General features: G+C 44.2%; 1 protein-coding gene across 5 annotated transcripts; it reads left to right on the top strand.

The window, feature by feature from the left end:
• Window positions 1-49,633: 49,633 nt before the first annotated feature.
• Window positions 49,634-223,445, top strand: LOC115087782 (rho-related BTB domain-containing protein 2-like). Of its 5 annotated transcripts, none has more exons than XM_029595360.1 (11): window positions 49,634-49,667; window positions 54,350-54,551; window positions 55,138-55,241; window positions 88,535-88,720; window positions 95,227-96,296; window positions 97,091-97,209; window positions 159,760-159,910; window positions 163,119-163,207; window positions 180,748-180,853; window positions 197,724-197,984; window positions 214,714-223,445. In XM_029595360.1, exons 2-11 carry the CDS (start codon window positions 54,360-54,362, stop codon window positions 214,890-214,892), a joined length of 2,457 nt encoding a protein of 818 aa, XP_029451220.1. In that variant the 5' UTR covers window positions 49,634-49,667; window positions 54,350-54,359; the 3' UTR covers window positions 214,893-223,445. The 5 variants fall into 5 exon arrangements, 4 of the variants coding, with proteins under 4 accessions (XP_029451220.1, XP_029451200.1, XP_029451228.1 ...); XM_029595340.1 differs by lacking the exon at window positions 49,634-49,667 and adding an exon at window positions 49,808-50,165; XM_029595350.1 differs by lacking the exon at window positions 49,634-49,667 and adding an exon at window positions 50,374-51,083.
• The last annotated feature ends 64,913 nt before the right edge of the window (window positions 223,446-288,358 follow it).

The raw sequence follows: 288,358 nt of genomic DNA, 5'->3' as shown, positions 1-288,358 counted from the left end.
CTGGGTGGTATTTTTATACTCCTTTCCTCCTTTGAAGATCTCCTTGAGCTGGTTGTGGGCACACCTGAGTGGTCTTATTTCATTTATTCCCTTGGAATTGTAAGGATGTCTCGGGTTAGAGATCTTACAGCATATTATAAGATTTAACCAACAATCTTGCAATATGAATTTAGTGGTTTTAGGGAGCAGATTCAAGACACTTTTATGAGATAGAATAGTTGTTTTTCTTTTTACAGACGGAGAACCAAACCCTGAAGGTTCTTTTCCTGATGCTGCTGCTCACAGGAGCTGAGATTGCCAAGATGATTGAACCTGGTCCTACCTCAGGAATCGTGCTACAGGACACCCAATCACAGATAGTTACACAGAAAGTATATGTATCACTGGATCCTCACCATGTGGTCCAGAGACACTTTAACCCTTCTCACATGACATTGTACAGATCACAACAATGGTTTAAGGCGCACATGGACTATACTATTGCAAATGTGTGAAATACATGGAGACAGCTAGAGAAAATTATGATTCAGCCAGTCAGGAAGGTCAAGACAGAACCAAGAGAATTACTGGATTTGTTGCAGGAGCATGTCTTTTCACCATTATGGATTCTTTATTTGGTTTCATCATGTCTATAGCAAATACTGTTTCTGTGAGAAATGTAGAGAATAATGTTCAAGAGTTACAAACTGAAATGAGTAGAATCTCAGCCTAGTTGCACCAACAATAGAGTAAGTTAATTTCCCAGGGCAAGAAACTAAAATAAACTATCACAGTAGTTAATTTTAGTTTTCCCAAGCCATTGATCAACTTGGACATGATTTGAATGTACTTAAAAAAGGGAGTCAATGAAGACCTTACTTTCATTGCACCTATCCAAGGTCTCACAGACTTGCTTAGAGATTTTGACAATAGTATCAATAACCTTATGTGGGGTCAGATCCCTATTTATCTGGTTTTTCCAGAGATCATTACTGATGCTTTTGTTAAGATTACTCATAATTCTATTGAGCCTATTCAGATTCAAATTGCCTTCCACATGAGAAGTGCCATTCCATTATATGTAGATATAGATAAAATGGAGATTGTTTATGTATTGAATTTGTCTTTTATACTATCTGATAATGTGTATCAGTTAAAGCAGGTAATTAATGTAGGTTCATGGTCCAATAATCTGTTCCTCTGTATAAATACACCTGCGTTTCTGGCTTACCCCCAGCAATACTTAGTATCTAATTTAGAACTGTGCCAGGGCACAAGGGACATAAACCGGTTATGTCCTGGTAAACCCTTTTTGAAAGATGCCACAGAAGCTCTTTGTGGTTTGTCTTCTGAAAATGTACAGGAGAAATGCAAAGTAACCATGACTAAGTATGATGATTTTTCTGATGACAAAGCTGGCGTTGCAAATAAAGGGACAGATTTTCAAAGGGTTAAGCGTGTAACTCCAGAAAAGCTGCCCCAAGCTGCCCCTGGGCATGCCGAGCCTATCTTGCATAGGCTCGGCGGCGCGTGCAAGCCCCGGGACGCTCGTATGTCCCGGGGCTTCAAAATAGGGGCGGGAAGGGGGCAGGTCCAGGGTGTGGTGGGGGTCCGGGGGTGGGACCGAGGCCTCCTTCGTTGCAGCCGTGCTGGGGAATGGCACACCGGCAACGAAGGTCAGGATGGGGTTTTAGGTAGAGCTGGGGGGCGGGTTAGGTAGGGGAAGGGAGGGGAAGGTGGGGGTGGGGGTGGCTGAAGGAAGATGGGGGGTGGCAGATGGAAGGTGGGGGGGGGGGGGGGGGAAGGAAAGTTGCCTCCGAGGCCGCTCTGATTTTGGAATCGGCCTTGGAGGGAACTGGGAAAGCCATCGGGGCTCCCTTAGGACTCGGCGCGCAAGGTGCACAAGTGTGCACCCCCTTGCGTGCGCTGACCCTGAATTTTATAAAATGTGTGCGGTAGCGCGCGCATGTTATAAAATCGGGCGTAGATTTGTTCGCTCCAGGTTGCGTGAACAAATCTATGCCCATGCATATCTTTTAAGATCTGGCCCAATGTTTGGCTAGTTAATACACCATGAACTGAGATAGTTTCTCATAGTAAACAGGATGTTTCTGACAGAATGTCTCTGTCAAGTAATGAGTGTCTTATTGCTGTTGCTAAGAATTCCGTAGAGGATGTGGGAGGAATATCCCTGTACTGCCTGGAACCAGAGCCTGTCCCCTCTGAGATAAAGATCCTGGATGTGTTTCGGGAACATGCCATTTACTTTAGCAATGAGCTAGATTACTTGTTGGACTTTAAAGACTTTCACACTATTGAACTGTCTGTGGAGCTGGATATCTAAGAGAGATTCTGAGTTACAGGAGGAAAAGAGATGAACTTCAATGTCAGACACTAGATGTTTGATGTCTGACAGTGTTCAAACAAACCTGCTTCCGATTTTATCTGAAAATTGGCCAAGAGTTTCTTACCATGATTTTATCTTCACGGCCTTCAGGAAGACGGTCTAAAAGCTGTGCTTCTAGAACTGATTGTGCCAGCCTCTACCATTGCAACTTGCAAGCTAAAGATTAAGTTTTACTCAGCACAGTTGCTCATTAAAGCACATGCAAGTGTTTGCCAGATTTATCCTGACCAATTAGTGATTTTTATTCTTGCTGCTGTCATGCTTCACAGAGATGACTGTGAGATTTTGGGTTTTATCTGTCATCCAGGATAAAGGGAAATGGATCCATTCCCTTAGATGTCAGCACAGTATGCTATTAAAGGAATGGCCCGGGATGGATACAGTACTTCAAAGGGTGAAAACACTGGTTCAAGTTGCTTTACGGCTGGTGTTATCTAGATGGCAATAGTGTAATTTTAAGTGCAAGTTAAACTTGAATAGCAGATATTCTTTCTTACCTGACTGTGCATAAACTATATCACTTAAACCAAAACTAACACTGAAATTGTAACAAACCAAACAAAAGAAATAATTATATCATATTTTCCATGTTCTCATGTATGCTGCTAATAAAATAACTGACTACCTCATAAAAGTGTCTTGAATCTGCTTCCTAAAACCACTTCTCTCAATCCATTGAGAGAAGATCAACTTGCTGGTGATTGAACGGGTTCAGTAAATATAGCTTTGGGAAATCTTAGAACTTAAAAAGGTTTGGAGAGAGGTGAAATAGTGAGGTATATTCTTTTGAGTTTTTTGTGCGTCTGAGATAATAAGCAAGCCAGAGGGAGTTATTTCAAGTGTCTGTCTTTCCCTCCCACACACCTACCCCTAGCTCCTTGATTTATGGGCAAGAGATACTTTCTCATTAAAAATCAATCAGGCTCTTATCTAAATCATACTATTGCACCAACCCTTACTGAGTGTTTCATCATCCTCTTGTTGGTCACTACCAGATTAGTTAATGAATACACTTATACATTTAAAGGACTCTAATTCCAACTCCCATAGCAACCTTAACTTAACTAGGAACTCAACAAAATTAAGATTAACGCAGCAGTCCAGCAGCAAGAGGGGGTCTTTCCAGTCTTTTGCATCGAGTGTCATATGTATGATTTTTTTACCTGCAGGGGAGAGGTTGTATGTGTGCACCCAATGCAAAGAGCTCCTGGGTCTCAGAGAATGAGTCCAATCTCTAGAGGCTAGAGTGGCAGACTTGGAGGAGCTGAGGCAGACAGAGAGGTACATTGATGAGACCTTCAATTGACTGTTCTACAATGACATTAAAGAGTCTACTGTTTATACACTCTGAGGATTAGGGACATTTAAACATCTATTTTTAAGAAGTCAAACATTTTTTACATAATGAACAAAAAGACAAAAAAGATGATTGTTTAATTAATAAAATAAAAAAAAAATTTTTGAAGGTGAATGATTAGAAGACCGGTTGGTTTCTTTTGCTGACACCTTCAATTAGGCTTTTGTAAAGAACATTATGTGGTTCCCATTTGTTTCTCCAGTTTACTAGTTAGGGTAACTGTTTTGACTCCCTTTATTTTCAAGTTAGATTTCAATTACCCCAATATTGACTGGGTAAATGTAATATCAGGATATGCTAGAGATGTAAAGTTCCTGGATGAAATAAATGACTGCTTCATGGAGCAATTGTTTCAGGAATCAACGAGAGAGGGAGCTATTTTAAATCTAATTCTTAGTGGAACGTAGGATTTGGTGAGAGAGATAACAGTGGTAAGACCATTTGGCAATAGTGATCATAACATGATCAAACTTGAACTGGAAGGGGGACAATATGTAAATCTACAGCTCTAAAACTAAATTTTCAAAAGGGAAACTTTGATAAAATGAGGAAAATAGTTAGAAAAAAACTGAAAGCTGCAGCTGCAAAGGTTAAAGATGTACAACAGGCATGAACATTATTTAAAAATACCTTCTTAGAAGCACAGTCCAGATGTATTCCATGCATTAAGAAAAGTGGAAAGAAGGCAAAACAATTACCAGCATGGTTAAATTGTGAGGTGAAAGAGGCTAACTTAGCCAAAAAAAAAATCTTTAAAAAATTGGAAAAAGGATAATCTGAAGAAAATAGGAAACAGCATAAGCATTGCCAAGTTAAGTGTAAAACATTGATAAGACAGGCTAAGAGAGAATTTGAAATAAAGTTGGTTGTAGAGGCCTCATAATAAAAACATTTTAAAATATATCCAAAGCAGGAAACTTGCGAGGGAATTGGTTAGACCATTAGATGACCGAGGGGTTAAAGGGGCTCTTAGAGAAGATAAGGCCATTACAGAAAGACTAAATAAATTCCTTGTTGCTCTGTTTACTAATGAGGATTTTGGGGAGATACCGGTTCCGGAGATGGTTTTCAAGGGTGATCAGTCAGATAAACTCTGATCAGTGAACCAAATCACTGTCAACATGGAAAATATAGTAGGCTATATTGACAAACTAAAGAATAGCAAATCATCTGGACTGGATGGTATGCACCCCAGTGTTTTGAAGGAGCTCAAAAATGAAATTTTATATCTATTAGTTAAAATTTGTAACCAATCATTAACATCATCCATTGTACCTAAAGACTGGTGGCCAATGTAGCTCCAAAATTTAAAAAGGACTCCATGGGTGATCCAGGAAACTATATACCGGCGAGCCTGACTTCAGTGTCAGGAAAAATAATGGAAACTATTCTAAAGATCAAAATCATAGATCAAATAGAAAGACATGGTTTAATGGAACACAGTCAGCATGGATTTACCCAAGGCAAGTCTTGCCTCACTAATCTGCTTCATTATTTTGAAGGGGTTAATAAACATGTGGGTAAAGGTGAACCGATAGATGTAGTGTATTTGGATTTTCAGAAGGCGTTTGACAAAATCTCTAATGAGAGGCTTCTAAGAAAATTAAAAAGTCATGGGATAGGAGGCAATGTCCTTTCATGAATTAGAAACTGGTTAAAAGACAGGAAACAGAGAGTAGGATTAAATGGTCAATTTTTTCAGTGGAAAAGTGTAAACAGCGGAGTGTCTCAGGGATCTGTACTTGGACCGGTGCTTTTCAATATATTTATAAATGATCTGGAAAGGAATACAATGAGTGAGGTAATCAGATTTGCAAATGATACAAAATTATTCATAGTAGTTAAATCACAAGCGGATTGTGAAAAATTTCTGGAGGACCTTTCGAGATTGGAAGATTGGGCATCCAAATGGCAGATGAAATTTAATGTGGACAACTGCAAGGTGAGGCATAAAGGGAAAACTAACCCTTGCTGTAGTTACAATTTGTACTATGTTATCTCACCCTAACTTGATTGTACCCTGCTATAGAGTCCATCAAGCTAGGGTGAGAGAACATAGTAGAAATGCAACTTTGTGAGACTTTTCTCACTCCAAATAACTTCAAATCTTCACCAAGTTGTACTGCTCTGTTCGTACATCTCAATCTATATGTGAAATTGGCCCCTAAACTACCACCAACAGCTCACCTTGACCTATTAGATAGCCCTCCTATAGAGATATAAATACTTCCCTACTAGGAGGGCCTTGAAGATAGTCTCTCTCTCTCTCTCTCTCTCTCTCTCTCTCTCTCTCTCTCTCTCTCTCTCTCTCTCTCCAGACTTCAGTAATAAACCAAGGAAATAATACAACACAAATATAATCCCATCTCCCAAAGAGCACTGTGAAATAATGTTCTTTATAATATGTTAGGGATCTGAGAGATAAGGCAAACAATTAAACAAAATAATTCAACACTTGACTCCAAGTGTGAGAAAAGAGTGTATCAATATATGGGAGTCATATACACAAAAATTAAGCTTTGTGATGAGTTGACAACCTATTAGCATTCAGGTTCTCCATTAATATTAAGGTGAACATGGCATTTCTCCAAAAAGTATAACTATAGGCATGTTCTGCTCTCCAAAAAGACAGAATTGTCTTTTTCCCTAATAAAAACCTCTTTCTAATACATTGACTCATATATTTGTTACATAAAGGAATGGAGGAGAAGGAGGAGTCCAAGATGGCCGCTGCTGAAGGACGCTGAGTTTCGCAGCTCTGAGCGTTCTCTTGAAAAATTTCTCTTTTTTCCTTCCTAAATTTAAATTTGGTTAACAATGCCTCACAAGAGAAAAGGCAAGGTGAGGATTTATCCTCCGGACTCACCTTGCATCTCAGGCCAGCGAATAATAAATGACTTCGCGATCTCAGGAACAAGAACGGGGGAACCAAGCGCCGCTGTGGCAGTCTCGGGAGGAGCGAGATTTTCACCTGGCGAAATCACACTGAGTCCCCCAGACCCCCGCGGCCCGCTGTGCAGCTCTCCACTTCTGCACACTGGCGGTATTGTGCACACCGACCCAAGTTTGGTCGGAGGAGTTCAAGGCGGAGGAACATCCAGCGTTGCAGGAGCAGAGGGGGGAGTCTCAGCCCAACCTACATCGTGTCTGGAGTGGGAGACCCAGGAAAGGGGAAACCTCGGCTTGGGAAGTGTACCACCAGGAACATCAGACCAACGGTCTAGACGGGAGGAGGTAGGAACTGTGGCTCCCAAGCCTTGGGAGTTTGTGAAACCGGCGGAGATAACTTTAGAGTCCCTATGGGACCTAATGATGGTAAATGCCCATACCCTCAGAGACCAATCTCAACAGACGGGTATAATGTTGAGAAGACTGGAGTTGGTAGAGAAAGACCAGAGAGAGAATGCCAGTTGCAATAATGTGGCTATCCAAGAAATAAATGTGAAAATTAAGCAGGTTCAAGATTTAAATATGACATTAATGAGAGACCGACTAGCAACACAAAGAAGATTAGAGTCTATGGAGAATTTCCAAAGACATTTGAATGTTAGATTGGTGAACTTTCCCAGAGTAATGGGTGAACCTGTGTTAGTAACTTTTAAAAGATATATGACTGAGGTTTTGAAAATCCCTGTGGAGTTACACCCGTCAATAAAGAAAGCTATGTTTTTGCCTACTAAAAATGTTATAACACAATTACCTGAGGGTGGAAACCAGGTAGATTTGGAAAATCTCACGGAATATCTAGAAAATTCAGATCTGGAAGTGACCGAAAGAGCAGTATTGTTCGTGTCTTTTTTTTCTGACCCAGAAAGAGCAGTTGTTATGAAAGCCTATTTTCAAAACATTAATACTCCCTTTATGGGGGCTACTGTTAGGGTCTATCCAGACCTGTCTAGGGCCACCCAGCAACGGAGGAAAGTGTTTATAGATATGCGTCCTGAGGTTTTGGCCAAAGGCGCGACTTTTCTTTTACGTTTTCCTTGTAAGTGCGTCATAAAACATGCAGGAAATACTTATATTTTTTTCCTACCCGAACAGTTGAGACAGTTTCTAGAGGGAAGGACATAACCAGGTATAAATAGGGGGCAATTTAAATGGATGTTCCTGTCAGTAGCAATGTTCTATTTGTTTTCCTAATCTCCTTGTATTTTTCTTTTTAGATTCCTCCCCCCATTATTGCCTATGTAACTATGTAATCACTGATGTTTTCTATCCTTACCATATATTAGGATTATATATGGAAGAAGTGATATGATGTTTTAGTTTCCTTGGATTTGATTTCTGTATTTCCTTACAAAGTATTCTTTGTGAATGAATATGTGAAAAATTGATAAATAAATAATTAAAAAAAAAAAAAGGAATGGAGGAGAAATCCTCAAATAGAACTAAAGCCATATCCTTGGGTATCATGAAGCCTACTACATTTGTTATGTATGTATGAATACGAAACCAGAAAAGTTGAGTAACAGTACAGGACCAAAACATGTTCCTGAAAAAGCAGCACATTTTAAGCATAAATCATTATTTGTTAAATGGGCCAAAAAAGCTCTATATTGAGACATATAGAACCTGATAAGAAACCTATAGTGGGTTTCACGTAGTATGATATTCGTAGACAAAGAATTAACAGAAGAGAAACAGGAAATAAACTTCTTCAGTGATAGTGTAAATTTCAGATCTCATTGCATAAGTTGGAATTTTAAATCATGTGCCCAGTTGCATGTGTATGATTTAAAATACGCTTATCATGCATATATGTGCCCTAATTTTAAGCCATTACTTGAGCAAATGTACTTTGTGTATCTTCCTTAGGACTTTGTCGACTTTTGCATGCACAAGTAAGCAGATTTTAAAACATGGTTGCTTGAAGGACATTCACAGTTTTACCAAGTAGTCCACCAGTTTGCCCAATCCATATTTGAGGTCATCCAGACTCCTCTGGTTTTTCAGCCTGCACTCTCCCCATTTGACTCAGATCACACACTCTGTCATGTTAGTCCTAAAAAGTGATTTATGCTGACTTAAACCTCATCAGGAGCAGCAGAAAATATATGCAGCTTATAAGTTGCTGTGCACTGGGGCCTCCAGTTTTAAAATATGAATTTATGTGTGTAACTGTTGGCCCTGCCCTGGATCTTAGCTGAGTTCTTCCACTATGTTCATTAGTTGGTTATACAAGAAGGTTTGTCCCCAGGAAAAAAAAGAAAAAAAATGCAAGTTTCTCCTCCCACCACAACTCTTTTATGTTTTTTTTGTTTTGTTCTATCCCTATACAATCCCAGCCTAGTTCTCTTATCCTGTTTGTTTGTTGGTTATAAAAAAGAAAAAAATTACAGATTTCTCCTGCCATCCCACCTCTTTTATGGTTTTCTGTCTTGTTGTTAAGGTCTATCTAGGCCTTTGTGCAGTTTGCAATTCTGCACACTGAATACCTTTGTGCTGTTTCAATTCACTGCACCACAAGCCTTAGTGATTTAGACACTTTCAAAGTGTTTGCAATTCACCTCACTCCATGCCTTGGTAGTTTAGACATCATTGTGCTGTTTGCAATGGACTGCATATCATGCCTTTGTGCTTTAGATACCTTTGTGCTGTTTTCAATTCACCGCACCACAAGCCTTAGTGATTTAGACACTTTCATAGTGTTTGTGATTCACCTCACTCCATGCCTTGGTGGTTTGGACATCATTGTGCTGTTTGCAATAGACTGCTCTTCATGCCTTCATGGTTCAGACACCTTTATGCTGTTTGCAATAGCTGTACTCCATGCCTTCGTGGGTATAGATACATTTGTTCTGTTTGTGTTGGACCACACTCCACTCCTTAGGAGATTATACACCTTAATGCTGTTTATGATTAATCACTTTCCATGCTTAGAACTTTATGACACATTTGTTCTGTTTACAATGGATTGCACTCCATTCCTTGGTGGCTTAAACAGCTATGTGGTTTTTTTTGCAATGGACTTCATGCCACACCTTGGAAGTATAGACATCTCTGTGCTGTTTGCAATTTCTTATATTATACACCTTGGGAATATAGATATTGCTGTGCTGTTTCTGATTCCTTGCACTCTACGCCAAAGGAGTTTTGAGGCCTTTATGCTGTTTGCAATTCCTTGCATTTTGACACCTCTTTACTGTTTGGAATTTCCCACACTATACACCTTGGGGAATCTGACACCACTATACTGTTTGTGATTCTTCGCATTGTTCGCCTTGGTGGTTTTTGGGCCTTTGTGCTTTTTGTGATTCCCTGCATTGTACACCTTAGGAGTTTTGATGACTTTGTTGTTGGCAATTCCCCACACTTTAAACCTTGGGAGTTTTGATGCCTTTGTGATCTTTGTGATTCTCCGCACTGTATATCTTGAGGGTTTTGATGCCTTTATGTTGTTTGCAATTCCCTGTACTCTAGGCCTTGGGGGCTTTGATGCCTTGTGCTGTTTGCAATTACCTTCACCCTACACCTTGGGAGGTTTGTTTTCTCTCTGATTTACTGCCATGTCCCTGATGTACCATCTTTGGGGGTCTTGCTGCCTTGCCCCAGATATATCACATTGGGGTTCTTGCTGCTTCTCTGCCTAGCTGCCATGCCCCTGATGCAGAATTTTGGGGATCTTGCTGCCACTCTGCCTTAATACTATATACTCATGGAACACCTTGGGGCTCTTTTTACCACCCAGACTTGCTTCTATACCCAGACTGTACATCTTGGGGGTCTTGCTGCCACTCTGTCTTGCTGCTATACTCCAGACTCTTCACCTTGGGGTGTTCTTGCCACTATGGGTGGCTGCTTTGCACCTCTTATGGTATCTTGGAGTCTTCATGCCACTCTTAGTGCTGCTTTATCCTTCTATCCTTTTATCAGTTCATGGGGTTTATTTCTGCCACCTTGACTACTTTGTTCCATGGACTGGATTTAAGCATAGGCAATATAGGCAAGTTCCTAGGGCACCAAATTCTGAAAGCCTTTCTGCTTTTTAATTTCCAGGGGTAAAATACCCCACCCACAGTATTCTGCCTGTGGTCATCATAATCTTAAATCTGGCCCTGTTTGTTCACCCTTTATCATGCCTTAGGATGCTTGTCCAACTCTAGGTATGACTTTGCCCCTCTTGGGCTGCCTTTGGGGGTTCATGCTACTGTTATTGATGCCCCCTTTTTAAGCCTTGGGGAGTTCTTGAAACTCTTACTGCTGTTTTGTTCCTCTGATGGTGCCTTGGAGAACTCCTGCCACTGCTGGTACCCTTTTGCTCCTTTACGGTGCCTTAGGCTATTCATGCCACTTTTGGTGTCACTTTGCCAAAGTCTTGGTGCCTTGGAATTCTCTCCCCCCTTCTGATGTTGTCTACCCACAAGTTTAATTGGAATTGATTAGGAATTCCCAAATTTCAAGCTCATAATAGGCTGCATTGCTTCTCCCATTGCTGGGAATGAAAAAATAAATGAAACGAAGAAAGAAAAAGATGTTTTTGTTTGAAGCTAATGAAATGAATGGAGGTGACCCCCAAAATGAATAACTGAACTGAAATGAAAATTTTGCCTCTGCACATTCCTAATAGAAACTTCTTCCCAAGAAAAATAACACACTAAGTACACAACTAAAAAATAAAATAAAATAAAAAATAGAGAGATCATTAATCAACCACTATTGGAAATAAATCTCTTAGCTTTCTAAGATTCTTTAGCCATGGCTTTGGGCCTTTACTTTACAAACTTAAGAGAACTGAATGAAACTACTCCTACTCTCTCCAATGAAAACGAAAACAAAATCCACACATATACTGTGGGTCACTTGCTTATATACAAGCAGGAATAAACCACTGCAGCAGCAGCCTTCAATTTGGGGTGCTGTTTCAGAGATCATATATTCTTCTGCTTTATATAGTTCTGATCTAACAACTAAGCCATATTTTACAGGGAATCCTACAAAGAAATATAGCCTAGAAGTTAAGTCACAGTAACTATTTCAGTAAAAACCTTTACTTTGAAACACCATACTTTTTGTTGAGTCTCCAATATGCCTTGGGTCTTGGAGGATAAACTTTCCCCCATCTGAAGAATCCAGACCAGGATTGGGAAAGCAAGTCAGTATCTGAACCCTGTTATTGAGTGTGTTGCTAGTTTACAGTTATGCCCAGACTGGAGACTTCATGTCTAAGCTATCAAAGGACAGATGAGGAATATCAGCCTGGCTGCCCTCTCCAATTTTCCACTTAGCTGAAGGGATATAATAGCTCTTAAAGGCTGGTGACATTGCCTTGAGAGTACCTTCAAGATTTCAGGCAGGTATCTCCTGAACACAGCCACAGCAGAGACTAACAAAAGTATGGGGAAATTACTGAAATGCAGGTTTCTCTTCCTGATCACATTTTGTAAGAGTTTTAGCTTGTTAAAGAGATTCTTAGTGTCCTTAATAAGGGCTATTCCAGTATTCTGGGGTTTTCCCACTGTTACATCAACATGACCCATGCAGTCTTGGTTTTATATAATATATACATTTCTCTCTCTCTCTCTCTATATATATATATATATATAAATATATATAAATACTGTATATATATATAGAGAGAGAAATGTTATCAATATCTTACTCAGATTGCTGTTGTCTGTGCTGTGGGACATATCAATATTAGTCTGTAATCCTAATATTATGGGATTATCCCCACAGTCACATTAAGATCTTTGTGCTATTGACTCAAACTGGGATGTGGCTGTGCGTTATCTGCATTTCCCCTTGGCTGTTGCTGCTCTCCATAACGTGTCTATGTTGCCTTTGTGCGACCACCGCTTAACTCCATAATGCCAAGCACATGCGGTGGGCCATGTATTGTAACGGGGGATTAGCAGCAAGCTTTTTCAGTCATTTGACATCAGTTTGTTTTTTTTTTGTTTTTTTTCTAATGCTTTTTCAGAACAGAAAGATTTCAGACTCCTATCCTCAGCAGTCTGAGCTCAAACAACAGCAGTCACATCTCCTGTGGGATTAATAGAAAAGCCTAGAAGCAAAATAATGAGCTCTTCTTCTTTTCTTTCCTCTCCATTCTCGCTGATTTTGCCCTTCCTCTCTGCTGATCTTGAGCTTGAAGTGTTTAAAAAATATACAAGAGACAAATCTGACTGTCTCACTGACCCCAAGGCTTGCTTGGAGCCTTTATCAGGCTGAACTGATTATCTTTTTTCAAACATCTCTGCCCTGGCACCAATGGGAACATGGACTCTATTATTGTAAAGTGATGTAGCCATTTTCAAATACGTGTTCATTTCCAGCTTTAATGGGGAAATGTACTCTGGCTTAGTAGACTCTGGATCTTGTTGTGACAAATTTCTTCAAAACGCAATCACTTCCAATCCAACATATTACATTACATTTTTCCTACTGATTGTGTTTCTTTTATATATATATATATATATATATATATATATATATATATATATATATATATACACACACATCATGAAAACATTCTTGAATGGAAATGGCATGAAACAAATGCTTATAGCAAGATAAACTTCCCCCAAAAAAAAGATAAAGAAAGGAAAACTCAAAATGTGTAAATCATGCCCTTAGCCCTCCAGTGGCAAAGGATCTAGCCAATAATTTGAAGAAAAAGAAAAAATACAAACCTATAAACAAGAGCAGCAAATGGGTCTGTCATTTAAAATGAGCTAGCAGAGCTAGATATAAATACCTTTTTAACCTGGGGTCTGTAGAGGATATTGGAAGCAATGGCCGGGTGGTTTTGTTCCTCGGGAATAAAGAAAGCTGCTGAGAATTAAAAAAAAAATATGTAGCTAGCCTGTTGATATGAAACAATGCATTTACAGGGAAACTTGAGAAAAAATAAAACCCTTATCTGGCCCACTTTTTCCCTTATTACCTACAGTACCTGAATGTATTCCACTTTGAAGTGCCAAAAAGCGGAATATAAATAAAATTAAGGACGTACGTAACTCTAAGAAGCACTTCTTCCTTTCTGGAGTGGCTGTAGGTGCTTCGGGAAATACTTGCACCTTTAGGTTTATAAATAATACATTTTCAGATCAGAAAAACTGTTTAAGAATACAGTCACTGTCTAATTCCAGGGCAAAATCTGCCATTGGAGTGGAGCTCATCACCAGCTCTTGCTCAGACTTCTCTAACAAGGTCTATACTTCTCCCAGTCGGAGACTTATTGTGTTGGTAGAGCTGTGAGTGGACTAAACCATTTTGCTATGGCACTTCCCTCTAAGAACAGGCTAAGGTTTGGTCAGATAAACCCAAGAAGATTCTGATTAGAAGGTTAGGAGTAAGGAGACAGACAAGAAGCAAGCCTTTTGTTATCTGAGAAGGTTAGGCAACTGGGAAAGAGTCTAGTCTCTCAGTCCTCTCTGAGGTTGGGAAGGGGTAAAACCTGCCTTCTATCCCATTCTAGTGAGTATAGAGGGCCACGTAGGCAGTTTCCTGTAGTGGTGCATCTGATATTCAACTAAAAGTAACTGTTTATGCTGGCTCCATTGGTGGGGTGGAAAGTATCCAATCTCCTAGAGGGTTAAACCTTTTACCTTGCGTTTATCCTTCTACTGGGGGTGGGGACACCTTGTTCTAAGTTCTATAGCTGAATGAAGATCTTCGTGGGATCAGTGAGACGTGAATGTCAAGTGTCTGTCCAGAGGTGACCAGATGTTCCGGTGCTCTGTATCCAGTGATCCAGGAGTCCAGGACAGAGGAGAGATTCAAGTGCTGGAGAAAAAGATACCATATGGGGTTCTTGGGAAGCAGGGAGCCCACCATCCATCAAGGGAGTTTAAAGCCCAAGGACAGGAGTGAGGGGATCCCACGAGGGTGCCACAGCAAGGATCATGAACCTCCTGATACATCTTAGTACCTGCTGTGGATTCTAAAATGCTAAAGACTAGACCACTTCCAATTATATCATTTGAACAGGGTTCAGTCAGAGTAGAAGCCTTGATTAGTGCTACTACTCACAGGTTTCAAAGTTGAGCTAATTCAACCCATTTTTGTATCTGTTACTATGTATCCAATATACTGTATATACGTGGATTTTTATGTGTACATTGAATAGATAATTCAAATGTTTATCCTGAGAAGAAAAGTTCCAGACTGGCAACTGCCTTCCAAATCTCCCTCAGGCAGATTATCTTACGTTCTAATAAGCCTGACCTGAGAAGTTACTGGGGTATCTGAGTCACTGACATAATTTTGCCCGCCAGCAGCCTCATTGTACCCTAATCCTGTCCAATATGACACCTCCCCACCAGCATAGAGCTCTGTTCCTAGCTACCCAAGCCATCTCCTCACTGGCCACCTGACTTAGTCTGCAGTGCAACCTCCTCTCCATCAGGGGTCCTCAGCGAGCTTCACCTCCACCCTTGCTAAGCTCCACCTTGCTGCTCACACCATATACAAGCTCCATTCCCATTTAATCCTTCCCTTGCCAGAATGTAGTTGCTTCTTCATGGAGTCACCCTTGCTCTCTGACCTGGCTGCTCTTACCTTGCTCCATGCCTAGTGGCCTCTGGGCCTTCTTGCATTTTGCTTTTTATCTTGCGGCCTACTTAGGCCTCACCTTGCCTTGTGGCCTCTGAGCATGCTCTTACCATATACCTTGCTCTTTGGCTTACTCAGGCCTATCCTCACCTAATGGCCTCCGGGCCTTATGCTTAGCAGCCTACAGGCCTTCTTTTTCACTGCCTTGGGTCTCAGTATTCTTTGTTCTATGTTGTCTTATCTAATCCTTTTCTGGTCCTTTCCTGGTCTGTCTTGTCTAGCCCTACCCTTCCCAGTCCAGTTTCTATTATCCATTCCCTTCCTTGCTATCTCCCATGTTTTTCCTAGTCTGTATCCAGTCCCAGTCTCTGCTCAGTATCTTGCCCAAGTCTGTGTCTGTATCCAGTCCCAGTCTCTGCTCAGTATCTTGCCCAAGCCTGTGTCTGTATCCAATCCCCAGTCCTGCTTAGAATTCTGCCCAAGCTTGTGTCTGTATCCGCTTCCATTCCCTGCTTAGTATCCTGTCCAGTCTTGTCCAGCCTGTTCCAGTATCCAATCCTCATCTCTTACCTGTTCCATACCCAGACTTCTGCTTCCAATCTGTCTCTTCCCACAATGTCCAGCCTGTGCTTGACCTCAGTTTCAGCTTGTGCCTGCCCTGCCTTGTCCAGCCTCGTAATCTGCTGGAAGGGGGCTGGCTAGGCGGAAGACCAGTCTTTGTCCAGTACTGCAGTCCTGTACCATACCTGTGGGGCTGTATCCTAATTCCATTGAGGCACCCCTTGCCAGTCACTACCCAAAGGAGCCACTTTATCTGTCTCCATCCTTAGGAAACCTGGGTCAAGAAAGGATCTTCCTTGTACTGTCATCCCACTCACACAGAAAGCCATCCTGGCTTCAGCAGCCCTTCTGCCGAAGCTCTGTGCCTTCCATGCATCACTTCCTATGCTTACAGGATCTTCTCCACATGTCAGCTTAGTCCCAGAAGCAACAGTAGCTAACTCCATTATGACATACATCTGCAGAAGGTCTTGTAATAGTCCTTGTAGGTGGCCTGCACTCCCCGAAACTCAGTGAAATCTTGTGTGAGTGTGGGGGGGGGGGGGAAAGGACCCCCCGTCAATGAAGAATCGTTCTGCTTGGCCCCAAAGGACTTTTCATCTGGGGCAGAAGAGGCAGCACACAATGCTTGCACCACAAACTGGTCCCAGACCAGACACAAACCTGGAGTCTGAGGACAAATCCTGAGGTAGCCCCTTTCTCTTCACTGTATATGGAATAGAATCACAGAGGTAAGAAGCAAAACAAAGGAAAATACGTTCAGAGGAACTATCCAGGGTTGTGGAGCAGAGCAGCCCCAGCATTGTGCTACTCAACTGCCAACTTGAATCCCTTCGCTCATTAATGATTGTAATTTGAGCTCAGCAGCTGCAGTGCTGCTCATTTCTGGGTTTTCCAACTCTAGGAGCCATGAGCCTTTACTCTTAACCGATGGAATTTTTCCTCATTTATTCCCTACCCCCTCCCAACCTTGCCATGGCAGCAACACATCAAAAGATTTCTTTTGGATGAAATGTAGTTCCCTTTGGAGCAACTCTGGTCAGCCTGCATGTGTTGCTCCTGTATGATAGGATTCTCTTCTTCTCAGGGACTGTAAACGCTGCCTCTGTCTATTTATTTGTTATTTATTTAAACTTGTATTCTGCACATTTCCAAGAGTTCAAGGCGGATAACATGTGAAACATTCATAAAATCATAAAACAACAACCACACTGCAAAAACTATAAGGCATATTAAAATAATAAAAACTTGAAATACAAAACACTGCAATGATTAAAATAACATTATAAAATAATACACAAAAATGATAAAATAAATATAATCAAATAAAAACATGGACATAAAATTATCAATCTGCCTCCAGGGACTAACAATCAAAATAGGTCCTATGCCTTCAAAAACTGTTGTTTAAAAATTTCCACTAGGATATTATCTACAGCACTCCCAGACCTGGCTGGCCTGAAGATCAGGAGTCTGGACCCAAGAGTCAAACCCAGACTCCTGTGCAGTATCTCACAGCACTGCATCTGGGCCAACAGCACTGTCCCCAATGTATTCCACTACTTAAAGGAGAACTCCCATCTACTCAGAATCATTTCAAAAGAATTGAACTCAGTGGGCCTGGACCAATGTCTTCTTTTAAAATCCAAACTACTATTATAGATGAGGAAACTGCTTACATGTATTCAGACTGACCTATCTAAAACAGCATCCCCACACGCGCACACTCTGATTGAAGTACCAACAAGAGCGTGAACCTCAGGGGCGTCCCCCTGAGTTGTCATCCGCTTCCAATATTTAAAGGTCTCTAATTCACTAGTTAGCAAGGGGTTGGGTATGGGAATGTGTCTCGCTACCTACGTATTACTCCCCCCAAGCTACTCTGCCTCCTCGGACTTACCAGAGGTACTCGCTCCTCGGGGGCCTCGCTCTTTTTCTTTACTTTCAGATTACAGATAGCAACCGGTACTCGCTCCTCGAGGGCCCATGTTCCTGGACACTCTGAAGATTCTCTACTGCTTGGAAGCTATCGCTGCTACAAACAATTGTGAGTTACCATCGCTCTCTCAGAGCTTTCCCTGGAACCAGGTACTCGCTCCTCGAGGGCCTAAACCTTTCCAGCTCCTTAGCTTCCTTGAGACCTTATGTGAGTTTTGACATCTAATTCTGTTTATCAACTCTGCCTACTCTGCCTACTCACTTTCTACAGTTTCTCAACAGCTCAGCCATCCTGGATTGCTGATCCAGTACCTGAGGGACTACAGCCCTGCCGGGCATATCAGCTCACTACTGCCACCTCTGGTGGTTTCAAAAACCTGTTTAATAAAAGAACTAGCGTGTGTCTGTCTCCATACTCAAGCCTAGCCGGTGGTCCCTCTTGGGATATCCTCCCGGGGGCGTGGTCATCTGCCACCGGCCCAGGGATCCACCCACTACTATATCAGATTCATTATAGATTGCAACTCCTTAGCAAGACGATATCTGAGACACTACAAGATTGCTACTCCTCACGGAGAATACATCAGATTGCTGACTCCTCCTTCTTTAAGAGCCAATAAGAAGAGATTGCTACTCAGCAGTCTATCTAACAGCAGATTTATTACAGATTGTTAACTCCTATCTGATTGCTCCTCCCATCAGATAGCGGAACATTACAGAACATCACACTTACAAACAAAAAAACAAACAAAAAAAGGTCAAGTCCAATCTGTCTGAGGTGATTTAGAGGGTCACCTGCTCACTCTAGTTTCTGTGAAGTCAGTCTGGGATTTGGAAGAAAGATTATGTGGCAATAGATGTCAAGTCGGGGGTCTGGATAAGCTTCATCTTCTCCCTAAAGACCCAGATTTAGGAACAGGCAATAAAGGCAACTGCCTAGGGCACCAGATTTTGAAGGCACCAAATATGTGGGCCAAAGAGGAGGCTGCTCCCATTTAAGGCCTGTGTGCTTGTGCTACTTCAAAGGGGCACTGCCATGACATTGAATAACCTCCTACTCCACTTTCTGGTCCTGCCTATGGGTGCCAAAATCTGAATTCCAGTCTTGGCTCCTTACAATGCCCAGATTTTCTCAGGTGATTCTTTAAATAACCTGCCAGGTGAGTGGGTAGGTTGCACAAGCTTGTGCCCTTTTACAGGGTAGATTTTGGTCATATCCCCTTTTATCTCCTCTTCTATCTCTCCAGGATAGCTGCACAAACACAAGTTCTCCTGTGCTTCCAAGGCTGAACCTGACAGGCAGGGTTGTCCCTGGCAACAGAACTCCTTGTCCCTTCCCCCAGGCCCCTTCGTAATTCCTCTGCGATATGTCTGACCTTTTCATAGATTCTAGCACAAATGCAAATATCGCACATTAGCAATTATTTATTGTTTATCCTGGCAGTCAGAACTGCTCTCATTGCATTTGCCTGAGCACTCGTATATGAAAAGATCCCTCAGCAATATAGCCCTTTGCCAATCAGATAAGGAAGTGATACTTTCATATTCCTGTGACCAATCAAATAAGAACTTAGTACTAATGAACTCTCCTGGGCATTTTGACAAAAGAACTGCTGAAATAATATTTTTTGGTTTCTATTTTTCCACTTTAATCCTGGCAACTTTCCCCGAAGGGCACCCTCAGTGTCGCTTGTTGGCTGCTGGTCTTCCCTCCCTCTTTCCCCAGGCCCAAATGGTTCCGACAGACTGGAGCTCCAAAAATGGATTCCCTGTGCCGCAGCGCTGCAGCCTGAATCACAGATCTAGCCCAACAGTTGACCTGTTCTGTGCTAGTGACAGGCTGCGAAGGTCTGGGAGGCGAGTCACGTGTGTTTGTTATTGCAGTCATAGCCTTGGCAGATCCTAGTACAGAAAACCTTAGCTGGCAACTTTTAGTATTGTTGCAAAGTTAGTCAGCAATTACTGCCTGAATAAAAACTGCACAGTATATAATCCAAACTGTACTGCACTAAAACTTTGCTTCCTCGGCATGGGCCTCCCACTGACAATCTTTCCCTGGAGGATGAAAAAAATAATTAATTCAGTCAGAGCTTGACTTAGGGTTATACAAGTAATGTTGCCTCAGATCTGCCATAGAGCTCACTCTCTCCCTAGTGCATGTCAAAATAAAGGTATATAAATAACTTGTAGGTGATGGATTTCTATTGGATTAATTTAATATACTTGGAACTGCAGAGTCTGCAGCTATGGAAAAACAATGTCTAGGAATAAGTGAAACTGAAAAAGAAATATTGTTGCTTAAGATGGCCACCACAGGGATTTCACACATTGATCTATCCATGGACAGCTAGCACCAGTCCAGGAACAAGCTACCTAGGCTACAGTTTAAGGTGTCAGATTGTGAGGGGCCTTTAAACACAACAAAATAACAAATGAGAAAGAAATGAAAAGAAGACCAGAAAATGAGCTTTAAAACAAAAAGGTATGTGGAGGTAAAGAGGAAACTAAGAGAAAGTCAAGAGCAGGCAGAGACAGTGGTTAGATTAAAACTATAGACACAAAGGTTGGAAAATTGTTTATTTGAAGTTTGGCGAAGATTTCTATGCTAGATAGGCAGGGTCAAAGATGGGGGCAGGTGGTATCTTCCCTTCTAGCCCTGCAGTAACTGGGGTAAATAAGGAATTTTTTCTGTAGATAAGCAGGCTGAATTAGCCTTGTTGAATGGGATGACATCATCAGGGCGGCACTAGGTGGAGCTGTCTCTCAAAGCTAAACTTTTGTTTGCCCTAATGGGCATACGCAGTTGTTCCCATGCTAATGAGCCTTCCAGAAGTCTCCTCAGTATTTTTTCATCCATGGTTCACCCAGATGTGGATTCTTGTCTCTCTGAATCCTCCTCAGATTTTTTGTTACTTCTTTCTCTCAATCGCTAAACACGACTCTGCTTCCACCTATCAACCAAAATCGAAGGTATCATAGTCTCAGCAAGGAAACCATCCACTCGTCATAACTATTCTTTTAAATGGAAGTGATACAACATATGGTGTGAGCAGTGGTCCATAAGTTCTTTCACATGCAAGCCTTGGCGGATATTGGATTACCTTCACTATCTATATCGCACAGGTCTCGCAACATCTTCCATTTGAGTGCATCTGAGTGCTATAGCAGCTTACCATGACTTGGAGGAGGGGACCTCCATTTCACAGCATCCTCTTGTTTCCCGGATATATGAAAGGATTGTTACACTCACAGTCCCCTATATGAAATCCTACAGTACCTTAGGATATCAATATCATACTAAAAGTTCTATTGGACTCGCCTTTTGAGCTTTAGATAAAGCCCCTCTAAAATTCCTAACTTGGAAAGTTGTCTTCTTGGTGGCAATTACATCAGCAAGAAGAGTGAGCAAATGTCAAGTCCTGGTTCATTTTCCACCTTACCTACAATTCTTTCACGACAAGGTAGTCTTGCGCACCCACCTGAAATTCCTTTCCAAGGTGGTTCCTGTTTTTCACATAAATCAGTCCATAATGCTTCCTATGTTTTTTCCAAAGCCGCATAGACATGATCAGGAGAGGAAACTGCATTCCATGGACTGCAAGAGAGCCTTGGTTTATTATAAACATTGAACACAGAGTCATAGGAAACCATCTCAACTTTTTGTTTTCTATGACCCAAACAGATTGGGAACACCAGTTGTGAAGAGAACTCTCTCCAGTTGGATTACAAATTGCATTTAACATTGCTAAAAGACAAAATCCCTCATGCTTACACATCCTGTGCAAGCATACCAGTTCAGAACAACAGTGGCTTCTCTAGCGAGTCTGAGAAAAGTGCCTATTGAAGACATCTGCAAGGCAACCACCTGGTCAGCCACCTGGTCCTCCATTCACATCGTAATATTGCCTAGATGAGCAAGCTAATATAAATGGATCAGTTGGAAGAGCAGTTCTTCGTCATATCTCATCTGGTAACAAGCTATCCACAGAGAAGGCCGGGTTGTAAAAAAAATAAATAAATAAACTAGAAATGCAGAGGCAAGAAGAAATAGAACTATAAGCCATATATATAGGCTCTGTGATGAACTGATATTGCATTGACAACCCTTAACTTGGGACTCCCCATTCAGCATGGCTAAGTCGACCTGCTTGTCAACGGAAAAGAAGAAAGTTTGCTAACTGTAAACTGTGTTTTCCATAGATAGCAGGATGAATTAGCTTTGCATTTCTGCCCTTCGTCCCTGTAATGCTTCCCTACATATTATGAATGAAATCTTTTTCCACTTTGATATAAAATGAGGAGACTTCTGGAAGACTTATTCACACGAGAACTAGCGCGCATACCCAGTAGGACAAAAAAAGCCTTAGCTTCAAAAGACAGCTCCGCCTAGTGCTGCTCCGATGATTTCACCCCATTCAGCATGGCTAATTCAGCCTGCTATCTACAGAAAACATTGTTTACGGTAAGCAAACTTACTTCTTACGGGAAGGATGGGTAAGGAGGATATGGCTGTATTAGCATGTTATATCATAGGCTCAAAATCCCTCTCTTTTTTTTTTGTGACTTATGTTTATTAATTCTTCTTATTCAACTGAACAGTATAAACAGTAACAAGCATTAAATCATGTGCCATAGACATCCTGGTTACACTGGCAACATTTACGATGAAGAATACAGAAGTGTGTACACAGGCATATATGCAAACAGGTTACCCAAAATAGTAGGACAAAGTACCGGTATCAAATAGATCCAATGTACCATCATGTCCCCATCCCTCCCTCCCTTCTCTCCCATCCCTCCCCCCCCCCCCTTGTGCCAATGTGCCTATGTGAATTCCTTGTGTGTTTTAGGCTTCAGATATTCATTAAAAGGTTTCCAGACCCTTTGCATTTCTGACCATCTTTTAGCCGAGGCAGACCTCGCACTGAAATATTCCAATGTGTATAACTTGATTAACAAATGGAACCAATGGTCATAATGGGGTACAGACTCCGAGACCCAATTGGAAAGAATGACTTTTTCCCCTACTAAACTAGCTTATTGTATGAATTTAAGACCTTATGTGTTTACCTCCTTGAGAGTAGAAGGAGGAATACCGAGCAGCTAAAGCATAGGGTCATCTGGGAGAGCAGCTTCTAGCATTTGACTACACGTGTCTGTGATCTGCTGCCAGAATTTATTTATTTTAGGACATGTCCAGAAACTATGTGGGAAAGAGCCTGAGCCCGTCCGGCATTTGATGCACCTCGGGGACTCGGGGGCTCTATCTGGGACATATAAAATTGTCTTAGAAATTTATATTGCAGTTCCCTAAACAATATACTTTCGGACCTATTCTGGATATCTATAAAACATTAAGGGGCGGATTTTCAGAGCCCTGCTTGCCTAAATCCGCCTAAATCCGGGCAGATTTAGGCGAGCAGGGCCCTGCGCGCCGGTGCGCCTATGTTCAATAGGCCTACCGGCGCGCGCAGACCCCGGGACTCGCGTAAGTCCCGGGGTTTGGCGAGGGGGGCGTGTCGGGGGCGGGCCCAGTTGGCGCGGCGTTTTGGGGGCGTGTCGGCAGCGTTTTGGGGGCGGGCCCGGGGGCGTGGTTACGGCCTGGGGCGGTCCGGGGCATGGCCGCGCCCTCCGTACCTTCCCCCAGGTCGCGTCCCGGCATGCTAGCGGCCCGCTGGCGCGCGGGGATTTACGTCTCCCTCCGGGAGGCGTAAATCCCCCGACAAAGGTAAGGGGGGGGTTTAGACAGGGCCGGGCGGGTGGGTTAGGTAGGGGAAGGGAGGGGAAGGTGAGGGGAGGGCAAAAGAAAGTTCCCTCTGAGGCCGCTCCGATTTCGGACCGGCCTTGGAGGGAATGCGGGTAGGCTGCGCGGCTCGGCGCGCGCCGGCTATACAGAATCGATAGCCTTGCGTGCGCCAATCCAGGATTTTAGCGAATACACGCGGCTACGCGCGAATCTACTAAAATCCCGCGTACTTTTGCTTGCGCCTGATGCGCCAGCAAAAGTACGCCAATTCGCGCGGTTTGAAAATCTACCCCTGAGTATATTCCTGCAAGGATAGAGAAAAAGCTGGCCAAGTCTGCCATTTGCTATATATTTCTGGCAAATCCCCCTGATCCAGATTTGTCTGCAAGGTTTTGTAAAATGTAGCTATAGACGGTTTTTGCATTTTAGTCGCCATCAGGATACTATGTAGGGACCAGAATTGTGGAGAAATTCACAACAAACTGTCATTGGCATCAAACATTGGCATCAAACATTGGCATCAAAGGATCTGCATTCAACTGGTTCAAATCCTTCCTCGAAAATAGGTTTTACAAGGTGAGGATCAACAACAAAGAATCACACCCAGTCAGAGCTAACACAGGAGTTCCCCAAGGATCATCTCTCTCACCCACTCTATTTAACATCTACCTCCTCCCGCTGTGCCAGTTACTTTCTAACCTAAAATTAACCCACTTCCTTTATGCAGACGACATCCAGATCCTCATCCCTATTACCGAATCTCTTCACAAAACCTGGTCCCATTGGAACAGCTGCCTTCAAGCAATCAACCAGCTTCTCACTAGCCTCAATCTCGTCCTAAATACTAACAAAACTGAGATCCTACTAATAACTCAGGACAACAACAACACTATTCTCAACTCCTCAAGCCTTTACAACTAGCCAAAACTATAGTTAACCATTCATCACATGTGAGAGACCTGGGGGTTCTGCTCGACAATCAACTTAACCTAAAAAAAATTCATAAACAACACAATGAAAGAATGTTTCTTCAAACTGCAGGTACTGAAAAAAACTAAAACCACTACTACTCCTCCGTGACTTCCATTTGGTGTTACAATCCATCGTCTTGTCCAAAGTGGATTACTGCAACTCCCTCCTGCTGGGACTACCCGCCAACTCAATCAAACCTCTTCATATGGTCCAGAACGCCACAGCCAGGATCCTCACTAATGCCAACAGAAGAGAACATATCACTCCCATCCTTCAAAACTTGCACTGGTTACCAGTCAAATTCAGGATCCTCTTTAAAGCCCTCATGATGATCCACAAGGCTTTACATAATATCTCCCCCCTCAATCTAACCTTCCAAATAAGGCCACACACCTCAAACAGCCCCACTAGAAGAGCATACAAAGACATGCTATATACCCCACCTGCTAAAACCTCTTTAAGAAAGCGCGCCCTCTCCACAGCTGGGCCTCCACTCTGGAACTCGCTCCCACCAGACCTCCGCCAAGAATACTGCCCTTTGGTCTTCAAAAATAAACTGAAAACCTGGCTCTTCAGACAGGCCTTTTCGGACAGATAATCCCCTCGCCCATGCTATCTCTCCCCCTTGAATCCTTCCAATGCTAAACGTCCCATTGCTCATTGTGGTTTTCTCCCTTAACTCTCTCCCTTTTCCCCCCTATCGGCTCGTTTCCCCGAGGCTTAGGCCATGTTCCCATTCTTATTATTATTAAAGTTACTCATTTTAATATTATGTTATATCTACCACATTATATGATAGTGTATTCTCTTATGTTGCTAAAGTTTTGCACATATCTGTTTTATTTTCCCCGCACGTTCTTGGTTCCTATCATGTTTCATTGTATACGCCTTCCGGCGACAGTTTTCAGTTCCATGTAAACCGGTGCGATATGTATCCTGTACAGGAGCATCGGTATAGAAAAGTTAAAAATAAATAAATAAATAATTGTGCTTGAATAAAATGTCTAAGTTGCAAATACAGGAAAAAATCCATAGAGGATAGTGAGAATTGTTGCTGTAACTCTGTGAAGTTAAGTAATTGGCCCATTTTCTATGAGAAGCATTGAAATACATATCTCAACCCCTTTTCCCGCCATTTATGGAATATGGAGCATGATTTAGCCGGAAGAAATAGGTTGTGATCACAAATGCTCAATAAGGCCGATAGCTTTGAGGGTAGTTTCACCAAGGAAAGTAAAAAGGCCCAGGCTTTGCGGCTAGCATGCACTAAGGGTTGGGCAGCCACAGCAGTTGGCAATGCTGCCTTGTTGGTCTGCAACATATAGTTAAGTGACAACAGACCTAACCATTCCTCTAACTTATGCTGTGGACTAAAGTGGGAGGTACCTGCAATGAAGTTACTCAAGTATCATAGCATGCATGTCAAGTTGTATGTGCATATTGTTACACGTGCCACCTGCGGCAGACCCACGGCACGGCCCTCTCACCTTCTCACACGGACTCCAGCTCCTGGTTCCTCTTTACTGGCGGGGGTAGGCTGCCAGCTCCGACCTCGGGTCACCTTCAGTGCCTCCGACTCTGCCATCCCAGTGTTGCCAGCCAAGATATCCTTGCTTGTCGGGCCTCTCCATGTGGCCACAGAGACGCCGCCATTGGCACCATGCCCCTTCCTAGGTGCGCATGCGCGCATCACTAGGTCCTTTTAAGGGCCTGCGGCGGAACCTGGCAGCGACTCCGGATGTTGACGTCAGACTCTTCAGCGTATATAAGCTCAGGCCTTGCTCCATAGCATTGCCTTTGCAACAGGTTTCCTCGTACTCCAAGTACTCGTTGCTGATAGAGAATCCTCTCTACTTCGTGTTCCTGATTCCTGTGGTTCCCGGTCCCTGCCTTCCTCGTTCCTTGCTCGTCTATGTGTTGGACTGACTCGTTAGATTTTGACTCTGCTTTGACTACTCTTCTGCCTATCTCCAGCCCCGGACCTCTGCCACGCCTGACTACTCTTCAGCTTATCTCCAGTCCTGGACCATTGCCTTGATTGACTACACCTGCCTTCTCCGCACCCTGACCATTGCCTTGATTGACTATGTTACAGACCTCTCCTTGTCCAGAGCTCTACATCGCTTGCCATGACCTCTGCTTGTCGCCGGCTCTGATACTAGCCTGTCAGTGATGCCTCCTCTCACCTATCCCCTGGATGTGGATTTACAAGACTCCGACCTTTCTTTGCTTAAGCGCCTCCAGTTACCTTCCGATCCTTTGGCGCCTGAGTTCCTGTACCAAACCCAGTCCAGGGAAGGACTATGCCACCTATCGGCTGCTGTCTCTGGGCTGAACCACTTCTCTTCACTAACTAACTGCGAGGCCCATCTAAGTCCTGCTGGCCCCGGCACCCAAAGGCTCAACCTGAGGGGAACGAGGGCTGGTATAGGTGAAGCTCCAGCAGCCTCTAACTTCAGCCCACTCCACCTGCCAACGGTGGGGATCCATAGGTCCCTACCTATGGGTTGCATCAACCCCACCTCGGCCCAAGGGTTCATCTCCAATGCAACACGTATGTTGGGACAATTCAGCCCCCCCTTGGCCACCGGTTGTATAAGAGCGTGTAATGATATTCGTGCTTTCTTCCCATTCCATATGAATTTCCGGAGCAGCTTCCCAACTTCTTTGCAGTCTCGTTTTGTGAGCCACAATGGTATCATCTGAAGAACATATAACCACTTGGGTAAGACCATCATTTTAAACAGTTGGATCCTACCTGATACGGATAGTGAGAGACCCTGCCATTTCTTTAAAGGTTGGAACGTGGTTTGTAGCAGCGGCCCTATATTTGCTCCAAAAAGATCTTTTAGATTATTGGGGATTTTAAAACCAAGATATTTCATGGTTGTTTCTACTCCTTTTAAGGGAAAGGAGCCTGGCCATGACTTTCGTACCCAGCCACCCACATCTAAAGCTTCTGACTTGTCTTGGTTTTTTCGCAATCCTGCAAATTTACCATTGTCTGCTCGTATTTGAAGTCTATAAGCTGTCTTCTATAAGCTGTTAAAAACACAACTGTTAAGCCCATTAACAGCCTTTTTTAGAGAGGCTGTAAATAACAAAATGCTCCCCACTCACTTTAACACAGCGTATATCATGGTGCTTCCCAAAGCGGGCAAAGACCCTCTGTACCCTGCTTCATATCGACCTATATCTCTCCTTAATTGTGACCTAAAAATATTGGCTAAAATACTGGCAGATAGACAAGCTTAATACTCCCCCATCTTATTTCTGAACATCAGGTAGGGTTCGTGAAAAATAGACCGGCCTGTTCATATATAATTAGACTACTCACAGCTATTTTCCTCCGTGAACCAGCAGATACCTGCTCTGGCGATAGGATTCGACTCAGAAAAAGCTTTCGACCAGGTGTCTTGGCCCTATTTGTTTTCTGTTCTTAAACGGTACGGGTTAGATGGTAATATTCTAACTTACCTATCTTTACTATATTCTGACCCCCGTATCCCACATAGTAGCAAATGGCTTCAAATCATCGAAGGTGCGAATAGGATGAGGGGTCAGACAGGGCTGTCCCTTTCCCCTTTATTATTGTTACACATGTCGTCTGCAACAGACCCGCGGCATGGCCCCCCCACCTTTCTACAGTGACTCCAGCTTCTGGTTCCTCCTCGCTGGCGGTGGTGGGCCATCAGTTCCGTCCTCGGGCCTCCCCCAGTGCCTCCGGCTCTGCCGCAGTTCCTGGCGTTCCCAGTCCTGCCACCACTTCTCGTCAGGCCTCTCTGCATGGGCCGCAGAGAGACGCTACTACTCGTGCCACGCCCCTCCCTAGGCGCCCGCACGTGCACCATTGATGTTTAAGTAGGGACCGTGGCAGGAACCTAGCCGCAGCCCCGGATGATGACGTCAACTCAGCTACAGTATTTAAACGCAGGCTCCGCTCCCTAGCATTGCCTTTGCAACAGGTCTCCTCGCTGGTCAAGTATTTGTTGCCTCCCAGAGATTCGTCTCTTCTCTACATTCCTGTTCCTCATTGTTCCCGGTTCCTGCCTTGTTCTATTCCTCGGATTGCCTACACGGACTTTGACTCTGCTTCGCCTGACTTCGCCATTGACTCTTTCCAAGCCTGGACCTCTGCTTCGCTTGACCACGCTATTGACTTTCTCTAAGCCTGGACCTCTGCTTTGCTTGACCACGCCATTGACTCTCTCCAAGCCCGGACCTCTGCTTCGCCTGACCACGCCATTAACTGTCTCCAAGCCTGGACCTCTGCTTCGCCTGACCACGCCATTGACTTTCTCCAAGCCCGGACCTCTGCTTCGCCTGACCACGCCATTGACTCTCTCCAAGCCCGGACCTTTGCTTCACCTTACTACGCTATTGCCTATCTCCAGACCCAGACCTCTGCTTCGCCTGACTACGCTTGACTATCTCTGTGATCAGACCTCAGCCTTGCTTGCCACTGCCTTTGGATTGTCGCCAGCCCTGACTCAAGCCTGTTCTTCGACGCCTCTCCAGCTTACTCCCTGGACGTGGTTGACTCAGGCTTTGGCCTGCTCTTGCTCGAGCGCCCCCTGTCTGCCTCTGTTCCATTGGCGCCCGTGTTTCCAGGACACAACCCTGTCCAGAGTAAGACTGTACCATCTCTCACCTGCTGTCTCTGGGATGAACCGACCTTTACTTCAACTACACATAGAGTTCCACCTAAGTCCTGCCACCCCGGCACCCAAAGGCTCAACTCGCGGGGAACGAGGGCTGGTATAGGTGAAGCTCCAGCGGCCTCTGTCCGTCAGCCCACTCTGCCTGCCTACGGTGGGGACCTGTAGTTCCCTACCTACGGGTTGTGTCAACCCCACCTCGGCCCAAGGGTCCACCTCCAAAGTAACAATTATACATCCTTGCTATCGACCCCTTACTCTGGAAAATTGCCCAAACACAGGAAATCAAGGCTTTTGCAATGGTTCACACACATTTAAAATCGCTGCCTTCACTGATGATATTCTAATTTTTCTCACCACCCCGCAGTCGTCGTTAGCTCCCTGTTACGTTCTGTGTGTTTAGAACTAGTTAGTGGGCCCTTGGGTTGTGGAAAGAGCTGACTCCACCCACAGGGAGGAGCCCTGTGGGGACTCACCATGACAGGCGGGGGTCTCAGCAGTGATGGACACCAGAGGCAGTAGTTTTATTATACAGCAATCTACTCTGGACTGAGGAGCTCAGTCCAGAGTAGATGACCTGTAAGCTGGTTTCTCTGGTAGTGGCCCGCGGCGCAGGGTAAGCCGGGGAATACTTCCTCTAGATGAAGCTTGTATGGGTGGTCCCGGGTACCTAGATCACTCAGACAGGAGCAAAGTCCCAGAATGGCGGAATTGAGCAGGACAGGAATCCTTGCTAACTCGATGGTATGCTGGCCTGATGAGATTATATATACTTAGGCAGTGACATCATGCAGTGGGGACGCCCCCGAGGTTCCCGCCATGACATTCTTGTCAGCAGGACGATATTTTAGCAGGAAATCGAACCAGTTAAAGAATAGTGACCATCGAGCTTGGCGGTGGTTAAGTCTTTGTGCATGGCATAGATATTCCAGGTTCTTGTAATCAGTGAACATGGTTGTCTGGTGTTGTGCACCTTCTAGCCAGGGACGTCACTCCTCAAATGCAAGCTTGATAGCAAGCAATTCTTTATCACCGATGCCGTAATTTCTCTTTGCAGATGAAAAGCATCTAGAGAAGAATGAGCAGGGGTGTAGAACATGTGTCTCACTGTGCTGACTAAGCACGGCCCCACGCTGACATCAGATGTGTCGACCTCCACGATGAAAGGCCGATGAGGATCAGGATGGCGTAAGCAGGGTTTCTTGAGGAAGGCTCCCTTGAGCACTTGAAAAGCGGAGATGACTTCTGGAGACCAGTGTGAAGGGTTAGCCTCTTTTTTCGTCATGGCCGTAAGTGGCACTGTCAAGATGGAGTAGTCTTTGATGAATGTACGATAATAATTTGAAAAGCCAAGGAAGCGGCGTAAAGCTTTAATACCGGTAGGCTGAGGCCAGACTTGTATGCTCTTTGTCTTCTGGGGGTCCATTTGAAAACTGTTACTGGACACAATGTACCCAAGGAATGGAACAGACTCATGCAGAAGTAGATAGCTCCAGGCACCGAGGCAGGGCGAGCAGGCCCTTGAGGAGTGAGTACCTGATCCCAGTAAGGCACCTGAAAGAAGAAGAAGGGCCCCCGAGGAGCGGGTACCCAGGTTAGTAGTTACCCCGAAGGGCAGAGAAAGAACTTCCAGCGGCTGCACGGAAGCAGCAGAGCAGCGTAGACCAGAGGAGTCCAATCCGAAATCCAGTTCTTGCTAATTCGGTTAGCTAGCAAATGCGGAAAGGCTAAATACCTGGATGTTGTGACGTCACTCGAGGGGGACGTCCCCGAGGTTCGTGCCATAGTCAGAATAAAGATGTGGGTAGCCCTTAAGAGGAACATGGCGGGAGGCAACGCCATAGCCATTCCGGGGATGCCGGAGAGGGCGGCTCCTCCCAAGGTAAGCGGGAGGAGCTGAGAACAAGGTGAGGCATATGGGGCGAAGCCATCTAAGACCGACGGACACAACATTTAGATCCAATTTAGTGAAAATTTTCACGCCTTGAAGCCGATCAAACAACTCTGAAATTAACGGTAAGGGATTGTTGCGTCCATTGGTCTCAGACGGCTTTGACCTTTGTGCCTCACCTTTCTTCCTTCTCTCTTCTCAAGCCTTGGGAAGTTGGCTGCCACCGTGTCTTCATGCCGCTCTCCCCGGCATCCCCGGATCGGCAATGGCGACTTTCTTTCAGGTGCCTATCCTGGGATCCCAGGCACTCACTCCTCGAGGGCCTGCTCTCCCTAACCTGGTGCCTGCCACTCTACAACTTCTGCCTGCCAGGACTCTCAAAGATACAGCTTCTGCTTCAGTGAGTACTAACATACCAGTCTATCTCCTCTACAGCTTCAGCGCTCTACATCTGGGACTTGTTCCTATTCTCCACGCTGTCTCCACCTACTATAGAGTGAGATGGGTCCTCTCTGCCAAGGATACCTGGACTACCACTGCTGGAGCTATCTACCACTGCTGTCTGCTTCCTGGGCAGTGCCATCCTATCTTCTCAGTGTTGTGTGCAAAGAGTCTAGTCTGGTACTGCAGTTCCTCACGGGGCTCCTCCTCGTGGGAGTGGCCATCACTGCAGTACCCAAGAATCCACTCCGGGCTTGGAGAGACAGGGATGCTGATCTTTGATGGTGATTTTGTTCAGACCTCTATAGTCAATGTAAGACGAAGAGATCCATCCTTCTTGCCGACAAAAAAGAATCCAGCTCCTGCCAGGGACTTAGAGGGTCTAATGAATCCTTTCTGCAGATTTTCTTGAATGTAGGCCGACATGGCCTCAGTCTCTGATAAGGAGAGTGGATAAACTCTTCCTCTGGGTGGTTCTGAATCAGGTTTTAAGATGATTGCACAGTCAAAAGGTCTATGCAATGGAAGTACATCTGCTGCTTGTTTAGAAAACACAACTTGAAAGGCTGCGTACTGCGGTGGTAAACCAGGAGGAGCGATAGTGGTAGCCATACATGGTAGTGGAGTTATTTTTTTCAAGCATCTGTCATGGCAGTTAGGCCCCCATTGTGATAACTCCATAGAAGACCAGTTGAACTGGGGGGGAGTGGTCTTGCAACCATGGTATGCCAAGCACTATGGGGTGAATAGCCTTTTCAAGAACCAGGAACATGATGGTCTCGGTATGCAGGGATCCCGTGCATAGGCAAATAGGTTGTGTGGTGAGTGAAACCTCTCCTGGCAGTGGCACGCCATGAATAGAAGAGAGAAGCAGCAATGTAGGTACTAGCTCAGTGGGAAGTCATAGGTGCTCTACCAATCTCTTCAGAATAAAATTCCCACCTGCACCAGAGTTGACTAGTGCTTAAGTGGCAAATTTGAGAGGCCCAGAGATGATGGAGGCAGGGAGAGTCAGTGGAGGAGATGGAGCAGTCAGACCTAGGAAGAGTCCTCCAGCGGATCCTAGGTCTGCGTGTTTCCCGGACAGATAGGACAGGTTTGGACTGCATGGCCAGTCTTCCCGCAATACATACAGAGGCCCATCTTTTTACTCTCTTTGGCGGTCATGTGACTATCGCCAAGTTGCATGGGTTCATCTTCCTCTTCAGGATTAGGTAAAGACTGGACTGGAGCTGATGGTAGGGGCCGAGAGCGGGTTCCTCCGGATATGTGCTTCTTAAGAGGTTTCACCTCAACAGAGCGTTCGCGTATACGATGATCAATACTCCCAGCAAGGTCCATAAGTGAGCTTAAGGTATCAGGCAATTCCCATGCAGAAAGTTCATCTTTTATATGGGGATTTAGGCCTCGTAGAAATATAGCTCTTAAGCAACCTGAATCCCATAGGAGTTCAGAACACAGTGTCTTGAATTCAATCACATAGTCCGGGAGTGGCTTGGTTCCTTGTTGGAGGTTCAGGAGTGCAGAACCAGCAATGGACTGGCGAGCAGGGTCATCAAATACTGATTTGAAGAGAGCCAGGAACCCAGGCAAGTTGTTAAGGACTGGATCATTGCGTTCCCAAAGAGGTGAAGCCCAGGCCAGGGCTTTTCCATCCAACAAGGACAAAATATACGTAGTCTAGATAGCAGCAGTAGGAATACGCCGGTTGTAAAGAGAAGTGCATGCAGCACTGATTTAGAAAGCCCCTACACAACAGGGAATCTCCTGAGAAACGAGTGGGGGCTGGCAAAGGAACTGTAGTACGCCCGGTAACCACCGGGGGTGATGCATTCACTTCAGAAGTTGTGGAATTACTCAGTCTGGAACTCAGCTGGTCAAAGGCAGTAGCCAAGGTATCAAGAGACCTCTGTTGTTCCGTAATCCATTGGGCCAGGCCAGGAATGGCCTGTAAGGCTGAGAGCTGAGCCGGGTCCATGGAGTTAGCAATCTGTTACGTTCTGTGTGTTTAGAACTAGTTAGTGGGAGGAGCCATGTGGGGACTCACCACGACAGGCAGGGTCTCAGCAGTGATGGACACCAGAGGCAGTAGTTTTATTATACAGCAAGATAACCTGAGGAGCAGGTTAATAGGCTCAGTCCAGAGTAGATGACCTGTAAGCTGGTTTCTCCGGTAGTGGCCCGCAGCGCGGGGTAAGCCGGGGAATACTTCCTCTAGATGAAGCTTGTGTAGGTGGTCCTGGTAGTAGTCCGCAGCGCGGGGTAACCCGGGGAATACCTTCTCTTGTAGAGACTTGTGCAGGCAGTCTCCAGTAGTGGTCAGCAGAGCAGGGTAGGCTGGAGGCTGGTGGTAGACGTTTGCCCAAGACAGTGTGGATTCGGTAGTGGTCCACAGAGCGGGGTAACCCAAGAATCCACACAGAGAAGAAGGAGGAAGTAGTAGAGCAGATCCAGTAGTCATTCTGAACAGAGTAGCCAGCTGTAGTGGTAGGCACCGTGGAGGCCCGAGGTACAGGAGCACTGAAGGATCGTCTGTGGAAACAGGAAGAGACTCACTGGGTTACAGAAGTGAGGCAAGTAGAGACGGCCCTCCAAGGAGGAGGAGCGGGTACCTAGATCACTCAGACAGGAGCGCAGGAACAGCGAAGCGAAGTCCCAGAATGGCGGAATTGAGCAGGACAGGAATCCTTGCTAACTCGATGGTATGCTGGCCCAATGAGATTATATATACGTAGGCAGTGATGTCATGCGGTGGGGACACCCCCGAGGTTCCTGCCATGACGTGGTTAAGACGGGGGCAGGTGTGCGCATGCGTGCCCTATGTCACCCCAGAAGTAAGATGGCTGCCGGGAGCACCAGCGTCATCCCGGGAACGCCATGGAGGGCGGCGTGCAGATGCCAACGTGGCCATCCTCCCTAGACTTGAAGCTGCAGGGCAAAAAGAGGTGAGCAGCAAAGGTCGCAGCCACATATAATTATTGTCACACGGGACCCAGCTGAGGCAGATCATACCTCATGCATGCCAGGGGTCCCCCATCACTCCAGCTGAGATGTGTGGAACAAAACTGAAAACTGCAATGTACTCAGAAACATCGCCATGAGAATAAACACCTCACATAGAGATGATCAACGAATAACAGAGTCCATAAACTTCTGTGCATCATCAGCGGAATCAAAGAACTTGATCGTATCCTCATGCCAGATTTTTAAAACGGGCTGGGAATTGCAGTGAAAACCAAACTTGCTTTTCGAATAAAACTGAGCAGATCGGAGAGAACCCTTGCCGCAGAGACGACACCTTGGCGGAGTAATCCTGGGAGATCTGGACCTTCATGGAGTTATTGGTGAGATCCGGCACCTTGTGGGCGAAATTCAGTACCTTCGCAATGACGAGCCACAGTCTCGAATCACCTTACCTCCTCTGGCCTAGTCTGTGAGCTCTTTCGGTTCGGAGGGACGAGTGAAGCTCCATTAAGTGGAGAGATTCTGGAAGCCAGGTTTCGGAGAAGGACCCCAGATTTCGCTCAGCTAGGGATTCCGGTAGGCCCAGTTGGATCTGCGGGCCCGGTTTTCCAGATCCTCCAATTTCGAAGTTTGTGCTGCAACCACCTTTTCCAACACTAGAAGCTTAGTAGTAGTGGCTAGGCCGTCATCCTCTAGTACCGCCACCCTGCCCTCGATCTGCTCGAATCGGGAATTGAGTTCTGTAAGGGCCGTTCGGACTTCAGAGATCTGCGCAGATATGGACGTAAGTTTAACGTCCAGAGCTTCCATAATAATAGCTTTGAAATTCTCCGGCATGTTAGATTGAGCGTCTTTATTGCTGTGCGATTCGGGGCTGGCCGCCATTTTAGGCTCTACTGCTTTGGGTTTCTCCCTTTCTTTTTTACCGGTCTTAATGGGCATTCCAGAGAAACGCTGCATATAAGAGGTGATCGACATATACTCATGGGGCCCAGTGATATTGCCGTTCAAAAAAGGTTACAGGCTGGTAAAAAGCTGAAAAAATCAGAGCACAGCACCCGGAGCCCTCCTAAGCACATGCTCTCCCGCTCACCACATCACATGATCTCAAAATCCCTCTCTTAAAAATTGCTCCCCATCGGCAGCTCCAGTACTGAGAGGGGTTACTGTCAGCGCTTGAACTGAGGGGGAATGGAAGTGAACATCATTCTCCTTGTTCACAAAAATAAAAACATTCCCTTTATATCCCATAAGAGATTAAGTTATCTCTAGGGTTTCCAAATTGAGGGTGGGAAGCACCATGTGCTGTTGTGGCCCTGAAGGTGGGGAGATACTGATTGCTGGGCTGCCAGGTCATGCGGGTGTCTATGTGCAGGCATGGGACTAGTTCTGGCCTGAAGTCCATGAGTGCTGGAAGAAATGCCATAGGGGATGGAGAGGCAGAAGCAGTTCCAGGAAAGAGAAAAGTGCCTGAGATCAAGAAGTACAGAGCAGAGAAGTGATCCAAGTCTCAGGTGGGAAGGAATCATAAATTGAGAGGTGAATTGAGACTACCAATGAAGGGAAGTCTAATATGCTGATGAGGGATAGGAATTAGTGAAGGGAAGGGGGAAGCAAGCCTGCAGAAGAGGGCAACTGGCTGACGGTCAGAAGGACATTTCTGGAGAGTGGAGGGATGGGAAGAGGAACTGGGAAGGGAACAGAAAAGGACAGGTCAAGAGGAAATGGGGAGCAGAGCAGCACCTAAGGGGATGTAGGAAGAGAGGTATTAATCCCCCTGCCCCCAAATAAAAAATGCAAAGTATGCCCTCACAGAAGGGGGAGACTTAAATGTGGGCAGGGGGAGTAAGGAGGAGAAGGGGAAAAGATGGGGAGAGGTGGAAGAGATGATCAGGAGAATAAGAGATTGAGAGAGAATGGTGAGGATAGGAGAGGGTAGAGGAAGAGACTGCAATGTAGGTGAGCTGTGTGTGTGTTGGGGAGGGGGAGGTCAATGGAGCAGGGGGGAAGAGACCAATGGGGATGAGCTGGGGTTGGGGAGAAGATTGACTGGTGGGACTTTGCTTCCCTGACTTTTGTTTTGGTTACACGAGTCTTCCCCATGTCCACATTGCCTGCTCCTCTCTGGACATTTAAACCAGACTGGTCATCACAATCATAGCCCACTGTGTTCTGTTTTTTTACAGGGGTGGGGCCAGAGTTCAGCACCCTTAATCATTTTCAGACGTTGGCTGTCATTTCTCTGTCTCTTTATTGGTGGGAGAAGGGCTTGGCAGTTTTAAGCACAGAAACTCAGAAATGGGACAGCAGAAAAAAAACATATGAACTATCTAGTCTGCCATCCTCTAACTAATTCAGTTTTACAGTTCCTTCCACTGCCTCTGAGATCCTTGATATTTATCCCATGCTTTCTTGAATTCAGATACTGTCCTCATCTCCACCTCCTCTGGAAGGCTGTTCAATACATCTACCTGTTGCGTCCGTCGGTCTCAGATGGCTTCGCCAGACATGCCTCACCTCTATTTCAGCCTTCTCCACTAGCCTCAGGAGAATGGCGTCCGTAGTGTCTCCTGGGCGCACCCTCCGGCGTCCCCAGAGTGGTTTTGGCGCAGCGTCCCGCCATGTTGACCTGAGGCCTCCTAGGGCGCGCGCATGCCTCACGTCTTATAGCAGTATTGGCGAGAACCTCTGGGGCATCCCCTTCGAGTGACATCACTGCTTCCGGTTGCCCTGACTTTCGCCGAGTTAACAACGGATTGGATTAGTTCCGGTCTGAAGCTGCTCTGCCGCTTCTGCTGCTGCTGGAAGCTATCTTCACCCTCTGGGGTTCTACTAACTTGGGTATCCGCTCCTCGGGGGCCCTTTGCTTATTTCCAGGTGCCTATCCTGATTCCAGGTACTTGCTCCTCGAGGGCCTGTGTGTCTATCCTGGTGCCTGCTTCCAATTCTTGTACCTGCTGGAACACTATCTATCAGCTACAGAGAGTAAGTACTACTTCTCCCAGTCTGTTCATCTACAGCTCCTCGTTGTCTATCTGCATCGGGCCTTACACCACCATTGTGGAACGGGACTCCTCTGCCGAGGATCACAGACTGTTGCTACCTATCCTCTCTCTACTGCTTATAGGGAACTCTATCTACTTAGCTACAAGGGAGTGTGTAATAACATCTGCCAGTCTGTCTCTCCTACAGCACCTCAATGGATATCTGCATCGGGGCCTTATGCCACCATTGTGGGACGGGTCTCCTCCATCGAGGATCACAGACTGTTGCTATCTAATCCACTCTCTACTGACACCTCTGGTGAACCATACAAGCTGCATAATAAAGATATATTCTCTGTGTTTGTGCACCTGAGTCTAGCCTGGTTCTACAGTTCCCTACGGGGCTCCTCCCCGTGGGAGTCACTATCACTGTTGCCCCTAAGAATCCACCAAACACCTCGATATCATAACACTACCATCCTCTCTGCAAAGCAAGACATTACTCCTGAGTTTAACCCCTTTCCTCCTGCTCATCTGGGCTTCCTGTTCAATTGCAACAGGGACTGGGATCTGGCATCCTGAGTCTTCCGTCACAACTACTTGGAAATGTTTCTTCCTGTTTTATGTTCTCTTTAACCCTATCTTGCAAACATGGACCTTAAACTTGGCCACTAGGTGTTGCCATTGCTTAATGATCATGTCTCCCCCTGCCTCAGGGGCTGTGAATGCTGGCTCTGCTAATCTGTGGAGCAGAAGACCTGGGCCAGAAATCAAGGCCAGGTCCCTCCGCACTGCCACCGAGCCACTGGGTTGGCTCTCTTCTATGTTTTTTTTTTTGTTTGTTTGTTTTTTACAAAGATCAAATGTAAGGTCTGAGTAAATGCTCCTGTCCTTATTTGGTCTTCTGGTTCAAACTAAGAACCTATAGAATATGGGGTGTTAAAGCCCTGCCAATCAATACCATTAAGTGATCTTAATAGCAGGTAATAGACTTCTCCTCCAAGAACTTATCCAATCCTTTTTTAAACACAGCTATACTAACTGCACTAACCACATCCTCTGGCAACAAATTCCAGAGTTTAATTGTGCGTTGAGTAAAAAAGAACTTTCTCCGATTAGTTTTAAATGTGCCCTATGCTAACTTCATGGAGTGCCCCCTAGTCTTTCTACTATCCGAAAGAGTAAATAACCGATTCACATCTACCCGTTCTAGACCTCTCATGATTTTAAACACCTCTATCATATCCCCCCTCAGTCGTCTCTTCTCCAAGCTGAAAAGTCCTAACCTCTTTAGTCTTTCCTCATAGGGGAGCTGTTCCATTCCCCTTATCATTTTGGTAGCCCTTCTCTGTACCGTCTCCATCGCAATTATATCTTTTTTGAGATGCGGCGACCAGAATTGTACACAGTATTCAAGGTGCGGTCTCACCATGGAGCGATACAGAGGCATTATGAACCCATATGGTATTACGCCTATTGTAAACTGCATTTGATGTGGGCTTGGCCCTCTGAAAGCCATGAGTAAACTGAATTACAATTACAATATAGTAAATCTCCCATACCAAAACAGCACTAACTGCCAACACTCAAACAGTAACAATCCTACCTATGAAAATATTACATCAGGCCCTAAAACAACATTACTCCTCCTATTAGGAAAACTAAACAAGACAGGCTGCTATAGATCCCTACACAGAAACTACATGCCAGCAGAATACTTGACCTCAGTCACACATGCAGGATACAGATGAACTCTCACCAAATACAGAATAAAGAAACGTGCACACAAAAACTGAACTGAAAACCTCAAGAAGCCAGATTCTGTATGCAGTACAGCAATGGAAAAACAGAAACACTATCATTTCTCATAAAACAATAATAAAATCAAGAAATATAAAACATCAATCATAATAGTAAAACTATATTAATATAAAGCATTTCAAAATAGCTGACGAACAGAACATTATTCCACATGCCTTGAACTTTGGAGGGGTGGGATATGAAGACTTTTAAATAAATAAATGAATTAATTAAACTAAAATAGTTTTAAAAAGTTCTTTAAACCAATAAAATATTTCAAAACAACAGACACATCAAATAAAACCCAACATTTAAAACTAATAAGGATAAAACATTTCCTCATTCTTCATACCTGGGACCTTTTGATTTCTAGTCACCCTGAAATATCATGAATTGGGGGCTGCACAAGCTTTATCCTCTCTCTTTCACACACACTTATTCAGTCCCTCTCTCAAACAAACATTCTCTGTCTCACATACATAGGCTTTCTCTCCTTCACACACACACAGACTCTTACGTACACTCTCTCTCTCACACACACATACACAGGCTCTTACACAAACCATGTCGCGCATACAATCACACACATTCACACACATGTATGCAGGCTCTCTCTTACACACAATCACACATACATACAGGCTTTCTCACAAACCCTCTCTCTTATACATGGATACAGTTTTTCTTGCATATTTTTTCTCTCACACTTGCATACAAGCTCTCTTACATATCATCTCTCTCACAAGCACATAGGTACTCACTCATACCCTCTCTCTCTCTCTCTCACACACATATACATACACACTCACACAGGCTCTCACTCATACCCTCTCTCTCACACACAAACACATATATACACACTCACACAAGTTCTCACTCATACCCTCTCTCTCTCACACACGCATACACACATGCACACAGGCTCTCACTTACATCCTCTTTCTCACAAACACACATGCACACAGGCTCTCACTCATACCTTCTCTCTCACACACATATACATGCACACAGGCTCTCATTCACATCCTCTCTCTCTCTGTCTCATACAAACACACACACACACTGTACACAGGCTCTCATTCACATCCTCCCTCTCTCTCACAAACACACATGCACACAGGCTCTCACTCATACCTTCTCTCTCACACACATATACATGCACACAGGCTCTCATTCACATCCTCTCTCTCTCTGTCTCATACAAACACACACACACACTGTACACAGGCTCTCATTCACATCCTCCCTCTCTCTCACAAACACACATGCACACAAAGGTTCTCATTCATACCCTCTCTCTCACACACACACATACATATGCACACAGGCTCGCTCTCTCACACTCACACATGCACACCAGGCTCTCACACACAGGCTCTTATTTTCACACACACACACACACACACACACATACAGGTTCTGTCTTACTATCTCATACACACACACAAAATAGGCTTTTACTTTGATTTACAGACATGCACACATGCAGTCAGAGCATCCACCTTTCTTTCTCAGGCTATGGCCATGCTGCTTTATGGGCTTTGCTGTGCCTCTCTTTCGGCCACAATGGGATGGCTTATGCTATAGCCATGCCACTCTTTGGGCCCTGCTGAGCCTCTCTTCTGGCCGTGGCAGGATGGACTTCACCATGGTCATGCCACTTTTCAGGCCTATGGCAGGATAGGCTCTGCAGCAGCCACACTGCTCTTCAGACCAAGGGCACTTGGGCATCATGTCTGTCACAAAGTGAGGTGGCTGCTGCAGGAATTTTTTGGGAGGGGCATGCTTTTCCACAACCCAAATTTTACCACCTAAAGCGACTGCCTCACCCTGCTTCATCATAGAACTGCCCCTAGGGACACTCCATGAAGATATAGATTTACATGTAAAACAAATCATAGAAAGTATTTTTTCATTCAGCACACAATTTGTTGCTAGAGGATGTGGTGAAAGCAATTAGCATAGCTTGGTTTAAAAAAGATTTAGACAATTTCCTGGAGGAAAAGTCCATAAATTGTTAGCCATTGGAAAGCCACTGCTTATCCTTGGTTATGAGTCAGAAGGATTGAATCTCTTCTTTGGGATTTGTCGGGTACTTGTGACCTAGATTGGACACTGTTGGAGATAGGATGCTGGGCTTGATGAGCCTTTGCCCTAACCCAGTTTGGCATTTTTTATGTTCTTATTTTTTAACTATTTATTTATAATTTAAGACATAAATAAACAAATATACACTTGCAAAAGAAACAGCAAGCAACAGTGCAATAAATAAAGAAATATTTCCAAAAGGAAAAAAAACCAAGTCAATTGCTACAGAGAACACCATCTAGAAGGAGGACCCAGAAAACATAAGATAAAAAAAAGATAAATATGCAATCAATTCCAAGAGAACAATTTCTCTTTCAAAATATAAAGCCAGCAGCATCCCATACTAACCCAGTCTCCATCAAAAAAAAATCTTCAAAAGCAACATAAAAGAAATTCAATCATTATAGAAACTCTAGAAACGATGGAAAACTTAGCTGAGAGGGATCAAAGAGAACACATTTTTTCTGTTGATGAAAATATAATCATACATGTGCAAGGAAATCATCTTGAGTTGCCCTGCAAAAATCAGGAAAGGTTTAAACGCCATAAATAAAATATGACCAGAATGAAAAGAACTATCAAAGAGCCAAATCTCAATCTTGCAGAGAAGCCAACGTCACTAATAATGAGTCTCTATATACCTCATCCACCAGTGTTGATTCCAATATTGCAGAAATATTCAAAACAGCCCCATCTTGATTTGCTATAGCTTGGCCAGTTTCTCTAGCCTCTGTCCCCTTACCCACCAGTGAGCAAAAGGTCTTGTGAATAAGTGGATAACACTCTGTGAGATTTCAAGTGCTTCCCACACATAAGTTTTACATAGTTCAGCTGGAGATATCATCCAAACTACAGGAAAATTCAAAGCTCGTAGATTTAAAGTTCTCCCAGTATTCTCTAAGTTCTCGATCTACAGTGGATCACGATTTTATACTGCACAAGATGGATTGAATAGATAACTTAACCATAATATTTTTCTAACTCTTAATCTGTTCTGAATGAGCCACTACCGAGGCTTCCTGAGATTGTATCTGAGTAAGAAAACGATTCCTAGTAGTGGTCAAAGAAAATAGGGAATGCTCTATAGAAGAGAGGACCTTCCAAATACTATCTAATGTGATGGGGGGGAGGCTTAGGCGTACAGGGTCAAACCTGCGAGACCACAGCAAGTTCACCTTGATGCAGAACAGGCAACACCGCCCCTGAAGGATCAGGCACTCTAGCAGCTGACTGCAATAGCATTCCACCACCACCCAGGACCTTCTCATTCGTTCCCCACGGCCTGCTGGGTCCCATCTCCGTTCCCACTGGCATCTTTCAAAGTTCTTCCTTCGGACATTGCCGCACCCCCTGCACTCCCAACCAAGCTACCACCGGAAGGATCCAAAGCGCCAATCGATGACGCCAATACTGAGAATGCCGGGAAGGAAGGACCTCTGGCGCTGGGGCCCAGCAAAATTTCCATTGCCTGCTCCAAGCTGCTGTGCAGCTCTCCCAGCCACGGTAGCAACGAAGCCTGCACTTGACAAAGAAAGGAGAGCGTGGCCATCTGCCACATCGGAGTAGTCTGGAGGTGAGTAGGGGACACCCTCTCCCCTCCCCCCCAATGTTCTTATTTTATGTTTTTAATGATGCACTCGCTAGGAGCAGTCCTGTGGATTAGTGGGTAATAAATACAGTACACTAACAATTAGGAGGTCATAAAGAAGGAAGAGAGAGGGCGGGGATCAATAAAGATGGGGTACATAAGCTGATTAGCATCCAGCACTTGCTTCTGATTTGGCTTACTGTCTTCACAAATAAGAAGTCAATAGCTAGCAAAGCTGAAGCTACCCTTGAGCTGCTGCATTGCAACTCTATTCACTAGGGTTGATTTACTAAGCTTTCTTCCCATAGACACAGGATGAGAAAAAAAGAAAGCCTTAGTAAATCAAGCTGTAAATGTGAAGCACATGTTGTCTTAATCCTCCCCTCTTTTCTAGCATAATGAAAATAGTATGGGGCTGCTGGCGCCACACAGCTCAAATGTAGTAAACTGAGCTGCACAACAGCTGGAGCAGGGGAACAGGGGAAGGGAGAGGAGGGGGGTATAAGAAGTAGGGAGGAGGGATAAGAGAAGCCTGGATGAGGCAGAGACTGTGAGTGGAGCTACAAGTTACCCAGTTCCAGGAGGGAGATTTTAGGCCAGTTCTGGATTTCTGAAAACCCTATCCTGGTGCATTCTGGGACCTGCAGCACTGATTTCAATGGGGAGAATAAGGAACTACAGATACCACATTGCTTGGAGATGCAAGTTCCAAACTAGGACTGGCCAAAAATCCTTCTTCCTGGAACTGGGTTTCTTGGCAGTTCTGTGTGAAGGAGGCAGAGAAGGAGAAGGCTGGGTTGAATAGGGGACGATGACGCAGGTGCAGAGGAAGGGGGAATGCAGAGGGCGGGGTTCCAAGGGGTGTGGTATGGTTGCCACTTTCAGAGAATTCTAACTATAATAAACCTGAAAGTTGCCCAGCACCTGCATTGCTTGAATGCAAATTAAGCTCTCTGCCCCTTTCCAGCTCCACTCCTCTCTCTGTAGAGTCAAATCTGCTATTCCCACATAATGGAAATTGAACTCTGCCCCTCTCTCTCGCTGTACTCTCCAGCTTCACCTCTCTCTCTCTCTTTGAATTGTAGAATCCACTCTCTCAGTAGGGTTGCCAACTGTCCTGAGTTTTTCTGGACTGTACAGAACTTAGAGGTAATGTACTGAAAAAAGAGGGAGGGCTAAAATGTTCAGAAATGTCCTGATTTTATCACTCCAGCCACAGGTTAGCATTGAGCCTTCCTTATGATTATGCAATACAGTGTGCACTTTGGAGCTACGCTATATTCTTATTTAGTATGCCTTGGCTGCATTTATTTTGTGTCACTTGCATGGACTTCAGTCCATGATTTAATTTACAGAACTCTAGTTTGGCCCCTGGACTAATAAAATCAAACCTTTTTCAGAATTAAGTTTGAGGACATTAAACTTAAAGGGCCTGATGCACTTACATGCACAGAACTGGGTTTTACGTGTATAAACGCTCTTGAAAATTGCTACAATACATGCCATTGAATTGTCCATAGGATATTCAGGTCTAAGTGCACTTTTGCGCACGTAAATGGCTTTTAAAAATTGCTACAATAGTGTGTTACATTTACACACGCAACTCCTTTGAAACTTCACCTGTAAAGAGGATAACTCTCAAACAAGTGCATGCAATGGCATATTTGTGTGTATATGCTGTGCGTAGTACTTTTACCATAGTATTTTTATAACCCATGCATATGATATATGCGTGTTTTGTAAAATCCGTGTATCTTGACCCCTCAACAAATGCACGTGTGTAGGCTTATGTGTGAATGCACGTGATACAGTGAAACCATGTATTTCAATGCATTGACACACTTTACTCACCTTTTTTAAACACATATTGAAACTAAAATAAGACTTACTCGCACAAGTCATGATTTACACACGGAAGCCAGTCAAAACATGGACATGGCGAGGAAATTACCAGTTTTAACAATTAGTCCACCAGTTTGAGACCCTCCTGGTTCTTCAATTTGAACACCCCCTAGTTTACCCAGACCTCCCACCCAGTCAGTACCACGTGATAAACACGTCTAATTTTACTTACGTCAGATAATTATCAGGTGTAAAAATATGCAAGTAAGTTGTCAAATGTATATGCCTGTCTTTTGAAACAGCAGCTTACACTTGTAATGCCCCTAGACTGCCCATTTTTTACACGTGTATACAGTATATGCACACAAAAGTGAAGATTCACGCGTATTTTGGACTTTTATAAGATACAGAGTACAGGCGTAGAGGCTACTTACTCACGTACGTGCTAATTTTAATGTGCAGAACATTTTGGAAATTCACCTCTGAGGCTCCAAAGGGGTAGTCTCAGGAGTAACATCAGAAAGTATTTCTTCACAGAAAGGGTGGTGGATGCCTGGAAAGACCTCCCAGTGGAGATGATCGATGCAAAAACAATAACAGTTTAAGAAAGCAGGGAACAAGGACGGAGGATCATTAATTGTAATGAAGTGAGGAGAAAGTCAGAGATCAACTGGGTCTATGGTACTATGTAGCAGGAAGTAAGCTGGGCAGACTGGATGGGTCCTTATCTGCCATTCTTTATTGTTTCAACTTAATTTGTATTGGTATTTAAATCATCACACCAAATCAATGAACACCAGGTAAACATGGATTTACAAAGAAAATATAACCACAAGAAATATACGAAAACAAGAAAACCACTCCTTATCTGGTCCCCAATGTGGAAGAAATAAAGGGAGAGAAAAAGGAGAGAACCCCCCCCCCCCCCCCCCCCCCCCCCCGAAAATAATGAAGTGCAAGGCAAGCCCAAACCATTTCAAGTCTTCTACCTAATCACCTCACATCATACAACCAATGGTTACAATTACAGGGCAATAATCACTTCAGCCATTCTTATCGCTAATAAAAGTTTCCAAATGTTACTTCTGATAGGTAATTACACATTTACAGGGAAATTTAAGGGAAAAAAATGGCTCCTAGAGCTAACATCTCGACTGAAGGAACTGTTTCATCCCTAGTTGAGTTGATCAAAAAATATCTGGAAAAACTTGAATTTTCTCTCCATTAAAAAAAAAAAAAGAAAAGCCTTATTTCTGCAATATTTCTGAAGGACCATGTCCTTGTCTTGCTCAGCTCAAAAAGAGACCAATAAAGTAGCCCTTGTTTGGATATCATCAGAAGATGAACCCAAAAATAGCAGACCGCACAGAGCTTTCCAGTATCAAAGTATCCAGTCCACCTTCTAGCTCATTCAAATCCTTCCTAAACTTTGGAATATAGTAAATGCTAGAAAAGGCAATTTCCCTCACCTCTGAAACATTCAAAACCTCCCATAGATATTTCTTAAACAGCCCCTAGGCTAACAACAGTCTTGTCATAGGAAATTTTAAAAAACTTAAATTCCTTATACTTTTCGAAAGAGTAAACAACTGATTAACGTTTACTAGTTCCATTCCATTCCCCTTTATCATCTTGGTCACCCTTCTCTTTACCTTTTCTAATTCTGCTACATGCTTCTTTGAGATATGGTGACCAGAACTGCACACATCAATAAGCAAAATACTCCCGGGTTCTATAAGGTCCACCAATGGCTCAGGACCTTCTCTGAGCTGAAGAAACTAGCACTATCCTGAGAATCTGGGATGACAGCAGGGTCAAGAGACCAGTGGGAGCTCCTCTCAGAAGCACCAAGATTGCCCATTTGTATGAAAAGCTGTTTGCTCCTCCTTCCTCTCTCCCCCATTCCACACAACTGCTACTTGGGGTTTCATCCACCACCACCCCCTTCCCCAGATGCACAAACTTCAGCCAATCACAAGCAGGAGTAACATCTGGGGGCCCTCTGCTCACTTGTCCCAATAGCCTCCACAGGAATTGTAGAAGTCCCTCTAAAGGTAGCAGCAACCGCTTGAGCCAACAGATGACTCATTAGCTGAAGAGGCAGTAGACTAGCACCAGGACTCATACAGGTCTCAGAACACGGAAAGGTTTCTGCATTCGTGTCACCATGGGTTTCTCCTGACTGACCCTGAGTATGCTAATCCATTGAACCTCGTACTGAGGCTAAACTGGGAGATGAAGTCAACAGTTTCCCCTTTTTCTTCTTCCCCATCGGAGCCAGATGGAATCAGAAAGTGGTACAATAGAGGAAAATATAAAGAAAGAAAATGTACTTCAACAGAGTGTCAAGCAGTGGCGGCCATCTTGATATCACACACCCTTTATTTGCTATTCTATGTTTCTGAGTTTTTCTAATAGTGAAGTGTCACTATGTTGCATGTGCGTAAACTCCATCACCAATAATACTAAACAGCATCTCCAAATGTTTAGAAATTTGATGTTTGAAAACTGGCAACTCTCTCTCTCTCTCTCTCCAGAGGTTGCAGAAAGCTACGTTCTGGCCAACACACAGCTTTCTATGCATTTGAACGCTTATTTTGTGAGCATAAACTTTACTGCCGATTCAGCATGGAGTTTTACGTTCAGTAAATGAGCATTCCAAAATGGGAGCACTGCTTAGTGCCCTTGCATGGAAATCCCATGCAAATAAGGGCATCAAGCCCCAATGCAGAGAGGTGTGCTGGCCTGGCCAGGAGTTTCTTAGTGCTGGAAACGTAACTCCTGGGTCAGAAATGGAGTTGACTTTCTAGCGCTACTGCACTGGCATTTAAAACTCATAAAAAACCCCCAGAAAAATAAAAAAAAATGTCAAATACACTTTGCAGATAAGTACTGACTTATCTGGATAATGGCGGCGGCTGCTGCTGCACAATCTACCTGTCAGGGAAGCCCCCCAGAGTTAAAATGTGCATTTGGCCTGTGCTGACTGCACATTTTAAAGACAAACAGCTTTATAAACTCTCGATGCATTAGCAGAGGACTTCCCAAACCTGTCCTGGGGACCACATGGCTGTGGGGTTTCCAGGACAGGTTTGGGAAGCCCTGCTTTAGCATATCATTAGCTTGCTGCATCAGGAGTTAAAAAAAAAAATTAATCTGAGTGTTAAAACTATGCACGGAAATCCAGTGCACAGTGTTTTAATGCCCAGATTGTTGCATCGGCCTCTGTATTACCACATAGCACACTGAAGCTCAGCGCACATTATCTACTACCACACATCTCAGTTGTGCACTGTAGTTCCCTATCTTTGGACAGGCTTCTATTAGTCTAGAAATATTATTACTGACACTATTAATATCTGCTACAGTGTTGGGAAACCTGCCCCCTCACTTTCCCAAAAGGGCCAGACGTGTAAACCCTCAACCCACCACCACTCAGCAAACTTGATAGTAAATGATGGCAGATAAAGACCAAAATGGCCCATCTAATCTGCCCAGCAGGTTTTTTTTAGGGTAGTAACTGCAGCTCCATGCAGCTTATCCCCAAGCTTTCTGTTAAGGGTAGGAGTAGTAGGTAGTGGACTTCCTTTTGAAAATATGGAGATCTGTGGAGTTGAGCAAGAATGTTGGAGAGAAGGTGGGATAGAAAGAGGGAATGGGGCAGAGGAGAGAAAGGCAGGTTTAGCTGCTGAAATGTCAAAAAAGTTTTCAACTTTAATTACATGATCTTTGAAACTTTTATAAATATCCTAAGAAAAGAAAGAGGATTCAAACAGAAGGTCAAAACTGCAAATGGACTGTCAGGACAGAACAAGATAGACCTAGGGAGAACTCAGACACCACTGGAAGAAGAAGTTGTGTGGCAGGGGATGGGTAAAAGAATTTGGCTTCTTTGTTAGAGAAGAGCAAAATGATTCCAATTAGCCAAAACAGCCATAAGACCCAACATATAAATATCAGTATAATGGGATAAATATATATTGTTAAAAAAAAAAACCTCACCCAAAATATCCCTCAACTTTCTGAAGACTTTGGTATTTATTTATTTTTTATCATCCAAAAAGGTCTAACCGCGAACGAATATCAAATTAGCTTCAAGGTTTAGGATCACAATTCTTATGTCTTTTTTCCTTTCTAAATAATGGCAAATTAAGGTTTCTCCCCATCAATTCATTGGTTCAGGACATAGGCAATATAGGCAAGCACCAGATTCTAAAGACGCACGAAAACGGGGGCTTCCCGCCCCGATCTCTGATTTCCAGGAAAAATCCCCCTAGCCTGAGACTGAGTCTGCTGTCTTTAGCTGCCGAATTTTAAACGCGGCCCCACGGTGGGTTCGTCTGTTCCAGCACTGCAGCTCTCCCTAGAACAGCGGGTGCGGCCGCTCTCCGCGCTCCTGGGACCTTTAAACCTACCCTAAGCACTGCCTACCAGCTGGGGGCGGAGTCAGTCGCTTGATTTGCATGTGGGGTGGAGTTGTCATGGCAGTGGGTTGGGAACGCGAAGGTTGTTTTTTCAGTCCAGTTTCTAATGGGCGTGGTCAGTCAGTGCTCTTTTGGGTGAGAAAGGGGCGGAGCGCATGGAAAAATGGGGAGAAGAAGGTAACCTTACAAATAAGTTGAGTTCTATACCTTTATCTGTATCTACTGAGCTGTACATAGATATATCTCAGCTTCACGCCAAATTGATCGCTTCGGACGATTTGTCAGGTAACGGCCTTTAAGGCACGGGGGTGGGGGTGGGGGGGGAGGGGAGGGAAGTAGTGGGGGCGGGGTAAGCGGTGACAGCCTTGGTGAGCTGGCAGGGCGGATGGGGGGAGGGTAAGGGGGCGGGGCTTTTCGACACGCCCCTTGGAAGTGAAGGGGGCGCGTCCGAAGAGGCCCCGCTCTGCCATTGGCGGAGCCGCAGTGTTTTGTATTGTGACGTGAGCGGTGTGATTGGCAGGCGTGTGTCAGGTAACGGGGCCGCGGCAGCTCGGAGCCTGGCAGTGTGCTGCGGGGCGGCGGCAGTGGTGTTGTTCGTCTCCTGACACCGGAGCTCGGTGGGGCAAAGGGGGGTGAGGGGCGGCGCCGCTCTTGGTGGAAGGGGGTGTTGGGGTACGCGCGGCGGCGGTGGTCTTCCCCCGGGTGGGGGTGGGTGGGCTCTGTGCGCGCTGCTGTTGCTGCTGGCGGGGATCGGAGAGCCGGGCGGGGCTCTTTGTTCGTTGGGTGCGTGGGGGAGCCCCGGCCCGGGTCGGCTGTCAGGAGGCGGCGGCGGTGGTCTCGCGGGCTGCGATGATGGGCCGGAGGCGACGGAGAGAAACGGTCCGGAGGAGGAACACGACCGTGGAGGATCGCTAGGGGCGGGAAGGACTGAACCGAGCTCCGCGGCGGGGAAGGAAGAGAAGGGGGAGGAGAGGAGCCTCTTGGAGACATCCGGACCCAGGGGTGCAGGACAGCCCGGAGGTGGGAGAGGTGAGTGCAGTCGCTCGACGGCTCTGTCGGGCCCCGGTACTTGCAAACTTCCCGGCTCGGGGCTTGATTAGGCGGCGGGAGCGCCGGCAGGGATGGGGGGAGGTTGTTGGATCCTGCCGAGCTGGGGGTCGCAGGCTTTTTTTTTTTTTGTGGAGCTGGTGGTTTTAAAGATCCTGTTCAGCAACATCCGGTCTTGTCTTGGGGGGGGGACCCGCTGACCTGTCCTCCGCTGCCCGCCAGGACTTGCAGGCAGCTGCCCCGGGATCAGATGCACCAAAGCTGCGCGTTTGCTGATCTCATGCATTAGACCCTGGATTTTTTTCCTGCTGTCCTCTGGTCCGAGGTGTGCCGCCTTGACTTTTTTTTAGGGGGGTCCTGAGGTCAGATCCATCCCAACAGGATCGCAGAGAAGGATGGGGATAGAATCACCAAGACCCCCGAACTTACAGAGCTCGAATCCGTTCGTGCAAAGTCTTCGCGAATGGATGAAATTTGGGTCGGAATCTGGTCTTTCTGGGTTTCTGTTGAAGCAGAACTGTTTCCTAGTAAAATCACTCGCAACTGTAGCAGTGCAGAGGGCGCATGACTGAGATCCGTGAAAGTGAAGCTGCTGGGGGACTTAGTTTAGAGTTTGAAGTCAGGGAGGCAGGCATAGTAGGTAAGAATCATTCATTTAGCTGGGGACGCCTTTATTACTTGACAGCAGAATTTCGATGCACCAGAGCTGAGACCCGGTACAAAGGCTTTACTTCAAGTCAGGCCCACCAGAACTGGGATAACAAACGGAACAGAAAGGAGTTTAGAGTAGACAAAAATGGTCAGCTTACTGCGTGCGGACAAGAAGTGTATGTCCTCCTTGTGCAGTTAGGGAGGATTTTTAGGCACGCCTACCTCATGCTTTCAGAAGGTGCATAAAAGGTCTGTATTAGGGACTCTTAATAACTATTGTATTTGCAGTATTATGCTGTTTTGATGTATCTTTGTATTATGTAAATTGCTTTGGGTCTGTTTTTTTTTTTTGGGGGGGGGGGGCAAATATTTAAGTATAATATATGCACATATATTTTTTCCTCTATTCTGTGTCTGGGTTTGTTGGGTTAAAGTTTCTTTGGGATTGATTCTAGGTATGTGCCATTTTTAGTTTACTAGACAGCATTTTTGTGAGGGGGGATATACAGGTGTTTAGGCAAGATTTAAAATGAGGAGAGATTCAGAATCATTAAACAGTATTGTGTGGTCTGTACAGATTTAGTTTTTCATTAGGAGACATGCAAGCTTATTGTGCAAGCTCGAGCTATGAGGCAATATATGGATTTAATTTAAGAATATTTATGAGTTGTACAGACGTTTGAAGCAAACCAGCAAGACTTTAAATTTAAATATGTTTGTTGGCATTTCAGATTGAATTCATGCCTTTGTTTCCTCCCCATCCCCCCTGCCCACTGACATATGAAAAACTGTATTTATTCTGCTAGGAAAAAGATCTGAGTAGTGTGCCTTTTATGAAAGTTTGTTTGATATTTGAAGTTCAGATGAACTATTAAGTTTGTTCAGAATCGGTGTGCACCATCATACAGTAATGTCTCTTAGGTGATATAATGTCTTTCAGAAAGCATTACTTAGTATAAATATAATTGCAGATTGTGTGTTAGTACTCTGAATACTTTTATGCTAATATATGTTTTTAATAACATGCTTCACAAGACCTTGGGCCTTATTCATTGAGGGGTTTTTTTTCCCCCTCATAGACACAGAATGAGAATCAGGCCCTATATGTACTACCAAAGGGAAGAGTTTAGGTGAAGGAAATGCAAAATACACAAGTGGGACAGAGCTGGCAAGAGAATTGGGGGGATGGGATTTAAGCTGTTTTCTTAAAGAGTTGAACTGAAGGGGCCAAGGAACTGTGACAAAAATATATTTAAATGGAAGAGCACTTGGAGAGAAAAATCTACCAATCAAATTGAAGGGTGTAGGAAGAAGCAGGTAGGAGAAAGTGGAATGTAAACAGTCTAGGGATTTCTCATAAAGAATGACAGTGCCTTATCCTGAACTTGGTCCAAGCACGAGTAAGGGGATGTGTAAGGAGTAAGGGGATGTGTAAGGAGTGCAGTTGGACGAGATGGAAGAGAGAAGAAAGAAGCCCAGTAAGCAGCGAAGAAGTAAAAACATGATTTGCGTTGGTGATGGTATGGAATAATTAGAATTTAAGGTAATTCCCAGGTTGTGAGACAGGAGATGACAGAACCTGGACAAGAGAGGAGGAGAGAGGGAGCCAGTAGATCACAGAAAAAAATGGAGTAATTCAGTTTATAGAGGCTAAACTGGAGAGCAGCTGGTGGCTTTAAAGATCACATTTTTTTTTCTGTTTTTATATCTTTTTAAAAATAGGAGTTAGAGGGAAAAGGTAGGAAAATAAGAACATCATTTCATTAAAAAGATACAATTGAAAGGGGAAATAAGATGAGAAAGAAAAGCAGACCAAGAGCTTTGTAGGACTTCTGTCATAGGATGAAGGGGATTGTGCCATCCTAAGAATGCAGAAAGATTGGTTATGGAGGAAGGATTTAAGCTAAGATAGGATATTGCACAAGAAACAGCAGTGGGAAAAGGGGAATTGGATTCAGACAGCAGCCAACCAGGGCCCTGACTTTTACAGTCTGGGAAACTGATAGGTATGGGGATGGCCTGTGCAGTGTGGCAGATAAGATTGCTGGGCAGACTGGGTGGAGAGTTTGGTCCTTTTCTGCCATCATTTCTGTGTTTCTCTGTTAAACTAAGAGAGCACTGAGTAAAGAAGAGGAGAGTTATCTGTAGAGCACTGCACATGCCTAGTAGCACTTCAGAAATTAGTAGAATGACTATCGGTCTCAAGTACAGCAGAGAAATCCAGGAGAATGGAAACAGATGTTAGCAGAGGAGAGATGGCCCCAATTGTTTTGGATGTCACCAGCCTGATTAAAAAGAACTTTCAAGTGCACCTTGATATGTTACTTTGTGCCTCTTAACGAGCTCCAGGAGACAGCTCTCCCTGGTACAGGGGAAGCATTGAGCTCACTAGCAGTAAATCTGAAAGACTGAGATTGTACCCAACATACCCCGATATCAGAGCAAGGTACATTCCTGTCGTGAACAAACCCACGCCTGAGAAAGTTAGAAGCAGAGCAAAAAGCAGACTCGGGGAAATTCTCTAGTGAGAAAACAGGTGAGAGAGGATCCAGAAGTTGAGTGAACAGGAGCTGGCAATTTGTCAGTGGCAGCTCTTTCAAAAGGTAGGAGGGAGGCTTTTGTTGGATATTTATTGCTCAGTTTGCTGAACTGCTTTGTGATTTTCACAAGATTTATTTATTTAGCTCACACCTTTTCATTGGTAGCTCAAGACGAGTTAGATTCAGGTATAGTAAGTATATACTCTGTCCCCAGAGGGTTTACAATCTATGGGCCTCATTTTCTAAGCATTTTTCCCAGACACAGAATAGGAGAAAAGCCTTAGAAAATTAAGCCCTAAATTCGTTCTTGAGGCAATGGAGGGTGAAGTGACTTGCCCAAGGTCATAAGGAGCTTCAGCAGGATTTGAATCCTGGCTTCGCTGGTTCTCAGCTCTAATCACATCTTGTCGGGATGTGGGATTACTAAACTAGGTCTGAAACAAGAAGTGTTGTATATTGATTGGACTGAGAGCTTTGAAATGAAGGCATTATATACACAGTGTTGATCTTTATTTTGGATGCCAGGAAATTATATAAAGTTATTGGGTATAGTGTATGGGCAATTTCTTGGACAAAGTTTGGTAAAGTACACAGATGATGCCAACATTATAGCAGAGGATGTAAAAACCCCAAAAAGAAAAAAGTGTGTCCAAACACTCAAGTTCATGTACAGACAAAATGTGTCTTCTTGAATGCATAGAGTAAATGTTATTGATGTGTAATTCAGAATAGTCAGGCAGTCTTATCTATGGAACTTATTCACAATTAAAGTAGCAGCACCGTCAGACCCCCCCAACATGGGCCATGTTTCACAGTGGCTGCATCGGGAGGGTCAGAAAATGAGACAAAAAAAGATCTTCAAAGCAATGGTTCACTGACTCGTCAAAATGGCAGGGATCCCGATGACTTGGCTCTTTTTCTTTGCACTGAGCCAACATGAAACCCTAATCTTCCTGTACTTGATCTTCTTCACAGCTGTGATCCGATGGATATTGACTTGGACTATGAGCGACCCAATGTTGAGACCATTAAGTGCGTGGTGGTTGGGGACAATGCAGTTGGAAAGACTCGTCTCATTTGTGCTAGGGCCTGCAATGCAACGCTCACCCAGTACCAGCTGCTGGCCACCCATGTGCCCACTGTCTGGGCAATTGACCAGTACCGAGTGTGCCAGGAGGTGAGTGCATAAAATGCTCAACAAAATGAAAAAAAAAAAAAAAGCATATTGTCCTTTGACTCGAACCTAGAAAGGGGGCCTGATCATTAAAGTGAGATTTTCTGTGGCAAAGGAGCATCTAAAAGTAGGATAAGGGAAAGGATAGCTAGACAATCTTGGTTGTTATTTAGAAATAGTAGAGAATAACTGGGTAATAAAAGGCAGGAGGCAAATTTTGGTACAGTTGACAATTTGAGTTTGCAGCAGTGAAAAGAATGGAGTATAGTATGGGGACACTTTTTAAAATTTATTTTTTTTTTAGAGAACATAGAATATATGAGCATACAGAGGATATCGAAGGTGTTGATGACTGGAGGAGAGAAAGGAAGGCTGTGTTAGTCTATGTTATTGCAGAGATGGGATCGGGGAGGGACAGAGTATGGAGGAGAGTGTGAACAAACGTCCTTTTAACGAGCAAGTAAAAAGGAGTTAAGGTAAAGTAAGACATGGTGAGGAAGGGGCAAGATTAAGAGAGAACAGGAGGAGGAATGGCAGCATCTTTTGGGATTTGCCCTTTGATTCTGGCCTCTCGTTTCTCTCCCTGCAGGTGCTGGAACGGTCCCGGGATGTAGTAGATGAGGTCAGCGTATCTCTCCGACTCTGGGACACCTTCGGAGATCACCATAAGGACAGACGCTTTGCTTATGGCAGGTGAGGCTGGCCAGGCGCCTGCGCCGAAAGCATACAGCAGTCCTGCACATCCATTTTCAAACCCTGCTGTGGATGGACAAGCTGGAAACACGTGAAGGGTGACGTGACAGCTTAACGTTCATCTTAAAGACCCTGTTTGTTGAAAATGTTTGTTTTGATAATGCCATCAGTGTATCTAGACTAGCACAGTGCATAGGATTACAATGTCCTTACCTAAAGAGTGCTTTAAAAGAGGTTTGAGCACAGGGGGGCTAAATGACATTTTTTGGGTCACCCAGCGAGTTGTGGACAGGTCTCCGGGACTATAACTTTGTGCTCTAAACTTGGTATGTGAATAAAAGGCAACGTTGAAGGAGAGAATGCTATAGGTTAGTGATTGGTTAGGCAGCTGACATGTTACTGGAAATGCCGCTTTTGCCTGTCGTTGAGAGGGAAGCCTGGAGGGCAGTCGCTGTTTTTCCTTTTGCGTTTGCCCTTTCATCTCCATGCTTTTCTGGTCTGTCGTACAGAGAGACCCTTTCTTTCCTACCTGGTAGGAAATTCTGTCCCGGTTTCTAGTGGGTGAAGGTGGAGGGCAGAATATTGCTGTCTGTTTCTGAACAAGGAGAGAGTGAAACCATCCACTTATTGCTGAAACTCTTTGGGGGAAGGGCAGGCAAGTGGAGGGGACTAGAAGAAAGAGATGGGACTTCGTTTTTTAAGCTGCTTACATTTGAGCTTCTCCGTCAGTTACCAGAGTGGATGGATTAAGACCATGGAAACCTCAGAATCTCGCAGATCAGGGATTTTCGGCAGCTGGGGTGTATTGTTATGGAGAACATTGTATTATATTCCTGTGATAAATTATAACACGTTATTGTTCCAACAACTGATACTGTCTGATCTCCTGGGGCAGTGATTTCAGAGCCCTCCAGACTGCCCGAGAAGCAGGTGTCTGAGATGTAAATTGAATTCAGGCCGCAGGCATGCCAGCTATTGTCACTACACTTTTCCGTATCGATGCTGCACTCTTAATTAGAAAGAGACAGTGGGACGATCCTTTCTGGGAATTGCTGCACACTAGTTACATGAATCGTACTAATTTCCTCTGAAAATGTTGGGTCTGGAGATTCTAAATGATCTTGTTGCTTGGCTACTATTAATTAAAATAGGGCTAATTATGCCCAAGGCTATATTACGATTTTCAGCTCCTGCCTAAAATAGCAAGAAGAAGACGGAGGATGGGTTTCCATAGCAAGACAAGGAGAGGATGGCTGGGAATAGCAGCAGTAGCAGCTGCCCGCCATTATGTGAGGTTTTGGAGTTCCCTGGGCTGGGGGTACCGCCAGCCTGTGTGCTCTGCTCTACAAATCCGAAACGTTTTAGGCAGCATCCCCTTGAACTCATGCTGCACTGACCAGCTCTTGAAAGTTAAGTGGTAAAAGTGTTGACTTAGTCCAATAGAAAAGTATCGTCCACAGTTTTAGTTAACTTTTTATATCTACGAAACTACTTCATAATTAAACTGTGAGGGCTGAGTTTAATCTGGCCTGAGGGTACCAGAAAGGTGTGTTTTGGAATGTAGTTCTTGTTTTCTAAGTGCATAATATTCAAATCTTTCCTTTTTGGCCTCTTATATGATTTGAGACTGATGTCAGTTGGTCAAACTGAGCAAATGGCTGATATTTGCATTCCTTAAAAAAAAAAAATCTATAAAATATGTGTACACTAGCTGTTGGTAAGCAAGGAAACCAACGCTTCAGCCCAGATAGAGTAAGGAGAAGGTCAGGCCGTGGCAGTGTTGACCTTGGTGGTGATGTCAGACATTAGGAGGTTGCTGGAGTTTCCACATTTATAATAGCATGAGAGGAGGTCGAAGAAAGCAGAGGGACTGAAAATGAAATGTAGAGGAAATTCTCTGTGCTAGAGCTAGGAGCAGGTACCAGAGAGACATGGCTGACTGTGATTCAGGCAGACGTGGTCCATGGTGCTGATGGGAAGGAGGGTGGAGAAGGAGCATGATTAGATATTGTGCCTAGAGGTGAGGAATGGAGGCTTTCTTAGGTGCGCTGATAAGTAGTGGGATATCAGGACTGGGACAGGAATTGGAGTTCATGCTTTTGAATTGTGTGCCTCTGACAATTTTTATTCCGCTTTTCAGCACTTCAAAGTGGATTACATTCAGGTACTATGGTTATTTCCCTGTCCTCGAGGACTCACAATCTAGCATGCGCGTTTTCGACATGCGATATAGTAAGTAAAATGTGCAGCCAAGCTGCACATTTTACTTTAAGAAATTAGCACCTACCCAAAGGTAGGCATTAATTTCTGCCGGCGCCGATATTAAGTCGGAGGCCCCAAAAGTTTAAAAAAATAAAAAAAAAATGTAAAATGGGCTCGCGGGTTGAAATTGGGACGCTCAATTTTGCCGGCGTCCGGTTTCCGAACCTGTGTCTGTCAGCGGGCTCGAGAACCGACGCTGGCAAAATTGAGCGGCGGCTGTCAAACCCGCTGACAGCCGCCGCTCCTGTCCAAAAAGAGGCGCTAGTGTCTCTTTTTGCCGCAGACCCTAATTTAAATAAATTAATTTACTGTATCGCGCGCACAGGAGAGATTTTTACTGTATCGGTCTGTAGGTTTGTACCTGAGACAGTGGAGGGTAAAGTGACTTGCCCAAGGTCACAAGGAGCAGCAGTGGGATTTGAACCTTAGTTTCCCTAGTTCATAGCCCGCTGCTCTAACTACTAGGTTACTCCTCAAAGCCTTTTGCTTTGCGGTACAGGCTGGTACATTTTTTTTTTTTTTTGTTCTTGATGAGGGAATCTTATAAATGCACAGAAAATGAATCTTCTCCTTTTATTAATAAGTTTATGGCAGTACGATCTTGAAGGCATCTGTTTATTCCTGTGGGTATAAGGCAGGTATGTGGGTTTAGGAACATAAGAATAGGGGAAAAGAAGAGGTGTTAAATAAATAAACAAATCTGTGTGCGGCAGGCGCTGACAACTCCACCCGAGAGCTGTACAAAGTATGGCAAAGTTTACATACTTTAAATATGCATCTGCACAGTGTATCAAGCCAGTCAGCAAGGGATTACTAAAGGAGTTAAGCTCAGCACTTAATTGCATGGTCTCCCTGGGGGTTTTTGTTTTTTTGTGGGCTAATGAATGATTTACTTTTACTAATTCTTTCTGGATTATCTTTCTACACTATACCTACTTTTGCTCTTCTGGCGAGCTCCTCTAACCTCTCTGGTTTCTCCCTGTTGCCTGTCTCCTGACACGCCAAGCAAACTCTGACATCCTGTTTTCCCAACAGGATGATAAATTTCCCTCCTCGAACTCGGCTTCTGTTTATGCAGTACTTGAGAAAATCAAAACAGGTGTGCAGATAATAAATTGTATTATAAATGTCTGCAACAGTTGTGTGCAAGTACCGTAAGTATTCCTTGGCGTGGTGCAGCTGCCCCCTTGCCTGGCGTGTCACCAGAGACCCTCCTCAGCCTCTGATTTTTATCTGTCCCAAACATGCTTGAATTCTGTTTCAGAGCTTAATTCCTCTGCTCATAGGTGATTCCTCAGTAAAGAAGCCTTTCCTTCCATGTACTGCTCCTGCTGTTTATCATTTCTATAGGACCATTGGATGCAGCGCTGTACAGGTCCATATGAGGGACAGTTCCTGCCTGCCCTGTGAAGCCTGGGGAGGACAATTTTACAGGCCGTTTCCCCGAGTGAAATGGATTAACGTGGGGAACCTTTGGCCATATCGAGGTGTTCCCAGGGGCGTGTTTAGGGCGGTGGGGAAACAATACACCTATATTTGCACTTTCAGCTCCGTGCGGTGCTCTCCGTGATAAAAGTAACTACAAAAAAAAGGAAGGTGCGAATGCCTCTGGCAGGTTTCAAAGCCAAAGCAGGCCTGTGCTTCGGCTTTTAAAATTGGTGCGGAGTCTGCAGGTCCTCCCAGGCTTTGTCTCAGTGTGGGCAGGGTGAAAGTTGCCCTCTCCCTTCCCCCTCCAATCTAATCAAGACGCAGGCAAGCCCTACAAGAGGCACGCACGAGGAAATGTGTTACAGAAAAGCTAGTTAAAATCCAGGAGGCTACAGTCGGCAAGAGCCAGTCAGGATTAGCAGCCTCAAACAGGTGGGGGCTTTAGGTGGCTTCCCTCTTTTCATCTTCCTAAGTTCTCGCTGCCTCCAGTGTACAGCGTTCACACACACACACACGGAGGTAGAACTTGGCCCATTACCCCCTTGTGTTTTCACAGATTTTAACATAATAACAAAAGCAACAGTTAACCACCTCCGGATGTAAAGGTTTTTTTTTTCTGGTAATTTCTAAGAAGACTATCAGGTGCTGTTTCATGCAGTTCATGCTAGCAAATTTGACTTGGCAGAATTTATCTCGTTTCTTTCTTCACCTGCGGGTGATGGCAGCCTAAAACACACAGCCCCGCAGCAACACCTATTCCTGTTCTAGAAATTGCACCCAGATTTTACATTTTGCAGGTGCTTCATGGATTTTCATAGGCCCAGGAGTCCTGCGCTGCTGCCAGGTACTGTATTACAGTGCTCAGGGTTGGGGCTTTGTACCCCGCTGGCACATCAGGACCACTGAGCTCCCGTCTTGATTTTCTCAGGTTTCTGATAGACTAGTTTTGCAAGCTAATCATCCCACTGGCAAAACAACTTCCAAAAGTATCCAGAATTTTCCTGGGACCAGCATAGCAGGAAGTGTTTCAGTCCATTGGTTAGATTAGGAAACAGGTGAGCAAACTTTGGCAGAAATGTATTTTTCCATTAAAATAACTTGTGTTTACCGGTGATTGTTCACAGAGGGGATAGGGTCACACAGGCTTGAGTGATGTGAGGCCGCATATCTTGATTTTTGTTCCGTGGAAAATGTTTGTTCCTGGCAGCTCAGCTTTGGGATTTTCTGGGGAATAAAGTCCCGGATGTAGTTATGTAAATAGTTTGACTTGAACTCTCTGGGAGCCTGATTCAGACCTCCCAAACTGAGGCAAATAACAGCAAGTGTGCCTGAAATTCCTCCAGTGCAAAGAATTCAGATGAAACCCTTAGCGGGTAAGCCTGTCCCTGTTCCTTCAGTGCTAGAAGTAGCCCCTTGGAGAAAGGTAACATTTGCTGTTGAGGATGATCTCTGGAAGAGTGGGGAGACTGAGAAAAACTTAACACCCCCCACATACATACAGCTGGCAGCTTTTTTTAATTAGAACTATCTAATGGGCTATGGCAACGTGAGCCTTAGTTCAGTTGCCTAAAGGTTGTTTTTTTTTTTTCTTCCCCCACAGTTTTTAAATAATATTTCCCTCTATTATATGTCCCCCTATCCCAGACAGCAGGCTTGCGTGACTCCAGTATCCTAGCTGACCAGGAGAGCTGGAGGGCAGTGTCCTCTCAGCACTGCTTCTTTGGTTGTCTGAGTTCACAGTAGTAGTGGCAGCTGTTTGTTTTCCCCATCCCTGAGATCAAGTATTGCTTTCATGGTGTATCTGCTGCCGTGTGCCCCCAGCTGGTTCAGCTGCACAGAATTGAACCCGAGTTTCCTGTGCTGCAGTGCACAGCTATGTGACTTAAACTATGAGACCAGCTTATTTTCTGCCATTTTTACTCCTCCTTTCTTATATGTGATTCAGCCATGGCAGTTCTGTAGCTACACTCATGAGTTGCAGGTAGGTATCGCTGTTGAACAAGGACTGAGAGTCCTCCACTCCGGGGAGTATGAGTGTTGTTTTTGCAGCATTCCTGAGGAGTAGGATCCATAGGCCCCAGGTCTGTAGGTGATCAAGTACCCCCGGTACTGTCTCCTGCTGATTTAAAAACTAAGGGGCCGATGCGCAAAAAAAAAAGCGCGGAAAGCGGGCGCTGAAAAGTCAGCACCCACTTTCTTAATGTGCGCATGGTGCCTGCAAGGGGGGGGGGGGGGCATGCTATATTGTAATTAGGGGGTCATGTTACCAAGGAGGCACTAGGGTCGCTTACCCGATCCCAGCGCCTCTGTTTTCATAACTGCAATCCGCCAGGAGGAGGAGGAGAGAGGAACAGCAGTGTAGGACAGACAGGCTTCCTGTCTTTAGTCTGCCCTGGGGGCAGTGGAAGTGGGGAGGGCTGCTTCTAGAGGGACTGGGAAAGGAAAAAGGGATCGAGAGGAACAGAAACGCTATGAGGGGATTGAGAGAGTGGCAGAGAGAGTGCTGGGAGAAGAGAAGAACTGTGAGGGGAAGAAGGGCTGATAGTGGAGCTGAGAGAGAGGGGTACACACACGCTTCGAGGGCAGGAGGGGCTGAGAGAGGGAACATGAACTGAGAGGATAGGATACAAGCTGGGAGAGAGGACATGGGCTATAATAAAAGAGGAGCCAAGTGAAAGGTGAATTGAAGGGAACAAGAAAGAAAGAGGTGACGAGAACTGGGAAAGGAACTGTTTGGGACAGAGGAGAGGGCTCCTGATAGGGGAGATAAACCAAGAGAAGGGTTGTGAGAAGAGAGGGGATCAAGGTGGAGGGAAGAGGCATGAAGGGTGAGACTGTTACAGGGGTAGGCAACCTTGGTCCCAGAGTCCCACAAACCATTTTAGTTTTCAGACTGTCCACAATGAATATATGCATGGGAGATATTTGCATGCTCTGCCTCCATTATTTGCAAGCGTACCTGATGCATATTCTTTGTGGAATTCCTGAATACCAGACCAGTTTGTGTCACTCCAGGACCAGAGCTGCCTACCATAGGTCACTAGGAGGAGGTGGGGGAAGATAGTGAGCTGTGGAGAGACTACCTGCAGAGAGGAAAAATAACAGAAATGTCTATAAATAAGAAATGTTAAAGAAATCAGAGACAGACCATAAAATGCAGTTTTTTTTATACAAATAAAAAGGAATGAGGAGGCAAAAGGAAACAAAGAGAAAGCTAAGAGCAAGCAGAGACAGGGGATAGATTCAAACTACTGACAAGGGTTGGAAGATTGTTTATTTTTTTTTTTTTTTGTGATTAAAGATTTTTATTGTAACAGGCTGTGCTTAAGGAACAACATTTTGTCATAGAATGCCACAAATATTCAACACTGATCAATCGATAAACATAACAAGAAAAGCCTCTACATGTCAGATCATTACTCCCTTCTTCTCACCTCCCTACCCACCCTCCTCCCCCCCTTCCCTGCGTTTACTGTATCAATAGTGAAGACAAGTAGTTCAACAACAGTCATAATTAAACCTGTCCAACCGTCAATAGATGTGCTCTTCCAACAAAGATCAATCCCCAAACAAATTAGATGTGAGACTCCCTCCATAGTTGGTATGGGCTCCAAATCTTCGGAAGATTGTTTATTTAAGTTTGGTGAAGATTTCTGTGCACCTTGGAGTGGATCAAGGATGGGGGAGGGGGAGGGGGGAGGCAGGTCCAGCCCTGCCGTCACCAGGCAGTATTTTGCCGGAAGGATGGGGAAAGGGGAGTGGGTTGGGGTGGCATGCGATGCCATGGGCTGAAAATGCCTTTAAAACATGGCTCCATCTTAGCAGCCCTGATACGGAGAGGCGCTGTAGTCGGGGCTTGAACGATGGGGAGCATCATTCCCCTTGTTCACAGGAAAACAAGTTTGTTTTTTTTTTGTTTTTTTTTTCTCTTATGCTGCAAAAGACAGAGGCTATCTCTGGGGTTTTCAAATTGAGGGCAGAGAGCACCACATGCAGCTGTGGCCCTGGAGCTGGGGAGATGCAGACTGCGGAGCCGGCAGGGCTCAGGGCACGCGGGTGATGGAGTGTCTTTTATGTGGACTCTGCAGGCACGGGGCTGGCTCTGGCCTGGTATCTGCGAGTGCCGGGAGAAGTGCTGCAGGGGATAGAGAGTCAGGAGCAGGTTCAGAAAAAGTGGTGTACCTGAGCTTAGGGCGGACAGAGCCTGTGGGGGAGGAGGAACGACAGATTGAGAGGTGAGCTGGGGTGGGGGGAGGGAGTGAGGTGGGAAGCAGTGAAAGAATGGGTGAACCAGGCCTGCACAGAAGGGGAGCTGGGGAGTGGAGGGCTGGGAAGAGAAATTAGGAGGGGAACAGAGGAGGATGGGTGAAGGGGATATAGAGTGCAGGCTAAGGGGATGTAGGGAATAGAGCTGGCAGGGGAGTAATAAACTTCTTGTCCCTAAATATAAGAGTGAAAGTATGCCCATGCCGAGGGGGGAGGGGGAGAAGTTTGAAGAGCAGAAGGGTGTAGGTGTGGAGGGGGAAAGAGGTTAAGATGTGGAGAGGAGAAAGAAGACCAGGATAATGTGAGAGAAAAGAGGGGGATTGAGAGAGAGAGAGGTGGGGACCACAAGGGTGTGGTGGGCTGTGGGAGGCAGGTGGGGATGAGTTGGGGTTGGGGAGAAGAGAGACTGGTGAGACTCTTGAGTGTGTCGCTGGCTTTTGTTTTGGCCACGGCTGTCTTCCCTATGGCCATATTACCTCTTCCTCTCAGAATATTTAGGGCTTGATTTATTTCAGAGCGTGCTGTGCTCATAAATGGTGCCGTGAAAATCAACCGGCTGGTTCTCTGAGTAAAAGTAAGTGCGTGTATCCTGTCCACGGGTACTTTTACCTCTCCTTGAAATAGGCATTCCTGGGGGGAGGGGACTGAGTTGGCAGAGGCAAAGGAGTTACGTCCATACTTTAGATTTTCAGGAGTGTGTGTGTGTGTGCAGAAAGCGTGGGGTAACTTTGTGTATGTCCATGCATGTCCCAGGACAACACATACCTTTCCTAAGCAGGCTTATGAGCTCAAGTCTGCTTTGAAAATTTGGGATAAAGCATCCACAGACTTTAGCCCCATGCGGAGCATCTGAAAATTACCCTCTTTAAATACAGGCTGGGCAGTCATACTCAAGAGCAGGGGTGGACAATTCCGGTCCTCGAGGGCCACAAACCAGTCTGGTTTTCAGGATATCCCTAATGAATATGCATGAGAGAGATTTGCATGCACTCTGCCTCAGTTGTATGCAAATCTATGTCATGCATATTCATTAGGATATCCTAAAACCTCGACAGGTTTGTGGCCCTCGAGGACTGGAATTGCCCACCCCTGCTCAAGAGCCATTGTATTCTCTCTTTTTTGCAGGGGGTTGTAATTTGTGTTGAGTTCAACACCCCCACTCATTTGGCTCCTCTGGTAGGCTCCAGGAACCACTGGAAACAAAAGTGTGACATTTGACAAAGCTGCGGCAGTTCCGATTTCAAAGGAAGGCCGCTGAAATGATGCGGGCATGGTCTGTAGCATAGTCCTACAGAGAGAGGTACATGCAAAATGAACCCATTTGGAGAAACTGCCCCGAGATATGCTCTTTAGACGAAGGAAGGGAAAGGGGAGATAAGATTATAAGCATTCCTATCATTAGTAGGCTTCAATAAAGTACCAGAAGGGAGCATCTTCCATTGAATGAAAAAGTTAAAGGACAAGGGGTCATCACAGATGAGAGCATCATGTTAAAATTTTGCAAGATGGTAAAAGCACATTTATTTCAGCCAGCCTTCTTTTAGAGCAGAACATTTTTATCTTGTGATTTTTTTTAACGTCTTTTAAGCAGAGGGCTATGTGGTAACACGTCTGTTTTTTTAGTTATTTGTTTTGATCTTATGATTTTATAGTTTTTCGGACATTGTCCGCAACTGTTCTTCCAGAAATAAATCTGGTTTTGGTCGGAATGAACTAATTTTGCCATTATCAAATTGAAACAATTTGACAGTATTTTGGCCAAAATTTTGAGATCAATATTTAGTAATGATATAGGTCTATATGACCCGCACTCCATATGGTCCCGACCCGGTTTGGCCAATATTGTGATGCGGCAACATTTGATCCCGTAAACAACCGAGAGTCTGACCGCAGGGAGTTAAACAGTTTTAAAAGGTTTGGGGCTACAGCTCCCCTAAATTTTTTGTAAAATTGAGCTGTAAATCCATCCAAGCCCGGAGCTTTATTTGGCTTAAGATCCTTAACTTGTAGGAGTTCTCCTTCCGTAATTTCTTTATCTAAGAAGTGTTTGTCCTCTTCTGTTAGACTAGGGAGAGCAATCGTTTGGAACTAGGAGTCAATCCGGTCTTCCTATATATCGGGATCGTTTGTGTATAATTTCCCATAAAATTGTTGGAAGCGTTGATGGATCTCTTTGGAGGATAAGAGAGGTCCATCCTCCCCGTATATCTTAGTTATTTGATTCTGGGCTATTTGATGTTTCAGCTTACATGCTAAAAGCCTGCTTGCCTTGTTTCCCCACTCAAAATGTTCCTGGTTTACAATATTCAACTGATGGGAAATAACATCCATTTGCAAAGTGCGTAAAGAGTCCCTAGCCGTTTGCAATTCCCTGTATACCCAAGGAGAAGGATGAGTCTTGTGCTTCTTTTCCAAAGTGGCAATCTTATTCAACAAATCCTTTTGAGAAGCCAATTTCACCTTTTTTTGTAAAGATGCCTGGGATATAAATCATCCCCTGAGCACTGCTTTCATACAGTCCCAGTATAATGGAGGATTAAGACCTGCAGGCCCATTAAATTGCTCATATTCCTTTATCGCCTCAACAGTCTTGAAGCAAAACGAATCATCCTCCAATAAGATATCATTCAATTTCCAGTATCTCATGTTGGAGGGCATAGACTCAATCTGGAATTCCAACCACACTGGAGCGTGATCAGACCAGGTTATTATCCCTATAATCTGTCTTCCCAATATGCTAAGAATTTTGTCCACCAGGAAAAAATCAATTCGTGAATAAGAACTGTGTGGGTTAGAATAAAATGTAGAATTCCTCTCCTGTGGGTGTCTATCCCGCCATATATCAGTGAGATCCCATTTTTTTAATAAATGATTTAAAAAATGTCCTCCCTTGTTTCGCTCCCAATCCCCCCTCCCATAGAGTTATCCAATCTGGGCTGTATAGTCATATTAAAATCTCCTGCTATCAATATATGCCCATCTCCTCCTCTATCCAGGATCCCATCCAACTTCTGTAAATATTCAGTAAGGTCTGTGTTGGGAGCATAAATATTCAGAAGTGAATAGGTCTCCTGTCCAGTTTCCACTTGGAGTAGAAGATAACGCCCCTCTGGATCTGCCTCCAATTTCCTAACATGTCCCTGAAAATCCTTATGTAATAAGATACAAACTCCCGCATATTTGGCGGTTTTGGGTGCTGCTGCTGCAAAAAATTGGCGAGGATATAGTTGCCACTGTAAGAGACGCTCATAGCGTTTTGTTTTTTTTAATGTCTCTTGTAGAAATAAAATGGCAGCACCTGTACTTTGTGCTTCCTCCCGAAATAGCTGTCCTTTCTGAGGGCTGTTCAATCCTTTAACATCGATTGACCATATTTTAACAGACATCATTAGTGCATTTCAATAATACAAAGATTGCGGAGATCCCTCCTTTGCCCTGCCCCCTGATGTCCCTCCCGCGTCTCTATACTGAAATCTAACAGTCTCCCATTTGCTAGTCTCGGATGAAGTAGAATTAATCTTTTCTGGAAGCTCAACAAATAGATATTCCAACCAAACATTGCGAACATGTTTACAGCATAGGTTATACTTTTTTATAGATCTCCCCCATCCTCCCACCCTGGTTTGCTGCCATTTAGTCATGGCAGATGCACTCACAGGACAGGTTGCCTGGCCCACCCCCACCCCGAGCCTAAATCGCTTGAAAAATCACGAATGTTGTATGAATTTGCCTTTACCATTCAAAATATAGCTGAAACTGTAACTGCATTTCAACAAGAACCATTCCTCTTCCCATGTATTAAACCGCTCCATCGTACCCCATGACCTCCCCTAGAATTCCAGAGCTGAGAAGTTCCAAAGTTACTTTTATTCTGCATGGTCCCTTCAGCCCTTCCCCACAACCTTGCTTGGGCCAGAGTCTTCGGAGTGACGCCACAACCGTCGGCCACCCTTAGTCACTCTCTGCCACTTCGGGGTGTCTCCACTTAGGGGCCCGTATGCCGCTCTTGCTCGCTGTAGTTATTTTCATCACATGCCCCGCTTCTTTCAAGATGGTGGCTGCTTCTTCTGTCGTCTTGGCTCGAGTTGTAGTTCCATGTATAGAGATTGCTGTGCCAAAGGGGAAGAGCCAGCGATAGCGAATCCCTTCCTTCCGCAAAGTTGAAGTGATTTCCCTAAATTCCAGTCGCTTGCGGAGAGTAAGAGGGGGTAAATCGGTGAATACAGATATGGAGTGGGATTCCCAACTCCCACACTTGTTGTTTTTTAGCAACCCGCAGTATTGCTTCTTTTATAGTGTGGCGATTGAAGCACACGATGATGTCCCATAGTTTATTTCCTATTTTTGGTCCCAGGGACCTCTGGGCTCTCTCAAGCTCTATCTCTGTTTCACAGAATGTCGAGGTCGACCCATATTGATTCTCAAAGGTGCTTGCATATCTTTTTTTTATCACTGCCATACAATCGGAATACTCCTCCACCTCTGGTATCCCTCGGAAACGTAAATTGTTTCTACGACTCCGGTTCTAGTTTGGCTTGTAAATCAGAATACTCAGAGGAAATTTGTGTGTATTGAGCTTGCAGAGTGTCCATGCAGACCGTTTGAGTATGTAGTCGCAGTCGTCAATGCGCCGTCCAATCTCTGCCATTTCTTCCCTCATATTGGCCAACAGTGACATCAGTTCTTTTTTTTATTAGTTTTCATATCTTTCCTGATTTCTCCGAACCAGTGTCTGAATTCCTCTCTAGAAGGCATTTCAGTGCTAGATGTTTCTTCTTCTCAGGATTAGGCAGCATTTTTCTCCTCGGACTAGCTTGTGCGCAAGATATCACCATTCTCACTAGGCCCCTTTAATGCCGCCGCATGTTTGGTGTCCGAGAGCTGCTTGAAAGCCATACCTTTTTTTCTTCTGTGCTATCGGTAATGGTATATCTATTGGATGCCAAAGCCTTTTTAGAAAGCACAGTTCGCATTCTCAGGCAAATTCATGATAATCGGCTCGGGGGAGTCAGGAGCTCGAGATCAAGCGACCATTTTGTCCCGTGGTGCTAGCGCCCTCCCTCTGATTTTATAGTTTTTAATGTTTTTGTTTTTATTGATTTTTATTCTTTTGTTTGCTTTTATTTATTATGTGTTTAACTTACAAGAAACATTCATAGTCACTTTTAAGTTGCTGAGCCATGTCGATAGGCAGTATATACATTTAATAAATAAATATGAAGCTGAAGAGAGAGAGGCTTAGATGGAACGTGAGGGAATGCTTCTTCACTGAAAGAGTGCTGGACACAAAGAACAGATTTCCAACTACTGTCTGTTTGTTTATTTATTTATTTAAAATCATTTCTGTATTGCTTAACAGAAAAATATCTTCCTAAACTATTTACAACATAATTATACAAATAATACAATCAGAAACAATATTATCACACAATAAAACAAAATCAGAAAAGGAAAATATTAAAAATATTCTCTCATCAAGCATGTTTTTAATGCTTTTCTAAATTTAAGCAATTCTGTTTCTTTTCTCAAAATTGGTGGTAAATCATTCCAAAATTTGGGGATCATTCCTGCAAAGGATTTTGCTCTCAAGTGAGATTGCCTAAACAATCTAACATCCTGAACATTCAGCAGATGTCCTGACATTGATCAAAAAATGAGTGGGTTTATATCAAGTTAAACGGTTATGTAGCTGTGGGGAACCTTCACCTCTCAACAACTTGAATGCCAAAACCAGATTTTTAAGTTTACATCTGGCACTCACTGGAAGCCAATGAAGATCATATAATAATGGCTTTGCTAGGGTTCTCCTTGTACTTCCTGTCACTATTCGAGCCGCTATATTCTGAATAATTTGTAAATTACAAGTGATTTTAACAGGCAGGCCAAGACACAAAGCATTACAGTAGTCAAGATAGAATAAAAGCAAAGCAAAAACTACCATCTTCAAAACTGTTGTGTACAAGAAAGGTTTAATTTTGTTTCTAAGCAATCTTATCCTAGGATAACATGACCTTATTAAGCCTGAAACATGTTTCTCAAAATTCAGTGAAGAATCCAATTGAATCCCCAAACATCCAGGTATACCATGCTCACAATCTGATATACAGATTGTGAGCATGGTATACCTGGCGTAAAGGTATACCATGCTCAAGGGCTCACTGATAAAAACAAAAAATCCTGCTTTCTGCGATTCCTCCTATTAGTATTGTCACGATACTAAATAGGAGGAACCACAGAAAACAGATTTCAGGTTAAAAAAAAAAGTCTTGGGGGGGGGGGGGGGGAAATAATTCTGGGGGCCCAATATACACGCGTAAAAAAATTGGTCCAGACCGTGTATCTTGTGTGTGTACATTGTGCCGGTAGCACAACCTACACTGACACCACCTGTCCTGTGTGTCCGATGCCGAGGAGGCACTAGGGATGCACGGTTTTTCCTAGCGCCTCGTTTTTAGCGTGACCCCCTCATTTAAATATTGCATTGTACGCCTGGGAGAGGTGACTGGGCGCGCGTTAGGAAAGTGGACACTCAACACTGAGCGCCCGTTTTCTACGCGCAGACACTGCATCGGCCTGCAAGACTTTCCCAGCTCTACCTAAGAGAGCAGAGATAAGCAGATGAAAGCAAGGGGAGCATAAGTAAATGTTTTTACTTTGGTTAGATTTTGGAGAGGGGATTTGTCTGTCCTTTTGGCGGCTGACTTTCTCCTCGGTAAAGTGTGCTGCTCTGCTGCTAACATTGCTGTCAAGTGTGGAGAACCAGTCCATAGTCTGCTCTGTGCGCACTCTATTTGTAGCTGCCGTTTGCAAGTGGATTCCCACCTCACCTCTGACCTGTTCAGCAGCTGGCTGCATTAACAGTTTGGTTTTTTTTTCTTTTTGTCTTAACTGGATTTCTGGATCAGCTCCAGTTAAGTCTTCAAGTGAGTCCAAGGCTGAAGCAGTCATGTAGACCTTCAGCTGTCCTCCCTTGCACCTGTGTTAATCCTACTGCTAAGCCTTAAAGTAGAAAAACCTGTAAGTGCTAAATGGCCAGAGAAACCCGCAGTCCAATATGACTACCCTCTTTATTTTTAAAAGTTAAAAACAAATCTCTCTAAATTTAACAATTAAAGGGCAAGGTTAATAAATTAGATAGCAGAGATATTGACATCATTAGTGTGACTCAATATTTTATCTGCCAGTTCTAGTCTCTAGGAAAGCCAGCCTCCAGATTTGCCTTCCACACTAGGATCTCTAGAGCATTTTTATGTACAAGTCATTGATGATTTTTTTTTTTTTTAGTTTTTCTGTCCTATGGATTTGCTCCCTCCCACTTTCCCAATAAGTCTGGGAGGCTGACTCTCTCATTTTTGTGGACAAGCGTGAGCAGATCAGGTCAACCAAAAGAATATGGTAAACCCAAATGGACTTGTCCAAGCACTGCGGGACCTCCAGTTCTTGGCTGTTAGTGAAAAAGTGAAGAGCCAGCTTAGGAAATGGAGTGGCAGGGCATCTGACCATGTGTTTACTTTACTTTTTCTCTTGGCAGCACTGATATGGGGTAAAGGCAGTCTGTAGCTGCTTTTCCGAATCACAGGTAGTAACTGAGGAGGAAACGTTCCTTGCAGTGAATATCCCGTGGGGGCCTATAACTCACTGTGAATGCCTTTCTTCATTCCTGCTAATAATAATTCATCATTATTCTTGTTTTGTCAGATGCTTAATTTTAAGACTGCAGTAAGATTTTTCAGATTTTTCATGCCTCCTCTGTAGCTTTCTGCCTCATCTCACATTGTTTGGATGCTTTGGTTCGTGGTTTCCCTCCAGCAGTACCTTTTTCTGGCACTATTTTGATCCAGCTCCAGGCAGTCCCTAGCAGTGCTTTGCTTCTCTAATGTACTAGAAATCATGAATTTGTACTGCAAAAACTGAAACTACAGAAAATTAAAGGCAAATACATGGTAATAGTAATAAATAGGGATTTTTAAAGAGAACATCTGTTGTCTCACCATTGCCTCTTTTTGCTCTTAGGTTAGATTGCTTTTAAATTTGCAACATTTTCTCTTTTTTTGATTATTTAATTCCAGGAATACTTATAGGTTTTGTATTTCTTAGAACTCCTCTAATTGGCCTGGTGGGTCAGTGCAGAGAGCTGTGCCGAACACCCAAGTTTGAATACCTGGGCTTGGTTTAAGCTTCCTGGGTCAATGGGGGAAGGAGGAGTCTTGGCCATTGTTCGGTGGTGGCATCTTTTGGCCAGGTTTAGGGTGCACACACAGCAGGTGCTGGAGAGAGCCAGGACCTGCACTGGTTATGCTAAGTGGGTTACAAAAATAGGAGAAAAACCTCAGGTAGTTGTGCATGATGAAGGCTGAGCAAAGGTCTCTTTCAACTGAGCTGAAAACCCACAGGAGCAGCAGGAAAATTCAGAGTCCAAAAAAAAAATTCCTTTACTCTTTCTGCTTATCCTCCAATAAAGTTCCCAGCTGGCAATATCACATTTACTTAGTGGGGAAGAATTATGCTGCCATAAGCTGAGGAATATGACACCATGCATGCATAAATTTCAGGATTTTGAGAGGCAAAAATTATATTTTAATATAAGTACCCTTATTTATATTTCCCTTCAGTTGTCTTCCCTTTTTACCTACTTATACCTTTGCAAAAAACTACAAAAAATGCTGTCTTTGTGAAATATTTTTATGCAGTGCCAAGCAAAGCCCTGGTTTCCCCAGGGAAAGTAATCTTGCCAGAAGTATCAGGTGTCTTGTGCACACTGGTTTCTGATTGGATAATTTTATCAGTGATGTCCCACCCATTGCTTGATGAGGGCCCAGCCCTGTACCTGGCTGGGGAATGTACTGCCCTTGTAAACCTCTCATTCCGATTTCGGAGCGGCCCCGGAGGGAACGGAGGCAGGCTGCGCGGCTCGGCGTGCGCAGGCTGCCAATTTTGGGCAGCCTTGCGTGCGCCGACCCCGGATTTTAACAGATACGAGCGGCTACACGCGTATCTATTGAAATCCGGCGTACTTTTGTTTACGCCTGGTGCGCGAACAAAAGTACGCGCACATGCTTTTTTATAAAATCTACCCCTATGTGGATAATTTTGCAATGTCCCGCTAGCAAATACGCATGTAAATTACATCCGTTTTGAAGTTTCCTTTTGAAATTTCTCCCATCAAAGCTCTGTACATACAATTAAAATGTCTGCACAAATTTACCGAGCATCTATGTGTGTACTTTTTGAAAATCCAGAAATACATGTATTGGTGCAAACCCGGCCTCTGTTCCAGTCCAGGTAAACTTGCGTGTGAACAGGACATATGCATGGAAGTCTGCCCCGCATAATAATGTAAATACTAATGTAATAATGTAATAATGTAAATACTAATGTAAATACTAATGTAAATACCTATACCTAATGTTATTCTCTCCCTTTTCTTCTCTCCTCCCAGTTCTATTACCTTGTTATTTGTAACTGCTTCCTTCTACACTAATAGGTTATTGAATTGTTCACTGTACACCCCTGTTATATGTAAACCGGCATGATGTGTTTGCAACATGAATGCCGGTATATAAAAATTTTAAATAAATAAATAATAGGGTGGGGGGAGGGGACTCGGTTTTATAAAAGGTAATTTTTGTGGGTAAAGCGCTTTTTTTTTTTTTTTTTTTTACCCATGGAGATACCTTTTGAAAATTAGCGTCCCTGGGGAACTTTTTATATTTCTTATTTATATTCCGATTTTTTTTTTAGGCACTTCAAAGCAGATTACATTCAGATAGTGTAGGTATTACCCCGTCCCCTTGGGGCTCACAGTCTAAGTTGTACTTGCGGCAATGGAGGGTGAAGTGACTTGTCCAAGGTCACAAGGAGCAGCAGTGGAGTGTGAACCCTGGCTTCCCTGCTTCACAGTCCACTGCTCTAACCACTAGGCTGCTATTCTCCCTCTTTCACGTGTAGCGTCAACAGCATCAGAAAGGCTGGTGGGATTGCTCAGGTATCACTAGCGGAAGAGGAGCCAGCTTGCCCACGTCACTAAATTGAGCCGCTCATGGGATGCTAGTCCTCTTTGGCTGAAGAAGGTTGAGAAAACATGTGTGAGAGAGGGAAAGGAAATGAGGGACTGAGTGACAGAGAGTGATATATGTGTGTATATGTATATACATATGTACATTTTTTTTATATATATATAATATGCGCGTGTAAACATAGACACATTCTACAGTCGTAGTTCGTCTTTCTCTCAAAGGCACAGCCACACCCAGGCACAGCCTCTTTCTCCTGCTTCTGCCTGGTTGCAGTTTCTTATACAGATCTAGGAAGCCACAGCCTTACCCTCACTTGCCAGTCTCTCCCTCACCACGGCCTCCTTTAGTGTCTAACTGCATGTCCAGTCCACCCTTCTGTCTCAGCTCCTGTCCTTGCTCTTTTTTTCCCATCAGCTGCTCCTTCCTCTGTTTTTTTTTTTTTTCCAGCTCTCCTGTCTCATTTTCCTTCCCTTTTTTTTTTTCCAAGTCCATTGCTCATGGCAGAGTTTGTGCGTTGCAGGGATACTGACAGGTTGCATAGATTTCCTATCCCTACAGCCAATTGTCCGACCAGACTGCGCAGAATGCTTCCTTTTGAAGATTATAAATGCTGCGGAAATAGGGAGCACATGCTTTGGCCCTGTACCCCTGGGTGCAAGCTGTTGGTGATCTGTGCTGGTGGCGGCTTGCACTGCTATTGCCTGCTGGCTATGAGGGCCAACCGGCAGGCTGCGGGACACACACAAGTGGCCCAGAGACTGCCGGTTAGCCACCTGTGGTTTAAGCATGATCTAAAAGGACGGTTCAGTTTTCCTGGCTCTGCGAATGACCTCAGAACTCTGCATGTGCTACTTGTGAAATCACCTATCAATATCAAATGCCCAGATCCGTTTCAGGACAGATTCTTGTGAGCTGGTGACGGTATATGCTCTCTCAGTGGTCTTTTTTTTTTGTTTGTTTACTGTAAAACATTTTTAGTCTTTTTACATTATTTCTAATGGGAGGAAGCCAAGGGATTACCTTTCCTGAGGCACGCTGCATATACATTTCACACTGGCTTTATTCCTGTACGAGAGCTGGAGGTGAGGAGTAACGTGGAACAGAGTGTGCAGGTGTAAAGATATCCATGCAGTCCTAAAGATCGACACCCGGGCACCCAGTAAGCGCATGATATATCTCCATGAGCGCATGCCTTGTGCAATGTTACTAACTTAGAACACGGTTTTGTTTCTTTTTAAATATACTGAGTGATTTGTTTTGGCCAAATATAGAATCACTTGGATAAAAGGGGGATAGCCTGGCACTTCAGTACCAAAAGGACCACTCTCTTGTCCGGGCCCACTCTTTTTTTTTTGTTTTTTTTGTTTCTGCCCTGGGCCCCAGTGAAATCAGTGGCACTTACCTGGCTAAAAGTTTTGTTGAATTGGTTAGATTTAGTGCAGCTGGGGTTCTCTGGCTAAATTCTTTTTATTTGAATTAAAAGCTGGTAATCCCCTGACGTAAGTTATTTATTGATTGATCCATTTATTCATTCCATAGCTCTCTTTCCCCCCCCCCCCCCAACCAGCTGCAAATAAATGGTGTGCAGGGAAGCTGGCAGCGCCCTTTCCTTCCCATCCCCCTTCCTTCTCTTCTTCACCTCCAGTAATTGCTTATAGTGCCCTGGTTGACAGCCCCTCTGATATTAACAAAACATGTGCCTCCTGGATCCCCTCCCAGAAGAAGCTCCAGACCAAGCTGGGAGGAGGCTCGGGCGTGGGGGTGGGGGCCCGGAGTCACGGCTTCCATTAATGTGACAGCGCGCATGCTCTTCCCCGTGCTGAAAAGGGACAAGGCTGGGCCAGAGCGGGGGCAGGGCAGGGAGCGTAAATTATGCGCAAGGATTTCCTTTTGAAATCCGAGGACCTTAACTCTGTGTACATTTTGCACCCGTAAACTGTGAGTGAGGTATGCAAGTACCTGCGTGCCCCCAAATTTTCAAAGGGAATCGCTGCACCAGCTTTTTGAGCAGGCCCAGTATTAGTTGGGGAAATAGCCCGAGTTCGGTTGAAAATTCACTAACCACATGCTGCTTCCTAATCCTTCCCAAAGCACCTCCTCCTCCCCCCCCCCCCCCCTTCCCCAGGCAGTATTTACCCGGGTAAAGGGCTTCTGAAAATTGCCCTTTTTAGTGCAATAGATTTATTCTGCATATTGATCACAACTGATGCTAACTCATACAATTGAAAAAACCGCAATAACGTAGCTGAACAGGACTCCTGAACATCCTTCAGCAGCACACAAGCAGAAAGCTCTTAGACTATCTAGTGCTGTGCAGGGAAGGCCTGAGGGGAAAGACTGCACCTGGAGTTGCGTGGGGACTGACAGACTGGTGGAGGAAAAAACTGCAGGGGGGGGGGGGGGAACCTCGGAGGGAAAGCCCAGGATCCACACACTTATCTTTATCACCGCCAGCTGAGGTACAGCTGAATTAACTGGCACAAAAGGTCCATGGTAAAGTTAGCACACTTTTGGGAGTGCTCCAGGGATCCGCTCTTTTAGCAGATCTATTTACTATTTATTTATCTTCCCTGGGGGGCAATACTTCACTCTTTGGAGGTCAAGTATGTGATGTATGATGATAACATTCAGTTTTTCCTATCATGCGCTCCTAAAGGAGAATTACCAGAAAGCAGGCTGTTGATTATTTTTTTTAGTAAGGGAAGTGAGTGGTTGACTGATCACTATCTGTGTCTGAATAAAAAGAAAACGAAAATTTTTATGGGTTTTGTTGGTTCTCCTAAGATGGAGGAGAAGGTAACTTCTGACCTTTTTGTGTGCCAATTCAGACAGAGGGAGAACGTCTGGGAGTCTTTTTTAGGCTCCTAGTTGGTCAGTGAAGTCTCGAGTGCGTCATGTAGCTAAAGCAGCTTTTTATAAGCTGAAGATGAATAGGCCGCTGAAAAGTTTTTTGCCCTCTGATCTTTTGCGGACAGTGGTTCAAGCCATTGCATTGAGCCACTTAGACACTATTGTAATACCTTGTGTTTAGCTCTTCCAGAGAAGTTGATACATGAGCTGCAGCTTGCGCAGAATGCCACGCTCGGGTTCTTTAGCGTATATCGTTGGTGTTGAGAGAGTTGCACTGGTTACCAGTAAAAGGGAGGGCAAGATTTAGACTCAGATTTAGACTGTTCAGTATTGTTTTTAAACTGTTAAAACGTGCGCATCCTTGTGTCTTAGAGATGCATTAGAGCTGTATACCCCAAAACGGACTGAGTTTGGAGGGTAATTTGCAGCTGTGTATTCCCTTGGCAAATCAGTATAAGTGGGTTCAAACCAGATTGCAAGTTTTCCCTTCAGGAGCAGTATTGGAATGGAATAAATTGGTTCCGTGAGCAGCTAGACTTAAAAATGTTCTCTGAAGAAGCTTTTAACTGTTAGTTTATTTTATTTTTGTTTTACTGAATGTAACTGAATGTGAATGTTGTGATGTCTTATTATTTTAAGGCTGTTAATTTTGTAACCCGCACGGAACGTATGTTAGGAAGTTGTGAGCTAGAAGATATTTTAAATAAATAAAATCGTGGTGTAAGAGCTGAGGGGCCTATTTTTCAAACCTTTCTGTTTACATATTTAGGGGGTAATTTTCAAAAGGAGTTACATGCGTAAATGTAGCTACTATTGTAGCAATTTTCAAAAGCCATTTACTCAAGTAAAGTGCACTTATGTGAGTAAATCCTATAGACAAGTCAATGGCATATATTGTAGCAATTTTCAAAAACCCACTTACTCATGTAAAGTGAATTTACCCCAGTAAACCTGGTTTTTACTCGACTAAATGCTCTTTAAAATCAGGCCCTTAGTGTACACAGCCATGCTAAAAACATAGGGCTTGATTTTACAAAGCATTTACACCTGTAAAACTGGGTTTTTACTTGAGTAAATGAGCTTTTGAAAATTTCTTCAATGTCTGCCATTGACTTGTCGATAGGATTTACTCACAGAAGTGCACTTTACTCCAGTAAATGGCTTTGGAAAATTGCTACGATAGTTACATTTACGCATGTATCTTCTTTGAAAATTACCTCCATGATGCCTGCATTAGCATGTTTTCTGCCCTGTATTACAGATATCGTACAGAATGCTACATTTAGTGAGTACATAGGCCCCTTAGTGGCTACTATATCTTGACCTAGGCTTAAGGCTCAAATTATTCAAATGCGTAAGAAGTGCAGCAGGTGTTAAGCAAATTACAGCGTGACATCCCTTTGTAGTAGTATAAGTGACATTTGTTTTATTCTTTATTTGTATTTGATTATAACAGTTTGGTATATATAAATGGCAATTCAAAATGTTGTTGTTTGAAGGGATGACCATCTTTTTTTTTTTTTTTCAGTTCAGGCCTAACCTAAGCCCCTATTACATACGAGGCTTAGGTTAGCACCAAAAAACCCACACTAAAACAGTAGTGAAAAGCCTGGCTTACGTCAGCTCCAGAATGCTAAACATTAGGAAACACAATAGCTTTTCACTGCTCTGGGCTCTGTCCACTCCCGCATCACCCTCTCCCCTCCTGTTCCTCTGCAGGCTGCGGCCTATAGCAGGAAAGAGGGGCTCTCTGATAACCTTGCATATTTCATTAACCAGCAAGGACCATGCTCCCTGCATGTCAGATAAAGGGGTAGTTCTGTATTTAAGGAAATTCCACAATCCTTCCAGAAGAAACTCAAAACATATTCTAGCAAGGTGTGAAAGCTTGCTAGGGTACAAGTCTGATAAGGAACACCATTGCTAATGTAATGTGTTGGGGTTTTTCAGTGCCTGCTACTGCATCTCTCCAGGAGTCCTACACACACACACAGACAGAGCTAAGAGAGGAAGCCAGCTAAAGTCGTCTCAGCCTTTTCTGGCTTGAAGAAGCTCAGCACTGATAGAGTGTCAAAGATCAGTTATTTCGGGATGATGGGTCACTAGTATAGAATGACATGTCAAAGAGAGAACAGAATGTGAAAACATCAATAGCAAATGATAGGGCTTGAATGAACTGGAAAACCTTAACATCTGGAATTCACAAAACGTGAAATACAGTACTAGCAGCAGGACAGATCCAAAATACAGGACCCAACAGTTATGCTTTGTCATACATCCTGTGCTTAAACTGTAAAGAGAACTCTGCTGTTAAAATATTATCCCAGTCCTTCTAAAATGCACGAAACTACCCAAGAGTGACCCACAGCTTACCTAGAACTCAGTAGCATCAATGGGTTTCTGTCTTTTCCTGCTACAGTTACTCTACTTCAGATATATCTTCCACTTGTTCTTTTAGCTGAAGTATCTCTTACAAATATTCTCCAGAGCCAATTTTTGTATAATTTTCAGAGAAATTTATGGGCAGACACTGACAGGCCTATGCAATATTGTGCACTGAGCTTAGCGCACAGGTTAACGAGTGCTTGGATGTGTGTTTTGGATTTGCGTCCATAACCCAAATGCAATAAGGGGATTAGCACGTCCAAAACGCGCATCCAAACTCTCGCGTAGCTAATAGTGCTTATCACATGTAAGATCCTTGAAGATGAGGCTATTAGCTATTATCCCAGAACAAGCAGGATGCTAATCCTCACATATGGGTGACGTCACTGACTGAGCCCTATCCCGGAAAACTTTCTGTCAAAGTTTCTAGAAACTTTTGACTGTCATCCTGAGCCTACTGAGCATGCCCAGCATGCTATGATTCCTCGAGCCACAGGGGTCTCCCTTCAGTCTTCTTTTTTCCGCGAAGCTGTTAGCCTCGCGGTTATAGGAGTCCTGTGTGGTGAATTTTCACTACATAAAAAAACTTGAAAAATCTCGGAAAAACTTTAGACACTGTAGGGGTCTCCCTTTTTTTTTCATCGTGGTAAGTCTTTTAAAATTTTTCCGGTCGGTTCCACTACTGTCAAACCGTGTCCAAAAGTCGTCGACGGCTGTCTGACTTTCATTATGGCTACGGGTTTCAAAAAGTGCCCGAATTGTTGCCGCACCATGTCCATCACGGACCCACGCATCGAGTGTGTACTCTGCCTCGACGAGGGACATGACGTTTCAACGTGCCCAAGATGTGCCGAGATGACGCCGAAAGGCAGAAGATTCCGCATGGAGAAGATGGAACATTTATTCCATCTCCAACTAATGCCATCGACCTCAACTTCCACACAGTCGTCTCCAGCCGGAGCAATCAGGAAGGTCGTCCTTAAAAAAAACAAAACAAAAAAAAACATAGACCGGATGAAGCGGGTGATTGGCCGTCACCGACCCCCTTCAAAATCATCGATAAAGTCTACATCTGTCATCGAGAAAGGCGTCTAGGTATTTCCCTATCCCAGGGGGCTTAAAATCTAAGTTTTGTACCTGAGGCAATGGAGGGTAAAGTGACTTCCCCAAGGCAAAAATAAGTTTTGAGATTAAAAAAAAAAAAAGTCATCAAAGGTAGGGGGGAAAGGGTGGGGGAGGTAAGGGAAGGCGGGGTGGGGGTAGAAAAGTTCTCTTCGAGGCCACTACCCAGTGCGCGAACATGTTCCGATTTTGGAGCGGCCTGGGAGGGAAAGGGGGAAGGCAGCACAGCTCGGAGTGGGCTCGGCGCGCATAAGGTGCACAATTGTGCACCCCCTTGCTCGCGCCGACCCTGGATTTTATAACATGCACGCGCATGTTATAAAATTGGGCGTACATGTTCGTGCACTGGGTAGCGAGCGCACATGTACGCCCGAGCGCAAGCTTTTAAAATCTACCCCATTATGATCAATCTGACTTTTAAGGGATGTCTCCTTGATTATGCCTTGTACTCTTTTTCATAGAACGATTCACATCCAATTTTTGTCCTTAAATAATTCACAAAAGTAGAAATGGAAAAATGGTGTCAACAATACAGATAATCTTAATCAAAAGCAATGTTATCGTACTTGAAGTGTCCATGCCTATTGTGCGCTCTACGGGCTAAAGACCTCGTTAATCAAGAGGAAGAACTGGGAAGGCATTGCCAAGGGTGTCAGCAACCTGTCAGTGGCGACCGGAACTGTGGATCGCTTCAGATCGGGCTTTGTGGCCTAAGAGGTGCAGGGGCTGGGTCACATGGCCGAAGAGAAGCATGGGTCCAGCCAAAAGAGGAGCCACGTCCTCTCCACACTGAAGAGAGGAGACCTCCTAATGGTGTGAGAACTGAAACTGCTTCTACTGCCTTCATATTCTGGGGAGAAAAAAAAGTGTGTGTGTATATGAAAGTTCATGTATCAGTGTGTGTGAGCATGTGGAGGAGAGAGAGATCGTGTGTGTGATATGGAGACAGCATAGCTATGTAATCATTTGGGGGAGAGAACTTGGGTTTGCATATGTGATAATGGAGCTAGAGAGAGAGCATATATATATGAGATGGCTTCTGTTGGACATCGGTATACAAAAAACAAATAAATGAGAGCAAGTGTGTAGGGGAGCATATGGGAGAGAAGATGTTTGTTATGACAGCATGTGTGTGAAATCATTTGGAGGGGAGAGAGCATGTGTTTGTGTGTGTGATTATGTGGGATAGAGAGCATTGTGTGTGATCATGTGTGTCTGAGAACATGTCGGAAAGAGTGTGTGTGCATAAGAGCATGTGGAGAGAGAGTACATGTGTGAGAGAGTATGTATTGGAGAGTGTGTGCAAGAGAGAGAGAGGAGACAGTATGGGGTAGATTTTAAGACATGCGTGTGCACTATCTGGCACGCGCACATGGACACGATTTTATAGCAGGGGTCGGTGCACGCAAGGGGGTGCACAATTGTGCGCCTTGCAAGCACCAAGCCGTGCTGCCTTCACATCCCTTCCCCCCCCCCCCCCCCCCCCGACTTTTATCTTACCTTTTGTGCCTGCCGGCAGCCTGCTGGCAAACAATCCTCTGACACAGCAGTAATGAGTGTTGTCGGAGGCCCTGCCCCTGCCCCACCCCTTCTTGCAAGCCCCGGGGCTTTATGCGTATCGCCGGTCCTTTTTAAAATAGGCCCGGCGCGCATAAACACCCCTCCCCCCCCCCACCCGTAGGGCTTTTAAAATCCGGCCCTTTGTGCATTGTCACCACTGTCAGCTGTTTAAAAATATTTTATTAATATTATTTTACAATTATGATTAATATTTCTTGATTTTATTGTTGGATGTTTTACAAGGAATGGTAATGATTTTTTTAGGAGGAATGGTAGTGTTTTTGTTTTTGTTGGCACCACAGCAGTGCATGTAATTATCACAATAACATGTATATTATATTTTTACCTTAGTGTCCTTTTTCAAGTAGAATCTATTGTTATAAATGCATAGTCTTAAACTGTCGGTGGGGAAGTTAATGGAGGGGGAGGTGTCAGGCTGTAAGGTTCACCTTGGGCGCCTAATATCCTTGCACCGGCCCTGCTCTTGAGACTACTCCCTCTTTCAATCTCATTGCATGACCTCTTGTTCTGGTGCCTCCTTTCTGTTGAAAGAGGCTCACCTCTTGTGCATGGAAACTTTTGAGATATTTGGATGTCTCTATCATATCTCCCCTATCTTGCCTTTCCTCCAGGGTGTACATATTTAGATCTTTAGAACAAAGACCACTGACCATTTTAACAGCCCCCTCTGGACTGACATCATCCTGTTTATATCCTTTTGAAGATGTGGTCGCCAGAATTGTACATAATATTCCAAGTGAGGTCTCACCAGGGACCTATACAGGGGCAATATCACCTCTCTGTTTCTGCTGACCATTCCTCTCCCTATGCAGCCAAGCATTTGTCTGGCTTTTACTTTCTCTTTATCCACCTATTTGGCCACCTTAATATCATCAGATAGAATCACCCCAATCCTATTCTTCCTTTGTGCTTAGAAGAATTAGGACTTTTGCATCCTAAATGCATTACTCTGAAATTTTTAGCATTAAATTTTAGTTGCCAGACCTTGCCCATTGCTCAGATTTCGCTAGATCCCTCCTCATGGTTTCCACACTTTCCTGGCTGTCCACCCTGTTAACAGATTTTGGTATCATTGGCCAAAAAACCCCAAACTTTTCCTGACAGTCCTTCTGTTATGTCATTAACAAAAATGTTGAAAAGAATCGGTCCAAGGACCCATCCCTGAGGCACACTGCTAGTAACACCCCCCTCCTCAGAGAAAACTCTATTTACCACCACCCTTTGTCGCCTCCCACTCAGCAAGTCATTCACTCTAGGGTGTCAATTTATTTATGTCAAAGGCCTTGATGAAATCGAAGTGCACTATGTCTAGCGCTCTCCCTTGATCCAACTCTCTGGTCACCCAAAGAAATTGATCAGATTCATCTGACAAGATTTACCCCTGGTAAAACCATGCTGCCTCGGATCTTGCAATACAATAGTAACACTGCAGCATTTTCCAGCTTAATGCAGTTTTTAATGCCATTTTTACTGCGGTTTTCTGTATTTCAGTTTTAACTCTAGTTTTGGCCCACTTATTTGACTTACCGCAGATTTTTTTTATGCTGGATCTATTTGCAATCCATTGGCTTACTGCATCCTGCAGGGCCCTGAGTTTTTACCATGTGCTAAAATTATACTCCCATTTTAGTACAGGTTTTATTACATCAGTACCTCTATTTGTTTGAATTTTCTTAGCAGCAAGGGGGTAGGACTTCCTATTGCCAGATGCTGGTTAGTTGAGCTTTTGGGTTGATTGGTTGGTTGCTGAAAAATGGGACTTTTCCTATACAAGGAGAGTATCTGCATCTTTACTTCAAGCCTAAATAATAATAAAAAAAAAAAATCTTATAAATCATGGATCAGATGTCAGTCTTTAATGGATGTCATGGGATATGAAAATGTGCATTACAGAGGGGGAGGAAATAATTCCCAAGGGGTACAGGATGTTCCTTTTAATGACTGGAAGGATGAAGTGACCCCAGCTGGCAAAGGAAACCCTGAAGAGACCATTCCTCTTGCTAATGAGAGTTGGATTCAAATCAAAATATAATCAAATCCAATATATTTGTATAATAGCTGTAAAAATATTTAGAGGATATTTCCAGGGGTGCATGAGTAATTAATAATAATGTATTATTATGATTAGCTCTTGAGTTATTATATTTATCCAAGTAACAAACAGAGTGATCAAAGGAACCAGAACTGATTTAATGAGCCATTTGCAGCTTCACTGTACCAGCGATGTGCACTTAAACGTTCATGGCTTAATCTTTGAGACCAGCATATACTGCTAGCAGGATCAACCAGGCAGGCACACATCTGACCAGGACGAGTGCCCTCACTGTGGGGGGTCATCACCCATTGGACGAGGGCCCACCCTCTGCTCTGTGGTGGAAGGGAGAGCTGAGAAAAGAGTGGCCACCCTAATCTGACCTCCCCCAGGGTGGAGAGCAGAGCAGTCTTGTGCTCTGAAGAAACAATGGTCACGAAAGCCGGAGGATTGTCACTGGGTTGTTGTTTTTTTTTTATAAATCCTTGCCTCCCCCCCCCCTTTTTAATCCACACGTTGGATCATGGCCATGTGAACTCATGTCCCAGAAAATAGTCTGGATTATTATGGATGGAACTTTGTTTTTTGGGAGGTTTTTTTTCGTTGTTGCTAATCAAGAAATGTAAAGGAAGGGGAAGCCAATTGACACCTCAGTTTTTCCCTGGTCCTGTGGATGGTTTTGTAGACGGCCAGCATGGTGGCATGGATTCCGCAGCATGGTCTGAGCTGCTGAGCTCGATATGTTAACCAGTAGTCTTCCCCCAATGACATGCCTGATGTTATGGTCTAGAGAAGATCCAATTGTGGATTCCCTTGGCAGCCTGAACAAAGTGACCCTATCTGATAGCCTGGTTGCCTGGGCTGTAGGGCTTGAAGAATTTGGGGGAGGGGGGAGGTGACGATGGCGGTGCATCAGCCTGCAACTTTTAGCACCAGACTGGATTGGATGAGAAACTGCGAGGGAGTTCCAGCTTCAGAATCTATGGTGGATACCACATTTTAAAGTTCAGATTCCTGCTAAGATGAATAATGATGCAAAGATAGTTTTGCTCTTTGCTTAGGGTGGTAATTTATTGTGTGGAACTGGTGTTGAGGGGGAAGGGGTTAGATCTGAGGAGGCAACCCCCTAAGGAAAAAGCTATGAAGACTTTGTGGTTTGCAGTAGCTCATCTGAAGGAAACTGCTGGGTCAGCAGGAAAGCTACAGGAAAAATGTTTTTTTTCTTTTTTATATTTATTGACTTTTTTAAGCAATTACAAAGAATCCAGTTTGCACAGAAACAAAAGATATTGCAGTAGGAAAATAAACAAGATAAAAATATAAGAAATTCTTAACTCATAAAGAAAACCAAATCTCCATTTTAGACCACAAGAGGAAAAGGAGAGAGTCAGTTATGAGGAGATCAAAAGAAACATAGCATTAGAAACAGCAACTAGCATGAAAACCTGCTGTTAATACATATGTGGTCTAATCTTGCTCTGTCAGGTTTACCGAGGTCCAACTAGTTGTCTAGAAATTAAAAATATACAAAGTTGTCCTGGGCCAAAAAAAAAAATAAAGCAATCAGCCCTATATTTTGCAAAACATTTGCAGGGATACCTCAATAGGAAGGAGGCCTCCAGACCAAGCCTTTTCTTCTTTCTTGAGCAATCATTGCCATGTCAGGGAAAATCCTAACTATCTGGCCAAAAAAGAGAACATTCAAATTCTTGAAAGAACAGCACATTGTAAAACAAAGATCGTGTTCATAAATGAAGGAAACTAATAATATTTCTCTTTCAGTAATTTCTTGAGTGGCTGATTTTCCTGCATAGCCATCAAGTTCTCAAAATCCAGCATGAAAAGGCAAACAACATAACTTATTAAATGCTAGGATTTAATCTAAAGGAACATGTAAGATTTTCAATCAAAAATTTCCTCCGTGTCATTTCAGGTCATTCACAGATGGTCCGAGGAAAATTTAAGAACCGTAAATTTAAATGCCTCAACTTATTTTCTATATACTCCACTCTCGTAGACAAAGATTCACATTCCTTAATAAATGCAGCATTAACTGATTTTAACTGCTTAACTTCATCTTCCAGAACAGTGATCTTCCCAGTCTGATCTTGAAATTGTCTAGAGGAAACTTGGCGTAAAGCCTCTAGTCTAGTAGAGGTATCATTTATCTGAGCTGAGCAGGCTTTAAAAGAAACGGTGACGTTGGCTATTAGATCCCATAAGGACTCAAGTGTAACTGTCACTGGTTTAGAAGGCAAAACCAAAGGGCTGGGCAGCCCTTGGCTCCACAGAAGACATGGCAGCTCCTGCAGACACAGGCGAGGGCACCTCCAAAGCACCCAACGATTGCTCCTCGTGCAGCTGAGTAGAACCGGGACCTGCAAGAATCAAGCCCTCGCTTTCCGTCAAAGTCTCAGAGCCATCCCGAACCGCAGCTCCCTCTGATTCAGGCGCCGCACAATGACGTCATCCAGCACCATAGCTGCCACAAGGGGGGGGGACGACTCCAAAATGCCGGTGCTAGATGGCCATCTAAAGGGCTAAGCGTGCCTCTTCCCTGGGCGAATGTGGCACTCCTTCACTTCCATAGCCCTTCCAGCAGCAGGTACCACAAACACTTCCATGGAGCACCGCCCGGGGAGAGGGGAGGGCTCAGCAGGGAAAACTCTCATCCTCCCTTTCCTTTTCAAAGTCATCTAAGAGCGGTAACGGAAGAAAGAACGGCAACCATGCAGGTCAGCAAAATTCGTGATGTGCTCGTGCTGCCATCTTGGCTCCTGTCCCCGGGAAGAATGTTTTTTGATATCAAGCTCAACCTTTCATCACCAGTGAAGAATAGTGCAAGACACTGTGAAGAGGGTTCCGGAAACTGAAAACAGTGTGTCTCTGACACAGGAAACGAGTGTAGAAGAGGTCACCACTAATGTTGCTGTCAGTAAACATTTTACTAGTGTTGGTGTTAGAGCAACAGACTCTACCGACTCCCAGCATGGCCTCAGGAGATTGGGGGTGGGGGGGGGGGGGGTTTCTAGTGGGATGGAGGCTGGCACTATGGGTGGCAGTGTGTCAGGAGAGTGAGGGGAGCCCAGAGTCATTCTTCCAGTTTTACTTGGGGGGGGGGGGGGGCAGCATAGGGTTGCTATGACCCAGAGTATTAAAATCCCTTGGGGTGGAGATCAGGCGCTAGGATCAGGCGCCGCACCCCAACAGGTGTTTCATTCTTTTTGAGAGTGATGGGGAGGTGCGTGAAAGGCCTGCTGGAATGAAGAGCCGTGGCCAGAAAAGGGGTGGGGGGGGTGATAGTGTGCATCCGGCCGCATCGCGGTGGCGTATTTTCACCCGCAGCGGTTGCAACTGCGGCGCACTCTATCGACCCCATAGCGCCCCTGCAAAAGGTGTAGTTATTTCCGGCAATACTGCCGACAATGTGTAAAACATTGTCACCCGAAGTGCAACCGGGCCCAAAACTTTTTAAACCCCCTCCCCTTTCCCTCATTTAAATGTTATCCTCGCGATGCGGTCGTTATCACGTGCATTTTGAAAAATGACCCCAATTGAGTTCTTCCCAGCTTAATTTGAGCCCTGCTCACAGAATGCCCTTGTGCTGCATTTTTTTTTTTTTTTTTAAATCTGGCTAACTTTTTGCCAGACGATGACTTACCTGTCTATAATTTAGACAATAGGTGTGGGGAACTATTTAAACCCCAGATTTGTCTGCCTAAATACTGGACAAATCCTTTTGAATATTGATCTCAGAGAGATTCCAGTTTTCTCTAGGACCAGTACGGCACCTCGATTTTTACGAGGGTTTGTTTAATACTTTGAATAGTTCTATTTTTGGCCTTTGGATCAGATCACATGTAGGTGCTGAAGGCTCCATTTTCAGCCACTGTCCAGCCAGCAAAGTTAGTCGGATAAACTTATCCAGCTATCTTTGGCAGGATATTCACTGGCGCAGCCGCACCATTGAGAATACTCAACTGTTTATTTAATTGATTTATATTTCAACTTTCAGGCACTTCAGAGCAGATTACATTCAAGTACTGTAGTTATTTCCCTGTCCCTAGCACAGTCCGGCTTAAAGATGGACATTTGCAAGGTACTAGGATGGTTAAAGTTGGGGGATGGGGAGGAAGGCCTTGGAGGGCAAATTTGACCAACATTAAAGTGAACGAGAAGGCAAGGAGGCTGCTCTTGGACCCTCTCCAATTTGACTATTTAAATCCATTCCAAGGGGTTGGGGGGGGGGGGGGGGGCTGTAGGCTCGGCCTGGCAGGGCCCATAATTTAGAGCAAAGTGGGGGAGGGCTTTGAGCCATTCGGTCTGTGTGCTTATTTTATTTTTTTAATTTTTTAACTACAATGTCACTTAACTGGCTATATTGTTTTAAATTTAGCCAGTTAAGACTTGTGTTATCTGGCCACAGAAGGCCAAATATCTTTAAACTGGTGATAATTATCTGTTTTTGCTTTCTTTGAGTATAGGCCTCTTAGGTTCCTAAGTTCACCTTTACTTAGGTGCCTAATTATTTTTTTTTTTCTTTATCTGCCTCCATATCTTCTTGTTGAAGGGATTTTACAATTTATTTGGCTGAGGCAGGCAAAGTTTCACAATTAGTGGTTTAAGCTGAATTGTATGATATCAGGGGTAACCAATGCCAGATCTCAAGAGCCACAAACAGACCGTTCCTAATAAATGTGCTTGAGACATTTGCATGCACTGCCTCAATTGTATGCAAATATATCTCATGCATATTCATTGTGGATATCCTCAAGACCAGACCTGTTTTGTGGCTCTTAGGACTGCAATTGGCCACCTCTGCACTACCCTAATATTGTGATTTAGAAATTTAAGGTGTTCAAGGTAATTTTCACTTTTTCTTTTCTTCCTATTGCTAATACATTTTTGATTGCAGCTCAACATCTCTGGTATGTGTCTGACAAGAGTGGAAAATTACAACAGTATGCTCTGAATTATTATTTTTGTCCTATTCTGTGTCTGTGGCACCAGTTCTTAAGGGTCACTATGATTCCAGAAATGTTTTGTGGTGACCCCTGTTTACACCTCATTAAGGGCATCATTCCAAGGGCTATTTCCCATTTCAAGGCTGTGGAAAAGATTTCTAATGATAAGGCTTTAAAAATTAACCTGCATTTAGCACTCCAGTAATTTTTGATTGCATGGCAGAGAAAGTGATCAGTAATTGATTGTGTGTGAAATGTGGAGTTAACAACCCTGGTGGTAGTACAGGTTGGGCTGTTTTAGACACCCGGGACCATAGGATGATTGAGCATGAGGAGAGCATGTCTTTCAATCTGCAGAAAGTTGTGACCATATGCTCTTACCTGCAGGTCCGACGTGGTGGTCCTCTGCTTCTCCCTGGCAAATCCCAACTCTCTGCGGCATGTGAAGACCATGTGGTATCCCGAAATCAAGCATTTCTGCCCTCGCACACCCATTGTCCTGGTGGGGTGTCAGTTGGACCTGCGCTATGCTGACCTCGATGCAGTCAACAGAGCCCGGCGGCCACTGGCTAAGTAAGGCGGGGGGAGGGGCAGGGCACGATGAAACCCTACTGAACACTGAATAACAGGGACACATGCATGGTGCTATCTTTCAGAGAATGGAGCAGAGCTAGGGGACTGTCTTGGTGAAAGGGATAAGTCATTTAACATGGGAATTATTGCTGAAAAGGAGATCTTGTTACGTGGCACGAACTGAAATACTTTGATCTATGCAGCAGTTGGGCAAATGTTTCTCACAGTCCACCCCATGTAACGTTAGTAGTTGATTGAAGTTTTGCACCAATTACAAGCCTGCTGTAAGCTCCGTCCAAAGTGTCAACCCATTTTCTGTACGTCCCACGATAATTGAAAAGCGACTCATTTTGATGTTTTAAAACTGTTGTGGAACCGTTTCCAAATACACTGACTAAGCGTGAAGTGAAGACCGTGTGGTGCTGCTGCCGCACTGTCCAATTCTAATTATTCAAATCAGAATCAATGCCAATGTCCATTGATGAGGACAGTATAGTGTCTCTCTACAGGAACTGAGATTGGAGAAATATTTAAAGATCAAGGGCAGTGAAAGTGAGGTGGCAGTCTGTGAGGGGAATTTATACAGGAGCATAGCTGGAGAGTTGCTAACAAGCGGCAGAGACATAACCAATTTTTATATGTGTCGTAAGGCGTGGAGGAGTGGGAAGGGTCTGGAGCGAAGCCTGCTTGGGTTGCTGAAAGAGTATTTTAAGTCAGTGAAATGATTGAGAAAGCACTAGATTAGTTTTAGGGAAAAAAGTGAATATATTCTTAAAGGAATGTTTTTAAAGTTTGTACTTTTTTTATTTTTATTTTTTGGTTTGAAATATTCACTGCCGATCTCTGGATAGACATATTGAGGGTAACTTTCAAAGGCGTTGCCTTGGGTGAAACAGTGCTTTATCACTGGAAATGGACTGTTACAAAATAGCCCACCCAATATAGGGGAAAACATATCAGTATAGCTTCTGTGTTCAGAAAGTTTGTCAGCTGCAAGCGGAGGTATTCCTAGGGGCATAGCTGGGGGAAAGATTTGCACTTTTCATGCATATCTTTGCTTTTTCAAAAGTAAGGACATTTTCATGAAAAACTGCGTACAAATTAGCAGATATAATTATGTGCGAGTAGTTTAATGGGATAAAGTGGTATAAAGTGTTTGTGTATTTACCTTCAAATTTATGCAGACTGTTTAAAAAAAAAAAAAATCCCCATTGAGGGCAATTTTCAAAACTGCCTCTGGATTCTGCACCAATTTTCAAAGGAAAAACTCTTCCTTTGAAAGGAAAAACTCTTCCTTTGAAAATTGCTTATGAAAAGTACCCGAACCAACTTTGCACATGCTTTCTGGGTGGCTACTTTTTACATGCTTTTGAATTTCATTGTATGTGCATAAGTACCAGCGTCCCTGACAACTCTTCTCACCGCAGGTAAGGTTACACATGTAGCAGCACGGCACATGTAGTTTTTCCCACACAAATTTCCATGTGTTTTGCAGACATATATATTTTTTTTCATATTGTACAAGGGAGTCTTCAAAGACTTCCATATTTGCAGGACAAGTAGCGTCTTACTTGCAGAAATGGCTTTGAAAATTAGCCTTATTTTACCTTTGCAGTGTGTTCCAGTTACTGATATTTGAGAGCTCGACTGTGAACATTATGAAACAGATGATGATCTTTTCTTCCAAAATGGAACAGTCATCTGACTTTCTCGTACAATATGAAAAAAAAATGTCTGCAAAAATATGTCTGCCCCCAACAAACATGGAAGTTTGTTGGGGGCAGAGTAGTGGAAGTAATTGTATTTTAATTCTGTGTGAATGGAATAAAACTTGTTTGCATAGCTCTGCAGAATTTACCGGGTGAGCACACTGTGCAAAGGAATAATGAACTTGACGCTTAACTTTGTTCAGTGTTGCTAATTCTTTACCACTTTATAGGATCCTGTTTTTTGTCTGCTCAGTCTGCATCCAGTTTTCTTCCCAACCTTTTGCCTCTTTGTCTTCCTAGAGTCCTTTAAGCTGCCTGTTCCCCACCTTCTGCCTTTTCAGAATTGTTCCCTTATTTGGTGTCACTCTTCTATCATATTTTTCTCCATTTTCATGCCCTTATTGTATCTTTTACCCCGTCTAATGATTTTGAAACATTTTTTCCTCAGGACCCAGTGAAAGAAAATCTTTCTTCTGGGAACTCAGTGGAAGGAATTGAACTCCCTTTCCCCAGCCTCCACTGTCACTCAGGCCACTTGATTCCCTTCTTCGGCCCCCAATATTCACTCTCATCCTCTTTCCCTAGTCTCCCTCTCAAACCCGCTCCCTTAGTACATCAGAGTCCTCCTCTGTGGCTTCCCTCCTGAATTCTGTCCCTGGGCCTGCGACACCAGCAGGCAGAGAGATCCTCCTCTTCAGGCCCTGGGCCTGCCGCTGACACCGGCACACATCCTCCATGATTACCAAGCACGGCACTGACACTGAACCCACCTCTGACTCTTCTGCCACAATACTGACTAGGCTGCCTCCTTCCATTAGCCCCACATAGTTGGTTGGATGTCCTAACTGGGTAGACCTGAGTGTAACATGGGTGGGCTACAGAAGAAAATAGGAAAGAGCATAAGCACTAGTAAGTTAGATGTACAGCATTAATAAGGCAGGCCAGAACAGATTTTGACCAGAGAGGCAAACCTTTTTGAAGTATGTTCAAGTAAGGGAGTCAGCTGAGCTGCTAGATGACCAAGGGATGTTTGGAAGGGACAAGCCTGTAGCAGGAAAACTAAATGAATTTTTAACTTTGGTCTTTACCTGGAGGGTGATAGGGAGATTCCCTAGGGAGATACCAGTCATGAGGGTGATGATTCAGAGGAAAATGGAATAGAGCAAATCAGCAAACTAAAGAGTAACAAATCATTGGGACTGGAAGGTAATACACCCCAGAGTTCTGAAAGAACTCAAAAATGAAATTGCAGACTTATTACCAGTAATCTCTTAATTTTTCATTCCAATCAACTTCGGTACCTGAGAATTGGAATGAAATACCCATTTTTAAAAGCACTCCAGAGGTGATACTGAAAACTACAGGCTGATGAGCCTGATGTTGATACCGGGCAAAATGGTAGAAACGATTATGGGAAAAACAAAATTACTGACCATCTGGATAGAGGCAGACTAATGGGGCAGAGCCACTATGGATTTAGCAAAGGGAAGACTTGTCTTGCAAATCTGTTAACTCCTTGAAAAAAATTCTAACAAACATGTTGTTGACATGGTGTATCTGGATTTTCAGAAGGCTTTTGACAAAATCCCTCATGAGAGATTAATCAGGAAATTAAAGAGTTATGGAATAGGAGGCAATGTCCTATTGTGGCTTGATAAATGGCTAAAGCATAGGAAACAAAGTAGGAAAGAATGCTCATTTCTCTCAGTAGAAAAAGGTAAATAGTGGAGTGCCTCAGATTTGTACTAGAATCTGAGCTTTTTGATATATGTATAAATGATCTGGAAAAGGGAGTGATGACTGAAGTGATCAGATTGACAGATGCCACAACATTTTTCAAAGTTGTCACATCACTAGTCCAATGGTTCCAAACCATCTCCTGGAGGCACACCTAATCAGTTGGGTGTTCAGGATTGCCATATTTAATATGCATGAGAGATATTTATATACATTGGAGATCTATCTCATGAATATTCAATATGGCCATCCTGAAATCCCATCTGGTTACGTCTACCTCCAGGAGAGGGCTGGGAAACACTGTATTAGCCAATTGTGAAGAATTGCAAAAGGACCTTGCGAGACTAGGGGATTGGGCATTTAAATGGCAGATGAAATATAATGTGGACAAGTGCAGAAGGATAATCCAAATTAGATACATGATGATGTGTTCCCTTTTAGGTGTCACCGTCCAAGAAAGGGACCTTGGAATCACTGCAGATAGTATTTTCAAATCCTCAGCCCAATGTGTGGTAGTGGTCAAAAAAGCAAATCGATTGTTAGGTATTATAAGGAAAGGAATAGAAAATAAAATGGAAGATAATATAATTCCTCTATATTGATCCATGATGCAATCACACCTTGAGTATTGTGTGCAGCTCTGGCCACCCCATCTCAAAAAAGATACAGCGGAACTAGAAAAGGTACAGAGAAGGCAACCTAAATGATAAAAAGGATTGAACAACTCCCCTATGATGTGAGGCTAAATAGGTAGGGTTCTTCAGTTTGGAGAAGAGACAGCTGAGAGGAGATATGATAGAAGTTTATAAAATCATGGGTGGGGTGGAACAGGTAAACAGGGAACGGTTATTTACTCTTTAAAATAGTACTAGGCATAGGATTCAATTCATGAAGCTAATAGATAGCCCATTTAAAACACATTGGAGAGAGTATTTTTTCACTCTGCACAATTAAGCTGTGGAATTTGTTACCAGAGGAAATGGTGAAAGCTGTTAACATAGCTGGGTTCAAAAAGGGTTTGGACAAGTTCCTGGAGGAAAAGTTCATAAACCATTATTAGCCATGTAGACTTGGGAAAGCCACTGCTTATCCCTGATTATGACCAAGAAGAATTAGATCTCTTCTATGGGATCCTGCCAAATACTTGTAACCTGGATAGGCCAGTTTTGGAGACAGGATGTTGGGCCTGATGGTCCTTTGGTCTGACCCAGGATGGCAGTTCTTTCTGGTGTTCCTCCATTGAAAAGCCGGAGCAGGTGTGGGGTTGAAGCTACAACTCAGTCACTGGCATACCACAATCCAGTTGTAGATCTTGACACCGAGTTTGGAAATCATTGTAGCCTTTCCTTTATTTTTTCACTCCCTTTTTTTTTGTCACTCTTTCCATTTTATTCCTTTTTCTCTTTTTCTTCATTGAGCTTTCCATCTGCAATGAGGTAAATGAAAACACAGGTTCTGGAGTTTTATTAATCAGATGATTGATCAGGTGGTCTAGTGGACCAGGTTGATGAAATGCTCACTGCACGAGGCTGATCAGAATGGTACCTGCTCATTCTTAAACACAGACCTAGTATTTCCTTAGGGAACCCACTTGTTCTTTATCTTGCTAGAAAATTAAATCCCAGATAATTTCAGGTTCCAACAAAAAGTCTGTTTTGTTTACTAGGGAAAACGGTATTTACACAGTTCAGTCCAAGGGTAACTTCACAGTTGATGTTTGCTCCATCGAGACTTTGAAACATTAGCAATTAAATTAAGCATTCTTTCCCAATAAAGCATATTTCTAGGTGAAGCAATGCAAATTAAATATTTCAGACTTGCAGTCAGGTCAGAGAGATCTTCAACAGTTTGGGCTGATGTCTCTTCCTTCTCCCTGGTTTCCTTTGAAATCCCAGAAACCTTAGGCATTAGGAGTCTGAATCTCACTCGGATCCCAGCAGCACAAGTGTTACTCACAGTTCGCAAATGTGCCTTTGCAAGAGTGGTTGCAAAAGGATGTTAACTGGTAGTTCTGCATTATCCCCTTAGCTGCAGGTCCAGCCTAGGAGCAGGGTGAGCTGCTAGAATCTTCCAGGGGTCAACAGGTGCTAACCCAGAAAGGTGTTCCTGCAGACTTGCTGCCAGACTCTGGTGTCCAGTCTCTAGGGGGTCTCTAAAAGAGATGGTGGGGGTCTCACTAGGTACTATTCAAGGATTTAACGATCTACTCGCACCCAACAGTAAAACTTACACTTCTTTACTAGACAGGATCCCTGAACTTCATTGGAGTACCTGCTCCTATTGTGTAGGGGCTATATCATTCTCTTATTTGTCTCAATCTCTGCCTTGTTTTCTCTCTCACTATTATTTCCATCCTTTTCCTGTCGTTTCATCTTTCACACTCCTGATTTTGTAGCAGTCTCTTATATTATCCTCTCTGGACCTTGCTCAATAAAGATTGTTTACTTTTGACACAGAATAGTATAAAGTCTTTTTTGAATAAGGCTCTTTGTCTTTTGCTTTCATGCTTATTTCTTTATCTTACCAGCCCAATGTTATGTGTTTATTTCTCTGTTCCCTACACAGAGTTACAGATGATGCTAGGCTAACTCATTGGGGTCAGTCATAGCTCTAAACTTCCATTTAACTGTATTAGATGGTCTTGTAGTCCTACTTTTCTCGGGAAAACTGTACTGTAAGACCCAATATGTGATGGAATAAAATTAGGACTGACTGAATCTGTTCATGATAAGAGTTGTTAGATAACATTGCTATCATCTCTCTTCTTTCTTTTACCTTGTGACCTGGTTTGGGTTGGACTATGTCTAAAGAAGTCAGTATACACATATAACATCAATTCTCCATACCCTGTCTCATCCTCCATCTCATCTTGACTTATTTCCATTGTCTGTCCCTCTTATTTGTATCTCTGTGACTTAGTCCCAATCATCCCTATTCATATATTCCCTCCCTTCATCTCCCATTTTCCCATTTCTGTCTCTCATCCAGAAACAAAGGGATGTAACTCTGAAGTATGCGACACATTATCATGTCTGCTGCATTGTCTTTTTTTTTTCCTAGGCCTATCAAGCCCACAGATATCCTTCCACCAGAGACTGGACATGAGGTGGCCAAAGAGCTTGGAATTCCCTACTATGAGACCAGCGTAGTGGCCCAGTTTGGTATCAAGGATGTTTTTGACAATGCAATTCGAGCCGCTCTCATCTCCAGGAGACACCTGCAGTTCTGGAAATCCCATTTGAAGAAGGTGCAAAGGCCTCTGCTGCAGGCCCCGTTTCTTCCCCCCAAACCACCACCTCCAATCATCCATGTTCCAGACCCTCCACTGAGTGATGGAAGGGGTCCTGCTGCTCTGTTTTCCACTCCACTATGCACTGATGTGGTATTCTGCCTGCAGAGCGGCCAGCAAGTTTTTGCTCACAAGATTTACTTGGCCACCTCCTGCTCCAAGTTTTATGACCTTTTCACCCTACACATGGAGAACAGTAAGGCATCCATGCATCCTTCAGGCATAGACTCTCCAGGTAACAACATCAGCAGTTGTGAAGAACACAGCAACCAGGAACTCTTCAATGAACAGAACAAAACAACAAAGGAACCGGCCATCAGAACTAAAAGTTTAGATATTGATAAAGACTTTTTGGGGGAAGACAAGTTGCAGAGAGTGTCACAGGCATCTCTCAGGACTTCCAGAAGTGATGATGCCCTGCGACATGAAGCGATGTGGCAGCAGAAAGAGAGCATGTCTGGTTGGGACCTTAAGCCCGGCATGGTGGGGAGGGAGTTGTCAAATTGGGGACGAGGATTCATTAGCATGCAATTAGAGATGGTGGAGGACCCAGTGACACATCACGAAAAGCTGATGACTGTTGTCTACATGGACAGCCTGATCCAGGTTAGCCCATTGCGAGCTGTTCTAGAGTATCTATATACGGGCCGCCTAGATCAGGGGAGAGCCGATCTCATGCAGATAGCCACCATGGCAGAGGTCCTGGAAGTCTTTGATCTTAGGATGATGGTAGCAAACGTGCTGAATAAAGAAAGCTTCATGAATCAGGAGATCACCAAGGCCTTTCATGTGCGCCGAGCCAACCGCATCAAAGAGTGCCTGAGCAAAGGAGTGTTCTCAGGTAAGGCGTGTACTTGGTTATGGGAGTGATGGAAAATGTGATGGTTCAGTAGAGGGAAAAGGAGACATCATAGAGCTGAGGGGCATATTTACCAAAACTTACTCATGTATGACTAAGTGAATTTTCAATTTAAACACCAAACCAGGCGGGAACTGCCTGATTATAAGATGTTGGAGAGTGGGAGGATACTGGGGGAGGGACACTGTATAAGAGGAGTCATTACTTTTGTGCTGCTGTGTGTACCAAGCAAGCCATAATTGTAACCAGTTTTCATTTTAGTGCAAGGAGAGGCGGTTGAAGGTGAAAGCACAATATGAACTTGTGAATGGGTTCGTAAAGAGTTCAAGGAGAAAGAGAAACGTAGTACGAAAGGGTAGGAATTACTTTTATGTGGAGTGAGATCTAAGGACAATACAGAAGAAGAGAAGAAACTAGGTTCTTATGGGAATGTGTAAAGAGGAATTAGTGACTGATAGTGATGAGGTCTGGAGAGACTCATGGGGTAAATATCCCATCTAATACTGATAATCAGAAGGGTGTTAGATTACTTAAAAACTTGGTAAGCAAAGTGCTTTCAGAATGTCGCCGCCTTATAAATAATCCTGTTATTGGGCAATATACACTCAATGCTTGCTTTTAATAACGTTTACTTGTTTACCTCATATTTTCGCCTAGTTTCTTTTGTTTTCCTTTCTCCGCTTGCTCTCTTGTTTCTCTGTTATAACTTCTTCTTCTTTCCCATTTTATATCTTGCTTGCTCTCATGTTGTCATCTCTTGCTGTTCCTTCTTCCAGACGTTGTGTTCAGAGTGGACGATGGCTCTGTGCCCGCTCACAAGCCTCTGCTTCTCGCGAGCTGTGACTGGATGGTGGCCATGTTCCGGGGTTCCTTCAGGGAGAGTTTCACTGAGGAGGTAAGGTGGAAGTTTGGTCTGCCCTAAGTCTTTAAGTGTTTAAGAAAAAAGGAAATGAGCATGCCAGAAAGAATGATTTTTTTTCTTCCCCCTTGAAATCTGTGGAGACTCTTTTAAATTAATGTATATTCTACCCGATAGGCATCACGGGGCAATTCTGAATAGCTCGCATACATTCTGCCTCTCTCTATTCAGTTCAAAGAAACTTTACTGATATGACAAACTGTACGTGTTGCCAAAGCATTTCTTTTCTTTTTCTCTCTTCCTCCACCCTCCTCCTTTCTCTTGTGCCTATGTAAGCATCTCTGATTTCTTAGTAGAAAAAAATCCAACTTTGTTTGCAGGCTGTGGATTCTGTTCTTTGTGTTGGTGGACTCTGGACTTTCCATTGAGAATGTCGGCACATTCTCAAAGTATCCTGCTTCGCATTTGGGTCTCTACTCCATGTAGTGTTCGGTCTGTGCTTTTGTTCTCCATCGGCTGTCTTCCTTTATGCTGTGAATGCAATGATAGTTGGGCTTCTAATAATCCCAGTCATGGATATTATTCAGGAATGAGAGAGACTGAGGTGTGCATTTTTTTTATCTAATCCCCATCGGCTTGTGATGGAATGAGACCCTTATAGCAGTATTCTTGGATTAGATTCCTTACTTCAGGCTTCTTTGCTCGGAACAATTTATTCTGGGGTTTCTTTCTTTTGTTAGAATCTGAAATTGTCCTTTTTTTACAATGGATGTTTTTGGTGCAGCTTTACAGTTCCAGCTTGCTTATCCAAGTGCACAGTGCTGCGATACAACAGGTTCAAGTCACTTGCCTGACAGGGCTGGGGAGGGAAGGGTTCAGGCGCATTGCTGAAGCAATGCACTTCAGGCTAGGGAGGGAAGGAAGACGACTGCCACTGCTATAGCGACCTCTGCTGGCACAGAGTGACACTCTGTGTTAGTCTCATCCTAAAGAGATACTTTTTCAGAGAGGTAGCCATGTTAGTTTGTAGTAGCGAAAAGACACAGACTGCTGCTGGCACTTATATAGGCTATGCAGTGGGCTCTTGTCTTCAAAAGCTTATTCCCCAATGAATATGAGTCTCTCCGGCACACCAGCCTCTGTCTGAGAAGACTTCCTTCCAGCCGTTGGGACCAGCATGTGTATTTGAGTTGCCTGGACATGCCATGAGGTGAGAAGGCATAAGGGGATAAGAGAAAAACATATTTATATTAGGTTTCCAGTGTCCTAGAGGTGGCTTTTTTGTGTTTATCTCTCTCTCTCCATTTTTACTTGCATGGCTACTGCACAGTGAAGATGGAATCTGAGGCTCAGGATGCAGTGGTGTTGGTGCTGAAATCTTCAGGAAGTAGGGATATCATTATGTAATGCTGGCAACTGCTTGCCTGATGGCACCTGCTCCAGAAGCCATCCTGGGGTGGTTTTGTGTGCGTGCGTGTTCCCTCTGTGCAGGAACAGAATGTGTAAATGGAGGGGAAAGGGGGAATCTGCACAAGAATATGCAGGCAGGCAGCATAGAGATCTTATTTTATAGAATGAATTTTATCACTTAAGAGAGGTTTTAACCTTCATCTTTCTTCTGCCATAAAAGTCTGAGTGAGGACAGGATGTAAAGGAGCAGATGGTATGCAAAGTGTTCTTACCAATCACGGTTTCAATATTAACTCAAAACCTCAGATTTATTTCTGGTCTGTATGTCTTTTTAGTCTTTCTTGACTACATTGTAAGGAGTAGGGACTGTGGGTTATGTGTCTATACATCTGGTATGTGTTATGAAATCATAACGGAGAGAAATTGCTACTTACCTGATAATTTCCTTTTCTTTAATAAGGCAGGTGGATCCAAACCCAGTGGGTTTTGCACCTCTGCCAGCAGATGGAGACGGAGCAAAGCTGACATCACAGTATATATTCCCCTGCACTGATATCAGTCTGCCAGTATTCTTTGTAACAGCTAGCTGTGGACAAACTAAACTTGATTATTGACAGATAACCATTCCAGCACTTCGCCAACAGGAAAACACTGAGCTCCGACAAAGAGTGTAATAACCCTAGTCTAGGGACTGGGAGTAACACTTACCAGTAACCCCTGGAACATGCAGCCACACAGGAGGACAATAGCACAACCATCCGGGAAGGTGGATTCACCTGTCCTTATTAAAGAAAAGGAAATTATCAGGTAAGGAGTAATTTCTCCTTTCTTAGTGTAACCTCTCCTTAGTGTACACGTTGAGTACGGAGGGGGACATAAAGTTCTTTATAAGTTCTTTGGGGCAGAGACCCTGGCTAGCTTTTCCTTCTCTTTCCATCCCAAGGTGTAGGTCCTTTGGACTAGGAATGGAAAAGAGTCCTATCTGGTCGCAGGATGGGGTGGCTGGAGTGTTTAGCTGATTTTCCCTCATTGTATTGTGAGCTGTGCATTGTGTGCCAAACAAACCACACTCAGACCACATAGACCGTGTCCAAAATAATACTTTACTGATACAGTTTCGTTGAATGGCACAATTAATCACACACCACACCACAGTCTCTGCTGCACTTTTTCCAGTTACAGCTCCTTTCTCCTCTATCTGTGCATTAGCCTTTATTAAGCCAAGGATACATCCACACGTCTGGATTAGACTGTGCAGTGGTCTCTCTGGGCATGGCCACCCTTGGCTGGATGGGAAACTCCTCCCGATGGCACAAAAATCTATCTTGGCACAGAATTTACTATCTCTATCCCTCAGGGCTCCAGTAGATGCCGGATGGGTGCCCTCCCTTGAATGTAGATCTTTTACTTACGGTAGATTAGTCTAGTGGGATACCAGGTGGTAGAAATCCTTGGCGGACTGCAGGATTTGCCAGTCCCCTTGAGGGGCAGGAAGAGGGGCAGAAAAACATTTCCTCCTAGATGTAGAAAAAACAAATCTTCTTTCCCCAACTTAGATAATCAGGAAATCCTCTGCAGCGGTTCACTTTATCCTCTTCCTCACTGAGGCTCAAATGGAGGGCAGATCTTCCCTAAACACTGGGCATCTTCAACTCAGGGTTCCCCAATCCCTGGCTTTGGAAAGGCCCAGGCCTCCATCAGGGCTTCTTTAAATAAATGTTCAAAAACCCCAAATAGTCCCAGAGCAGCCACTTTGCACCTCATGAGGAGAGTACAGCAGCAGAGCCCTTTGACCTATCCTGGAAGGGTCTGGGAGGGTTTCTGAGGCTCCAGGTAGGCCCAAATCCAACTTAGGAAAAATACAACCTCTCTGTCTGACTTCCAAATAATGCTGCCCCCAGGGCCTATGTCAGAGCTCTACTATAAAACCTCAGGACTAGGGGTATCTATTACAGCTCCACCAGTGGGAGGGCTGTCCATTAATGTATACTCCCCCAATTATCTCTGTAACTGCATTAGAATGTTACAGGACTTATTAGTAACCCAAGAAGTGGTCTGGGTTACATTAGCATACGGACAGGTGGATCCAAAACCAGTGGGATGTACCAAAGCTACTCCTGAATAGGGCAAGAGGCTGCCCATGGTCCAACCAACACCGTACATGTAAAGGTTGTGTGCTCCCAGGCCTGCACATCCAGGCAGTAATGCCTGGAAAAGGTGTGTAAGGAGGACCACATTGCAGTTCGGCAGAAATCTAACCTCCTTCCTTGACATTGCTTGAGCCCTAGTGGAATGAGCCCTAACTTGACTAGGCAACAGCTGCTCAGCATCCACTTATGCGGCTGTGATTACCTCCTTAATCCAGTGGGCTATCGTAGCCCGTGACACCGGCTCACCCTGTTTACTCCCACCGTGGAGAACTAACAGGCGATCCGTCTTTCTGAGAGGTTTAGAAACCTTCAGATACCTCAAGAAATGCCTCTTGACATCCAAGGGCTGTAACAGGCGATATTCCTCCTCATCTCTTTCCCTGTCCAAAGAATGCAGGGAAATTGACTGATTTATGTGAAAATCCAAAAAAAAGAAGGAACAGTATGCAGCTGTATTGCCCCCGGAGTCACCCGTAAAAACAGTTCCTGGCAAGACCAGGCCTGCAGTATAGATACGCTGCGCAGAGCAAATTGCTACAAGAAACACCATTTTCAAGGTCAGTAACCTCAAGGAAAGGCTTCGCATTGGTCAAAAAGGTGGGGCTCACCAAAAAATCCAAAACTTAAGACTCTACAAAGACACCGGTAACTGCAAGGGAGGATGAAAACGCTTCACTCCTTTTAAGAAACGGGCCACGTCTGGATGAGCCGACAAGGGTCCACCACTTACCTGACCTCAGAAACAGGCAAGATCCACCACCTGCACCTTTAATAAATTAAGGGCCAATCCTTTATTCAATCTGTCCTGCAAAAATTCCAAAATGAGCAGAATCTTAACCAAATGAGGAGGCACCCCTCGATGTTCACACCAAGCCTCAAACACTTGCCAACCCGCACATAGACTAATGAAGTGGAGAACTTTATCGCTCTGAGCAAAGTGGCAATCACTGCAGTAGAACATCCATGCATCAGCAACCTAGCCCTCTCAAGGGCCATACCGTAAGACAAAATCGAGTCAGATCTTCATGAAGAATAGGCCCCTGCTATAGCAGTTCCCTGTGTGATGGGAACCGGAGAGGAGAGTCCACCAGGATCCTTCGCAAATCTTCATACCACGGTCTTTTGGGCCAATCCGGTACTATGAGAAGCACCATCCGTATGTGATGCTCGATCCTCCGAATCATTCTGCCCAACGTGGGCCACGGGGGGAAAGGCATATATTAGCTTGTCCTCCAGCCACTCTCTTGGACGAGGCCATCGATGCCCAAGGACTTTCGATCTCTCCTGTGACTGAAGAAGTGAGGAACTTTCATATTGCGAGAAGTCACCAGCAGGTCCAGAACTGGAAGGCTCAAACGATCCACTATGAGCTGGAATGCCTCGTTTGACAATTCCCATTTTTCTGGATCCAGAGTGTCTGTTGGGAAAGTCAGCTCTTACATTGTCTTTTCCTGCAATGTGCGAGGCTGAGATCTCCTCCTAAAGATGCACTTTCGCCCATTCCATAAGTTGAGTTATTTCCTGCGACACTTGCTGGCTCTTGGTTCTTCCCTGCCGATTGATATAAGCCACTGTCGTTGCATTGTCTGACATTATCTGGACATCTCGACCCTGCAGTCAGTCGCCAAATCACAAGCATGCCAACTGGATGGCATGGGCTTCCAACCAATTGATGCTCCAGAGAGACTCTTCTGTACTCCAATGCTTTTGCACTGTCAGCTCCTGACAGTGAGCTCTCCAACCCTGGAAGCTCGCATCTGTCGTGAGTTGTAGCCAGTCCGGTGATCTTAGGGAAACCCCTCTTTCTTAGATGAATCACCTGTAACCACCACTGCAGGTGTTCGCAGATCTCCATCAGTAGATGAAGCCGAATCGAATAGGTCAGAGTCTGTGGGCTCCAATGAGACGGCAAAATGTGCTGAAGAGGATACATATGTGCCCTCACCCCAGCACCACCTCCAGGGTTGCCACCCTCAGTCCACATACCTATAGATAAGACCACACTGTTAAACGTATTGTGTTCGTCTATAGATGCACCTGTACCATCAGCTTCTGAATATGGCTCTCTGGCAGGAACACCCTGCCCTGCTTCAAGTCGAACCGAACACAGAGATATTCTAGTGACTGTGATGGCTGAAGATTGCTCTTGGCCAGGTTCACCACCCAATATAGCTCCTATAACAAGGAGATCACCTTGTGCGAGCCCAGAAGGCTCTTTTCTAGATTCTTGGCCCAAATCAGCCAGTCGTCTAAGTATGAGTGTACCAGAATCCCATCCTTTCTCAACTTTGCCGCCACCACCACCATAACCTTGCAAAAAATTCTGGGCGTGGTGGCAAAACCAAAAGGCAGCACTCAAAACTGACAATAATGCCCTAAAACCGCAAAATGCAGAAATCTATGCTTTAACTGGATAGGATAATGAAGATACGCCTCTGACAAGTCCAGAGACGTCAGAAACTCCCCCGACTACTGCCATTATTACTGAGCACAAGGTTTCCATGCAAAAACTAGTCATCCGCAAATGACGGTTCACCCCCCTTGAGATCTAGGATGGGGTGAAAAGAGCCCTCCTTGGGCACAATGAAATAAATGGAATAACAGCCCGTATTTTCTTGAGACACGGGCTCTGGAGCCACAGCCTACAGGCTGAAGAGCCTTGACAACATACATTCCACTGCCTGTCTCTTCCGTGGAGAGTTGCAGAAAGATACCATGAAAACATCTTGAGGGAACACTGCGAAACTCCAGGGCATAGCCATCTCTTATCACCTCCAGAACCCACAGGTCTGACGTGATCTCGACTCATCTCCTGTTCCCAGAGGTGGGTCAGCATACCTTCATTAGGAGACTCTGGGTGGGGGGGAAACTCCACTACTTACCTGAGCCTGTACCCCGTCTGGACTGCCTGGGATGAAAGGACTGAGACCTGCCCAAAGGTTGAGCCTCTGAAAGGCCGCTCTTCTGTAGGATCGAAAACATTTGAATTTCCTAGTATGACCTCTCCTGCTGAAGGAGCGCGGCTTTTGTTTCTTATCCTCTGGAAACCGAGGAACCTGGAACTCAACCCACTTACTGGCCATTTTCTCCAGCTCATTCCCAAACAAGAGTGAGCCTTTAAAGGGCAAATTCATAAGGTTGTATCGACCGACCAATTTCTCAGCCATAACTGATGCCTGGCCGCTCTTACCAAAGCCACCTCTCTGGCCGAAGTTTGGGTGTTAGCTCCTAATATGGAACCTAACATCGTGGAATAGATTGCCTTCTGATTTGAGATGCATTTCATGCACTAAAAGTTTTAAACAACAGTTAAAGACTTTTATTTTTATTGAAGCTTATTCTTAGGATACCTTTATTAAATGAACTGTTTTAAGGATCCTATTTTTATTGTGTTTAGAGAGATGATTTTCATGATTGTTTGAAGATGATTTAGCTCATTTGTAATGAAAGATTATTTTATGTTTTTAATTCTTTAGAGGTTTTTTTTTTTGGGGGGGGGGGGGGTTGAATGACATGGTTGGTTATTATTCCTATTGTGGCTTTGCTTTTGTTAGCCGCTTAGGACTTATGCATAAGCAGCATATAAATAAATAAACCATAACAATAAACCACCATCCTCTATCATCCTTCTCCATTACATGATAGAATCTTGATTCTCTTTATGTATTCTTGTTGATGTGATTACACCATTGCATGTACACGTGAGCTGCCACTGGAGTAGAGGTAATCCAGAGGAAAGCTACCAAAATGGTGCCAAGCCTATGCCTAAAGCCTTATGAGGTGAGACTTTAAAGACCTAAATAGGTGTACCTGAAAGGCAAGGAGGGATATGTTAGAGACATTCAGATACCTCAAAAATATAAATGTACAAGAGGCAAACATTTATTATTCAGCAGAAAGCAAGTTATAACAAAAGGATCATGATATCGGGCTAAAAGGGTAGACTGAGGAGTTACTTTACAAAATATTTCTTCCCGAAAAAGGTGGTAGATGCATTGAATAGCATCAGAGGAGGTGGTGGTGGCCAAAACAGTAACGGAATTTTAGAAAGCACAGGGGATCCATAATTGTGCAGAAGTGACGGTAACCCTGTAATAGTAATAAAAAGTATGGATAGAAAATAAACAGACTAAATGGGCCTTATGGTCTTTTATCTGCCATCATATCTTGTGGTTTTTCTTTTTCTTACAGGTCTTTGTTTTCCTTTTTGAGCGCTCTTGATTTCCACCCCTTCATTTGCAGTTTTGCGCTCTCTTGCTCTTTCACTCTCATTTGGGAAAAGCACAGAAGAAGCAGAGAGGCCAAAATGTGTGACAGAAATCAGTTTCCAAGGATAATGTTTTTAGATAAACATGACTCAGAAAATGAAGACAGTTGCTGACTTCTGTTCTCCCTGTCAATCTATCTGTCAGAAATGCATCATAGAAACTCCTCAGAGCCGTGCCCAGTCAATTATGAGAAAGGGTGGGGTCAGGCCTTGTCCCAACACCTCCTCCCCATAGTCAGCAATTCGGGGAGAGAAATGTAGACTAATGTGTTTGGGGTGGGGAGCTGGAGGTGGAAGGCATATGGCCAATAAACCATTCTTGGAAGAAGCCATTGCTTAGAGCATTGGTTCCCAAACCTGACCCCAGCTAGTCGGGTTTTCAGGATATCCACAAAAAATATACATGAGATAAATTTGCATGCACTGTCTCATACAGGATGCTGGCCTTGATGGACCCTTGATCTGACCCAGTATGGCATGTTCTTATTTTCTTATTATGGATATCCTGAAAACCCGACTGGCTGGGGATCCCCTAGGACAGGTTTGGGAACCTCTGGCCTAGGGTTTCTAGGAGTTTTCTTTTCTTTTTTGTTTCGTTTCCCAAACTCCCATTTCTTTCCCTTCTAAAAACAAGACAGCTTTGGGCCAGCTAAAGATTTCTCTGCAAGAGAGCTGAGTGTCTTAAAGCCTTATCCAGCTAGCCAATTGCAGCCTAGCCGTGTGGAAGTGGGCAGGCTCTGGCTTGTAATCAGGCAGGCCTGTGTCTGGGCTCCAGGCCAGTGTTGAAGTTTCAGCTTTTGGGGGAGGGGTAGAACTGTTGGAGCTTGTGAGTTAGCTAAATTGAGAATATCAAAAATAAATAGTCACAAGGGCTTCAAACTGCCAAAACAGTGATTTGCAAAGAGGGTTAGAGAAGTGGCTGGGCATATTAAGACTGGCGAGAGAGAAGTGAGAAGTGATTTATATGTTGGCACATCTGCTAAGTGCAAATCTGCTTCAGAGACCATTCCTTGACCTTTACCACCAGCTTCCCATTTCAGTGCCATGCACACTCATGTTTGTATGAGTTTATACATGTGCACTGGCATTGTGCGCACACACACATTTCAAAGGGACAAAAGTAAGCAGGAATCCTTTCAGCTAATGAAAAAATTGCATTACTTCCTAAATAGGGAGTTAGCCAGTTCAGAAATGACTAATTAGCGCATATATCGAGAAGCCCATAAGTATAAAAACATATAGAAATGACGGCAGAAGAAGACCAATGGCCCATCCAGTCTGCCCAGCAAGCTTTTGCACTCTTTTTTTTTTTCTCTCATACTTATCTGTTACTCTTTTCCCTTAGTAACCTTTTTGGTTCTGTTTCCCTTCCCCCCTCCATTAATGTAGAGAGCAGTGTTGGAACTGCAACTAAGTGAAATATCTAGCTTAATTAGTTAGGGATAGTAACTGCTGCAATAAGCAAGCTACACCCATGTTTGTTTACCCCGACTATGTAATTCAGTCCTTGTTGGTTGTTGTCTGTATATAGATCCACTTTTCTTCATTCCCCCTGCCATTGAAGCAGAGAGCTATGCTGGATATGCATTGAAAGTGAAGTATCAGACTTTCTCCCTTGCCGTTGAAGCAGAGAGTAATATGCATTGAAAGTGAAGTATCAGACTTACTCTCCTGCCGTTGAAGCAGAGAGCTGTGCTGGATGTGCATGAAGTATCAGTCTTTCTCCCTTGCTGTTGAAGCAGAGAGCTATGAAAGTGAAGTATCAGGCTTATTTGGTTTGGAGTGCACACATCTGCTCATTCTTACCCTCCGAGGACAGAGTTCTGTGCTATCCTTTTTATAGCCTCCTTTGACATAGAAAATTTGCACTGCTGGAGCCTAGCTATATGTGGCAGGGCACAGGAGTAGCCTAGTGATTAAAGCAATGGGCTGTGAACCCAGGCAGCCAGGGATGAAATCCTGCTGATGCTCCTTTTGATCTTGGGCAAGTCACTTTACTGTCCATTGCTTCAGGTACAAACTTAGATTGTGAGCCTTCTGAGGACAGGGAAATGTAATCTGCTCTGAAATACAGAATATAAATCAAATAAATATCAATAACATTGGATCCCTGCAGGCATTGACAAAACAGTTTTGTTTGTGTGTATGTATATGATTTTAATGGGAAGAAATTAGTAACTATTATTTATTAAAATACTTATATGCCACATTATCCATTGTTCTAAGCGGCTCACAGAGGAGTAACATAGTAATGACAACAGAAAAGGACCAAATGTCCATCCAGTCTGCCCAGCAAGCTTCTTATGGTAATATCTACCGCACTGTGTAGGTCACACCCAGGTTTCTCTTAAGGGTAGCTCATGCCGTTACCCTCAATCCTTATAATAAGAGTAGTAATATTTACAATAAAAAACCAAGCAACTGTCAAACCCATAAAAAATTACGGCTAGCAACATTTTTACTGGGTGAGACACCTTCCTGAAAATTCTGGCAATGCTGACTTGGCTTTGCTTTTGGACTTGGCCGTAGAAACAATCCTGTGCTTTTTTCCTTATGTCTGAATATCAGTACCCCCAGACCATAAAAGTCAGGGCCCGTGTTGGTTGCTGGCTGAATCCAATTCCCCTGTTTTCTCCCCCTGCTGCCAAAGCAGAGAATGATATTCCAATTGTGTCAAAAGTATCAAGGCTTATGAGTTGAAGGTAGACATCCCCGTGCTTCTGATAAGGGTAGTAACTGTCGCACCGAGCAGGTTTCCCCCATGCACTCTTTTCTTCATTTCCATCCCCTAGCCTTTAGAGATCCGCAATGTTTATCCGATACCACTTTCAATTCTTTGACTGTTTTTGCCTTCACCACCTCCTCCAGAATGGCATTCCAAGCATCCACCACCCACTCCATGAAGAAATATTTCCTGATGTTGGTTCTGAGTCGTCCCTCCTGAAGTTTCATTTCATGACTCCCTACTTTATTTATTTAACATTTTTTTGTATACAGAGGTTCTGGTAACAATGTTACCAATCACTCCGGTTTACATATAACTTAAGGGATGACATAACACAAGTGTCTTACATATAACAAGGAAAAGCAGAACTGGGAGAATAATTAAATAAATTAACTTAAATTGCTTAAAGCACAACATTTAACTTAATGAAATCTAGCATACTAGCGATTAGGAACGGTAGAGTGACAAGTAGTCAGTCTTGGGCAGGAGGAGATTGTATTTGTTCAGGGGATATTAGGTGGTAGAATACATGATGTGTTGCCCAAGACGGGAGAGTGATAGTGAAGTCAAAATCAGTCGAATGCTTGGGTGAAAAGCCAAGTCTTGAGTCTTTTTTTGAAGATTATTGGGCATTGTTCGAGCCTAAGGTCTGAAGGGAGAGAGTTCCATTGTTTGGGGCCCACTGTGGAGAAGGCTCTATTGTTTGAGGATATTTTGATTGAAGGGGCTTTTAGCGAGCCTTTTTGTGCCGATCTCAATGGGCGGGTTGATGAATGTAATTGCAGTGGTATCCTGAGATCGAGATGTGAGTTTTTGTAGATAGATTTGTGTATAGTTGAAAGAGATTTGTAGAGTATCTACTGTTTCTACTTCTACTGTTTCCTTTCCAATGGAAAAGGTTCAAAGTTCATGCATTATTACAACCTTTCAGGTATCTGAAGGCCTGTATCACATCTCCCCTGCACCTCCTCTCCTCCAGGGTATACATATTTAGGTCCTTCAACTTTTTTTCATAAGTCATTTGATGGAGATCCCCCACATTTTGGTCACCCTTCTCTGGATCACCTCCATCCTGTCTCTGTCCCTTTTGAGATATGGTCTCCAGAACTGAACAGAGTATTCCAGGTGTAAGCCTTACCAAGGATCTGCACAAGGGGATTATCACCTCCTTTTTCTTACTGGTTCTTCCTCCTCTCTCTATGCAGCCCAGCATTCTTCTGACTTTAGCCATTGCCTTGGCATATTGCTTCGTGGTCTTCAGATCACTAGACACTATCACCCCAAGGTCCCTCCCTTGATCCATGTACCACAGTCTTTCACCTCCCATCACATACAAATCTTTTGGATTACTGCACCCAGATGCAGGACTCTGCATTTTTTTGGCTTTGAATTCCAGCTGCCATATCTTTGACCACTTCTCAACCTTTCTTAAATCATGTTTCATTCTCTCTACTCCTTCCAGCTTGTCCACTCTGTTGCAGATCTTAGCAACATTTGCAAACAGACAAACTTTATCTTTTATCCCTTCCACGATGCCACTCACAACATCTATAAATAGCAATTAAAACATAAAAATAATCTGACATACAACATTAAAAATCAGGCAAAAAGTTAAACATAAAACCATATAAAAATAAGAAAACAATAAAATACACAATGAGCTCCTGAACATCTCATAGCCTTAAATGAACCAGACAGTATATAAAATTGAATATTAATCAGAGGCCTCACTAAAAAGATAAAGTAGGCTGCTTCATACTATCGGGCCAGCAATGGCAAAAAATCTGTCTCTGAAAGCCAAATGAACACGTATTGTGAGCACATCTAAAAGGCATTGGCCAGCTAGCTGCAGAGCCCTCTCAGGTCTATTGGTTTTTAATAATTTGTATAGCAGAGTGTTTCCCAACCTTGGTATGCCTTCAGACCTGATCAGGTGTGCCACAGAAAAGTTACCACTGCCAGATGCTCAGATTTAGATCAGCCCTTGGGCCCTGCTGTCAGTACATCATAAGGACAAGAGACAACAGCAATGACTCTTGAATGTGTTGGAGCTCCTTTCTGAGAATTCTTGTAATCATGCTTGCCTCTTCTTCCCAGCTACATCATGAGCCCCCAGAGTATGGTAACGAACTTTGTTAGGCACAACACCTCCTTATCCTTCCCTCCCGAGCTTTCCCCTTTGAGTTTTTCCAACTTCTTTCTTATCCCCAGACTGAATGAGACAGGGGAGTGTGCACTGAGCGCTGGATGTGACTCATTCTGAGTATTGGGAGTAGCAGCACTAGAGGAGCTTTGGCAGCCACATGTGGCAGCCAAGATAACTAACAGAGCCAGATGCCTGCATCATGTAAACTTATCCGCAGTCCTGCACTTGTACATAGAGGGTGCTGGCTCACCTTGACAAGTTCATGTGTATCTCTGCCTCCTATCTCCCTTTGTTTTAACATTTGGAAGAGAGAGGGGTCACATGATGCCTTGAAGGGAGACAGATATATTGCCTGTTTGCTCTGAGGGCCCTCTCCTCTTTCCATGTAAGTACTTCTGGTTTTCATTGTGTTTTTTCTGGATTTTTTTGAGATTTTTGGCTGCAGAGTGCATGTTGATTTGGGAAAACCACTGTGCTGTTACTCCTTTTTGATTATGGCCACATGATTGGCTCGAAAGGATAAAGAAAAAAATCTGGAATTACTAAAGGAATATTTCTCAGAATGTTTAAAGATTCCCAAAGAAATAAAACCAGTTATTTCCAAAGCTTGCTATGTCTCAAGGAAAGAAATATCATCTACGGGGTTGGAAGAAGTGCAAGAAATGAAATCTGTGAATGCCTCTGAATTGACTGAATTGTCCATACAGACTGAGATTAAGTCTAGGGGCACATTGCTGATTACTTTTCCTTTTGAACAGGATAGAAACCTAATCATGAAGTTTTTCTTTAGAAACAGATCCGCTCATTTTTACGGGCAATGTGTGTGGATATATCCTGATATTGTACGCTTCGCACAGGAGCGTAGAAAAAAGTTTTTGACTATGAGGCCCGAAGTACTAAATAGAGGTGCAACTATGGTGCTTAAGTTTCCTTGTAAGTGCTGTTTAAAGTTTCAAGAAATAAGTATATTTTCTATGAACCTGAGCAATTAAGGGGATTCTTAAACGGGAAGGGATGATCCGTGTCAAATGATTAAGGGTAATTGCATCCTGTAACGGCTTATTTCTTTTGTTATATGTTTGAAAGAGCACCATTATTGTTTTATATCTTGGTCCCAATATTACCTGAGAAATTTAGAGATCTATGTATTTAAAAATTTGGAGAAAAATGTTTGTGTATTATATTACTTACTGTTAAGATCTCTTATATTTATATGCATAAATTTAAAAAAAAACCTGTAAGATGACACCACTTGGAGAAGATGGTGACACTGGTGTCCTGAGTGAGGAGCTGACTCAATCTTCTTCAGACATAGCTGCGACCGTTACAGCTGCATTGCATGGCCATTTTACCATTCTCTCACGTCAGATAGAAAGTATAGACTCTAAACTTAAGATCTTCAATCATTGATTAAAGGAGGTGGAACATTAGGTTTCTGAACTAGAAGACAAGATAGTAAAAATGAAGACAGAGCTAACTGAATTGTGGAAAAATAAGACTCACGATTTGGAAAATCAATCACGCTGGAATAACCTTTGGATATTCTGGAATCGGTGTCTGATTCTAACCATGGAACAATTTTGGAAAAATATATTATTGGCATTTTTATATTTGAGATCATTTGTTTGCCCCTCGCTTTGGGCACAGGTTTCTAGTAATAAGGCAAGTAATAAAAGTTTAAAACCGTGTGGAAGGTCATAGGTGAAAATTTTACTTCATGTGTCCAAGTGTTTGGAATTTTCACAGTTGAAAGTTGGCAACCCTAGGCTACCGGCTATAAATGGGTTAGGGTTGCACATCATGCGGAAGCTAGAGTATGGTGGATTTATTCTCAGTGCCTTAAATACTCGCCTCAGTACTTGCGTTGTGCTAAAGATAGTCTCCTACTGAATCTCATGAGGTTCTGTATGTGCATTGCCACACCGTCCTGTACCTGTACTGTGGTTAAATGGAAGACATTGGCCTCCAGTGAAGTCAATCTGACATCCTTCACAAATACAAAATTTTAAGTTTAAAAAAAATGGAAAAAAATGAGGCATAGAGTGTCTGGGACTGATGAGTTTGTATCATCTTTCAGTTATTACTAATGACCCTGGGAACGCGCTTGGGCTTTAATAGTACGAGTAACATTATACTTCTCTTTGGGAGCTGCTGTGGAGCTCTGACACAAAAATCAATAATCCAGTTTTTAGCCCAGATGAGACTGCATGCATGCTTTTGAAGTATTATAATTGCAAAGCTTGATGATATCCTGTTTTGGACAAAAGTCAGGCTCTGCAAATTCTAATTATTATTATATATGCCCCAAAACAGTTAAATGCTGAAGGGGGATTAAATCTCAGGATTGCTGATTTGTCCCATATACTGACCTCTAGACTACACTCCTCTGAAGAGATCAAATTGCTGAAAGTCTGATTCATTAAAGACTTTTTCCATAGACAAACAATGGGGGGGAAAAAAAGCTTTAATGAAATGGGCCCTACATTCAGGGTGCTAAAGTGTTTTGGTACACCATCCTGGTAGGATCTGCAGCACCAGATCCAGCAGGCCCATACTGCCACAACCCAGCCTCTCCCATAAGCGCACGTGCGAGAATAACATGCGCGCAGTGATGGGGAAAACCCAGAACAGCGCCTCCGGATGATGTCAGCCTCCTGGTCTATATAAGTCCAGGCCCTGCAGCAGTTCCTCATCTCAGAAATAGATCTCCTGATGTGCCTTGCTCCTCAGTGTGTGTTGCCTTGTTCCGGTGTTCCTGTGTTCTTCTTGTCTCCTGTCTTGCTCCATAGTCCCTGCCTTGTTTTGATCTTGCCTTGCCAGATCCTGGTCCTGTCCTTGCCATTGTTCAGTCTTGCCTTGTCTTGCTCTCCCTCAGCCTAACTTCTTGGATTCCGACCTCGTTTCTGGACTTTGTCCATTCACGACTGCTGCCTAGACCCGACCTCTGCTTTGAACCTGACCCTGCCTTGTCTGTTGCCTGCCCCAGTCTCCAGTCTGCCTACTGGTTCTCCTTGTCTGCTACTTGTCCTGACCTCTGGCATGCCTACTGGTTCTTGTTGCCTGTTGCTTGCCCTACCCTTCACCTAGATTTGGATCTTCCATTCTTGCCACTGCCCCTACAGGACCCACTTAAGATCTGCCGGCTGCCAGAATCCAAGGGCTCAACATGCGGGGAAGGTGGCTAATATAGGTGAAGCTCCAGCCAGTCCCACCATAGTGCGTATCTGCTAGATCAGTGGTTCTCAACCAGTGTGCCGCGACACACCAGTGTGTTGCCAAGCACAAGCAGGTGTGTCGCCACACTTCCTGGTTCCTTGCTGACCCAGCTGCTCCCTACCCAAGCGAAATAGGTCCTCCGCCCGGGCTTAAAACGCTGAAAGCCCGGGCGGAACACGGCAGGAAAGCTGGAGTAAGCGGCACCGGCATGCTCTCTTCTTCCCGCCCCCTTCCCACCCGTGGTGAGCAGTGGGTGCGTGCATGGGAAGAAGAGACCATGCTAGTGCAGGCAGCGTCTGCCCGAAGAAAAAAGAAGCGCAGCCTGAGGAATGAGCAGCGCAGCTCAGAGAAAAACGAAGAATGTAGTCAACCCCCGCGGCCGATGGGACTCCTTGCTCTGCGAGGGCTGAAAATGAAGTAGATTGCTGCTGCCTTTAGGGTTAGAAGTGGAGGAGGCTGCTGCTGCTGCTAGTTCGGGAGAGGGGGGAGAGTGAGTGAATGAGCAAGTATGTGGATTTGAGATCCTGTGTGTGTGTATGTGTGAGTGAGATAGCATGTATGTGAATGATTGAGAGCCTGTACATGTGAGAGAGTCTGTGTGTGTGATTGAGAACTGGTTTAGGTGAGGGAGCATGTGAGTATGTGATTGAGAGCCTGTGTTTAAATGAGAGAGAGAGAGAGCATGTGAATGAGAGTCTGTGTGTGAGAGAAAAGGACAGCATATATGGGTGTGATTGAAAGCCTGTGTGTAAGCCTGAAAAGATAGACAGCATGTGTGTAAATGTGTAATTAAGAGCCTATATAAGTGAGAGAGAAAAAGCACGTGTATATGTGAGTGATTGTGAGCCAGTGTGTGAGAGAGAGAGGAGAAAGTTCTAAGCAAACCATCCCTCCTCCTGCTAATTCAAAACAATCTCATGGTATCTGGATATTAAACGTTCCCAGGTATGTAGCGCAAAACATTTTTTGTATCCTTATTATTTTTCATTACTGGGTTTTTGTGTCTGCTATTTTAAAATATTTTATTGGTATCTAGAAATTTTTGATATGAGTTTTAAATTATTGGATATTCCATTCATCCGCTGTTTTGAAATAATCTGTTCTTTTTGTTAGTATGGTTTTACTGCTACTGATTCTATATTTCTTGATTTGTTTTATAAGGATGGGTGATGTTTCTTTTTTTCCTTTGTTGTACTGCATACAGAGAATCTGGCTTGTTGCGGTTTAAAATTCAGTTTTTGTCTGCATGCTTCTAGTTATGCGTTTTGGTCTCTTTATTCTTTGTTAGGTGAGGGTCAGCACATGTGATTCAGGTGAGGTTTTCTGCTGGCGTGTAGTTTCTGTGTAGGGCTCTATAGCAGCCTGACTTGGTCCGTTTTCCTAATAGGAGATGTATTGGTGTCTTAAGGCCTGGTGTAATACTTTCAGTGTTGCCTTTTCTTAGGTAAGGTGGTTACTGTTTAAGTGCTGGAAATTGGTGCTGTTTTAGTGTGGGATGTTTACCGTTTATGCAATTTCTGTTCAGATAGAATATGTATCTTTTCCTTGTGTCATTCTTAACAATAAAAATAATACTGGACCTTTATTTTTTATTTCCACCTTAAATTGTAATGAGCAGGTGTCACATATGTGAACGTGGTCTGTCAGGTGTGTCACGATGGGAAAAAGGTTGAGAACCACTGTGCTAGCTGATGGATTGGGCCTAGCGAGTTCACCTGCTAGGCTGCTCCAACCACCCCTCGGCACCAAGGGTCCACCATCACCAGAGCTGTTGCTGGCTTTCCAAATTCTGGCATTGCTGGCATTCCAAATTCTTAATGTACCACAAGTTATATGCTGCACTGTTTCATGCAGCAGTCTCCCCATATTACCAAAGGAGTATAAAAATGTTTTTTGAATCTCCCAAACTACCCTAACTGATAGTGTAGTTGAGGGAACAGGAGGTATATTGTGGGCTCGAGAACATTCAGGCAGCAGTAGGTTGCAACTGTGAATAAAAGTGCAGTTGCAGATTTTAATGTCTAGAACACCATTGTCTCCAGCATCTAGAGACACTACTTGATTTGCTTCATTTAATATCGATGATAGCATTAGTTTAGTTTTTATATGCTTGGTTTAGTGCTTCCATCAAAGGGGAAGCCAGAAAATCAGAGTTGTCATGTAACATCTTTGCACTTCCCCTTACACCCACCAGGAGTTGAACCTGTGGCCACTTTTGAGGGTCCCAGCAGGCACTCTAGGTTTTGCCTTCATTTGTGTGCACCCCTCTCTCCTGGCAACCATTCAATCATCAAATGAGATTCCACTTGTGTTGGGCAAGTACTCTGCAAGAACTCTGACCAAAGATTATTCTCAGGGAGGATAACTTTCAAACTGCTTGCATGAACCCATATACACATGTATATAAACGCACACAAATTTACTATTGTATTTTATAACCCAGGACCTGTAAATTGTCCCAGATCCTGGGCACCGAAAGCTCTAGCAGAAGCCTTATCTGACTCTGCAATTTCAGCAATCTCTCTCCATGAGAAACACACTCTCTCCGCCAGCGTGTCGAACTGAGTTTCCAGATACTCCAGAGACTGAATGATGACTAGATGGCTTGTTGCTAGGTTCACCATGAATCCTAGAGTCTTCAAGCGCATTGGTACCTTTTAATTTGATTGCACGAATGAGACAATCGTCCAGATACAGGTGTACCGACACACCCTCCTTTTATAATACAGCCACCCCCACCACCGTCACCTTAGTGAAGATACGTGGAGCAGTTGCCAGTTGGAGGGAAGGGCTCAAAACCAAAAATGCTTCCTTAGGACCAGGATTTGATGAGAGAGGTAACGGTAGTGGGGCCACTTGGCAATAGTGATCATAACATGATCAAATTAAACTAATAACTGGAAGGGGGACAATAAGTAAATCTACAGCTCTAACACTAAATTTTAAAAAGGGAAACTTTGATAAAATGAGGAAAATAGTTAGAAAAAAACTGAAAGGTCAGGCTGCAAAGGTTAAAAATGTTCAACAGGCATGGACATTGTTTAAAAATACAATCCTAGATGCGCAATCCAGATGTATTCCACTCATTAAGAAAGGTGGAAGGAAGGCAAAATGATTACTGGCATGGTTAAAAGGTGAGGTGAAAGAGGCTATTTTAGCCAAAAAAAAAAATCCTTCAAAAATTGGAAGAAGGATCCATCTGAAGAAAATAGAAAAAAGCACAAGCATTGTCAAGTTAAGTGTAAAACATTGATAAGACAGGCGAAGAGAGAATTTGAAATGAAGTTGGCATAGAGGCAAAATCTCACAATAAAAACTTTAACAAATATATCCGAAGCAAGAAACCTGTGAGGGAGTTGGTTGGACCATTAGATGACTGAGGGGTTAAAGTGGCTCTTAGGGAAGATAAGACCATTGGAGAAAGACTAAATGAATTCTTTGCTTCCGTGTTTACTAATGAGGATGTTGGGGAGATACCAGTTCCAGAGATGGTTTTCAGGGGTGATGAGTCAGATGAACTGAACCAAATCACTGTGAACCTGGAAGATGTAGTAGGCCAGATTGACAAACTAAAGAGTAGCAAATCACCTGGACCGGATGGTATGCATCCTAGGGTTCTGAAGGAACTAAAAAATGAAATTTCAGATCTATTAGTTAAAATTTGTAATATATCATTAAAATCATCCATTGTACCTGAAGACTGGAGGATGGCTAATGTAACCACAAAATTTAAAAAGGGCTCCATGGACGATCTGGGAAACTATAGACCAGTGAGCCTGACTTCAGTGCCGGAAAAAATAGTGGAAACTATTCTAAAGATCAAAATCACAGAGCATATAGAAAGACATGGTTTAATGGAACACAGTCAACATCGATTTATCCAAGGGAAGTCTTGCTTCACAAATCTGCTTCATTTTTTTGAAGGGGTTAATAAACATGTGGATAAAGGTAACCTGGTAGATGTAGTGTATTTGGATTTTCAGAAGGCGTTTGACAAAGTCCCTCATGAGAGGCTTCTAAGAAAACTAAAAAGTCATGGGATAGGAGGTGATGTCCTTTCGTGGATTACAAACTGGTTAAAAGAGAGGAAACAGAGAATAGAATTAAATGGTCAATTTTCTCCGTGGAAAAGGGTAAACAGTGGAGTGCCTCAGGGATCTGTACTTGGACCAGTGCTTTTCAATATATATATATATATAAATGATCTGGAAAGGAATACGACGAGCGACGCTATCAAATTTGCGGACAATACAAAATTATTCAGAGTAGTTACATCACAAGCAGACTGTAATACATTACAGGAGGACCTTGCAAGACTGGAAGATTGGGCATCCAAATGGCAGATGAAATTTAATGTGGACAAGTGCAAGGTGTTGCATATAGGGAAAAATAACCCTTGCTGTAGTTACACGATGTTAGGTTCCATATTAGGAACTACCACCCAGGAAAAAGATCTAGGCATCATAGTGGATAATACTTTAAAATCGTCGGCTCAGTGTGCTGCAGCAGTCAAAAAAGCGAACAGAATGATAGGAATTATTATGAAGGGAATGGTTAATAAAATGGAAAATGTCATAATGCCTCTGTATCGCTCCATGGTGAGACCGCACCTTGAATACTGTGTACAATTCTGGTCGCCGCATGTCAAAAAAGATATAGTTGCGCTGGAGAAAGTACAGAGAAGGGCAACAAAAATGATAAAGGGGATAGAACAGCTCCCCTATGAGGAAAGACTAAAGAGGTTAGGGCTGTTCAGTTTGGAGAAGAGACAGCTGAGGGGGGATATGATAGAGGTCTTTAAAATCACAAGAGGTCTTGAACCGATGTGAATTAGTTATTTACACTTTCGGATAATAGAAAGATTAGGGGGCACTCCTTGAAGTTAGCAAGTAGCACATTTAAGAATAATCAGAGAAAATTCTTTTTCACTCGATGCACAATTAAGCTCTGGAATTTGTTGCCAGAGGATGTGGTTAGTGCAGTTAGTGTAGCTGGGATTAAAAAAGGTTTGGATAAGTTCTTGGAGAAGTCCATTAACTGCTATTAATCAAGTTGACTTAGAGAATGGCCTCTGTTATTACTGGCATCAGTAGCATGGGATCTTCTTGGTGTTTGGGTAATGCTAGGTTCTTGTGGCCTGGTTTGGCCTCTGTTGGAAGCAGGATGCTGGGCTTGATGGATCCTTGGTCTGACCCGGCATGACAATTTCTTATGTTTAACTTAAAATTGACCTCCAGCCACACTAAGCGTATTCATGATCTGAGCCAACAGATTCTGGCCACACCGAGCATGTACAGGGTCTGAGCCAACAAACTTAGCAAGACATCATTGTGAAATAAACAATCGGAGCAGAGTCTGAAGTGGCTCTCAATCACATGCAATTTCTCCCTCTTCTAGAAGTGAGAAAGCCAATTCCCCATTGAAATCCTGCGATGTCTCATGATCCACATCCCTTTGAACATTACCAGGGACAGCATCCCTGCAGCATTTGCCCACTGTGACTGACAAGTGGGAGGCCCGAGCACACAGGACCTGGGAACATTACACTCAGGAGAAGGAGGATATATCTATACTGGAGTCCATAGGCCCAAACTTGCTCTCTACAACCTCTCTCTCGGGGAAGCTTCTGCCCTTGGGAACAAGGGAGGAGGAGAACTGACTGTTGCCTCGCCTCCCACTCCACGCCCCTCCAGAGACACCATGGGCCGAGGGGATGTCCCAATATGGGCAAAAGCTGTAGTAGTCAAATCGCTTTGTGCCTCTAAACAGCACCGAATAAACTGAGAGAGCAAAGAAAATAGGACAAACTGTATAAAAGGGATAGTTCTCCACTCCACTGGGCTTCCAGTGCAGAACTGCCAGCAGGTTCCACTGTTGTCTTGTGGGGGGTGAGGGATCTGGACCACCAGATGTCCACCCCAGAGACCTCCGGACCAAGCTATCAGAAGGGTCACCAACCCCCTGCTAGTCTCCCTCTAACCAGGGTGATGGCCCTACCAGGACCTCATAACCATTCCCTGGGAGGATCCAGAAATGTTCTTGTCTTTAAATCTTCTTTTTTACTTTCCTCTCCAGACTGCAGGTTTTACACTGTCTACCATCTGCTGGAGACAGAGAGGGACTGTAGGTAGCACACTGGGTTATGTACAGTGTCAGTGAAACTTTCTCTGTCTCCCTCTGCTGACAAGGAGGCAAAACCCAGGAGTCTGGACTGATCGGAGTACATACAGGAAACAGCACTTAGCTAGATAAGTCTGAAAAGCACCACTTGTCTGTCTAAGTAGCATTTTTCTGACTTATCTGGGTATGTAAGATAGCCGCCAGCGGATAACTCTAAAACAAAAGCACTATTTATTGGATAAGATCAGATTTGTCTTAGTAGGGGTAAAGGCGTAACTTAGCTGGATAAGTGTGTGTAAATGATATGCCTACACTTTTTAATTTAAGGGGATATGCAAATAGATATTACTCATGTTACTTGGATGCATTTACCCTCCTGTAAGTCGGCTTTCATACACACAAGTGAGGGGTTTTTCCATCATGCGCATACCAATGAAATGACCAGTTTTATCAATTAGTCTACCAGTTTGTCAGTCCATCTGCAGTTCGTGAAGACCCCCCCTGGCTGTTCAGCCTGAATTCCCTCCATTTCATCCAGGCCCCCCACCCGGTCATTTTTTCACCTGTGAGATATTTACCATCATGGATACCAGATATTAAGCAGGAGTAAATATACGCAAGTAAAAGACTTGCGTGTTGCACTTTGGCAGGTTATAAAATAGCAACTTCTGCATGACCTCTTCCTGGAGCACTCTTGGCCCGCTCCGTTTTTACATGGGCAAGTTTAGTTGCAGTCATGTTTTTTAAATCGTGTACACTCGCATGCATGCTATTTTACATGCACATATGTTATTTTTTAAGCAATAAAGGAAGAACGTGTGGTGACCCTTCTGGCAGTTCAGTGATATCAAAATATTTACCTTATTACATTCATTTGAATAAATAACTCTTTGAATGGACAAAATATTTTGATATCATTGAACAGCCAGAAGTGATATCATATTTTTCCTTTGATTGCGCTGCATGTGTGTGTGTTCCATTACTCCACTATTTATTTGTGGAATTATTTTTTACGCATTCATCTTTTTAAAATTCACCTTGAGGATTTTTTTCTGGAAACAAAAATCTGGGGTTTCACAGTTCCCAGAAAAGTGTTTGCAGACCACACATCCAAAACATTGGGATTATCCAGCTTGTTCACTTACCTGGGATGCAATCAGTTGCAAACACAGCACCGATAAACGAAATAATGCATTATTAAATAGTCTGAACAGTGAAGGTGAGAAGTTGTACATTTAATTGCATTACATCAGGCAGTGGAAAAAGAAGAGGGACTGTACAGTAATACTATAGGGTGGTCCATAGAAAAGTAGCCCGCCTCCAGTACAAGTGCCACGCAGGCAGGCTACTTTTCCATGGGCCACCCCGTATTAACTGAACCTAATTGCAGGGGTGAATGCTCCCCATCTCAGTCAACAGTGATAATCCCAAATGGCCTTTCTCAGTCTGACCGCAGCTGTATTTCCCAGCAGGAATGGGTCTGTATCTCTCTCTCAGCTGCTTCCAATGCTCACCTTTACAAAAACAGGGAGTTTTTTTTAAAATATTACTCTCCCGAGCCTCAGCAACAGAGTGACCTTATCAGCTGGTTCTGATGGAAATTAACCAGGTTGGCTGCTGGTGACTTTAGACTACTGCCACCTGATGACCAGTTCATGATTGCCAGGAAAAGAAAAATGTTTTCAAATAAAAGGAGTTTCATAGGGCAAACCAGAAACAATGTTAAGAATGAAACTTCTGTTTCACCACAGGAGTCATTCCAGAACAAACTGGGAATGAGCTCTCCTGCATTTGAATCCTATCTCTGTGCAACCTCAGCGGGATTACAGTAACATGCTTGAGGTTGAAATTCAAAGCATTTTGCCCAGATAACTTTAGAGTTAGCTGGACAAACCCTGAGATTTGAATATCTGACCCCTGTGTTCATAATATCCAGTCAAGTCATTAACCAGGTAAATTGGAGGCATTCCAGGGCAGAGTAAATGTAGCCAGTTATCTTATTTGGCCAACTCAAATATTCATAGTTAGCCTAATGAGTTATTCGACTAAGTCTGGACTGGCCTCTGAGTAGGGTTAAACTATCCAGGAGTGTGTTCCTGGATAACTTTAACTTTAACCAGCTATATTCGAAATATAGGCAGTAAAGTGCTGACTTCCTCCCCCTCCCCAAACAAAGACAACCGTTTATTTCAGGTCTGTGGGCCCAAATTCCCCTCCCCCAACCTCCTAAAAAAAGAAGTTGCCCTACCCCCACCTAACACCCCCTAAATCCATACCTGGGAACTCTCTGGATTTAGCCCGGGCAGAACGATAATATCTCAGAGAGAGAGAGCGAGCAAGCGAGCGCACTATAACAAGGTATACACCACAGTAAGAGCACACTTTCAACTCAGGGTGGGTGGGTTGGGCAGGGTTTCATTGGTCTGCCTGATGAATTGATGATTAATAATAAATATTGATATTGATTACATTGATCGAATAATAGTGATGAACTGGTGATTAAATAATGATTATGAATGATAAATGCCCGCTCCCCCCCCCCCCCCCTGCTAATTTTGAGAAATCTCAGGGTGAACGGGATTCAAAAGTTTCCAGGTATGCCTATGGCTACTGGGAGCTCGGTACCAGCATCCCGCTCCCATCGCGTCTACCAGTGGCACTGCCAGAGTAAATACTCTGACAGAATTGCTGGCTGTTCCAGGAGACTGACGCTCCCTCTGAGCTACCGGTGGCTCTAGGGAACTTGAAGGGGTTGCCGGGTAGGGTGGGAGAATTTGGGTTAGGTTTGCAGGTGGGGAGGAGGTAGGAATGAGAAGGGTAGGCTTCAGGAGTAGGGGTGCGTGTTGAGGCTTCTCGGGCTGATAGGGGGTAGTGGGGATAGGGTTGGGGTACTATGGCCTACATTACCTAATCTTTTCTAGCAGGGTTGGGGATTGGGCCTGCTCTGATTTATTTTTTACTAGTTCAGTCACCTAACCGGCTACAGGATTTGAATATAGCTGGTTAAGAGTTAGCCAAGTAAACATACCCAGATAACCGTAAAGCTAACCAACTATATTCAGACATAGCCAGTTAGCTATGAAAGTTATCCTGGTAGGTATATCTGGATATCTTTATTGGCGTATATTCAGCAGGACATTTATCCTGCTAAGTTTAACTGAATAAGCTGTTCTCTGTTTCTCTGAATATTGGCCTCCTTGTGTCTAATATCGCAAAAATATTGAGGTTGATATTCAAAGGCTTTGTCCAGGTAACTTTTGGGGTTACCCAGACAAAACCTGAGATTTGAAAACTTCCCTCTGGTCTCTGGCAAAATTCTTTTTATCTGGGTAATGTATGTGAGTAGCATTATAGGCATGATTTATTAGATGAAATGCAGTCATCATGTACTTTCTCCAGCCCCCAAAACAAATAGAGAGGAGAGGGTGACAAGGCAGGCGTACATGGTGAGTGGGTTTTGTCACTGGTAAATATGTCCTGGAGGAATTTTAGAGTCTGTGATAGTGGGGAAGATTCTCACATGCACAAGTGTCCAATTTTAAAACTGTAATTTGTAGAGCTCTGGTACGTGCCTAAATCCCACAATAAGTTCTTTATAAGGAGCTCATATGAGGCAGCAGCTTGATCAGGTTGGAATAATCAGAATAGCCAAGCTTCGCTGCATCTTCTTAGGCCACCAGTGTGAAATGACTTCTCTTAGACCACTACAAACCTTGTTTACATGGTTTTATTTATTTTTTTAAATCTACTTTTCCAAGGTCTAGTGTAACTAAATGTATGTGAATGCATGCCTTGTTACAGAGTACGGATGTGTATTTCTGTGGAACGTTGGATGATGCACTTCTACAGGAAAATCCAGATTTGACTACTTATCCAGCTCCTATCCAGCTCACATGTTGTGAGCATGTAACCTTGTTCAGGACTGTGCGTTCTAATTGTGTTACAAGATCTTTTATTTTTTTGGTGGGGAGATCTATCCATGTAGCAATAATCAACCAGGCTACAAACCTTTGAGACCATGCTTGTTTTTTTGAGGTGACCTGAGATACCCTTGGTCAAAAGACGTCATATTTAGTAAACATCAAGCATTGCTAAACAGAGATTTATAATATTGCAGCATTACATTCCAGGAATGAGATCAACATCCCAGACAGTTTAACTAGCAGTGAGAGACCTTCTCTGCCCACCCGTGTGCTGTTCAAGTTTTGATGGTCAGAATGCAGGTCAGAATGTCCTTTAGCTCCATAAATAGGGAGCCGGCAGGAAATTTTACAGATCATGTAGCTGAAACTTATTGCACTGTTAGGATGTGCCATTTTCCAATCTGTCTCTCTGGCCATTGCTCTTTTCTCTGACTTTGTCCATCCCACTCAATGCCTGTTCATGAGATCACTCGCTCCTCGCTCTGCCTTCCTTCAGGAGTTATGTCTCCAAATGAGTTAGTTTTGTGCATACAATCCCCAAAGTTTAGCTGAAGAATCTTTACAGTTCTCAAAGAAGAAGAGATTTCAAAACTTGTTCCCACTAAATATATCAAACATTGATAAATTGTGATATTAATTTAATTTAGTTAGCCCAAAAACATTTTAAAAGTTTTTCTTAAGTCATCTAATCTTTAAAACATCTTCAACAAATGGAACTTTATTTATTCATTATTATTATTTATTCATGCTCATTTCACCTCAAAGTCACTCCAACACCCTTCCCCTACTTCACTCGCTATCACCAACAATCTCATTCTCTCAACAGGTATGAGACATAGGGGTCATCCTTGATAATTAAATTAACCTCAAGAAATTCATTAATGCCACATTGAAAGAGTGTTTCTATAAATTGCACATCCTTAAGAAATTAAAACCTTTACTCCACCCTCCTGATTTTCGTACAGTACTTCAAACTACAATATTTTCTAAAATAGATTACTGTAATTCACTTCTCCTAGGCTTACCCAAAAACTCCATCCACCCACTCCAAATACTACAAAACACAGTTGCCCGGATCCTTTCTAACACACGCAGAAATGAACACATAACACCCGAGCTAAAGGAATTATACTGGCTCCCAGTGGCATCCAGAATCCAATATAAGATCCTCTCTATCATACATAAGGCTCTTCATAATCCTGAGATGAATTGGTTCAACGACTCACTGATAATCCACGAGTCAACTAAACCAACCAGAACCAATACCTCACCACCATCCGAACACCCTCCCCCAAAAACACCAACCTGACCTCCACAAGAGCACGTGCGCTTTCCATTGCCAGCCCCACCTTATGGAACACAATGCCAGTAGATCTACGCCAGGACTGCCAAAAAATGTTCAAGCAAAAACTAAAGACATGGCTGTTCAAACAAGCATACACCTAACACTACCCAGTCTAGCCACACAAGCTTACACCTAACACTACCAGTCTAGCCACACTATACCTTGTGCACCCAACCCCCCCCCCCCCGTTCCTTCCTCCTTCTGATATCTACTTTTTACTTTCTCTATTTCCGTGTTACATATCCTTGATAATATATCCTTGATACTTGTTCAATATTCCCATACATTTCCTAGATCCTATTTCTTTGATACATGTTCAACTTTCCCAAATTCCTCAGTATAATGCAAGCAACCTTGCAAGTATTTGATAACCTTCCCTAATATATTTGAAGAATCTTTGTATACATGAAGCAATCTTGTTAGTAATTTTTGTGCTGTGTATATAGTGTATATAGTTCCCACCTCATGTATTCATATTTCCATCTTTAATTAATCTTCCTGACTGAAGGTTTCCTTGTACTCTTATATTTCCATATATAGTTAACTTGAACCTTCATATATCCTTATATAGTTAATCATTCTGTCATATATATTGTTCATGGCATTGTATTTATTTGTTCTCACAGGACAAGCAGGATGGTAGACCTCACATATGGGTGACATCAGTGGACGGAGCCCTGCTACGGAAAACTTTTCTGTCGCAGTTTCTATAAAGCTTTGACTGACAGTGGCACACTGAGTGCATTGAGCATGCTCAACCTGCAATTATCCCTGTGACCACAGGTGTCTCCTCTCAGTCTTCATTTTTCCGCTCTGCAGTAAGCATAGCGGTTAGGAGCTCTGTGAGAAATTCTCACTAATTTTCCTCACGGAAACACTTAAACTTTTACTTCACAAATGCTTTTTCCCTGTGTGGGTCTCACCTCTCATACGTTTAACCGACGCTCGGAGAGTACTATGCCCTGTTTTTCGGTCGGTTCCTGTCACCTACTATGGTTTCCCTGGCCTACCAACCGAATTGCGGCCTTCCCTATGTTTTCACAGTTAGCCCCACATAGCCTGCGAGTGTCCTCCTGTGACCCTCTGCCTGGTTATTAGCGCTAGTGGAATAGGGACTTCAACGGTTACCGTTGCCGCCAGGGCCCCCTGTTGAATTCATACCTCAGTACCTTCGGGCAGTCGATGCCCTATCTATCGTCTGTACCCCTTTCCAGGCTGTCCTGCTTTTTTCGACACCCCTCCCCCGGCGGTCCTTCGATGCCATCGATCCCTGCATCGATTCTTTCAGTGCCATCAATGTTTTCATCCATGGTGCTGATTTTTCTAAGTGTCATTGATGCCCGGGCGCATGCCATCGATGCACACCTTGGTGTCATCTGTGCCATCGATGCCCAGGTCAATTCCATTGATGCCCGGGTTGATTCCATCCATGACGTCGTTGCCCGGATCGACGCCCAGGTTGATACCATCGAGGACGTCGACACCCATGGCCATGCCACCGATGCTGTCGGCGCCCATCTCTATCCATAGATGCCGTCGACACCCATGTTGTTTCCATCGGTGTCCTCGTCGTTCCTATCGATGCGGCCATCGATTTTGTCGATGCCGACATCAATTTCCCGATGCCATCGATGTCTTTTCGATCCTTCGATGCCACATCATTGCCATCGATGCCTATACCGATGCCGTCGGTGCCTCTGTCGCTGTTATCGTTGCTCTGCCCGATCATCAACATTTTTTCATATATATATTTTTGACGATCCCCTCGAGGCCGCCCCATGCCGCCATCAATACCGTCAATACTGACATAGCACCTAAACGCAATGCCCTCGCCTAAACACAGTGCTCCGTGCTTTGGGGTTTTTACTACAGCCCCGTATCTGCCTACGACACTACATAGTGCCAGGAACAGTGCAGGCATGCTGACATTCCGTCATCATTCGCATTCCAGGACAGCGAGGGCGTCCACCTCTGCACTGGGGGAAAGACCGGGCCGAGCACTGTGGCACTCATTGTCACCGGCAAGGTGATCGTCCACCACTGATGCCATCCAGCACATCGATGCTATCTTACTCGGTGTTGGAGAATGCCCGGGCCGAGCAACATCGCTACTGTCACCGCCGCTGTTCCACACAACGCTGGCAGTCCTCCGTGCTCCAGAATGACCGGACTGAGTTCCGAGGAATTCTGCACTGGCGTCACAATACATCGAGCCGCTGCAAAGAGGGCCGGGTTCATGAGTCATAATGGCTCCCCTGTACCCGAGGCGTTCCCCACCGACACCGGTGCGGGGTTCTGTACCTCCACAAATTAATGTGATAGCGACAGACACGCTCAGCCTGGACTCCTCTGTACCAGCACCACCATACCAGGTTACAGAGTTGAGTCTGACGTCTACGTCCACTAGGCTATCCCTCGATGACTCCTGAAATCCACGGAGCCATCCATCTTTGCCAGCTCGTCCTTCTGCGATCCACGGCGGATTGTAAGTACTCTACTTTAATCCTGCTTCAGCGACAATCCCATTGAGACCTGTTCTCTAAACCGGGCCATATGGTTCAATAGGTTCTAGGTCGTCTGGCTTTCCAAGAACCGTATTGGTGTCACATATCGCTATTGCCAGCTATGTTGGACACAATACCAAGAGAACCTCTCTACCAATCATTTTGGGATTACATCAGGACATCCTCCCGCTGTTAGCAACGGGATTCTGTACTGATTAATACTCTGGTTTCTGGTTCCTAATTAAGGACCGAAATTCCAGTTGCATTCGCTGATTTGCTAAACACGAGATTCAGAAAACACTGTCTCAATTGCAAGTCCACCTCGATACCTGGCGACAGGTCTCGACGTTTTCTTGTATAGCACACACAAATGCGGGTATGACTTTTACCGCTCATGCTCCCGTGGGAGATTACATGATATCCTGATTACGTCAGCCCTGCCAGTTGGACACCTCCTGGTCTCTCAACTTGCTGGATATCAGAGCGGCCACCCCACTTTATACCAAGGTTCAGGGTACAGTCCCCCGGATGCTTCAAAGCACATGTGAGTGGGGGAGTTTTAATCTCACTAATCTTTCTTTCAACAGAAAGTAGTTACTCTCGCCTATCCTGGACCTTAGAAATATCAACTTTCTTCAGAAGGTGCAGGTAAAATGGTATCTCTCGTCACCATGCTTCCGTACCGCAGTAAGTAGGTTGCCTCTCTCTTCTATTTTTTCTGTGTGCTTCATGGTGAGTCAACAATTTTACAATCCCAAGCTCTGCCGGTTGCACCAGCTTTGGCAACTGGGGTATTTCATTACATCACTAGCAGTGACTGCTGTTTTCTCTACGGAGTAAAACATCATTCACGCTTTTCCTTTCATGGACAGCTGCCTAACAACAGTCAACCCAAGCAAGGACCTCTACCTTCTTCATGACTCACTATAAATCTACTACCTGGGATTGCTGTTCACTACCATACATCCCATATAGCACACTTCTGGACACCACAGTCATAACGACCTTCCTGTCCAAAAACTGCACAGACATTCTGACATTCTTATATGTCTCTGCACGCATACACCATAACTTGAGCCCCTCAATTCTTTCATTGTTGGGCCACGGTATTTTTTCACCATGCATTTACTCATGGGTTAAAAAAAAAAACAAAACTTTTTTTTTTTTTTTTTTGCTATGAGTAAGATTCAGTGAAATCCAATTATCAGTGGACCTAAGCTGTTCAACCGCTTTCGTCCCTGATCCGTATTGCAGAACTAGAGCCAAAACCTAGACTGGTCCTGCTTATGCTCGCATTTACTCAGGGTTGCAGAGTTCGAACTAACATCTTCTCAACCCAATATGCATCTTCTCCGCTCCATGCAGACTTTCACATTAACTTCCTGGAGCTTTGAGCCATGAGTTATGCCTTTATGCCTTACAATACTGCCTATGCAGCAAACCTTTGTGCACACAGACAGACAGCATAGTGACATTGTGGTATTTCTAACACACAAGCACGCACAACCTCTTAGCTGCTCTGCTAGGAAGCTGTGAAGCTCTACTCTTGGCCCTTGCTTATTCCATGCATCCCCGGGCCACTTATCTAACAGACTTACTAAACGCACTAGCAGACCTTCTCCACATAAGTTCCATCCTCCCGGATGGTCTTGGATTACATGTGTAGCGAGAAAAATCTTCTACCGCTGAGGTCAACCGAACTTGCCCTCTGCGTCTGAATCAAACCACACGGTGGACAGATTCTACTTCCTACACATGCGTTCCCATGCGTTCCCAATGCGTTCCAATGGATGCCTTTGCTGCAACAAAGGCCTCTTATATGTGTCTCTTTCGATGCCTCTATTAGACAGCACCCTTTTTATGCTGCACTGGGACAGGGTTCACTATTCTCAGACCCACATCCTGGCTGAGACCAGTATGCTTTCCCATACTTCTCAATCTATCATACCAGTAACCAATTCGCCTTCTCACAGGTCAGTCTCATATCATGGTCTCACTGATGTTCTCAGGTACTGGTAGTGTCTCAAAAACCTTCAACACATAAATTTACCACATGTCGCATAAAAAAAAGAAAAAAAAGGGAGGGGTTTACCCCCTTTATTTCTACACCACTCTTTTCTCTTACTTCCTCAGATTCTTCTCCCCAGACATCCTCCACATGGGTACACCTCGGTTCCAATTGGCCTACCACTTGGGAGTGGGGATGCCCGATAAACGGTTCAACCCCTTCTGAGTCAGCTTACCATGGGTTATCCACTGATTAAGCCGCCTCTATTTTTACTGGTTACGGAATAGGGCATATATATATGTTAGTGCTTACAAGACTCATGCGTTCCCCGTTCGAGCCTTGCCATTCCTCTCATGTAACAGTCTGCAATGGGAAATTCTTTCCCTCGTAGTCATCACTTCTGCCAATAGGGTCAGTGAGTTCCACACCTTGTTACATACTCACCCGACCCTCCGTTCCTCCATGACCGAGTGGTTTTACGTACTCAACTACATATCGTTCTTAAGGTAGAGGCAGCATCTCACCTTACTCAGAATATATTCTGCCCACTTTCCCAACACCTCTCTCCCCCCCCCCCCCCCCCCCCAGAGCGAGAGGGTTTTCCACTCCTTGGACTGTAAAAGTGCACTTGCATTCTATCCAGACCGCACTACATGCCATAGGAATTACACCTAACTCTTTCCTTCTGTGGCAAAAGCCAAGCTGCGAGTTCCAGTGGGTGAACAGACCTTTTCCTCCTAATTGATGTTCTGTATCTCTTTTTCCTACCAACAAGCAGGTATTTCACTACAACACCGTGTGTAACCGCACTCTGTTAGGGCCATACCAGCCTCAATAGCTCACCTTCGGCTGGTGCCGCTCGTACATATTTGTAAGGCTGCGACCTGGAGCTCTCTCCATCTCTTCGCAGCCCATTATCCCTTAGATAAGACTGGCCGGCTTGCTTCCATGTTTGGCCAGTCCGTCTACTCATCTTCTTTTCAGTTTAACTACCCAGCATCCTTCTACCAACCCGTTAAGGGTTTCAGGATGCCCCCCTTACCAAATTCCACCCCCGTCATTGCGCCTTTTGCACGTCTTTGGGTGCATTTGGTGCACTCTCGGGCATCCTCGGCTCGGAACTCACCCATATGTGAGGACTGCCATCCTGCTTGACCTGTGAGAAAGCAAATGTTGCTTACCTGTAACAGGTGTTCTCACAGGACAGCAGGATGTTAGTCCTCACGAAACCCACCCGCTACCCCACGGAGTTGGATCTACATACGTTTTATTATTTTAGTTTCGCTTGCGCTTTTTGCTATAAGACGAGACTGAGGGGAGACACCTGTGGTCACAGGGATAATTGCAGGCTGAGCATGCTCAGTGCACTCAGTGTGCCAGTGTCAGTCAAAGCTTTATAGAAACTTTGACAGAAAAGTTTTACGTAGCAGGGCTCCGTCCACTGATGTCACCCATCAGTACTCACCCACATGTGAGGACTAATATTCTGCTCTCCTGTGAGAACATCTGTTACAGGTAAGCAACACTTGCTTTCTCCTGTTTCTTGTCAAACGCAACTTAAGCGTAGTTTATTGTTTACTGTTCACTGATGTGATATCATTGATGAATGTCGGTATATAAAACCATTAAATAAATAAAATAAATACATTTAATTATTGTTTTTGTATGTACCATTAAACGTTACATACATTCAAACTGCATACACATGAATTAACCATTAAACATAAAATAACCTATAAGCTCTCATTTAATTACACAAACCTAAATTCCCACATAACCTCATATAACAAACTTAACATGGGAGCTGATGTAATAAGATCTGTGCCAAAATTGGCGCTATTTTTCTGCACATATTTTTTTAGTGTGTTTGGCAAAAGCAGGCACCTCCATGGGATATAATAAGGGGACATAGTTCAACAAAATAACATCATATATATGGGAACTTAAATCATTTAATTTTTTTCAATATATATATTATAAGATGAGCGGGAATCTCATAAAATGCTGAATATAGCAACTGTAGCTTATTCAAAGCTTTGGGCAGTCTACCACTTTGAGACTGTAACGGTAAAGTTTTTTAATCATTGATTCCTGTTCATTGAATGAGATGTAAGACACATTGGCATACTATTAAAACTTTTTTTTGCCTTAGTAATGCCGAACCAAATGCACCTTGAAATTTTTTTGTATAATTTTTCAAAAAAAATTTTTAATTAGGGATTCTCTTTCCCCAGGGTAATTTTAAGTCAGAGAGCAAATGCTCTTTTACTCAGAAAACACCTCTGTGATAACAGACTGGAAATAGAGCTACCGCTCTATTTAGGAGCCGCTGCTCCGTTTTACTCAAGCTGTCACTTTACTTAGGAGCCACTGCTTAACTTTGCCCTACACGGCTCGTGTTTCGTAAAAATACTTCTTCAGGGGCTTGTAATAATTATGGTTATGGTCCTGTTGATAAAGCAGGGTTCTGCGTCCTCTATTTCGGTACAGCGTTTCCCGTGGATCCTTACGGGAAAGTAAAAAAAATAAGAATTTAAACAAATATATTGGGAGCTATTTATTAGTTTGTGTTCACATCTGTTCAACTGTATTTAATCATGGGGTTAGCAGATTATCAGGCCGATCCAATAACAGTGTGCTCAGCCGAGCAATTGGACGTGGGGGTTTGGACATGCGTCAACAACCACTTATTCCTTAAGTAGATCAGCGCATCCAAAACGTGTGTCCAACACCCCCCCCCCCCCCCCCCCCCCCCCCGCAAAACTAATAGTGCTCATCACATGCAAATGCATATTGATGAGGCTATTAATTATACTCCCTCAATCCAAAAAAAAAAAAAAGGTGCACCCAACCCGCACATTTTTACCGTCAAAAATGAATGCCTGCCCAGATCAGGCATTAATTTCTGAGCAGCCCAAAAAAGTGTACAGAAAAGCAGAAAATACTGCTTTTCTATACTTCCTCCGATTTAATATCATGGCGATATTAAGTCAGAGGAACAAAAAGGAAAGAAAGTAAAAAAAAAAAAAAATAAAGTGTGCCTGTGGTCAGGTTAGGAAAAGGGACGCTCAATTAACGAGCATCCATTTTCCTAACCCATGGCTGTGCACAGCTTTGGAAGACGGATGCTCATAAAATTGACCTCTCCTGGGTGCCCAGTGCCGAGAAGGCGCTAGGGATGCACATTTGTCTGTAGTGCCTCCTTTTTAGCGCAACCTCTCGTTTAAATATTCACTCGCGTGCCCAGGAGAGGGGGCTGGGCGTGCGTTAGGAAAGCGAGCGCTCCACACCGAGTGCCCATTTTCCGTGTTGCTTTATTACATCGGCCTGCATGTTAACTTCGTTATATAAGGGTAGGTGGGAATTTAGGTTTATGAATGAGTTTATGAACTTTTTTTTATTTTTGATGGTTCCCATAACAGGAGTGAATCTTACTTGTAAGCCAGGTTATCACTGAGTATATTCTCAGTCTCTCAGGTTTGAATGCTCATGCTCCTTCCTAATACTCGCACTTTGCTAAAGAGGGTTTGCTTCTGGAGTTTATAGGATGTAATATGCAGCATATCAAGGTGCGCCTGGAAGTGCCTTTTAATCAGGCTGATGGCACCCAAGACAATTGCCACATTTTCTTGTTTTCCAATTGCGTCTTTTGGTATTTGGACTCCTTCTATACAGCGTATGCAGTAATGAATCTTTTATAGGAACACAGTAGATAAGATACAGAAGTCTGCATTACCTGAACATCTGACAGCAGGGGATAATGGTAAATTAATGATAGTTAATTGAATAGTTTACGATTCCTGAAGAACACCAGCAGTCTTTGGCACTTTCTTTCTCAAGTCTGCTTGCACCCCTTCAGGGCAGGCGTACTGCTCTTGTGGCGGCAGGAACACAATTCTCAAAGGATAAAGCCGCCTGCGCAGTCCTGTTAATAGGTCATGTGATCTGTCACCCACTAAGTAAAGATGTGTGGACTTTGAAAAGAAAACCAAAGTTGGTGGACTAGTTCAGCAATCCTAGAAGTTTGAGGGCTTAGCAAATTAGTCTGGCAAATTGTTAAATTTAGTCTTGGAGTGTTTCCATTGGAGTCTGAACAGATTCTCAGGGTTCATTCATTGTGGATTGATTTGAATTGGCAAGCTCTCATTGAATCGGATTGATTGGAGTTTTGCACAGATTCACTGGAGAAATTTCAGCACATTTCCCTAGCAAATTTGGGGAAAGTCCAAAAAATGCCATCAAACTTGAACCAGGCTGAAATTTTACCTGTTGGGAGTTCAGCTGTTAATTCTCCACATTTCTCTGGTGCAGCCAGAGCAGCTTCTCCCTAGTTCCAGAGCAGGGATGACCATCTTTCAGCAGACCTGGACCCCCACCAGCTGTTTCTTAAAAATGTTCTTGGGGTGCAACATGTCGGCAGGGCCACGAGGGCTATAGTAATAAAAATGATGCATCCAGCAATACACTGTGGGGTAGGATTTACGCACGCAGGGCACTCGCGCGCCTATTTTGTATAGGCCGCCGGCGCGCGCAAAGCCCCGGGACACGCGTAAGCCCCAGGGCTTTACTTGGGGGGGGGGGGGTGTCGGAGGCGACGCGGCGTTCGGGACGGGTCCGGGGGCGTGGCCGCGGGCATGGTTCCGGCCCGGAGGCATTCTGGGGGCGTGGCTGCGGATCAGCCCCCCCCCCCCCGGACCAGAACACTGCCGCCGGCAGCCTGAACTCGTGGAATAAAGATAGGGGGAGTTTAGATAGGGCTGGTGGGTTAGGTAGGGGAAGGGAGGGAAAGGTGGGGGGGACAAAAAAAAGAAGTTCCCTCCGAGGCCGCTCTGAAATCGGAGCGGCCTCGGAGGGAACAGAGCCAGGCTGCGCGGCTCGGCGCGCGCAGCCTGCCGATTTTGCACAGCATTGCGCGCGCCAACCCCGGATTTTAACAGATACGCGCGGCTACGTGCATATCTATTAAAATCCGGCGTACTTTTTAAAATCAGCCTCTGTGCGTAGAATGCTTATGCGAGTACCCCAGCGCACGTCCATTGCTAAGTACGGACACGCTAATGGTTTCAGTATCATACAGAATAGACTCTTGTTGCATTCTGATTCATTTCTTAGCTTTGGCATTGCAGTATCTTTCCTCCTTCCTTTGTTATATCTTCTCTTTATTTCCCTTCTTCCTTTTCAGCATTCTCTTTCTTATCTACACTCTCGGTTGTTTTGCTTTTTTTTTTAACTCTTCTCTTTCTCTTCCGTACATGATCATTTATCCAGGCCCGGTTCCAGGATTCCTCTGTGCTTTTTAAATGGGTTGGGTAAGGGTGCAGTTTTAGATTCTCCGAGCAAATTTCATTCTGTACAGTTCCTGGCAAAGTCCAGTATTTTGCATCATGCTGACATGTCATTAACTGTAAACTGATATATTGCTCTTCAAAGCAGTTTGAAGAGCAGCTTTTCAAAGGCACACAATTATAAACTTCATCATTTGTAGCCATTTGGGAATGGTTTACAATCCATGCACTAAATATTACAGATCAAAACAATTAGGGGAGGACATTTTTCCAAGCCATTTTTTTGTGTATAAAACTGTTTCGTGCTGTGGGCCTAGGACCTATTCGCAATACAGAATCCTGGAGCTTCTGGCACAATTACCACCCAGGCCTGCTCTGACTCCAAGCTGAACTCTAGGGTCACAGGAATTGACTTGGAGTTAGGAGCTGATCTTTGCTAAATAAAGCAGGTATCTGATGGTGGGAAGTTTATGTTGCTTATTGTCTCTAGAACTTGTGACCAGTCTCTCCCTTCACAATCCTTTCCTGAAGTACACAGTATTAGCTTTCCACTTAAGAAGGCATTGCTTCTTTTTTTGTGCCAGAAAGGCAAAGATTGTTCTAATTGGAGCAGTCAGGACCCCAAGATTGATGTGTTAAAGTTCTTGCATCTTGACTCCAGTAAGGACTTTGTAGCATTTCTCATCTGCCTGGTCCTAGCAGGCACAGTAAATGATGCTTGGGTGCACCTTAACACTGTGATAACTGTTAGCAGGAAGTGGACAGGGATATATCTGGTCCAGAGAGCCCCTAGTATCAGACTGACTGGCCTGTTTACCAGCCTACTGTATTTAATATTTGCATTATGAATTATAGGGCCCTTATGGCCAAATATCATGTTGTCTTGTAAAATGCATATGGGATTTCACTAGATTTAGCCTTCAGGGTAAGCCCAGTGAATTCCTGTCTTTGTGTTCATGACGACATAAGCCACATGATCTTTCCCTCCCATCATGTTTCTATCTGCTCTGCCCATCTCTGCAATTCCTGCCACTCCTTCAGAGATCCCCTGTGCTTCTTCCATGCTTTCTTGCACAAAAGATAGATGACATGGAGAAAGTAGAAATATGTTAAGGGAGCTTAACAGTTTTTGATCTTGGCCACGGTTTCATCTGTGGTATATCTGAGGAGATTCTTCCCAGAGCAGAAAAGGTTACAGAGATGGTCTTGAGTTTCTGGCTGAAAACCCGAACCCGAGGCATGCAGTCATATGTGCCTGTGGACTTCTTACTAAACAGTGGTACCACTGGTTGTTGAGTCACAGCTGCTGAAGGTTACTCACATCTGGTGCGTTTCTCTTCAAATTCTGTATAGATTCAGGTGTAATCTAATCTTTAAAGAGAGGGTGATGGATGCATGGAGATGGGGGAGACCAAGGCAGTATTGGAATACAAAATGGGTTGTTAGAAAAGAGTGTGGATGGAGGTTTTTGACCTATGATTGCAAAGACACTTATGCCTTAAAATGCTTGTCAGTAATGTTATATAAACACATCTGAGATCTTTTCCTTCTTTTGAACGGTGTTTCTATTTTCTGCAAGCACAGTGTGTTGAAAGTTTTCACTGGAGAATGTTTTTGTATGGAAGTCTGCCATAAACAATCTCTCATCCTGGCAACATTTCTTCCCTTTCCTTTCAAAAATCGGATTGTAAGAGCGCTCTCCCCTTTCTGTTTAGCCCAGACTAAAGCCCTTCCATTTTTTATTTTTTTTTTTAACTCCAACCTATCTTCTTGTAAATAAATGTAGAATTTCTTGCCTGCCCTGGCGTGCTCGAATCTGGAGGATGATGTGAAAACCCATGCAATGGCAGTACGGCCATCTTCAGGGGAAGCTGACTTGAGCAGATTGGCAAGTCTGTAACGTGGGGTTTAGTCTGTGCTTTGACCAAATGTTATGTGGACGCCTCTCGCCAGGACTCTTAAGATTTTGCTTTTTGGTGCTTCAGGGATTGTTCTCAAAGGGATACTTAACTTTTAGTGTTCTTGCACCATTTTTGTTGGTTTCTCTCCAGGGTTGTCCTTGTCTCTCCTTAAAATTATTGTTCTTTTGTTTCCTAGTATATCTTGGTGTATTCTGCTTGGTTTCACAGGATAGACATTTAGGCCTGGATTTTCTAAAATTGCAGGCCTTAGTGAATTGCGCGGTACCGGGGGGCAGGCCTGCGAAAGCCAGCAGCGATCGCACCACCGCGGTGCAATTGCTGCCGGCTTTCGCAAACCAATAGCGCCAACGTGAAAGGTGGTGCTATTGGGCGCGTTACTGGTGGTGATAAGGGGCTTATCGCGTGCGAAAGCTATAGAAAATGACCCCCTTAGTTATTTAATCACATGAGTATGGCTTCATTAGACAAGTTTTTATCTTTGCTTAGCCATAATTTCCATTCTATGAAGTTAATGTTCTAATAGTGTCACATAACCAAACCACTAGCACCTCTTTTTGGAAGTTGGTCTTTTCCTGCATGGCTCATGACTGTCAGAAAGGACATTAGGATGGTTGATTCCAATGGCTGTAGTAGCACTCCTTAGTGATTTGTAACCTTCTAGAAGATTCTAGGGTAAGGATCTAAAATTTATTTTCTTCAAGGGTTACAAATAGGTCTGATTTTTAGAATTACTAAACTATGTATATTGGCCTTAGTCACTGCATGCCAATACATTTAATAAATATTCAATAAAGCAGATCGATTTGTTACCCTTTTAGGACAGGAGTTTGGGATCCCTGCTCCAGCACATGAGAGAAATCCCTTCCTGACAGGCATGCAGCAGGTTACCTGAGGTAATTAAAAGTAGTTGCAAGTTGTTGCTCTCTAATTCCTGGTATACCCAAGAAAAGGCAGTTACCTAACTTTAGTTGTTCACCTCTGAAGATAACATGCAACTATTTGCCCTGATGGACTGTTGCATTCCAATGAGAGGTGTTTCATCCAAACCAAGAACAGTAATGACATTCTTGCACCACCCATTAGCATTACAGCTCTTCAGAACCAGTCGCTACTGTTTTTTGTAATAGACAAATGTGCGTGCAGTAGGGAGTGGGAGAGTAATAGAAAACTCTTTAAGAGCATAGTTGGGTGGTTTGTTCCACTCCATTGGATACTGTCTTTGGAAAGCCACAGTCAAGGTAAATAACTAGCCTTTCTTCCAAGACAAGCATCTTAAATAGTCACACTAAGGGATTTAGCTAGCTTAGGGTTATCTGCAATAACCTGCCAACAGAACACAAAGAGATTAATCATGACAAGAAAGTTGAGCAGGCATAGACATTACAAACAAGTAGAGTGCTAAAGGAGTGTACACCACACTGAGAAACACTGAGAAGGTTTTTCCATGCCAGTGTATTTTGGCAAGTAGAGCTTAAAAAAACCAAACCCTTGTTCCAGTTATAAATCTCCTTTTGGTGGATTTATCAGTCAGTGGAGTAGGCACGTGCTTTTGGGCAGCTGCCCTGCCTGTGTGAATTGCTTTTGCATCATCAGCTGCAGCTCCACTACAGTAATTCTTTGTTTCTTGCTTTTTAAAAATCCCATCTGAAAGCTGGGGTCTGGAGAGGTGACAGCTAACTGTCCTCATGTCAAAGAACATAAGAAATGCTATACTGGGTCAGACCAAGGGTCCATCAAACCCAGTATCCCGAGTCCAATAGTGGCCAATCCAAGTCACAAGTATCTGACAAGCACCCAAACACAAGTTTCTATTGCTTATTAATTACCGGTACTGTAATAGCAGTTTATGGATTTATCCTCTCGGAACTTATCCAAAACTTTTTAAAACCCAGTTACACCAACTGCTGAAACCACATCCTCTGGCGATGAATTCCAGAGCTTAACTATGTGCTGAGTGAAAAAGAATTTTATTCAATTTGTTTTAAATGAGCCACTTGTTAACTTCATGGAGTGCCCGCATGTCCTTCTATTATCTGAGAGAGTAAATAACCAGGGGTATAAATATGCCACTGCATATCTTGTTTGGGGTTTCTTTTTTCACATAAACTGAAATGAACACTTAATACTGAGACTTTTAAAAACTGAGACATACTTCATCCTTTGTGACTAAGCTAGTGAAGTCAACAAAGGGCAGACTGAACTGAGAAATGATCCTAAAGCTGCTTTATTAAGTGACCCAAAATTATTGGCAGAAAAATAGTTTTCTCAGATTTGTACAGATTGGATATACTGGAGTCTTGATAGGTTGCAAGACATTTTCAAGGACGTCTAAAAAGGATGATTTAGTGCCTCAGTCTTTGAGATTTCCCAGGTTCCGTCTTTAGAAGTGGATGGATGTACAAATGATTGAATATATACCCCAAAGACAGCGGCAGAAGTTTAAATTAAGCATCCCCTGGCAGCGACTAAGTACTGCACATGCTACAACAAGGGACCAGGAGTGGTACCAAAAGGTTAATTCTCAAGCAGTGGGCATCAATTCTGCACAAGCAGCCCCTAAGGGGACCCACTTGCAGCCACTCTCGAATCTTCTGACATGGACACCCTGAACCCCCATTCTGGAAGCCCTTTCCAAAGTGTTCTCAGGACTTGGATGTGAAAAACAAAGAGTAATGTGTAACTTGGCTCGGTGTTTATAGAACCCAATTTTATAGCATAGCACTTAGAGCTGAAGTTTGCATGAACCGAGTACACGTGGACTTCAGCCATCATTTTTAAAGCAGACGTACATGCGAGGGCGTAGACTGACATGCAGGTATGTGTGAACGCCTATGCAGTATACATGCACACATTTACGCTTGCATGAGAGCAGGTGTAAATGATCACATGTACATTTATATGCATAATTTAGATTTTAGAAAGTACGCATGTAAATGTTGCCCCTGCCTCTGCCTTTGGGAATGCCTCTTTCAAGTATGCATGAAATTGCTTCCGTACGTACGTTTATGTGTACGGCCCTCAGGACAATTTCCAAAAGGCCCATATATGCACATAAAATGGTGTTTTAAGTGGACATATGATTTTGAAAATGCATTCCTTAATGTGGATTTTTTTTAGTAGCCGTAAAATGTGCATGAAATTCCATTACACACGTAGTTCTGCATGCAGAAAAAAAGGTGAAAATGTGTTTATCTGGTAGGGAGGAGGGGACATGCATACATAACGGAAATTAATAGACTTTAGATGCGTAAATGACATACTGTTTACCTGTGTAACTTTGTGCTGTATATTCAGACAGGCAGATTTACATATGTGTCAACCCACTGCCTGAAATACAAGAGGCCCATGAACCTTCCTGTTTAGGAATGTCCCTAAAAACCCTCCTTACACAGTGTTAAACCAAGTCACCTTAAAAGTTGGCTTGTAGGGAGGGGGAGAATCCATCATACCAAGAATAATTAAACCAGCCCAGCAATATATGTAAAATAAGTCACGTACAGTCAGGTCCCAGTATTCTCTCTCCCACATAGATAATATGATGCCTGCGACAATCTGATTTCTCTGAATGAATATCTGCCACAGGGAAAGTGAATGGGGGGGCCATGGAGAAAAGCTGGAAAGGACAAAACATACGAAGTTTTTAAATGTGTGCAAAAAGTGACTTTTGCTTGAAGAGCTGCAGAAAGTCAAGAAAGAAGCTTATTTCCATCTGGAGGAAATGGCTGCATGGATAGGATGCGAGGAGCAGTTGAGAGGGATAAATAAGTAGCGCGAGGCAGGCACTGTTGATCAGAGCTGTGCCATTCTCTTCTGTGAGGTCAAGATGACGCCGTGCCACCGATTGTCCTTTAACATTCTGATGAGTATAAATGTGCCAGTGACTGGCGAGCAGCAGCATTCAAGAACAGAAAGGCTCCTGATGCAGTCTCTCTGCCGCCCAGGGCTCAGTCTAGCAGGAGTATGGAAGGATTGTAACTTCTGGCTCTGGTTAAAAGGCATGGAAAGCTGAGTTACTAAGGAAGGCAAGGAGGTATTGAGAGAAACTGAAGGCAAGATATGGAGGTATGAGATAAGTATTAGTAATAGTTGAGAGGCTGGAGATTATTGAGGAGGGACGGGAAAGTTTGGGGTTTGGTCTAATGAGAGTGATAAATAGGGGCTAGGTATTGGGGAGGGAAAACTAACAAAGTGAGAGGGAGCGCAGTCGGGTTCTGGAGAGAAATGAAAGCACTTTATTAGAGAGAGCATGTTTTCAAAGAGAAGATAGGGAATTAATGAGAGAGAAAAAATGGGAGACAGGAATTGAGTGGAAGGTTACTGAAAAGAGCCTTTAAAGATCAATACAACCACTGGCTATACCACCTTCCCTATCTCAGACTTCAGAGTTGTGGTCTTGCTGTATTATAAATGTGACGATGTGCAATTAATTTTACTTGTGAAAGGATAAATTGAGGTTTGCTAGTAATGGAAGAAGCCGTGAGAGTTCTGAAGTAATGGTCAGTGGTAGAGAAGTTTGGGGCTTTGATTCTCCATTATTCTTATAATTGAAAGCCTAAAAATAACATCAGTGGAATGTGATAGTTTAAACAAGTCAAGACGTTCAAACAGTATCATTCTCTGCGCATTGTGGCATGTGCATTTCAGGTGATATCCATCATCAGACATGTAGAGATCAATATTCAAAAGCCATTTAGACGGGCATATTCCCATTAGAGAAGCTTACAAAGAATCACTACATAAACCTCTCAACCTATAACATTTAGAGACCAGGCCTTCTCTACAGCAGGACCATCACTATGGAACTCCATCCCAACGGATCTTCGACAAGAACCTTGCCTTCTAACATTCAGAAAAAGGCTTAAGACGTGGTTGTTTAATCAAACCTTTCCAGACCCCAACTGAATCTCAATTCAACGACAACCATAGTCAGACAATCTTAGAACATTGTAAATAATTGCTCTTTCTGTTAAATTCTTTTTAGCCTTTCCTTCCTCACCCAGTTTTGAACATCCTTGTTTTATTGTAACTTCAGAGTTTTCTCTTCACTCGTTACAGTTTTATTTTCATTTTACACCCCCTGTTAAATGTAAACCAGCATGATGTGATTCTTATCTTGAATGCCGGTATAGAAAAACGCTAAATAAATAAATATGTCTAAATTCTAGGCGCACCACATCGAGATGTGCGCCTAGAATTTAGGCGCATAAGTTAGGCATTCCGGGGGAGGGCGGGAGCTGTATCTGGGCAGAGCAGAGTTAGCCGCATAAGTTATATGTGGCTTAACGTATGCAACCAACTGTGGTTTGTCTATAGGGCTATCTTAAAATTAGCCGAATATATTCAGTGGTGCCCCTGCTAGTTAGCTGGATATGTTTATCCGGTTAACTAGCCAAGCCACACAGCAACTGAAAATTGACCTCGTAGTTTTGTAATGTCTATATCCCCTGTGGGAAGCAGTTTTTAAGACGTAGGTAAGAAATGTCAGGGATCTATAAGATTCTCGCTTGGATAAAACTACCACCATTGCTGCTACTTTTTCCAGGAGGCCCAGTCTGTCCCAGTGAATGTGTCTTAGTTGTCACTTGTTCATTTTCAGGGCCATATCAACCCCCGCATATTCTGACTTCATACCTTCAGGATGGGAAAATAATGTGCTGGGAGAATTATAGGAAGGGGAGGGCTGATGGAAGCCCTAGTGGGATAATGTCACGGGAGCCCTGGGTAAAAGGAGCACTAGAAGCCAGGGAAGGAAGAGGGAGCAGTGAGAATCAGAGAGGGAAGGAAGAGTGGGAAAAAAGAGGATGGGATAAAGAAGGTAGGAGAGCTGGGAATGGATGAAAACAAGAGTAGATGACCATGCCATATTATATGTGTGTGTGTGTTGGAGACAGAGTGTATATGTGACACAGGATATGTATCTACATACTATAGTCTAGAGTGTGGGCGTGTGTTTGTCTGCAAGAGAGAACCTGAAGTTTGGTAAGGGTGTGTGAGATACAGATGGATTAGGTGTGTGTATATTGTGGGTGAGACACATTGTTGGGGTTTTTTTTTTTTCATTTGATAAAGTCAGACAGTGACAGCTGGAGACTTGTAAGGATGACTCATGTATTGTGATTTGAGATGGTGACTTTTCTGTTGATAGATTATTTTTAGCTTTCCTCATTGTCGCTGCAGTACAGAATTAGTGCACTGTGGCGTATACGCAGGCAGTCTAAAAATAATTTCCTTTTGCACTTTTATTTATAAATCAGATTTCATCACTCATGTCGCTGTATGTGAGCGATGAGTGCACAGCTTTTGTTTGGAATTCTCTAGATTAGAAAAATATATTTCAGGGCAGAGAAGGCACATTTGTTAAGTATTAGTTTTACTGAGGTCCTAGAATCATGGAACTGGTACAAAGCTTAGAAAAGAAGAGGAGGCAGTGTCTTTCTAGATAGAATGTTGATCAGAGTTTGACAATAAGACAAGTTGGAAAAGAACATGCCTGGAGCAGCACAAAGGCTCCTTCCATTTCAATCCCTTTCTCCAGGCCCCCCTCCCAACCTTTGTAGACTAACTGAGCCCTTTTCTTCCCTCTCGCCCCTTGTGGTTCCGGCGGTGACCACAGTAGGCTGTAAGTTCTGGGGACTGAGCCAGAGCAGGCTCACCGGGCACTGTAGTGACTCCCCACCCCTTCATGGTTAGCGTGCAGGAGGCAGGGCCTGTGAGCATGCCGGGACTCCAGTCTCTGCACTTACTAGCTGCTGCCGCTGCTGATAGCACTGAAGCTCTGAGATCTTCAGGGGGAGAGAAGGGATTGGAAGTCAGATTGTGTATTCTCTTTGGGCAGATTTGCATGATAAAGTTGGAAAACCGGAATCTAAGACTTTCTCTACCAAATTACATCCAAATCTGTCTCTTGATATGTGCACATGGGCAAAGACGCAGCAATGGGAATAACCACTTTTCTCATTGAAGGAAAGGTGCCGATACAGAATTTCTCAGACACAAGTTCAAATTTTCTACCAGTGACTCTATTGTGCACCTCATTTAAAAAGTCCCAGATTTCTTTGAAGATCTTCAGTAGTTTTTATACAAAGTGGTGGCATTCCCTGTATTCTACCTGCAGAATTTTGTAACTTTCTTTTGTTTTCAGACTAAAAGGGACCTGGGTTTTGAGACATTGGACAAATCTAAGATGTTGAATGATTTTGCAGTCTTAACTAACCACCAATCAGTCTAAAGCTTCTCCTCTTGATTTAACCAAATAAGGGGAGCGTGGGTCTAAAAAATTTCCTGAGGGCCTCATTTCCTTCAAAGTCTGATGTACCATAAGAGACTTAACCTTTGAGAACTCCATCAACATCTCTTGTACTATTTCCTTCTCCCTTCCTCCAATTTCTAATACCATAGTCTCCCCCCCGTATCCAACATCAATTCTAACTTCTGTATCTTTTATATGTAAAACAATTCTCAAACTATATTTACAGGAAGGGATCCCTATTTGTAAATCAGTCGTCAGATTCCACTACAAATGGTCCACCACTCTAAACAACTCCCTATTTTTATTTATATGCCCTGAAAAGGCTTCCTAATAACCAGCACCTGTACTTATTTGTTTCAGCTCGCCAATCTCTCAGACTCTCATCTGTTCTCACTCATTTTTAAGTATTGATCCATCCCCTCCAGGAATTTCAGTTCAACTCTACAATCCACTAAGAAATTTAAGATCTCAAAATAAACACATTGTCTCTATTCCTCCCAATAATATTACACACCTATCACAAATTAGAGATCGTATGTTTACTATTGCTGGACCTAAACTTTGGAACTCTATACCTAGTCCACTGACACTTACAACCGAAAAAAAAGAAATTCAAACAAGATCTTAAAACCTGGCTCTTCAGAAAAGTCTATGAACTAATTTAAAATGAATCTTTGATAAAATCTCTTCAGATTTGTATATTCATGAACACAGATCATACATACCCTTACCTTTTTCTAATGTAACTTCAACTCCTATTTGAAATACCTCTTGAACTTTTTAATCCATTGTTGATGTAATTACTTTTTTTCCTATATTTGTTACTTTCTCATTTATTCTAATGCTGTTTGAATTTTTCTATAACCTTATTTTCAGTGTAACTGAATGCTAAATATGTAAACCATTGTGATCTACCTCCGGAACGACAATATACAAAAATCATAAATAAAATAAATAAATATGTTCTAATTTTCTAACCTCACACCGCATCTGTCTTCATCATCAAACCAATGAAAAGGTTGGTTATTTACTGGAATCCATTTTTTGGGGGTGATAGAATCCAGTACTATCGGAATTTCATTATGCCACCCAAATAATTGCTCATCCAACTTTCCTTCTAAACCTCCCGTTGGATGTTCTCCTAAGCAGATACTAAATACTTCTCCATCTGTTTTACCCCCTTCTCCTCCTGCCTTAGGCTAGCCTTCTGCTTGCCTAAAAATGAAAAAAAAAAAAAAAATAGTACTTTATGGTCTGACCAGGACACTACTTGAATACATTTACAAACATAACTCATTCATCAATAACTAATCTGAACCAATTACCAAATCTAAAAATGACTTGCTTCATGGGTAGCACTCTCCACAATCTGTTTAAGACCACAACAATATAATAGCCTCTCAAAATTCTGTCCCACTAAACAAGTTATAAGAGTATAAGCCTAATGATATATGTACAAAACAGATGAGGAGTATTTCTTTCTGTCTTTGTGCCAGATACTTAACCAAACTTTGAGGATTTAAAGTCAGATTCATAGTTAGATTCTCTTGTTGTTCCCATAGAAATAGGAAACCATTGATGGTAACAAGGTTGATGGACAGGAAGTCTCTGTTCTGAAGGTGAAGTAGCCGGGTTCCAAGTGTAGTAATAATGGAAGCTTGTTCCAGATCTTTGGTGCATAACAGCTAAAGGCCCAAGGTCTGGTCCAGGGCAGCCTAGCAGAGGCCAGAGGTGGGGTGGAAAGTAGAGCCAGTTGGGAAGATCTGAGTTCTCCCTTGGGGACATAAGGGAGAAGGAGTTGCGAGAGATATTCTGGGGGTGTTTGTTCATGCACTTGAAGACAAAGCAGAGTGTTTTGAATTTGATCCTGCTCTTTGTCGGTTGCCAGTGTAGTCGAGAGAGAATAGGTTTTACGTGGTCAGATGCTTTTGTTCTTACTATGATTCTCGCTGCTATATGATATAGGAGCTGGAGGCATTTTAAATTCTATAGTGAGATGCCATTGAATAAAGAATTGCAGTGGTCTGTTCTGCTGGTGATTTAGTGCATGAATTACTGTAACCAGATTTAGGTGCATATTCAAAAGACATTTAGACAGATAACGTAATAGTTATATTCAGTATGGCGAAATTCTAGTCGGCTAATAAGTGAGGTAGCTAGAATTTAGCTGGATAAGATGGGGTTGTCCAGGGGTGTAACTGGGAGAAACTGAGTTAACCGGCTAAGTTAACTGGCTAACTCAGATATTCCGAGTGTGGCTGCACTATTGAATATGCCTCCAAAGTTAGACGAATACGTTTATCCGACTAGTTTTGCTATCCAGACTGTGTCTGAATATTGACCTCCTTGTGTTTATCTAGGTAGTTCCGTAGTTGGCAAATCTGATGCAGTTGCATGAATGAGATTTTTACTATTTTGGAGAGATGCATTTCTATAGTGAAGATTTGATCAAATAAAACACCCAAGCTTCAGAGTGATTCTCTGGGATGGCATGTCCAACACTTGAGAAGGTGCCTTAAGGAATTATCTAGGCCCTAATCCAGAAAAGTTCTGATTTAGAGGGGTTCAATTTGAGCTTTTGGTTGCTGAGCCATTGTGCCAAGGACATAAGACAATGAGATTTGAAATGAAGTGTGATTGGTTGGCTCCGAATTTGATGCAGAGTTGAATGTCATCTGCAAAAAGATAGCACTCAATGAGGTCACAAATCTTATGGATGTAAATATTAAAAAGAATTGGGGAGAGAACCAAGCCTTGGGGGACTCTACACGTGAGAGCTTGAGGTTTTGAGGGCCCTTGGTTTGGAACCAAATAATTTGCTCAAGACTTAATATCTCCTGCAATGGTCTTTAAAGTTAATGTTGGCTCACAGAGCCAAACACACATGTTCATGGAACGTCAATCCGTCTTTCATAGACCATCAAGGTGAGACATGGGTAGGCAACTCTGGTCCTTGAGTGCTACAAGCTGGTTGGGTTTTAAAGATGTCTACACTGAATATTCATGAGAAATCCAGTTAAGTGGCACTCATGTTTTAAAAACAAAGCTTGACCGTGGGCCTCCTAGCCCAATTTCAAACCTCCCCTACCCCTATATATTAAACTCCTCTGCTGACTGAGTCCCATTACCAGAGAAATGCTAAATGCACACAAGATCGCAGCAACTGTTATCCTGGTGCTGCAAATGGGACCCCTGTGTTCTGGCAGGTACTGAGTGGATGGGAGGAGAAGGGTTTTATTCAGTGGGGGAAGAGGCCTTTTTTAAATTGCATTTACCAACAGGGAGCAGGGAGTGAAGGAAGGCTGATGCCAAAAGAGTCACTTTTATTTTTAGATCTCTCATCAGAGCGGTTGAGAGGAGCAGGCTCGGCCAGTAGGGGTGTTTAAAATTGGGAGGGAAGGGGGGAATCTGACTGGGAAACCCATGGACAAGCATTTTTTTCTTAAGGCATAAGAGTATCACTTTACCATATATATTTTGAAGGCCAGATAACTTAGCCGTTATAGTTAAAAATCAGCAAGTTAGCCAGATAAATGTATTTGGCTCTGGATCACCTCCCTTTTATCCATCTAAAATTTAGTCAGATAAGTGACTCAATATTCAAAAAATTGCCATTTAGCCAGATGACCTGTGAGTTATCCCGCTAAATGCTTTTGAATATTGACCTCTAAATGTTTTATACTGTTTAGCAACATAATGTGTGTTGTAAATTTTTGCATGACCTGATTTTTAGTTCTTGTGTATTCCAGAAGTGATATGAACGATGACCTGTAAGTGATGTGGTGTGAGATAGGGGTATAAGTAGAATGTGTGCTATTCTTTATATTGTATTGATCTGAGTGTGCATAGTAGACGCTGTAGTTCAGTTATGCTTGATAATGTAATTAAACAGCACTGCAGATCCATGTGCGTCTTCTAATATTCCTAAGATTGCATAGCTGTACTCATGTAACTAGGTTTGCATGCCTGCAAAAATGTGTGCGAGGTATTATAAAGACTTTATTTCTTTGTATTCAAATATGTCATAAATGCTTTATTGCCTAACATAGGTGATCAAGCAATGCTGCTTTTTTGTAAAGATGAGCATTGCAGTCTCAACAGAAAACGTGGCACTGCACCTATAAGACAACTTTTGTTTGGCTTGTGGTGGGTTTTGTTTTAGGTGTTATGTGATAACATAAGTAAAGTGTGTTGCAACTGGCTTTCCTGTTTTTCTCCAAAATGTTAAGGGGGCAGCTTTTCAAAACAACCTGCTTCATTGCAGAGTCCTCAGATACTTTGCACTCACAGACTGTGTACAGATTATGGAATGATTGTGACCTGAAATATATTCAGGACTAGGTTTCTAGTCTGAAAATGGTTCAGGAGATCTGAACTCTGAAACAGCAAATGCTCGGTTTTTTGAGTGCAGACTGTCTGCCAGTGAGAATGCAGGACCCTAAAAAGACGCTAAACTGGAAACAACTGTGGTTTGCAATATGATGAGTCCATTGAGGGCACTGTTTGTGCTAATTTGATTGGTACTGCGTACAGTGAGTCCTTTTGCTTTATTTCCATGTAATTAGTGGAGGTTGGTAGGCTTGAGCTCCTGGCTGCTTTGGACTGCAGAGATTTTTCTAATCAGGTGTATATGACCTTTTCTGTTAAGTTGCTTTAAGTGACTGGCAAGCTGCATTAATATCTTGTTCAGCCAGTCAGCCTTGGCTTTTTAGCAGCCACTCAGTACATTGTGATTCTTTTGCCCTCATTTTCCTCTCTAAAAACAGGACTGCTCGTACTGGGATATGTTGACATTGCAATTAACAAGCCAGAACCAGGAAGCGGACACGGGAGGTCGCTGAATATTTTATTACTGGCTGCTAACACGATCAGCTATATCGCATTATATCTGTATCCACTTGGAGACTGCTCCCAGGATTTATTCTGCTTTGCTGTTGACTCAGGACCTGGAGTAGACCTGAAGGGAATCCAGGGTTTGCCTGCAAAGTCTCTCCCTGAAGACATGTAGCAAAGAAGTTTTGCTTTTTTTTTGGCAGACACAATTTTGAGAAGTGCCTGTATCAGCTCGGAAGCAGTCTGAAGCTTCACTCATGAAACGCATTAAGGTGAAGAATTTGCAGACACTTTCTGGATGTAGAAAAGCTAATGCCATAAACCAGCAGTTCCCAAACATGTTCTGGCAACCTCGCAGCCGGTCAGGTTTCCGGGATATCTGAAATGAATATGCAGGAGATAAATGTGCATATAGCCGGTTTCCACAGTATGCAGATTTCTTATGTATATTTGTTGCGGAGATTCTGAAAGCCCCGGTCAGCAATGGGAGTCAGCATAAAAGGTTTGGCAGCCACTACTACTGTGATCCATCCAGATGAGGCAGAGAGAGTGATTAGCACACTGCAAGTATTTTATTTTGAGATCACGTTGTTACAGAGCTGAAGAATTTCATGACCCCCCTCTCCCCATTTGGGTGAGAACTGTCATGGTGAGCTCATTTTCTTTTGCCCTTCTCAACAACATTCAATTCTTAATCCATTTTACTAGATGAATTTGCACAGTGTGACATGGATGGTTGCGTAGGTTACTGTTAGAATGACACTGAAACTTCTGACACCATATAAGAACTTTTAATTTTGCTCTCCAAAACTGGTGACCTTATTAGCTGATGCAATATACCGGAAATAGAATTGGAACATGGTAGCTGAACTTTAACTTCCTTTTACCCCGAGAAAACGTTCTTTAGACAGTGTAGTTTCCTGTACAGGAGCTTGGTTCACTGGAAAATAAAGTGGTTTGTAACTGAGGAAACTTAAGTCCAGGTGAGCAATGTCATCTTGTATGACATAGATGGTATTAGTTGGTGTAGAGCTGATTTAGGCAGGCAGAGGAGTAAAATCTTGCCGGTTTAGACCATGCCCGACACGGAGGAAGGAAGCTGGTGCGTGAGCTCACAGCAGTGGCAGAGCGCCACAGTTTGCATCTCTTCCTTAACATCCTGACTTCTCTCTCTAAATGAGGTCAACCCACTGGAAACTGACATTGGAACTAATCTGATGATGATGTCTTCCCTGTTCGTGTTGTGTAGCTAGAGTTTATTCTGTTCTGATGTCTTTTCTAATTTCCTATCTTTTTCTTATTGGGATATGCAGGAGCAAATTATTAGCAGCAGCCAGTGGCTGAAAAAGTAAGTGGTGGGACACCCTCCCTCAATATCCCTTTTCTTCTCCATTACCCCTTCCCATTCTCCACCGCCCCATTTCAGTTGCCCCTCAGCTTCTCTCCCTCTCCTTCATTATCCCGTCTCTCTTCACATGCCTCCTTCTATTGCCCTAGCCTTCCCCTCACATCATCTGTTGCCAGCTCAACATATCCCTCCTCTTTCCTCTGTCCTGGCTGGCTCTCAGGTTCAGTCTGCATCTTCCAGCCTCTCTGATGCAGCAGCTTCTCTTATTCCATTCCTGGGATCAGCTTTCGGCTTCTCTTCAGGGAAGGCTCAACAGTGTCAGCAGCTATACATTGCTGCTTTTTCATGTCATCCTCTCCAGCTCAGACCAGTGGCAGCGGTGCAGGATTTGCACCAGTCTGAGCAGCTACCCCTTACGACAGGCAGCATGCACAGATCTGGCCTCCAGATAAACATGGATCTGTTGGAGTGAATGAGTCTGAGGCACCAAAAGGATTTTGGATTCTTGCAGTGCTATTGGTTTACCCCCTCCCATGTGACCCGGCACAGTTTTAAACCCAGAGGTGATTGGAGAGCACCTCTTCTTCAGAATGTACAATAATGGCAAAGCATTAGCGAGATGTGGGCTGTGCAAAATATATCTCACACACTACTATGATCACATTGAGAAGGGAATTTTGGTGGTGCAATTGCACTGTTGTTCCTTCAAGGAATCTAAAGTAAAAAGACTTTATTCTTAAGTTGTTTTATTAATTGTGAAAGGTTTGGGTTTAATTTTAGTCTAGTGTGTGTTGAAATAGCAGTCTGAAAGTTCTGGTGCTGGCACGTTGTGGAGTCCCTGGTAAGGTAATAAGTTATTAGAGCTTGTGCTGGTCGGCGGGTGATCCAAGACAGCTGCAACTCACTAATCAAAATGAGTGTAGGGCTGATCTCTTGGCTCTCTGTTGTATATTTAAGCACCTCCGCATAGGTTTATATGAGCTGCTGTTAGATTAACCCTGCCTGAAATGGAGGTGACAGATGGTTCTGTTGAGTGCTGTAGTACACCCAGGACTGTGTGTGACCCGATGTACCTGCACACCAAGACAAGTAGCTAACTGTGTTTAAAAACTATTTGTTTTGTAAACACTGAGGTCCATATTCAGTCGGCTGGTGAGCAGAAAGTAACCCAGGTAACATTGCCTGGATATTCAGCGGATCATACCTAGGTAGGTGTTCCACTGGCTATAATTACCCGGGTAACTTTCAGGCAGGTATTTTTGACCAGATTTACCCCGCTGTGCTGAATATCTGCGCACACCAGCTAAAGTTTAGCTACATCTATGGAAACGTCCCCACCACTTTTTATCCAGCTAAATTTTGCGCAGGTAATAAATTGCCCAAACAAAATTTGGCTGGGGAGCAGGAGAACATTTTCAAATCTTTGGATTTGTCTAGGAAACGTTACCTGGAGAAAGCCTTTGAATGGACCTGACTGCTTATAAGCTTGTGGTCAATTTCATATGTTGAGTCAGAGTTCAGCCTTTCACAGTGAAATGTAATTTATTTATTGGTTTTTATATACCGCCGTTCATCCTAGGATATCGCGTCTGTTTACAGGAAAACAAAACAAAACGTCAGAGCGTTGTACAAAGAACAAGGTAGTAATAATTATGAACTAGTATATAAATAACTAAGGGAAGAAGTAACGTAATTAACTAGAAACAGGACAAGCATATAGGGCGCTGAAGGGTTTGAGTCTCGTGCTGGGTCTATGGGAAGAAACCAGGGAGGGTAACTTTCAAAACTGCTCGGGTCCACCCATTTATGCGAGTATATGGGCGCACACAAAGTTGCTACAATATTTTATAACCAGTGTGGAAAGGTTATATAATACAAGTATATATGTTCGCACAGATGCTCACACGTGTCTAAAGCACGAGCCGTGCAAGTTCAGACTTATCCAGCCAAGTAGTCACATTCAGCTGGAAAAGCACCACTTAGGCAAGAAGTGCTTGTTAGGCTTATTTAGCTAGGTACATACTTGGGGGTGAGTTTTAAGAGTTGCCTGCGTTAAAAGGCCCATATAAGCGAGTATCTGGGCCGAGCGCGAGTGACTCGTATTTTAAAATGGTGCAATTATATGCATATATACACATGGGCAAGCAACCAAAGGCACTGGGAAAAGGGGCAGAGTCAGGGCGTGTCGGGCATTCTGGGGCGGGGTCATTTATGTATTTTAAATTCGGCAGCCGCTGCTGGCTGTTAGCCGCACATATTTACTTTTGTTCTTGATGAGGTATAATTATGAAAAAAAACTCATTTTAGGCCAAAAACCACTGGGTGAGGGGTCTGGTTAAACAGGAGGGAGTTCTGGTGAAAGAACTAGAGGGGTCTGGATAATGTAGAGAGAGGCTGGGCAAACTGGTGGATTCATTTTTCAAGTTGGCTATTTCATAGAAACATACAAACATGATGGCAGAAAAAGATCATATGGCTCATCTAGTCTGTTCATCCGTCCAATTGATTTAGCATTATAATTCCCATAACTTCCTTAGAAATCCCCTGTATTTTTCCTGCACTTTATTCAATTCAGATACTGTTTTTGTCTCCACCACCTTTACTGGGAGACTGTTCTATGCATCTGCCACCCTCTCTGTAAAGAAGTACTTCCTAAGATTACTCCTGAGTCTACTTCCTAAGAACATAAGAAAATGCCATACTGGGTCAGACCAAGGGTCCATCAAGCCCAGCATTCTGTTTCCAACAGTGGCCAATCCAGGCTGTAAGAACCTGGCAAGTACCCAAAAACTAAGTCTATCCCATGATACCATTGCTAATGGCAGTGGCTATTCTCTAAGTGAACTTAATAGCAGGTAATGGACTTCTCCTCCAAGAACTTATCCAATCCTTTTTAAACACAGCTATTCTAACTGCACTAACCACATCCCCTGGCAACAAATTCCAGAGTTTAATTGTGCGTTGAATGAAAAAGAACTTTCTCCGATTAGTTTTAAATGTGCCCCATGCTAACTTCCTGTCAACCTCATTGCATGACTCCTTGTTCTGGAGCCTCCTTTGTGTCAAAAGAGGCTTACCTCCTGTGCACAGAAATCTTTGAGCTATTTGTCTCTATCATATCTTATTTATTGATTGATTGATTTTTATTTATTTTATTCTGCTTTTTTTGGCACCTCGAAGCAGATTACAATCAGGTACTGTACTTGGATTGTGCCTTTCCTACAGGGTGTACATGTTTAGATCTTTAAATCTATCCCTAAATGCTTTAGAACGAAGACTACTGACCATTTTAGTAGCCACCCTCTGGACTGAGTCCATCCTGTTTATTTCGTTTTGAAGGTGTGGTCTCCAGAATTGTACACAGTATTACAAATGAGGACTCACTATTCCTCTCCCTTTTTCTGCTGATCATTCCTCTCCCTATACAGCCAAGCATCTTTTTGGCTTTTACCATCACTTTATCCACATTTTTAGCCACCTTAAGATCATCAGATGCAATCGTTCCCAAATCCTGCTCTTCCATTGTGCTTAGACTTTTACCTCTAATACGGTAGCTTTCCTTGGTTTTTGCATCCTAAATGCATTACTCTGCACTTTTTAGCATTACATCTTAGCTGCCAGACTTTAGACCATTCCTCAAACCTTTTCCGCAATCCTTCCATTATGTTCACAAAAATGTTGAAAAGAACCGGTCCAAGGGCCAATCCCCAGAGGCACACCACTAGTAATACATAGAAACATAGAAATGATGGCAGAAGACCAAACGGCCCATCCAGTCTGCCCAGCAAGCTTTCACACTTTTTTTTTTTCTCTCATACGTATCTGTTACTCTTGGCTCTTAGTATTTCCCTTCCACCCCCGCCATTAATGTAGAGAGCAGTGTTGGAGCTGCATCTAAGTGAAATAGCTTAATTAGTTAGGGGTATTAACCACCACAATAAGCAAGCTACACTCATGCTTATCTGTTTATCCAGACTATGTAATTCAGTCCTTGTTGGTTGTTGCCTGAATATAGATCCACGTTTCTTCATTCCCCCCTGCCTTGAAGCAGAGAGCTATGCTGGATATGCGTGAAGTGTCAGACTTTCTCCCCTGCCGTTGAAGTAGAGAGCTATGCTTTATATGCATTGAAAGTGAAGTATCAGTCTTATTTGGTTTGGGGTAGTAACCTCCTCCTCAGAGAAAATTCCATTTACCACTACCCTTTTTCTCCTCCCAATCAGTCAATTTCCAACTCATTCAATCACTCTATGCTCCATACCAGTAGCGCTCAATTTATTTATGTCTTGTATGCAGAACCGTGACTAAGGCCTTACTGAAATCCAAGTACATTACATCTAGTGCTCTCTCTCTCTTGATCCAACTCCCTGGTCACCCAATCAAAGAAATTGATCAGATTCATCTGACAAGATTTACCTCTGGTAAAATCATGTTCCCTCGGATCTTGCAGTCTATTGGATTCCAAAAATTGCACTATACTCTATTTTAGCAGCGATTCCATTCGTTTGCTCACCACAGAGGTCAGACTAACTGGTCTGTGGTTCCCAGCCTCCTCCTTACTTTCACTTTTATGAATAGGATCCACATTCGCCCTTTTGCAGTCCTCTGGGATTGCTCCAGACTCTAAAATAGCATTAAAATGGTCAGTGGAGCCCCCAGGACATCTTTTAAGCTCCCTTAATACCCTTGAATATATCCCATCCGGCCCCATCATCTTATCTACTTTAAATTTAATTAGCACCTCAAGAATACACTGTTCTGAAAATCGACTAAGGTTTATCTCACTTCCAGTCATATTTGTGTTCGTTTTTATGTGGTCCTGCTTCAGGCCGTTCCATAATAAACACCAAACGGAAGTATTTGGTAAGCAATTTTGCTTTTCCCTCATCAGCCTCTACATATTCCTCCCCTTCACCTTTGAGTCTCACAATGCCACTTTTGCACTTCCTTCTGTCACTAACATTTCTTATTTTATAATAGACAATTTTTATTGGGTAAGAAGAATACTTAACACAACCCAAAAGCACAGGTCTATCGTAAAACTAGATTATCATACCTATAACAACAACCAAATCTGGCCAAATAGTACAACAGCTGACAAAATTGATATTGACATATACCCCCCTTAGAACTAAAGCACCATATCCCATTCTCACCCCCTTCTACATATTAATAGAGCATAGAGATATGTAATTGTCATAAAGTAGATAATTATACATAAAAAAACAGATACATGGATAACGATTCAATTCACCTTCATTTGCACAACTAATTATGAAAAAAATTAAATATGGAGGATAAGATAGTAATTACATGGAAAGAATAACAGAATAAACTAGGCTAAACTTCCTTCTCATCTCCTGAATCTAGTCAGAGAGAGAGCGCAATGTATACTTTAAGACCAACTAGAGGTAGCCATCCAGCAGATCTCTTTTCTCTCTCTCTCAGCTCCACTCAGCATCTGCCCTTCCATATAATATAGGGGTCCAAACCTTTTCAAACATTGTAAGGGCGTCCCTTTTCATTATCACTAACATATCCTTTATGTGCGCATGTTTTAAAATCTGCTTACCTGCTCGTGTAAAAACCAACAATTTTTTTAGGAATATACTTGATTTACGTTTGCTCGTGTGTCCACTTAAAACTAAGCGCACACATATGCATACCTGGAGAAATTTAAAAAGTATGCGCACAATTGCGTGTACGATTTAAAATTCCAACGTATATATGCTCGCGTTCACATACACACATGTATGGGAACCCGCGCGCGCGCTTTAAAGTTAACATCCCTGATTGTAAACCTTTGGGGATAGGGAAATACTTACAGTACCTGAATGTAATCCACTTTGAAGTACATGAAAAAGTGGAATATAAATAAATTAAAATAAATGAATGTTAGGCATGCTGCTGCTTAGCTGGATAAATCAGATTGTAGCTGGATAAGTGCCATTACTTACCCAAATAAATTTAACTTTGTCCATCTAAGTAGTGGGAAAGATGCTATATAGCCAACTAACCCCTAGATTCATCAAAATGCGTAAGTAATGCATGGATAAGGCCCGCAATAAGAAAAAGGGGCATGTTTATGGAAACTTTAAAATTACCACACGATAACATACCACTTTACATCGGTAGTATCGCGTTGTGCGGTAAACTTATCGCACCCGCGATAATTCCTATTAGAGAGAGAGAGAGAGAGAGAGACCGAGACTATCTACAAAGCCTTCATAGTAGTGAAGTATTTATATTTCTATAAGAGGGTAATCTAATAGCTCGAGGTGAGGTGTTGGTGGTGGTTTAGGGTTTAGAGATAAGCAGCAATGAATTTATATATCCCTTGGGTCAGACGAAGGGTCCATTATTATGGTGGAATTGCAGAAATCTATTTCTTATACCCTGGGATAAGCAGCAATGAATTTATATAGCCCTTGGGTCAGACGAAGGGTCCATCAAGCTCAGCATCCTGTTTCCATTAGTAGCCAATCCAGACTACAAGTACCTGGCAAGTTCTCAAACACTAAGCAGATCCCATGCTACTGATGCCAGTAATAGCAGTGGCTAATCCCTATGTCACCTTGATCAATAGCAGTTAATGGTCTTCTCCTCCAAGAACTTATCCAAACCTTTGTTAAACCCAGTTATACTTACTGAACTAACCATATTTTCTAGCAACAAATTCCAGAGCTTAATTGTCCATTGAGTGAAAAAATAATTTCTCCGATTAGTTTTAAGTGTGCTACTTGCTAACTTCATGGAGTGCCCCCTTTATCTGGCTAAATTCTAGTCTGCTAATAAGTTAGGACGCTAGAATTTAGCCGGATCAGTTAGGAGCAGTCCAGGGGCATAATGGGGAGGAGTTAAGTTGGCTAACTCCGATACTCAGAGTTAGCTGGCTAACGGGCCGATACAGTACAGTGCGCTCCGGTGGAGCGTACTGTTAGCCTGGGTTTGGCCGCGCATTTTCGACATGCTAGCTTTACCCCTTATACAGTAAGGGGTATTGCGCATCAAAAACGCACGGCCAACCCCCCCCAAAATAATAGCGCCCGCAACATGCAAATGCATGTTGATGGCCCTATTAGTTATTCCCGCATGATCTAGAAGGCAAAATGTGCAGCGAAACCGCACATTTTACTTTCAAAAATTAATGCCTGCCGGCGCCAGGGAAGTGTACAGAAAAGCAGAAAAAACTGCTTTTCTGTACACCCTCTGACTTAATATCATAGCGATATTAAGTCAGAGGATCCAAAAATAAAAAAAATAATTTAAAATCGGCCCGCGGGTCACGCTCAATTGTGCCAGCGTCCGTTTTCCAAACCCGTGACTGTCAGCGGGTTAGAGAACTGACGCCGGCAAAATTGAGCATCGGCTGTCAAACCTTCTGACAGCCACCGCTCCTGTCAAAAAGGAGGCGCCTCTTTTTACCACGGGCCCTAATTTGCATAGGCCACCCTCCTGAATCGCGCGCCCAGGAGAGTGGCCTGTGCGCACGCCGGGAGCATGGGCGCTCGCCGGCTCTCCCGTGCGTTTTTCTGTATCGGCCTGAAAGTCTGAGTCAAAGAGCTGTCCTAAAGTTATCCAGCTACTAATTAAGGGCCAGGTTAATTAAGTCTTTTGACCCATTTTGTGTCTATGGGAAAACCCTTAGTGAATCAGGTACTAAGATAGCCAGCTATATTCAGTAGTGTAGCTACACTGTTGAATATGCCTCCAAAGTTAGCTGGATAGGCTTATTTGACTAACTTTGCTATCCGGATTGTGTCTGAATATAGACCTAAATGTGTCTGGCTCTAGAAGGTGTTTGTGCTGCTGTTACTGAGGTGACACCAAAATTTGAAAATATTTTTGAATGCGGAGTTGTAAAGTGAAACATCCGGGTTCCATTGTTTGGGGGAATTTCTGTGGATGCAGATTGTGTTACAGAACTGGAGGTGCAGGATTTATATTGACATTCTTTCCCTTCCTGTATACATTCCAGACTTCACTCTAATAGCTTCATTCAGCTAATTCTATAAGGCTATCAAATAATTTTAATAGTAGTTTTACTAGGAGGGTGAAACTGGCCAGCTTTTTAAAAAGTTATGAGGAAGATCCTTGGGACTTTCTTATTAAGATAGGTGGCATGCTGTGGAGGTGGGTGTGATGTATGAAAATGCCACTTTGGCTCCCCCCGCCCCCTCAAATCTTCTGTCTAGAGATGTCACAGATTTTCTGTGTCCCTGAGCATTAGTACAAGAAGGATGGGGTGGGGTGGAAGGGGCTGGAGAGGCACAGAAATGCATTGGCCTCCGGGCTCTGGAGACCCTCTGTAAGCCACTGTGGAAATGTTAAAAAAAACAAAAAACACAGGATCACACTATACAAACTTTATCATCCAGTTCAAGATGGAAGCTTTTTGAGGCATGCAGAGGACTGTAGGATTTTTAAGCTTAGAGTTCTTCGCGGCCTGAAAAATCTCTTAAACTATGATGATTTTTGCCTGGTTGTTCAAGCTTCTATTTTGTCTTTAATTGATTACTGCTCTCAATGTGTGTGTGTGTGTGTGTGTGTGTGTGTGTATATATATATATATCTGCCTGCTTCGTCACTGAGAACAGTCCAGCTACTCCAGAATCTACAACTCATGTAATTTTGGAAAGAGCTGTAGGGAACATATAACCCCAGTATTGGCTGAGTTACATTGGTTACCTGTCCATGTTCGAACTGAATCCAAGATCGCCACAATGGCTTATAAATTAGAAAATTCAGATGCACTTGGAAACGTATCACCCAACGCACTGTGCTGCTTTAGATCTCTACAGTGGGGCGTCTTTGATATCCCATCTCCCAAGCAAGCCGAAATGCTCTTTTTCCTATCACAGCCCCAACATTGTGGAACTGCTTCCCAGAATTTTTACGACTCATGGAATGACTGAAAACCTTTAAAGCGATGCTGAAGACGTGCTTGTTCAGACAGGCTTTTGGTTTATCTGCCTGAAGGGGAAGGCGGCAGCTCGTGTGTAGGCACCAGAAATTCTAAACAACCTAGAGAGCATTGTGTCCAGTTCCGTTTGTGAGACTTTGAAAAATCGTTGGTGTGACCGGTGAATGTACGATGCAGTGTGGGCTGTATCTTATGTTTCTTGAATATGCACGTTTCTGTGTGCATCGTTTAAGGCCAAGGCATAAGCGAGTCATACATTTTAATAAAGAAAAGTGTGCTGTGACTTAAAGTAGGGGTTAACATATTAAGTGCAGCTGTATAGGGAAAGTGAGGGAAAAGGCAATATGAGTGAGAGGGAAGGGAGGAAGATGGTTGTGGTGAATGTTTGATGAGTTTACATCCTTGGTAAGATTTTCACGATTCGGTCTTTCATTTAAAAATGTGAATATGTATTATGAAGGTGAGATTGTAATTTATTTTGCAAAATTCAATAAAATATAATTAATTGTACATTTGCTGCTAAAATGGATCTAAACAAATACAATCATTTCAGGTTTATTTTTAAAGAAGTCTGTACTGAATGTGTAGTCTCCGATGAAGCTCGCATTTTGAAAGCAGTGTGATTGTATTATAATTCTGTTATGCACTGTTACATCAGTGTTGAGGAAATGAGCTTTCTCTGGGAGGTACTGTGGGGCAGTTTCTCTCTCTTTGGGAGGTGTTGTGGAGAAGTCTTTGCGGCTTTTCTAAGGAATGCTATGGAAATTGCCTTTGGCAAAGTCGAGCCGGAAAATCATGATTGTAAACCATGGGATTTACCATGTGAAAATAAGTACCCAGGAAATCTAAGAGCAAATGACAAAAGTTCTAAAATCCGATGAGCTTTGCTACTGGGTGAACATGGGTGGGTGACTGTGGGTGGGTTTTGCAATCTGAATTCTGATGTTTTAACCTGTCCTGTGAGTGCTACATATTACGTTTTTTATATTCCTCTTAGTCCTGCTTCCTTCTCAAACTGAAATGCTTTCTTCTTTTCTTGTGAGGTAGAGAGAGAACTGTGATTTTCTGTATTACTTAAACTTTCTCGTTAACAGTGGCAGCATCGGTAGATTCTAAGTAACATTTTGTAAGAGAGCTGGTAGATTAAACCTCTGTTTGTCCTTCAGTGGATGAGAACTCTACGATAATTTTGAGCTGTTCTGTTTTTCCCAGGTTTCTCTCCCTGATACCAGTTGTTCCTGTCTGCGAGCCATCCTGGAGTACTTGTATACGGGGCTCTTCAGCCCAGCTGCTGATCTTGATGCTATGGAGCTCCTGGTCTTGACCAACCGTCTTTGTCTTCCTCGCCTGCAAGCTCTAACAGGTGCGTTATTTTCTGATCCAAGATCTGTTTTCTTTTCAGAAGGTTATTAGACCAGTTTGCTAGAGGATTGCACTGTTCATGTTGTCGTAGTCTTTGTCTCAGGGCTGAGGTGCCATGAGAGCTCCATTATCAAATGTCACTTTGAATAAGACTGGTCAATCGAAGGAGAATGCTATGCTTAGAATTTCTCCGATTGGTTAAATTCTTTTATAGAATATGACTGCAAGGCTCATCTTAACTGCCCATGCTTCTACTTGTTGCTTGCTGTAGACCCCTGTTGATCTCAGGCTTTCTTTAACTTCTTTGTGACTAGGGACCCTCCAAACATGTCCCATCTTCTCCTAAATTCTGCCATTGCTGTTGTCACCATGGCCTCGAGCAGGCCATTGCATGCATCCACCACCCTCTGAAGTATACTAACTTGTTCCCTATTGGTGCTTTGATGAAGAGGGATGATATGTTTTCTTCTCCAGTCCTCCAGAACCACTTTTATCTCCAAAGATGGCCTGAACAGACTCATGAGAGGAGCTGAAGCTGCAAGAACCTCTCTGAGCATACTTAAGATCCTGGAGTGTGTATTCCGTCCAGCCCCAGTGACTTGTCCAGGTTCCATGCAAACCCTCTTTTCTGTAATTGGAGTGACAGCTCCTGCAGTACTGTATGCACTCCTGCCCACTATCTGTGGTCCTTCTGCAGTCCCTTTCTTAAGGGACACGGACGTATTTGTTCAGTTTATATTTTTCCTTATATTTCTCCTTTCTAGCTCTCAGTCTTAAAATCCCACTTCAAGCAACGTCAGGTGCTTTTGTACTCTTTTGAGCTAATTTTCTAAAGGAAATTACCTGGGCAGTTTCTCTTTGAAAATTGCCTACGTGGTATGTGGGGACAAAAGCACTCACCTGTTTTGTTCCTGCAGCATCTGTGGGCAGTGGAACAGGGGCCAGAACATCATGTGTGGATTAAAAAAAAAAAAAGATCTACAGACGTTTACCTGCTCTGACCTATCTCCTCCTCCCAGACAGCTCTCTCCCGCTGTGGCTGAAACTAGCTGGATATATTTACCTGCTGTGTGGGGGGGACAGTTTTGAGCCAGGAAAATCTAGCATACCTATGTTTTTACCCAGCGAGATCCCTCTGAAAATTGTCCTCACAGTGTTAAAAGGAAAGGCTTAAAGAGCACAGAAGTGACCATAACAAAGGCAGTTTCAGGGTTGTGGTGATGAGCAGTACGGGTTTGTGCCCTGGCCCTGATAGGGTAAATTTTCAGTAGGGCTTCTGACTTCCGAAGTAGAGAAGCACTTTCCAGCCCTCACGGGTCCAGCTGATGGTCGAGCACGGGGTAACTGCGTGCATTGCATTGGAATATCCGCTTGTCCTGAGGCTAAACATGCATGTGTCTGCTGAGGTGGAGTTGAACAATGGCATTAAGTGTGTTAGTGGCATGCCTGCTACCCGAGGGTGCTTTTTAAACTTAAATGTGCGGATGGCAGTTCCAGCCAGCCCTCTGAAATACCACCCCCTCCCCCAGTGAAGGCCTCTTTAATACAGCCAAAACTGTTCCCAATGTGAATGTGTGTGTTTCGTTGGATGAGTGAAAATTCCCTTGGGCAGATCCAGCCCGTCTACCTGCATAACCCCTTATGTTGCACGCATGCATCGTGACCAAGTCTTTGAAAAATGTGCTCCATTGTATTTCTGGCTCCGTTTCAGGATTCCTATACCACAACGAGTGTAGAAAAAATATACCTTAGTCCAGATATCTTCCAGTTCGTGTTTATTTTATCTTTGTATTCAAGGCGGCAACTCCACTGTTTATAATAACATCACATCTGGTCCCCCGACACGGATCCGTGTTTTGCTGTGGCTGCGTCGGGAGGGAATCAGTTTCAGGATTCACCACATTTTGCCACTGACCGCCACCTCTCCTGATCTCCAGCTGCCGAGGAGGCGCTAGGGGTGCACAATTTCCCCTAGCGCCTCCTTTTTACCGTGGCAGCCCATTTGCATATTGCATCGGGCGCCCTGAAGAGGTCGATTGGCATGCATTAGGAGAGCGGGCGCTTAATCATGAGCGCCCATTTTCTGCGTGCCAGTGTTGCATCGGCCTATTTGTGTGACGGACCCCTGAGGCTGAAAGCACATTTACCTGTTACATAAGCAGTCAGCAAGGTGACAAGGGTTAGTGGACAAGTTTAACAACTTCATCGGTTTATATTGATCATAGCCTTGTATAAATAGCATTTGCCTCCTGCTTTGTCTGACAGAGTTAATATAATGTCAGTCTTTCATGCAACATCCACAATAAAAACAAAAAGCTTGCATGCACAGCACACTTCACTGCATAAACGTGGCATCCCTGGACGCCAAATGCAAACCTGCTGCATAATGGCCCTGTGAACCTTCTCTTCTCCCATACCTGTACCTCATACAGATTTGGTGCTGACCACAAGGCCTACCAGATTAAACCAGCCGGCAGCATTTTAGCAGTGACCCCTTTTGTTTCTTCCACTTGACCAGTCTCCTCTGGCTCCTGCCTCACTTGTTGCCATGATTGAGGGAGAGACGGAAGCTGAAATGCTGCTGGCAGTCTGCCATAGCTGGGTGGGTATTTTAGTTTAGTTTATTTGTCTTCATTGATCACATTTCTTACATGGGTAAATCAGGGTAATGTACATTTTAGCCGGTGCTCTCCAAAGAAATACCCTCCCCCCATTCTCCAGCAGAGGAGCATGGACCGCTGCTTCCTTCAGAATTGGCTATGCCTGCAACCTTTGGTAGTTGCTGCTGTTTAGCGCGATCCTGGTCTTTTTTCCCCTCTGGGATCTGACAGGCAGCAGTGCCGGTCTCATTGCTGATGTTAAGATGAAGGCAGCACTTCCAGTTATTCTTAGCTGGCAGAAGGATTTGTTTACCTTAAGGTTGTATAGGGAAGGAAAAGACTGCTGCCTTTGATCTTAAAAACAATGGTGATTACAGCCATAGTTACGACCTCCTTCTGAACTCTTCAGGCCAGACCAAAAGGTTGATTTTTATAAATGTGTGCTTTGTTGTGATTTGACTGTCACTGATATCTTTTTAATAAGGTACTTCCTCCCTACACTTCTCCATTCTCCCTGTGATAAGGTGGGTGGTGGCTTTACCCTGCCCTGCTTGGCAGGGCCACAAATGCTAATTGCCAGTTTTCCTTTCCCTTTGTTTTGTTTTCTAGAGCAGCATGCGGTTGACGAGTTGCTTAGGGCCTATGTGCAAGGAGTGGACATTGACGGGCAGGTGCTAATCTACCTGGAAATGGCTCAGGTAATAAATTAAAAAAAAAAAAAAGGGAAACGGGAGCTAGAAGTGATGATTGTTCTCCAGTCAGAAGGGCAGGACAGAGATGACTTACAAAGAGAAGAGAGGGGGATGTTTTCTAGTGAGAGAGGCGTAGTCTGGTGAGGGGAGCTTCTGAAACATGGGATTCTGTGAGGACATTATCAGTTCCGCCTTAATCTCCCAGTCCCTCTCTTCACCTTATTGCACTTGCCTGCTCGTCCGAATAGTGGGTACCATTGCTCCTCTTTCCCCACGTGCCTTTTTTTTTTTTTTTTTTTGGAAGGTGTCATGATGACCGGACTCCAGAAATATGCTACCGCACTTCACTTGGCTGCCTTTCCTGTTGGGTTCCTGTTCAGATTAACAGCACAATATAAATCGACGCTGGTGTTGTTGTTGGTGGAACAACTGAATGGTTTCATGGCCTTGTTAATTATATAGCAGCAAGTTTAAACACATGTTCTGTCAACAGTAAAATACAATATACATATAATCAAATCAGTGTACTGCTTACCAATAGAAAAGTAATTCAGCTGACTCAAAACTATTACCGCTGCGGTTGTTTTTTTTTTTGTTGTTTTTTTTTTTTATTTATCAGCTAGCAAAAAGTGCCTGGCATTGCTCAGGTAGTTTGGTCTATAATAGCCTATGAGTGTGTGTGTTTGTGTATGTGAAGGTGGGGAAGAGGGATGGGATGTGTGTGTGAGACAGGGCTCTGCAGACAAAGTAAATTGTATTTGTACAATGCACTTCCACTGTAAAAGAGGAATTGCAGGCAGATGCAACCAGTGCTGGTCCCTGACTTTTATGCTCCAGGGTACTGAGGCACAGAAATTAGGGAAAAAAGCACAGGACTTCTTCGGCAGCCAAGTCCAAAAGCAAAACATGTTCAAACAGCATTGTCTGAATTATCAAAAAGACTGTTCACCCTGCAAAAATGTTACTAGTAGTAATTTTGTTATGAGTTTGGCAGTTGCTTAGTTTTGATTATAAATATTACTACCCTTAATATAAGGCTTACAAGTAACCTGCACAGAGCGGCAGATACTACCCTTAGAAGTATGGGGAAACCCCCATAGAGTGGCAGTTACTAACATAAGAAACTTGCTGGGCAGACTGGATGGACCATTTAGTCTTCTTTTGCTATCATTACTATGTTACTTTTTGTCACTGTTCATAGAGCCACCTGTTGGCCCCAGACAGACATGACAGTGTGACCGACTGACTAACACAAGCTTTTATATATATATAGAATTCAACAAAAAAAAAAATAAGAAAAACAACTTATACTGTATATAGAAATATAGATTATTACATTAGCAAATATTGAGAGAGAAAAGACAAAACAATACTCTTAAGTACATCAAAAATATTTAATATAATCCTCCAAAGAAGTCAAGTTCTCAAAGTAGAAGGGGAAGTCAGCATATCCACTAAGGAACAAAACCTAACACAAAACAACTCACAAAGACAATTTTCAAATCCAATTATCCAAGCAAAATGGCCTGTCTGTGGCTTAAGGAGGAGAAGAAGTGGTTGCACAGTGCATCCTCCATATCTTTTGGCTGATGCCACTCTGTCATCCTAAATGTCACACTAATTGAAGTGTCCATGAAATTCTTCTTCCCAAAGGCTGTGAATACCTCTTCTATAGCACCCTTAAACTTTAACTGATGATTGGTGTGGGGACTCATGTTGGGAATTAAACTCAATGATCCCAAGTGATAGTGGATATTGCCATAACCGTTCTTCACAGAGCGACTCTATTTAACTTGTTATTAAATGTTATATGCTTAGTCCAGTATTTCTGTAAAATGAGAATAGTCATTTGGAGACCAATATTCAAAAGCCATTTAGACGGGTAACTGGAAAGTTATTCATCTAAATGGCTTAGCTACGATATTAAAAGATATATCTGGCTATATTCTAGCCGGATAAGTCGGGGTTGTACCATGGAGGAGCTAAGTTAGCCGGTTAAGTTAACTCGTTAACTCAATAAAATATAGCCAGATAAGTCTTTTAATATCGTGGCTAAGTCATTTTGATACCCAACTATCTTAAAGTTAGCCGGAAATCTTAAAGTATATCCGCTAATTTTAGGACAGCCCTATGACGCGTCTGGAGTTATGTCATAGGGCTGTCCTAAAGTATATCCAACTAACTTACCAAGCCACTCAGCAGCTGAATATCAATCTCCTGGAGTACCACTTTTCTAGGTATATGCCGTCACCTCTGAGATGGATGGACTGGTAACATATTCAGGGTAGCTGGTTTTCATGACAACTTATAAAAAGGAAATTGTCAATGTTCTTATTGCTCAATTAAAAATTAGATAAACTGAGTCATAAGGAGACTTAATGGCATGCTTGAGGATATCATTGTCAAAGGGAAGGTTTGGTGGGTGGTAGAATTTAAACATAGGAGTACTTGATACCAAGTCTTCAGTTTGAACCACTAGACCATCAAGTGAAGGGTTACATAGGACACTTCAAATACCAGGAGGGCCTTGGTGTGGTGGGGTATGGTCCTCTTCAGTTTGCTGAGCCGGTGGGAGTGGAGGGAGATGGTGAGGAGGGAGAGCACTCCTTGGAGTTGTTTGATGGGAAGGGTTTGAGGCGAAGACCTGCCTGGCCCTTTCTGTGATTTTGAAATACTGGGAAAATTGGGTGAAAGAGCAGGGTCCCCGGGTGGGGGAGTTAAGGGTGTGATAGTGTCAGTAATATTTCTAGATTTCTCCAAAATTGGCAACCTTGTTACACTCCCAGCAACTTTGCTCCCTGCCTCCCCATTTCCCCCAGTATCTACCCTTCTAGTGAAGTGGGTGGAGGATGGATGGATGGAATGGGATATTTGTGGGCACTCTGGTTCCTTCTCTACTTACTTTCCCTGTCTCATCCCTTACTTCCCACTCTTCTCCCTTTTCCCTTCCTCTCACTTTCCTCTCTTGCAACATGCCAAATTCATGGTATGAGCAAACAACCCCCTCTGGAGAACCTAATCCAGGGAGAGACGCTGGACTAGATATACAATTTATATTAATAAGGATTTCTGCACTCTGTGCCTCCAAAGCCTCTGCATCCTTATCCTTGCATTTGTGCGCCCATTCGTTTCATTCATTTTGCTACTAAGCATATATCTAACAAATAAACAAATGGACATACAAAACAAATAGGATGTGCTTATGTAGGTGCCCATAGAATAAGCCCTATTCATTCTGTATGTCTATTCGTTTCTGCGAAACGAATAGACATACAGTGCACAACCTTAATCCTTAGGGGACAATATCCATGACACCTTCCCCACAATTCAAATGAGATGGTGGCATGTTTGAGAACTCCAGGAACCACCATCCTTACCTGGCTTTCCCTGGCAGCTCCTCAGATCCAGCAGCTTGGTACCATCAATGCTTTCCTCCCCCTGCTGTGCACCACCATCCACCACAACTGAAAACTCCTCCTCATGGCTGTGCTGCAACCTCTTTCCCTGTGTTTGGCCCACGTGGTCCCACATGCATAAGCAGCAATAATGCCAGCAATGAATAATGTAGCCAATCACTGGTGGCCTTCTACTGGCATGGCCCGCCCACCCTGTTCAGATTGTTGCCACTTGAATTTCTGACTTCAAATATCTGAACTGATGATAGTGGCACAATGTACTCTTGCTGCGGCCACCATTGCGGTCCAGATCAAGTCCCCTTCTGTAATTGCTGCTTCTGCAGGCAGGATCAAGCTCCTCCTGCTGTTGCTACTGGGATGAAATTCAGCCAAGGGCCACATCTGGCCCTCAGACTATAGTTTAGGGATCCCTGCACTAGACCATACCTCCTCCCCATTCCATGGAACTAAGTGGGAAGAGATTTGTGGAGTCTTGGAACATAAAGAGTTCACTGCAGTAGAAAGTGGATTTTGGTTAAAGATCCAATCCAGGAAATGTTTTATGGATTCTTCTAAACTAGCCACTTCCTTCAGGCTTAACGTCTAGCTTGACTAGATTACTGTTCAGTTAATAGGCAGCAGCTAGTTCTCCATCGACAAGCAAACATAAATCAGCCAGAACATGCGGGCGATGTCATCTGACAGCACAGACACAGACCCAGTTCTCGGAGCTCAATAAAAGTTTTACTAAGCATATGCAGGAATTCCATGTGCATGCAGTGCCTCGTGAGCCCTTCAGTTTTTCTTCATTCGAGCAACTGCACAGGCTATCTACAAATTTTATTTTGACTGTGTTATGTGGCCTTGTTTTTATATCGAGTTCGCGTATAGTAGGTCTCTTTTTTTTCTCTCTCTCTCTTTTGTCTCTGCCTCGTCAGCCCCTCAACAAAATTTTTCAATTCTACCTTTAAAAAAAAAAGAGAAAAAATGGTGAAGGCTTGTGGGTGTAGACATCACATGTTCATAACTGTCCTATTCGATTTGCTATCTCTGCCTGGGTCCCCTATCTCAGTTGTAGTCAGTGTCCCCATGGGCACAGCAGTAACTAGCCTGGAAGATGGAGACCTTGTGAAAGGCATCTTCAGGGAAGACCACAAAGACACTGCATGAAGATAGGCAGCATATTTGCTTCTCCTACTGGAGCAAGGCATCTTTGGACTCTTGGCACCACAAGAAGCCAAGACAGGATTTGACTCCCTGTCTCTCCTGCAAGTGAGTGAAGGGTCCATCCCACCCCCGTGGTGTCAGGGCCTGGGACCAGCTTTTGACATTCCTGAAGCCTACCTCCCTCCTTCCACCCCTCTTCAGCAGTGGAAAAGGTCCAGTCCTTCCTTCTGGAATGGATTCACATCATTATGGACAAGTAAGTCTTGAAAATTATGGCATATGGTTACCACTTGCGCGTCTTTTGTCCTCCTGGGCCCAGCAGAGATCAATCTTCAGTTCAGACCCTTCTGTCTGCTCAACTGCAGCTAAAAGTAGCCTCTTTCCTTTAACAGAAGGCAATAGAGTTCATCCTACTCCAGGAATGTGGTGAGGGGTTCGATTTATGGTACTTTCTCATCCCAAAGAAGTCTGAGGGGTTGAAGCCTATTCTAGATTTAGAGGTTGAACGGATAGTTGGTCTGAGAAAGATTCAAAGCAAAGTCCCTCCAGATGATTCTCACTTTCATTCAACCAAGATATTGGATATGTTTTGTGGGCGTGAAAGATGCCTATGCACACATTCCCCTTCACCCCATCTATTGGATGTTCCTCAGGTTCATGGTGAAAGACATGTATTACCAATGCAAAGTGCTTCTGTTTTGGCCTCTCAGCACCTCAGAGAGTGTTCATGACATGTCATGCAGTTATACCTGTACTGTTCCTACTGGTCCTCAGGAGGGGTCTATGTGTTCCCCTAACAGGACAATTGGTTGGTGAATACCCAAATCCCTCAATACAACCATTCAGCTTCTGGGGTTTCTGGTCAATTTCCTGAAGCACAATTTGGTTCCTTCCCAAAGGATACTGCTCATAAGACTTTGGATAGGCTTGCTTCAGGAGAAAATATATCTTCTTGTTGAAAAAGTCAGAGTTTTGATAGGTCCCTTCTACAGCGAGACTGGACACCAAAAAAAGGTTGATCCTTAATTCTTCTGGGTCACATGGCTTTGGCATTGCATATGGTTCCTCTGACTTGTCTATACCTGCAGAGTCTTCAGTGAGCCCTCCAAGGTCAAAGGGATCAATTGTCCCAGCCTTTATCTCAACAGATTCCTGTAACTCCTGAGATGAGAATGTCCCAAGTTCATCCACCACTGAGGATTCTGTAATTGTGCCTCACTAGTTGTCAAGGCACATCAAGTGACCCTCCTACCAGAGGATGGGGAGCGTACATCGGTGCCACTTGGACTCTAAGGACATGGCCTTTAGTGGAGAGTCGCCTACAAATCAACCTTCTGGAGCTATGAACTATCTATTTCACTAAGGGCTTTCTCTCATCAGCTATTAAACAAGAGAATCTTGAGCCACACAGACAACCAGATGGCCACGTTTTGTGTAAACAAACAAGGAGGCATAGGTTTCCCTCTGAATCTGGTGATGGGCCAATCATCACAACACACAACTCCAGCCGTCCTACCTAATAGGGCTCCAGAATACACTGGCAGTCTGTATCAACAGAGTACAACAACCACACATGTACTTCTTTGATCAGGAGGTCCAGAATACCAGTAACTTACCAGTTTGTCTCAGAGGACATCAGGAAGGTCAAGAAGTAAGTTCTGCTTCTGAGCAACTTTTGTTCTAGACTGGCACTTTGGTCTACTCTGTTTGTATCCATCAATTCTTCTCATTGTCAGAACAGGTGAGGAGGTCATTCAGGCAAAGCAATGGTTATAGTAGCATTGGCCTGGCCTGACCATGGCAAGTGTGGTATCCATATCTAAACCTTCTTGCCACTCAGTCTCAGATTCCATTGGGAATCTTGCTGACTCTCATCACTGAAGAAGATGGCAAACTTTACCATTCAAACCTGCCTTTGCTGGCCCTCAGAGCGTGGATGTTGAATGCACAGTAGTCTCCTCTCTACTCCTATCTAAGAAGATGGAGGAGGTGCTGATATTGGCCAGGAATTCTTCAACCAGGAATTCCTACAGTTTCAAATGGAAGAGGTTCCCAACTTGATGTGAGTCCAGCCAGTTGGGATCCCTTCTTCTGTGGCCCAAGGGACTTGCTTCAATACCAGTTCTTCCTTTTGTCCTCCAGCCTTAGCGCCTCTTCAGTCAAGGTTTATCTCTGTGTCACTGCAGCTTGTCACCAGCAGGTGGAAGGAGCTTCAATCTCTTTCAACACTTTAGTATCCAAGTTCATGAAAGAGCTATGTCATTCTGAGCCTCCAATCTGAAACCCTTCAGTGCCTTGGGTCCTCAACATAGTCCTAGATCAACTCATGAATTCTTCTTTTGAACCTCTTGAGGCAGTGGACTTTGAAATATCTCACCTGGAAAGCGTTTTTCTTGCGGATATCACTTTGATGTGAAGAGTAAGCAAATTACATCTTCTGGTTTCATATTCACCATACCTACAGCTTTTTCACAAAAGATTGTTCTATGAAGTCATCCCCAGTTCCTTGCAAAAGTGATATCTGCATTCCACACTAACCAAGCTATTGTGCTGCCAATCTTCTTTCCAAGATCACATGTGCACAAAGGAGAATGGGCTCTTCACTCCTTGAACTTTAAGAGAGCCTTTGCATATTTCCTAAGCAGAACTCAACCTTACAGATTGTAGACTTTGTAATCTGTAAACCAGCCATCAGTGGTAATTTCAGTGGCTCATCTCAGGGCAATTTCCATTGAAGGCATATGGAAAGCTGATACTTGTTCATCTGTTCACATCTTCATGTCCCACTACTATCTGGATAGCATGTCCTGAGGAAGGAGTAACTTTGGACAAGCAGGAGGTGGAGGAGAGAGAGAAGTGCCGGACTTTAATTACCTGCTACAGCTGAAGGAGTGCAGGAGTGAGGAGGGTTCTCCCGGCCCCCGACGAACCTATTGCTACTGACTTCCTGACGTCGACGTCATCAGGGTGGGACCGGCAGGGCCATCAAAAGCTGGCCCCCCTGCGGCATCTCAGTGAGGTGGAGGAGAGAGAGAAGTGCCGGACTTTAATTACCTGCTACAACTGAAGGAGTGCAGGGGTGAGGAGATTCTCCTGGCCCCCGACGAACCTATTGCTACTGACTTCCTGATGTTGACATCATCAGGGCGTGACCGGCAGGACCATTAAAAGCCGGTCCCCCTGCAGTGCTTTGATGCCGCAGGCGCATCACCGAAGCCGCACTGACCAAAGGGGCGCGCGGCTTTGTCTGGATTTCATCAACATCCAGGAATTTGGAAAAGGATCTTATTTCTTATGAAATGTGAGTAATAATTTCTTCTGCTTTTATTGCTGTTTCTCTCAACCGAGACCTCCATCCAGGAAGGTAGTAGTTTGGTTTGCGATAAAGAGGTGAGAAGAGTGATCTAAGGCTTTACCTTGTTAATTTAAAATTGGAGAAAACTATGCCTCATACAAAAAGGAAGGCGAAAGTAAGGGAGATGTTTACATCATCTCCCTTGTTAGAGCCCTCCCAGCCTCGGATCCCTACTTTTTTCACACCTACACCTGGTATGAAACCGGTGGAGAAGGCTGCTGAAGGATCTAGTACAGAGCAGGTATCAGTCCTATAGGCTGAAATATCATTAAGCCCCGGTGCCCCCAATATTCCTCCGCCACCTCAATTAATTCCTATAGATTTCCTAAATATACAAGTTGATACAGAGGAGAGGAGAAGAGAGGAGGAGCCCAGGCTGTAGTGGGAGAATTGGAATCAGGATCTGTAAGCAGCAATGTTTTACATATTGATAAGCCAACAGAGATTACATTAAATTCTCTTTGGTTAGCTGTTAAATCTTTAGAGATGGCAATTGTTAACTTAACAAAAGTTACAACGGATTCAAATCAACGCTTCACTAATATTGAGGCTTCCCTCTTAAAATCTGATAAAGAAATGGAGCAGCTGGAAAAGAGAATGGCTAATATGGAAAGTTGCCAACAAAGATTTGCAAGAGCTGAGATATTATAGTTTATAGTTTATTATTTTTATATACCGACATATCAGGGTTCCATCATATTGGTTAACAATAAATAAACTTAAAAATAAAATCACAATCAGAAATATAGTTAAACAAATTAAATTAAAATACTAAAATCATAAATAACATCAGGTTTCAACAATAAAATAGACTTTAAAATTCTATAAAATGCTTAATTATACTAAGATAAATCCATCTATAACATCTTAAAATACATCTTTGCATTCTAACTAAAATGAAGCGTTAAAATTCTAGCTGCTATCCAAGTACGCACATTTAAAAAGCCAGGTTTTTAATTCTGCTTTAAATTTTTTAATGTCATTCTGTAGACTCAATTCTACTGGCAAAGAGTTCCACAGTTTTGGGCCTGCAACTGATACTGCTCTTTCTCTAACTTTATATGATCAAAAGCTTGAAGCCATAGAGAACTCTCCTCAGAATATTAAACTTTCCAAAACATGAGCTAATAACACCACATATTGGGGTGGATTTTAAACCCGCTCCTGCATAGGCCCCGGGACGCGCGTATGTCCCGGGGCTTGGGGAGTGGGCAGGGTGGGGCGGGGGCGGGACCGAGGCCTCTGGCACAGCGGCCGTGCTGGGGGATCACGCAACCTACGCCTACCCGGAGGCAGGCATAAATTAAAAAATAAAGGTAGGTAGGGCTGGGGGGGGCAGGTTAGATAGGGGAAGGGAGGGAAAGGTGGGGGGGGGGCAGAAGGAAAGTTCCCTCTGAGGCCGCTCTGATTTCAGAGTGGCCTCGGAGGGAACGGGGAAAGCCATCGGGGCTCCCCTAGGGCTCGGTGCGCGCAAGGTGCACAAGTGTGCACCCCCTTGCACGCGCCGCTCCTGGATTTTATAATATGCGCACGGCTGCGCGCACATATTATAAAATCGGGCGTAGATACGAAAGTAGGGCCCGATATGTTTAAGGAATATTTAAGTCAAATTTTAAAAATGCCACAGCAAGCAATGCCAGCAATCTCAAAGATTTACTATGTACCTGTAAGAGGTATCATTCCATCAGGCAGCAAACCAGAGGAAAATTCACTAAACTTGACAGGAATAATTGAAGCCTCCCCGGATACTCTCATATCAACTAGATCAATATTACATGTTTCCTTTGCTTTTGCTTCGGACCGTGATGCAGTGTTTCGTCTCTACATGCGAAATCGAGTGGCCTTATTTCATGGCGATAAAATCTGGATTTATCCCAATTTCTCAAGAATGATGCAAGAAAGGAGAAGAAAATTCCTTGAATTAAGATCAGAAGTGGAAACAAAGGGGAGTAAAATGATATTAAAAGTTCCCTGCAAATGTGAAATATTTTGTCAAAATCAGAAATATGTATTCTTTGAGCTATCACAGCTGCGAACCTTTCTTGATTCTAATACCCGAGAGATTATAGCTTTGGAATCAGAGGCAATGTAGAAATAAACCAGGTGTAAAATATCATTTTCAATTGTTGTATAAGGGGGGGAATTTGTCATCCTTATTTACCTTTGTAACCGCTTTGTTGCATCTCCCTTCCTGGGAAATTATTACTTTGAATAATGGATAAATATAATTTCTACTTTGTACTTTTCAGTTCAGAACTACAAATATCTGTAGTCATTAAAAATTACTTTTTGTATTTGAAAAGGCATAAATAAAAAATTTTAAAAAAACTTTGGACAAGCAGTTCTGCATGGCCTGTTCACCCAGAAGTCTACTCTTTACCTGGTAAGGTCTGGTATCTTTTAAGTAATTGCTCCACCATGCAATCCTCAGCTTGGGACGCTCTATGCATTATGGTTGGTTCATGTCTGTTTGTCGATTAGAGAGTTTGTTTACCTGTGAACAGGGTTCTCCATTGAAAGAAGGATGAATCAGTCATTCTTATTACCCACCCACCTCCCTGGAGAGTCAACTACCTTTCTAAAGCTTAAATCCTGGAAGAGACATGGGCTCCAAGAGCTGGGTCTGTGTTTGCACCATCAGGTGACATCACCCCACACGTTATAGCTGATGCATCCTGCTATCTATGGAGAGCCCTGTTTACAGGTAAGCAAACTTGCTTTCCAGAAGCTTGAAAAGGAATAATCATAGATAATTATCAAAGAAAGCAATAGATTTCTTTCTCATCCAAAGAACAGACTTTCAGATTTCACTATGAATGCTAGCAGGCTTGGTAAAGCTGTGTTGAACTATGGGGTATCGGTCTGCCTTCCTCTGTTTTTGTTCTCATCCATCATTATAATCTCTCTCTCTCTCTCTCTCCCTCCCCCAACCCCCCTCCTCTAGCTGTCATTAAGAGCTTCCCTTCTTTAATGGGTCCCTTTTGTCTTCACCAAAATTAATTTCTTTTATCTAATCATTTCTTTGCTTCCTTCCTCACTGTCTTTCCTATTTCATTAATTTCTCTGCTTCCTTTCATTTTGTTGTTTTGTTTGCTAAAACTGCTAATTAAGCAATACTTTCCAGAGATCTCATGTACATCAATAACCAACATATTTAGGAGTGACTTTTTTAAACACGTACTCACATAAAATTAGTATATATGTACGTAATGTAGCATATACTCGCAAACATGCTGTTTTACAAACATCAAAAGTATGTGCGTACTTTACACAAGAAAGGGTTAGCCTGGGGTGTTCCAGGTGCTTTTTATTAGATAATTAAGTGCAAATGTTTGGCAACTTATTCGCGTAATTTTCCACCTGCTAATTATCCTATGTAATTGATATCAGACACATCTGTTTACAATTGCTTGGGTGGGAGGTCTTGCTGTATTGGGGGGGTTCAGGGTGAAGAATGAGGAGGGTCTCTATTTTATTTATTTTTGTCACAGATTTTTTTGTGCATAAAATATATGTATATGTTTTTAAAATAGGTAGGAAAAGTACACGCTTTCAATGCATTGCAGATATTTGTGCAGAAGAAAACAAAAGTGTGTATGTGTGTACCTGATACACATAGGTTATAAAATACTGTAGTAGATCTCCCCGCGGCCATATGCATACATATATGGGGCCATAGGGTATTATTTGAAAGTTACCCTCTGTTTCAACTTGTAGGAAATGAGTTCCTGCAATTGCTGTATATCAGGAGAAAGCTTGCGTTTGTTTAAACAACTGATTCAATTTCTTTTCTTTAAGTCCTGGAGACCAGAGAGGAAATTGGAACCTCTCCTGTCCAAGATGGAAGAAGTTTTCTCACATTCGGGCCGCTCCATGTCCCACATTGGTGCATGCCTCTCCACAAGAACTTCCAGAGTTTAGGAGTAAGTTCTTACCATGAGGTGGTAGATTCTCCTCATTCAGGTGGTCCCCTCAAGAGTCAGAAAGGGATGAAGTGGACTCTGCCCATTCTTTACTAGATATTTCCCTTTCAAAACAGAAGAAGTCTCCTCCTCCATCTCCCTAATCCTTTTCAAGGTCATGGCTTAATGTTCCCCCATGGTTGGAAGAGAAGGAAGATTGTGTCAATTACTTCAAATTCCTTATCTGATTTTTCTTAGCATACTTCTCCTTCAGAGGATCTCTGCTACTCCAAATTTGTATAAGCTGGCAGATGCCATCCATCGGGGTCAGGAAAGGAAATGACCTGAGAGCAGATGTTTTCAGGCTTCTTCAGGTCCTTCATTCTCCAGCGGATTCTACGGCTGTCCTGGTTCACAGCCTTCTGCGGGATCTGCAGATGAAGATGTGGCAGACACCTATATCAGTCTGCCATTGGCCTATAAACTGGATTTAAATACAGAGTCCAAGCTTCCCCAGGTTTTGAGAAACATGCACAGAAGTATGCTAAGCGCATTTATGACCATCATGCCTTCTAGGAATAACCCCAAGGCGTTGGTCATATTTGGGATGGGGGTTAGTTTTTCCAAAAGTTTATGTTGCATCCCAGATTGCAGTGTACCGTCTCTGCATGATGCATTATCTGCACAAATGCATGCAAAAACTAAAACCTTGAATGGATTTGATAGAGACAGAGTAGGCTGACTTCCAATGGACAGTGAAGGAATGTGGAGAAGCATTAATTCTGCTTGTCAAGTTTTGACACTGCGGCCAGGACATTGGCTGCTTCCATAGGAGCTCAACTGCTCATTTGATGGTGAGCGAGTGGTCTCCGAGAGGACGTGCAGGATTGTCTTGTGGATGTGCTATCCACAGGGGCAATTTGTTCAGAACCAGGTTCAAGAGATAGTGACTTTGATTAAGGAACATCAAGCCACCTTGGCAGTCACTAAGGCGAGGGACTGACCAAATTCTACCCGATACCAACATTTCCATTTTTTTCTCTACAAATGTCCATTCTTCCAAGTTTGAAACATTCCATCTCTGGTGGGAGGAAAGGTTCTCCAAAGGCTGGTGAGCCCAGAAAATTGTGGAGTTTGACTACCACTTATGATTCTCTATTCCACTCTGATCCAAAAAACTTCAGTCTTAAGCTCTGATCCTTCTCAGTCAGACTAATTGCAACTGGAAATGGAGTTGCTTCTTCAGCAGAAGGCAGTCACACCTGTCTCTCCTCAGGATTGTGGCCAGAGATTCTATTCCAGGTGTTACTTGAGTCCCAAGAAGTTGGAGGAATCTAAGAGCTATGCTGGAGATGCAGTGATTGAACAAGTTATTGATGCAGAAGAGGTTCAGGATGAATTCCCTACACATAATTCTGCTTTTCATTCAACTGAGGATGTGTGCTCAGCACATATCCCCATTCATCCTGCCCATCCAGAAGTACTTCATTTTTGAGGTGAAGGGCACACACTACCAATCCAAGGTGCTCTTCTTCAGCCTCTTGAGGGTCCAAGGCTGTTCACAAAATGCTTTGCAGAAGCACAGCTTCATCTACAGGGAGTGTGCAAATTCTCCTATCTAAACAATTGATTGGTGGTGAGGACCATATGGCTTCTCCATTCCCTGGGTTTCTTGGTCAGCTTCAAGTCAAAACTATTTTCACCTCAAAGAATTCAATTCTTATGAGCTTGGATAGACTAACTTCAGGTGAAAGCATTTCTCTCCATTGAAAGAGCAGCATTGCTGATAGGCCTAGTAAGGTATCTCCTTCAACAGAACTGAGCATCAGCAAGGTCCTTCTCAGACACATGACTGCTGTGATGCATGTGGTTTTTCTGACTCGTCTGCAAATGTGGGGCCTTCAGTGGGGACCCTGGAGCCATTGGGATCAACTCTATCAGCCACTATCCCACCAAATCTCTGTGACCCCTGAAATGAGAGCATCCTTACAGTGGTGGATGAATCCAGACGTTCTAAAGGTGGGCATCTTGCTGCGGATTTCACCTCATTAAGTAATTCTATTGACACACCAAGGGGTAGAGGACACATATTAGAGAAGTGTGGACCCAAGAATCATGGTCTCCAGCAGAGAATTATCTACAAATCATCTGCCTGGAATGATGAGCCATCCGCTCTGCTCTAAGATCTTTCTCTGACTTTCTTTTGTGAAAGAGAATCTTGGTCCAAATGAACAACCAAGTGGCCATATTCTACGTAAACAGAGAGAAACCAGCTCCTGTGCCCTCTGCCAGGAGGTCCTGCAAATCTCATTATGGGCAAGTCATCACAAGGCCCATCTCTAGACAACCTACCTTCTACCAATTCAGAGCACATGGGTGGACCACCTCAGTAGAGTGGATTCTTAAATCAACGGATCGCAAACAACTCGTTCAGTGTTGGGGAAAGCTGGGGATCGATCTCTTCACCACAGAAGATCACATAATGTTCCAGAAGTTCTGTTCTTTGCAACCAAGCAGCTATAGATCAGCTCCTGATGCTTTTTGTGCTAAACTGAAGCATCTGTGTATTCTACGCATCCCCTGATTCCTCATCTTGACCTTTGGGAATAGATGAGGAAAATTCTCATAGCACCAGTGGTCACAGCAAGTTTGACATCCATATCTTATGCAGCTGTTAGTTCAGTCTCCAGTTCTGCTGGGAACATATCAGACACTCATTTCACAGGAGGAAGATAGGCTCTGCCAATGCTGGCTCTCACAGCACGAATGTTAAATCAAAATTAGTCTCCTCCTTGTTCCTTTACAAATAGGTGGAGGATGTTTTGATTTCTATCAGGAAACCTTTAACTAGAAGATCCTGCAACTTCACATTTTCAACTTGGTGTAGGGTAACCCAACTGGACCCCTTCTCATGTGGCCCAAGGGACTTGCTTCAGCATCTATTCTTCCTCTCATCCTCAGGCCTTAGCACCTCTTCAGTAAAAGACATGGCTCTGTTCTCTCTCAATCTGCTGATATCTTCATGAAAGGACTGTGGTATTCCAAGCTTCTGTTCAGTAAACCTTCAGTGCCGTGGGACCATGGTGTAGTCCTAGCTCACTGATGAAATCTCCTCTTTCGAACCTTTCAAGTCAGTAGACTTGAAGTTTCTCATCTGGAACATTATAGTTTCTCCTGGCTGTTACTTCAGCACAAAGAATAAGTGAACTACAGGCTCTGGATTCTTATTCACCATACCTGTACTTGGTAGGGTTGGATTGTCTTTTTAAGTGCTTTTGCTGAGCAGCCCTTGCAGTGACCATTCTTGGCTAGGGGCCATAGACTGCAGCTCCCTCAAGAACTTGATATGCATGCACCCTAAGCCCAGGAAATAGGCCTCACTGCTGGGACTCTCTCCCACTAAGGGCTATGAATGCAGCTTCAACAATATTCCTAGACCCAGCCAGCCCAGGGAGCAGAACCAGGCCCAGAAACTAAACCTGTCTTAGCACTGCTGCTGAGCTAGTGGGCTTTCTCCAAGTTTCTCTTAGGACTCTTAATCTTATGGCCCATTTGCTGATCTTCCTTGATCCGTTATTTGGGAGTGCTGTAGTCTCCACCTCTTTCCTGCATATTATCAGATTATTAAGCAAGCTGTCTGTCCTGCATCTAGCTGTGATTAATGGATATTAAAGAAAATATCTACTTCTTTATAAAATCAACACTGTTTTATAGTGGATTATAATGGATATCCTGTGCTTCCTTCTGAACAGAGCCTTACCAACGAATAACTCACTATGGATATTTTTGCAAATATCATATTTGTTTCAGCTTTCTGTTTGTTAGCTTTCTGATGATACACAAGGGTTAATTCTGAGTTGTTTGCAAACTATCAATTCTTAAATATTTATCAGCAGTGTTGTAATGTGATTGGTTTAACTGTGACAAAATCACAATAACTAACCGTTTCATTAAAATTTTTAACAAGTTGTTTTCAAAGTTTTATATTAGGGGTATATGAAAAAAGTGCCTTCCTGGAATTAGAGATGCTTGCAATGTTAGAACTTACAATTGTCTGCTCAGTTTGCAACTGGAAAATTCTTTTAAAAAAAACACCAGCACACTGCAGTCATTAACAACTTCTCAGAAAGCAGAAACCTCCCATGGAGCAGAACCTTTTTAAGACACCTGTTTGACTGGTGTGCCACCCTAGTCTAGCTACCCAACTGCCTGTACCACATGTGGAGAACTACTGGCTTAGGTCAGTGGTGGTCAACCTTATCCTTAAGCCACCCTTAGCCAGTCAGGATATCCCTAATGAATATGAATGAAGAAGTTGCATACATTGGAGGCAGTGCATGCAGATATCTCATGCCTATTGACGATATCCTGAAAACCCAGCTAGCCAATGGGGGCCCAAGGACCAGTTTGAGCAACAGTGGCTTAGATGATGGAGAGTGCCACAATGTTATACCTATCTCCAACAAGTATTCCTGTCTTTGTTTCATAGTGGCAGTGTATAACCTCACAATAGTATCAAAAATTACGTGTGACTGGAAAATTATAATTGGTGGAAGTTACATATGAAACATAACATGGGAAAATTAACTTGCTCACCAGTGTTGTATCTTGTATTTTTTAAGATATGACCATCATAATTGGGCATGTGTCATATTGTGTACAAGACACATACAATAACTATGCCGTTACATTATAATCGGTCATTAAAATTGCATTTTTTTCTTTGCTTTTCTTATAGATCACAATCACTGTTAAGTGTTATAAGTGTCCCGATAAAATTTTTCTTAAATGTTCCTATTTCCAAACTTGAAGAAAATTACTTAGCTGGGTATGTTGCAATTCAATAGTGTTTTCTCTTAGGTCGATTTTTGTAGATTATTTATATGCCCAAAGCTGACATTAAGCTCTTCACTGTGCCCGGCACGGTCCGTGTTTCTGGGTATCAGTCCTTCCTCATGGGGCGGTTGATCTATGATTACATCAGACATAATAAAATAAATCACAAGTTTCTTAAAAGTCTCTTCGTTGCAAGGTACAAAATTCATGGCCCAAACTTACTGCTCTGCTGCCATCATTACGGCTTGCTGGCTTCTCTTCCGATAGCGTCTACCGGAAGTGTGGCTACCTACAGGTATTTAAAAGCCTACCTGCCAGTCAATCGTGACATATTTCATTAAATGATGGAATACCACTCCACCGCCAAATTTAGTCCAGCTGGATGCACTGTTTTTAATTTGAAAATCCATTGTTGTTCTCTAAGGATCCGCAAACTTTTGGGCATATAAATAATCTACAAAAATCGACCTAAGAGAAAACACTATTGAATTGCAACATACACAGCTAAGTAATTTTCTTCAAGTTTGGAAATAGGAACATTTAAGAAAAATTTTATCGGGACACTTATAACACTTAAGGGTGATTGTGATCTATAAGAAAAGCAAAGAAAAAATGCCATTTTAATGACCGATGATTATAATATAACGGCATAGTTATTGTATGTGTCTTGTACACAGTATGACACATGCCCAATTATTATGGTGGTCATATCTTAAAAAATACAAGATACAACACTGGTGAGCAAGTTAAATTTTCCAAGTTAGTGTTTAACCTCATCCATCAGGATAAGAGTGACTAGAAAGCAAATGAGCACACAGAGTTTTGGTAGGAGGCTTGATATTAGAACCGCCCAGAATCCATTCTTATTCTTTATCTGTTTATCTCTTCCAGTTTCATAATGCCAAGCAGCTTGCAGACTGGTGTCTGCACTACATTTGCACCAACTACAACAGTGTCTGCCGCAAATTCCCTCGGGAGATGAAATACATGGCTCCAGGTAACTGAATCTAAGTGCATTCATGTGTGCAGTCACTGGAGCATTCAGTATTAATGTGTGTGCCTTTGCATGCACTGGCGCATGTTATGAGGTTGCGTATAGAACAGGTTGAAATTCTGTTCTGTTTAGTATTTGTGGCCTCTGCCCAGGGTGCCTTAAAAATGCTAAATGGCAATTAAATGGTGCAGATCCACAAGAAGCGTAATGGATAAAGAGAGTTAAATGTTACTAAAGGTGAATTTAAAATAAGGATTTTTTTTTTTAAAACATATTCTGGGAAATACCAAAGCCAGAGGCCTCCTGCAGAGCTAGAGTTAGATTACTCCACAAGAAGAGTTTAAGGAGGTAGAAAGTTTGGTAGCATGAGAAAGCTTGTTGGGTACAAGTATTGCTAAGGAGAATGCAAGACTTGAGAGTGAAGGGGGATGAGAAGGAGAATAGATGAGTGATGAAATATTGGGAGATGCCAGACCATGAATACATTAATATATGAAGACAAGAAATTTAAGAGCCAAGAGAGAAGAGGCGTCAAAATGTTGGAGTAGCTAAGAAGAGTCTAGCAGCTGAAGTTCAAAGGAGCTGTAACAGGCAAAGTGAGAAATGTGGAAGGACAAGCAGAAGGAAGTTACAGTAGTCAGTTTGTGAGAAGCAAAGAGCCTGAAGCAGAGAGCAACAGGGCATCAAAGGAAAGTGGTGGGAGAATTTTGTGAATATTAAAAAGTTAAATATAATTGTCAGTGCCATTTCTGCTTCACCCACAGAAATGGGCTTTTACCCACATAACATGCAGGCCGATTTTGTAAAAGTACAAATGTAGAGCCAGTATGCACGTGCTATTACTCATAGTGAGCAGAGGCGTTCCCATGGACAAGGCTGAAGAGAGATTTGCACTTGTGTGCATACGTTTGTATTTTCAGAAACATGTGCCCATACATTAGCAAGTGTAAGTGCAAGTGGATATTTTTTTTTTCAATTTAAAATTTTTATTGCAGAAAAATGCACAATAAACAAGAAATGCATCACGCACTTAGCAATATATCATCTTACAACCAGAACACGTGAGCAATGCATAAATAAAGAATTAACAGCGATGCATGCATAAAGAATTAACAGCAAAATAAATTACAACCTCTTCCCTAAACCCTCCACCCAAACTCAATCCCCATCAACATAACTAACCATACCTCATAACCACCTGTAACCACCATACATTTGGGTTCCAAACTTTATCAAATTGCTCTGTAGAGTTATTCTTATGGGCTGTAAGTTTCCTCATATAACAAACCCTTCCCAGATGAGCACACACTTGGGGAATAGAAGATAAAGCTGACCTCTTCTACCACAACAGGCAGCTGTTATTTGCAGAATCGAGGTTTGAATAGAGGTAGCAACATTGGGTACAGGTAAGCCCAGCAAAAATAAATTTAGGATTCCTCTGAAAAACAGCATCAGAGATATCTGTGATCAGCGTGAAGACCAAATCCCCAAATTTGCTAACCTCCAGGCATTCCCACCAAATACATAGAAATGACGGCAGAAGAAGACCAAACGGCCCATCCAGTCTGCCCAGCAAGCTTCACATTTTTTTTCCTCATACTTATCTGTTTCTCTTAGCTCTTTGGTTCTATTTCCCTTCCACCCCCACCATTAATGTAGAGAGCAGTGATGGAGCTGCAACCAAGTGAAATATCAAGCTTGATTAGTTATGGGTAGTAGGGGAAGTAACCGCCGCAATAAGCAAGCTACACCCATGCTTATTTGTTTTTACCCAGACTGTGTTATTCAGCCCTTATTGGTTATTTTTCTTCTCCCCTGCCGTTGAAGCAGAGAGCTATGCTGGATATGCGTGAAGTATCAGTTTTTCTTCTCCCCTGCCGTTGAAGCAGGATATGCATTGAAAGTGAAGTATCAGGCTTATTTGGTTTGGGGTAGTAACCGCCGTAACAAGCCAGCTACTCCCCGCTTTGTGAGTGCGAATCCTTTTTTCTTCTCCCCTGCTGTTGAAGCAGAGAGCTATGCTGGATATGCGTGAAGTATCAGTTTTTCTTCTCCCCTGCCGTTGAAGCAGAGAGCTATGCTGGATATGCGTGAAGTATCAGTTTTTCTTCTCCCCTGCCGTTGAAGCAGAGAGCTATGCTGGATATGCGTGAAGTATCAGTTTTTCTTCTCCCCTGCCGTTGAAGCAGAGAGCTATGCTGGATATGCATTGAAAGTGAAGTAACAGGCTTATTTGGTTTGGGGTAGTAACCGCCGTAACAAGCCAGCTACTCCCCACTTTGTGAGTGCGAATCCTTTTTTCCACATTTCCTCTTGCTGTTGTAGCTTAGAGCGATGTTGGAGTCACAGTAACCATGTGTATGTTTATTGAATAAGGGCATTATCTCCAGGCAGTAGCCGTCATTCTGGTGAGCCACCCACTCTTTATTGACGGCCTCTTGATTTTATGGATCCACAGTGTATATCCCACGCCCCTTTGAAGTCCTTCACAGTTCTGGTCTTCACCACTTCCTCCGGAAGGGCATTCCAGGCATCCACCACCCTCTCCGTGAAGAAATACTTCCTGACATTGGTTCTGAATCTTCCTCCCTGGAGCTTCAAATCGTGACCCCTGGTTCTGCTGATTTTTTTCCTACGGAAAAGGTTTGTCGTTGTCTTTGGATCATTAAATACGGTAAAATGTTGCCATACCTCCACATCCTTGCGAGCACCCATCCGATATGAATAGATGTATCTTATGCAAGTGCTCTGGAGTGGGGTACCAATGAAAAAGAAGTTTATATCCATTCTAAATTATTAGTGTATATTAGTATGTGCCATCCTTTTATTTTGCAGACTTCCAGTTTCCTAGCTGATATGTCTGTGCTTTTGGAAATGATTCGTATTTCTATTTAGGGTATTTGCAGGATTTGGTAGTAAGAACTTTGTGGAACATATGCATATGCAAAAATTATACATTAGGGAAGAGAGAGAACATTTATTCACTATAAACAAAAAACGATGATCCCAGGTTCTTATCCAGTATCCTTGCCCCCCCCCCCCCCCCCCAGATCTCTCTCTCATGCAGCAATATGAGTAGTCTTATACTCAACTTCACATTCAACATAGCATAACTTTTTTAAATTTAACACTGATACCATCCGTCTTATCACAAAAATGTATATAATAGCCAAAGAATACATGTGGTATACACCATAGAATCCAGCATAGCATCCCATTTAACCAACATAAGCCCCAACTCTTAAAACTCCTTAACATGAACATTTCTCTTCTAACCTCCCACATCTCACCCTCTCCTCTCCCACTCTTGTTTCGCTCTTGCATTGAGCAGATTAGCAACGCTATGGAGGAATGGCATCACAACACTGAATCTCACCCGATCCACAGATCACTAAAAAAATAAAAAAGAATAAGAGTTCAACATCTCCTCTAACACTCAAACCAGAATTGTAATGGCAACATCGAAATCACTTAGAACCCTGTAAACCAAAAGGCTCATATGAAAAGAGTGAGTTCTCAATCAAGAGGCAACTTTCAGAGAAGTCACTGGGGCCCATCTCTGGAAGATGCTGATCCCCTGGAATACCTCTGAAATTTCTGGTCTCCCTTGGGCATCTGCCGCCATTTCAGGTACTCTTTTTTTTTACGTGCTGGAACTCCTTCGTCGCAGTCACCAGAGATCATTACTGATAAGCCGGTGGCCTGAAATATTTTCACTGCTTTCTAAAACAATCTTTACCCTAAATGAGACACCCCTAATAGTGAAAAGAAGGCCAAAGGATAACAAGCTATTTATATTTAATGTTTTTCTTGCAAAGAACTGTGATCATATCCCTTGGTTCCCTTCTCTTCCGGATTTCGATGGGAGAAAGTTGTTGGAAATCTCCAGCAAGTACCCCTGCCAGTTTGTAGACCCCAACATCCTAGAAAGTGAGAAATCTTTGTCCTTCATGCTGAACTCATGAAAGCAAGATACCATGTCTCTGTGTGACATTCTTCCATGGTGGATCCGAGGAGCGACGCGATCAATCAATTTTTATGACAGAATCAGCTCTAGGATTATTAACAGTAGTCAGTATGGCCTTGCAAATGCTAATCACACTTGACCTCAGTCATTGTATTCAGGGCTCTCAGGGAGTCCCCTAAATCACAGATTGCATTGGCAGGACTGATTCTCAAGGTCCTCTAATTTTCCATTGAAGTCAGTGTTTGCCTTCTCCAGCTCCTCCACTGAGCTTTGCCACGAAGTAAGAGAGGTAGCCTGGTCTCCATCCTGGTTTCCACCTCCTTGACCCACTGACCCATCTCCATTAATTCGCCCTTCAAATTCAACACAGTTTCCAAAATTTCCTTCTTAATAATGATCATACCTGATCTGATCTCACAAAACCAAGCCTGGAAATCAGCTCGAGTGAGTATTTCATTGCTGTTATTTTTAGATGCGTCACCACCGATCACACGGCCTACCTCCAGTGAGCTACAATTGCTCTCCTCTATTGTCCCATCATCATCCTCTGGTATTGCGCTACTGCCAGCATAGGAAAAATTCTTAAAGTCCACCAATTTCTTTCTTATAGCCATGTCACTGGTTTCTTTGATTACTTTCAGGTCGATCCAGTAAAGTGTGCTCCGTCGGAGCGCACTGTCAGCCTGCTCTGGACGCGTGTTTTCCCTTACCCCTTATTCAGTAAGGGGAGGAAAACACGCGGCCCACCCGCAGCACCTAATAGCGCCCTCAACATGCAAATGCATGTTGATGGCCCTATTAGGTATTCCCGAGCGATCCAGTAAGTAAAATGTGCAGCCAAGCCGCACATTTTACTCTAAGAAATTAGCGCCGCCCAAAGGTCGGCGCTAATTTCTTCCGGCGCCAGGGAAGTGCACAGAAAAGCAGTAAAAACTGCTTTTCTGTGCACCCTCCGACTTAATATCATAGCGATATTAAGTCGGAGGTCCCCAAAAGTAAAAAAAAGTAAAAAAAAAAAAAAAAAAAAAATTTTGAATTCGGCCCGCGGCTGTCGGGCCGAAAACCGGACGCTCAATTTTGCCGGCGTCCGGTTTCCGAGCCCGTGGCTGTCAGCGGGCTCGAGAACCGACGCCGGCAAAATTGAGCGTCAGCTGTCAAACCCGCTGACAACCGCCGCTCCAGGCCAAAAGGAGGCGCTAGGGACGCGCTAGTGTCCCTAGCGCCTCCTTTTCCTCGTTTGCACCGCGTCACCTCATTTAAATACTGGATCGCTCGCACCGGCGAGGGGCCGGTGCGCGCGCCGGGAGAGCGGGCGTTAGTCCGCTCTCCGACGGACTTTACTGGATCGGGCTGTCTGTTGTTAAATCGCCAAGAGGTGTTGCTGATTATGGTTGCTAAAAACAAGGATGTAAGGACACTAAAACTAGGCTTCCATTCGGTGCGGTGATGTCACTTCCTCCCTAGTTTGGATACTTTTTAAAGAGAAAGTGTGTGAAAATTGCTGAAGTTCTCAGGTAAATGTTTTTAAATCTATGCAGGCAGGTTACAGAATTGCCCCCTAAATGTGGCGGGAGGAACAGAGGTAAGATGATAAAGCAGAACGATATGGAAAAATGAAACATCCAAACTCTTAACATTTGTCCAAGAAGGTTAGTGGGAAATAGCTAACAGATAAAATGTCATTTGGGGTGGAAGAGATTTAAGAGTTTTGATAGAATCAAACTAGTAAAGGACTTCTGTTTTCAAGGGCACAGAATATAAGACTGCATCTATCTAGAGCAGTAGTGGCAAACCTTTTAAGCTCGGCATGTCAAAAATTCGGAAAATGCCCAGCTTGACTCTGCTGGTGTGTCACCCTCCCCTGCCGAACAAAATAGACAATTCTTTACATACTCATTTATTTACAAAAAAATACAGTCCCACCATGTCTGGTGCCTTATATCATATTTAAAAAGTCAAATAATTACAAAAATGGAAAACGAGTAAAACAAACTAATAACGAAAAAAACATTCATTACTAAAAACAGTTTTATACAGCACATTAATCCATCAGGATGAAAACAATAATTATGCAGACATACATATGCATGCATGTGCTTCCTCGCAACCACTGACAAATACACACACAATCATACATGCTCCCTTGCCCACTCCCACTCTATCTCAACTTATGCAGCTGCTAAATATTTTTTTTAAAAAAATGTACTTGCATTGGTGGTCATGGAGGGATCAAGGCAGGGCTACCAGCAGGTGTGGGACGAAGTGGGCAGGAAATTCTGATGCATGATGGATGGGAGAGAGTTATTTTTTGCCATGGTCCCAACCCAAGGAGAGCCGTCCGCAGAAATCAGTGAGGAGCCTTCAGCTGTGGGAGGTAGCAGCGGGAGCTCTGCTGCTGCTTCCCACAGCAGAGAGAGGGAGCGACGGGGCTGGTGTGAGGGAAGGCTGCAGGAGCATTTCCCACCACTGCAGTGGTGAGGGGAGGAAGGAGCAGACCTACAACTGCGGGGAAAACAAAAAACCCAAAATACAGCCGCAAGAGGTGGGGGTGGACTGAAGAAAAGTAGAAGCCTATGAAGCTGTGGGAAAAGCAAGAGAAATGAGCATAGAGCCTCGAGGGAGGGGCCTGCTCTACCACAGCTGCTGTGGGACATATTGTTGATCGCAATGGCTTACAGAGGTCCTATAATTTTATCAGGTGTTGGAGGATGCTGGCATCTCAGCTAGAATGTCATGGTGTCATAGGTTCGCCAACACTGATCTAGAGACTACTGTAAGGCAAGAAGAGAGGTGGGATGAGATAAATGAGGTAATGTGAATGAGGACCCAGGATGTTAGGAAGGAGAAAAGGAGAGGGTTTGGGGTAGCGCACAGGAGACCTCAATAGAGAAGAGTCTTCAGAAAAGGAAGCATTGACCAGAACAAAAAGTGAGGAACGAGAGAAATGAAAACCAGTAAAAGACAGTATCGGAGAGCAGAGTGGGGTGGGGGAAGAGTAGCATGATCCTTGGAGGAAGAAACTGAGGAGAGATCAAAGAGAACCAGGGTTAGTTGAGGATGATGAGGGAAGCCAAATGGCTGTAGTTAAGAAGATGGAGAAGAACAAATTAACCAAAGAAAATCAAGGGAGATTGCCGATACATGATGCATTCAGGAATTTTGGACAGAGGAGGAAGAAGTGGATTGGGTTGGTCGTTTGCAAGTGAAGGGTGCAATAAAAGCTTCTTAATAGGGCAGATGACAAAAAATTTAAAGATAGTGGGAAGAGAACCTAAGACATTGAATAAAAGTAAGTGTCCACATTAAAAAAGACTGGGATTGGGATGGGATCCAGTGGAGAAGTAATGTGGTCAGTATTCAAAGGAATCAAGTCAGCTAAGTAAAAAAAACGTTCAAAGCCTTTGAAAATTGACCAGGCTAAATTTAGCTCTCCAAATTTTACTAGAAGGCTACATTTATCCATTCTAATTCCTGGCAGAATAGAAGGCAGGGTTAGGGTAGGGCAAAAAGTTAGGCAGCTAGCACTGCCTGTATATGTTTCTCACAGGACAAGCAGGATGGTAGACCTCACATATGGGTGACTTCACAGGATGGAGCCCAATCACGGAACACTTCTGTCAAAGTTTCCAGAACTTTGACTGGCTCCTACTGGGCATGCCCAGCATGGCAGTAACCCTGCAGCCAGCAGAGGTCCCCCTTTAGTCTTCATTTTTTCCACGCAGCAGTAGCAACGCGGTTAAGGAGCTCTGCAGAGATTCCTGACAGGAATTTTCCTCACGGAATTACTAAAATGTAATTTACCCCACAGGGGTCCCTCCTTCAACGTTTTCAAGCCGCGGTACTCCGGTAAGTTTTTTACCCGTTTTCCGTCGATTACCGTCTAGCTTGGCCCTCGCGGCCTACTGGCCGTCGACCGTACTGCAGCTCAATATTTTCATGGCCATGGCGTCGGGGGTTCCGCCGGTGCCCGGACTGTAATCCCACCATGTCCATCACAGACCCTCACAAAGTCTGTGTAATGTGTCTCGGATGTGAGCACGATGTCCTAACCTGCACCAAATGTTGTCTTATGACACCAAAAGGTCGCAAGGCTAGAGTGGAGAAGATGGAACTTCTCTTCCGTGCTCAAACCCCGACGCCATCTATTGCATAGACGTCATCAGAACCAGCACCATCAACTTCACGCCAGCATCGACCTCCAACCAGTGACCGTCCGGCATCGACGACTTCTTGGCCCTTGAGACCATCTATTCCCCCTCAGGACCGAGGGGATCATAGAGATAAACATCGCCACCGGCATCGAAAGTCTCGGACCATCGAGGGAGCGAAATCATCGACCTCACCATCGTCCGAGCCACCGTCGAAGAAGCCCCGTCCAGAAAAGGCACCGACTTTTTCGGCGACCGGGTCACCGAGGCAACCCTCACCCGACAGGGTATCAGGAGCCGCGACTCTGCCTTTAACGGTGGTCACTCCGGCTATGCCGCTGCCTCCATCTTCTGTTCCGGAGCCGGGGCTGCTTGCTCCAGGTCTCCGAGAAGAACTGGACCGGATGGTTCAGGAGGCCATCAACAAGGCGATGCATCGACTCCAGGTTCCTCCGACACCGGTACCGATTGCAGAACCGACCACTGACCCGATTCCAGCAGCGTTGGCACCGCTGCTCTCAAGGATGGAAGCGCTTATGGCCGCTTTTCCACCGATGGACCCCGGGTCACCGATGGCTCCGGTGCCCTCCCCGCTTGCTTTGTCATTGGGAGGAGAAACACCATTCCGCACCCCTCCATCGGGAGTTCTGCCGATGCCTCGGCCATCGATGCTGATACGTCCGGTGCCACCGATCCATCCATCGGTGCCGACGCCTCCATCGGCACCACTGACCCATCCATCGATTGCCTCGATGCCTGCACAGGTGCCTTCGATGCCCTCATCGGTGCCTCCAGTTATTCCTTCGAGTCTTTCGGAGCCTCGACCAGGACCTTCAGGGATCCCACCGCCCCGTCCTCCTCTAGTCCCTAGAGGAGCAGGTGCTGATCCCTACGACACCTGGACTGATGATTCTTCACCAGACTCCGATGATTTGCCTTCACCACCTTCACCTGCTGAAAGCAGAAAGCGTTCTCCTCCAGAGGACCTTTCCTTTATAAATTTTGTGAAGGAGATGTCTGAATTGGTTCCCTTCCAATTGCAGACTGAACAAGATGACAGGCATCAAATGATGGAGCTGTTACAATTCCTGGATGCTCCCAAGGAAATAGCCTCCATCCCTATCCACCAGGTTCTTCTGGATCTCCTCAAAAAGAACTGGGAACATCCTGGCTCTGTTGCTCCAGTCCACAGGAAAGCTGACACCACTCATCTCGTTCAGTCAGCTCCAGGCTTTCGCAAACCTCAATTGGATCACCAATCTGTGGTTGTCTACTCTGCCCAGAAAAGAGTAAGGAGATCAAAACCTCACACTTCCTTTCCCCCAGGCAAGGAACAGAAATTTCTAGATGCCATTGGTCGTTGTGTCTTCCAGGGATCAGTGTTCATCTCCAGAATTGCCTCTTATTAGCTCTATATGACCCAATATAATAGGGTCTTATTTAAGCAGATACAAGACTTAACAGACTCCCTGCTTCAGCAATTTCAAGAGCAACTCCAAACCCTAGTAAACAAGGATTTTGAGGCAGGTAAGCATTAGATCAGATGATCTTACGATATCTTTGACACTGCTACCAGGGTATCTGCAGCTGCTATCTTGGCAAGACGATGGACCTGGCTCAAGTCTTCTGACCTTCGCCCTGAAGTACAAGACAGATTATCCGACCTGCCTTGTGTAGGAGATAATCTGTTTGGCGAGCAGATTCAACGAACGGTGGTGGAACTCAAGGACCATCATGAGACCCTAAGACAGCTCTCTCTGATGCCTTCTGAGTACTCTTCAAAACAGCCCTTCAGAAAGGACTTTAAGAAGTCATTTTTCTGCCCGAAGAAGTCCTACCCGCCACCAACTAGAACCCGTTCTACAAGACCATTTCAAAAAGCCCAGTCTTGTCAGACACGAAAATAAAAACCGCAAGCAGCTCCTCAGCTGGGCCCTGCTTCCGGTTTTTGACTCCTGCATAGAGAGTAGCAGCCAGCTTCCATTGCCCCACATACCAGTGGGAGGTCGAATGTGCCATTTCAACAACAGGTGGCACTCAATCACCTCAGACCAGTGAGTCCTAGCGATAATTGCTCAAGGTTATCGTCTGAACTTTCTCTCCATTCCACCAGACTCCCCACCTCTACCGACGTGGAGAACATCCAATCACTCCATCCTTCTGGAACAGGAGGTCTCCCTCCTCCTCCAGTCCAAGGCAATAGAACCAGTGCCCTATTCCCAGCAAGGCCTAGGGTTCTATTCCCAGTACTTTTTAATCCCCAAAAAATCGGGAGGCGTTCGTCCAATTCTGGATCTACGTGCCTTCAACAAGTACCTCCAGCGAGAGAAGTTCAAAATGGTAACCTTGGGCTCTCTTCTTCCTCTTGTACAAAGAGGAAACTGGCTCTGCTCTCTAGACCTCCAGGACGCGATAGTTCCATCTCATCGCAAATACCTGAGGTTTCTAGTAGGCCCCAAGCACTATCAGTACCGAGTGCTTCCATTCGGCCTCGCGTCTGCACCTCGAGTCTTCACAAAATGCCTCGTTGTAGTTGCAGCCTTCCTCAGGACTCAAGGTGTTCACATCTACCCCTATCTAGACGATTGGTTAATCAGGGTTCCCACTCAGCAAGCTGCTCTGTCGTCCCTACATCTTACTTTACACACTCTAATTTCACTCGGATTTCTCGTCAACTACAACAAATCGAACTTAGTCCCATCTCAAACCTTATCGTTCATTGGGGCAGACTTGGACACCTTGCAGGCAAAGGCTTTTCTGCCTCAACAGCGAGCTCTCACTCTCGTGTCTTTTGCACACCAGCTGCAATCTCAGCACTCCACGACTGCACACCACTTTCTCATCCTCCTGGGACACATGGCCTCCTCAGTTCAGGTCACCCCAATGGCCCGCTTGGTCATGAGTCATGCAGTGGACTCTAAGGTCACAATGGACTCAATCCATTCAGCCCCTGTCTACCATTGTCCACATAACCGACTCACTCCGTCAGTCTCTCGCCTGGTGGAGAAATCAGGTCAATCTCCTCCAGGGCTTGCCCTTCCAGGCTCCAGACCCTCAAATAACTCTCACCACCGATGCTTCCAACCTTGGCTGGGGAGCCCACGTGGCTGATCTGAAGACACAATGGTCTCCAGAGGAAGCCAAACACCAAATAAATTTCCTGGAGCTGCGAGCAATCAGATACACTCTCAGGGTTTTTCAGGATCGCCTCTCCAATCAAGTCATCCTGATCCAGACGGACAACCAGGTAGCCATGTGGTACATCAACAAACAGGGAGGGACGGGCTCCTACCTTCTGTGTCAGGAAGCTGTGCAGATATGGGCGGAGGCCCTCTTCCACTCGATGTGCCTCAGGGCCACCTACTTGCTGGGAGTGGACAATGTGTTGGCAGACAAGCTGAGTCGCGCCTTTCAACCGCACGAGTGGTCTCTCAACCCCTCAGTAGCGAACTCGATCTTCCAACAATGGGGTTATCCTCAAATAGACCTCTTTGCGTCACCTCAAAATTGCAAAGTAGACAACTTCTGCTCTCTCGCTCGCAGCCAACACTATCAGCCAAGAGACGCGTTCTCCCTATTATGGGCAACCAGTCTCCTATATGCGTTCCTTCCACTTCCACTTCTCTCGAAGACTCTCGTGAAGTTACGTCAGGACAAGGGAACCATGATCCTGATAGCACCCCACTGGCCGCGCCAAGTGTGGTTTTCAATACTTCAGGAACTCTCCTTTCGCAGGCACATTCCCTTGGGAAAGGACCCGCTTCTAATCACTCAAAATGACGGGTGCCTACGCCACCCCAATCTTCAAGCCTTGTCCCTGATGGCATGGATGTTGAAAGGTTAATCCTTCAGCCACTTAACCTTTCTGAACCAGTTTCCCTTGTCCTGATTGCTTCACGGAAGCCTTCCACGAGGAAATCGTATTCTTACAAATGGACCAGGTTCACGTCATGGTGCTCTTCTCAATCCCTTGACCCCTTTACCTGTCCAATCACAAAGTTTCTGGACTATCTCTGGCACTTGTCAGAGTCGGGTCTAAAAACTTCCTCCATCAGGATGCATGTCAGTGCGGTAGCCGCCTTCCATAAAGGTGTCGGGGATGTTCCCATATCAGTACAACCCCTTGTGACACGTTTTTTGAAAGGCTTGCTTCACCTCAAGCCTCCTCTTCATCCTCCGGCTCTTTCTTGGGACCTCAACCTAGTTTTGGGTCGGCTCATGAAACCACCATTCAAGCCTCTTCAATCCTGTGACCTTCGATATCTCACATGAAAAGTGATTTTCCTTTTGGCAATCACTTCCGCTCGCAGAGTTAGTGAATTACAAGCTCTAGTTACCTATCCGCCTTACACTAAACTTCTGCAGGACCAGGCAGTACTCCGCACTCACCCTAAATTCTTACCTAAGGTAGTCTTGGAGTTTCATCTCATTCAATTCATTATACTACCTACCTTTTTTCCCAGGCCCCATTCCAATCCAGGAGAGCAGGCTCTGCATACCCTTGACTGCAAACGGGCTCTAGCGTTCTACCTAGACCGTACAACTGCCCATAGGAAAAGCGCTCAATTGTTTCTCTTTCCATCCTACCAAATTGGGGCATCCTGTGGGTAAGCAGACTCTCTCCTCCTGGTTGGCGGACTGCATATCCTTTTGCTATCAGCAAGCTGGCATTCCACTTCAAGACTGTGTTAAAGCACACTCTGTGAGGGCCATGGCGACTTCAGTAGCACACCTATGCTCGGTGCCGCTTCCTGACATTTGCAGGGCTGCCACCTGGAGTTCTCTCCATACCTTTACAGCCCATTCTTGCTTAGACAAAGCTGGAAGACAAGATTCCATCTTTAGCCAGTCTGTCTTACGCAACTTATTTACAACGTGACGTACCAACACCCTTCCGCCTGCCCAGTGGGGTTCAGGATGCCCTCGGCCAAATTTCATCCCAGGCCTAATGCCTTGCATGCCTGAGTACATTTGGTGCATTCTCGGACATCCTCAGCTCGGTACTCACCCATATGTGAGGATTACCATCCTGCTTGTCCTGTGAGAAAGCAAATGTTGCTTACCTGTAACAGGTGTTCTCACAGGACAGCAGGATGTTAGTCCTCACGAAACCCGCCCGCCACCCCGCGGTGTTGGGTTCGTAACGTTTTCTTATTTTATTTTCGGCACTACCTGTAGCTTTTTAACAAGACTGAAGGGGGACCTCTGCTGGCTGCAGGATTAGTGCCATGCTGGGCATGCCCAGTAGGGGCCAGCCAAAGTTCTGGAAACTTTGACAGAAGTGTTCCGTGATTGGGCTCCATCCTGTGATGTAACCCATATGTGAGGACTAACATCCTGCTGTACTGTGAGAACACCTGTTACAGGTAAGCAACATCTGCTATATATATATATATATATATATATATATATATATATATATATATATATATATATATATATATATATATATACCTTTTCAATTGTGACTGCAGATGGGAATGCTCATTCATGCATTTTTAAATAGGCCACTACTAGCTGCTGGAGGTTTCAAATTAAATATTAGTGCTACCAGCATTACTACTGCAGTGAATGGAAATTTTGCTTAGCGTAAGTGGAACAGCAGCTGCTTTTGGAATGGGAGACCTCCAGTTTGAATTTCAGAAGAGGCATGTTCCTTAAAGTGCTATCCACTAGGGGCCATGTATACCCTAATAACAGACTCTATGTAAGTAAATTCCCAGTATGTGCTGGGAATAATCTGTAGTAATTGCGTAGGCCAGCTGCATGTGTATGCTGACATGGCTTGTGTATCTGTTATGTGTTTTTAAGGGTCAGATGATGAGCAATTTTGTGTGATGAGGCTTCTCTAATGACTGCAGGCTTGAAATGTCGTTTTTTGTTTTGATATTAGTGTAGCTCGTGAAGATTTTTTTTAGCTCATCTGGCAAGGCTACTATGGAAGTTTCGTATTTCATGGGGCTCTCACCTAGTATAGATTTTTTTACTTGGTGTTAAAGGGATCACTGGAGGTGCCAGTTATAGAAGCCTTTAACAGTATAGAAATGGAATCCCAGCTTTTATTCTCAGGAAAAGCAAACCCATTTTGTTTGATTAAATCCACCATTGTAACATACATTGGCTATAGAAAGTCTACACCCTCATGAATATTTTTCACATTTTGTTGTGTCAAAGTGTGAGCCTTGTATGTGTTTAAATGATTTTTTTTCCACTCATCAGGATACCATGCTCCACACCTTCCTGGGCAAAAAATGTTTTATTGGGGGACAAAGCATGTCCATATTAAAAAAATAAATAAATAAATAAAAACTCATGAAATCCAGCAATTGATAAGTCTGACCCTCCTGAGTCAATACTTGGTGGAAGCATCTTTGGTAGCAATTACAGCAATGAATGAATTTGTTGGAATTGTTGAAGCTCTAACAAGTTCCTTGAAGATTGCTGATGGACAGCAATCTTCAAGTTATGCCACAGATTGATTGGTTTGCGTTCAGGGCGCTGACCAGGTCACTCCAGGACATTTACCTTTTTGTTAGCCACTCCAGTGTAGCTTTGCTATGGGCTTTGGGTCATTATCATACTGAAAGTTGAACTCCCACCCCACTTTCAGCTTTCTTGCAGAGGGCAGCAGGTTTTCGTTAAGGACTTTGCTGTATTTTTCTCCATTCATTGTCCCTTCCATCCTAAAGGTTCCTCAGTCCCTGCCAATGAAAAACGTCCCCATAACCTGATGCTGCCACTACCATGCTTTACAGTAGAGATAGGGTTCTCTGGGTAATGTACTATGTTGGGTTTGAGCCAAACATAACGCTTTGCATTCAGCCAATAACATTCTATTTTAGTTTTGTCAGACCACGAAACCTTTTGCCATATGGCTACAGTGTTCCCTGAGTTTTCCTTTGCATATTTCAAAAGGGATTCAAAGTCAGCTTTCTTGAGTAATGGCTTCCTTCTTGCCACCTACCATTCAGGCCAGATTTCTGGAGTGCTTAGGATATTGTCACATGCACACTTTGACTAGTCTTGGTCATGGAAACCCTTAATTCTTTCAGAGTTGGCATTATGGCCTCTTGGTTGCCTCTCTGATCAATCGTCTCTTGCTCAGTCATCTAATTTGGAGGGACAACCTGATCCAGGCAGGGTCTTAGTGGTGCCATAGATCCCACTTAGATGGCAGGGGGGAAAGAGGAATTGGATTCAAACAACAAACTTTGATCTAGGGGATTGATACGCAGTCATGAGGGAAAAAGCACAGGGCTTCTTATATGGCTAAGTCCTAAAAGAAATGAAGAAAACATGCATGGGGGTAACTTGCTGGTATGGCAGTTACTACCCTTAGCAGAAGGCATGGAGATTACTAGCCCTAACCAATAAGCCTTGATGCTTTTAATGCATCTGCAACATTGCTCCCCGCTTTGTCGGCAGGGGGGATAAAGGGAATAGGATTCAGAGAACAACCAAGAGGGCCCCGACTTCTGGGGTACTGATACGTAGACATAAGGGAAAAAGTACAGGACTGCTTCTACGGCCAAGTCCATAAGCAAAGTACGTCAAGCAGCACTGTCTGAATTTTCAAGAAAGCTCATCACCCAGTAAAATAAAAATAACGCTAGCAGAAATGTTTATGGGTTATCATACAGCTTTGGGGATACCTGCATGGAGTGCAGTTACTGCCCTTCAAAGAAACATGGGAGTGAACTGCTTGCTGGGCAGACTGGATGGACCATTTGGTCCTTGTCTGCCATCATCATTATGTTACTATGTTAACAGTGCTTTGAGGAGTATTCAAGACACAACTGTGCTTTTCCACAACTGTGTCCCAGAGTTCTTTGGACTGCTTTTTGCTGTCCATAAATGGGTCTTTGCTTTGAAATGCACCGCCCAGCAGAGCAGACCAATAGGAACTGCTGAATTTCTTGTCATGTGAATTGGACAGTTTAACATAGGTGGGGCCAATTCACTTGATGTCTGCTTTTGAAGACAATTGGCTACACTAGAGCTCTAAGTATTTAAGATTGCTAAAGAAGTGCAAAGGGGTATAGATATATCCAACCAAGCTGTTCCATATTTTTTTTGTATCTATTTCTTTTTCTAAGGAATTTTGGAATATATGTTTCACTTGGTAGTTGTGGGATAGGATGCGTGGACACATGAAACAAATACTGCTTTAATGCATTTTATTTCCAGGCTTTAAAGCAACAAAAGATAGAAAGTTTAGACCCCTTCCCAAAATGTTTATGGTCAATGTATGAGGAAGCACTTTTGAATTAACGATTAATTTCTCTTCTGACCTCTAAAATCAGTGATCCCTACAGATCAACTTTGTGCTCCCTTGGTGGACAGTATGGAGAAGTCCAGGATGGTGTGAACATGGAGGTTGAATCTCATGAGAAAATGGTTTTCCATGTTAGAGCTTCAAATTCATTTGTGCAAGTCTAGGATTACATAGATTCAGAGGCTGGTTTCCCCATTCACTCCAAGTCCAAATTCAGCTCTGTTGGTGGATTAAAGTTCAGTTTATATGTGGATTCTAAATTTTTCACTAATTACATATGATGGTGAGCTCTCCAGGTCAGGGCAAAAGTCTGTTAATAGAGCAGTGTGTGCAATATCCTGCATGGAGCATGAAAGTTGCATTTTTTGCCTCAGCTCAGGAGGAGGTTGTCTCTCTGGACCTGAATTGAGGTAACATGTTACAGCAGCGTGGAAAAGCCCTGCATGGAATGACAATGGAGACTAAATTTCCCTTTTGCTTTAGAAGAAGAGTTTCCACCAAGATCAGAGTTAAGGATAGAGATGGAATGGACAATGGAAGCACACAACTGTGTGACTCAGAACAGGATGGAGAAGGAACCAGAGGATTCTAGGAGGATTAAGGAGGCAGAGAATTCTGGAAGAAGGATTAAAGAAGGAGAAAATTCTGGGAAAGAGATGTCAAATCAAGCAGAGAGCAGGGTGGACGAAGTTGCTGAGAAGTTGATGGGAATTGTTGAAACCAGTGAATATGTTATAGGAACAGGTATAAAGAGTCTGCCTTTATTCTCCTTTTTTATTAATTCCAGTGATGAAGGATGAATAGTAAGGTAGCCCAAGAAACAGAAATGTTGTCAGATGTATTTTGCCAACTTCAGTTCCTATGTTTTCTGGAATATGCATATTATTATAGTGAGTATAGCAAATAAAGACCAAAATGGCCCATCTACTCTGCCCATTTGATTTTCGTGTGCTTGAGTTAGATGCGTATAAGAGTTCCCATACACAACCCAACACCAGCTCTGTCTCACCACATTTTTTAACTGATTCTCCCCATCATTTTCTTACCAGTCTGCATCCTCCCAAGCATGCCTAAAATCGGTTAGATTGATGGCTCCTTTATCATCACTAGTAGGCCCCCATGCTCTTTAAGAGGGTCACTTTCAATAGCTGATCTGCGTAAGTTTTGCTTTTTTTTTTTTTTTTAAATAAACTGTGATAGGAGCCACACAGTTTATACAATACTGCACATCTCACAATGTTATTTATACATATATATAACTTTCTAATCTTCATTTCCCTTCTCATTCCAAGTTATTGTTTTCCTTGTTATATGTAACTGCTTTTCTGCACTATTGTTTAAATGGTAAAGTTTATTATAATTTCACCCCTGTTTCTTGTGAACCAGCATGATGGGACCACCGTCTTGAATGTTGGTATATAAAAAACTTAAATAAATAAATAAATAAATAAATAAATCTCTGGCTCAAAAATACACACATTTCAGTATATGTGCATATATGTAATGCAGGAAACCACATACATTCTCAACCCATTTTATAAATATCTGCACATATATTTTCCATATGTAGTAATTGTAATGTGCATGTGATAACCCTGAGTTACACACAGATGCAGCTATTTTAAAAGGGTGCGCATATTTCATTTATGAAAATACTTACTCGTGTGCGTACTTGCAATCACCAGTTCACCAGCAACTCCACCAGTTCACCCAGAGAGTCCAGCACATAACCCAGACCTTCCATCTAAAAAATGCAAACAAAAGACAAGTGCAGATTCACTTCCGTGATTTAATTAGCAGGTGCAGAAGTATACGGACCAGTTCGGTAATGTACTCGCGGATACCGCTTTCAGAATAGCAGCTTGCGCGCGACACTGCTGGTATGTGCATACTTTGGCTCTTGCAAAATCGTACTTTTGTGTGGCAAACATTTTGAAAATGTACTCCTAAAGTTTGGGTTTATCTGTGGTCCCTTCATACAGGAACTGGAGGCCCAATGCAATTATACCACTGCTGATTAGGATTGTAAGTGCCATTCCATGCAGGTTATTTGAATGCTTTCTAGTTAGCACAACGCATTGCCATTGCTGTTTTTGGGCTGTAACTGTCGCTCCATGCTAACTATCCCAGTGCTTCATTCCCATCCTCTTGCAACCAGGGATCCTCTGTGTATAGCCTTGGCCTTTTTGAATTCCATTACCATTTTAGCTGCTACAGCCTTCTCCAGTAGGGCAGCCCAGGCATCGATCACCTTTTCAGTGAAAAAGTATTTTCTGACATTTCTCTTGAACCCCAGCCACTTGGAGCTTATATTATGACCCCTAGTATGTAAAAATGGCAGGAAACATGGTTTTCCATGCATAACCCACTTGTTCTGGATACAGGTGGATCCAGAACAAGTGGGTTATGCACCTCTACCAGCAGATGGAGACAGAGCAAAGCTGACATCACAGTATATAAACCCCTGCAGTGACATCAGCCTGCCAGTATTCTCTGTCTCCAGCAGATGGTGGACGTGCATCTCCCTACTGGGGATTGCTTAAAGTTTTTAGAAGGAGAAAAGAAGGAAAATTAATTTGCCCCGCTCTCTGGTGATACCATGTGGTCCGTCCCCCCCCTCATTTGAGAATTCCTGAGGTGAAATATATTGGATCTCTCCCTCAGATGAGTGCCTTGGTCCAGTAGCTGGTTTTCAGCCAGCATAGACTGGGATGGCTGAGTATAGATTCAGTCTCTGGCTGCGGGGGGATAGGGGCATCTATCTGAGCATTTATACGCACTTGTGCACAATCTGAGCGGCCTTTGTGGGAGCTCAGTTTTTGGGTGCTCATAGAGGCACAGGGTTGGACTCCTAAATCTTGGACACCTAGTTTTTTGCCTGTTAGAATGTACTGACAGACTGAAGGAGCCTGTAATGAAGAAACCTAAGCACCCTACCCTCTGTGCTGTTTGTCATATTTGGGCATCTCAGCCTGGGGTTCCCTCTAACTTATTTCAGTGCCGCTTGGAAGCTTAGGGGGATTTGCCTTCATCTGATTTTACCAAGCCTGGTTCTTCCTAGCCTGATGCGAGCCTGGGTAAAGAGATGCCAGAAGGGTCACCTGACTTTGGAGCTCCCTTAACTGGTTCGTCAGCAGGGGAAGTTAGTTTGGTAGGCACAGGACAGATGCCCCCTGGATTTGGTATGGACCCCTCTGCTTCTTGGATGAAATTTTTTCAAGGATTGCAGTCCTTGGCCCCAACCAATCTTACTTACCAAGTCAGAGTTGCAGGTGGTGAAATCTCTCACACTTGATGCTGCAGCTAAGCTTTGGAGTACACCTAGATCGGTTGCCAGTCTTCCTGATAGGGATCCAGATGGTACGGATGATTAAGCCGATCCTTACTCCTTGGAGGATGGGGAAATTCCTCCAGGATTGGAGCTGTAGACCTATGGTGCCATTCTTTCATAGAAATGAGTTACCGGCTCTGATTTCCCAGACTTTGAGAGATGCTGGGAGTTCCCGGGGCTGAAACCATGTCTGAGCCAAAGAAAGAACCCATTTTGATTTCTTTGAGTAAAGCCTCATGTTTCTTCCCAAATATGGAGACCATTCAAGAATTGATTGATCTTGAGTGCAGCGCCCCGGAAGCTAATTTCAAAGAGGGATGAGTCTGGATCCAGCGGCAAGAGCGCAATTAAGTTTTCCGAAAGTGGATGCGCTTCTGTGTGTCATCACCAAGAGAACGACTATTCCCCTGGAGGGAGGAGCGGCCTGAAGGATGCACACAATCGGGGAATTGAGTCCATCCTTAAGCAAGCCTTTAAAGCAATGGCAATGACTTTGCAGATAGCTTCTTGTTGTTATCTTGTGGCTCGCTCTTGTTTACTTCTCTCTCAGGAGGTTAATGAATCTGTTGTGAATTTCAGGGCGGTGTTGGAACTGGCAGCTGCCTTTTTAGTAGATGCAGGCTGCGATTTGGTCCACACCTCAGCCTCTGGGGTGGCTTCGGTAATAGTGGCCAGATATCAGTTATGACTGAGAAATTGGTCGGCCAGTGCAACCTCCAAGTCTAACCTTACGAAATTGCCCTTTAATGGCTTGTTCTTGTTTGGAAGTGAGGTGGAGAAAATGGCCAATAAGTGGGGTGAGTCCCAGGTTCCTTGGTTACCGGAGGGTAAGAAACAGATGCCGCACTCCCTGTAACTCCCCACAGAAGAGGAAGGCAGTGGAGTGTACATTGTCAAGATTCCTCAGTCTGAGGGCTGTGGTCCCAGTGCCCATGTCTCAAGAAAGTTTGGGCCGATATTCCATTTATTTTGTTGTGCCCAAGAAGGAGAGCTCTTTTCAACCCATCCTGGATCTCAAGGAAGTCAACTGTCATTTACGGTTGGCTCATTTTGGTATGGAAACCTTTCACTCAGTGATAATGGCAGTGAAATCGGGGGAGTTTCTGACGTCCTTGTATTTGTCCAAGGCGTACCTGCATATTACCATCCAGCTAGAGCATCAACAATTTCTGTGCTTTGCAGTTTTGAAGCGTCATTATCAGTTTCAAGCACTACCTTTTGGTTTGGACACTGTGCCCAGAACCTTTTTCAAGGTTATGGTGGTGGTGGCAGCAGTGTTGAGAAAGGATGGGATTCTGATCCACCCATACTTGGACAACTGGCTAATTCAGACCAAGTCTCTGGAAGAGAGCCTCTGGGTGTCACGCAAGGTTATATCTTTATTGCAGGAACTAGGTTGAATAGTGAACCTGGCTAAGAGCAATCTTCAACCATCTCGGTCGCTAGAGTATCTCTGTGTTCGGTGGGCAGGGTTCCTGCTGGAAGGTCTTATTCAGAAGCTGATGGCACAGTTGCATCTATTGATATACACAATACACCCAACAGTGTGGTCTTGTCTACAGGTGCTCTGATTGATGATGGTGACCCTGGAAGTGGTGCCATAGGTGAGGGCACATATGCATCCTTTTTAGCATACTCTGCTGTCTCATTGGAGCCCACAGTCTCAGGACTATTCGATTTGGCTTTACCTGCCGATGGAAGTCTGCACACACCTGCAGTGGTGGTTAGAAGCAGATCATCTGAAAAAGGGGGTTTCCCTAAGATCACTGGACTAGCTAGTACTCATGACAGATGCAAGTCTCCAGGGTTGGGGAGCTCACTGTCAGGAGCTGACAGCGCAAGGGCACTGGAGTACAGCACAATCTCTTTGGAGCATCAATCAGCTGGAAGCCCATGCTGTCTGGTTGGCATGCTGCAGTTTAGCAATCGTTTACAGGGTTGAGCGGTCCGAATAATGTCAGACAATGCAAAGATAGTGACTTACAAATATCAGCAGGGAGGAGCCACGAGCCAGCAAGTGTCACAGGAAATTGCCCAGCTTATGGAATGGGCAGAAGTGCAATTTCAGGAGATCTCAGCCTTGCACATAACAGGAAAAGACAATGTAAGAGCAAACTTTCTTAACAGACAGAGTCTGTACCCAGGAGAATTGGAATTGTCAAATGAGGCATTTCAGCTGATAGGGGCCTTCCATATCTGGATCTGCTGGTGACTTTTCACATTACAAAGGTTCCTCGTTTCTTGTCGCAGGAAAAATCCAAAGTTCCTGGGCATCGATGCCCTCATGCAGTAGTGGCCAAAGGACGAGCTGCTGTATGCCTTCTCCCCCATGGCCCATGTTGGACAGGATGATTCGGAAGATTGAGAGTCATGGAGGGATGGTGCTTTTGGTGGCACCAGATTGGCTCCTGGTGACTCCCTCTCCGGTTTCCTGCACACAGGGATCTTCTGCGGCAGGGGCAGGTTTTCACGAAGATCTCACTCAATTTTGTCTTACGGTATGGCCCTTGAGAAGGTTCGATTGCTGAAGCATGGATATTTTACTGCGGTGATTGCCACCTTGATACAAGCGAGAAAGTTGTCCATTTCCTTAGCCTTCGTGCAGGTTTGGCGAGTGGTTGAGGCTTGGTGTGAAGATTGAGGGGTATTTCTTCGTTCAGTTAAGATCCCACTCATTTTGGAATGTTTGCAGGTTGGATTGATTAAAAGGTTAACCCTTAATTCATTAAAGGTACAGGTGTCAGCTCTTGCCTGTTTCAGGGGTCAAGTGAATGGTGGACCCTTGTTGGCTCATCTAGATATGGCCCTTTTCTTGAAAAGAGTGAAACATCCTTGTCCTCCCTTGCAGTTACCGGGCCCTTGTGGAGTCTTAATCTGGTTTTGAATTTTTATAGTGGGCCCTACCTTTCGACCGATGCGTGCCCTCACCTTGTGGATATTGACTTTGAAAATGGTGTTTCTTGTGGCAATTTGTTCTGTGCTTAGAGTATCCAAACTGCAGGCTTTGTCTTGCCAGGAACCGTCACTTCGAGTGACTCTGGGGGCAATACAGCTATGTACTGTTTCTTCCTTTTTGCAAAAGTGGTTTCAGATTTTCACTTGAATCGGTCAATTTCCCTGCCATCTCTGGTCAGGAAAAGAACATAAGAACATAAGAAAATGCCATGCTGGGTCAGACCAAGGGTCCATCAAGCCCAGCATCCTGTTTCCAACAGTGGCCAATCCAGGCCATAAGAACCTGGCAAGTACCCAAAAACTAAGTCTATTCCATGTTACCATTGCTAATGGCAGTGGCTATTCTCTAAGTGAACTTAATAGCAGGTAATGGACTTCTCCTCCAAGAGATGCGGAGGAATATTGCCTGTTATGGCCCTTGGATGTCAAGAGGCATACCGTGAGGTATTTGGAGGTTTCTAAACCTCTCAGAAAGACGGATCGCGTGTTTGTTCTCCACAGTGGAAGTAAGCAGGGAAAGCCAGCGTCGCGGACTACAATAGCTGCTGGATTAAGGAGGTAGTCACAGTCGCGTATGTGGCTGCTGAAAAGCTGTTGCCTAGTCAGGCTAGGGCTCATTCCACTAGGGCTCAGGCAGTTTCATAGGCAGAGATTAGATTGTTGACTCCCATTGACATTTGCCGAGATGCAATGTGGTCTTCCTTGCATACCTTTTCCAGGTATTATCGTCTGGATGTGCAGGCCCAGGAGGACGCAGCCTTCGCATGTGCAGTTTTGACAGGACAGTGGGCAGCCTCCTACTCACTGTGAGTAGTTTTGGTACATCCCACTTGTTCTGGCTCCACCTGTCTAAATGCTAAGAAATGAGAAATTACTACTTACCTCATAATTTCCTTTTCTTTAGTATAGACAGGTGGATTCACCTTCCCACCCTTGGCTGCTGGCATGTTGTGCTATTGTCCTCCTGCGTGGCTGCATGTTCCAGAGGTTACTGGTGTTAGTCCAGTCCTTAGACTAATGTTAATATATTCTATGTCTTAGCTCAGTGTTTTCCTGTTGGCTAAGTGCTGGAATGGTTGGTTATCTGTTAATATTCAAGTTTTGTTAGTTTGTCCACAGCTGACGTCTGCAGAGAATTCTGGCGGGCTGATGTCTCTGCAGGAGTATATATACCATGCTATCAGCTTTGCTCCGTCTCCATCTGCTGGTAGAGATGCATAACCTACTTGTTCTGGATCCACCTGTCTATACTAAAGAAAAGGAAATTATCAGGTAAGTAGTAATTTGTCATTCCAGTTCATGGCAATGGTGCAGACCACTGTTCTGTCTGATTCATGCTGAAGGAATAAGAAAATGTGTGAAATTTGATACCATATACATGTTTGTAAGAACTATTATATAAAAATGTGTAATCATTAATGTAATATGAAAAAGAAAGTTATCCCAGGACAAGCAGGATGCTAGTCCTCACAAATGGGTGATGTCACTGACGGAGCCCTATCGCAGAAAAGTTTCTGTTAAAGTTTCTAGAAACTTTTCACTGGCTATGTGAGCCTACTGAGCATGCCCAGCATGCTATGATCCCTCAAACCACAGGGGTCTCCCTTCAGTTTTTTTTCCGTGCTGCTTTTAGCTTCACGGTTAGAGAGCCCTCTGTGGTAATCACCACACTTATTTTCCTTTGCGGAAAAAGTTTTTAAAAAGTTATCCCTCCAATAGGGGTCTCCCTTTTACATCTTTCGGTGTAAAAATGTTTTCGATTGATCCCGTTTTTGACTGAAATTTCAGTCAGAAGGCAGTCGACGTCTGTCTGGCCTATACAATGGCGACCGGATTTATAAAGTGCCCAATTTGTAATCGCACTATGTCCATTACGGACCCATACACGGAATGTGTGTTATGCTTAGGTGAGAAACACGACGTTTTGACATGTCCTCAGTGTGCTGAGATGACAGCGAAGGGCAGAGGGACTCGTCTGGGAAAAAACACCATCCCGATGAAAAAGGTGATCTAATATCACAGACTCCTTCTCGGTCGTCCATTAAATATTTCTCAATACTCGAAAAGAAGGTCAGCGAACATGTTGAAAGACATCAGCATCGACATCGTCGTGCTTTGACCCCCCGATCCAAGCGCGATCTCCGGTACACAGCCGCTTTCCATCGAGCCGATGTCGAATAAACCTCGGATGGAAGATTCATCAGAGCCTTCGAAGCCCATCACTCCCAGGCCATCCCCACTGATCTCGGTACAGGGTACCACGCTTCCACAGGGCTCTGTGGAAGTGCTGGTTGGGCCTTCACTGCCACCCCTTATAGCTGCTCTGACCTCACCAGCTATTAGGGCGGAACTGGACGGCTTCATCCGCCAGGCAGTCCGAGAAGCTTTATGGGAGATGCCATTGATGCTGATGCCAGCACCGATGCCGATTCCACCGGTTCTGATTCCATCCCTGGCACCGATGATTTTACCGGCTCCGATACCTTCACTGGCACCGATGCCGACACCGCCATCAATGCCGGATCTCTCTCTACTGGCATCGATGCTAGCTAAGCTCAATACCATTATCGATGCCTTGACGGTGCGCCCTTCACCATCGGGTGCAGAGCCTCCATCTCAGATACCCGATCCACTTCCAGGGCCATTGGGGATTTCAAAACAGAGACCTTTTTCTCCTCTGCTTCTATCGATGCCTTCGGTGCCAACACTCCACCCTCATATTACTCCTCCATGGCATTCTTCTCCAGACGTCTGGGATGATGGAGACACCGACACTTCCTCCGATGACATCTTGTCTAACCCATTCCCTCCACAGGAGACAAGAAAATCACCCCCAGAGGACCTTTTCTTCTCGAATTTCATAAAAGAAATGGCAGATACCATTCCTTTTCAACTGGTAACAGAAGCAGACACCAGATAAAAAACCTTAGAGGTTCTTCAGTTCATAGATCCTCCTAAAGACATCATAGCGATACCAGTGCATGAAGTCCTGGTGGAGCTGCAGCATAGGTTATGGGAACATCCTTGCACAATACCACCAGTCAACAAGCGTACTGGCGCCCCTTACCTGATGCAACAGATTCCAGGTTTCCAGAAACCTCAGCTTCCACACCAATCGGTGGTGGTGGAATCTGCCCAGAAAAAATCTAAAAGAATCAGGCCACACTCATATACGCCTCCTGGGAAGGATCAGAAGTTCTTGGACATGCTTGGAAGAAAACTGTTTCAAGGGTCCTTGCTAGTTTCCAGGATTGCATCATATCAGTTATATATGACTCAGTACCAGCGTAATTTATGGAAACAAGTACAAGAATTTTCAAATTCCCTTCCTCAACAATATCAGGACTCTTTAAACAACATCATTTATAAAGATTTAGAAGCTGGAAAGCATGAAGTCCGTGCGGCCTACGATACTTTCGAAACATCATCCAGAATGGCTGCAACAGGAATTAGTGCTCGTAGATGGGCCTGGCTCAAGGCTTCAGATCTTAGGTCAGACGTACAAGAAAAGTTGGCTGATCTCACTTGTAAGGGAGACAATCTTTTTGGAGAAAAAGTTCAGGATGCTGTAATACAGCTAAAGGAGCATTCTGAAACTTTGAAATAGCTCTCTTCTGTTCCACCAGAAACACAAACTTCTATCAGAAGAACTGCTAGAAAAGATTCTAGGAGGCCCTATTATCAACCACGACGATACTATCCTCCAGCAACCCATGGCAGAACATCAAGACCACCTCAATGGAGCCAAACTAGGCAACCTAGAGCCCCTAGAGCTCAACCTCCTCCTCAGACAGGCTCTGCGTCAGGGTTTTGAGATATCGCCAGAGAACAGCAGTCACTCCTCAAACCCATTTCCGAACCTTCCTGTAGGAGGTCGGATTTCAAATTTTCATTCCCATTGGACAAGTATCACCATAGATCAGTGGGTACTCTCAATTGTATCTCACGGTTACCATCTGGATTTTCTCAAGGTACCAGGTGACAATCCACCAAGACCGCATTGGAGACATCATCATTACTCCACATTTCTGCACACAGAATTGTCAACCCTACTGAGAGCCAGGGCTGTAGAACCCGTACCCCGACCTCAGCAGAGCAGAGGATTCTATTCCTGTTATTTCCTCATTCCAAAGAAAGCAGGAGGCCTTCGTCCCATTTTAGACCTTCGACAACTCAACAAGTTCCTATGGAAAGAAAAGTTCAGAATGGTATCCTTGGGTACAATGCTTCCTCTTATTCAAACAAGGAGATTGGCTCTGTTCTGTGGATCTTCAAGACGCATACACTCACATCCCGATATTCCCTCCTCATCGCAAGTTCCTACGCTTTTTGGTGGGTCATCAACATTTTCAGTACCGAGTTCTGCCATTTGGTCTTGCCTCAGCACCAAGAGTATTCACAAAATGCCTAGCTGTAGCAGCGGCTCATTTACGCAAACAAAGCATCCATGTATTACCCTATCTCGACGACTGGCTCATCAACTCACTAAAATGCACAATCAATCTGCTTCACTCGTTGGGATTTCTAAAAAACTACCAAAAATCCCATCTTCTACCATCCCGCATTCTACAGTTCATCAGCGCAGAGTTGAACACCACCGTGTCCAAAGCCTTCCTTTCAAGCGACTGCACAAAGATTCTATTGACTTTAGCAAAAAGTCTGTGTACACAGAGCAGGGCGACAGCCCATCAGTTCCTCACTCTACTCGGCAACATGGCCTCCACAGTACATGTACTTCCCATGGCCAGATTAGCCATGAGAGTAACTCAGTGGACGTTGAGATCACAATGGCTCCAAGCAAGTCAGCCACTGTCGCATCACATTCAAATAACCCACCAGTTACGTCTATCTCTCTGCTGGTAGTCGAACAAGAACAACTTGCTCGTAGGAAATCCTTTCCAACAACCGATACCACAAATAACTTTAACTACAGATGCATCCACCTTGGGTTGGGGAGCACATATAGACAACCTCCAGACTCAAGGTACTTGGACAACACTCGAAGCAACATTTCAAATCAATTTCCTGGAACTTCGAGCTATACGCTATGCGCTACATGTATTCAAGGACTGCCTTTCACATAAAACTGTTCTGATACCAACAGACAGCTCGTATCTCCTTTGTCAAGAAGCTGCTCAGATTTGGGACTGGGCCCTGACACACTCCATATTTCTCCAGGCCACTTATCTGGTGGGCATTCACAACATAGTTGCGGACTGCCTCAGTTGTTAGTTCCAACCTCTCAAGTGGTCCCTGGATCCTTTATTAGCGACCAGGATATTCCAATGTTGAGGTCAACCAACAGTGGACCTCTTTGCATCCGAGCTGAATCACAAAGTGGACAGATTCTGCTCCCTGCACAAACAGAGAAACCAGTCAGCCAAGGATGCCTTTGCTCGCCCCTGGAACTCAGGCCTTCTATACGCGTATCCCCCTATACCGCTAATAACCAAAACTCTAGTGAAGCTTCAACAGGACAAAGGGTCAATGATATTCATAGCCCCGTATTGGCCTCGGCAAGTATGGTTTCCTATATCCTCGACCTCTCGATCAGGACACCAATTCGACTGGACACAGCACCCACTCTTATATCTCAGGATAAGGGCAGGTTGTGCCATCCCAACCTTCAAACCCTGTCCCTCACAGCCTGGATGTTGAAAGCTTAATCCTTCAACCACTCAATCTTTCAACTAATGTCTCTGAAGTGCTTGTAGCTTCACAAAAGCCTTCCACACAAAAATCCTATAATTCTAAGTGGAAAAGATTTACCATATAGTGCACCCAAAAAGGTATAGACCCTTTTTCCTGCCCTACGTCATCTTTATTAGACTATCTCTGGCACCTTTCAGACTCTGGTCTACAGACTACTTCAATACGAGTACATCTGAGTGCTATCTCAGCTTACCACAAGGGAATAGGAGACGCCTCGATTTCAGCGCTACCCCTTCTCAGTAGGTTTATGAGAGATTTACTTCACCTTAAACCCCCAATACGACCACCAGTCACAGAATGGGACCTTAATGTGGTCTTAACACGACTCATGCATTCTCCTTTTGAACCCAAAAATTCCTGCGATTTTAAATTTCTCAAATGGAAGACTATCTTCTTAATAGCTATCACATCTGCTAGAAGGGTTAGTGAGTTACAAGCACTTGTCACATACTCACCCTATACAAAATTCCTACATGACCGAGTGGTACTCGGTACACATCCGAAATTCCTTCCCAAGGTAGTTACGGAATTCCATTTGAATCAGTCCATAGTTTTGCCCATCTTCTTCCCAAGACCTTACTCTCACCAGGGTGAGAGGAATTTGCACACCTTAGACTGTAAACGACAGCCAAGGGGGTATCATCCTCCGTAGCAGCCAGGAGGCAGCTCTGGATACGGAACTGGTCAGCCGATGCTCCTTCTAAGACACGTCTCACTAGAATGCCGTTCAAGGGTTCTCTTCTGTTCGGCAGCGACCTAGATAAACTGGCCAGCACATGGGGCGCCTCTCCAGTACCTCGGCTGCCGGAAGACAAGTCCAAGAGGAACCAGCGCGCCTTTCCGAGGCCCTCCAGAGGTAGAAGCTCCCAACGCTTCACTCCCTATAGGAGTCGCTACCAGGCACCTCGCCCTCAGGCCAGGAACCAGTCCTTTCGGACCAAGCAGCACGAGAGGGGAGCCGGCTCGGGTTCAGGTCCCGGCCACACCTCACAATGAGAATCAGCCGATCCATCCGGGGGACGAAGCCATAGGGGGCAGGCTAACCCTCTTCTACCCCAGATGGGTCGAGATTACGTCGGACCAGTGGGTCCTCGCCATCATCCGAGAGGGGTATTATCTGGACTTCCATCACATCCCTCCGGACAGGTTTGTGGAATCTCCATGTCCAATCCACAAGAAGGCGACATTGGAAGCTACCCTGGCGAGGCTCATGTCCTTGAAAGCCATAATCCCAGTACCTGCATGGGAATTGGATTCTGGGCACTATTCCATTTATTTCATGGTACCCAAGAAAGAGGGCACTTTCCGACCCGTCTTGGACCTCAAGTCAGTCAACCGATACTTAAAGGTCCCAAGGTTTCGCATGGAAACTCTGCGCTCAGTCAAGACTGCAGTACAGCCAGGGGAATTCCTCACGGCCTTAGACTTGTCAGAAGCCTACCTGCATATCCCGATCCATCAGGATCATCAGCGCTACCTACGCTTCAAGGTTCTGGGACGACACTTCCAATTCCGGGCTTTGCCCTTTGGGTTAGCCACGGCGCCGCGGACCTTCACCAAGGTGATCGTAGTGGTAGCAGCAGCGCTCAGACGGGAAGGAATCCTTGTCCATCCCTACCTAGACGATTGGCTGATCAGGGCAAAATCCCGAGAGGAGAGCCATCGGGCAACCAACAGAGTGATCTCCCTTCTGGAAAGCCTGGGATGGGTAATCAACCTAAGCAAGAGTTGCCTACGGCCTTCCCAATCACTGGAATACCTGGGAGTCCGGTTCGACACCCAGGCAGACAGTCAGGCTCACCACCAAGAGAAGGTTAAAACTCCAGACTCGTCTACAGTCCTTGATGGGAGCCAGCCGGCCCATAGCTTGGGATTATCTGCAGGTTCTCGGTCTCATGGCATCCACCCTGGAAGTGGTACCTTGGGCGCGGGCCCATATGAGACCACTACAATGCTCCCTCCTCTCTCGATGGAGCCCACGCTTCCGGAATTACTCCATGCATCTACCTCTACCCGCCAGAGTGCGGACCCAGCTAAGGTGGTGGTTGCAGTCCGACCACACGAGCAGGGGGTCGCAGATGTCCTCCCCCACATGGACCCTGCTCACCACAGATGCCAGCCTGAGCGGCTGGGGAGCACACTGCGAAGAGCTCACCGCCCAAGGGCGGTGGAACAGAGAAGAGTCAGGGTGGAACATCAACTGCCTAGAGGCACGGGCAGTCCGGTTAGCCTGCCTGCGATTTGCTTTTGTACATCCCACTTGTTCTGAGTCCATCTGCTACACGCTAGGAAATGTAGAGATTACTTATCTGATAATCTCCTTTTCCTTAGTGTATGCAGATGGACTCAGCATCCCGCCCGGCTGCCAGTATACATGGGTTTCACCAATTCAAGATAAGGCATGTCATTTCTTACACGAGAGCATCCACTCTGCCAGGTGTCGACGCCTTCCGGTTGGGAGCGCGGCGGTCTCCAGCTACTATCAGTCGGTCAGGGGAGTCCTGTTTCATTAATTACTTGATCGGTCAGTCACACATATATCCATAACAGCTTTTGCAAGGAAGATTACTGAGTTGCTTCACTTCCTGTGGGGGTATATGTACCCATGCTGACGTCAGATCCGTCTCCAACTGCTAGCACGAGCACACTATACCCACTTGTTCTGAGTCCATCTGCATACACTAAGGAAAAGGAGATTATCAGGTAAGTAATCTCTACATTTCTTTTTATCTCCAGCCACACAATGTTAAAAGTTGTGGTTTCTCAAACTCTAAAGCAGGGTGTGAATGTGCCCAAGCAGTCTAAGGCTTCCAGAGGACAAATTCATTCAAACTCTGGCTTTCCACTTGCATAATCTTTATCCAGTGCAGTCAAAACTATATATATATATAATGCTTACTTCAGCAGTGTTCAGTGTCAACAATCAATAGGCCAGATATGTTAGGAGCTGCCTTCTCCTTAACTCACCACAGCCTTTGTGGTACGATCCATTAGCTATAATGGAGGCGCTGCCTTCTCTGCTCTCTTCTGAGCCTAAGCTATATTCCTCCTCAGGGGAGCTGCCCTGCACTGGTCCTTTGCACTGTTCTGAGGGCCTTTTATGTATTCTCCTTCACATACCTACCCACCACCACCACCACCAAAGCTCAGTCTTACCAGGGCTATGTACCACCGTAGGAATCTACTTTTCTTTTGCTTTGTTTCTGCCCTATCCTGGGGCTTTCTTTTTCCTTCTCCAGCCCCTGCCAGTATTGGGTTAGAAGGTCCTAAACTAGGGAATGCCTTGCTCTTTAACCCAAGAAAATCCACTTCAGCTGGGGTCCTTTCACCGAGCTACCCTTCCTCCACCCTTTTGGGATTCTCAGCCAAGGTTCCCTCTACAACCTCCGCTTCTCTTTTACCAAACCCCAGATTTCCTCTTGTTTCTCTGGACCCACCTGCCTTGGCTAGTCCCAGAATCTCCCTCTCCAGAATGTTCACTTCATTAGTCCCATCTTGCAGCTTGGTCCTCTCCAAGCTGAATCTTTGGGACTTCCATCTTCTTTCCTTCCTTGGCCTTCTCGGCCTCTGCCACTTTCTGATGGATAGTAGCTCAATGCTCCCGAACACTCTCTGAATTCTCTTCTGCCAGCTGTATATCCTGGCTTAAAGAGGTTATTCTCAGCTTTGGCGCCTTCCTCACCTTTTTTCTTTGTCTTCAAGCCTTCAACTTTCTGTTCGGCATAGACCTCAGGAAGTGGGTTAGTCATGCTCAGACATTGCTACTGCTCTCCATGAACACAGGACACTGTTGCTTGGAGGTTCATGATCCCTGCAGTCTTGATTAATTTGCTCCTTCCTTCTGAGGGTGTGCTCCAGTCCCAAATTCAGCTGGTGCCTGCGCCTGAGATTCGTCCATCTCCACCAGGATCATATAAGTGTCAACACCAGAGTGAAGGGCGCTACCAAAGCCCCCAACATACAGGCCGATGCACTGGCTGCAGTACATGGCGCAACCTACGATTGGATGAGCATTTTGGACGCGTGTCCATAACCACGATGGAAATCAAGGGTTAGCGCACCCAATCGCACCTAGGTAATAGCGCTCATCACATGCAAATGCATGTTGATGAGGCTATTATCTATTCCCCAACTCCCCAAGGCGCACATTTTTACTTGCCAAAATTAGTGCCTGCCCAGAGCAGGCATTAATTTTGGAGGAGCCCAAAAAGTGTACAGAAAAGCAGAAAATACTGCTATTCAGTACTTCCTTTGACTTAATATTGTGGCGATACCAAGTCGGAGGAACTACAAAATTTAAATGTCCCAAAAAAAAACATTAAAAAAAAAGGGTGCTGGTGGGACACTCAATTAACTAGTGTCCATTTTCCTAACCTTTGGCTATGCACAGGTTAGGAAAACGGACGCTCTAAAATTGAGTGTCTGTTTTCCTAAGTGACTGACAGCCACCTCTCCCAGGTACTTGCTGCCAAGGAGGCACTAGGTGTGCACAGTTTCCCCTAGTGCTTCCATTTTACTGCAGCAGTCCATTTGTATTTTACATTGGGCGCTCCAGAGAGATGGATCGGGGCACATTAAGGGGGCAGGTACTGAATTCTGCACCCAGAATGCCTTGTTTTAAGGTTGACCGGGACCAGGCAGTTGGGACCGATCCTTTATACTGTTCTGAGGACATTTTATGTATGCTTAGTCACACAGGGTTTTTCAGCCCAGTCCTTGGGAGACACCTAGCCGGTTAGGATTTCAGGATATCCACAATGAATATGCAGGAGCTAGACTTGCCTGCACCTCTTCTTCTATTCTATGCAAATCGAGCTCCTGCATATTCATTGTGGATATGCTAAAAACCTGACTGGCTAGGTGTGCCCCGAGGACTAGGTTGAGAAGCACTGCTCCAAAGTGTTCTCTGAGAGCCATTTAGATTTGAAGTTCAAATTCCCAGAGTATGGGTAGTTCAAGTTTTGATTGCGTCCTGGGAGGTAAATAGTTCCACATACAGGGGTGAGATTTCAAAGCCATTTATGCGCAAAATAAACCCCCCGGATTTCTGCACATAAATGGCTTGTTGTGAAATTGTCTGGGGTTTGTAACTATAAAAGTATGCACAGAATATGATTTCTCTTTACTTTTACATGCACAAAAGAGACGCTCTTGGGGGCAGAGTGTGGATTTATGTACATAACTTTTGAGTTTCAAAGCGTGAACATAAATTTGCACACATGACTTATGTGCTGCAAAGAGCAGACGTAACTTTGGGAGAGTGAGTTTGTGCATACTTTTATGTGCAGAGGTTTGCTTTGAAACTTGTGGTCCTTGTGCGCATCCCTCCCTCATGGATTACCGCAAGGTCCCAAAACTACCTTCAAACTAGTTAAACGTTTTGTGCAACTGTGACCTCCTAGAATGTTAGCAGCTGTGTGAGGAAGTAGCATTCCTTTAACGTTTGTCCCTATGTTTTTGTTGTTTTTTTTCCAGAAAATAAGGCTCACTTTGAGAAATATCGGTGGCCTCCTGTCTGGTATCTGAAAGAAGAGGACCGTTACTTGCGCTCAAAGAAAGAACGAGAGCGGGAGGAGCAGCTCCTTTATAAGCAGCACAGCAAGAGAAAGTGGTGTTTCTGGCGCCAGTCATCATCTTCCTCCCATGTATCCTGAGCTCATGAAAGAGAGAGAAGGATGGTGATGAGGAGGCTGACTCGGGTGGGTGAGGGAAAGCTTTTTTTTTTCATGCTAAGAGTCGCTTGTGCCTTTACTGACAAGGATGAAAGAAGAAGGTGATGGGACAACAGAACCCTGTGGCTGAGGTCCTACATTTCAGCTGCTCGCCAGCCAAGAGGAGCATGCTGTCTAGAAGTCGTGGGTCTGAATCTGGGTTTAAAGAGTTTGACTACTTCTCTCCAGACAGTGAAAGGAAACCTCTGGATGCTAGCTAGGCAGGGTTTACCACACTTCAGCTACTCTCCTGTGATGTGCTGGAGGAGCTAAAGAAGCACATATTGGGAAGGTGTCTTGTAACTTTCAAGATGCCTAGATCTCCATGCCTTGGCACCAGGGTGTCTTGAGTATTTAAAAAGAAGACATTAGGAAGGCTGGGAATGAATGTTCTCCTCAAAGCAAATGAATGCAGACATTTCAGTGACCAGCATGCTCACGTTGGCCTGACTGGTTTGGACTGGTTCTCCTATTTTATGTTTATTTCTTTAGGACTCGTGAAACTCTTCTTTAGTCCACGGAAAGCACAAGATGAAGATGGGATCGTGTGGACCCAAAGGGCTGTCCTCACTAGCATGAACTTTTAAGACAATGAACACTAGACACCAGGATAGCCTTCACCGTCCACATCGGGATAATCCTAGCCTGGTCTAGCACCGGGCACTCTGATTCTGTAGGAGAAAACAATGAGGTTGCTATCCAGCACCGAGGATATTTTCAGTTTTTATAAAAAGTGAAGGAAAGTGTTCGTTTGGGGAATTTCTGATGATATGATAAAAGGATTAGTACCTAGTACTAGATTCTCCATTTCTTTTAGGGGACGGGGACAGTGTTTAGTGCTAGAAACTGTGCCTTGGTTCCAGTTTTGAAAAAATGCCTAGTGCTGGTCTCACCATGCCTGGTGAGAGCACCTCTAGCTAAACTTACCTCGTCAGTGGAGCATGGCATACTAGAATACAGGGAAGAGAGTCAGTATTATGAGCATTTACAGTACAGAGTAACTCCACTTATTAAAATCACACATATAGCATAAGTACCTCTCCACAGTCCCTGCAAGGGTCACCTCTTTTATGTCCATGCCAAAATACCAACCCAAGGCCACTGCAGGGGCTTCCACAGCAGGAGGAAAGGATGTTCATGTGGACTTCAAGTGTGGGAGCAAAACGTCCAACCTCAGTATGAACTGCTTAAATTCTGAACTCTGTGATGACCTTTAACCATCCAAACTTTGTATCATTTGTTTACAGGTATTTACAAGTCCAGTTTTAGTTTACAAAGCAAGCCCCTAGTCCTTGTTCTCCAAATCACTTCCTTTTTTCCTGTGACCTCATAGTGCCTTTTCAGCAGGTAGAAAGGATGCTATGCATTGAGGAGCTGTGGAATCTGCAAACATTCTTCTGGATCCCACCCTTCACATCCTGAGCCTGCAACAATCCAACAAACACCTTGTGAAATTGTTTACCAGGACATTATTAAATAACACATTTTAAGGATATTTACTGTTGGATTTAAGAGAAGGGAGAACATTTATAAGGGGTTGTGCGAGATGGGTTTGAAGGCAAGATCAAAGGCAAAAACTGTTTGTCTTGAGCTTTCTTAACTGCCCCATCTCCCCATTTTCCCCTCTCCCTTCCTAACGTCTCAGTTGAGAGAAAAAAAATGATCTGTGAAGGTGCTATTTTTTGCCTTATTCTGGAAGTCTCTGGGATGAGTCAGATCCTATTTCTGGTACTGAAAGATGAGCCTTTTCAAACTTAAATTCATATTTGAGAAATTAGCTTTTATATTCTCGGTCCTGGTCATGTGAGGGAGAGGAGGAAGTTTTCTCTTAAAACACTTTTTGTCTAGACATAGTAGATGTCAGTGCCTAGTTTGGGGGAACGGGAATCTTCAGAGTCTGGAATTCATAGCAGTAGCTGATATGGTATAAGTTTTTGGCATCGGGTCAATGAGGCTTCCTAAGTTTCTGTGAAAGAATGAAACTGCTTCTCCTTTGACTTCTAGATTCAAAAGAGAGAGCGCTTTCATATTCTGGATCTCAAAATGTTCTGGTTTAGAAAATGAGTTCCTTAAAAAGTATTGTTTGGTTTTCTCATACCAGTGAGGGGCTTTTGGTACTCTCTTCTGGTGTTCTGGAATTCCTCTTCTTCTGGTTTAGAGCATAAACTTTTATGTTCTCCGTTCTAGGTTGCATGTGTGTTGGCTGAGGTTCAGTTCTTGATCATGTTCTGGAAAATGTGTCTGCTGCAAGCTTTGGTTTTCAGCTAGGCATGGAGCTGATATCTGGGAATAGATTTGCTTCTTGACACTTCAGGGATGCATATTGCTTATGACAGAGGTCCAGTGGTGTTGGGACTGATATTTCATCAGGCTTTGAGACAGGATGCCAGTAAAAATTTTCATAGCATGGATTCTGGCACCCTTTCATGTTTTTCCACAGGAGCCTGAACCTGGTCCCACATAGTCATCTGCTTTACCTCCAACTCTATCTTTGTCATCAACACAGTGGTCTGATTACTACAAAAATCATAATCCTTTTCTAGCATGATTAGTGTATACAGGGCTGTGAAAGATAAGCTCCATGGTTACTATTTTTGTACTTCAAAGAGCTTACAGCCTATTTTTTGGTATATGGAGGCTACTTTGCTTGCTCAGGGTCATAGTTAGTATTAGTAGAGACAAGAAATAACCTGGGATATCTAGGTTTATAGCTCTGTGCTCTTAACTACTTTTCCTTGGCATAGTGCATCTCCTTGTCTCAGCCAAAGCTGCCTCTGTACTACAGATAGAGGTGAAAGATGCTGTGATAAGAGGAGAAATGGTCATCATTACAAAATTATCTCTCCAGTTGGCCTTTCTTACCTGATGGTTTCCAAAGCAGCTCCCTGCACTTTTTGAATTTTTCATTTTCTTTAACCCTTTGATTCCTTAAGCATTTTCCTTGATATTCATCTTTGATGTCAGTCTTAGCCTGATGGTTTTGCTTGGATTTTAAAAAGGTTTTGCCAGCTAATGTAGAGAAGAGCTACTGCTCAGATGTAAGGCAGAACCTTTGCTGCCACATTTATTTCCTCATTGGATTAGCTCTTTCGGCTATTGCTACTGGATACTGAGCATCGCTCATAAGTTTTGGAGCACCTTGGCTGACATTCCATTCATTGCTTCAAAATTTGAGAAAATCTTGTCTTACCAGTTTTCTGAATTGTATGAATATCTGAAGGGATTGCAAAAGAAGAGATTTTCTACTCTAATGTGTTTACTTTGCAAGAGAAGTGATAGGCTTTTGCTAGCTAATGCCGTGAACTCAACTGGTGACAGTACCAGTTGTGTCTCAGCGTCATGCCCTTCTGATAATGTATCTGTTTTTGTTAACTTTTCTTCTCTCTGGTATCTTGAGTGTCTGGGGTTAGATCTGCTCTGGCTCGTGACTTTCCCACAAATTGAATCTTTTTTGGATAGTATTATTTTACTAATGTTTGGAACATTTTGTGCCAAAGGCCTCTTAGATAACTTTATATCTGCTATTTAAAGTGGGTGGAATATGTACTGGGCCCTATAACACAACAAAACTGAACTACTACTGATCTCTAGAGAATGAGGCCTCAACGCCTGTTGATGAGTTTATGAAAGATTGATGTTGGCAAGATACACTTTCTTGCTTGGGAAGAGCCAGTCTCTCTCCCCTCTCTTTTGATACTGTCCAGCTAGGTAGTGAAGAATAACCATAGCAATTCTCATCTGCTTGTCTTTTTCATGTACTTCCAGTTACCTGGGAATGCTGCCTGGTTTATTATACAGCACATTCAGAAGGAACCCTGACCTAAATAATGTGCTGTCAAATGAGAGACAGTGACAAAGAAATGAAAAATTAGAGAGATTGTATTGTTATGAGGATTTACACTTTAGACTTAGATTTTAACTGCATGACTTGGTGTAGTTCTGGCTTATCCATAAGATATAGGCATTAGGACAGAAGGCTAACAGAGGTTAGAACCTCTAGCTTTGTTCCTGAAATCCTGTTGGCTATATTTCCATTTCAGCTTTTCACTACAGCGGCCTAAATTGATGCATTGGAACAGGAAAGACAGCCTTGGTTCTCTATGTGGGTCCCCTGCTCTCTTTGCAATACTAAGGGCCTTTTTCAAAAACGGATCTCCCTCCATTTTGTGCCTTTAGAAAAAAGATCTTTATTAAATAAGGCCCAAAGTTTACTACTCAAGCACAGGACTATGCATTTGTCTTTGCAAATTCTGGGGAAAATCATGAATTTACTCCATAAGAAAAAAAAAATTGTGGATCTTTATTTTCTAATTACAATGATGTCTTTAGTTTGTAACATTCATGTTCAAAAGAGCTACAAAGAGAAGACCTTTTAAAATGACTGGTATCTTAAAAAAAATTAGTAGGCATCTTGCAATAGTTGTTCCCAGCAGTATAAATGTGCCAGTAGCTACAAAAAAAGACCTGAAAATTACATAAAAACCTTGGAAAGCTGGAGGAATTTGGATGAATCAAAAGTCAATGCTTCCATAACAAAGAGCCGGACTTGTGTTTAACAGTAGACATGCATGAGTGCTTTTTGGCTTTGTATATATATATAATTTAGACCTGGCATGGACTTGCGCTATGCCAATTGGCTGCGTAAGAGCTAGTGATGCTAGGCAAGAGGTGCCAACTTTCGGGAGATTTTTGCAGTCAAGTGTTGTGTGTATCTTAGAATACTAAAATCCCTGGGGGAGGGGGAATTCATTTGAACTTGCAGAAAACATCTGTGTACAATCACTCGTGGATAATAATGAGAAAGAGAGCAAGATATATTTCCAGCATTGAAAGCTACTTATTTTTGCCTGAGCTACTGGAGAGGAATATCTGGCACTTTCTCCCATCTTTTCCCAACATATTTTCATTTTTCCAGCTGCATACTCAACAAAAAGGTGTAAAAAACAAACAAACCCCAAAACCTTGTGAGCAAGTTGTTAAGAAGGCTGTTTTCTGCACGTGGGTATCAGTGGTGGATGGCAGTGTATTGCTAAACTGTGCTTGTGGTTGTGAATATAAAGTTGTTGGAAGGTTTCAAAATGGAATCCTGATTGACTGTGAAAAGGCAGAGGCAAAAAAGAGAAATATGTGTCCTGTTAGTTTCGGTAGTTCTCTATAAAAGTGAGTAGATTAATTTCAGATTCATCAGTGAAATAATTTTAACTCCAGCATGAGATACTTTGATTTCTGTCTTCTTTTTGTAAAAAGGTGGTGCCGCCTTGTCTTAGCCGTCCCCCTCTCCCCTGGGGACAGTTTGAGGTGCTGCGTTCCCAATCGACCCTCATTTAGAGGATTAGATTAACTTGGTGAGTAATAGCTGTTTTTGCTTTGTGCACTTAAAAAAAAAAAAAAAAGTCAGCTCCTAAAGCATTTGAATAGGAAATTAAGCTTTAGGCTACTTTATGACTGATGAAAGTATCATCCTGTTCTCATGTGCTCCTACTTAATGACTGATTTCTCCTTGTGTAACGTGAGGGTTCTGTGAATTTCCAGAAATACTGAGGACTAAATTGTTTTCAGTGGTGAAAGACAAAATTCATAAAGGTTGCATGATCATCTTCCCCTGTTCCAAAATTTTTCAAGGTTTCTACCCCTTGCTATTTCATCTGCCCCAGTTATCACTTTACTTTGCTCTGGAGTATTGTCTGTGAAACTAGAAGCCTGTGAATTGATTGGAAAGATGCTTGGAGCCTAGGAGCCAGCTGACTACATGAACAAAATACATTTGCTCTGCATCAAATTCCTCCGAATTGCAAGTTGCTTACTTGTAGTAATATTTGAATCTCATTTCTTCCCCCCCCCCCCCCCCAGCCTTACTAGCACACAAAATGCTGGCAAGGATGGAATTCTGGCCTAGGTCTAAATGCATAAACGAACATGGAGCCAGCTATTTACTGTATTCTGTACAAATCAAGAAAATGTTAAATCACAGTCCCTGGGGGAGGGACGTCTCAGTTATTGCACAATGGCGAGAGGTAGTGGCTGAATTTAGAGCTTGCAATTGCAAGATTGCTGAAGGAGGCCTGGTGTGCGAGCGCTGACTGAGGACTGTCGCTGCAGTGGCTGGATTAAGTGAGTTGAGAGAGGATATGAAAAAGGGAAAAATATCCCTGCATGGTTGTGAATGGTGTCCGATATCCATGCCGGTTTCAGTTGGGCTATAAGCCCAAGGGAGTAGGAGCTAATGGCTAGCTTAAAAAAAAAAAAAAAAAAGTGGTGTCTGGGAATGCCCTTTCCCTGCCACGGCCTCGCTGCATTCTGGGAAAGGGCATGACAGTATTAATTAGCAGAATCTCTTTCTTTCTTTTGTCTGGCCCTGCATCACTGGAATCATGCGTGTTGACTGCCCTTCCCCCATCCCCCTGACACCGCTCTCCTTTTGAAAGTGGGGATGTTTATTGCCTTTGGATGCAGACGCCTTTTCTGGTGGTGCTGCCCTTTATTTATTCCCGATTTTATATACAGCAGGATTGGGGTGTGGCAGGAATGTGCATCCTCCTTACAGATATGAAGATAAAATAAAGCAGTCTGAGGCACTCGGCAGCCATCTTTTAATTTGGGCAAAGTCTGTTGACACCTATGAGATCTTGGGGGAAGAGCGTAAAACATTAAAGAATCACATTATGTGTCATTCTAAAACCTCCAGGGTTCAACTGATTCCTCCTCTTCAGACCTGCTATCTTTTGGTACTAATGCTATGTGTTGTTTTAGTATCCTGTCCTTGGAATGCTCTTTGTTTCCCTGGCTTCCTTACTCAAATTGTTGATGACCTCTAAGTGCCTCCCACCCAGTGTGATAGTGATAGCACAAGTCAGCATATGGTAATGTTTCTCTTTCTCAGGGCCCGATGTAATAAGGTGTGCTGAAACTCAGTGCACAGGATAAAGAAAAAATCCTTTAATTCCCAGTGCAGTAAGGAGTTAAAAGAAAGTGGGACTGGAAAATGTGCACACAAACAGGAGTTAAAATGTGCATTCAGCCAGGCTAAAGGCATGTTTTAACTTAGGGGGTGGGGAGAATGGGGGAGTCCCCTCAACATGATTTATGCATAAATAACATTTATATGCACAAAAATGCTTTCAGTGCAGAAAACTTTTTTTTTTTTTGTGCGCACAAATCCTGATTACAGGTGCTGATGCCAGACTTCTAACTTCTGCCCATAGATTGACACTAGGGCTGGAAACTTTACTCCATCTGCATGTAACCCAGCACATGTCTCTGCATTGGGGGGGTAATACTTAATGTCCTCATTTGCATGGAATTTCCACCGAGGGCACTAAGCAGGACACAGTTTTACAGGCACCTTTTTTGTGTACAAAACTCCTTGCTGCAGTGGAATTAACACATTTGTGTGCAAAAGATGTGTGCACCTTTGTACATTGGGCCCTCAGTTTTTCCTGCCAGTACAAGTACCCACAAAGTACTGCCTAGAAATATTCCAGGATCACTGTTCTACAGATATTCATATAATCTTATTTTACTACATTGTTTTTGTGTTAATTTGCCGCTTTTCTTTTTCCATTGCATTTTAAAGCAGCAGTAGTACTTACATTCCTCAAAAGACTGTCTGTTTATTAGCTCTCACCTCACATTTGCTTTTATTACTTCCATTCATATTTATCCAAATCTGTTATTTTTTTCCTTCTTATTTTTATATTTATTTGGACTAGAATAATTATGACCCCCACCTCTTGATTTCAGAGGTCTGTGTATCAGTCATAGTATTACTTTGCATCTCTCAGAGTAATGGGGAGGGTCACAGGTATCTGTAGGCAGTGGGCCTGCCAGCATCCTGATTTATTTAAGACTAATAATGTGGGAGTGGCTAAATGGCAGAATCTGAAAACTTCTACCACTTATTTCTCTTCAGTAATATAATAAAATTAGAGACTCTTATGTTATTTCTCCTGTTAGCTTAGTTTAAAAATAGGGGTAGTACTGCTGCTTTAATATGAGCCAACCAGCTGTGCATTACTGCAGAACAAATTCCTCATTCCAGCCAATGAGGTGTGAAGAGTATTGAAACGTGCCTGGAGGGGATCCACCCAAGGGCGCTTCCTGATCTGCTGAACACACCTGCTCTGTCAGTTTCTGAACAGCGCTCCTTATACCGTAGCAGAATGAGTGTGTATGTGCATGCATGTTTGCGCCTGTATGACTGTGTATGCATTTGAATGATGCTGTGAGCTGCACAATCATTTTACACTTTTATAATTCACTTTTCTGAATATCTTACTGTGCACAATCTTTACAAAAAAAATAAACAGATAAAATCAATTCACTTTATATACTTAAGGGCTGTTTGCATTCAGGGTCTTCTGCTGATGCAACCTATTTGTATGAAGCATTTTAAAACCACTGTGAGCTATAATAAAATCAAATATGTAATCTTGAAAAAATAAATCACCCTTCAGTATTTCACTGTTTTAACTTTAATAAAAAATATTTTGTAATGTGTTTTTGACTCTGTTTTGTTTGATTTTCAAGATGAGTATTGGCATATACCAGATCAGTCTTGCAGCCTGCTCACCTTGGTTGGTCATCCTGGGTGATCAAAGAAAATAAGTAGGACTGGACCGAGTCAGCACCCAGTTAGGAAATCTCCAAGGAACGGCTGTTTATGGCCAGGGCATTAGGAAGATGAGGAAATTATTTGAATATTCTTCTTAATGCAGAACAATACAATGAGTGGGTAATCCTTGAATTGCTTGGATCTTTTCTTTCATATTGTGAGTGAATGTGCTTACAGTTAAACTAGCCCACACCATAGCATAACTCTTCCACACTCATTAAAGTCCTATACCCACAGCTCTCTACATGAGTAATATTCGCTCCCAGCCCTTGAGGACTGCAAACAGTCTGGATTTTCAGGATATCCCTAATGAATATGTATAAAATAGATTTGCATGCATGCTACCTTCATGGTATGCAAATCTATCTGATGATTATTCATTAGGTACATACCTGAAACCTGACCTGTTGGTGGCCCTTGAGGGCCTGGGAGAGAACACCACTGCTCTACAGCCTTTCAGTTTCAGAATTGAAAGTCTCAGGTAGACAAAAGAAAATGAGAGCTATATATATAAACCTTTAATATATGTAAAATTAAAGGTTTATGGCACCTGCAGACCTGCCCTATAGCTACTAGGCAGAGTTTCCCAAATCTGTCCTGGGATCCCCATAGCGTGAGATAAATTTACATATCATAGAGACTCAGAATATGCAAATTTCTTATGTATATTCATTGTGGATAACCTGAAAACCCGACTGGCTGCTAGGTCCCTAGTACCTAGCAGCCAATCCGTTCCTAAGGACAGCTACTAGATTCAGTTTGAGCAAGTGTCTAAAAGATGGTATAGTGCAGGGGTGGCCAGCTCTGGTCCTCGAGAGCCACAAACTGGCCAGGTTTTCAGGATATTCACAATGAACATGCATGAAATAGTGTATGTAGTTTATCTCATGCATGTTCATTATGGATATCCTGAATGAATATAAGAAATTGCTATACTGGGTCAGACTAAGGGTCCATCAAGCCCAGCATCCTGTTTCCAACAGTGGCCAATCCAGGCCATAAGAACCTGGCAAGTGCCCAAAAACTAAGTCTATTCCATGTTACCATTGCTAATGGCAGTGGCTATTCTCTAAGTGAACTTAATAGCAGGTAATGGATTTCTTCATGAACTTATCCAATTTTATCAGTTACACTAACTGCACTAACCACATCCTTTGGTAACAAATTCCAGAGCTTAATTGTGCATTGACTGAAAAGAAAAATTGCTTACCTTGTAATAGGTGTTATCCCAGGACAGCAGGATGTAGTCCTCACATATGGGTGACATCAGTAATGGAGCCCTATGTACGGAAAAACTTCTTTAAAAGTTTCTATGAAACTTTTGAATGGCACCGGAGTGCCTACTGAGCATGCTCAGCATGTCATGATATTCCCTGCCACAGGGGTCTCTCTTCAGTCTTGTTTTGTAGCAATAAGCGTTAGCCAAAAATAAAATAATAAAACGTAACGGACCCAACTCAGCGGGGTGGCGGGTGGGTTTCGTGAGGACTACATCCTGCTGTCCTGGGATAACACCTATTACAAGGTAAGCAATTTTGCTTTATCCCAGGACAAGCAGGATGCTAGTCCTCACATATGGGTGATTAGCAAGCTAGAGGCTGAGTCATTTTGTGCTGAAGCAACAGTGAAGTATTGTTGTTGAAATGAATCAGCCGAAGATTACAGCAGGTCGGATGTAGAAGGAGTTGGGATTATACTGGAAACAAGTTCTTTAAGACTGATTGTCCATAGGCTGAATCTTGTCTTCCTTCTTTGTCTAAACAGTAGTGAGCTGCAAAAGTGTGAAGAGAACTCCATGTTGCTGCTTTGCAAATGTCCAGAATAGGTATAGAGCGAAGGTGTGCTACTGAAGTTGACATCGCTCTGACTGAGTGTGCTTTTACTCGCCCTTGAAGAGTAAGGCCTGCTTTTTCATAACAAAATTGTATGCAATCTGCTAGCCAGCTTGACAGAGTATGCTTACCCACTGCTTTACCTGGTTTGTTTGGATCATAGGATACAAACAGTTGACTGGATTGTCTTTGGGCTGAAGTGCGGTTTAAATAGAAGGACAACGCACACTTACAGTCCAAAGTGTGTAAGGCACTTTCTCCCTGGTGAGAGTGAGGCCTGGGAAAGAATGTAGGTAAAACTATTGATTGGTTCAAGTGGAATTCCGTGACAACTTTAGGAAGGAATTTTGGATGTGTCCGGAGGACTACCCTGTCATGTAGGAATTTTGTAAAAGGTTCGTATGTGACTAGTGCTTGTAGTTCACTGACCCTTCTAGCTGATGTAATGGCTATGAGAAATACCGTTTTCCAAGTAAGGTATTTCAGGTCACAGGTATTTATGGGTTCAAATGGAGAACGCATAAGCCTAGCTAATACTACGTTCAGATCCCATGGTATGCTTGGGGAATGAATTGGAGGTTTAATATGAGTTAGGCCTCTCATGAATTTACTGACGAGAGGATGTGTGGATATAGGTGCATCTCCCAACTTGTTATGATAAGCTGAGATGGCACTTAAATGTACCCTGACAGATGATGTCTTAAGACCAGAGTCTGAGAGATGGTAAAGGTAATCTAATAGCGAGGTAGTGGTGCAAGTGAAAGGATCTAAGCCTTTCTGAGTGCACCACAATGTAAACCGTTTCCATTTGTAGGAATAATTATTTCTAGTGGAAGGTTTACGAGCAGCTATAAGTACTTGGGATATAGTGGTTGGAAGGTTGAGAGGTTGTAAGATCAAGCTTTCAACATCCATGCTGTCAGGGACAGGGATTGAAGGTTGGGATGGCGCAACTGACCCTGTTCCTGAGTTATGAGATTGGGAGCTACTCCCAGGCGAATTGGATCCCTGACTGATAGATCTAGCAGCGTGGGGAACCACACTTGTCGAGGCCAATATGGGGCTATGAGTATCATAGTCCCCTTGTCCTGTTGTAGTTTGACTAGTGTTTTGGTTATGAGAGGTATCGGTGGATACGCATATAACAGGCCTGAATTCCAATGGCGAGCAAATGCGTCCTTTGGTAGGCTGTTCTGCTGCCAGAGGAGAGAGCAGTAAGTGTTTACTTTGTAGTTGAGATGGGATGCAAAGAGATCTATCGTCGGTTGACCCCAGCGTTGGAAGATCTTGGATGCTATTGCTGGATCCAAGGACCATTCGTGTGGTTGGAACTGACGACTGAGGCGATCCGCTACTGTGTTGTGGATGCCGGCTAGGTATGTGGCCCGTAGAAGAATTGAGTGTGTCAGGGCCCAGTCCCAAATTTGTGCTGCCTCTTGACAATGGAGGTAAGAACCTGTCCCCCCTTGTTTGTTGATGTACCACATGGCTACTGTGTTGTCCATTTGGATTAGAACAGTCTTGTGTGAAAGGCAGTCCTTGAATGCATGCAGCGCATAGCGTATAGCTCGAAGCTCCAGAAAGTTTATTTGAAAAGAGGCTTCGAGCTTTGTCCACTTGCCCTGTGTCTTTAGTTGACCAATGTGTGCTCCCCACCCTAAGGTGGATGCATCTGTAGTCAAAGTCACTTGTGGAACTGGTTGCTGGAAAGGTAGGCCTTTGAGCAAGTTGTTCATTGATGTCCACCAGAGGAGTGCAGACTTGAGCTCTGGTGTGATGTGAATAGGAGTGGACATTGGCTGAGTGGCTTGTATCCACTGTGCTTTGAGTGTCCATTGCAGAAGTCGCATGGTCAATCTGGCCATGGGAGTTACATGAACTGTGGAAGCCATGTGCCCTAGAAGAATGAGGCACTGGTGAGTTGTTACTTGGAATTGGTTTCGAAGATTGTGAGTCAACAGGACAAGTGTTTGAGCACGGTCTCTTGGAAGAAAAGCCGTTGCTAGTGTAGTGTTCAATTCCGCACCTATGAACTGTATCAGATGAGTTGGTGACAGATGGGATTTCTGGTAGTTGATGAGAAATCCCAAGGAGTGAAGCACTTGGATGGTGAGTTTGAGAGAAGTGAGAGCTCCTTCTTTTGATTGGCTTTTGATGAGCCAATCGTCCAGGTAAGGGAACACATGCACTTTTTGCTTGTGGAGGTGTGCCACTGCTGCCGCCATGCACTTTGTGAATACTCGTGGTGCTGATGCAAGGCCGAAGGGCAGCACTCTGTATTGAAAGTGTTGATCCAGTACCCGAAAACGCAGGTACTGGCGATGAGGAGGAAAGATGGGAATGTGAGCGTATGCATCTTGAAGATCCAAAGAGCAGAGCCAATCTCCCCTTTGAAGAAGAGTCAGAATGGTGCCTAGGGATACCATTCTGAATTTTTCTTTTCTTAGGAATTTGTTGAGATTTCTGAGGTCTAGAATGGGTCGAAGGCCTCCTGTTTTCTTTGGAATGAGGAAATATCTGGAGTAGAATCCTCTGCCCTTTTGAGGCCCAGGGACTGGTTCTATGGCCCTGGCTCTCAGAAGGGTGGATAATTCTGTTTGAAGAATTATGGAATGTTGATTTATTGTGCAAGAGTGAAGTGGTGGATTTTCCATTGGGATAGTTAAGAAATCCAGCCTGTAACCGTGAGTCGTGATGGATAACACCCACTGGTCGGTGGTGATGGAGGTCTAATTGTTGTGGAAGTACTGTATGCGACCTCCTACTGGTGTTTCTGGGAAGGGGTTGATGTGGCCGCTGCTCTCTGGGGCTTTTCAGAAACCAGAAGTAGTGATTGTTTGTGGAGGTGGCTGAGGTCTTGTTGGCCTTTGCCTAGGCTGCTGGCGTTGTGTTGGGCGGGTAGCCCTTGGCCTACCTGCTGGGGGGTAGTATCGACGTGGACGGTAGTACGGTCGGCGAGTGTCACGTCTGGGATACTTTCTGGAAGAAGTTTGAGTTTCCTGAGGTTGAGAGGATAATTGTTTTAATGTCTCGGTTTGGTCCCTTAAGGTTGCCACAGCTTCTTTAATCTTCTCCCCAAAGAGGTTATCCCCCAGGCATGGTAGATCCGACAAATGCTCCTGAACCTCTGGGCGAAGATCAGAGGCCTTCAGCCATGCCCACCTTCTTGCAGCTATGCCAGATGCTGATAATCTTGCTGCTGTCTCAAAGCAATCATAAGTTGCTCGAATTTCGTGTTTGCCCGAGTCAAGGCCCTTGTGTATAATATTTTGGAAGGACTCCTGAAATTGCTCTGGAAGAGAAAGAGAGAGTTCCTGAACCTGTTTCCACAGGTTCCTTTGGTACTGGTTCATGTAGAGCTGGTAAGAAGAAATTTTTGAGACCAGCATGGAACCCTGAAAAATCTTTCTTCCTAAGTTGTCCAGGAATCTACTTTCTTTCCCAGGTGGTAGGGAAGCATGGGACTTTTGTCTTTTTGCCTTCTTTTGGGCAGATTCAACCACCACTGATTGGTGAGGCAGTTGAGATCTTTGGAATCCTGGAGTAGGCTGTACAAGGTAAGTGGCTTCAGCCCTCTTGTTTACCGCTGGTACAGAACTTGGGTGCTCCCAAATCCTGTGCTGTAGTTCCTGGAAGACTTCGTGAACCGGGATTGCCAACATTTCCTTGGGAGGGTCCACAAATTGTAGGACCTCCAAAGTCTTCTGCCTTTCATCCACCTCTGTTTGGATAGGAAAAGGGATGGTGTCCGCCATCTCCTTAACGAAATTCGTAACTGAGAGGTCCTCAGGTGGAGATTTTCTATGGTCATCCGGTGGAGAAGGCTCTGAGAATAATTCTTCATCCGAAGAATACTCAGAAGTAGAGTCCCCAGGCTCATGATGTGGCATGTGGTAAGTAACTGGGTCACTAGGATGTGGTGGTACAGGTGAACGAGGCCTAGAAGGCCTTGGTACTCCCGATGGGCCTGGAACTGGGTCCAGTGGTAATTGCCTTGGTACTCCAGATGGCCCTGGAACTGGATCCTGTGGTAATTGCTTGGTAAGGATATCCAAGAGTGAGTCCAGTTTATTAAAGACCGGATGTAGCATGGTGACATCCTCCGTAGGTACCGGCGCTGGCGTCGCTGGCACCGAGGAAGGGATCGGTAGAGGCGTATGCGGCATCGGTGACTGCACCGGGGTAGGAATCGCTTCCGGTTCCCGTGCCATCGTCGGTGACCTCGGAATCGACGGTGGCGGAATGGGCATCGATGGTGATGGAATCGGCATCGATGGCGGAATCGCCTCACGTAGAGCTTGTTGCACCGCTTGACGAATGAGAGAGTCAAGTTCCACTCGCACAGCTGGTGAAAACAGAGCAGCTGTGGAGGGAGGCGGTGGAGGCGATGCCGATACCCCTTCAGAGCCCTGAGGAGGTTCGGAACCCGGCACCGATATCGGTGGGGATCGCCCTTCAGTAGGCCTTGGAGCCTCTGTCTCCGTCCGGGTTTTCTTTGCCGGAGAGGCCGTACCTGTGGAAGTCTCTTCGGTCACCGTATCCTGTCGCCGTCGATGGCGATGCTTCTCTTTTTGTTTGTCACTTCCAGAAGTTGATGCTTTCGATGATAACGACTGGGATGAAGCTGAGGCGTCTCCCGCCTCCGGATGTTTTTTCTTCATCATAAGCTGACGAACCGAAGTCGATGGAGAAGACTGAGTTGAAGTCAACGCCCGTGAAAGCAGTTGTATGGAAAAAAGCTGCTCCATTTTTTCAGCTCTAAGACGTCGACCTTTACTGGTCATTTCAGCACAAGACTTGCACGTTTGAATGTTGTGGTCTTTGCCTAAGCAAAGAACACATTCAAAATGCGGGTCGGTAATCGACATAGTTCTTGTGCAGTTTGGGCACTTTTTGAAGCCGGAGGCCATGGCGCTGGACGGCCGTCAACGGCGAAGAAACCCCCAAAATTATCGTTCCCAGCCGGGAATCGATAACAGAAAAAAGTTACCGCCGGTAATAAAATGGAAAAACCCCTGCGGTGAATCAAATTTTTCCGAATTTTTTACAAGGTGAAAATCACCTCAAGACTCCAATTAACCCGCGATGCTAACGGCTTCGCGGAAAAAAGAAGACTGAAGAGAGACCCCTGTGGCAGGGAATATCATGACATGCTGAGCATGCTCAGTAGGCACTCCGGTGCCATTCAAAAGTTTCATAGAAACTTTTAAAGAAGTTTTTCCATACATAGGGCTCCATTACTGATGTCACCCATATGTGAGGACTAGCATCCTGCTTGTCCTGGGATAAAAGAATTTTTTCCAATTAGTTTTAAATGTGCTACTTGCTAACTTCATGGAGTGCCCCTTGGTCCTTGTTTTATCCGAAAGAATAAATAACCAATTCATATTTACCCATTCTAGACCTCTCATAATTTTAAAGACCTCTGTCATATCCCCCCTCAGCCGTCTCTTTTTCCAAGCTGGACAGCCCTAACCTCTTTAGTCTTTCCTCATAGGGGAGTTGTTCCATCCACTTTATCATTTTGGTTGCCCTTCTCTATACCTTCTCTACTACAACTACACAGTACTAAAGGTACTGTCTCACCATGGAGCGATTATAGAGGTATTATGTCATTTTCTGTTTTATTCACCATTCCGTTTCTAATAATTCCTAACATTCTGTTTCTCCTAGGTAAGCAGGATGGTAGTCCTCACAAGTGGGTGACATCATCCGATGGAGCCCGGCTCGGAAAACTTTTGTCAAAGTTTCTAGAAGCTTTGATCAGCACACTGAGCATGCCCAGCATGCCGCTATCCATGCATCCATGCAAGGTCCCCCTTCAGTCTCTTCTTTTCCGTGGTGCAGTTGCCTCGCGGTTCATGGAGCTCCACTTTTTTCTCTGATTTTTTGCAGGAAAAGTGTTGATTCCTGTTTCATTATTCAGGTTCTCCTTCGCAGTCTGTGCCTCCTCGGCATGGTAGGTAAAGTTTTTGTTTCTTTGCGGTCGATTCCTGACTTTTCACTTCAGTGACCGCCGGTCATCGACCGCACACCGGGTAATTTTTATGGCATCCAGTTTTTGCCGGTGCCCGCGGACCATGTCCATCATGGATCCGCATGAGGTTGTAACCTCTGGGGGCCTCACATGACCTCCAGGGGTGTGTGTTGCCTGTGTGATCAGATGACCCCCCCAAGGGCCATCATGCGTGTCTTGATAAGATGGAGAAGCTTTTTGATTCTTCCAAGTCTGTTCCATCCACTCCAGTGTCGGAGTCATCAACACCCAGAGGTTGTGGGGAGCCCCTTGATATGCTCCCCCTCACTACTCCTCTCTCCACTTCCTGGAAGGATCGCGGGGATGACCACCAATCCTCCATCAGCTCACTGATGTCCCTAACATCATGATCCTCCACCTCCTTGGTGCCAGGGAAAAACCAGGCCGAGCACCATGGGAAATCCCATAAACATTAGCACCGATCGCCGTCAGTACCAGCACTGTACTGGCAGCGCCGGTACCGCCACCAAAGCAGTCCCGGCCATCGGAGGTTCCATCCTCCATTGTCCCCGGGAGTCACAGGCGTTCCCCTCTGATATCAGTGTCGGGCACCGAGCCACCTCAGAGAACCAAGGAAGAGCTGGTGACGCCTCGTCCCCTCTCAGTCCTGGCCTCACCAGAATTTCAGGAGGAGTTGGTCTGCAGGGTTGAGACCGCGGTGCTCAGAGCTCTCCAGAGCGTCAAGCCAGCCATGCCTCTGGCCCCCATACCGATGCCCAAGCCTCTGCCGTATATCTTAGCACCCCTGCTTGAGCATCTGGACATCCTTTTAGGCGCCCTACTGATGCAACCGGTGCAGAGGGGCTTTCGATCCCCCAGCAGCCACCGATGCCCCCACCAGAGTGATCCCGAACCTTGGGTCCTCCGATGAGGAAGACGCGACCGGTACCGCATTCCAGAGGCCTTGGTTCCCTGAGCCCCTACTGGGTCCTTCTGGTCTCCCACAGCCTCTGGTCCCCTTGATTCCAGGGGAACCATCGATTCCCACAGTGTCCTTGAGGCCTCTGAAGCCATCGGAGCCCAGGGCTGATTTCCCCCACAGACCTCACCAGCGTTGTGCTGGCTCTAGTGAGGAGGAAGGGCCTTACGACCCATGGGGGATTGATTCCATGGAGTCTTCCTCTGATTATTCAGACGGCCCCCCTTTCAGAACCTTCCCTGCCAGAGGAAAGGCGTCATGCTCCCCCTGAAAACCTGTCCTTCGTGGGATTTGTCAGGGACATAGCAGAGGCTTGTTGCAACCGTCCCTTCCTGACGGCTTCACTCCGCCTACCTTTCTTTGCTCCTCCTTTTGCTGCAGATGGACACCTGGCTACCATGGCGTCTGCCTGCCGCCCTCTCCGGCGTTCCCGGACTGGCTCGGACGATGTCTCCCACCATACTCCACTAGTACTTTAGGGCGCGCGTGCCACGCGGCCCTATCTCTTATTTCCTACTTGGCGCGAACCTCAGGGGCATCCCCCTGTAATGACTTCATGCTGCCTGGATATTTAAAGCCTACAATGTTTGCTAGCCTTTGAGTTAGCAAGGGGGATTCTTTTGGATGGGATTCGCTCTCTGTACCCAGCTACTCTGCCTCCAATTCCATTGAACTCTTAACGCAACCAGGGCTGGAACAGAGGCAGGCATCTTCCTCAGAGCTGTTCCCTGGAACCAGGTATTTGCTCCTCGAGGGCCTGCCTCCGTTCCAGCCCTGGTGCCATTTCCTACGTGGAACTGCTGTGTGAGTACATCACCTTCAAACCTCTCAGCTCTCAGGGATCAGGTACTCGCTCCTCGAGGGCCTGCTCTCCCTATCCTAGGGTTCTCCATACTGGGGCATACTGTGCATATTCCACTGTACTCATTCTCCGTTCTTTCCACTACAGCATTGCTACCGGCAGAGTCACTGTTCCAGCGCCTGAGGGATACTAGCCCAGCCGGACTACTTCTATTGTTCACCACTGCCACCTCCGGTGGCTTCAACACATTGTCTAATAAAAGATCAATCTCTCTGTTTGTGTGTCCTAAGCTGATCCTGACCTGTGGCCCCTCACGGGACTTCCCCCCCCCCCCCCCGGGCATAGTCAGCTGCCACAGTGTCCAAGGGTCCACCCAAACCTCACTAATTATAACAAGGCTATCCCCTTCCAACTCCTCATGAAGAAGGATGCGTGACACAAAATGCTGGAAGTACTCCAGTTTGTTGATGCTCCTAAGGAGATTGTGGCGGTTCCCATTTACATCTTCAAGGATCTCCTCCTCCAGATGTGGGAGCACCCGATCTTTCTCTCTCTCCGGTCAATAGGAAGTCAAATGCCACCTATTTGGTACAGCAACCTGTGGAGTTCAAGAAGCAGCACCTCCCCCACTAGTCGGTGGTTGTAGATTCCGCCCTCAAGAAAGCCAGGCACTCACGCCTCTGCCCCTCTGGGGCGAGAGCATAGGGAGCTCGATGCCTTCAGCCGTAAAGTCTTCCAGGGCACTATGCTTATCTGGATTGCCACCTACCAGTTGTACATGACTGAGTACAACCGGATTCTATGGCAGCGAGTCCAGGATCTTGCGGAGACCTTGCAGCAGGAGGCACTCTCTGCTATTGCCCTGCAAGGATTTGAGACTGGCAAGTACAAGGTGCGATCCACCTACAATATCTTTGAGACTGCAGCCCGTGTAGCTGCCGTGGGTATCGGCACTCGTAGGATGGCCTGGCTTCGGGCTTCTGATCTCCGCCCAGAGGTGCAGGGGAAACTGGCTGACCCCCCTCAAAGGTGACAGCCTCTTTGGGGATGAGATCTGGGATGCGGTAGCACAATTGAAGGATCACCATGACACCCTTCAACAGTTTTCCGCTAGTGCTTCCGACGCCCCCTCCTCGGCCAGGAAACTTTTCAGGCCAGGATCTCAGAAGTCCTTCAACAGGCAGAGGAAGTATTATCCTCCATCCTCCCAGGCTTGCATGACACGCGCCAGCTCCAGGGGCTGGCCCCGCCAGCAGCGAGCGCCCAGGCCCCAGCCGGCCCCTCAGCAAGCCCCGGCTACAGGTTTTTGACTGGCAGCAAGGGAGCTTGAGTCAATTGAACATGCCTTTGATATCAGATCCCCCAGTGGGAGACAGGCTCATTGGATTTGCCCTTCGCTGGATGTCACCTCGGACTGATGGGTCCTTACCATAATCCGTCAAGGGGATAGTCTCAACTTCCAACAGCTCCAGGGACCTCTCCCCCATGTCCATCATGGGGTTTGTCTGCCCAGCAGGTCATACTTCAAACGGAACTCTCTTCCCTTCTCGCTACAGGGGCGGTAGAACTGGTCCCTCACCCCCAGATGGGCCAAGGGTTCTATTTGAGGTATTTCCTAATTCTGAAAAGGAAAGGCTGCTTACACCTCATCCTCGACCTCAGGGCTTGAACAAGTTTCTCTCAAGAGAAAAGTTCAAGATGGTCTCTCTGGGTACGCTGATTCCCCTCCTCAAAAGAGGAGACTGGCTCTGTTCCCTCAATCTGAAGGAAGCGTATGCTCACATAACCATTTTCCCCAGTCACAGAAAATACCTCCGCTTTGTGGTGGGGAAGGCGCACTATCAGTACAAGGTGCTGCCTTTTGGGTTGGCCTCAGCTCCTCGTGTCTTCACCAAATGCCTGGTGGTGGTGGTGGATGCGTATCTCAGGCGTCATGCAGTGCATATCTTCCCATACCTAAATGACTGGTTAATCAAAAGCGATACCCGCGCAGGCGCGCTGAGTGCTCTAGCCCTGACAGTGCGGGCTCTACAAGCCTTGGGGTTTGTGATCAACTACCCAAAGTCTCACCTCTGCCTGTCTCCTCCCTCACCTCACTGGCGGTCACCGTCCACAGTAACCAGCAGGTGACTGCCCATCTTCTGCTCCATTTGCTGGACCACATGGTGGCTTCTGTCCATGTTGCCCCTCTCGCCCTTTTGTGCAGGTGGAGGGCTCAATGGAACTTGAGGTCACAGTGGCGACAGGCCTTTCAGGACCTTGAGACGAGTTGCAGTCACAGCACCTCTGTCGGCATCTCTAGCCTGGTGGGAGCATCTCTCTAATCTGGAGCAGGAGATTCCCTTCCAATTTGCTTCTCCTCAAATGATCCTTACTACCGATGCCTCTTCGCAGGGCTGGGGAGCCCATGTGTCTGGCCTCTACACGCAGGGTTTCTGGACTGTTCATGAAGCCCGCTGTCAAATAAACTTTCTGGAGCTTCAGACAATCTGTTACGCCCTATGGGCGTTCAGAAACCGGTTTTCACACAAAGCAGTTCTGATCAGACGGACAACCAGGTGGCAATGTGGATTATCAACAAACGGCAGCACGGGCTCGTTCCTCTAGCACAAGGCGGTGCAGGTCTAGACCTGGGCCCTGTCACAGGGGATGTCATTGCACATGACATGCCTGCCAGGGACTCTGAATGTGCTGGCGGACTGATTGAGTTGCTCCTTCCAGCTGCATGGTCCCTAAGCCCGGAGGTAGCGACTGCATTGTTTTGTCAGTGGGGGACACCGGATGTGGACCTCTTTGCCTCCCCACACAATCACAAGGTGAGCAGGTTCTGCTTTTTGGCGTCAGTGGGCGGGCATCTCGCCTGTGATGCCTTCTCCCTCCAATGGGGAAGAGGTCTGCTGTATGCATACCCTCCTCTCCCACTCCTCCTGAAGACCCTGCTGAAACTTCAACAGGACAAAGAGACCATGATCCTTGTGGCACCCTTTTGGCCCCAACAGGCCTGGTTCCGTCTACTGCAGGACCTGTCGATCAGGCTCCCCATCCGGCTGGGGAACATGCCCGATCTGATCACGCAGAGCCAGGGCACCCTGCACCATCCAAACCTCCAGGCGCTGGCCCTGACAGCTTGGATGTTGAACGCCTAGTCCTTCTGCCCTTGGCCCTCTCAGGCAGTGTCTCTCAGGTGCTGGTGGCTTCTAGGAAACCTTCCACCAGAAAGTCCTACAGCTTGAAATGGAGGAGATTCTCAGTCTGGTTTGCGGGGCAGGTCTTGGATCCATTCTCATGCCCCCTTCCCCAGCTGTTGGACTACTTGTGGCACCTTTCCGAGTCTTGGCTTCAAACCAGCTCAATCAGGGTCCATCTCAGCACTGTGAGTGTGTACCTTCGAGGCATCGCTGGCACACCCATATTGGTGCAGCCTTTAGTAAGTCGCTTTATGAGGGGCCTGCTCCAGCTGAAGCCCCCTTTTCGACCTCCTGTTGCTTCCTGGGACTTCAACATTGTCCTGGCGCAGGTCATGCAGTCTCCCTTTGAGCCGCTGCGTTCCTGCAACATGAAGTTCCTCACCTGGAAAGTTATATTCCTGGTGGTGATTACTTCAGCTCGTAGGGTCAGTGAGCTTCAGGCCTTGGTCACGTACCTGCTGTACCTGAGGTTCTTTCACGATTGTGTGGTCTTGCATATGCATCCTAAGTTTCTGCCTAAGGTTGTGACTGATTTCCACCTCAATCAGTCCATTGTTTTACCCACCTTCTTTCCCAGGCCTCATGCCCACCCGGTGGAATGGGCTTTTCATACTTTGGACTGCAAGAGAGCCCTGGCTTTCTATTTAGATCACACAAGCAGTCCACTCAGCTCTTTGTGTCACTTGATACAAACAGGCTGGGAATGGCGGTGGGTAAACAGACCTTATCCAACAGGCTGGCGGATTACATAGCCTTCTGCTATGTGCAGGCTGGTCTTTCGCTGGCCAGCAGAGTTAAAGCTCACTCTGTGCGGGCCATGGCAACATCAGTGGCTCATCTGCAAGCAGTACCCATCGTCAAAATTTGCTGGGCTGCCACATGGATTTCTCTTCATATGTTTGCGGCCCACTACTGCTTGGACAAGGATGGGTGTCAGGATAGTGCCTTTGAACAATCTGTCCTGCGCAATCTCTTCCAGACCTGAACCCAACTCTTCCGGCCTTGTGCCCCTAGTGGGAGCCAGAAAGTCCCCTGCCGACCAACAGCACAGCAGTTATTGTTGTGCCCATTGGCACCTTGTTCAGTAACAGTTGGTCTCTTCTGCTAACAGGGACAGCCTGGACCTTGGTACTCACCCACTTGTAAGGAATACCCTCCTGCTTGTCCTAGGAGAAAGCGCAATTGCTTACCTGTAACAGGTGTTCTCCTAGGATAGCAGGATGTTAGTCCTTGGGAATCCCGCCCGTCACCCCACAGAGTTGGGTTCTCCTTCCAGTTTGTTGATTTATTTTTTCGCTCGTATTTTTTCTCTTTGTTATGAGACTGAAGAGGGACCTCGCATGGACGTGCGGATAGCGGCATGCTGAGGATGCACAGTGTGCTAGTCAAAGCTTCTAGAAATTTTGATAAAAGTTTTCCGTGCCAGGCTCCATTGGATGATATCACCCACTTGTGAGGATTAACACCCTGCTGTCCTAGGAGAACACCTGTTACAGGTAAGCAGCTGAGCTTTGCTTTTTTTTTTTTTCATTTTCTCTTTATAAGGTTTTTTTTAAATCAATTATATACAAAGCTTAACTTTGTTACAGAAACATGGGGATTTACATCAAGGTAAAAAAAATTTTTTTTTCAACAAAATGAAATATTTTCTAAATTAAGTATCCCAGATTAAATACACCTCATTAGACCACAATACTAGCTGGGGGTGGTGTATTGCAAAATCAAGGGCGATAAGAATAAAGAACCAATAAGGAAATAACGAACTAACTTCAGGTATCTCTGTCTAGACTATTTAGACTACCACCCATCTGTTATTCCAACTTTTTAGCATCAACAAAACTCCTTAGCTGCTCAGGTAGGAAAAAGATATAACTATCCCTCCCATACTTAAGAACACATTTACATGGGAACCTGAGTATGAAGGAGGCACCAAGACTAGTACTTCCTGTTTTAAAGCTAGAAAGCTCTTTCTTTTCTGTTGGGCTTCTTTTGTTAAATCTGGAAATATTCATGGACAGGATCCCATAAAGGGTACATTGATCTTTGTAAAATATGCCCGCATGGTTATTCCCATATCACTTTCATTAAAGAAGGAAATTAATAATGATGCTTTTTCAGCAATTTCATAAGTGGATGATTCCAAAAACTCAGTCAGATTTTCTAACACATTTTGAGTTGGTGGTATATGTTGATTCTTTTGTGTAGGCAAGAAGTACACCTTCTCCAGGGATGGAGTCTTATCAGGGGGAATCTCCAAAACTTCATGAATATACTGATTCACGGTTATCCTAGGCAATTCTCCAACAACCCTGGGGAAATTGATAATCCTCAGATTTAAATGCCTTAATGTGTTCTCTATTTTCTCCATTTTTCTTTCAATCATTCCACAGTCTTGTATCATTAATGTCTGTACATCTTTAACCTGTTTCAGTCCTGTCTCCAAATCAGTAATTTTTCCAGAAACCTCCAATTTATGGCCATCAAAGTTATTATTTAAGGTATCTAGCTGGCAGGAAACCGAATTAATTTTAGCAGAGCATTCCGCTATGGACGTCGCCATTGCAGATGATAAGTTCCACAGGCAATCCAAAGTAACTACCTGTGGATTTTCCAAAGTTACCTCTCCCACGGTATGGGGAAGGGGATCCTGCCCCGAGGCCTCACCTCCAGGGTTCCGCTGTTCCTCTTTCCTTCCCAGATCGTTCTCACCGATGAGGGTCTCTCCGTGTTCCGCGGAGGTCCACGCCTGGCTCTCCCAACAACGCCGCCCCTTCAAACTGCCCTCTGAGAGCTAACACTTTGGGGCTCTCAGGCAGCAGCGGCGTCGAAGTCGCATGCGCAGCTGGTGGAAGTCGGCCGCCCAACGGGCCGAGGGAAACCCCCTCCGAAGTCGAGTCGCCAGCTCCCCCCCCCCCCCCCCCCCCCCGAGACCCGAAAGCCAGACCACCCAGCCCCACCGCCCTGGAGCCAGCGACACACTGTGCGATCGCTCTCCGTCCGGCTGGGATCGCCGAGGCAGAAGGGTAAGCTCTGGGTCTCCCCTTACGTTTTGCAGGCATTTTTTCTCTTGAAATATTTCAAAAAGGAAAAAGAAGACACCGGAGCAGGAGCGTTGTGCGTCTGCTTAGTCCGCCATCTTGACTCCACCCGAGCTTTGCTTTTTTTGATTACCACGGTACACTGAGCCAACCCTGCTCTGTTTGTGGCTGTTGAGGACCGGAGATGGCCACCCCTGGTATACTGGACTATTGGTGGTAAAAGAAGACAGAAGTAAATAATTCTCAGAGAACCAAATCGAGTCATCCTGTCATTCCATATAAACCGCAAGCCATACTGGTTCTTTGTTCCAAACTTGCCCTCTTATTCAATAAATTCTGCCAGCATCAACGGCATTAACTGTTCGCATAGTTTCCAACCTAACTACAATAACATGCAAGCTCTATTGATTTTTCACTATTCTAAAGATTAAACAGTCTTCATAATAGTTTCACAAGCTTTCAGTTGTCTTACAGCCATTAAAGCTGTCATGTTGATGATAGTGGTGTAAACAATTGTGGAACAGCATTGGACTCCTTTCTCACAAAATGAAGTTATTTCCTTTTCAATACCTAACACAATATATTCTCTTTGTTGGAAGCGATTGGGGGACAGCAATGGTACTCCATAGTCAGATTAATTAGAGTTTCTTCCCTTTTCCACAGATGCGCTGCTCCGCACTGACTTCACCCCACAAGCAGGCCGATTCAGTAAAGTCCGCGGGAGAGCGGACGAACGCCCGCTCTCCCGGCGCGCGCGCACCGGCCCCTTGCCGGTGCGCGCGATGCAGTATTCAAATTAGGTGGCATGGTAGAAACAGGGAAAAGGAGGCGCTAGGGAAACTAGGAGCGGCGGCTGTCAGCGGGTTTGACAGCTGACGCTCAATTTTGCCGGCGTCGGTTCTCAAGCCCGCTGACAGCCACGGGCCGAATTCAAATTTTTTTTTTTTACTCTTCGGGACCTCCGACTTAATATCGCTATGATATTAAGTTGGAGGGTGCACTTTCCCGGCGCCAGAAGAAATTAGCGCCAACCTTTGGGTCGGCGCTAATTTCTGAAAGTAAAATGTGCGGCTTGGCTGCACATTTTACTTTCTGTATCCCGCACGCATACCTAATAGGGCCCTTAACATGCATTTGCATGTTGAGGGCGCTATTAGGTGCCGCAGGTTGGATGCGCGTTTTCCTCCCCTTACTGAATAAGGGGTAAGGGAAAACGCGCGTCCAATAGCAGGCTAACAGGGCGCTCCGTCGGAGTGCACTGTACTGTATCGGCCTGAGAGATAGCAGTAACTTCCCATTTTCAAAGTCTCTTTAAGAAGTCACTGGACCCTCCTGTCACATAGGGCAAGTCATTAGGATTCACTCTTCATGGGAATTTGGTCACCAGAGTAAAATCAGAACTGCCCCTAGACAAGAGTCACCCGATGGGGTAGAATGGTAAGGGAGGGGAGAATTCCTCCCTGCCATTCCTCACATCATTTGGCTGCTCCTGGGGCCAGGTCTGGTGGCAGTGGAGATCTTCAGATGGTGATGTGTAACCAAAATGAGGCCTGCAAGCTGAAGATGTTCAGTCAGCACTACAGTAATTGGGAAAATGAACACAGGCCCTGCAAAAGCCCATCCCTCATGGGTTTCCTTGGTAGCAGGAGGGGTGGGGCCGCTGCAGTACAAACTGGTTCATGGAGCAATGTTCATTTTCCCACCTATACTGTAGTGCATGGCACAACCTGAAAATTGCCCACTGGTTGAGCCAGCATGCTGAGCTGGGGCACAGAGTATGCACCCCTAAGTTTGGCCTAAGTATGGTTTTCAGAGGCAAGTTATTCAGGAACTGCCGTCTTCATCTTTCACAGAAATTGAACCCTCTATTTCACTATTTCTCAACTGGTCTAATCTGCTAGAGCAAAATCCCTGCTGTGCCACTCAATGTTTTCCTCTCTGGTGCAATCTTCTGTTCTTTCCCTGGTATGATCCTCCACCCTTCCCAATAGCATGATTTGCACAGCCCCTTGGAAGCAAAAAGCTGGCTTGGGGCAACGGGCAGACCCCCATCGTGTTCCTACCAATCTGTAAAGTGAGTGAAGCCATGTAGCACGTTTCTGCCAGCTGTCAGGAATGAATGGAGAAGCCAGATCACTAGGAAGAGTTGTTAGGAGTAGGAGGGAGAAGGAGAAACAGACACTAGGGAGAGGGGAAGAAGAAATTGTGGGAGGAAGGAGAAGGAAGAAATGCATCAGATGGCAGGAGAGGGTAGGTGAAAAATGATCATGCTGGCGGTTTAGGATCACATGAGGGAGAGGGGTGTGTGAGAGAGGATGTGAAAGAAAATGGGGGGAGAGAGAGAGAGAAACTTGAGGTGGCAGTGAGGGGATTGTGCAAACTTTGTTTTGGTGTGCTTTGAAGATCGAGCAAACTTGAAAGTGTGCCATGAATTTAAAAAGGTTGAGGAGCAGATCATGGGGCAGATTTTCAAAGGGGTACGTGCTTTTCTCCCGAAAACCTGCTCCAAGCTCCCCCTGCGCGCGCCGAGCCTATGTTGCATAGGCAGCCGGCGCGCGCAAAGCCCCGGGACACGCGTAAGTCCCAGGGCTTTTCGGGGGGGGGGGGGGGGCGTGTCGTGGCCGGGGCGTCATCAGGGGCGTTCCGGGGCGGGGGCATGGTTCTGGCCAGGGGACATGGCCGCAGCCTCCAGACCAGCCCCCGGACCGGAATATGGCGCCGGCAGCCGGCCTGGCGGGCGCAAGTTATGCCTGCCTCGAGCAGGCATAACTTTTGGAATAAAGGTAGTGGGGGGGAATTAGGGCCAGAGGGTGGGTTAGGTAGGGGAAGGTGGGGAGAGGCGGAAGAAAAGTTCCCTCCGAGGCCGCTCTGATTTCGGAGCGGCCTCAGAGGGAACAGAGGCAGGCTGCGCGGCTCGGCGCACACAGGCTGTCGATTTTGCGCAGCCTTGCGCACACCAACCCCGGATTTTAAAAGATACGCGCGGCTACGCACATATCTATTAAAATCCGGCATACTTTTGTTTGCGCGGTCACGCGATCGAAAGTACACGCGGGCGTAGTTTTTAAAAATCTGCCCCCATGTGTCAGGCTTATCAGTGGCATTACTACAGCGAGGAACACAGCAATGCACTAATTTAAAAAATGTAGTTAACGTGCATTGGGTCTCATCAGTGGTAGCCTTATGGTTGTTGGAGTCCTGAGCAAGGGTTTTTGGGGCCCCTTATTGGCTTAATGTTATTTATTTATTTTAGGAAATGTCTAGACCGTCTAGCTGAAAGGTTCAAAGCAGTTTCCAATAAAAAATATACATAGAATAGGAAAATAAGTTCTAAAACAAAAGAGCATAAAGCATAAAATAGTTAAAAACAATAAGAAACTGGGATCATAACAAAAATAGATTATTTTGATGATCTAAGCCAGATGGCCATTTTTTTATTTCAATTTCATTTTGCTCAACCCATGAAATTGCAATGAAAGTGATATATGGATGTTTTTACTATTCTTTAGAGAAATTAGATATTCAAGTGTTAAAGTGCAAATGGAGCTACTTCCTTGCAAAAATTTCACCCTCAAAAAAATGTTTCAAGGTTTTGGTGACCCTGGCAGTCACCTAGCTTGTCACACTCCTCTCTAGCCTGCAAGGCTGCCTGCCATTGCCATCCCTGTATCTTTCATCCTCTATCTCACCCTCTCCTACCCAATTCACAGAAACATAATATGATGGCAAATAAGGGCCATAGAGCCTACTCAGTGTGCTTCCTTCTGCTTTGCCATAGAGTGAACACAGTTGAACACAATTAATAATACTGTGTGCTTATCACCTGCTTTCTTGAATTGTTACTGGTTTTGCTTCCATTCCCTTTCACTAGAAAGCTGTTCCATGTATCCTCCTTTCTGTAAAGAAATATTTTCTAATGCTGTGCCTGGATTTAGACCCTTTGAGCCTCATATTATGATTTTACGCTAGACCTATCTTTCCAATGTAAACATTTTTCCACTGAATTCAATCCCTACTCCTCTCTTTTCCTACCAGTTCAATCCATGTTCTCTCTCCTCTCCTCTCACCAGCTTGATCCCTCCCCCACCCCCACCCCCATCCCAGGTCCTCTCTTTTCTCTGTCTTTACCCTCACAGCATGATCCCTGCTTTTCATTCTTCACACCCTGTAGCAGGAGAACAGTGGTACATTACAGCCACAACTAGTCTCCTCCACACCGCCGGTCCCATGAGAATGATGCACGATCTGTGGGGCACAGTGCAGGTCGTATTATGGGATGGAACCACATAGCACAGGATGCTAGATGGAGTTATGAAGCACCGCTGTCCTGAGAGTCAGGTTGGGGAGGTAACAGGGGAAAGAGGAACAGGAATTATGCTGGGGGGGGGCGGGGGGGAGGTAGCAGGGATTGTCTACCACCAGCAGGAATTTCTCCTGCATTTGTGGGAATGGAGGAGACAGGTTCTGATTCAGGGTAGGAGGTTCTCACCTTATGCAGCAGGACTTGGCAGGTATTCCCTAAGGCTCTATGCTCTCCCATTCTTTCATGCTTTTAATTTTTTTTTTTATTTTTTTTTTTAAAGACATTTTCAGCAAAAGCTGCAGCAGAACCTCATAAAATTCAAAGTGGATCCAAGGAGCTCCATAAAAAATGTCCTCAACTCAATAGATCTATTTCAGATTGTCCCTATATATCTACTAGCAGAAAGTTGATGGATTCACACAGTGATCTCAGGAAAATCCACAGTGCCAACTGAATTCACACCAAACAGAGCTGTGGTTTGAGTTTGAATTGTTTGTACCTCTCTTCCATACTCCCTCTCTACCATATCCTTTTAGTCCATCTTTTTAACCTTGAAAGTCCATCCAGCTACAAGTTTTCCCATAATTTCTGTGTTATTTGTGGTCTAAATTGGCCAAATCCTGCTCTGTCATCTGCCTTGCTTCTTTGCTCTGAAACTTTGGCAGGCTTTCTCCTGCTGGGCACACTTTAGTCTGGATTATCAATGTGCAAAGCCTATGGCGTGCTGAAAGGCATCTTGCACAGGGCACATTCCAGAGATTGATTGGCATAATGTTCCTGAAATTCCTTGCTCCATTCTTTGTTGGAGAATCCAGAATTGGTCTTGAAGATAACAGCTGAACAATAGTAATTGAATTTATTTATAGTTCTTTGATAGCCCACTTTCCTACCAGTGGTCTTAAGGCAGCGAACAATAAAAATCCAATACAATTGCCAAAGAATAAGCTGTCAGCCGGACATCATATTTCTTTCACTTGCTCATGGAATTCTTGTACATATTTTCGATATTTTTCTTTGACTTTCTCCTGGTGGTGTTTTCCCCTATTTTTAGATCCTACCCACACCCTCATCTTTTCCCTACCCCCACTCCCCTGTTTCATATGTAGAAATCAAAACAACTGGAATATCTCCCCTGCAATAACAGGTTATGCAGGCTAGGGCTCTTCAGCTTGGAAAAGAGATGGCTGAAGGGGGACATGATATAGGTTGATAAAATCATGAGTGGGGTAGAATGGGTAAATAAAGGACAGTTCTTTACCCTTTCAAATAATACTAATATAAGAGGACACTCCGTGAAACTAACAACCAGCAGATTCAAAACAAATCATAGAAAGTATTTTTTCACTCCGTACACTATCAAACTGTGGAATTTGTTGCCAGAGGATGTGGTGAAGGCAATTAGCATAGTGAGGTTTAAAAGAGATTTGAACATGTTCCTGGAGGAAAGGTCCATAGCACTTTATTAGCTAGGGAAACCAAAGAAAACTATTGCTGTCCCTGGAAGTGAGTAACAGGAATTAGATCTACTTTATGGGATCTTCAGGTACTTGCGATCTGGCTTGACCATTGTCTGAGACAGGAGGCTGGGCTCAGTGGACTTTGAACTGACCCAGCACTGCATTTCTTATGTTCTTATGAGAGCAGCTAGTGAATAAGTGCCATGTTGCATTGTATTATCCAGCAAGCAACACAAGGTTAAAGTAACAGGGACAGGAATAGGAAAACAGTGAAACATAACAATCAGGAACAAGGTGGAATCAACCTATAAGTTAACATCAGTAACACTTCCCTATTCTTTGTTCAGTATCTGCACACTTTTCTATCATAAAATGTCTCTTATAGATTAAGTCTCTTAGAAGGCTTTGAGTGTTGACTAGACTGTGCATGTAACTGCAGATCTCTGTCTGGCAGCAGTGGGCTGCTGTCTCTCCTGGCCATCATGCCTCATCCCAAACGTCTAACAGGGTGCCTGCTTGCTCAGAGTTCCCATCAGGACTGTTCCCCATAGATCCTCTACACTCCATGCTTGGGTATGTACTTGCACAGCAGGGATTCCTTGCCTCTTCAGTTGAGTCCTTTGTGTGCTGTCCACAGCAGCCAATTGAAGCTGACCAGCCACTCACAGATCGCCATGATTAAATGTCCACCTTTTGCACGGAGATTCCTAGCCTTCAATGGCTAGTTCAATCTTTCATTAATGGTTTCATGTGGATTGGCTCAACAATATTCATCTCAGGCAAATCACTTAGTGGATACATCATAACTTGACTTGAATGCTTGCCTCTTGTGTCACATCCTTTCCAATATACCTTGCATTATACAGGGCTTTAGTAGTTTACTGGCAGAGATGCCTTCAGCCTTCTTGACATCAGGTGCTGTACTAAACTTCTATCCATGGCTTCCGTTAGTGTGTTTCTCCAATGGAGTATAGTATTCCACTTGTCTGTGCCATCCCTTTATGCCTTCTTGCACAGGATTTTTGCTATCTTCACAGCTGATTCAGCTTTGCCATTAACATGTAGGCGCTGTGGTGATTTAGTGATATCCTCAAAGTCCCAGTTAATAGCAAGCCTTTTAAATTGCATGCATGCAAATTGAGGCCCATTATCTAAAATCACTTGATCTGGTTGACCATAAGTGTGAAAATTATATCGTGCAATATTTGATTGAGGCTTCTGAAGACATGTTTTGGAGCAGTTCAGTTCCCCAGAAGACTGAATAGCGGTCAACTATTAATAGGAACTCTTTCTCAACATAACTGAATAAGTCCATGCTGACAATCTGCCAAGGCCGCATTGGTGTGTAATATGACATCATAGTTTCCTTCTGCTGCTCATGCACATATTCGTTGAAGGTAGAACAATTACCAACAGTCTTTTATCTCACCTTGCATTTTAGTACAGTATAGAGTAGCGCATGCCTGCCTGTCACATGCTTCCCCACCAATGTGGCTGAAACGTATATATATTATCATCTCTAATCACAACAATATGGCTATAATGAGAATGGAATGAGAATTGTATAGAATGGAGAAATTACTTACCTGATAATTTCGTTTTCCTTAGTGTAGACAGGTGGACTCAGGACCAATGGGTATTGTGCTCTCCTGAAAGCAGTTGGAGACGGAGTCAGATTTCAAAGCTGACGTCAGCCTACATATATCCGTGCAGCGTGCTTAGCTCTTCAGTATTGTCTTCAAAAAGCCAGTGTGGATATATGTTGCTTAATACTTGATTATACTTGATTAACCTTGAACTGGTTCAACTGATTATATATATATAAAACTTTTGAAACTGGAGTGCACTGAAACAGTAAACGCCAACACCTGGGCAACTGTGGGTGTCTTGGATTAGAGGTAGGCCTTGGCTTACCCGTACTTGTTCAGTCTCGAGATTTGGTATCTTATGTTCTCTATTTCTGGAGCAGCCCTGGGCGGGATGCTGAGTCCATCTGTCTACACTAAGGAAAATGAAATTATCAGGTAAGTAATTTCTCCATTTCCTAGCATGTAGCCAGATGGACTCAGGACCAATGGGATGTACAAAGCTACTCCTCTACCGGGTGGGAGGCTGCCCGTGGCCCACTTAGTGCTGCCTTTGCGAAGGCTGTATTCTCCCTGGCCTGAACATCCAGGTGGTAGAACCTGGAGAAGATGTGTAGGGAAGACCATGTTGCTGCCCGACAGATCTCGGCTAGCGAAAGCAGCCTGGTTTCAGCCCAGGAGACTGCCTGGGCCCTTGTAGAATGCGCCTTGACCTGTAGAGGTAATGGTTTTCCTGCCTCTATGTAGGCAGCATTAATAACTTCTTTGATCCAGCGGGCTAAGGTGACCCGCAATGCCGCTTCACCTTGTTTCTTCAGTTTTGCACAAGGATTCTGATCTCTTCAGGTTTCGAACTAGGATTCTGCCGACATTCAGGTGGTGAAGGAGGCGTGAGTCTTCTGAATCCCTGTGCTCATCTGGTGATGGTAAGGATATGGTCTGGTTCATATGGAACTGGGAAACCTCTTTCGGAAGGAAGGATGGATGGTACCATATGCAGCTGTATGGTGCCCGGGGTGAACCTGAGGAAGGGTTCCCGACAGGATAATGCTTGAAGTTCGGAGATGCGCCGGACTGAGCATATTGCGATCAAGAATGCTGTCTTTAAGGTCAAGAGACATAGAGACAGGGCGCTTGTTGGTCTGAAGGACTCCCCTGCTAGGAAGTCTAGTACTAGGTTGAGGTTCCATAGAGGCATTGGCCATTTTAGTGGTGATTGGAGCTGTTGGCTCCTTTCAGAAAGCGAGACACATCAGGATGAGTTGATAGTCCTATACCGTCCACTTCAGACCTGAAACAGGCCAGTGCTGCGACTTGGACCTTGAGGGAGTTGAGGGACAACCCCTTCTGCATGCCGTCCTGTAGGAATTCTAGGACTGTGGGAATCTTGGCTGTCCTCTGGAGGAGACCGCAGTCTTCACACCAAGCTTCGAATACTCTCCAGATCCGTATATGAGACAGAGATGTGGAAAACTTGCGTGCCCGAAGCAGGGTGTCAATTAAGGCTTTTGAGTAGCCGCGCTTCTTTAGGCTAGTCCTCTCAAGGGCCATACCGTAAGAGAGAATCGAGCTGAGTCCTCGTGGGAGATCAGTCCCTGCTGAAGAAGGTCCTTGTACGACGGTAGACACAGAGGATTTCCTGCCACTAGTCTTCACATGTCCGCATATCATGGTCTTCTTGGCCAATCCAGGGCGACTAGTAGGACTAGTCCCCCTGTGGTGTTCTATCTTGTGGATGACCCTGCCCAGTAGTGGCCAGGGTAGGAAGGCATACAGGAGGCTGTGTATGCTCTACTGTACTCACTATCTCAGTTTCTCTCCACTACAGCACAGCTATTGAGGGATCGCTGTTCCAGTGTCCTGAGGGACTACAAGGCCAGCCGGGCTTCATCTCTACTCACTACTGCCACCTCTGGTGGCTTCTCAACTCTGTTTAATAAAAGATAATTCTGTGTTGTGTGTCCTAAAGCTGAGCCTGACCTGTGGCCCCTCACGGGACTTCCCCCCGAGGGCGTGGTCATCTGCCACAGTGTCCAAGGGTCCACCCAAAACCTTACAAACAATAACATGTAGTTCCCAGCCTCCTCGATGCTTCCACTTTTATGAATAGGAACCACATCCATCTGGCTCCAGTTCTCCGGAACTACTCCAGACTCGAAAGAAGAATTGAAAAGATCAGCCAGTGGTTGTATTACTGCAATTTAAACAGCTTGCTCTGAAGATACTTTGGAGCACACGATAAAGGCTTCTTGAAGATTGCTGTCAGTGACTTATGGTAAGTTTCTGCTATATGAAGCCTCTTTTGCACTTCTTGGGCCTGATACAGGTGGTCACATAGCTCCCAGGACCAACCATTAGTGACCTGGATCTTTCCTTCAATCTGTCTCCCACCAAGCAAGATGGCTGGTCTCTGGAAGTCCAACAAATCAAAAAAGATGGTTAAACTGGTATATATTCACAAGCGAATCAATATAGCCATCAAGTTTTGTAGGCCCCTTACTCATAGAGTCAGTGATCCACAGCAGACTCTAATGTGGTGTAGGGTCACATTACTTTATTTAATTAACTTTTATGCATTTTTTTGTATATATATTTTTGTCAAATTAATAAAATCAATATCCAGAAGTGTTGGCGAACTCCAGGCTATAACGTCAACTTTGACAACTAACACACCATGTTCTGAAGCTGTAATCACAAATCATAGTCATAAACAGATTCCAGCAAAAATACTCATCTCATTAAAGCCTGCATCTCATACTGAACATGTGACCGTCACGGGGCAAAATGTAAATATACATTCTGCATCCTCAGGAACCCCCTCGACCCCCAACAATGGGTGCAGAGCAGAATTAGGGCATTACCCGTACAATTCACCATACAAAAAAAGATATTCTGGTTCTGATGACATCTCAGTAAAAGCAAAACAATCTCTCTTTACTAGTAGGCACAATACCCCTCCTTATGAAAAAACAGTAATTTAGCACCAATGCATGTTCTATTGAGAAAACAACAAATAAAATTGATACAAATGCCTACATGCTAGTAAAATACCTCACCTCGGTCACACACCCAGAACTGACCTTCACCAAATACAGAAAGACCACAAATTATAAATATGGAGACAAACTGGAATGGAAAACCAAAACAGCCACTCTGCATGCAGTGCAAACCTGAAGAAATGGAAAGAGAAATATAGCACCTAACATAATAATGCACACAAACTAACCTGAACAAAGTTAAACCTGTATTATGGAACACACTCAAAACAGTAACAACCTTATCTATGAAAAGGCAACACTACAAATATTTAACCAGGCCCTAAACACTAATACACCTCCTAGTAGGAAAACAGAGCAAGCAAGTTGCTATAGATCCCCACTCAGAAATAATTGTAAAGCTATACTAATAAATGTTACAAAACAGCTGATGAACAGAATAACATCCAACAATTAAAAACTCATAAAAATTATTAAAAATTGTCCACACATCAATAAAATATTTCAAACCAGCAGACATCACATAATACCCAATAATTAAAATGGCAGTCAATCATGAAAAATAAATTTAAAAAGATACCTTTACTTACCCTCTCCATCAACTCTCCTACTCCTTTCCCTTGCAGGCCAATAGCACTCACCAGAAGCAGCAGTGGCTGCTGAAGCTCTGTCCTCACAGTCCTCTTCCTTAGGGTCCACAACCAGTCTCTGTCTCACACAGACCAGTAACTTCCCTAGCTAGTCTCTCTTCCTCACACACACACCAGTCACCTCCCTAACTAGTCTGTCTCTCACACACACACACCAGTCACCTCCCTGACCAGTCTCCGTCTCTCATACACAGACACCAGTCACCTCGCTGACCAAACTCTGTCTCTCTCACACAGACACCAGTCACCTCCCTGACCAATCTCTGTCTCTCTCACACACACACTAGTCACCTCCCTGACCAGTCTCTGTCTCTTTCACACACAGACACCAGTCACCTCGCTGACCAGTCTCTGTCTCTCTCTCACAGACACCAGTCACCTCCCTGACCAATCTCTGTCTCTCTCACACACACACCAGTCACTTCCCTGACCAGTCTGTCTCTCTCTCACAGAAACACATCAACTTTGACCAGTCTCGCTCTCAATCACACATATGCTCTCTCACTTACATACAAGCTCTCTATCACACACAAATGCTCTTGCTCCCATTCTACCACAACCCACAAAGCTGCCACTCATGCACCCAGGCACCCATTCTACCACACACACACAAAGCTGCCACTCATGCACCCAGGCACCCATTCTATCACACACACACACAAAGCTGCCACTCACACACCCAGGCATCCATTGTACCAGACACACACACACAAAGCTGCCACTCGCACCCATTGTAACACACACACACAAGCTCTTATGCACCCAGGCACCTATTCTACCACACACACACAAAGCTGCCACTCATGCACCCATTGTACCACACACACACACAAGCTCTCACTCATGCACCCAGGCACCCATTCTACCACAGGCACACAAAAAGCTGCTATTCATGCATCCATTCTACCACAGGCACACAAAGCTGCCACTCATACACACACAAGCTCACATGGAGTCTCTTCTCATTGTTTGGCCCAATAAGCCTGGCCTCCGCTTATCAGCCGCCACTGGCCTGGCCTCCAGCGGCACACAATGTCTCTCCAGCCGCTGCCGGCACGCAGCGTTTCTCCACTCTTTGGCCCTGCCCCTGGGGAGAAGGGAAGCACAAGTGGGGCAGTGGGACACCGGGAGCCGCAACACATCTGCCAGTGCTTGGTGACACACTGGTGTGTCGTGACACACCAGTTGAGAATCACTGCTCTAGAGAGTAGAGGGGGTAGCTTCCAGATCTCCAGCCCCTGCCCTCAGGATTGGGGTTTGTCCCTCTCCAAAGCGCAGGGTGTTCCCCAGAATGAGAAAATAAATCCAAAATCAATTAAAAGTCTCAAAAACTCTCTCTCTCTTCCAAAAATAAGGCATGTCCTCTCAAACAGGGAGTGTACTAATGAGGAATCTTCTCTGAACACAGGAAAAATACCAAGTTGGGTTATTGGGCCCAAACTCAGCAGGATGAAAGGATAAATAGCTCCTTACTCTTCAAGAGCCAACTCAAAATGTGCACGCTGTCTATACGTTTAGCTCCACCTTATGCCCCTGGGATAGCCAATCACAGTCAGCTCATTGGAGAGAATGAAAAGAAAAGGAAAATCCCACTACTAGCGGCTAACCAAAGGGTCGGGCGCATTCTCCTCTCATCACGAAAAAAATTGTGTGAGAGGGAGGGCCTTAAAAAAATTCTATATTCCAAGGCTAAATCCAAATATCACTGTCACCAGTCCTTATTGCCCTACTTCTTTCTACTTAGGGGAAGGATGTTCTTCAGGGCCCAGGCGTGAAAGTGGAATCCCCTTCCCTTATGTGTTACTATGACTTTAACAGAGATGGTGCTGTAGGGATCAGACAGGACACAGATTTAGGTGTTTCAATATCAAAGTTTACTGTGGTTTTTGCAATTCAAATAAAATTCAATCACTTAGACAAATGTTGTTCCAAATTACATCTGTGTTCAGACTGGTTTCTTTCACTGAATGTCTCTCCGTGTATGTGTCCTTGATACTTGCTCCTAGGATAGAGCTTACCCCTCCTGCAAGCCGATGCAATATCGGCTTGCGTAAAATGGATGCTCATGATTGAGCTTCCACTCTCCTAACATGTGCCCAGCCACCTCTCTTTGTGTGTACCTGTGGTAGAATGGGTGCCTGGGTGCATGAGTGAGAGCTTGTGAGTGTGTGTGGTACAATGGGTGCATGAGTGTATTATTTAAATGAGGAGTCATGCTAAAAAGGATGCTCTAGGGATCAACTGTGCGTCCCCAGCTTGTCCATGGCATTGGGCGCCCAGGAGAAGTGGCTGTGCACCGGTTAGGAAAACGGACGCTCAATTAAAGGGGGTCTGTTTCCCTAACCTGACCACTGCAAATTTTTTTTCATGCTGCTTCCTGTGGTTCATCCTACTTAATATTGGGTCGATACTAAGTAGAATGAACCATAGAAAAGCAGTATTTTGGGCTTTTTTGTGTCTTTGTTGATCCATGGAAAGATGTCCAAAGACAACATCTTGTGAATCAAAAAGGCAGTTTTATATTTGATCCTTGATTCTATAGGGAACTGTTATTATTTGTGATATTTGTGGGTGGATCCTTGGACCGGTGGCAGATGACCACTCCCCTGGGGGAAGATCCCCAGAGGGGCCACCGGTCAGGCTCAGAGTTTGGAGACAGACACACACTGAATCTTTTATTAGACAGTATAGTGAACCACCAGAGGTGGCAGTAGTGAGCTAGAAGAGCCCGGCTGGGCTGTAGTCCCTCAGGCACTGGAACAGTAATCCCAGGATGGCTGAGCTGTAGAGAAACTGAAATATAGTGAGTAGGCAGAGTATGCAGAGTTCAGGAACAGAACCTTGATGGTAGCACTCACACAATAGTCTCTTGAGGCAGCCCAGAAGCTGGAATGAAGTAGGTCCTCGAGGAGCGAGTACCTGGTTCCAGGGAAAGCTCTGAGAGAGAGATGGTAACTCACTGGTGTTGTAGGCAGCGGTGACTTCCTGGCAGGAGTTATATTCGGTAGCAGGTCCAGGAACGTGGGCCCTCGAGGAGCGAGTACCGGTTCCAGACTGCGACCTTAAAAGTAAGAGAGAGAGCGAGGTCCCTGAGGAGCGGGTACCCCTGGTAAAGTCCGAGGAGGCAGAGTAGCAAGGTATATGGAGAGCGAATCCCATCCGCAGCGATAACTGGAGGAAGCTAGGTAACCCTTTGCTAACTCGATTAGCTTGCAAAACAAGAGACCTTAAATATCTGGAGACAATGACATCATCTCAGGGGGACGCCCCTGAGGTTCGCCCCACAGCTGGTACTTGAGTCGGGGTCGCGCCGCGCGTGCGCCCTTAGGCCTCAGGAGAACATGGCGGAAGGCAGCGTCTAGCTGGTCCGGGGACGCTGGAGGAGGTCAGCAAGATGACGCCATGGCAGCCAAACTTCCATCAACCAAAGAGGGAGTCACCAAAGAGGTAAGGAGGGCAGAGTGGAGACGTCAGACAGCGACAGTCGCAACAGGAACCAATGGAGATCAGCGAGCATAAGAGAAATGTTATCGCTGATGCCACGAGTTGAAATGAAATGAGCTTCAGCATTCTGTAGCAGTTGTAAGGTGTTGGTTGTAGAGGCTGGTAGCCTTAGATAGACTGAGTTGTAATAATCCAGCACTGGGAATATCATTGCTTGTACTACAGTATGGAAATTTATAGGTTGTAGAATAGATTTGAGATTCCGTTACAGCCTTAACTTCCAGCTTTGACTATTGATTTGACTTTGAGGCAGCATAGATAATTTAGAGTTAATGAGTACCCCAAGGCTTCATGCATAAGGAACAATTTTCAATAAAGCCTTCTCAATCTTAATACTGAGGGCAACTGGCATGATTCCCTGTGCTGAATGATAATTTCAGGACCTGATTCACTAACAGGTGGAATTTAAAAGCCCTATGCATGCCAAAGCCAGGAGATACATGAGTATCTCGGGCCAGTGGGCGCTGCATGGATTTGAAGAGGCGCCCAAGTACGCATGTATCTCCTGGAACATGCACAAATCGGGAAGTCAAAAAAGGGGCATGGTCAGAGTCTGGGCGAGGCATGGGCAGGATATGGATGTTCTGGGTGTGTAATCTGAAGTATTCGCGTATTTACATGCACAAGTGTGTGCCAGGATCCCCATTGCATAACTTTATTTCTGCTATGGATGGCATGTACGTTTTAAAATAAAAAAAAAAATCAGAGCTAGTCAAGGAGTTTGAAGGGTCGGGGCTAATATGGTAAAAGGGAGGCTACCTAGCTAGGGGGTTTAGAAAGTCCTATCCTTTACCGGGACAAACTGGGAGCAAACTGGGAAAATGGGTATTTGTGCCTGCGTACGTGCCTAGCAAAGTCCCCCTACTTACAGAGTAGAGGTGGCATTTGCGTGAACATGCGCGCGTCCATATAAAAATGTGCACACAGGTACGCACGTAGAGTCAATTTTATAGCATGCAAGCATATACGCGAGTATGTTATAAAATGGTGACATCCATTCGCGCGAGCTGGCATACGCATGTACAAGTACACCCACGTGGCTGTTTAAAAGTTACCGTCTAAGGGTTTTTCCCCATAGACACAAAATTGGAGAAAAGCCTTAGGGCCTGATTTTAAAAAGCATTTACTCGAGTAAAAACCAGGTTTACTGGAGTAAATTCACTTTACATAGAAACATAGAAACATAGAAATGACGGCAGAAGAAGACCAAATGGCCCATCCAGTCTGCCCAGCAAGCTTCACACACTTTTTCTCTCATACTTATCTGTTTCTCTTAGCTCTTGGTTCTATTTCCCTTCCACCCCCACCATTAATGTAGAAAGCAGTGATGGAGCTGCATCCAAGTGAAATATCTAGCTGATAAGTTAGGGGTAGTAGGGGTAGTAACCGCCGCAATAAGCAAGCTTACTTGAGTAAGTGGGTTTTTGAAAATTGCTACAATATATGCCATTGACTTGTCTATAGGATTTACTCACATAAGTGCACTTTACTTGAGTAAATGGCTTTTGAAAATTGCTACAATAGTAGCTACATTTACGCATGTAACTCCTTTTGAAAATTACCCCCTTAATGAATCTGGCCCTCAGTTTTAGATAAAAGTTGAGTGCTAATTTATTGTGAGGTAACATCGACCTAAAGCATCCAAGCAGATGGAAATTGATTCTGTAGACTCAGACCAAGAAGAGGCCAAAGGGAAATAATGTAATCTGCGTGCAGATGGAAACCCTCACAGAGGTCAGCCAGCAGCTTACAAATAGGGGCTAAACAGATATTTAAAAGCAATGTCGACAAGGCCGACCCCTGTGGGATAACTGTGTGCCTTGGGTTCCAATCTGAGAATTAATTCCCACTCTTGGCCTATTGTTTCTTCCTTGATAGATATGATTGAAACATGTCTGTTTAGGATAATTGCAAACATTTCTGTAAGGTTGTTATTTTCATTTAATGTAGGATATTTAAACTTTAAAAAAGAAAAAGTAGCTTGCAGGTCCATGGCTACAAAGTGAGAAAATCCCCCCCCCGGGCAATTTTCAAAGGTTTCATTGAGTTAAGTGGCTATATCCTGTTTGAAAATCACCCTGCTGCTGAGCATCTAAATACATAATTATGTTGTAGGGGTTCCAGGGGTGTAACTTGGCTGGGGAAGAAAAGTTTGCATGTACATATATTATTCCAATAGATGTGCATAGTTTCCCCTGCCTAACTCCATTCGCAGACATAGGAGGCGCAGTAGCTGCATAATTTGTGGTGAATTTCCAAAAGGAAATTATGCAGGTGGAAACTTTGTTAAAAGTCCAGAAGGCAACAGGTGAGGATTCTGCATCTATAGTATATTTTAATTTGTGAGGAGGTATAGAACTATAAATTAACTAGTTTTAAATCCTCTCCACTACTCTGCGCGACCTTGCAGAAGCCTCTGGCTGTGAGAGACCTTAAACAGATCACCTTATCTCCTTCTGTCTCAGTTAACTCAATTGTAATTAGGTTATAACATTGTCCCTTTCCCCTTCCTCACTTGGAAGATGTCATTCAGTCCAGTTTATAGAAACCTACTGCCAGATTACCCACTTCAGTTGGCTATGCGTATGTTTTTTTTTAAGTGCTATAATCACAAGCTATGCTGAAATCTTGTTTGGATGAAAGCCACTAGATAAACCCAAATTATTATTAATAACTTTTTGTTTTGCCATGGCCTCTTTAGAAAGAGTTTGTGTCTGTTGCAGGTTGGAATGCTGAGACGTGCCTCCGTGGGACAGTCTGAAAGCTTAAAAGGAATGGGGAAGGCATGGAAAGAGTTTAAAAGTCACGCTGCCACATCCTCAGTTTTGGTCAAATTTGATTTGGACATGCAGGGGACCCCTAACTATATACTCCAGCCTCTCAAATAATTTCAATTTGCAGCTTTACCTCCTTTTCTTCAGAATGAAACAAGTTTCTATCTGTTAAGAAGTGCTGGCATATAGCAGATGAATTGGGTAGAAAGAAAGGAAGAAACCTGACAACTAACCAGAAAAAAGAAAAAAAAATGGGGCATGCTTTGTACTTGAATGACGGGGCTGGATGCTATCTGCTGGGAGATCATGGCTTGATTCTTGAGCCTGGCTTATGCTCCCTGGGCTGGCAGAGGCAGCATTCATAGCCTATGTGGGAGGAGAAAGGTTATTGCATACTTGTAACACATGCTGGCCACATTCAAGTGTGCACACGTACAGGCTCTGTGGGGAGCTGTATTCTGTGACACCTGATCAAGGACCATCACTGCAATTATTACATTAGAATTTTTTTTTGTTTGTTTGGGGAGGGTAGGGGAAGAAGAAGGGGAAAGAAACCTTAAAAAATGAGGAAAACTCTAGATAGTTGTGAATGAAGGCTTATTGGTATCATAGCTTCAGTTGAGGCTTTTGATTCATTTATATACTGACATTTGATCTCAATTGAGATATCACACTGGTTTACATTCAGGTACTGTAGGTATTTCTCTATCCCCAGAGGACTTATAATCTAAGTTTTTTATAACTGAGGCAATGAAGGGTAAAGTGACTTGCCCAAGGTCACAAGGAGCGACAGCAGGACTCAAACCCTGGTCTCCTGGTTCACAGTCCACTGCTCTAACCACTAAGCTATTTCTACTCCCCAAGATAAGGAGCTAAGAAGGGGAACCACATGTTCAGCTGTCTGCATCTGCTGGAGACAGACGAATACTGAGGGGATGCAGGGCAGGCTCCGTCCTGACATAGGACACCCCCCCCCCAGTCCCGGTTTGTCTCCATCTACTGGACAGGAGGCGCAACCCATGGTCTGGACTGATCCGGGTACGTACAGGGAACTCTGGGAACACAAAAGAAGAGGATGACACTGATGGGGCAAAAGCAGAAGAAAAGAAAATTCAGAGGAAAGACAGCAAAAGAAAAGATATTTAGCAAGTTTTTGGACTACTTATAGGAAGTATTACTACAGGGTGTGTATGGTGCACTGCAAAACACCACCCACCAGAACTTGTAGTCCAGCAATAGAATGGGGAATTTACTAGAGCTATCTGTGGCCCTAACTAGCCACTAAATGGCAGACTGATAATGGAAAAGAAGGGGGATTATGTGTAACAATGAGAATCTTCCAGCATTGGGAGAACAATAGGCGGTTCAGAGGTGTTCTGGAAGTTTGAACTATGCTTTAACTTGGGGGACTTGCTGAAAAAGGAGTTCAACAAGAGCTCAAGGGGTGTGAGGTTCATTTACTTCAGTTACATAAGGCACTTTCCATAACGGGGTATGTATCAATCTGAGAAAAATAAAATGTCTCTCACAAGGCACTAGGGAGATTAGAGAGAAAGAGTGAATTTTTTGGAGAAGCTGAGAGACATTTGGGGTGTTTCATAAGCCCTCAGGGAGTCTGGCAGAAGGGAAGATTGGAGAAGGGAGAAACGAAAGAAAATGGAGATTACCTAGCGTAAGAAGGAACTATGTTGGAGACCTGCAGGACCAGGAAAACAGTGCTTTGCCTGTCTGGAGCTTCAGTGCGGGACTGGGAAACTGTGTCTGCCTAAGAACAGGAAGTTGTCTTGGAGCCAATCCTGAACTACTGTTAGTAACTGGGACTATCGAAGAGGGGCTCTGTGGTTACTTCTGGGACCGCAGAAGAACTGAGTAGGTGAATAGAAGATGATCTGTTTTGAGAGAATTTTCTATGTGAGAGTGTGGACTTATTTTGAGATCTAAGTATTGTACTGAATTTTCTGATGAACTACATTGAGAACTGTGAAGTGGTGATTATCCTGCTGAAAACTTAATTTTTTAATAAACTATTTTTTTTTTTTTTAGCACAGCTTTGGTGTGGAAATTGTGGTTTTTCTTTTTTTTTAGTTTTCTTTTTATAATGTTCACAAAAATCACAAGAATCCTCTTGTACAGAAATGAGGAGAATATAATGAAGAAATACACCTCATAAACCACAAAATTGACAAACCAATGAAATATATAAAACATGAAATCTCCAAAATATAGGAAATCAAGGGGAGACAAATGTACTCAAAGTGGTTACCATACACAGGAAAAAAGAAATAAATCCCGGGAATACCCCACCATTAATTCTAGCACCTAACCCTAATAATTGGGAGTTCTTTAGGAGTGGGAGTCGAGGAATGCATGCAATTGTGAGGGTTAAAAAAACATATTTGGAATCTAAATAATGAATAAAGCATTTACATGGGTATCTTAACACAAATTTAGCTCCTCGTGATAGAATCTCCATTCTCATAGCAAGAAACGTTTTCCTTCTTAACTGAGTAGCTCTTGCTAAGTCAGGGTAAATCCATATTTTTTTGGCCGTAAAACAAAGAAGAAAGATTTCACAGAAAAAAACTTAGCACAGTATTTTTATCAGAAATAAAAGTAAATGATACTAATAATGTAGCACGATTAGTTACCACAGTGTCTAAAGACATATCCAGAATATCAGATAGATTTAAAGACTCCTCAGGTTGATATAGATCAGCAGGTAACCCTTGATTCCATTCAATAAAAGGTAAATAATAAATTTTTAAAATAACCGGCAAATTATCTGCAGGAAACCCCAGCACCTGAGTAAGATAGGATTTAAATAAGTCACTGGGTGGTATTTTAACATAGGGAAAATTAACTACACAGAGATTTAAATTTTTCAAAACATTTTAAGTGTTTTCTAATGTCTTTGTGTGAACCAATTCAGATTGCACTAGGCCATGCTGTAAATTCTCCACTGTAGTTATACGAGTATATCTGTCCCATTTTTTCACTAAGAGTATTAACAGTCTTATCCATACTTGGGATCCGATGATTAATGTCAAATGCTATATTTGTTAAAGTGGAAATTGCTGCCTCCAAGGAGACTAAATCAGTCTCTAATGAATTCATTGTGATCACAGGAGGCTTTATCAAAGAAATTCTAGGCAATGAGCATACCTTTGAGCCAGCTTCTCCTGCTCCCGGGGATACAGTGGCACCTTCCCCAACTCCAGAGGGATCAGTTGGTTCCATCAAGCCTGAGGCCCGGCCAGGCTCTCAGGCATCATAGCTGGAGGCTCCAGGTTTCCTCCTCCATAGCCTCCCAGTTCAAGATCTTTCAGCAACTTCAGGTCTCCACTCTGGTCAGGACTGAAGGGTTGGATCGTTAGCCCAAACAGCAAGGTAACAAATGGTGGGGAAGGCATTGTAGGTGCGCCTGGGCTTAGCAATGCTCCTTCAGCCAGCAACGCAGCGGCTGCTCCTTCCAATGGCGTTATTGGTGGGGGCCGCAAAAAAGCTCTCAATCCGAGGCTGATGTTCGTTGGGTAAGGGAGAAGAAACTAAATTCTCCCTTATAGTCACTTTCCTTTTAGTATGAGGCATACCTAGAGGAAATAGAGCTCAAAGGCAAAAGGAGACGGAGAGAGCTCTTTAGTGTGCTTCCCGGGTGATGGCCATCTTCAAAATTGTGTTTTTTCAAGGTATCCTTAGCCCAGTTTGACTTTACAGATGAGCCTGCCCATGCTTCACAGAACCCCAGAATAAATTCCCCCCCAAAGTTGAATTTACACAGTGGCTCTCTGGGGCTAGAAAGGTGACTCTTGGTGAAGGGAGGGGGGTTACTTATCAATACTTTAGCCCTCTCAAACCCAGCCCTACCAGACCCCACAAAAACTCCTCAAAGTTCAGTGAAGGTTTCCTCCTCCTCAACCAGCAATCCCATTAACTCAAATGAGCATGGTGAAAACACAAAACAGACACCAACTTTTCTATCTGCAAAGAGCCTGCCAAAACATATAAAGCAGCCACCCGGCAAGCAAAAAAAAAAAAAAAAGAGACTATCTCCAAACAATTTGAACTATAAATCATCCAAGTAAACTTTCTGAACTAATATGGAGACTCTCCAAACATGAATCCCCAACACCTATTGCTATTACAGAGAACCTCACAGCCCAATTGTTCATGAGAAAATCCAAACTATTTGTTCCTCCTTTGATGCTTCAAGCTCCACCTCATTTACAGCAAGCCCAAACTGCCTAAGTAATGCAGTTTGCCCTCCTCGAAACTCAACTGCCTCTAGATAGCATCCCATTGTCTGACTTCAGAACAATCTCCCCACAAGAGATGGAGAAGATCCTCCAGAGAATAACTGAGTTCATGAGTCCTTTAGACCATATCCCCCCTCAGATTCATCTGTAACCTGAAACATGATCTAGCCCCTGGCTAACACCATAATAAATGCCATACTAACATAAGGCTTCCTACCCCACTCACTTAAGATGGTTATCAAACCTATCCTGATCCAAAAAAAACTGCGAGCTCAGGGGTGCGGTCACTTGCTCTGGAGAGATGTGAGCCCTTGGACCACGGCACGGCTCAGGGAGGAGCCCCAAGGCACACACTGTGGGAGGTGAGAGTGTCCAAGCACAGGCTGAAGCTGGAACAAGGCTGGACTAGAATCAAGGCTTGATCATCACAGGAACTGATACAAGGCAAGCTCAGGTCTCCACTGGACCTACACGCACAGGTGAAACCCAGCAACACAATGCCGATCTCAAGAGTAGCCCTCCGGCCACTCTGAAGCCCTTTCGAACCTGCCGCTTGGGAACGACAAGTACGCGATGCCAGATGGAGGCTGAGAGCAGGAACATGACAAGACATGGAACTGAACAAAGACTCGAGGAGTTTGGAAGACTCAGACGAGGACTCGAGGAACTTGGAAGACTCAGGTTTGAATTCAGGATTCAGGCACTAGAACAGGGTGAGTACTGCACCACAGCACGCCCTACACAGCCACCCGTGGCTGGTCACGGGCCATGACGGAAGCGAAGCAGACCCCAGATGAGAAGATGAAGACTTGAAGCTGGAAATATGACGAAGACTCAGGAGAGACCTACACCAAGGTATGCCCTACACAGCCGCCTGTGGCAGGACATGGACCACGCTGAAGTGGAGCAGCCTCTGGATTGAGTCCAGGGCATGGATGGAAGCAGGAAAAGGAACTCTGAAGACCAGGAACAGGATTCATGGATTCAAGACTCAGGATTCAGAACTTGGATTCAGGTACAGACCTCGGTATTAAAAGCAAGGGCCTTCCGGAGACTTGCACTGCAGGCATGAAGACAGGCCTTGTGCCATGAAGCGCCCTACACAGCCCCCCATGGTCTGGTCATGGATCATGATGGTGGCATGCCAAGAAAGGTGAACAAGAAGGAAACCTGGAAGCAGGACAGAGAGCCAGAGGCTGGAACATCAGGACCCAGACTGGAACATCGGGAAAACAGAACAGGCGACGAAAGAGCTCCAACAAGGAAGACAATCAGGAACATCCACAGGAGACCAGTAACATCTAACATGAAGACCATCAAGACAGCGAAGACCACAGAGAACCTTGCATGGAGAAGGAAACACAGGCAACTATGAGGATCCATGTGAAGGCCCTGAGGAAGTGGAAGAGAGCCCTTTTATAGGGCTGAAGATGGCACAAGCTGATAACACCATCCGTTGGGGCGGTGGGGCTTTTCCCGCCGTTGGCCCTTTAAAAGTAGAGCAGAGGCGCGCGCCTAGAGGAGCTGGGTGGTGAAGGAGGAAGTCGGCAGTGGTGGCCCCCCCACCACAAAGAAGCTAGAGACTACAGTGGCGGCACTCCCGCCGTGAAGAGGGAAGGAGTGGCGGCAGAAGAGCAGGAAAAGTGATGGCGGCTCCCAGCCACATGAAGAGCACTGATGGCAGTGGCGGCGGCCCTGCCACTTGGGAGACAGTGTCAGCGGCGACCTGGGCCACAAAAGGAACAAGAGATGGCGGTCGGGCGCTGGCTTGACCGGCACAGCACAGAGCATGGAAGAGGTGACAGGCTGCTCACAAGCCTAACCACGAGCAGCATCGCAACAATAACTATCATCCAGTCTCCATCCTTCCCTTATTATCCAAGTTAGTGGAAAAAGTGGTTTACCTCCTAGATTTCCTAGAAGAGGGCAACATCCTAAATAAGTAGCAACCTAGTTTCAGGAAAGGCCAAAGAACAGATTCTATCCTGTTGGCCATTACAAACACTATTCTCATGAATGTAGACCAAGGTAGCAATTCCATTCTAGTCTTAATAGATCTTTCTGCCACTTTTGACACTGTCAATCACCAAGTACTGATTCAACGCTCAGGGTCCACTGGCATTGAAGGCACTGTGCTCAAACAGTTTGAATGTTTTCTATCTAACAGAATATAATGGGGCCGATTTTAAATTTTATGTGCACGGGGTACATTTGTGCACGCTACCCGGCACGCACAAATGTACACCCGATTTTGTACATTGGGTGTACATTTGTGCACCCCCTTGCACACGCCGACCTTGGGGTCGGCGCGCGCAAGGGGGTGCACACTTGTGCACCTTGCGCACGCCGAGCCCAAGGGGAGCCCCAATGGCTTTCCCCATTCCTCCAAGGCCGCTCTGAAATCGGAGCGGCCTTGGAGGGAACTTTTTTTTTATCCCCCCACTTTTCCCCACATACGCACGTCCCAGGGCTTGCGCGCACCGCCGAGCCTATACAAAATAGGCTCAGCACGCGCAGGGGTAGGTTTTCGGGGGTTACGCGCGTATCCCTTTGAAAATCTACCCCATTCTGTATTGTGGACCAACAAACATCCACTCCAGGAATTTCACCTATGAAGCCATCTCCCCATTCCTTTTCAGCATTTACTTCCATTCAATCTGTGACCTGATTCACGGCTCGATACAGTATCGTTCGGTTGAAGATTTCCCGTCTGTAACGTGCTCGGAGCGCACAATTCGGACGCGCAAGGCGATCCAGCGATCCAGTCTCCAGTTTTGCGCGTCCTTAGTGCTTCGTAAAATAGACACATAACCCTTTCCGCACGCGGCATGTATATGATGTGTAAATGAACGAATTAGCTGTATAATGAAGGAATTAGCTATTCCCCTCCGATACTGTAACGGGCGCTGATATATCTCCTTAGTAACCCGCTGTTTTGCCGCAGCCTTAACGTGTTAGTTTACCGCCTCCCCCTAGTAGGTGTTAGGACTGTGAGTCTAGTAACAAATCCATCGACACCACTTAAGATACTCAAAAACAATAAAACACAATAAAAAAAAAAAAAGCGATACAGAGATGAGCGAGAAAATGTAATGCTGTGGGACACATAAAAACCTGTCAGAAAAAAAAATAATTTTTTTTTAATACCTGTCACTTTCGTGCGGTCATCCAGGCAGCGGCGGGAGCCGGAGGGCCGCGTGGGTCCAGGCGGCCGGCGGGCGGCGGCGGGAGCCGGGTGTTCGATCGAGGCCGCGGGCGGGTAGGCGTGTGTTCGATTGGGCGGGCGGCGGCAGCGGCGGCGGGATCCGGGGGGGGGGGGGGGGCGCGTGTTCAAACGAGGCCGCGGGCGGGTAGGCGCGTGTTTGATTGGGCGGGTGGCGGCAGCGGCGGCGGGATCCGGGGGGCGGGTGGGCACGTGTTCAAACGAGGCCGCGGGCGGGTAGGCGCGTGTTCGATTGGGCGGGCGGCGGCAGCGGCGGCAGGATCCGGGGGGCGGGTGGGCGCGTGTTCAAACGAGGCCGCGGGCGGGTGGGCGCCTGTTTGATTGGGCGGGCGGCGGCAGCGGCGGCGGGATCCGGGGGGCGGGTGGGCGCGTGTTCAAACGAGGCCGCGGGCGGGTGGGCGCCTGTTTGATCGGGCTGGCGGCAGCAGCGGTGGCGGGATCCGGGGGGCGGGTGGGCGCGTGTTCAAACGCGGCCGGGTCGCACAGGCGCGCATTAATTCAGGCGGAGGGAGCCGGCGGCGAAAGCAGCCTCCGGCAACCCCCACCGGCAGTGAATTAATGCGCGCCTGTGCGACCCGGCCTCGTTTGAACACGCGCCCACCCGCCCACCAGATCCCGCCGCCGCTGCCGCCGCCCGCCCAAACAAGCACCCACCCGCCCGCGGCCTCGTTTGAACACGCGCCCACCCGCCCCCCAGATCCCGCCGCCACTGCCGCCGCCCGCCTGATCAAACACGCGCCTACCTGCCCGCGGCCTCGATCGAACACCAGGCTCCCGCCGCCGCCCGCCGGCCGCCTGGACCCACGCCGCTGCCTGGATGACCGCATGAAAGTGACAGGTATTTAAAATTTATTTTTTTTTATAACACTCAGGTTTTTACATATTTTTGGTTTTGTTTTTTTTTTTTACACTTCCTGGTGCCTGTCATTTCAAATGTCATTTGAAATGACATTTGAAATGACAGGTACCAGCGCACCCAGGTTACTGTATAGGCGCTGTATTAAGCGCCTATACAGTAAAATGGGTTGCGCGGGCATAACCCTTCCCTAACGCTTCACAGCCGCGGCATGCATTTGCATGCGATTAGAGGAGAGTATCAGGCGCTAGGTCAAGAGAACTGTGCGTGCGGGGAGGAAGGGTGCGCCTGGCAATGCCGCACTCTTTCTGCCGTGGTCTTACAGTATCGAGCCGTCAGTCTTTTAACATTGATTGCCACTTATTTGTGGAGGACATCCAACTCTGCATCTAATTAGGCTCCAACCAAACCTCATTCATTACTAATCTCAATGACTGTCTTACAACAATAGTCTAATGGCTTAACAACCACAAACACAAATTAAATCCCTCCAAATTGGAACTTCTCTAGCTAAACTGATAAGGTCATTTCCTACAATCTCTAACTTCCTTATCAGGCACTCCCTCACATCTTAAGGTATCAATATAAAGCTTAAGAGGTCAACTCAATTACAATCTCAAGATGGAAACCCACATCTTAAAAGTTGTAAAGACCTCCTTTATGCACCTATGTGAGATTCACCAACCTCTCAACTACCTTGATAAACACAACCTTGCTACTGTGATACATGCATTAATCACCAATCAAACTGGCTTTTGCAATTCCCTATTTAACAGCATCTCATAATACAGTCTGAAACGCCTCTAGCTCTTACAGAATGCAGCCGCTAGGATTTAGGTGGTGGCCAAAGCAAATGACCACATAAAACCAATCCCTCATTAACTGCACTGGTTCTCAGTCAAAAGCAGGATAAAATTAAAACCCTCTGCTTCAAATGCATAAATAGGCTTCTAGCATCTCTTTCAACTTCTTATCTTCCACAAGAGAATCAGATTCTCCCATATGACCTCTCTTTGCTCACCTCCTCTGGATTCTGCCAGATTGACTTGTACAAGACTTTCTGTGTTCAGTTTCTGTGATTCAACATTCTGGAACAAGGTGCTGCTATCCATACACCATGAGCCATTTTACTTCACTTTTGGGAAAAAATGTTCAGACAACCTTTTCCTAGATTTCTCAGCAGAGATTTAGTTTGAATGACCTCATGCTGATTTTGTGTGTTAAGAACTTGCAGTGGCACAGTGCTGGCTTTTTACATCTACTAGCAGCTGGCCAGGCTGGCTGAAATCCTAGCCTGCCCTGCTCCTGTGCTCCTCTTTTCTGCCTTGGTGGAGCCAAATTAAACTATGTGGCTGCTCTCTCCTGTGGCCCCATAATTCTAACAGTTGAGGTTTTAACTGCAGGCCACAGAAATAGGAGGCACCAGAGCCAGTGGCAGGAGCAACAGTACCTTGCACCCTTTGTACAGTGGCGCCTATGATCGAGACCATATTGGTCATAGGGTTGCTACAGTTCTAGTACAGTGTCATCTGCTTCTAATTTGTTTGCCACTACTTTGTAAATATATTCCAAACTGACAGTAATTTGGATACAGATAGCAAGAGGAGGGGGAACTCGGGAATCAGCTGGGAGAAGTGAGAAGAAACTGAAAATGACAGAGGGATTGACTGGGAGGGTGATGAGGGACCAGCTAGCAGGGGGTGAGAAGAAACTGGAGAGGGGGTCAACTAGAGAAGGGTGAGGAGGAATTCAGGGATGAGAGGGCTGCAGGGGGGTAAGGAGAAGGAACTAGGGATGAGGGGAGATCAGCTGGGAGATAAGGAGGAATTTGGGGATGAAGAAGGGCATTGGCTGGGGACTGAGAAGGAATTCAGGGATGAGAGTGGGATTGAACAGCAGATGAGAAAGAGCTCTGGATGAGAAAAGCTGTAAAGAACACCTTTGAAATGTTTGTTTGCTCTATGGAGTGCACCTTTCTAATCTTGTTGAATTTATATTCCAATAAATTTTAGTATTTGTAATCTCAAGACTTTCATTTTAACTCAGCCCTTAAGTATCAAAAACAAAACTGGGAGTGAGGGAATTACAATAAAAATGAAGAAATAAAGTCTCTCATCAGAAAAATGGTCACTTGGCACCTCTGGAGCAAGAAATAGAACTGTTCTGAGTTTTAAGAACCACTTACAAATCACAGCTGAGCTGTTCTGCTTCTTACTCCTTGTTCTTATTGGTATCTCATTGTCCTAAACCCCCAGTCTGGGAACCTTTCCCTTGGAAAACAGCACAGAGACAGTGCTGGGGGTAGAAACCACATGGTTTTTATAGTCTATTTACAGCTCCAGAAATGCAATTCTGTTTTCTCTTCTCTCATTCCTAGTGAATCTGTGAATCCATGTCCCTATTCATGATGTCACTGATAAAGAATTTGACAAAAGTTCATTCCTACATCTGCCCATTTCAGCATCTCGATTTTTCTCTTTGGCACCTTCTCTTCTAGCTGCCTGCTATGAAAAGACATTTGATTTAAGCAGCCCTAGTTGCCCTAGGGAAAACTTTCAGGCATAGATGCCAATTCTTTTCTTTAATAACTGTTGGTTTTTTTTTTCTGTTTTGGTTTTGTACTAGAGAAGACAGCCAGAAAAGTTTAACACAAGAGGCCCTTGTGTGCCTGGAGGAACTGCAGCCTGCTGGAGGTGAAAGTGAAAAGGGGCAAGTCAGGCTTGGGAACATGAGTATAAAATCTAAAAAAGAAAATCTTGTGATATTTGTTGCTACTTGTTTAGATTATACATTAAATTTAATTTAGTCTGTCGACAACATTTTAAACATTTTCATAGTGGTGCAAAAGTTTTAGGGCCACAGTGCTCACAGCAGCTGATGATTTGTTGACAGCTGTGATGCAGCTGTAAACTCAGGCAAGGGAGATTTGGCAACAGCCTCAATAGGAACTGGCTGTACAAGATGGGCCAATCCTGTTGCTTCAGTCTGTACCACTCTGCTACTTAACACCAGTAACTTTCAAATTATCATTCCATTAAATCTGACAGCATCTCTCTTCGAGCAGTAGTAACTCTGGCAAGTCTGAATGAGAAAGCTAGCAGCTGGAAACTGCATTTTTTTCCTCATTGGCACAAGCTCCACTGTTGATTTCTATGGCTGTCCATCTTCCTTTTTGTTTGGACAATAATTCACAGTCTTCACTTGTTACATCAGCTCTCAAGAAGTCCCACAGCCACACACACTGTTACTTAGAGGCTTTTATAACTTAAATAATAAAGTCTGACCTCATCGGCTGTTATGGGCTTGTTATGTACCCGGAGAGTTCAAATCAGCCTTGAGAGTGTCCTCTAGCTCGTAACACACTTCCTTGTTGAGCACTGTTGCTATTCTGTACCTTCCCTTGATACTTTCAATTAAAGTAAACTATGGTCCAATCTTGTTTTTCTATTGTCCCATATACAAGTGAATCACCGTCGTGCTGGCTTACTTTTCCATATAAAATCCCAGCCAAGAACAGAGCAGACAACTCCAACCCATGAAGAACATTGAATCCGCTCGGGGGGGAGAGAAGAAATTGTTGTATCTTGTGGTAATGAAGAGTAGCTCTGTTTTTCCAACAGATTGAATTTCAACTTTAAGTATTTATTTAAAAGCCCAGTAAACCATAAGTTACTTACCTAGAGCAGATGTTCTTTGAGGCAGCAGGATGCAAGTTCTCACAGCTGGAGTGATGTCATCATACAGAACCCTGGTCAGTATTGCCCTCAGTTTCTAGAGCTTTCAGAGCTCTGAGCATGTGCAGGATTGTCCCATTTTGTGGCTGTCATGTCGGGACCCTCTCTGTTCTTTAATTAGGCTAAATAAAAGAAGGCAATTTATAGGGAGGAAGATAGGTTCTGTGAGGACTTACATCCTGGCAAGCAGGAAGTGAGAGTCCTCACAGGTGGGGAATTCCTAGCTACAGATCACCTTCAAACAAAATGGGGAAAATACAGGCATAAAGTGTACCAGTGAGCACAACAGTGTTTGTTGGCAGTAGGCCATTTTGTAGAATTCATTTTTTTTTTTCAAAATCTGGCAATACAAAAAATGGGCTCTAGCGAGGATACAGTTCAGTTCTAAACCTCAGGACAAACCTTTCAGGACAGATTGACCAAACCAAACTGTCATGTCTGGAGTCCCTATCTAAAACATTAATAATATGTGGATGTGTGGGATTGAACTCTACACTGCAGCTTTGCAGATCTCTTCCCCTGGAGGCTAACCTTAGACAAGCCACAGATGCTGTCATGGCTCTTACACTATGAGCCTTGACAGACTCTTCTAGAGTCAAACCTGACCAGGAGTAACAGAAAGAGATGTAATCTGCTACCCAATTAGACAGTGTGCTTTGGCTACGGCAATTGCAGATGTTTGGGTAAAAAAAAACAAAACCCAAAATTTGAGTAGACTTTCTAAGGGCTTCAGTCCACTCCAGATTTAAGGCTAAAGCTCTCTTATACTCCAAACTGTGCAAAGCCTGGTCACCTTTGTGAACATGTGGCTTGTGAAAAAACACTGGAAGGATGATGACGATGGAAGTTGACACTACCTTAGGAAGGAACTTGTCATGCTTGCACTGAACCACCCTATTAAGAAAACACTTTGTATAAGATGGATAAGTCATTAGGACCTGAAGTTTACCTGACTTTGCATGCCGAAGTGATTGCTACTAAAAATATGACCTGTAAGGTCAGGTATTTCACTTCACAGGAGTGAAATTTCCATCAACTGGGAGAACCACATTGAGATCTCAAGACACATATGGAGGTTTTAGGGAAGACTTTAATAAAAGCAAACCTAGTATGAATCTGACAACTAAAGGCTGTATAGATGAGTTTACCTTCTACTTGATGGTGTTGAACACCAATTATTTTATTTTATTTATTTTACAAAATTTCTATACTGCATTCTTACCACTCTAGTGTTCAAAGCAGTTGATAGCATGTTGTATACTACTTTAACAAAAATCACATCCATAAAATAAGACAAACATTTTAAATTACAATCATTAACATATTATATGAAAATATTCCTAAAAAAAGTTGTTTTTCAGACTCTTTCTAAAACATTTATAATGAGATTGAAGGAATTTCCAAAGAAAGTTTGTTCCATAAAATAGGAGCTATTTGTGAAAAGGCATGAGTTGAAGTTACTTTTAGATGTGTCTCTTTTGTTCCTGCTATTTTTAATAACTGTTGGATGGATGAGTGGAGATTATGCAATGGGCAATATTCTTGGGACCCAGAGGGCTTACAATCTAACTTTGTACCTGAGGCAATGGAGGGTAAAGTGACTTGCCCAAGGTCACAAGGAGCAACAGCAGGACTCAAACCCTGGTTTCCTGGTTCATAGCCTGATGCTCTAACCACTAGGTTACTCCTCCACTCCAGTTTAGTTTTTTTTTTTAACTTTTTATTTATCAATTTCAAATATAATACAAAGCCAAAACTTTTGCATCAGAAACAGTGGAAAAAAACCATAAGGAAAACATAATAAGGAAAAATACAATTTGAAAGAAAACCTTCTCTCCTTAATATAGTTCTTCCAACCAGAAGGGGAAGGATAGGAAAAACAGGAGAATTAAGCAATAAGAAATTAATAGAAAAGAAAATACCATGAGATCCCATTCCTATTCCATAACAAATAGTCTACACTTGACTGCTAGGGGATACAGATGAAACAACCAATTTTCTCCTATCAAGAAAAAATCTTAATTGCTCTGGAACAAAGAATATGTAACATCCTGCTCTAAATGTAACTACGCACTACATGGATACCTTAGTAAAGAGGAAGCTCCTAAGGCCTGTACCTCCTGCCATAAGGCCAGGCAGCCTCTCCTTCGCACTTGCTTCTACCTAGCCAGGTCAGGATAAATCTTGATCGGTTGGCCCTAGAAATTCAGATTTAAATTGCAGAAAAAAGATTTCATTACAGCACTTAAATCACTTTCATAAAAAAAAAAAGAAACTAAGGGGTAGATTGAAAAAACAAAACACATGCATTCATGTGCCCGCAGTTCCTGGTGCGCACTTCTAAGTGGCTATTTTATTACATGCATGCCGGATTTTAATAACCGTGCGTACATGTGCGAGTGGATGGCCTCTTCCGCGCGGGGGGGGGGGGGGGGGGGATTTTTTAAATTTACACGCAGCAATGTGATTTCTGTTTTTCCCAGTTCCCTCCCAGTCCGCTGCAATAAAGAAGTGGACTGGGAGGGAACTTCCCTAATTCTATCCTTCCTCCCTCTTCCCCTCTCCTCGCCGACCCCTAAACTACCCCTATCTATCCCCAATTTTTAAATTTTTCTACTTACTGCTCCTCTGGAGCAGAAGTATCTTCCACCCGCCGGCCGGCTGGCTGGGGTGCATTTCTCCGGGACAGCATCTAATGGTGCTGTCCCGACCTGCCCCTAGGCCCCACCCAGACCATGCCCCCAGCCTGCCCCTTTCCGAGGTCCCGGCCCTTCTGTGTGTACCGGGGGTTATGCGCGTGGCCAGGCCCCTTCGAAAATGTGCGCAGTGTGTGCAGGGCCCGGCCACGTGCATAACCCCCAATATTTGCTCACATGCATTTTAAAATGTACTCATTAGAGCATCGTCCTCTCAACTATTGTGAGTGATGAAGATTCCAAAAAGAAGTTAAGTTTAGCTATTTCAGGAAGAATTTGAGAAGCAACCTGCTGACCAGAGCTAGACTTAAATGGAAGGAAAAAAACACCTTATGAAATGGTGGAATCTGCTCTGAAGTAAAATGCTAATTTTCCACTAAAATACTTTCTCAAAGTCAATTAAGGAAGTTCACCCAAAATTTTGGGAATATTAGTAAACTGAGATTTAAACACCTAAGGCAATTCTCCGCAAGTATCAGTCTTTGGGTCAAAAAACCTTGTTCCTGAGTAATTGTAACATTAATTATTAGCACATTTATAACAACCAACAATGGCTGCTGAATTCAGCCAGACTGTTCATTAAAAATTCTCTGATGATCTTGAGCTAAGGAATCCACTCTGATGAAAAAAGTATCAGCTTTAATACTGAAATCCAAAAAGGAAACAGAGAGACTGGCATCCAGATCCCATAGCGATTCTAGAGTCACTGAGGTGGCAGAGAAAAGCTTCTCGCTGCAGAAAACTCACCCACAGAATGAAGGCCAAAGGACTGCCTCTCCATGTTGCCCAGCGTCCAATAAGATGTTAGAAGTGGAGGAGAAATCACTCCTTCCAGAAGAATTGTCTCGCAGGAGTTGGCCCCCTCAGCTTGCTTCATTCACTGGAAGGGATGAAACACTGACTGCTCCTTCCTTCGAGATGTCTCAGGTGACGTCAGCACTGCACGCCTCGGCAGCTTTGGCGATGTCCTGCTCCCATTCTGCCAGCGGTAAACGACTATCGAGTGAGCTTAAAGATACCTCATCCCTGGTGGAACAGGGTTCTGCTCCACCCACGAAAACAATGGGGCTCAGGTCTAGCTCATTTGCAGGAGTGGGAAGGACACACTCAGGAATGGTATGCTGCCTCAAGGAGGAGGGCTCAGAAGGATACACCCAGACTCGTCCTTTCCTTTTGGAAGGCATTGGAAAGAAACAGAAAGGAAACCATGGAGCAGCAGTGAGTGTGTCTGCTCATGCAGCCATCTTGACTTTCCCTCTCCCCCCCCCCCCCCCCCAAAGAGCTTTTTTCATGAGATCTAACAGGTTCAACAGACTTCTGAGAGTCACCTTCCCACATGTGGTGCATCCCTTGATAACATGGTCATGCCCAAGACACAGCATATATCTATCATGCAAATCTGTGACAGACATGATGTGGCTGCACTTGGAGAAGCCACTGGTTTTCTTCAATTTCATAGACACTGGATGAAAAATAGCTGATGCAAAAGCAAACAACTGTTTTGGAAAGAAAAATTATTTGACTGATGCACAGATACCAGTGCTGATGTGGCTGCAGAAAAATTTAAAAAAGTTGAAGACCAAAAAATCTAGCTAGGGAGGTAAAGGGGGAGAGAAGACTTCTGAAGAAAAAAAAAAAAGTCCCACACAGAAAAAACTCCAAGAAGAGTTGCAAAAGCAAAAGAAAAGCTTTAACTCAGCAAACAGAACTGACCTTCAGAACTAAGAAGATCCCCAGAAGCTTGCACATACTGATTAGAGCTCTGAAAGCTCTAGAAGCTATGCAGCCAGCAATCTGGCTGAGCTCTGACTGATGACATCACCCCACCTATGGGGACTCCTGTCCTCAGAGAGAAAGAGATAAAATTGTCCAGCTGTACATAAAATACTTATAGAATGCTTCTATATACAGTGTGTGTATATATGAGGTCTGACAATTAAGTTCATGAACTCATCCTAGAAAAAGTGCTACATACCACATTGCTGAATATCACTACAGTCACCTTCAAAGTACTCCCCTTGGGAAGCTATGCATTGATGCCAACGCCTAGTCCACCCTTCAAAGCAATTTTGGAACTCTTTTTCTGGAATCGCCATCAGAGCTGTCGTCTTATTATCCTTGATGTCTTGAATGTCATGAAAATGTCTTCTTTTCAATATTTCCTTTATCTTCGGATAAAGAAAAAAGTAATTGGGGGCCAGATCAGATGAGTAGGGAGGGTGTTCCAATACATTTATTTGATTACTAGCTAAAAACACCCTCACAGACAGTGCCGTGTGACCTAGTGCATTGTTGTGATGCAAGAGCCATGAGCTGGCGAAAACTTCAGCTTTTGTTCATTGGTGAGCTCCTTTGGAACCATTTTTGCACACACCTTTCTCATGCCAAGATTTTTGGTTAAGTTTTTCCCAACTATTTCTCTATTGATGGTTACTTGGTCTGCTATGTTTCTCACAATTCGACGAAGTTTTGCAATGTTTTAGTCAGTTCTGCTCATTACTGGCCGCTCTGATCTCTCTTCATCAGTGATGCTTTCTCTCCCCTCAGAAAAATGTTTAATCCATTTTTACACTGCCATTTTCTTCATGGCATTATCCCCATAAACTTGGACTAACATGTCCCTGATTTCACTTTCACTCTTGCTAAGTTGAACAAGAAATTTAATGTTTGTTCGTTGCTCTAATTCAAGCTCTGACATTTTCGCGATGGCACACAAAAACATGCAATAATGAACGCCACTCAGCAAGACAGCGCCACACATCAACATGAACACAGCTGTGAGACAATGATAATTCAAGGTTATGAAATCTTACCGAGCTGTTTGTACAGTGCTGTCAACATAAGCGCACGGTGGCAAGTTCACGAACGTAATTGTCAGACTTCACCTATTGGATCTAGGCTTTAAATAAAATAAAAATATGTGGGTACCTAAAATGTAATATCCATCAGAGAACCCTAAAATAGGTTAAGTAGCACCAATAATGTTTTAAATCAGTGGTCCCCAACTTTTTTTGCACCAGGGACCAGCTTCAAGCAAGACCATTTTTCCATGGCCCGGCAGGGTGGGGTGGGGGTGGGGCAGGGGCGGGGCTTTGGTCATATGGGGCAGGGTTATGGAGGGGGTTGGATTTTAGTGCATACTTATCATTTAATTATAACTTTTATAATGTGGATGTGACTCAACTCACAGTAGGTTCAGAATGTCTGGGAGCACCGGGTTTGTTTCCCAAACTTCACACCTCTCTCCTCCACCTGACGCCTTCCCTCTCATGACCTCCCCTGGCTGTGAGCACCAAACCAAGCTCCCAGTCATTCTCACACTGAACCCAGGCAGGCTCCCATTCATTTTCACACCACTCCCTCACCATCCCCCAGGCATGCACACATTCATTCTCTCACACACACACACACACACACAGGCACCAATTTATTCTCACACACACACACACACACCACACACAGAGGCAGGCACCCATTCTCACACATACAAACCCCAGGAAGACACCCATTCATTCTCATACACAGACACACCCTCAGGCAGGCACCCATGCATTCACACACATACACCCCCAGGCAGACTCCCATTCATACACATGCACACACTAAAGGCAGAGACCCCCTCTCTTTCTTTTGCCAGCAACCTCAGAACCTCTCTCATTCCTCTGCTGCCACTGTCACTGCTGCCGCGTGGTTATTGGGGAGGTGCTGATTGCTGCTACTGACACTGAAGCCCATTCTGCTGCTTCCTCTGTGCAGGCCCCGTGAGCTTACAGTTCCTCCATGCTGATCTCATACATTGTGAGATCCGCATAGAGAAAGTGCTATTCTTGCACATTCCCAAAGATTACATGTGTCAATTAGTAAAAAGTAATTTATTTTTTTTTACATTTGCTGTCTGATCTTAGTTTTCTAATCAGTTGGTCACAGGCTTTTTTTTTCCACCTTCCCTTTCTTATTTTTTTGCCAATTCCTTTTATATTGTCTTTTTTTCTATTTCTTTTCTCTCCATCTGTCTTCTTCTCTCAAACACAGTCAGGTTCTCATTCTCACATGCTTTCTCTCTCTCTCTCACACACACACACACACACACACACAGGCTCTCACTCTCACATGCTCTCTCTCATACAATCATTCATACACACAGTCTCTCACTGGTACATGCTGTCTGACTCACACACACAGGCTCTCTCTCACTCCCACATGCTGTTTTGCTCAAGCACAGGCTCTCACTGTCACATGCTGTCTCTCTCACACACACAGAGGTTCTCACATGCTTTCTCTACAAACATTCAGGTCTTCACTCCCACACACAGTCTCTCAACTCACTCTCACACACAATCTCTCAACTCATCTCATACACGCACACATACACACTCTACAGGCCCTCAGCCTCTCTCTCACCTCTGGGCCTCTTCTTTACGGGTCGCCACAGGATGGGCTCTGCAGCGGCCCTGGTCTTCTCGGGCCGGGCTGCTCTGCTTCTGCATGCGGCTGATGCTCCTCCTCCTTCCTGCCCGTGCAGCTCCGGCAACATTTTTCTTCCGGGGCCGCGCGGGCAGGAAGGAGGAGGCGCACCTGCACGTTTAGACGTGACCTTTTTCTTCGGGCCGTGGTGACGTGAGCTCCACCACAGCCCTGCTGATCTTCTTGCTGTGTGGATCTAGCACACAGCACAACAGTAATTCACCTCTCAGCCGCCAGTGGGATGAGGTCCACCAGCGGCCAGCGGCAGCTCGGCGCCCCCTAATGCTGTGCTTCCACTGGCCCTGGGCAGCGGGCAGCATCCACCCCACAAAGTGTGCTCTGAGCCGCCGCAGAGCAGAGCACACTGTCAGTGTTTAGTGCTGGTCTGCAGCGGCGCCGCGGACTGGCAAAAAACCCCCAACGGCCCGGTCCTGGTCCGCGGACCGGTGGTTGGGGACCCCTGTTTTAAATTATTTGAAAGATGCTTAATGTTGCAAGCTTTATTACACAATGGCAAAGAATATCAAAACTATTAAAAAAATAATATTGGCACAGTAACACGCACACTTTTTTTTTTGTTTTTTAACATATGGCTGAGTCAAACTATCCATCTTGGCTTGGACGGAGTCAGCAGCTGTGGAAGACCAGAATGCATTCCATTAAACCAATAGTTTTTTTGATGATGGGACGATAGACTGGAAAACATGGGGACCGTGCTAGATGGGATTAAAGGCATTGCATGAGGAAGGAAATAACAGTGCTGGGATTCAAAGCTCAGATAATAAGGCATCATACCAGACACAAGCCAAAAGAGGGAGACATGGATGCTGAGAACAAGATTCAGTGATGAAATAAGGAACTGCAGCTGGAGCTGCTACATATCTGCTAGTTAAAGGGCACACTCTGCTGGCAGAGAAAGAAACCATTTTTTTAATTCAAGAAAAGATAGCTATATAATTTAAAATGCCACATATAAAATAACTTTCAAAGAGGACTGGTACCACTGGAAGATAAGTAGTGAAAAGAAATGTTGCTGGGTAAAGACACAGTACTAAACACTGTTTAAAGATGCTCATCTGTAGTATTATTCCGGTCCCACCTCAGACATTGCCCATACTGTCCTGAAGCCTTGAAGCTTTAAGCATTTGCTAGTCTTATACAAGATATAATCTCTAGTTAACTATGTTGCTGGTTTTTCTTTTAATTAAGATTATTGTTGGGAAGACAACAGAGTACTTCCTTTTTAGGTGTCCTTTTCAAAGTAAAAGAACAACCGTGAGATGGGTAGATCTGTTGGCCTATGACCTTGTTTCAACAGACAAACCAGTAAACAGACTATGGTGAAATTGAGATGCAATGTTTTGGGAGGTAGGTTAGTTGAATATGATAAATTTCAACTTCTTGGCTTCCATGTTTCGGAAATTGGAACCTTCCCTACAGTATTAGCGCTTGTCATCTGTCTGCTATGTACAGTGAACAGGTTTAATTTGTACTAAACTACTCTTGTGCGCAAAAAGCATATTACTGAAGAAAACAAATTACACATGGTACCTGCAAAAAGAAGTCTATATTTCAGCTGTATAATTATTGGGTAAACGAATGCCATTCTTGCATATGTGTAGAAACAGGAGTACACAGCCATTACTTATTCTATTTCTGAAATATGGAAGACACTACCATTTACTGTACAATGCTCAAATTTAAAATCTTTTTGAAATAAAGTCACACACCCTTAGGAAGAGACCGTGGTAGTCCTGAAAGCATCCCACTTTAAGCATTTGTTAGCCTCTAACAACTTTCTTGTATGTGGATCTGAACAACATTGTGTACACCTACTAGCACCACAGAAATATAATAGTAGTGGTAGTAGTATTGTGTCGAATTTCTTTATACTAGTTTTATTTTTGGTGGGCTAATAGTATTCCCTTACAACCATATATCCCTTGGGGATATAGCAAAATTGCTTACCTGTAACAGGTATTCTCCATGGACAGTCAGACAAACCAGCCATGCAAATGGGTGATGTCAGCACATGGTGCCATAGTAATATAGTAATGACGGCAGAGAAAGACCATCAGGTCTATCCATGCTGCCCAGCAAGTTTCTTATGGTAGTAACTGCTGCTCCGTGCAGGTTATCCCCAAGCCTTATGTTAAGGGTAGTAATATTTACAATTAAAACTAAACCACTGACAAACCCATATCAAAATTACTGCTAGCAACATTTTTACAGGGTGAGCAACCTTCTCGATAATTTAGACAATGCTGTTGAACGTGCTTTGCTTTTGGACTTGGCCATAGAAGCAGTCCTGCGCTTTTTCCCAGACCATACTCCAGACCGTAAAAGTCATGGCCCAGCACTAGCTGTTGTCTGAAGCCAATCCCCCACCCCCGGGTCAAAGCAGAGAGCGATGTTGGTTAAGGTTAGTAATTTCCATGCCTCCTGTTAGGGCTAGTAGCTGCCGCTCCTTGCAGGTTAGCCCCATGCCCCCTTTTCTTCATTCCCCCTCCAGCCTTTAGGGATCCACGGTGTTTATCCCATGCGCTTTTGAGCTTGCTCTCTCAGAGCCCAGAAAGACTGAAAGTCTTTCTGAGCATGCGCAGGAGTTTCTGCACTGCCACCACCAGGCAAGCTCCTTCCAATAGAATACTTTGCTAATATATTCAACTCTAAGGAGAGGAGAGTGGGATTGTGTGGCCAGTTTGTCCTGCTGTCCATGGAGAACATCTGTTACAGGTAAGCAACTTCGCTTTCTCTGTAGACAAGCAGGACGAATTCAGCCACAGAAGTGGGGACTAAAATTAATGAATTATTTCTAGTTAGACAGTTATGGCAACGCAAAAAAGACTAGAGAGAAAGTTGAAGATTAGTTAAATTCTTTAAAACTGCTTGTCCAAGCTTACTATCTCTGAGACTCTTCTTTGGGATAGTAATATGCTTACTAAAAGTATGAGCGAAAGATCAAGTTGCTGCTTTACAGATATCTAATCATGAAACTGAGCTATGGATGTTGAATTTTCTCTTATTTGATGTGCTTTAATTTGGGCAATTAGTCTGTAAGTGTGTAACAATATGACATGCAATTTGAGAGCATTGCAAATTATGCTTCTTTACCGGGAAACTGTACATTGCTGCAGCATTAAGAGACAAACAATTGAGAAGATTTCTTGAATGTCTTTGTTCTTTCTAAATAAAAAAAAAGTAAGGCTCTTCTGCAGTGCAAGGAATGAAGTATTTATTCTGCCTTTGAAGTGTGAGGGTTTGGAAAGAAAACTGGCAGACTGATGGATTGGTTAAGGTGGAAATGAGACATTGTAGGAAGAAATGTATGTGTGTTCTCAGATTTATCCTGTTTTTGAAGATCTGCAAATATGGAGAGTGAATTACTAATGCTTGGAGCTCACTTGTTCTGCAAGCTGATGTAACTGTCATTAGGAACAACGCTTTCCATTAGAGGAATATAAGATCCACCAGAGCAAGAGGCTCAGAAAGAGAAGCTCATTAAAGCACTTCGTACTATACTGAGGTCCCACTGCATAGGAAGGACTTTAACTGGAGAGTGTAACTGAAAGAGACCTCTTATGAACCTTGACACCATGGGATGTTGTGAAGTAGATTGGCCTTTGAGTTGATTATGGTACACTGTAATGGCGCTCAATCCTGAGGGAATATTGAAAGAAGTTTTTGCTGATGGCTGATGAGAATCGGTAAGTGCTGCTTGCTGGGTAATACTGGGACTTAAAAGTTTAGGGAGAGGTGAAATTGTGAGGTATAATCAATCTTTAGTGTGTGTGCCTTGATTAAAAACAAGAACAGGTAAGTGATTTCTTTTAGTGTGTGTGGTGTTTGGAGTTTGAATTAAATAAAAAAGCAGGCTAGGAATAGTAAGGGATTTCCTTAGTTTGGGCCGTGAATTACAACAAAAATCAAACTAGGAATAGTAGGGATTTCTTTAGTGTGTTTGTGAATTAGTGTAAGTTAGTATATTTTGTATGTATTAGAATTATGAGTTTACAAAGGTCACTTAATTGATCTGGAAAGGTGAGAATTCTGGTTCCTGGGCTATTAGTCACTAGTTATGGCCCCCCACCCCTACTTCTGGCTACCCCTGGCTCTTTTTCTGTTAAATAGATACCCTTCCCTCCAGTTAAAAGTAAAATCTTCTAAACAGGAGTCAGTTAGTGAGCTTGGATATTATACAATTATCCTTGATTTTAGTGATTGACTAATTTTAGTCTTGTCATTCACAAACTAAGTCACCTAGTTATCAATTTAAAAACCTTAAGACTTTAAAAGACACCAAATCATTTTAAATCTCTTAAATTGAGAGATATAACTACTCCATAATCAGCTTTTAAAACTTTAGCAAGTTGAAAAAACAAAGATGCAGACAGAAGTCCAGCAGTGAGTTGGGAGTTATCAAATCTTTTGCACTGAGTGCCATATGTATGACCATCTACCTATTGATGATGTGTTGTAGAGTTCCTGGCCAGAGTGTCAGGCCTGGAGTTGCTGAGGAAGACAGAGAAGTATATAGAGGAGACCTTCAGGGACATAGTAAAGCAGTCCCAACTTCAATCAAGCAGCACTTATGCTGCTTTGGAGGCGCAAGGTCACCTGTCAGGAGACCATCAACTGGGTATGGCAGGGAGTGATCCTGTAGCTAAGATCTGCCCAGGTGATGCCTTATCCTCTCGCACCAAGGATATGTCTCCAGTGTAGTGTGCCCAGGAGGGAAGTGTTAAGGCAACTGTTACAATGGGTGATTCGATCATTAGAAATGTAGATAGCTGGGTGGTTGATGGGCGTAAGGATCACTTCATAACTTGTCTGCCTGGTGTGAAGGTAGCAGACCTCACATGCCATCTAGATAAGATTTTAGAGCGTGCTGGGTAGCAGATAACTGTCATTGTACATGTGGGTACCAATGACATAGGAAAGTGCAGGAGGAGGTTCTGGTGGCTAAATTTAGGATCTTAGGTAGGAAATTGAATCCAGAACCTCCAGGGTTGCATTCTCAGAAATGTTCCCTGTTCCATATGCAGAACCCAAGAGGCAGGCTGAGATCCAGAATTTTAATGTGTGGATGAGACGATGGTGCAGGGATGAGGGCTTTAGATTTATTAGGAACTGGGGAACATTCTGGGGAAGGGTGAGCCTATTCCGTTGGGATGGGCTCCACCTTAACCAGAGTGGAACCAGGCTGCTAGCACTAAAAACAAACTGCTGACTCCTTTAAAAAGGAGATATAGCAGTTTTTAAACTAGATGATAGGGAAAAGCGGACAGTCACTCAGAAGTGCATGGTTCAGAATGATGTATCTTTAAAGGATACAAAAAAAAACCAGGGAAGATAGGGCATCCTGATAGAGGTTGCAATAAATGCTAAAGTAACCCAGGGATCTTTAAGTAAAGCGCAGATAGAGCAAAAAGGTCCCAAATTACTCATGTCAACTGATAAGCAGATTGTTAATACAAATAAAAAACATACTTTGAAATGTCTGTATGTAAATGCTAGAAGTCTGAAAAATAAGATGGGAGAATTAGATTATATAGTCCTGAATGAACAGGTAGATATAATTGGCATCTCAGACTTGGTGGAAGGAGGATAACCATTGGGGCGTTGTGATACCAGGATACAAATCATATCGCAATGGTAGGATGGGTTAAATTGAGGGAGATGTGGCACTATATGTTAAAGAGGTCATACAGTCAAACAGGATAAAAGTTCTGCAAGAACCAAAATGTTGTGTGGCACCTTTATGGATTGAAATTCCATAGGAGAAGGGGAATAAAATAGCAACGGGGGTGTACTCTCATTCACCTAAGCAGAATGAATGATGAAATTCTAACAGAAATTAGGGAAGCTAACAAAAATAGCAACACAATAATAATGGGTGATTTCAATTATCCTGGCATTGACTGGGTAAATGTCACATCAGGACAAGCCATAGAAGCAAAGTTTCTAGATGAAATAAATGATTGCTTTATGGATCAGCTTGTACAAGTACAGACAAGAGGGGGAGTTATTTTAGATCTAATCCTTAGTGGAACACATGATTTGGTGCAAAATGTAATAATATTGGGGCCATTTGGCAATAGTAATAATATGATCAAATTTGACTTAATAACTGGAGGAAAGACATTAAAGAAATCTGCTACAATAGCATTTAATTTTCTAAAGGGAAATTAAGAGAAAATGAGAAAAATGGTTAGGAAAAAACTGAAAGGAGCAACTGCATGACCGCTGTTCAAGAATATCATCTTGGAAGCCTAGAACAGCTTATTCCATGCATTACAAAATGTGGAAGAAAAGCCAAACGACTGCCAGCATGGTTTAAAGGTCAGATGAGAGAGGTTATTACAGCAAAAAGAACATATTTCAAAAAAATGGAAAAGGGATCCAAATGAAGAAAACAGGAAACAGCATAAGCACTGGCAAGTTAAATGTACATCACTGATAAGGAAGGCTAAGACAGAATATGAAAAGAAGCAATTAATAAAAAATACTTTTCAGGTACATTTGAAGCAAAAAGCATGCGAGATAGTCAGTTGGACCATTAAATGATTGAGGTGTAAATGGTGCACTAACAGAGGACAAAAAACTTAGCAGAGAGATTAAATGATTTCTTTGCTTCCATTTTTACTGAGGAGGATGTAAGGCAGATAACCATCAAAACTAAAAGTGGAGGCGAAAAGCGGTACACACAATGCAACAACCACAAAGAATCAAGTGTAGCGCAATTGCAGATTAGGATCACTGGACTTTAAATGAGACTTCAGTCAGTGTAATAGGTGCCAAGCCATGCAAAACTTTTTAATGGGTAGTTGTATAGAAGTGAAAACAGATGTCGGACCCCGACATGGACCGTGTTTCGCCACTCTGGCTGCGTTGGAAGGGACAAAACCAAAAGCTATGAATAAACAGAGAAAGAAGTAAAAACAAGGATCCAAAACAGTACAAATACAAATAAGCTACATCATATAAAATAATGTGTGAAAGAACATACCTAATAAAAACCATGTATACTATTGATAGGAACTCTAGGTTCCCACATGGGGGTATGCAGTTTTTGGTGGTAGCATTGTTGCTTGCCAAGAAAACTGTATTATCATGTTGGAAAACTGACAAAGACCCTAGCTTTGCTCCGTGGTTAGCGCTGATGCAATCCACTGCGCAGATTGAGCAATTGCGGATGAACGATCCACCCTCAGGTAGAGCCTTTCTAGCCTACAAAGGCTTTTTCGAGCTATGGAGGAAAGTCTAATGTAAGTGTGATGCAAGTCATTTTCCTGCTTATGTTTTCGATGGACCCAGCGTCGCTTCCCAGTCTTAGGCATTGTAATGAGTGGATGAATGGGGTGTGATTGTAGTGTGACTGTGCATGTGGGGATTTAGTTTCCTTCATTGTAAAAAAAAACTATTTGAGCCTAAGGATTCTCTTACTCTGGGGATATATGTTTTCCTGCACTATTGTCATGTTATAACCTGCTTTGTACTGGACTGAGTTGTAGATCATGTTTGTTGGCTCAATAAACAAATTAAAAATACAAAAAAAAAAAAGTGAAACAGAAAAAAGGCAAAGCTTGGTGTCTCCAAAAACTGAAAGACATACTTACTTACATAATAATAATAAACAATGAGTGGAATAAAAATGTGTAGGAAAGGTAATAGCAGAAGGAGGGGACATTAAATAGAGGTTTAACATTGGTTATTTAATGTTTGTGAGACCTTGGGGATGCTTTGTAGTCCTCTGAGTTTTCTGGCACATGGTATGCACTGCCTTCAAGGTTGGTGTCTTCCCCTTCTGGGTGGGGAGGGGCAGGGCAGGACAGAGGCCGGCTGGGACAGCAGCCATTAGTCACTGTCCCTGGGAAGTGCACACCGGCAGCCAGCTGGCATACATAAATTACTTCTGCTCCCGAGGAGCAGTAAGTAATAAAATAAAAATATTGAGGCAAGGTAGGTTAGGTTTAAGGGGTGGGAAGGGGAAGGATGGTTAGGCAGGGGGTTAGGGAAGTTCCCTCCCAGTCCGCTCCTTAATTGAAGCGGACTGGGAGGGAACTGGGGAAGGCCCAATTGCGTCACTGCGCGGACTTTGCAAAAATTCACCCCCTCCCCTTGCACGCACCACCCGCACGTGCACATGAATTATAAAATCCGTGCATGCATGTGCACACGGCCAACGGAATCGATGCGTCCATGTGCACACGCTGGGAACTGCGCATACATGGATGCGCACAAGTATGTTTTAAAATCTAACCCTTAGTTGGTGCCAATGATCCTGGCAAAAAAGAATGGTTTTATTCCCTTCTGCACCAAAACAAGACAGCGCCTTTGGCACAGTAGGACTGTTTTCGGCCCATCTGCACCAAGGTTTTTGTCCCGAGATGGAACAGCAGCTTCAGTGCTAAAGAGGCATCTGCATGGTGCTTTTTAGATGCCAATGGAGTCTCTCCCATCTTTTTTACTCTCTGCACAAGAGGATGCAGATCTTTTATCATGCCATTTCAGGGACTCTGACAGCTTAGATCTCAATACTAGTCAACTCGTGCTTTTTTTTTTTTTTTTTTTACTCTGGAGATGAAAGCTGGTATTTTAACTTAAGGTCTCTGAAGGAGAGAGCCCTCGGAGGACATTCTGCCACAAGCAGCACAATCTGATGTGTTGTAGTCCTGACCGAGACATTGCAAACTGGCCATTTTATGCTCACATTTTTTACATAGCTTAAACAAGGTCTTACTTGATCTTAAACTTTTAGAAGACATGTTTCTGAAACAAAAGAATGATCTGAGGAAAAAACTGAAAAAAAGAGGAAAAGAAAATGAACATTGAAGAAAAATAAAAGAAACTAACTCAATAAATGCGAAAGCCATGAAGAATGCAGCGGATTTGAAAAGATGTGTCCTTTCACCACAGCCAGAAAATAATTGACTGAAGGGACTCATATGGCAGTGGAACTCCTGTGCATGCTCAGAAAGATTTTTTTTCAGTCTTTCTGGGCTCTGAGAGAGCATGCTGCAAACTGGCGCCATGCAGTGATGCCACCCACTTGTGTGGCTAGATTTGTCCTGCTTAGTTCATGGAGAATACAAAGGGAGTGTTCATCTAAACACCTCCCTCCTTCCTCACCATTAAGTCCTGTGGTGTGAACATTGCAAAGGAAGTCTGCACTTCCACTTTGGGGTAACTTTCTTCCATGCACATTTTTACACTAAAGAAGCCAAGACTGTATTCTAAAATATAAATGTAAAATTATAATAAGTAAATAGGTGGTGCTGCCTGTGTGTTTTATTATTTAAGAATACTAGGGTGCACAAGTTCAGCTCCTCAAAGTGGCTCCTTTCACTGACAGGCTAGCAATACCACTTATGAACTCACAGAAGTAGTCAAGAGTGTACACAAAGGCAGGCTCAGAAAAAAACAGTGCACTTAATTATGGTGACTTTTGGAAATTGCAGATTCCCCCGATGTCATATTAGGAAGGCAAGAGACAAATGTCAGCATGGACCCCTTTTGACACTCAGTGAGTCACTTTAAATTAAAGCTGTGTCACAGAGCCATGATCATATGCTCTCTGCTTTTTAACCTTGAAATTTAAGTATGTGCTCTATTTTCTTCTGCAAGGTTTTAAAAAGAGAAATGCTGAGGGCCTCCGAAGACCCTCATGTGGCTGCATATCACAGGCACAGCCTCACTTAGTCCTAGTGATATGGGGGGTCCTGGCAGTCTCATTACAATGCACTTTAGACAATCATATGACTTTCAGCAAATCCACTCTTATATGAGACTAATTTATCACTGAGGAAATGCCAGATGGTTACTTTACTTGGTTTCCCAAGAAATAAAAAGATTTGAATCTCTATCACTTCTAAAAGCATCATGGTTTTATTACATAAAACATTTCATAGTAACAAACATTTTGAAATTTTTGGAAGACAATAAATTGAGTTTTGCAATCAAGACATGAACAGTATGCTTGTCACCAGAAAGCCTGCACAGGTTTTCCATGTCACAGATGAATAACAGAATCCTAACATTATATTGTACTCTGTTTTCCTGGGAAAGACATTATTCACATCTTAACAGAAGGGGCCCCATTTCCCAAGGGCTTTATTCACAGTTGCTAAATACGAGATCAGCCTCAATGAGTCAGGTGCATGGTGTCTTATCCTGTGATAATTTTCTGAATAAAAAAAGATACTAGGTTGTGTCCAGCTGCAGCCGCCACCTTCTATTTTTCCCCAATGGGAAAAAGGAAGAAAGGTCAAAAGGTTTGCAGATTAGTGACCTGGCAGAAAATCACCACTGCTCTTATCTGAAAAATAGTATTCGTGTCAGAAAACAGAGGAGCAGGGGTTGCAGCCAAAATAGTGACCAAAGAATATTGACATGCATGATGTAGCATGTATGCTGCTGCTTTTTGCTATTTGCCAGTGGACATAACAAAAGACAGTGAGGGAAGAAAGGCTAAAAGAAAGATGGTGACAAGACACATTGAGAAAGTTGTAGTGAGTGGGGGAAGAGAAATGAACAGACAAGCAGACAGAAAAATGGAAACAGTGATCCCCACCTAACTACACATTGTTAGATTTTGGTTGCCATCTAAACTCCTATCTTGGTTCTTCTCATTCTGTTTGAAAAAGTGAGAGAGAAAAAAAACAGTATAGCAAAGTTGCTTACCTTTAACAGGAGTTATATGTAGATAGTAGGATAATATCAACCATAACCAGTGGGTGGCATCATCTGATGGTGCCAACATGGACCCAGATGTCAGAAATCTTAGAGCTTGCACAAGAGTTCTTGCATATGGCCCTTGCCTTGTGAGCCCCACAATCTCTTCCAGAGCTTATACATATTAGTTGACTCTCCAGGGAGGTTGCAGGTGATATGTATCTAGTTGATTTATTCTCCTGTCTATGGAGACCCCCCTTTACAGGTATGCAACTTTGTTTTCTCCATCAACATGCAGGATTAAATTAGTCATAACCAGTGGGGAGTCCCTAAGGCGAGGGGTGTCTTGTGGAGCAACTAGCTGTCAGACAACCTGGACCCCACACAGTGAAGAGTGGCTTACTGGGTGAACAGGCTGTGCAGAACTGCTTGTCTAAACATGCTGTCTCTTTGGGACGTACTGTCGAGACTATAGTGGAACATGAGGATGTGAACAGACAATCAAACTGCAACTTTGCATATGTCTTCAATAGAACTGGCCCTCAGATGAGCCTCTGAAGTCACTATGGCTTGACTGATGAGAGCCTTGACAGAGACTATATGTTGCGATCCAGTACATTCTCCTTTGTGTACATACGACTTTGGAAGGAATGTAGGCAGCACAATTGTTTGATGTGGACTGCAGAAAAAAAAAAAACTTAGGGCAAGTTCATAGAACAACTCTATTATGAAAAACTGAAATTATGGCAAATAAGAAACCAGAGCCTGTAATTCATTCATGCTTCATGCCGAAGTGATGGCCACAAGGAACAAAACCTTCCAGGTGAGAAACTCAAGGGGGGGATTGAGTCAAGATGTTTGAAGGGAGGTCTCATGAATTAAGCCAGAACAATATTAAGGTCCCATGGTACTGGTGGTTGATATGTCACAGTCCCTTCATGAATTTTGACACTAAAGGATGGAGGGAGATAGGAGTCCAACTACTAGTGATACACTGCAATGGCACCTTGATAGAAATGATGAAGCCTGATGAGAGGAAGACAAGATAATGAAGAAGGTCTCTTGGACCACAAAAAAGGGGGTCCCGATGACTGGTCTCACACCAAAGAACTTCTTCCACTTGAAGCTGTAGGACCTCCTGGTGGAAGTCTTTTTAGCTGAGATCAGAATGGCATCCACATCACTGGGAAGGTGCAAGGAGGATATTATGGATGAGTTGGGTGGTAGAGTATTTCACCCTCCTAGGTGAGAGTCAGAAACACCCTGAACTTGATCAGTGTCTGGATCGACAGATAGAGGAGGTATGTATACTACACTTAACATGATCCAGCTGTAGCTATGAGAATAACCCTCACCCTGTCCTGCAGAGCCTTCTGGACAGTTATGGCAATGAAGGGAATTTGGAGGGTATGCATAGAGGAGACAGCCATTCTAGTCTAGTGATACACTGCATTGGGAACCAACCTGCAGCTGCTCAATCTCATGAACATAACCAACTTTCCAGTTGTCCCCCAGTGGAGGACAGGTCAACCTCTGGGGTCCCCCAATGCAGGAACAGGTCATCTGTGACCTTCTCATCTAGGGTCCACTTGTGAATCTGCAGGACTCTGCTCAACCTGTCCACCAGCATATTTTGGACACCCAGAAGATAAGTTGCATGGAGATATGAGGTGTGACAACAGGCCCATGACCAGATCCATAAGGCTTCATCACAGAAGACTTATGAGCCCATGTGCCTCCTTGTTTGTATATATAAACAGCCCATTTCATATCTGCTATGGCTGTTTCTTTGACAGTCAGAATTCAAGCTGC

The sequence above is a fragment of the Rhinatrema bivittatum genome, chromosome 1 (assembly GCF_901001135.1).
Source record: "Rhinatrema bivittatum chromosome 1, aRhiBiv1.1, whole genome shotgun sequence".
Classification (NCBI taxonomy): Eukaryota; Metazoa; Chordata; class Amphibia; order Gymnophiona; family Rhinatrematidae; genus Rhinatrema; species Rhinatrema bivittatum.
Note: the sequence above shows the minus strand (reverse complement) of the source record. Positions and strands in the feature narration are given on the sequence as shown.

Excerpts from the sequence above, each read along its gene's own strand:
- LOC115087782 (XM_029595360.1), top strand. The coding sequence starts at position 54,360 with ATGGATATTGACTTGGACTATGAGCGACCCAATGTTGAGACCATTAAG. Across the intron at positions 55,242-88,534 it reads AGACGCTTTGCTTATGGCAG|GTCCGACGTGGTGGTCCTCT; the intron begins GTGAGGCTGGCC and ends TCTTACCTGCAG. Across the intron at positions 96,297-97,090 it reads GAGCAAAGGAGTGTTCTCAG|ACGTTGTGTTCAGAGTGGAC; the intron begins GTAAGGCGTGTA and ends TCCTTCTTCCAG.